This window comes from Salmo salar, chromosome ssa22, assembly GCF_905237065.1.
Source record: "Salmo salar chromosome ssa22, Ssal_v3.1, whole genome shotgun sequence".
Taxonomy (NCBI): domain Eukaryota; kingdom Metazoa; phylum Chordata; class Actinopteri; order Salmoniformes; family Salmonidae; genus Salmo; species Salmo salar.
The window spans coordinates 13453327-13734764 of record NC_059463.1 but is presented as its reverse complement, the minus strand read 5'-3'; the positions used below and the strand labels follow the sequence as shown (position 1 = coordinate 13734764).

The following is a 281438-nucleotide window of genomic DNA, read 5'->3' as shown; positions in this document are numbered from 1 at the left end:
AATAAGGCTGAAACGTAACATAATGTGGAAAAAGGGAAGGGGTCTGAATAATTTCAGAATGCACTGTATAGGTTTAATGGTTCCCAGATAGGCAAGAACATTATGTTTAGTCATTATAAGTTACTTCTGTCTTTAAATAAGTAATCAGATTCTGGAATTTCAATTGAAAAACACAATTTACTTGAATAATGATGATAACCAAGTGTCTCCCTATTACGTTTTGAGTAATTTTATTAAACCTAGAAAAAAAAGGAATTAGCTTAGTTGCGTATTGTGATGTTACCTGCCTCAAGCTTCACAATTATTTTAATGTTTTGTTCAAGACAACACCTTTCTTTATGTTCATTTGGCATCACCTTATTGGACATTATGTCACACCGATGGACAATAGAGGCAGTCAAATTTTTACACTTTCCGAAATTTCCAACCATTGTATATGCATTTTCTAAACATCAATTATGGATCCTCATTCAATTATTTAAGTGTATTCATTCCAATTACAGGGCCTCGAAAGAGTCCTGTATTGTTCTTTTTTGTCACTACCTCCCCGAGTCGGAGTGGGTAATTTACGTGCCTGGTGCCTTCCTTGGATGTGGTAGCCGTTTCTTAGGCTTCCTCCCTGGAATCGAACCTCGATTCCCTGTTACCCGTAGTCAACATGGTATGCACAGAAAGTACCATTGAAAGTTGATAGGGCACACATTCGAATGAGACTTCAGCGGCACTAATGGGGTCAACAAAACCATTGATGCCAGGGACTACCCCGCATGGGTTTTGGGTAGGTTTTGTTGTGGTGACCATATTACCGCCACACTGGAGGTCACGTGGCACGAAGGCAGCCAAATTCCACGTGACTGTTTAGTCACGGTAACTAGGCTTCTCCAAGCTCTGATGCTGCTGATGGACATTAGTATCCTACCAAACTTGCTAACTGCCTGGTACTCAGCACTCTATTGTCCCTCTAATCACTCTGACATCAATGCAAATAGTTCTAAAATCAAATCAAACTCTTCATGAGAGCCCATGAGCTCCTGTTGTGCAACATTTCTATAGGCTATGAAATTACACGAGAAAACAGAGTGATGGCCTCTATCAGCTTTTTTTTGTAGAACAACTAAAGTTACATTAATAACGCTAAATTAAGCATATTGGAGTACATATTTATTTGTTAACAGTTCAACATAGAATAGCCGCATGTGCGCACTCCCTCAAATCGTTTGGAGAAAATATCCTTTCTATTTTATTCAGCTTTGTTCAATTGTATTCTTCATATTATAATATAATATAATATAAAATAATATAAAATAATGCCATGGAATTCTAAGCAAATCATGTCTGCTAAATGAACTAGTGTAGCCCACAGCCATATGGCATAGCCGGATCAGGACCTAACATAAGGACAACTCAGAGTATGCTATTCTGTTCTTCTGAAATAGACTGCATTTTCTTTATATCATGTTTCTTTAGACCTGTCTAAAATAAAGAATGGATTTATTGTGATGGTGTAGGCTATATTACATGGATTTATTTTACTTTTTAAAATGTAGATGTCCCAAAGGTCTGCATCAGTGGCTTGTGTGGAAGCCAGGAGATGCTAAATGTGTTTATGTTAATTAACGGTAAATTACCGTGAGACCGGCAGTTATTTGCTTGACAGTCACCGGCTGATGAAATGTTGTGACCGCCACAGCCCTAGTCTTGGATCTGATAAATGCACGCATCCCCGAAGGTCAGCGCTCATTGGCATGTATTAGCTCTAGAATTTCAACAGTTATCCAAGTAACGTTGTTGCGATCAAAGGAACCATAACTGATTTAATGAGCCATTAACAGTTTCACTGGAACGGCCGTGTGTACTAAGACTTTCATGTTTTCATCTTCGAGACAAGAATATGTTGCTGACAGGATCACTCAAGTAGACCCCCACAACATTGAGGTGTATCTGGCCACAGTGCGAGGAGGAGCCAAGGAGCCGCTCAAGAGAGGTGTTCTGTTGGAGGATACCACACAATGGAGCCAATGACAGGGTTTGAGAAACACAACACCTAGGCGACGAAGCCATGGCACACCTAGACATCGTTGCCTAGGTGTGCCATGCCTCTCGCCAGAACACCATCGGAGGACCACTGAGACAGACTGGTGGGACTGACAGAGAGGCATCAAGGGGATGAATGGTCTAATGCAGGGAGTGAGAACCAGGAATGGGAGCACCACAGACAGTCCCCAATATCTGCCTGCACCATCACTACGGCCAGGTAAAAGAACCAGTCCCTTCCCAGGCGGCAGAGACAGACCCAGAGGTCAGTGGAAATCTCAGATTGTATGGTCTATTTTTGGCCTTATTGTTAACAGTAAGTATACCATTTGATTTCACCACAGCATGTTGTTTTTTATACTTCAATTGTCCCAAAAATATTATTTTCAATTAAACATTCAAAAGGCATCACACCAAAGGACTAAGAAAATTACCCCTTTTATGGCAATGGCAGAAAAGTGCATATTTCTGACAAAGTTTACAATCTGTTCAGGCCATGGGCTTCAGCAATGTCTTCAGTACTTCCTCATTGCAAGAGAACCCTCCCCACGCAATGGTGCCCAAATGCTGGCTCATTGTTTAATCACAGAATTGTGTCACACCAAGTGGACATTGCTTTTGGGGACAACACTTAATCAATCAGAACGATTTTTAAATGTCATAAATGGACTTGGGGACTACTGCTTCTTGAAATACACATCTGTGTCATAAGTACCATTGTAGGTGAAGGGAATATTTTTTTCATCCATTAAATCACTTAGTTCAAAGTTCCGAAACATTACCTGGGACAGTCACACCATTGGACAATTACCACGTCTGGTTCAAAATAGAAAGAAAGCAAATAATACATTGCACGAATTCAGTCATGATCCAAGTTAAAAATCAAAGCTTTTAGTAATATGTTAAAATTTGAACCAAGTTAAGTTATATTTGTGAAAAAAAGGGACATCGCGTCAACTATCCAGTTCCATGCCTGCATTCTTCTGATACTGCTCTCTATCCGCGCTTTAGCAAATAAAAGTCTGCTATTAAGTATTATGTTAGTGACTTACTTTGTAAGGCTCAGAGAAGACCTTGCATCATAATCACATATAAAGTAACCCTATAAAAGCGTAGTTGTCGAAACGGATATCTTTCCATTCTATTTTAAGATTGTGTTTAATCATCTTTGTATCCCTCACAGACAAAAAGATGAGGTCAGGTGTATTCATGCAACACGACTCCAAACAGCAGATGAGAGCGTTACTCCACATTCTATGGCTATGCTTTTCATATCAGTAAGATGCCGTATAAAACAATACAGACAACCATACAATGAGCTTCGTACCAAGAGCTTTTTAGATACAGTAGAGAGTAGACCATAGCATAGAGCTGCATGGATTTTTTTGCTGTTTTTGCAAGAACTGCACCGATTTATTTGTATTACTAATAGGCTGCATAACAGTGTAACGTGAGGGGGCTCTGAGTGGAGGTAATGTCAGTATTTTGAACATGTAATGTGTAGAAACATCAGTGTGTAATTATTACAAGCCTCAAAGAGGTACACTGAATGTCACCAAATATAAACCCAGTGGATATTTATGGTTCAGCACTATGGCATTGATTTTAGCAAGAGATATTGCGTGACGGTTTACTTGGAATGCGTCCCTGGATGTAGCGTTTGTGTGCCACATAAGATATGACCAGAAAGGAATTCCTTCTATTTATCGCTCTTCAGCAGTCCTTAAGCTTGTTTTTTTTTTTATTTCTTCATCATGGCTGCATAAGAAAATGAAAATATCTGGAAAATACTGGGATTTGGGTTTTGGAGTTTCCTATAGCAACATGTTGAGGCTTTAGGAAACTACAACTGTTATTGGTTTGACAACCAGAGAACTACATGTAAAAAATCAAGCTGAGCTGGAAATATATTTTAAACATTTAAAAGGCAATTCTTGGTGTTCTGAAAGCATCACATTTGGAGTTGAGCCTGTTGGGATAAAATTACATTTTCAGTAATTAAAATATGCTTGATAGGAGTGCAAATATCATTCATGGCTAATTTCAAGACAAATTTTAACTCAAGGTGTATAGTCTACCTTTGTAATGTTTTGCTAATGTAGGTGCTCCACTGCAACTTAAAGGAAAAATACACCTACAAATTATCTTTTGGTATTTGTTGCATTAGTCCATTGTTGACATAGTCCACAAACGTTTTGCTAGTTAGCAATCAAGTTTTCAAGATATGTGTCCTTCAAAATACAGAAATCATCCCTGTATGATGCAAAACACATCATCAAAGGATGCACAACGCATCATAGGCAGAGACAGTGGTAAAATGGCGTTTTATATATTGTCATTCTTCACACCTATTTTACTGTGTTACACGAGGATGAGTAAATGTGTTTTGGAAACTAACATCACTCAAAGTCTACTTTTAACAGTCACTTCAATTTTCCAAAGCTTCAATCCCCTTTGAGTTTAAGCTGGCTGCTCTGTCAGAAGGAAACTCAGACTTAAATATGTAAAGCAATTGGTATAACCAGAGCTTGACTCATGGATTGTAACTAATCCCTTTTTCATGGACATTTCATAAGAACCTTACTCATAAAAAAAATGCATTCTTTACATCTAGGAGCTCATGGACTTAAATATTACCCAAAGTCAACCTTTACTGATTGTAGAAGCCATTTTGGTCTACGTAAATGGTTGGCGAGTTGTGCTGTCTATAGTTTGGCTGTATTTGTATATTCCACTTAATTTGTACCCTACAGTAGAGCAGACATTACCTCTCTAGGAGATTGGATTATTTCATGGACATTGGATGGAATCGTTTTCCTGGCTGCAACAGATTCGGCTGCCAAGGAATATTTACCGACGAATGGGAGGAAGGAAAACAAATCTCCTGTGCAAAATAGCATGATTGTCGGCGGTGTATCAAATGACAGTATGTGCACTTCAGCAGAGGGCGTTGTAGGACATTCCATGTAAAAACAAAAGTAGGCTAACAGTTTGTGACAGTTTATTACTGTTATACATTTATAGTGATCTCCAAATAAGGATATGTTGTGATCACACTTAAAGACAGATTAATAGTTACTTTGTTTAGTTCATTCACAAGCCAAATGTTTGGAGGATGATTAGTGCCACTTTAAAATGAAATGCTTAAATGGTAAATAGGAAAATGATAAATGCATTTATATTTTTATATCAGTGTGCATGATTCATTCCACAATTCAATTGCAAAGTTAAAATGAAAATAGAAAATTGTTAATAAAAAATTGGAAATGGTAAACAGAAATTCGAAATGAACATGGTAAATGGAAAATGCCAAATTGTAAACAGAAAATCGTAAATGCAGCGTACAAAGTGAAATTGAAAGTGTCTTATTTTCTTTTTCCAACTACCCAATTCAGCATTTTCTCTTTTCTATTTCCATGTTCATTTTCAAAGTGTATGCAAAATGTATTCTGAGGCGTGAACCAGGAGAGTCAGAAACGCCACACCCCCATGCAGTAGTACATCCTAGCCATGTTGGACCCTCTTTGAATTGATCGTAGACTAGTGTAACCAACAGGGTGTGAACCCAGGTCTCCTTGGCACCAGAAATGCATGCTAAGCTGAAGCCTAGGCATTGACTCAGGGAGCAACTCAGGGAGTAACTCTGGATTAGTCCCAACCTTGCCTGAGACTTGCAAAGTTGCATTTGGGGGCGCAACTTTTACTGGGGACGGTGGGGGGGCTTCTCCCCCCCACATTCTGAAATATAATTTCTCCCCCCAGTTTTATCATTGAATGTGATACAACACTAGGCACCGGTGTGCTTTAGGACCATGTGGACACCTCCGAGCGGTCGGGTAGGCTATTTGGAGTGTTTATCCAACTGGATTAAACTTTGTTTTGTTGATATATATAGTTATGTCCCCCCCACTTCTAAAACCAAAGTTGCGCCCATGTGGTTTGAGAACACCTACTCATTCATGTGTTTTTCTTTATTTTTAGTATTTTCTACAATGTAGAATAATAGTTAAAACATAAAAACTATGAAATAACACATATGGAACCATGTAGTAACCAAAAAAGTGTTAAGCAAATCAAAATATATTTAACATTTTAGATTCTTCAAAGTAGGCACCCTTTGCCTTGATGACAGCTTTGCTAAGACTTGGCATTCTGTCAACCAGCTTCATGAGGAATGCTTTTCCAACAGTCTTGAAGGAGTTCCCACATATGCTGAGCACTTGTTGGCTGTTTTTCCTTCACTCTGCGGTCCATCTCATCCCAAACTACCTCAATTTGGTTGAGGTCGGGTGACTGTGGAGGCCATGTCATCTGATGCAGCACTCTCACTATCCTTTTTGGTCAAATAGCCCTTACACAGCCTGGAGGTGTGTTGGGTCATTGTCCTGTTGAAAAACAAATTATAGTCCCACTAAGCGATAAACCAGATGGGATGGCATATCACTGCAAAATGGTGTGGTAGCCATGCTGGTTAAGTGGGCCTAGAATTCTAAATAAATCACTGACAGTGTCACAAGCAAAGCACCTCCACACCATCACACCTCCTCGTCCATGCTTCACAGTGGGAAACACACATGCAGAGATCATCCGTTCACCTACTCTGTGTCTCACAAAAACATCGTTTGGAGAAAAAAAAATCTCAAATTTGGACTCATCAGACCAAAGGACAGATTTCCAGTCTCGTGTTCATTGCTTGTGTTTCTTGCCCCAAGCAAGTCTCTTCTTCTTATTGGTGTCCTTTAGTAGTGGTTTCTTTGCAGCAATTTGACCATGAAGGCCTGATTCACGCTGTCTCCTCTGAACAGTTGATGGTGAGATGTGTCTGTTACTTGAACTCTGTTAATAATTTATTTGGGCTGCAATCTGATGTGCAGTTAACTCTAATAAACTTATCCTCTGCAGCAGAGATAACTCTGGGTCTTCCTTTCCTGTGGCGGTCCTCATGAGAACCAGTTTCATCATAGTGCTTGATGGTTTTTGTGACTAAACTTGAAGAAACTTAAAAAGTTCTTGAAATTTTCCAGATTGACTGACCTTTATGTCTTAAAGTAATGATGGACTGTCATTTATCTTTGCTTTTTTGAGCTGTTCTTGTGTTGTTTGCATTATATAGCGAATGTGCCCACTCGTCGTGGCACGTGCGCTCTAGCCCACAACTTGCAGATATAGTGTGGGTAGGCTACCTACATGATAAGATTGTTATGGACAAAAGAGCGAGAATATTTTTGTTTGTCAAACAGTATCCAGTCATCGATCACCATGTCACTAGAATAAGACCCTTGATACTTATTAGAAACGAGCATCAAGCTCATCACCGTGCACTTTCACCACACTGTGAAGTTCGTTATAACTTATTTTATTATGGCCTAATAAACTGCATGGTTTTTCCTAGTCGTAGTGGGAGGACCACACTACATATCATCGCGTGACTCCAAGTTTACTTCAATATGATGGTTATTATATCAATATTTGTACATACAGTTGAAGTCGGAAGTTTACATACACTTAGGTTGGAGTCAGTAAAACTCGTTTTCAACCACTCCACAAATTTATTGTTAACAAACTACAGTTTTGCCAAGTTGGTTAGGACATGTACTTTGTGTACTTGTGCATGACACAAGTCATTTTTCCAACAATTGTTGACAGACAGATTATTTCACTTATAATTCACTGTATCACAATTTCAGTGGGTCAGAAGTTTACATACACTAAGTTGACTGTGCCTTTAAACAGCTTGGAAAATTCCAGAAAATGATGTCATGGCTTTAGAAGCTTCTGATGGCTAATTGACATAATTTGAGTCAATTGGATGTGTACCTGTGGATGTATTTCAAGGCCTACCTTCCAACATACTGCCTCTTCGCTTGACCTCATTGGAAAATCAAAACAAATCAGCCAAGACCTCAGAAAAAAAGAATTGTAGACCTCCACAAGTCTGTTTCATCCTTGGGAGCAATTTCCAAATGCCTGAAGGTACCACGTTCATCTGTACAAACAATAATACGCAAGTATAAACACCATGGGACCACGCAGCCGTCATACCGCTCAGGAAGGAGACACGTTCTGTCTGTACTTTGGTACGAAAAGTGCATATTAATCCCAGAACAACAGTAAAGGACCTTGTGAAGATGCTGGAGGAAACAGGTACAAAATGATCTATATCCACAGTAAAACAAGTCCTATATCGACATAACCTGAAAGGCCGCTCAGCAAGGAAGAAGCCACTGCTCCAAAACCACCATAAAAAAGCCAGACTACGGTTTGCAACTGCACATGGGGACAAAGATCGTATTTTTTGGAGAAATGTCCTCAGGTCTGATGAAACAAAAATAGAACTGTTTGGCCATAATGACAATCGTTATGTTTGGAGTAAAAAGGGGGACGCTTGCAAGCCGAAGAACACCATCCCAACCATGAATCACGGGGGTGGCAGCATCATGTTGTGGGGGTGCTTCGCTGCAGGAGGAACTGGTGCACTTCACAAAATAGATGGCATCATGAGGAAAGAACATTATGGGGATATATTGAAGCAAGACCTCAAGACATCAGTCAGGAAGTTAAAGCTTGGTCGCAAATGGGTCTTCCAAATGGACAATGACCCCAAGCATGCTTCCAAAGTTGTGGCAAAATGGCTTAAGGACAACAAAGTCAAGGTATTGGAGTGGCCATCACAAAGCCCTGACCTCCATCCTATAGTTTGTGGGCAGAACTGAAAAAGTGTGTGCGAGCAAGGAGGCCTACGTACCTGACTCAGTTACACCACCTCTGTCAGGAGGAATGGGCCAAAATTCACGCAACTTATTGTGGGAAGCTTGTGGAAGGCTACCCGAAACATTTGACTCAAGTTAAACAATGTAAAGGCAATGCTACCAAATACTAATTGAGTGTATGTAAACTTCTGACCCACTGGGAATATGATGAAAGAAATAAAATCTGAAAGAAATCCTTCTCTCTACTGTTATTCTGACATTTCACATTCTTAAAATAAAGTGGTGATCCTAACGGACCTAAGACAGGGAATATTTACTAGGATTAAATGTCAGGAATGGTCAAAAACTGAGTTTAAATGTGTTTGGCAAAGGTGTATGTAAACTTATGACTTCAACTGTAAATGCGTTTCCACCACCATTTCTCGCATAATTCATTTTACATACATAAAAAGATCCCACTACGTCAAGCATATTTTGTTCTGTCGACATTTGGAAAGTTTACCGACAAATTTGCTCTTTCCATCAGGCTTGTCGTGACATTTTTTATCCGACATGTACATTACTCACATAAAAGGTTGGATGGAAACGTGGTTACTGTCAACTTCCTCTTTCTTTTCTGAACAGGAATTCAGAAATTACCTCAACTCATTATTGTCACTGAAACTATACTTATAGTGTACTTGATCACTCACAAGCAGAGTATTATAAAAACAATTTAATGCCGCAACTTAAAAACAACCCCAAGTATATTTTTGAACAAATATACTAAATTGCAATTAAGTCTGTTTAAGTGTAATGATAGTATACAGTATGTGTACTGTATAGTATACTTAAGATATTCTAGAAAACTACATCTTGTAATAAGTATATTATATGAATTTGTAGTAGTAGTACAGTATATTTAAGTATACTTCAGTATATTTGTAATATATAAAAATATTTTTTTCGCTTGGGCTGAACCACCTTAGTTACAATTCACCATCCTTTGAACTCCTCCTCACAAAGACCCATCTGAGCCATGCCACAATTATAACTGATAGGGTTCGAACAAGGGTCTTCTGTAGATCAGAAGAGCACATTATCCTGATAAGCCAAAGCCTATAGCCAATTAAACTCTTCAGGTATCAGGCAAAGTTACTCATCATGCAAGCAACTAACTAGGAAGAAGTCATTACCTGAGGAGGCTGTGTATTGTGTTGTGATTTTTGTTATATACCTGCTGAGTGGTCAAGGAGCTGATAGTGTAACGGAAGTTGTTTGGCGATGACGCACATGTGATGAGTAATTTACCTAGTGTTTTGTAACTTTGCCTAGTGTTGAGTAACTTTGCCTGAGACCAGAAAAACTGCACTCCCCGAGCTAAATTGCCAAGGTTAGGGCTTAGCAGGCTAAATATTATTCTGGTGTACAGCACACCAGGTTCGAACCCTGTCGGGAACACTAGTCTAAATTCAATGCACAGAAGTTGACATGGCTAGGATGTACCACTGCATGGTGGTGTCATTTTGATGTCCTGGTTCATATCTCCAGGAAGAAATGTGCATATACTATGAAAATTAAAATAGAAAAGATCAATTGGGAAATTGGGCATTTGGAAAATTTATTTTTACTCTTCCAATTTTCAATTTTACATTGCAATTTCAATGTGGCATGAATCATGCACACTGATATGAAAATGTAAATGCATTTAGCATTTTCACATTCCAATTTGACCAGATACGATGCTATTTTACAGTAAACAGACTTTCAGCACGCTTATAGGGAAGGACATTCAACAAGCACAGCACTTACACAAATTACTGATGATTGGCTGAGAGAAATTAATGATAAAAAGATTGTGGTGGCTGTTTTGTTAGACTTCAGTGTGGCTTTTGACGTAATCGATCATTGTTGCTGAAAAAACGTACAGTGGGGAGAAGTATTTGATACACTGCCAATTTTGCAGGTTTTCCTACTTACAAAGCATGTAGAGGTGTGTAATTTTTATCATAGGTACACTTCAACTGTGAGAGACGGAATCTAAAACAAATATCCAGAAAATCACATTGTATGATTTTTAAGTAAATAATTTGCATTTTATTGCATGACATAAGTATTTGATGCATCAGAAAAGCAGAACTTAATATTTGGTACAGAAACCTTTGTTTGCAATTACAGAGATCATACGTTTCCTGTAGTTCTTAACCAGGTTTGCACACACTGCCGCAGGGATTTTGGCCCACTCCTCCATACAGACCTTCTCCAGATCCTTCAGGTTTCGGGGCTGTTGCTGGGCAATACGGACTTCCAGCTCCCTCCAAAGATTTTCTATTGGGTTCAGGTCTGGAGACTGGCTAGGCCACTCCAGGACCTTGAGATGCTTCTTATGGAGCCACTCCTTAGTTGCCCTGGCTGTGTGTTTCGGGTCGTTGTCATGCTGGAAGACCCAGCCACAAACCATCTTCAATGCTCTTACTGAGGGAAGGAGGTTGTTGGCCAAGATCTCGCGATACATGGCCCCATCCATCCTCCCCTCAATACGGTGCAGTCGTCCTGCTCCCTTTGCAGAAAAGCATCCCCAAAGAATGATGTTTCCACCTCCATGCTTCACGGTTGGGATGGTGTTCTTGGGGTTGTACTCATCCTTCTTCTTCCTCCAAACACGGCGAGTGGAGTTTAGACCAAAAAGCTCTATTTGTGTCTCATCAGACCACATGACCTTCTCCCATGCCTCCTCTGGATCATCCAGATGGTCATTGGCAAACTTCAGACGGGCCTGGACATGCGCTGGCTTGAGCAGGGGGACCTTGCGTGCGCTGCAGGATTTTAATCCATGATGGCGTAGTGTGTTTCCTAATGGTTTTCTTTGAGACTGTGGTCCCAGCTCTCTTCAGGTCATTGACCAGGTCCTGCCGTGTAGTTCTGGGCTGATCCCTCACCTTCCTCATGATCATTGATGCCCCACGAGGTGAGATCTTCCATGGAGCCCCAGACCGAGGGTGATTGACCGTCATCTTGAACTTCTTCCATTTTCTAATAATTGCGCCAACAGTTGTTGCCTTCTCACCAAGCTGCTTGCCTATTGTCCTGTTGCCCATCCCAGCCTTGTGCAGGTAGGTCTACAATTTTATCCCTGATGTCCTTACACAGCTCTCTGGTCTTGGCCATTGTGGAGAGGTTGGAGTCTGTTTGATTGAGTGTGTGGACAGGTGTCTTTTATACAGGTAACGAGTTCAAACAGGTGCAGTTAATACAGGTAATGAGTGGAGAACAGGAGGGTTTCTTAATTGGGGCTAGGGGGCAGTATTTTCACGGCTGGATAAAAAAACGTACCCGATTTAATCTGGTTACTAATCCTACCCAGTAACTAGAATATGCATATACTTATTATATATGGATAGAAAACACCCTAAAGTTTCTAAAACTGTTTGAATGGTGTCTGTGAGTATAACAGAACTCATTTGGCAGGCAAAACCCTGAGACATTTTCTGACAGGAAGTGGATACCTGATGTGTTGAATTACCTTTAAGCCTATGCCATTGAAACACACAGGGGTTGATTAATGTTTTGGCACTTCCTATTGCTTCCACTAGATGTCACCAGCCTTTACAAAGTGTTTTGAGTCTTTTACTGTGAGATCTGACCGAACAAGAGCCATGGAACGGTGATGGCCGATTAGACTCTGGCGCGCGAGTTCATGTTGGGTACCCTCGTTCCAATACGTTATAAAAGAGAATGCATTCGTCCACCTTGAATATTATTCATGTTCTGGTTAAAAAAGGCACTAACGTTTGACATGTTTGAACGAACGTAAATATATTTTTTCCCCTCGTTCATGACGAGAAATCCGGCTGGCTTAGATCATGTGCTAACAACACGGATCTTTTTGGATATAAATGATGAGCTTTTTTGAACAAAACTACATTCGTTATGGACCTGGGATTCCGGGAAGTGACATCTGATGAAGAGAATCAAAGGTAATGGATTATTTACATAGTATTTTCGATTTTAGATCTCTCCAACATGGCCGTTTGTCTGTATAGCAAAGCATATTTTTCTGGGCGCAGTGCTCAGATTATTGCAAAGTGTGATTTCCCAGTAAGGTTATTTTTAAATCTGGCAAGTTGATTGCGTTCAAGAGATGTAAATCTATAATTCTTTAAATGACAATATAATATTTTACCAATGTTTTCTAATTTTAATTATTTAATTTGTGGTGCTGACTTGACTGCCGGTTATTGGAGGGAAACGATTTCCTCAACATCAATGCCATAGTAAAACGCTGTTTTTGGATATAAATATGAACTTGATAGAACTAAAAATGCATGCATTGTCTAACATAATGTCCTAGGAGTGTCATCTGATGGAGATTGTAAAAGGTTAGTGCATCATTTTAGCTGGTTTTATGGTTTTGGTGACCCTGTCTTTGAATTGACAAAACATTACACACAGCTATTGTCAATGTACTCTCCTAACATAATCTAACTTTATGCTTTCGCCGTAAAACCTTTTTGAAATCGGACAACGTGGTTAGATTAAGGAGATGTTTATCTTTCAAAGGGTGTAAGATAGTTGTATGTTTGAAAAATTTGAATTTTGACATTTATTTGGTTTCAAATTTGCCGCTCTTGAAATGCACCTGCTGTTGATAGGGTGCACCACGGGTGGCACGCTAGCGTCCCACATAGCCCCAAGAAAAACGAACAGGTCTGTGAGAGCCGGAATTCTTACTGGTTGGTAGGTGATCAAATACTTATGTCATGCAATAAAATGCAAATGAATTACTTAAAAATCATACAATGTGATTTTCTGGATTTTTGTTTTAGATCCCGTCTCTCACAGTTGAAGTGTACCGATGATAAAAATTACAGACCTCTACATGCTTTGTAAGTAGGAAAACCTGCAAAATCGGCAGTGTATCAAATACTTGTTCTCCCCACTGTATGTGTTATGGCTTTACAACCCCTTGTCACGCCCTGACCTGAGAGAGACGGTTTATTTCTCTATTTTGTTAGGTCACGGTGTGGGGTGGGCATTCTATGTCATTATATTTCTATGTTTTGGCCAGGTATGGTTTCCAATCAGAGGCAGCTGTCTATCATTGTCTCTGATTGGGAACCATACTTAGGCAGCCTTTTCCCACCTGTGTTTGTGGGTAGTTGTTTTTTGTTTTGTTATCTCTTACCTGACAGAACTGTTGGCTTTTCGTTGTTGTTATTTTTGTTCTAGTGTTCTCAGTATTAAATAATTATTAACACTTACCACGCTGCGCTTTGGTCCCCTTCTTCTAACGACAGGTGTGACACCCCTGCTATATTGTGGATAAAGAGTTACCTGTCTAACAGAACACAGAGGGTGTTCTTTAATGGAAGCTTCTCCAACAAAATCCAGGTATAATCAGAAATTCCCCAGGGCAGCTGTCTAGGCCTCAAACTTTTTTCAATCTTTACTAATGACATGCCACTGGCTTTAACTAAAGCCAGTCTGTTTATGTATGCGGATGACTTAACACTACACGTCAGCTACAAGAGCGACTGAAATGACTGCAACACTTAACAAAGAGCTGCAGTTCGTTTCAGAATGAGTGGCAAGGAATAAGTTATACCTAAATATTTCTAAAACTAAAAGCATTGTATTTGGGTCAAATCATTCACTAAACCCTAAACCTAAACTAAATATTGTAATGAATAATGTGGATATTGAGCAAGTTGAGAGTAAACTGCTTGGACTAACCCTGGATTGTAAACTGTCATGGTCATAACATATAGACACAACAGTAGCTATGAAGTCTGTCCATAACAAAGCGCTACTCTGCATTCTTAACAGCAATATCAACAAGGCAGGTCTTACATGCCCTAGTTTTGTCTCACCTGGACTACTGTTCAAACGTTTGGTCAGGTGCCACAAAGAGGGACTTGGGAAAATTGCAATTGGCTCAGAACAGGGCACCACAGCTGGCGCTTGGATGTACAAAGAGAGCTAACATTAATATGCATATCAATCCATCCTGGCTCAAAGTGGAGGAGAGATTGACTTCATCACTAGTTGTATTTTTGAGAGGTTTGACATGTATAATTTTTTTTAATTAACCTTTATTTAACTAGGCAAGTCAGTTAATTAAGAACAAATTCTTATTTACAATGATGGCCTACCCCGGCCAAATCCTAACCCGGATGATGCTGGGCCAATTGTGCGCCGCCCTACGGGACTCCCAATCATGGTCAGTTGTGACACAGCCTGGAATTGAACCAGGGTCTGTAGTGATGCCTCTAGCACTGAGATGCAGTGCCTTAGACCGCTGCGACACTCGGGAGCCTCAAAATGCACTGATCTTTCTGTTTGAACTACTGGCACACAGCCCGGACACCCATGCATACCCAACAAGACATTCCACCAGAGGTCTCTTCACAGTCCCCAAGTCCAGAACAGACTATAGGAGGTGCACAGTACAACATAGAGCCATGACTACATGGAACTCTATTCCATATCAAGCAACTCATGCAAGCAGTAAAATTAGATTTAAGAAACAGATAAAAATACACCTTATGGAACAGCAGGGACCGTGAAGCAACACGAACATAGGCACAGCCACATGCATAAAAACACATGATAACATAAGCACTATACACACACATACACATGGATCTTGTGTTGTAGATATGTGGTAGTAGAGTAGGGACCTTAAAATGTTGTGAAAACTGTTGTCAATGTATTGTAATGTTTTAAAACATTTATAACTGCCTTAATTTTGCTGGACCCCAGGAAGAGTAAGCTAATTGGGATCCATAATAAACACAAATACAAATAAATGTAGCGTTTCATTTTCTAAGGCACTGATTATCCTCCGTACACATGTTAGTAATGCATTATGATTAAGTTACAGTAAGTTTTAAGCAGAGTATGTATTTATGCTGCCTGAGGATCAAGTCTGGTGACCAATACAACTATTGACAAAGCTTATGGGTGGAATTTAAAAATTAAGATGAATAATGTAATATCTAGCCAGAGCAATAAAAAAAAAAGTATACTATGGGATGATTTTCACTGGCTAACATACCTCATGCATTTTTTATCTTGCCTGTACTTTACATTGCAAGTCACATATTACAGTAATCTATTCTTGCCCATAACACCATAGGCAAGACTCAGAGGTTAAATATTCAACACAGTATACACAATGGGTGTTCCAGTTCAAAGAAAACATGCCGGGGGAATTATATCTGCTAACTACGCAACTGCTTCATGCTGCTGTTATACAAGTTCCCACTGAGGATCTACATCAATTACAGTCTCTCCAAAAGTCACACATTTCTAAGATAGAACACCAAAAAACATGCCCGTTGTGGATTTGTGAGTTCCAAATCACTTGTTCCTGAAATAGCATTTTCCCGCAAATGTTGAATTAGCTTGCTTTTGATCACATACAGTGCATTCGGAAAGTATTCAGACCCCTTCACTTTTTCCACATTTTCTTACGTTACAGCCTTATTCTCAAATTTAAATCAATCTACACACAATACCCCATAATGACAAAGCAAAAATATTAAAACTAAAAACTAAAAAATATTACATTTACATACACTACGGTTCAAAAGCTTGGGGTCACTTAGAAATGTCCTTGTTTTTGAAAGTAAAGCACATTTTTGTCCATTAAAATAACATCAAATTGATCAGAAATACAGTGTAGACATTTTTTATGTTGTAAATGACAATTGTAGCTGGAAATGGTAGATTTTTTAAATGGAATATCTACATAGGCGTACAGAGGCCCATTATCAGCAACCATGACCCCTGTGTTCCAATGGAATGTTGTGTTAGCTAATCCAAGTTTATCATTTTAAAAGGCTAATTGATTATTTGAAAACCCTTTTGCAATTATGTTAGCTCAGCTGAAAACTGTTATTCTGATTAAAGAAGCAATAAAACTGGCCTTCTTTAGACCAAATTGAGTATCTGGAGCATCAGCATTTGTGAGTTCGATTACAGGCTCAAAATGGCTAGAAACAAAGAACTTTCTTCTGAAACTCATCAGTCTATTCTTGTTCTGAGAAATGAAGGCTATTCCATGCGAGAAATTGCCAAGAAACTGAACATCTCGTGCAACGCTGTGTACTACTCCCTTCACAGAACAGTGCAAACTGTCTCTAACCAGAATAGAAGGCAGAGTGGGAGGCCCCGGTGCACAACTGAGCAAGAGGACAAGCACATTAGAGTGTCTATTTTGAGAAACAGACGCCTCACAAGTCCCCAACAGGCAGCTTCATTAAATAGTACCTGCAAAACACCAGTCTCAACGTCAACAGTGAAGAAGCGATTCCGGGATGCTGGCCTTCTAAGCAGAGTTGCAAAGAAAAAGCCATATCTCAGACTAGCCAATAAAAATAAAAGATTAAAATGGGCAAAAGAACACAGACACTGGACAGAAGAAGATTGGAAAAAAGTGTTATGCACAGACTAATCTAAGTTTGAGGTGTTCGGATCACAAAGAAGAACATTCGTGAAAGGCAGAAAAAATGAAAAGATGCTGGAGGTGGGCTTGACGCCATCTGTCAAGCATGCTGGAGGCAATGTGATGGTCTGGGGGTGCTTGGTGGTGGTAAAGTGGGAGATTTGTACAGGGTAAAGGGGATCTTGAAGAAGGAAGGCTATCACTCCATTTTGCAATGCCCTGCCATACCCTGTGGATGGCGCTGAATTGGAGCCAATTTCCTCCTACAACAGGACAATTACCCAAAGCACAGCTCCAAACTATGCAAAAACTATTTAGTGAAGAAGCTGTCAGCTGGTATTCTGTCTATAATGGAGTTGCCAGCACAGTCACCGGATCTCAACCCTATTGAGCTGTTGTGGGAGCAGCTTGACCGTATGGTATGTAAGAAGTGCCAATCAACCCAATCCAACTTGTGGGACATACTTCAGGAAGCATGGGGTGAAATCTCTTCAGATTACCTCAACAAATTGACAACTAGACTCACAAAGGTCTGCAAGGCTGTAATTGCTGCAAATGGAGGATTCTTTGACGAAAGCTACCTTAAGTTTGAAGGACACAATTATTATTTCAATTAAAAATCATTATTTCTAACCTTGTCAACGTCTTGACTATATTTCCTATTCATTTTGCAACTCATTTCATGTATGTTTTCATGGAAAACAAGGACATTTCTAATTGACCTCAAACTTTTGAATGGTAGTGTAAGTATTCAGACCCTTTACTCAGTACTTTGTTGAAGAACCTTTGCCAGCGATTACAGCCTTGAGTCTTGGGTATGATGTGACAAACTTGACACACCTGTGTTTGGGGAGTTTCTCCCATTATTTTCTGCAGATCCTCTCAAGAACTGTCAGGTTGGATGGTGTGTCACTGCACAGCTATTTTCATGTCTCTCCAGAGATGTTCGATCGGCTCTGGCTGGGTCACTCAAGGACATTCAGAGACTTGTCTTGAAGCCTCTCCTGTGTTGTCTTGCCTGTGTGCTTAGGGTCGTTGTTCTGTTGGAAGGTGAACCTTCACACCCAGTCTGAGGTCCTGAGCGCTCTAGAGCAGGTTTTCATCAAGAATCTCTCTGTACTTTGCTCCTTTCATCTTTCCCTCTATCCTGACTAGTCTCCCTGCTAATGAAAATCCCCACAGCATGATGCTGCCACCACCATGCTTCACCGTAGGGATGGTATTGGCCAGGTGATGAGCGGTGCCTGGTTTCCTCCAGATGTGACGCTTGGCATTCAGGCCAAAGAGTTCAAACTTGGTTTCATCAGACCAGAGAATCTTGTTTCTCATGGTCTGAGAGTCCAACCGGACTGTCATGTGCCTTTTACTGAGAAGTGGCTTCCATAAGGTCACTCTACCGTAAAGGCCTGTTTGATGTAGTGCTGCAGATATGGTTGTCCTTCTGGAAGGTTCTCCCATCTAGGGCTGTGGTGGTCATGAAATTTAATCAGCCGGTGATTGTCAAGCATATAACTGTCGGTCTCACGGTATTTGACCATTAATTTTCATAAACACATTTAGCATCTCCTGGCTTCCACACAATTCATAAAAAAAATGGAATAAGTCAATGTAAAATAGCCTACACCTTCACAATAAATACATTATTTATTTTAGACAGGTCTAAAGGAGCATGATATGAAGAAAATGTAATCTATTTCAGAAGAACAGAATAGCATACTCTGATACGCAGAGTTGATCCTGATGTGGCTATGCCAAATGGCTGTGGGCTACGCTAGTTAATTAAGCAGAGACGATTTGCTTATAATTTTGTGGCATTATTTAATATTATTTTATATTGTGAAGAATACAATTGAACAAAGCTAAATAAAATATAAATATTTTCTCCAAACGATTTGAGGGAGTGCGCAGTTAACAAAGAAATAAGTACTCTTATATGCTTAATTTAGAGTTATTAATGTAACTTTAGTTGTTCTACAAAAGTTAGGCTATATGTTTTGATTTTTAATACATTGTAAGGCAGCATGATGACACGCTAATGATAATTTGAAAAAAGTTGCTTGAAAAGGCATGTGCAGGCTCTTGTGCACGCTGTACACACTCCAATAGTTTCTCATTCTCAATTTGACAAGCACTTGATAATGCCTCAAATGTCACGGCGGCATCCCTTTTGTGACCTTAATGCACCCTATAAAAGTCCATGCCTTTTGCGGCCCGGAATGCCCCGTTGTGCCCTTCACCCTGAGTGTGCTACGCAATCCGGTGTCTCTGACTCACTCTCCATGATTGGGTCTTTCTCACAGGCTACAAGTGAAGACAGACACATCGGGGACGCAACTGCGCGTGTCCTTATCCAATTCCGAGGTGCATATTGAAGATATGGGATGAACTGTCCACATTTACTTTTCATCAGCCAACAAGATGAGTAGGCCTAACGAAGAGCAAAACCACTAGCCTATGTAAATCTACTACCCCCCATAGTACAAATGTCTACCTATTCTATTCTGTGCGAGAAATAAATATTCCAAACAGTCTGGGACAGTTGTGGGATGCGATAGATCCCAAATTAATACAACAATGTGGTTGAGTTAACAGATCAGAACATTTAGCTTAAAATGTTGATAAACTATCAGGCTATTTCTTCACATTATAAGTGCAGCAATGTGCACATGGTAGTAGGCTATAAGCGTAAATGTTCCATTAGCGGGAAACACCATTATTAAAAGTGACCGCAAATGCAATTATGCATGTAATGATTTTATTATAAAGGTGCATTTTTACAGTGAAAATGATCTTCCCCAAACTTGAAACTCACTCGCTACTTATGTATGACAGTTAGGCTATACACCACTTGTAAAGTGGATTAATCTGCTTAATTTTAAGAAGTTATTTGGCCACTTTAGTTGTGATACAAACCTTATTAAAACATATAGGCCTACGGACCAGGCTACATGAGGTGTACGACTATGATTTGAACAAGATGCAAAAAAAGGCATTGTTTCTTACTATATATAGTTCACAAGTGATAGGCTAATATTGTCACCCATCAGCCTATTCTTGATTTAATATTGACTTTACATATACTAAATACTATCTGTGTGACATTTGTTTTGATTTTGAATGGACCATTCTCATGCACCTGTATCAAAACAGGGGCAGTGGAAAAAAATACGTCATCTACGCACTTAAACAGTGAATGAAGGATGCTTTTCCACGTGGTTCATTTTCATGCCAGCCAGGTAGGCTATACTCGTATTGTAAATATAAGCAAAGTGCTTAATATTAGGAAAGTTGAGAAATAAATATAGTAGGCCTAGCTTATAAAAGCTGAAGGGATCCTCCTCTTTTTATTAGCAGCAATCACTGTTTTCTCCTGCAATTGCATAGCCTATAGAAATGTTGCACAACATTAGCTCATGGGCTCTCATGAAGTGTCTGATTACATTTTCTAATAATTTTGCATTGATGTCAGAGTGATTTGAGGGACAATAGAGTGCTGAGTATCAGGCAGTTAGCAAGTTTGGTAGGCTACTAATGACCATCAGCAGCATCAGAACTTGGAAAAGCCTAATTACCGTGACTAAAAGGTCATGTGGAATTTCACTGCCGTCATGACTCATGACCGCCTGTGTGGCAGTAATAGGGTCACCGCAACAGCCCTACTCCCACCTCAACAGAGAAACTCTGGAGCTCTGTTAGAGTGACCATTGGGTTCCCCCGATTGCTCAGTTTTGCCGGGCGGCCAGCTCTCGGATGAGTCTTGGTGGTTCCAAACTTTTTCCATCTAAGAATGATGGAGGCCACTGTGTTCTTGTGGACTTTCAATGCTGCAGACATTTTTTGGTACCCTTTCCCAGATCGGTGCCTTGACACAATCCTCTATGGACAATTCCTTCGACCTCATGGCTTGATTTTTGCTCTGACATGCACTGTCAACTGTGGGACCTTATATAGACAGGTGTGTGCCTTTCCAAATCATGTCCAATCAATTGAATTTACCACAGGTGGACTCAATTCAAGTTGTAGAAAAATCTCAAGGATGATCAATGGAAACAGGATGCACCTGAGCTCAATTTCGAGTCTCATAGCAAAAGGGCTCAATACTTATGTAAATCAGGTATTTCTGCTTTTTATTTTAATACATTTGCAAAAATGTCTTAAAACCTGTTTTCGCTTTGTTATTATGGGGTATTGTGTGTAGATTGATGAGGAAAATATTTTATTTAATCAATTTTAGAATAAAGCTGTAAATTAACAAAATGTGGAAAAGGTGAAGTGGTCTGAATACTTTCTGAATGCACTGTATGAGGTGGCATATTTTACATGAATTTTCACTTCAGAATTTTGTCCCATTATACAAGGAATCTGATTGTCTGAACATCCCTTTTTATTTGAGTAAAGTTGCGCTGGCACTATATTTTATGTTATTGCCGAGGTGTAGGCTGTGAGATATGTCAGAAAGTGACACTGTGTAGACCTGAGCTGAGCTCTAAAGTAGAGATACAGTTATGTGATGGACAGAAGATTGGCTGAGAATTAAAAAAGAAGATGAGCCCTCTCCGAGCACTACAGGACAGCTGACAGGCAGCCTGTAAAGCTCTCTCCTCAGGTTCACATGGAGTGAGCCCTCTCTGGAAGGCCACAGGTGAGCTTGACTGATAACTATGGAAGTCATCCTTCCCATACTATGACTTGTGGGTGTGAGACCAAGCTAGCTAGAAAAATAGTTGTAAACAATTTCAATTGATGTGCTTTGGCAAATAGTTTTCCCTTATTCTCTGGGTATAATGTAACTCTGCATATTTGCAGTAAATCTGAATATTGCTCAATTTAACAGAGTTAACTCACAAGACTACCATCTGTAGGAACATCAAAGTCACCCATTAGAAAATAATAATATCAAGCAACATGAAAAGATAGGAATATTAAAATAATGTGCCTTACTGGCAAGTACATGTGCTCATCATTGCAAATGAAAAGTTTGGAACGTGTTAAAGCTGCCTGTGAAGAAAATCTTTGACTGTGTGGTGGAGAAAAAATAATTGGGTAAAGGCTTTGGAAATCTCAGTCTGTAGAGAGACAGTTATTTTGATTTCAGTTTCTAGTGGGACGCATACGAAAGAGGTATGACATTTAAATAAACACACAGTATGTCATTCTATTTGGATCAAGATGTTTCAGACAGGAACATGATATATCTATGATTTGTATTTCACGTTGTTTACAGTAGACACATCATTTACTCTGAAGGTGCACTTCTCTCTCACACAAACACTTAGATCAGCATCATTCAAATATCTATCCAAAGTCATTCAACTTGAGCAAAATCAACCTGTTTTGTGTTCTCCCAGTAGAATGAATTGCAATAGAGATCTATTCCAGTGACAGTATTCTCTAACAAAACATGACATTCCACAGTCTCAGGGATTTTTTTTTTATTGGACAGGATCAAACAATGTCAATGTCTCTGATGAGATCAAAAGTAGAGCAGGGAGGGTATGCGCCAAGTGGATCATAGTGCCGTCCTATTTTATTGACTTCTACCATGTTTCTCTTTGTCATCCATCCTGTCAACCATCCTGCCAGAGCAGCAGCATAGCCATCTTCAGCTAATCAGCAAAAGTAGACAAAAGTCAAATTGCAGCTAAATATTGGTGCTATTTTACAACAGCTCCTCGTGTTGTTTGGTTCAAGAATAAAAATGTTAAAGATTGCACACACATTGAAAAGGGATGATCCTGACTTTTGTGCTAATCAAACCTTTGTCGAATGTATTATTTTAAACTGGGTGATTCGAGCCCTGAATGTTGATTGGCTGACAGCTATGGTATATCAGACCAAACAATTTATTTTAACTGCTCTAATTATGTTGGTAACCAGTTGATAATAGCAATAAGGCACCTCGGGGGTTTGTGGTATATGGCCAATATACCACGGCTAAGGGCTGTATCCAGGCAGCCACGGTGCGTCGTTGTTACGGATACAGGTATCCTGAGTGTGTATCCTGAGTGTCCATAAGAACAGCCCTTAGCCATGGTATATTGGCCATATACCACACCCCCTCAGGCCTTATTGCTTAAAAATATACACTGAGTGTACAAAACATTTAGGGACACTTTCCTGATATCGAGTTGCACCCCCTTTTGCCCTCAGAACAGAACTACAAGGTGTTGAAAGCATTCCACAGGGATGGTGGTCCATGTTGACACCAAATCTTGTGTCAAGTTGGCTGGATGTCCTTTGGGTGGTGGGCCATTCTTGACACATATGGGAAACAGTTGAGCGTAAAATACTCAGCAGCATTGATTTTCTTGACACACTCAAACTGGGTGTGCCTGGCACCTACTACCATACCCCGTTCAAAGGCACTTACATATTTAGTCTTGTCCATACACCATCTGAATGGCACACATACACAATCCATGTCTCAAGGCTTTAAAATCTTTCTTTAACCTGTCTCTTCCTCTTCATCTACACTGATTGAAGTGAATTCAACAAGTGACATCAATGAGGGATCATAGCTTTCACCTTGATTCACCTGGTCAGTCTATGTGATGGAAAGAGCAGGTGTTCCTAATGTGCAGCAGCTACACATATACTACTTGACCAAAATTATGTGGACACCTGCTCGTCGAACATCTCATTCCAAAATAATGGGCATTAAAATGGAGTTGGTCTCCCCTTTGCTGCTATAATAGCCTCCACTCTTTTGGGAAGGCTTTCCAACAGATGTTGGAACATTGCTGCGGGGACTTGCTTCCATTATGCCACAAGAGCGTTAGTGAGGTTGGGCATTGATTTTGGGCGATTAGGCCTGGGGTGCAGTTGGCGTTCCAATTCATCCCAAATGTGTTTGATGAGGTTGAGGTCAGGTCTCCGTGAAGGCCAATCAAGTTCTTCCACAGCGATCTCAACACACCATTTCTGTATAGACCTCACTTTGTGCATGGGGTCATTGTCATGCTGAAAAAGTAAAGGGCTTTCCCCAAGCTGTTGCCACAAAGTTGGAATCACAGAATCGTCATTGTATGCTGTAGCATTAAGATTTCCCTACACTGGAACTAAGGGGCCTGAGCCATGAAAAACAGCCCCAACCATTATTTTCCATCAAACTTTACATGCATTCGGGCAGGTACCGTTCTGCTGGCAACTGCCAAACCCAGACTGGTCCATCGGACTGCCATGGTGAACTGTGATTCATCACTCCAGAGAACGCGTTTCCACTGCTCCTGACTCCAATGGCGGCGAGCTTTACACCACTCCAGCTGCTCGGCCATGGAAATCCATTTCATGAAGCTCCCGACAAACAGTTATTGTGCTGACATTGCTTCCAGAGGCAGTGTGGAACTTGGGAGTGAGTGTTGCAACAGAGGACAGACGATTTTTACACCCTTTAGCACTCGGTTGTCCCGTTCTGTGAGCTTGTGTGGCCTACCACTTTGCGGCTGAGCCGTTGTTGCTCCTAGAAGTTTTCACTTCACAATAACAACCCTTACAGTTGACTGGTGCAGCTCTAGCAGGGCAGAAATTTGACAAACTTACTTGTTGGAATGGTGGCATCCTATGACGGTGCCACGTTGAAAGTCACTAAACTCTTCAGTAAGGCCTTTCTACTGCCAATGTTTGTCTATGGAGATTACATGTCTGTGTGCTCGATTTTATACACCTGTCAGCAACGGGTGTGACTGAAATAGCCAAATCCACTCATTTGAAGGGGTGTCCACATACTTTTGCATTTATAGTGTAGCTCTCCACCTCTCTTTTGTCATTTAAAGGCAATTTTCTCTCCTTCAATTGAGCTTCAGTCCATCACCATTTGAGCAATCTGCAAGAACAATATAGTCTCCTTATCTGTTCTCCTCTGTCAAACATCCTCTTGTATTTCAGTCCATTAAGGTATGTATGCCATTAACCCTGGGCGGTCTCCACACTGCCGTGCCTATCTGGAGTATCCTCTCGTCTCTCTCCTATAAAATATTGATTAGGAACTGTGAGGCTATCATGTCCAGCCATTTGAAGTAACCCATTGTTTACCTTCATTTTGTCTATGTTAATACCATTTAAAGTGCTAGTACCGTAGTGGAGCAGAAGAATCAATGGAACCGGTATCAGTGGTCGAAAGAAGTATGCAAAGTACATTTTCAGAAGCAGAGAGTTGGAGAGTTCAGTACATGTGTTAGATTCCTTGTTCAGCAATTTCACTCTTCAATAAATGCGTTACTTGTCAAATATGTCGCGTTCTTTCTAAAGAGCCGCTATGTATCTGTAGAATGGCCACACTGTATGTATCTGTAGGTGGGACAGTAATAGTCCATGGCTAAGAAGGAAAAATTCACATTTGTCACTTTGGTGTAGCAAGTCTAATGATGATTTTCATTAAGGTCCATGTCTGCGGGGTATGTTTTGGTATGATAACCACGTATCTGAGGTAACTAAATGTGGTAGCTGAAATCACTGCGTTATATGTTATGACCCCTATGCGGTTATTTGGCCCAACAGGATTGAGGGTATGAAATGTTTTCTGATTATCAGGGCTCCTGAGTGGCGCAGTGGTCTAAAGCACTGCATCTCACTGCAAGAGGCATCACTACAGTCCCTGGTTTGATTCTAGGCTGCATCACATCCGGCCGTGATTGGGAGTCCCATAGGGCGGCGCACAATTGGCTCAGCGTCTAAGATATTTGTTCTTAACTGACTTGCCTAGTTAAATAAACAAATCAAGGAGGAATCTTCTGAAACTAAGGCAATTTGATGTGTTAATGACATCTCTATGGTCCCACCTTTGGGGGCCAAAGGTCCTACATGTATGCATTTTGGGGTACATCGAGACAGAATGGACAGTATTGAGATGCACTCTATTATCACATGGGACCCCAGATCAGGGTTTCCCAAACTCGGTCCTGGAGGCTAGGGGGAAAAAACTAAACGTGCACCAAGGGTGGCTCCAGGACCGAGTTTGGGAGACTCTGTTTTAGACTAGCCTCCTCTGTATTGTCAGCACTGGAAATATGGATTTCGTTTCATAACCAAGCAATGACAGCAAATACAGAATGGTTTAGGCTAATGATGTATTGCTTGATTTATTGTCATACAGTAGCAAAATCTGCATGGATCTGTGTACATATTGATATTGTTTATATTAACTACTTCACTAAACACTAAGTTCCCTGGAAGGCATGTGATTCTAAAGTAACCAGGCATTCAATAACACCTGATCTGAGCCCACTTGCCTCACTCTTTTGAAGAGTAGCCAGTTGCTCCCAGGACATAACGACCTCTTATGCAATTTTGTTACAATAACATGGTTACTTTAATCAGCCTCGCATGATTTTGTCACAGCCACAGTTTTATTTAGCTGACAGAGTTTGTCATTAAGGGCCTCAGCAGTCTTGCTTAGGTCTGAGGGAATGAGAATGTTTGGTTCATGATAGAGCATCTCTACTGTCCATGGCCCTCCTATAGATACACCGCTCTACTGTCCATGGCCCTCCTATAGATACACCGCTCTACTGTCCATGGCCCTCCTATAGATACACCGCTCTACTGTCCATGGCCCTCCTATAGATACACCGCTCTACTGTCCATGGCCCTCCTATAGATACACCGCTCTACTGTCCATGGCCCTCCTATAGATACACCGCTCTACTGTCCATGGCCCTCCTATAGATACACCGCTCTACTGTCCATGGCCCTCCTATAGATACACCGCTCTACTGTCCATGGCCCTCCTATAGATACACCGCTCTACTGTCCATGGCCCTCCTATAGATACACCGCTCTACTGTCCATGGCCCTCCTATAGATACACCGCTCTACTGTCCATGGCCATCCTATAGATACACCGCTCTACTGTCCATGGCCCTCCTATAGATACACCGCTCTACTGTCCATGGCCATCCTATAGATACACCGCTCTACTGTCCATGGCCCTCCTATAGATACACCGCTCTACTGTCCATGGCCCTCCTATAGATACACCGCTCTACTGTCCATGGCCCTCCTATAGATACACCGCTCTACTGTCCATGGCCCTCCTATAGATACACCGCTCTACTGTCCATGGCCCTCCTATAGATACACCGCTCTACTGTCCATGGCCCTCCTATAGATACACCGCTCTACTGTCCATGGCCCTCCTATAGATACACCGCTCTACTGTCCATGGCCCTCCTATAGATACACCGCTCTACTGTCCATGGCCCTCCTATAGATACACCGCTCTACTGTCCATGGCCCTCCTATAGATACACCGCTCTACTGTCCATGGCCCTCCTATAGATACACCGCTCTACTGTCCATGGCCCTCCTATAGATACACCGCTCTACTGTCCATGGCCCTCCTATAGATACACCGCTCTACTGTCCATGGCCCTCCTATAGATACACCGCTCTACTGTCCATGGCCCTCCTATAGATACACCGCTCTACTGTCCATGGCCCTCCTATAGATACACCGCTCTACTGTCCATGGCCCTCCTATAGATACACCGCTCTACTGTCCATGGCCCTCCTATAGATACACCGCTCTACTGTCCATGGCCCTCCTATAGATACACCGCTCTACGGTCCATGGCCCTCCTATAGATACACCGCTCTACGGTCCATGGCCCTCCTATAGATACACCGCTCTACTGTCCATGGCCCTCCTATAGATACACCGCTCTACTGTCCATGGCCCTCCTATAGATACACCGCTCTACTGTCCATGGCCCTCCTATAGATACACCGCTCTACTGTCCATGGCCCTCCTATAGATACACCGCTCTACTGTCCATGGCCCTCCTATAGATACACCGCTCTACTGTCCATGGCCCTCCTATAGATACACCGCTCTACTGTCCATGGCCCTCCTATAGATACACCGCTCTACTGTCCATGGCCCTCCTATAGATACACCGCTCTACTGTCCATGGCCCTCCTATAGATACACCGCTCTACTGTCCATGGCCCTCCTATAGATACACCGCTCTACTGTCCATGGCCCTCCTATAGATACACCGCTCTACTGTCCATGGCCCTCCTATAGATACACCGCTCTACTGTCCATGGCCCTCCTATAGATACACCGCTCTACTGTCCATGGCCCTCCTATAGATACACCGCTCTACTGTCCATGGCCCTCCTATAGATACACCGCTCTACTGTCCATGGCCCTCCTATAGATACACCGCTCTACTGTCCATGGCCCTCCTATAGATACACCGCTCTACTGTCCATGGCCCTCCTATAGATACACCGCTCTACTGTCCATGGCCCTCCTATAGATACACCGCTCTACTGTCCATGGCCCTCCTATAGATACACCGCTCTACTGTCCATGGCCCTCCTATAGATACACCGCTCTACTGTCCATGGCCCTCCTATAGATACACCGCTCTACTGTCCATGGCCCTCCTATAGATACACCGCTCTACTGTCCATGGCCCTCCTATAGATACACCGCTCTACGGTCCATGGCCCTCCTATAGATACACCGCTCTACTGTCCATGGCCCTCCTATAGATACACCGCTCTACGGTCCATGGCCCTCCTATAGATACACCGCTCTACTGTCCATGGCCCTCCTATAGATACACCGCTCTACTGTCCATGGCCATCCTATAGATACACCGCTCTACTGTCCATGGCCCTCCTATAGATACACCGCTCTACTGTCCATGGCCCTCCTATAGATACACCGCTCTACGGTCCATGGCCCTCCTATAGATACACCGCTCTACTGTCCATGGCCCTCCTATAGATACACCGCTCTACTGTCCATGGCCCTCCTATAGATACACCGCTCTACTGTCCATGGCCCTCCTATAGATACACCGCTCTACTGTCCATGGCCCTCCTATAGATACACCGCTCTACTGTCCATGGCCCTCCTATAGATACACCGCTCTACTGTCCATGGCCCTCCTATAGATACACCGCTCTACTGTCCATGGCCCTCCTATAGATACACCGCTCTACTGTCCATGGCCCTCCTATAGATACACCGCTCTACTGTCCATGGCCCTCCTATAGATACACCGCTCTACTGTCCATGGCCCTCCTATAGATACACCGCTCTACTGTCCATGGCCCTCCTATAGATACACCGCTCTACTGTCCATGGCCCTCCTATAGATACACCGCTCTACTGTCCATGGCCCTCCTATAGATACACCGCTCTACTGTCCATGGCCCTCCTATAGATACACCGCTCTACTGTCCATGGCCCTCCTATAGATACACCGCTCTACTGTCCATGGCCATCCTATAGATACACCGCTCTACTGTCCATGGCCCTCCTATAGATACACCGCTCTACTGTCCATGGCCCTCCTATAGATACACCGCTCTACTGTCCATGGCCCTCCTATAGATACACCGCTCTACTGTCCATGGCCCTCCTATAGATACACCGCTCTACTGTCCATGGCCCTCCTATAGATACACCGCTCTACTGTCCATGGCCCTCCTATAGATACACCGCTCTACTGTCCATGGCCATCCTATAGATACACCGCTCTACTGTCCATGGCCCTCCTATAGATACACCGCTCTACTGTCCATGGCCCTCCTATAGATACACCGCTCTACTGTCCATGGCCCTCCTATAGATACACCGCTCTACTGTCCATGGCCCTCCTATAGATACACCGCTCTACTGTCCATGGCCCTCCTATAGATACACCGCTCTACTGTCCATGGCCCTCCTATAGATACACCGCTCTACTGTCCATGGCCCTCCTATAGATACACCGCTCTACTGTCCATGGCCCTCCTATAGATACACCGCTCTACTGTCCATGGCCCTCCTATAGATACACCGCTCTACTGTCCATGGCCCTCCTATAGATACACCGCTCTACTGTCCATGGCCCTCCTATAGATACACCGCTCTACTGTCCATGGCCATCCTATAGATACACCGCTCTACTGTCCACGGCCCTCCTATAGATACACCGCTCTACTGTCCATGGCCCTCCTATAGATACACCGCTCTACTGTCCATGGCCCTCCTATAGATACACCGCTCTTCTAGTCCATGGGCCAGTGGAAAAATGTGTCCACTTTTGGGGTGGCACAGGTTTGATGGTATTCAATTGTACACCACAAGCCCCTGATCAACTTCATATATGGTAACTTCTCCAAAAAAAAGTAGCTTAATACGTTTTTCACACCTACAGCGTCTTGTTGTATTGGGAGTCTATGCAATAGAACGTTTGAAAACTGATAAAGGAACGTTGAGACAAGTTGGAATGTTCACATGCTCATTGAAAATGACTATCAGAAAGAATGGAACATTTTTATTGAGTAGATCTCATCATAAAAACCATGGGATTTGGTCAATTTTTGGCCGTCAGATCTAATGAATTTGACGGACTCATCATCGAAAACGTGGAATTAGCATGTGTTGTTTAATCCTCCCAAAACTATTATTGTGCTCATGCATATCAATATAAGGGTGATTAGTAAATATGAACATCAGCAGGGCGATTAGTATTCAGTGATACATGGCTCCTTTAGTAAGACGGTTTGCTCTGTAAATTAGTGCTCGTAATTACTGCCTAATTGGTTTGTTAAAATGAAAAATCGACACCAGTCTATCATTGGCGCTAGAGCATGAACTCCCTAGTACACAACTAACATTCATATCCCTAACGCATTCATTCATTGATTCATTCATTCATTCATTCATTCATTCATTCATATCCCTAATGGCAAACTTGGAAACATGCCAATCAAAGATGTACAGTATGATGTGATTTAACTATCCATTTTCCTGTTAGGTTTATTCCCCCGGGGATTCATGTTCTGCAACTCTACAACTTGTAATGTCAAGCTTTACAATTTGTAATGTGAATATATGTTGAATCTATTGTTGATGTAGCTAGCCTACTATTAAACGTAATGAAGCAGATACTTGTGAGGGGGATGTATCGATGTATCAATATCCAATCAAGGATGACTGTCATTACAGAAAATGTTCAATGTATCTTTCTCTGAGGTCCTACAGTATATTGAACAATATTAATACACCGTAACACATCAGTTATATTTAATTGATTGACTATGTGCACGTCAGCCTCCGAAGCTAAAGCTTAGCTGAGATTGAGTCAGGAAACCTTGGCAAAAAAAATTACATTTGACACAAAACATCACTCAAGCTGTAGGGATTTTCTATTTTTGTAACATGAGGAAACTCTTTCAAATTGTCGGAGAGGTAGGTCCTACAAATATAAACTGAAGTGTTAAATGGAAAAAGAATGAAGGAAATGCTGACAATTGCCTAATACGTTTGTTGATGATTAAGCTTGTTTGTTAGAGAATAATTTTTAATAAACCATTTTATAAACCATTATAAACTAGGTGGTTCAAGCCCTGAATGCTGATTGGCTGACAGTCGTATACCACGGGTATGACAAAACGTTTATTTGTACTGCACTAATTACGTTGGTAACCAGTTTATAATAGCAATAAGGTACCTCAGGAGTTTGTCATATATGGCCAATATACCACGGCTAAGGGCAGTATCCAGGCACTCCACGTTGTGTCGTGCAGAAGAACAGCCCTTAGCCATGGTATGTTGGCCATGTACCACTCCTCCTCGGGCCTTTATGCAAGGCTGGGTCTAATCCTGACGTGGATGCTGATTGGTTAAAACCACATTCCAACCAGTGTCTATTCCATAAATTACCACCGGCTAAGGCTATGACGTTGAAAGGTCTATTTAGTCACTGGGGGATCCACTGTCTCATTAGCCCAACCCAGCAATTTATAAACTTAATCTACACTGTAAAAAAGCATCTACAGTAGACATTATCTCCCATTTCTTTAAGACTAGCATTTGGTTTACAAATCATGAATTTTTATGGATATATACAAAAAAATGTCAATAGAAAACCAAGTAAAATGAAATGAAATGTAGCTAGTTTGGTTTCTTTCCAGTTTCAGTTTGACGTAATTTTTTTTAGCTGTGTAGTTGGATATCTCCTTTGAACAGAACAGTGTCCTGACGAGACAGCACATTTTCTATGCCAGGCGAAATTGTGCATCAAATAAATATCACTAGAACACCGCTTAAACAGACATATACAGCTACAGTACTTTGCTGTTATTCTGGGTGCAGTGTTTGGTGTGAATGTGTTCACCATAGCATGGCAATGGAACATTTAGAATAAACGACTGAGTCACATCCATAGATATAGAAAAAATACTTCAAGACTGGGCAACCTAACCGATAGAATTAACGACCAGCCTGCTTGGTAGCAAACCTAGATTTGTGTCGGGACTATATCTCGTGGAAGGATCCCTTAACGAAAAAGATTGCAGTCAGAGTGCAGTTTAGCTGCAATACAATGCAGTATAACTGCAGTTAAAGTGCAGTCTAACTGCGGTATGCTCTAAATCCTTCATCCAAAATAACACTATTTTTTTTACTACAGTAATTGTGCAGTGTAATTGCAGTTACAGTGCAGTATAACTGCAGTTAGACTGCTGTAAACTGCAGTTCTTCTGCAATTACTGCATCCAAAATACCACAGTTGAGTTACTGCACGTATACTGCTGTCACACCCTAATCTGTTTCACCTGTCTTGTGATTGTCTCCACCTCCTCTGGGTGTTGCTTATTATCCCTGGTGTATATATCCCTGTGTTTCCTGTCTCTCTGTGCCAGTTTGTCTTGTATGTTTTTCAAGTCAACCAGCGTGTTTTCCCATACTCCTGCTTCTATTCTCTTTTGCTAGTCCTCCCGGTTTTTGACCCTTGCCTGTTTTCTGGACTCTGTACCCACCTGCCTGACCATTCTGCCTGCCCTGACCTCGAGCCTGCCTGCCACTCTGTACTTCCTGGACTCTGAACTGGTTTTGACCTTTTGCCTGTCCACGACCATTCTCTTGCCTACCCCTTTTGGGTTGTTTAATAAATATCAAGACTCAAACCATCTGCCTCCCGTGTCTGCATCTGGGTCTCGCCTTGTGCCCTTATAACTGCAGTTACAAAACTGCAATCCTTTTTTCTAAGGGATGAAATAGTAGGAATAAATGTATCAATATAATGTTTTTAATGAACATGTCAATCATTATTTCAATGTGTTGGTTACCTGTTGTGTGAAAGTGCCGTCAAAGCCGGTGTTTGGATGATATATTGACTTCTGCCGCCCTATGCGAGACCAAGGAATTGCCACGCCCTGCAAAACAAGAATAATCCCAGTAAGCAAAATGATGTTGAAAAGATGTCTAAAATCCGTATTTTCCAGACTTTGAAGTTAGGTTCAATTTAAGTTCTGAATGCAGTTGAAAATATGTATTTTTCGGACATTGAAATCAAGTACATTCTTGCTTCTGAATGAAAGTTGAAAAGACGTAATTTATAGATGTCTATGTTTGGCCCAAATCAAGGCTGATCTCGACCAGATCAAACCTGAACCAAACATAGACGTCTATGATTAGTTCAGATTTGGTCAACACCAAAAAAAGTTGTTAGCGTCAGTCCGTGCATACTGAGGTATAGCCTACAGTGTCACTTGAAACATAATTTTAGGAATGCCCATCTACTGTTGAAGTCTGAAGTTTACATACACTTACGTTGGAGTCATTAAAACTAGTTTTTCAACCACTCCACAAATTTCTTGTTAACAAACTATAGTTTTGGCAAGTCGGTTAGGACATCTACTTTGTGCATGACACAAGTAATTTTTCCAACAATTGTTGACAGACAGATTATTTCACTTATAATTCACTGTATCACAATTCCAGCGGGTCAGAAGTTTACGTACACTAGGTTGACTGTGCCTTTAAACAGCTTGGAAAATTCCAGGAGATGATGTCATGGCATTAGAAGCTTCTGATAGGATAATTGGCATCATTTGAGTCAATTGGAGGTGTACCTGTGGATGTATTTCAAGGCCTTCCTTCAAACTCAGTGCCTCTTTGCTGACATCAAGGAAAAATCATAAGAAATCAGCCAAGACATCAGAAAATAGTTTTTTGACATCCACAGGTCTGGTTCATCCTTGGGAGCAATTTCCAAATGCCTGAAGGTACCACGTTCATCTGTACAAACAATAGTACGCAAGTATAAACTCCATGGGACCCTGCAGGCATCATACCGCTCAGGAAGGAGACGCGTTCTGTCTCCTAGAGATTAACGTACTTTGGTGCGAAAAGTGCAAATCAATTCCAGAACAACAGCAAAGGACCTTGTAAAGTTGCTGGGGGAAACAGGTAACAAAGTATCTATATCCACAGTAAAACGAGTCCTATATCAACATAACCTAAAAGACCGCTCAGCAAGGAAGAAGCCACTGCTCCAAAACCGCCTTAAAAAAGCCAGACTACGGTTTGCAACTGCACAGGGAGACAAAGATCATACTTTTTGGAGAAATGTCCTCTGGTCTGATGAAAGAAAAATAGAACTGTTTGGCCATAATGACAATCGTTATGTTTGGGGGAAAAAGGGGGAGGCTTGCAAGCCGAAGAACACTATCCCAACCGTCAAGTGCGGGGGTGGCAGCATCATGTTGTGGAGGTGCTTTGCTGCAGTAGGGACTGGTGCACTTCACAAAATAGATGGCAACATGAGGTAGGAAAATTATGTGGATATATTGAAGCAACATCCCCCAGGGCTCTGTTCTAGGCCCTCTCCTATTCTCGCTATACACCAAGTCACTTGGCTCTGTCATATCCTCACATGGTCTCTCCTATCATTGCTATGCAGACGACACACAATTAATCTTCTCCTTTCCCCCTTCTGATAACCAGGCGGCGAATCGCATCTCTGCATGTCTGTCAGACATATCAGTGTGGATGACAGATCACCAGCTCAAGTTGAACCTCGGCAAGACGGAGCTGCTCTTCCTCCCGGGGAAGGACTGCCCGTTCCATGATCTCGCCATCACGGTTGACAACTCCCTTGTGTCCTCCTCCCAGAGTGCTAAGAACCTTGGCGTGATCCTGGACAACACCCTGTCGTTCTCCACTAACATCAAGGCGGTGACCCGATCCTGTAGGTTCATGCTCTACAACATTCGCAGAGTACGACCCTGCCTCACACAGGAAGCGGCGCAGGTCCTAATCCAGGCACTTGTCATCTCCCGTCTGGATTACTGCAACTCGCTGTTGGCTGGGCTCCCTGCCTGTGCCATTAAACCCCTACAACTCATCCAGAACGCCGCAGCCCATCTGGTGTTCAACCTTCCCAAGTTCTCTCACGTCACCCCGCTCCTCCGCTCTCTCCACTGGCTTCCAGTTGAAGCTCGCATCCGCTACAAGACCATGGTGATTGCCTACGGAGCTGTGAAGGGAACGGCACCTCCATACCTTCAGGCTCTGATCAGGCCCTACACCCAAACAAGGGCACTGCGTTCATCCACCACTGGCCTGCTGGCCCCCCTACCTCTGAGGAAGCACAGTTCCCGCTCAGCCCAGTCAAAACTGTTCGCTGCTCTGGCACCCCAATGGTGGAACAAGCTCCCTCACGACGCCAGGACAGCGGAGTCAATCACCACCTTCCGGAGACACCTGAAACCCCACCTCTTTAAGGAATACCTAGGATAGGATAAAGTAATCCTTCTAACCCCCCCCTAAAAGATTTAGATGCACTATTGTAAAGTGGTTGTTCCACTGGATATCATAAGGTGAATGCACCATTTTGTAAGTCGCTCTGGATAAGAGCGTCTGCTAAATGACTTAAATGTAAATGTAAATGTAAACATCTCAAGACATCAGTCAGGAAGTTAAAGCTTGGTCGCAAATGGGTCTTCCAAATGGACATTGACCCCAAGCATACTTCCAAAGTTGTGGGAAAATGGCTTAAGCTGTTGAGGACAGACGTTCGAACCCCGTTCCGCCTGCGGAATCCCTAGCCAACAGCCAATGGCATCGCACGGTGCGAAATACAAAACCAACTAAAATACCACAATTCAATTTTCTCAAACAATCAACAATTTTACACCATTTTAAAGATAAGACTCTCGTTAATCTAACCACATTGTCCGATTTCAAAAAGGCTTTACAGCGAAAGCAAAACATTCGATTATGTTAGGAGAGTACATAGACACAAATAATCACACAGCCATTTTCCAAGCAAGCATATATGTCACATAAACCCAAACCACAGCTAAATGCAGCACTAACCTTTGATGATCTTCATCAGATGACACTCCTAGGACATTATGTTATACAATACATGCATGTTTTGTTCAATAAAGTTCATATTTATATCAAAAAACAGCTTTTTACATTAGCATGTGATGTTCAGAACTAGCATACCCACCGAAAACTTCCGGTGAATTTACTAAATTACTCATGATAAACGTTGACAAAATACATAAATTATTTTAAGAATTATAGATACAGAACTCCTTTATGCAATCGCTATGTCCGATTTTAAAATAGTTTTTCGGCGAAAGCACATTTTGCAATATTCTGAGTACATAGCTCGGCCATCACGGCTAGCTATTTTGACATCCGCCAACTTTGGGGTCACCTAAACTCAGAATTACTATTAGAAAAATTGGATTACCTTTGCTGTTCTTCGTCAGAATGCACTCCCAGGACTTCTACTTCAACAACAGATGTTGTTTTGGTTCCAAATAATCCATAGTTATATCCAAATACCTCCGTTTTGTTCGTGCCTTCAGGTCACTATCCGAAGGATAACACGCGAACGCATTTCGTGACTAAAAATGTAAACATATTCCATTACCGTACTTAGAAGCATGTCAAACGCTGTTAAAAATCAATTTTGATGCTATTTTTCTCGTAAAATAGCGATAATATTCCAACCGGGCAACGTTGTATTCATTCAAAGACTGAAAGAAAAACATGGCGACTTCTCGTGACCGCGCATCTCCAGTCTCACTGTCCCCAGGCTGACCACTTACAAACTCTGCTGCTGTACTTTGCCCAGAGACAGCAGACACCCCATTCCACTTTCTACCGGCTTTAGAGAGCCAATGGAAGCCTTAGAAAGTGTCACGTTACAGCACAGATGATGTAATGTCGATAGAGATGAAACAGAAGGACAACAAATTGTCAGACAGGGCACTTCCGGTATGGAATCTTCTCAGGTTTTGGCCTGCCATATGAGTTCTGATATACTCACAGACACCATTCAAACAGTTTTAGAAACTTTAGAGTGTTTTCTATCCAAATCGACTAATTATATGCATATTCTAGTTTCTGGGCAGGAGTAGTAACCAGATTAAATCGGTATGTTTTTTATCCGGCCGTGAAAATACTGCCCCCTATCCCAAAGAAGTTGACAGTGGTGTAAAGTACTTAAGTAAAAATACTTTAAAGAACTACTTAAGTCATTTTTGTACTTTATTTTACTATTTATATTTTTCACAACTTTTAATTTTACTTCACTACGTTCCTAAAGAAAAGTTTGTACTTTTTACTCCATAGATTTTCCCTGACACCCAAAAGTACTCCTTACATTTTGAATGCTTAGCAGGACAGGAAAATTGTCAAATTCACACACTAATAAAGAGCAATTGCATTTACTTTTGATACTTAAGCATATTTAAAACCAAATACTTTTAGACTTTTACTCAAGTAGTATTTTACTGGGTGACTTTCTCTTTTACTTGAGTCATTTTCTATGAAGGTATCTTTACTTTTACTCAAGTATGACAGTTGGGTACTTTTTCCACCATTGAGCATTAATACAGAGTAGATCCCCTTTGCTTCTATAACACCCTCCACCAGTCTGGGAAGGCTTTCCACTAGATGTTGGAACATTGCTGATTGCTGTGGGGACTTGCTTCCATTTAGCCACAAGAGCAGTAGTGAGGTCGGACACTGATGTTGGGTGATTACGCCTGGCTCGTAGTCGGCATTCCAATTCATCCCAAAGGTGTTCGATGAGGTTGAGGTCAGGGCTCTGTGCGGGCCAGTCAAGTTCTTCCACACCAATCTTGACAAACCACTTCTGTATGGACCTCGCTTTGTGCACGGGGCATTGTCATCCTGAAACAGTAAAGGGCCTTTCCGCAAACTGTTGCCACAAAGTTGGAAGCACAAAATCGTCTAGAATGTCATTGTATGCTGAAGCATTAGTATTTCCTTTCACTGGAACAAAGGGGCATAGCCCGAACCATGAAAAACAGCCCCAGACCATTCTTCCTCCTCCACCGAACTGTACAGTTGGCACTATGCATCAGGGCAGACTGAGTTATCACTCCAGAGAACACGTTTCCACTGCTCCAGACTCCAATGGTGGCAAGCTTTACATCACTCCAGCCAACGCTTGGCATTGCGCATGGTGATCTTAGGCTTGTGTGCGGTTGCTTGGCCATGGAAACCCATTTCATGAAGCTCCCGACAAACAGTTATTGTGCTGACATTGCTTCCAGGGACAGTTTGGAACTCTGTAGTAGTGAGTGTTGGAACCGGGGACAGATGATTTTTACGCACTACGCGCTTCAGCACTCGGTTGTCCCGTTCTGTGAGCTTGTGTGGCCTACCACTTCATGGCTGAGCCGTTGTTGCTCCTAGATGTTTCCACCTCACAATAACAGCACTTACAGTTGACTAGGGCAGGTCTAGCAGGGCAGAAATTGTTGGACAGGTGGCATCCTATGACGGTGACATGTTGAAAGTCACTGAGCTCTTCAGTAAGGTCATTCTACTGCCAATGTTTCTCTATGGAGATTGCATGGCTGTGCGCTCGATCTTATACACCTGTCAGCAACGGGTGTGGCTGAAATAGCTGAATCCACTGATTTGAAGGGGTGTCCACATACGTTTGTATATATAGTGTACTTCCACGCACACACATACACAGAAATCAATAACATGGACAGCCACATCATATTTAATTATGTTGATTGGACTAAATGGTTTTTGGTATCTTTTAGTTGTCACTGTATTAGACTCAGCATAGGTGATTAGATGATGTTGAAGTTAAAATGGTGCTGGAATAGTGGAGGCAGCTCCTGTTTTCTTTGTGACTTCCGGTAAATCTCCGTGGCTCTAAATCAATAGGCCTAGTTGTTAAGGAGTCGGAAAATGTCAGAAACATTAACTTGTTTGACAATGCTGTAGGTCATGTAATTGTTTGTGACATTCAATATGTTTTGTGGACTTCGCCGGACAGATGTTGTTCTCTGGTTTTGCGCTGAAACAAAAGATGTAGTTGAATTTATTCTGCCCACTGTGTCTTCTTAATGTCTTGGCCTTAGGCCTATATATGACATTGTCAAGGCACATGAACTAACAGGTTATAGAGCAAACAACGCAATTATCGCAACACATAGGTTGTAATATGGCTTTTGTTTCCTGGCTTGGCTTCCCCAGTGATTTTAATCACGCACCGCTGCTGGCCATTTAGGTTAAGCTATTTGATCAGAGAAACCTGCATGATGTAAAAAGTTTCCGTCTCATTACGTTGTTATACATTTTATCTCCAGCCTGTAGGCTAAAGAAAAGGCCACTTAAGCCTACTCTTTCTACCATAAGATTTATGTTATATTATTATTTTGACTCAACGTTGGTGGAGCGCCGCAGCGATGCGTCTCTCCAACAGCACCCTGAAGAGGCGCGCTTGGAATGGACAAGATAAATATTTTGCGGTCCTGCTTTTGACGAAGTGGGCACTTCTTCTCACAGGGCGGCGTCAGCGCTCAGCTAAAAATACCATATGCCGCCACTTGAGAGAAACTATCATTGTTTTGGGGCAGAATTATGTGAGGTTTGATGTGTTGTTGGAAGTACGTATTGGTCAGTTTAGCTCAGAAAATGCCTTCCTCGTTAATCTGCCGCCATAGTTGGCTGCCTAATCCTCCCTAATGATCGGGCCGGCCCTGCAACACCCGTGCCAATTTAACCTCCAAACACTGGCTTCTCTGGCATTGTCACTTAACTGACTACTTGAACGAGAAGAGAATGATTGATCAGATGTTTGTTACTTCTATCTCAACCATAGAGACACGTAGCCCAACCTTCCGCTGTCTGACCACAACAGGAAACGAGGGGTGTAAATACCGTTTATCCATTTTGCATTTCACCAATGAACATTTCATTATACATTCACCAATTATCCTTCACTAATTTACAGGTTGGCATGAACCGCACAACACATCGCTCCTAAACACACCCCTGTTTGCCTGCCACAATCTCCAACCAGGGGTGTATTCATTACGCTGAGGTACAGAAACCATTTACTCCAAATGGAAAATGTTTTGAAATGAAAACAAGAGTTTCTATTGGACAAATTCAAGTAGGTCCCTTCCTGTTTTGTTCCGTTTGATCTGTTTGCTTCCGTTTGTTTCTTAAATGGTAAATGGTTTCTGTTGCAAGACGTAATGAATACACCCAGGAAACATTAAGGAAGTAAGCGTTTACATTTCTTTAGCTTAACTTTAGCGTTCATTCTGAAACAGGATCATTGGTACTGTAGTTTTCATTTTAATCAACAAATGCATAAATGGAAATAGTGTGGAGCCGCAAACAAAAACTTTGGTGCCTAAACTAAATCCATCGGCATCCGTGACCACACTTTATCATAGATTTCCTTTTTGTTTCCACCAGTGATCAACAATCAGACTAATTGAGAACATTTCTGCAATTACAAAACCTATATTTGATTAAATTGTTTTTGATAAATTACATCGGCAAGAGACGGGCTAAATCCCGGCATTTGTGCAGAGAGGGCTTTTGTGAAGGTAACTCTTCTTAGGTCCCAATTGAAACTGGTCTTCAGGGATGCAGCAACCAACCATATGGTGAAAATAAACAAGTGAATTTTCCCCATAAAAGTGAGGGAGGCATGGAGCTGTTATGACCTGCTTCCATTAGCCCCAATAAACTCTGAAGGTGAGGCGGAACAGTGTGACAGCATCTAAACCGACAGCAGTTTGTTTTTGCAGCTTTAATTAAGGAAGGCAGGTGTGCTAAGAATTGGTGTGTTATGCAGCATATTAGTGATAATAACACTAATTAATGTTATTCTCTCACACTTTGTATTATTTAGAACTTAATCTCCAAGTGCTCTACATAAAGAGAAAGACACTAACAGGTTACAAGAGGCTAACAAGTACAAATAAGACTATTTTGCATAAGTGAACACTTGGATGAGCAAAACATTTTCAAAACTAAACAATGACAAACACTGAGATCATGGGCCCCAAAGCCCTCATCAAGAAACTGGGTCAACTCAACATGACTATCGATGACTGCACCGTCCACTCCGTCTCCACAGTCAGGAACCTTGGTGTCACATTTGACCCCAGTCTGTCATTTAAACCCGCATCATACAGAACATCACCAAGTCAGCTTTCTTCCACCTCCAAAACATCTCACGACTCAGAATCTCTCTCGCTGACCCCACTGCTGAAACCCTCATTCAATTCTTTATCATTCATGGACTACTGCAACACCATTCCCTACGGACTCCCCACCAAAACACTGGACAGACTTCTACACATAAAGAATTCAGCTGCACGAGTCCTCACACACACTAAACCTTGGGACCACATCACCCCCACCCTCATAAAACTCCACTGCCTCCCAGTTCAATACAGGATCACCTTCAACTGCTCCTGCTCACCTACAAAGCACTCAATGGACTGGCGCCCACATATCTTACTGACCCCCTGCAGCCCTACACTCTTAGAAAAAAGGTGCTATCTAGAACCTTAAAGGGTTCTTCGGCTGTCCATAGGAGAACCCTTTGAAGAACCTTTTTGGTTGCAGGTAGAACCCTGTGGGGTTCCATAATGCCTTTCACCATTGAACATATGTTTACCAATTATTCTTCCCCAATTTACAGGTTGGCATGAACCGCACAACACATTGCTCCTAAACGCACCTCTGTTTGCCTGTTACAATCTCCAACCAGGGGTGTATTCATTCCATTTGCTCTGTTTGCTTCCGTTTGGTTCTTAAATGGTAAACGGTTTCCGTTGAAAGACGTAATGAATACACCCCAGGAAGCATGAAGATGGAGAACCCTTTGAAGAACCCTTTTTGGTTGCATTTAGAACCCTTTTGGTTCCAGGTAGAACAATTTTGGGTTCCAGGTAGAAGAGTGCACACTCACTGCGCTTTTCTGACACTGGCCTCCTCACCATCCCTCGCACCAGGCTCTGCTCCATGGGAGACCGGGCTTTTAGCAGTGCAGCTCCCCAACTCTGGATCTCCCTCCCTCTCCACGTCAGAACCTCACAATCCATACAGATATCCAAGTCCAAACTAAAGACACCTCTTCACATAGGCTTACCCGGATACTCTGCTGTCTTAGCTTTTATCCCTTGTCTAGTTCCTTCCCTGTTTAGTCTGTCATCATGATTAAGTCGGGTAAGTCTGTCCTGGTAAGTCTGTCCTTATGTTAAGTCTACTTTTACTTACTTATTTTAATGTGTGATTTTTATAGCTTTTTATCCCACTGATTATCTTGTGTATGTAAAGTAACTTGAAAAGTACTTAAAATAAAATGTATTATTATTATTATCATTATTATTATTATTATAATATTATATAATCAGTCAAAGTTAGTTTTGAGGCCTGTATACAACTCCTGGTGAGAAATTGGCTTCACTCTATGGTAGTTAGGAAGAGCCCTGAGTGGTACATTTAATTTTTAAGGCCTAACACATTTGTCACAACCATTTGTAACCATTGTCACAATGTAGCATACCATTAAACATGTGATTATGTGTTAACAGGTGCTCACAAACGATAATAAAATTGGATGATTATGTTGTATCAATTGAAATGTAATTCTAAAATGAGAATATTTATAATTAAACAACTAAAACCAATTTCTCATCACCAGTCTGTTTTCTACTCCTTTGAGAGATTTGAGTAATTGAGTGGAACCCACCAAGAGATTAATGACATGGTTTTTGCAACTTGGCAACTAGTCCTTATTATTGCTGGCAAGAGGGAAATAGTACAGGACTGTGTGTAAACACAGATCTGATTTGATGTAATGATCCCAGTTTTCCCAAATCCCAGTAAACTCTCTGAAGAAAAATAAGCTAATTTGTTCTAAATTTTCCCATGCTCCTGCGGGCAAAGTCTGGTTCCAAGGAAAATTGGGTCTAATGGAGTGTGCGCCCTAGTGGTATGACCTCAATTAACGTTGCCATCCTCAATGTCTGTACAGTGTTCAACCCTCGGTGACCACAAACGTCAGAAAATCTGTTGCATGTCTTGTTCCCGCCTTATTTTTTTACATTTTATGAAAAGCACAGATGTTCTTTGCTGCTGTTTTCCATTGCTTCCTGGACTTCTGTCTTTCAATCAACTTTCTACAGACGAAGACACTCAAATCAGGTAGACAAACAGCCGTCCCATTTGAAAAACTGATTTAATATTTTCCCCTACTTAGATAATTATTTTGTATCACTGGTGTAGCTGAACATCACTCAAATATACCACTCCACCACTGAAAAATGGTTACTGGTTTTTATTAAATAAGGGTCAGGGAGAATATTATGAACTGCATGAAGGGCTGCTGCATGACCCTATTGTACACTAAGAATGATCAGAATTATCTCATCCAAGAGGCCCCATTTTCAGACTTGTCTCATGGCCATGGCTTAACAAACCTGGCACAGGGACTGGACTAAGGGGCGTAGCTGCCATGTGAAATCCTTCACATGCATAACTAGGCTGAAAAGGACAGATTCCTGAAATACCCCTTAAAAAGGGAGGCAGTTGCCAGCTCATAGCTGAGATAACTACACAGAGCCAGACTGCCTGAAGCCTCAATGCATCATTGGGCCATTAGTGCAGACAGTGTTGTTTGTGTGTGTGTGTGTGTGTGTGTGTGTGTGTGTGTGTGTGTGTGTGTGTGTGTGTGTGTGTGTGTGTGTGTGTGTGTGTGTGTGTGTGTGTGTGTGTGTGTGTGTGTGTGTGTGTGTGTGTGTGTATTACATTTTGGGTGTGTGTGTTTGATACTTTCTGTTTTTTGATTGACACATGTTTCTTTGAGGCATCCGTCTCCTAAGAGTGACAGCCCAGTGGTCAGGAGAGCCAAGTTGCCAGACTTGATGATGATAGATGAAGCCAATGGGACACGCTTACCGCATGGATCAAATATAAAGGAATGTGACACTGAAAAATGACTTGACCGTAAAGTATCATTTGATTGAATAGTTCTGGATTAGTCTCATCATCTCACACAGAGAACTGCATGACGGTTCTTACATCACTGCAATGCCTGCCTTCCATGGAAATAGGATAGTGCATGTAGCACTGGGATCCGAAATACTGAAAATAGTCTTTCATGTCTCATTAACTTGCAAAGACATTGGGAGCTTAATAGACTATTATTATAGAATGCTCTGAGTACATTCCTTTTTATTTTCACAACGTAGTTGCTGTGGGCTTTGATTTCTCCAGTCTTCCTTAACCCCCTATTATTTGAATGCACCTGGCATCTTGAAATTAGAAAATTGTTAGACACTTTTTGTAATATATTTATGACACCAGTACAACAATCTTCTAACTTGTTGGGTTACAGTTAGAAGCAGTTGAGTTTGACAATCTTCCTCTGGGCTACAGGAGAGCAGTCGTCTGGGAAGCCAGTAAATGCTATTGAAGCATCGCTGAGCAAATATATCCAACCAAGTCACAGCTATTTTGTTCAAGGAAATACAATCTGCAGTCCACTGACAATTCAGAGAAAAGGGTTGGCTAAAATTGCATTTGTGATGCCAGTAATGTCTCACTGGAGAAACGGAGTCCAATTTCTTTTTGAAATAGTTTACAGTAGTGCTAGGCAGGCAGCACCCACAGTTGTCCCTCCTCACTGTACTCCTACATGTGCATTTTCCAGGTTTTAGTTGATCCTGTCAGCAGGCTGGAGTAATCCAAGCCTGGAACTCAATCATCATACACAGAGAGAGTCTTGTTACCGTAAGTTTACCATGGACGCAAACTAGGCTACAGCCCATGAAGATGAGACGTGGCAGACATGTATGTTTTGAGAATCTACATGGACAAAGTAATTACTGCAGTTGCCGCGGTAATCATCCAGGGCAAAGAGTATGAATCGGCTGATGTAAAAAGGGCTTTGTAAATACATTTGACTGATTGATTGATTGATTGATTGAATGAATGAAAAATCCAGACAAAAGAGTTAAGATAAGACCAGACATTCTTTAACAATGTCATTTAAATGTTGCCTGGCAAAGAACCCAAAGAGGGCCATAGTTGGAGTAATCTGTGAATGGTTTGAAAAAGCCTACCTGTTCAATATACTTTTGTCTACAGCAAATACTTCTATTACAGTGCATTTTTTAGATGAGGGCATACCTACTACGGAAGAGTGAAATAAATGTATTTCATCGAAAAGATCACCTATTGAAATCATGCTGCGAACAGAATGTACAGTATGTGAAAAAATATTGGACCTTCTCCTTGTAAACAATATTGTGTAGACATAAGACTCATTAGTCTCAAAACAGCCAAACATATGGTCGTTTGATGATTTTCTTTTAGCATTTCTTTTTTGAATTTACTTTATTATTTTAAACCAAGGGTCAACATTTGCACGCCTGCCTTTACCTTAGTCATCAATAGCCTATTTCTCGCAAAACGAATGTGCAGCTAATGATATCTGACAGATGTGTCGTGCAGAATGTATATGCTGGAAATATTCCAATGAAGTGTTGTTTTTTACTGTCAGTGCATTTACAGTACCTGTGATATCATTCCATAATGTCTGATAAGACCATGGCGGTATAATATTTCAATACTTGTCTTCTATTTTTAATTTTTATTGAATACTGTATGTAGTCCTTTGTAGTGTAGAAAGACAGCGGGATGGTGAGATTGTGGTGGGCCTACCCTATGTTATTGGAAACATGGCAGCAGGTTGCTGGTGGGTTTAGAAGCAGCTGTGTCAACTGCAGCACCAGTCCCCTTTAAGCATCACAGCTCAATCCATCAACCCAGGAGACACATTTTCTACACAGATATAGATACAGCATTGTATGTGCTGCAATGCCTCATGGATGTGAGCCAGCTGTTTGGAACATCTAATAGATTCGACAATGGGAGATTTTGTGGAATAATTTGTACAAAAAAAGACAACATTTAACGGTGAATGAATCATTCCTTACATGAGTGTTATACATGTGCATGTTACGTTTATGATTTTCCTTTTTCTTGCTGAAATGGGAGCTGTAAATGAATAGGCGATTCATGCAATTGTCCTCATTATGTCACAGTGATAGAGTGTGTGAGTGCTCCTCTGGCATTCTTCAGGGCGGCTGTTTTATCAGGGCTTCTCTGCAGACAGCCCCATGGAGGGAAACAACATTTGGGCTTGTGACTATCAGAGCCTATTGTCAGAGAGCTCTGACTCGCACCCTGGGAGCCATCAAACCCTCACATCCCGAGTGTCTGTTGCCTGAGTGGCGAAGCAGGGGCAAAGAGAAACAGGAGGTAATATCTGGAGCGTGGCTCTCCGTAAAAAAAATAAAAATAAAAAAAGATTTCATGCAGTGTGCTGTTGGGATGTATTGTGGCATTTTTATACACCTAAACACTACAGGTTTTATTGTGCTGCTGTGTTAATGCTGAGGCTTGTGTTTCTTTGCCCAGTGATTGCATTAAGTGCTGTTTTGAGTAATGTATGTCTAGCTTTTTACCTTGGAGGGTGTCTTGTGGGTGGTGTCTGCTCCCCTCCATGTCTTTGTAAGGGAGGTGAGTGGGAGGTGGGAGAGTGCCTGTCTGAATGAAAGACTAGGGCAGGGAGGTTTATAAATAAAATTGACAGCAGACACCTTGCTGAACCATGACTGGAATTCTTAAAGGGTGGCAGAGCTTTTGTGAGAGGCCAGGGAAATATCTAGCTCAAACGCCTAGCAGAGTACACTGCCTCACTGGGTATAAATATGGATAGGGTGGTCTCTTTAGAGTGTCGGTCTGTGGGTTCACGTGATCTGTGCAGTACATCTCAATGGTGGGGAAAGGGAAAGAAAGCTACATGTGGCGTAATTAGAGACAATCTGGAAATCAGATCGTTGATTCCGAGCTGTTACCTCAAGCCAAAGGCCACCTGAAGCAGACTTGTCCTGGCTGGACGGAAAGCAATGTCACAGCTCTCAATGTCACAGCTCTCAAAATTGACAAAAATATTGAAATAACAAAAATCTTTGCGAAGTTTCTCTTTTGCACTCCTTACAAAGAGAAGAATGAAAGAGAAGGGATTGAAGAAAGAAAAAAAACGATCCAGGAAGAAAATGAAAAGCATATATCTGAAAGGACAACCTGTTTTCAGTTTCCATTTTTTTCATGACTGATAACCTTATCTCAAGCAAATAACAGTTGTGTCAAAGATTCTTGATGTATAGTAAGAGTGAACAAAATTACCTTGGGTCAATCAATACTCATCAAATTCTGTTATCACCTTGAGACCCCATATGAAAGGTTTGTGTCTCTCCTGGAGGAGCACATTACACCTCTGCTCTGTACCTGGCTTTAAGGAGCTGATATGGCTGCTTGCTGCAGATTCCCCTCTCCCTCACAGACACAAACACCTATGTAGAAGTGACTCCAGGGAGATATACCCTTTCTTTTGGCTGCGATAAATCTCAACACATTAGGAATTTAACCTTTTGTTTTGAACTTGAGCCTTGGCCTAGCTGTCCCTGTTGTGACATCTCTAGGGCAATGGAGATGAGCCATCCATCAGATATAAGCTTCACCTATATTAAAGATTACTTACACTCAGCTCTGCCCTTCTGCTCTGTGCACACACATATAACACTATTCTGTCATTGAAAGGGAAGAACAACCTGGGGCACAACATCAAACAGAACTGCTTGCACCATCCATGAAACCAGCATGACTTATCATCACGGCATATGAAATGTTTATCCTTTACATTGACACATGTATTTTGTAAAGTAATTAAGCAGGCATTATTATCCAGAGCGACTTAAAGTAGTGAGTGCATAGATTTTCGTACTGGTTCATCGTGGGAATCAAACCTGGCGTTGCAAGCACCATGCTCTACCAACTGAGCCAAATGGATCGTTTAAACGCACTCTTATCATTTTACTAGCATTATTTTGAGAACACACAGCACCCTCTTAGCGTGCTTGCATCTTTTATCATCTAATTTAAAAGGTGCAGCAAAAAAAGGTTCTTACACTTGTTTGTACTAAAGCCTTGTACCATTTTCTATGCATGCACATTTCTATGCATGCACATAATCTATGACGCCACATTTCTATGCATGCACATTTCTATGACGCCACATTTCTATGCATGCATTGCTGTGTATCTCTTAATGGTCCTGCTTTACAAGAGATCCACGTTAAAATACGACACTTAAACCCATCTGTGTTTTACATAACTGCATCTGGAGATGTTATAGTAAGTCTGCCTTCATGGAACACAAATTCTTGTGACCGCATGGTCTTTTTGTTGTCCACATCAGTGATCAAAGCGAAGGAGAACATTTTCCAGGCCATCCCATCCCATGTTTTCAAAAGACTCTCCGTTTGTAAGGTGAAATAACCTATTCAGAGGAATAAACTAATGTCTCAATTTCTCACACTGCCTGCCTCTCCTGCTTCCTCAGGGGACCCAGCACCCCTGTCCCTGAGTCTCCAGAGGTTGACGTAGACCTGCTCACTGCACATTTTCTCTCCCGGTCTCAGCTTCTCCCGGCTCACTGTCAACTGATTAGTACACAGTGTCATAGCCTACTTATTATTAAATTCTGCCAGCTACAGGGACACGTTCCAATAAGTTCTCAGAAGGAAATGGGGGATTAGTTTGCATGTTTTTAAGCTTGCTTTTGTGAGTGAAAAAGGAAATGCTATGAGCACTAGAATTGGAAAGGTAAGAAAATATGAGCTTTATGTATTTGCATCGTTTTTTTGCATAAAGGGCATTTAAAGGCTAAAAGTATTAATCCCAGAAATTGGGTAATTTATTTGATTGACATGACGCAGTACCATTAAAGGTATACCATTTCAATAAAAAGGTAACTTCATCCATGATTCATAGTCATAATAGATAGGGACTCTGGTAGTGACCCTAAAGCACTTTTGTTTAAAACCAGTCAATCAATCAACAGGATTTCTAAATCAGCAGTTGTCACAAAGTGCTTATGAAAAAAAAAAACATCCAAAACCCAAAAGAGGAAGTAATACAGATGTAAAAACACTGTGGCTAGGAAAAACTCCCTAGAAAGGCAGGAACCTAGAAAGAAACCTAGAGAGGAACCAGGCTCTGACGAGTGGCCAGTCCTCTTCTGGCCGTGCCAGATGGAGATTATAAAATGCATGGGCATTAGGGCCAGATCATTCTGGCCTTTAAACACGGTCAGTAACTTAAACAACTGCTATGGTACCTCAGGGCAATATCACACCACTTGAGAAGGTACAATTATTGACCAAAGTAAAAACAAATACAGGGAGGAACTGAACTGACCTGATTGAACAGGTTAATTAAAAAGCACACTGATATCGCTTGGTTGATTTTCCACCCACCCATTCTTGGGATTGTGGAATATTTGATTCTATAACATCAGTATAAATGTCAATGGAGAGGGACTCTAATGATGGCCACACAATAGCAGTTAGGCTCCAGGGACCTGATTAGGTTAGAGGAAAGAGAACTCACCAGGTGGGAGTCCATTTCACTGGCCGTAATGAGTGGAAGCTACACAGGGTATTTGAATGTCAACTCTACCTCCCGAGAGCTGCATTCTTACATTTTTTGGGGCATTCTAGAGTGAAACATCAGGGAAGATCCGTGAGCTAAGGGTGCCATTTTACAGGCAAGACATGAATATTCCTGTTGCATGTTCCCGTGTCAAAAACTGATGAGCGAGGATGATATGTCACTTTCTCCTGCCAATTTGAGCAGATATGTCTATAATGATATCCTGGTGTGCTTTATTTGTAAGGATGTTGAGAACGTCAGATTTTGAGGGGAATGACATGTCAGGCCAATATGGTAGGAAGGTATTCAACTCTATAAAACTGTGTAATAACACCACTAGTCAACTTTCGCATACTGTAAACCGAATTTAGTATTTACATTTTACTTCAAAATATTCTGATATTCTGAGTACTGCTGGGGGAAGCAACTGCCCTAGTTTTGTCAAATGAGTTCTCGTCAATTACCTAGTAAACATCTACTACCTAAGGTTACCTATTTTTGATTGTCACCCTAATGTCTATCAATGCGCTTTCAACCGTTCAAGCGACAGAAGAAACACATGCGGAATTGGTGCGTTCAGTTGCCTCTTTAACTTTTATCTGGTTGAGTTGGAGACGTAATTCCAACATATAATTTCTTAACTTGTTGACAAGTTAATAGGTTATTTATTCTATTTCAAAAGTGGTATTGAATTGTGTTCGGTAGTCAATGCAACCAAATAGTAACATTTGAATGAGATTTATCTTCTGTGCCAATGACTTAGTCTGGCTTTAATTCGAGTTTGACGTGTTGGATTCACGACAAAATCTAAATAATCTATAGAATAGTACTAAATCAAATAAACCTTTAAAAAAATATATATTTATTTAGCTCAGCTCCAGTACAGTGGGCTTGGCAGCACCTGTCTCTTCTGGTGGTGCTGCTGTGACAGGCTCTTGCTCAGTGACTCTCAGACAGTCTATTGTCTGGAGAATCATCATGAATCCTCTCCCTGGCCTTGACTAGTCCTCCATCATGAGGCTTTAGCCCTGGTTCTCTGGTGGGGATGTACCCATGTCACCTCAGCCTAATCTCTTAGGCAATCTACAGTTCAGCCAGCCTCATGTCACTGTGACATTGGCCTGTTATTAGCCTCACTACTCTTTTAGGGAGCGTGCAAAGACACTTTTGGCAATCCGACAGCTCCGTGGCCTGCACTTCATTTTGGTGCAGGTAATACAGCTGCCAGCGGGACTGGATCCTGATGCTCAGACGAAGAGGAGAGAGTAAAGTTAGGCCCCCATTTGGGAATTCTACGAGCCAATCCCCTTCAAACTCCATTCTATGGTAGTATAGCCAGGCAACATTGGAGTCTTCCTTGTCTCAGCCATGCTTTGGATATCCCTGACATCATGTTTGACTGTGGATTGTATCTGCTGGGATATCCCACTTACCATGGCTAACCCCTGACAAACCTATCTAAAACGTTCATTATTACTACTGCAATGTAGGGAAAGGGATACCTGGTCAGTTGCACAACTGAATCCCTCTGAATCAGAGCGGTGCGGGAGGCTGCCTTAATCTATGTTATCGGCTCCCGGGGAGCAGTTGTTGTTGGTGGTTTGGGTGGCAGGTAGCCTGGAGGGAAGGAGCGTTGGACCAGTAACTGAAAGGTTGCTGGATCGAATCCCTGAGCTGACAAGGTAATCAAATATTCCGTTCTGCCCCTGAGCAAGGCACTGTTCTCCGGCTGCCGGTGAATGTCGATTAAGGCAGCCCCTGCACCTCTCTGATTCAGAGGGGTTGGGTTAAATGCAGAAGACACATTTCAGTTGAATGCATTCAGTTGTACAACTGACTAGGTATCTCCCCTTTTAACTGCCTTGCTCAAGGGCAGAACAGTAGATTTCTCCACCTCAGAGATTCAAACCTCTAGGCTACCTGCCACCCATACTGCTACTAGTCGCTCCGGGCTACGTACACCTACTATTACCTAGTCTCCCACTGAAGGCTAATATTTATAAAACAGTCACTCCTAGTACACCAGCCTCAATTATTTGTGATACAATAACAAACGTCTAAACTTCCCCCAGGAGATGCACCATCATATTTCTCTCCCTAAATAATAGCCTACAACTTTTAGAATTTCTTATGAGTAAAAGTGTAGTAGTCTGAGTGTAGATATTTGTGATATGTGATCTAACTGCCCCACACTCCGAAGTCATAATGTTGATATAGTACGGTAGTCTGTCAATGTAATCAGACCAGATATTTCAATATATTTACCTTTGACTATATTTCACTGCTTCACTTAAGTAAAAGGTTTTAAACTTCTTCAACTACCACAAAAATACTTTTATAGAGCTGAAGCAAGTCCCATAAGCAAGCCCTTTTGTCTTTTTCCCCCAGGGAGAATAATGTATTACACTTAATAAAACTAATTACACATTACAAACAGGCCTAAGAAGAATATTGAGATCTAACTTGACATTTTCTGTGTTGTTAATTCAAGCCACGTTCACCCTTAAATTACATCCCGATTGACAGAATTTCAGCACAATTGGTCCGTCGAACAAGAATAACTAAATAGCACATTTACAGAATTTAGACACAGCACATAAATATATGTTAGGTTAACAGGAGTTAGTTGACTGGATAAATAACATTTGTCCAAACATTGTACAACTGCAAATGCACAGGGGGACCTTGGACTTCTGTCTCTTTACATTCTACTGAGAGGAAGCCAACTGATGTTTTATTCCTGCTTTCCAACTATGCTTGTTACAAGTCAAAGAATGATGTATAACTGTCTTGACTAGGAAATCCCTAACAGGACCACAAGAGAGTTGTTTCAAGAGTACAAAGAAAAGCACATTTCTTATTTTATCTGCTGTATGCTATGTTCATCATCCTTCATATTGGGCGTGTCCTCCATTGGCTAATTATACAGTAATATTCTGATTTGAGATCTCCCCCAATCAGTTTCTTACAAGTACAATACCAACTGCATCTCCATCAGGTATACAAGACAAAAAAAACAAGTTGATGTGTCAAATGGATAGTGCTTTCACTACCTTTTTAAGAAATGTGTTCAAGCTGTGTGTAAGGCAAGTGCAATTGTTGGTCTGATAAGAAGATTCTGGCTCTTAAGCAAAAAACACAGCGTAGGAAAACCCTAACCTTTAATTATAGACAACATGGCCATGTTAACTTTGTTCTTCCGTTAAGATTTCCATCAGTTTTTGTTGTTGTTGTTGATTTGGGACCATTTCTGTGTTAAGGTGAACCTGACCTTCTTGATATAAAAACATCTGCCAATGTGTCTTTGATGGGATCTGCAGAAACATAAGGAGATATTGAATTCATAAAGTGTTTATCCGAGTACTCAAAGTGCTTCACATTGACGGCAAGAATACAGTGTATTGGAATGTTTTAATTAGCGTCGAGCAGTGAAACCACATTCTGTCATTATTTTAACACTTGTGGTTATCATACCCTCTCATGTTATTAACAGCTGTTTACATACACTGAGTGTATAAAACATTAGGAACAAAATGCTAATATTGAGTTGCACCCCCTTTTGTCCTCAGAACAGCCTCAATTCATCGGGGGATGGATTCTACACGGTGTCGAAAACGTTCCACAGGGATGCTGGCCCACGTTAACACCAATGCTTCCCACAGTTGTGTCAAGTTGGCTGGATGTCCTTTGGGTGGTGGACCATTCTTGATACACATGGGAAACTGTTGAGCATGACAAACCCAGCAGCGTTACAGTTCTTGATACACTCAAACCAGTGCGCCTGGCACCTACTACCATACCCCATTCAATGGCACTTAAATATTTTGTCTTGGCCATTCACCCTCTCAATGGCACACATACACGTCTCAAGGCTAAAAATACTTCTTTAACCTGTCTCCTCCCCTTCATCTGCACTGATTACATTTACATCTTAGTCATTTAGCAGATGCTCTTATCCAGAGCAACTTACAGTAGTGAATGCATACATTTTTCTTCTGTGCTGGCCCCCTGTGGGAATCGAACCCACAACCCTGGCGTTGCAAACACCATGCGTTGCAAACACCATGCTCTACCAACTGAGCTACAGGGATTGATTGAAGTGGATTTAACAGGTGACATCAATAAGGGATCATAGCTTTTGCCTGTATTCACCTAGTCAGTCTATGTCATGGAAAGAGCAGGTATTCCTCATGTTTTGTACTCTCAGTGTAATTCTCACTTATTCAAACACATGGTTCTCAGAATTGCAACCCAGATGGCTAACTAAGGGTATGATGGTGTGTGAACCTTCTTACGGCAAATATGAGTTGTGAGTCTGTGAGGCTAAAAAGCAACAGTTCTCTGAATAACACTTAGCACTGCTGTTGTGTATATTTTACCATATGCTATTGCATTGAGCTATAATTGAATTTCAAACATTCAGTTCAGGGGTATTTTAAAATGGGCAGATGTTTTCAACTTCATGGGGCCATACTTGCGAATATAAGCAACCATTTAAATTGAACAGTTTTGTATCAACGTATCAGCCAATTCAAATAGTAGATTTACATGTGACAGAATGCTAAATTGTAGCTAGTCCAATCAGAGAACATGGCACACATTAGCCCTACAGTATGCAAACCTCACCAAACAATGGCATTTCTGGCCACTAGAGGGATATTCTAAACTTACAAATTGAAGGTTAACTTTTGTTGTGTACCAATGTTGTTTATTTATTAAAAAATAAATATTGATTGAATTTCAAAAACATACAATCTACCTGCTGGGTAGCCGCTCAACCTCTACATTACATTCCAGTCATCTAGCAGATGCTCCCATCCAGAGCAACCCACAGGCACAACCAGGGTCAAGCACCCAGACCAAGGGCACATCTACAGATCCCCAACCCAGTCAACTCTGGGACCCTAACCAGCAACCTCCCGGCAACAGGCCACAACACCAACCGCCAGGCCACCTGTCCCCCCCAATCATCCAAGACCCCCCCCACAGTTCCCCCCCCAAGGGCTGCCCCTCAACCATACAAGACCCTCCCACAGTCAACAATCGAAAAACCTCTCCCCCCTTTGCCCATCCCCAATGCCCCATCTCCACCCCCTCCAAGCCACCATCCCCGTCCAACCCAACCAAAACAGAGTTAGCCAAAGTTGGCTAGCAAGCAAGCAAGGGATAAGAACGTTGCCAGGCATCATGGCAACGGAACATTTAGAACAAATGACTGGGTCGTGTCCATAGATTTAGAACAATAAAACTTAATGACTGGGTCACGTCTATGGCAACCGAACCGATAGAACTAACGACCAGCCAGTTTGGGTTGCAACCCTAGATTTGTGTCGGGACTATATCTCATGGATGAAATAGTATGATTCAATTCATCAAAATAATGTTTTTAATGAAAATATTCAAGCCGTTGTATAAAAGTGATAATGTCCTCGAAGTGTTAGGGGGATATATTGTCATGGTTTGCCAGCTCACAACTTCATCTCGTAACGACACCTGTGCCAATATATCCTCCAAACACCGGCCTCAAGAGTAATATCACTTAAATGTAACTGGGAAAAAGGTATGTCCAGCAGTAGTTACAGCGCCTATAGAAAGTCACCCCCCCTTGGATTTCTACTCATTTTATTGTGTTACAAAGTGGGATTAATTGTCATACACAAAATACGCTTTAATATCTAAATGGGAAAAAAATTACAAATATACCTTGGTTACATAAGTATTCACCAACCTCAGGTAATACATGTTAGAAACACCTTTGGCAGCAATTACATCTGTGAGTCTCTAAGAGCTTTGGAAACCTGGATTGTAAAATATTTTCCAATAATTATTTAAAAATTCTTCAAGTTCTTTCAAGGTATTGTGGATCATGGCTAGAGAGCAATTTTCAAGTCTTGTCATAGATTTTCAAGCAAATTTACACTGCCGTTCAAAAGTTTGGGGTTACTTAGAAATGTCCTTGTTATGCATGAAAACATACATGAAATGAGTTGCAAAATGAATAGGAAGTATAGTCAAGACGTTGACAAGGTTAGAAATAATGATTTTTAATTGAAATAATAATTGTGTCCTTCAAACTTTGCTTTCATCAAAGAATCCTCCATTTGCAGCAATTACAGCCTTGCATACCTTTGGCATGCTAGTTGTCAATTTGTTGAGGTAATCTGAAGAGATTTCACCCCATGCTTCCTGAAGTACTTCCCACAAGTTGGATTGGCTTGACGGGCACTTCTTACGTACCATACGGTCAAGCTGCTCCCACAATAGCTCAATAGGGTTGAGATCCGGTGACTGTGCTGGCAACTCCATTATAGACAGAATACCAGCTGACTGCTTCTTCCCTAAATAGTTATTGCATAGTTTGGAGCTGTGCTTTGGGTCATTGTCCTGTTGTAGGAGGAAATTGGCTCCAATTAAGCACCGTCCACAGGGTATGGCAGGGCATTGCAAAAGGAAATGATAGCCTTACATCTTCAAGATCCCCTTTACCCTGTACAAATCTCCCACTTTACCACCACCAAGCACCCCAGACCATCACATTGCCTCCACCATGCTTGACAGATGGCGTCAAGCCCTCCTCCAGCATCATTTAATTTTTTCTGCGTCTCATGGATGTTCTTCTTTGTGATCCGAACACCTCAAACTTAGATTCAACTGTCCATAACACTTTTTTCCAATCTTCCTCTGTCCAGTTTCTGTGTTATTTTGCCCATCTTAATCTTTTATTTTTATTGGCCAGTCTGAGATATGGCTTTTTCTTTGCAACTCTGCATAGAAGGACATCATCCCGGAGTCGCCTCTTCACTGGTGACGTTGAGACTGGTGTTTTGCAGGTACTGTTCTGTGAAGGGAGTAGAATGAGATCTTCAGTTTCTTGGCAATTTCTCACACGGAATAGCCTTCATTTATCTCAGAACAACAATAGACTGACATGTTTCAGAAGAAAGTTCTTTGTTTCTAGCCATTTTGAGCCTGTAATCGAACACACAAGTGCTAATGCTCCAGATACTCAATTAGTCTAAAGAAGGCCAGTTTTATTGCTTCTTTAATCAGAACAACAGTTTTCAGCTGTGCTAACATAATTGCAAAAGGGTTTTCATATGATCAATTAACCTTTTAAAATGATAAACTTGGATTAGTTAACACAACGTGCCTTTGGACACAGGAGTGATGGTTTCTGATAATGGGCCACTGTACGCCTATGTAGATATTCCATTTTAAAAAAATCTGCCGTTTCCAGCTACAATAGTCATTTATAACATTAACAATGTCTACACTGTATTTCTGATCAATTTAATTATTTTAATGGACAAAAGTGTGCTTTTCTTTCAAAAACAACGACATTTGTAAGTGACCCCTTTTGAACTGTAGCGTATGTCAAAAATGTAACTTGGCCACTCAGGAACATTCACTTTTTGGTAAACCTTCTTTGGGATAGCCCCCTTTTTTAAATTTTTGCCTAAATGACATACCCAAATCTAACTGCCTGTAGCTCAGGCCCTGAAGCAAGGATATCAAATCAAATCAAATTTATTTTTATATAGCCCTTCGTACATCAGCTGATATCTCAAAGTGCTGTACAGAAACCCAGCCTAAAACCCCAAACAGCAAGCAAAGCATGTGAAAGAAGCACGGTGGCTAGGAAAAACTCCCTAGGAAAAACTCCCTAGAAAGGCCAAAAACCTAGGAAGAAACCTAGAGAGGAACCAGGCTATGAGGGGTGGCCAGTCCTCTTCTGGCTGTGCAGGGTGGATATTATAACAGAACATGGTCAAGATGTTAAAATGTTAAAATGTTCATAAATGACCAGCATGGTCAAATAATAATAATCATAGTAGTTGTCGAGGGTGCAACAAGCACGTCCGGTGAACAGTTCAGGGTTCCCTACGGGGTGATTGCTGCCAAAGGTGTTTCTAACATGTATTACCTGATATGCATATTCTTGTTACCATTTGAAAGGAAACACTTTGAAATTTGTGGAAATGGGAATTGAATGTAGGAGAATATAACACAATCGATCTGGTAGAAGAAAATACAAAGAAAAAACTAACCGTTTCTTTTCAACCAACCACCATCTTTGAAAGGCAAGAGAAAGGTCCCAGTTCTAGCCATCACTCTGGTTGTAATTCCGATAGTGTCCACAAGATGGCAGCAGTGTGTGTGCAACGTTTCAGATGGATAACTTGAAGAATGAGTGAACTACCAGAGTCCCCAGGTACATTTGGGCAAATTGTGAAGGAGACGTTCGCATACAGTCAAATCTATATACTTGGACTTTGATTTAGCTTTCCAAGTATTAGTAGCCATATTATAAGTTCAACATTTGCAAAACAACCAGTTTTCATAACTTCATAACTCTGAATATTCTTATTTTTTCCAAAAATGAAAAGACATGCTGTCGTACAAGGTCAGTAGCTACATTTTACAACATATACATGGTTTACGGCTATTCCAGTAAAGCCCAGTTCATTTGCTATCTAGCTAGCTTTGTTTGACCCTGATTGGTGCTTATTTGGCAAAGATACAGTCGTTGAAGTGATGACCACCTGCGTCATCGGCGTGCCATGAAGGCATCGCTCTCTGACCAAATATGGTGTCCTATAGGATATACTACACCCCTAATGATATTGTGAAGTTATGTTATGTTCTAGGATCTCTGAGGAACATTTAGGGTGAGATTTTCACAGATTCCTTTCTTTGCAAATTGAACAAGTGGAAATACAAAATCGATCGTGCATGCTACATGGACCTTTTTAGGATATGGAAAAGGATTTTATCTAACAAAAATACACTTTATATTATCTCTGGGACCCTTTGGATAATAAATCAGACCAAGATTTCAGAATATAAGTACACATTTCACCTTCAGAGGTGAATTTATGAAACCTATCGCGGTGAAAAAAAGTGTTTTGTTGTTAGGAGCTCTCCACAAACAATAGCATGGAATTTTTTCGCAGTAACAGCTACTGTAAATTGGACAGTGCAGTTATTTTAACAAGAATTTAAGCTTTCAGCCGATATAAGACACTTATATGTACTGACATTTGTTTTTTCTCTAAAATCTGCAATCTTGACACAAGGCGCTGCATGATTTACAACTGTCCCGTTGACGGGACGCCGATCCTTAAGAAGATTTGTCCAGGTGGGAAAGGCCAGTGTGCAGTGCAATGGCGATTGCGTCGTCTGTGGATCTGTTAGGGCGGTATGCAAACTGTAGTGGGTTTAGGGTGTCAGGTAAGATGGAGGTGATATAATATTTAACTAACCTTTCAAAGCACTTCATGATGACAGAAGTAAGTGCTACGGGGTGATAGTCAATTAGTTCAGTTACCTTTGCTTTCTTGCGTACAGGAACAATGGTCGACATCTTGAAGCAAGTAGGGATGACAGACTGGAATAGGGCGAGAATAAATATGTCCGTTAACACTTCAGCCAGCTGGTCTGCGCAAGCTCTGAGGATGCGGTTTGGGATGCAGTCTGGGCCGGCAGCACTGCGAGGGTTAACACGCTTGAATGTCTTACATCTGCAACAGAGATCTTGGAGCACACAGTCCTTGAGCTGCGGGTGCCCACTTCGGCGGCTTGGTATTGTTTTCCTCTAAGCAGGTGAAGAAGGGGTTTAGCTTGTCCCGGAGTGAGACGTCTGTGTCCACAACGTGGCTGGCTTTCCCTTTATAATCCTGATTTTCTGGAGTTCTTGCCACATTCGTCTCATGTCCAAGCTATTAAATTGAGAGTCCACTTTGTTTCTGTACTGTCATTTTGGGTCTTTGATTGCCATAGCTGGTCTGTTTGTACACGTCCATGTTCTCAGCCACCTTTCCAATGTTTAAATGCAGTGGTTCGCGCTTTCAGTTTTGCACGAATGCTGACATCTATCCACGGTTTTTGGTTTGGACACTTTTTTCTTTATAGGGGCGAGATCTATCGTTACCACAAAAATGTCAACTTTGACTGCATTCACACTTTCCCCCGTAGCCCTTTCCTGCAGACAATGACCAAAATGGCCCTCTTTGGCCTCATAGGTGGAATGTTAATAATATTTTTCATAATTTCATACTTAATAAAGATTTTTTTACATTTAATTTATGACGAAAATTCGGTGTTTCTATGTAAAACTATTTTGTTATATTTCAGACTTTTGTGATGTATATAAAGTGTAATATTGGTATGCAAACTCAACATGTAGGACATTTCAACTCTATATCTGACATGCTACAGGTGTCTTCTTTTGTTAAGCACATAACCTTGTGTGTGAGGTGTATACTTTTGTTTCAAAGTAGATTAGTTTAAGACTACCCAGAATTACTCTGTGTGACCCTGATTTAGCCCACTGCAGTGAAAATGTAAGATGCGCTATGCAGAAATCACTAAAAAATGTGAATAGTTTGCCTACTTTCAGTTTAAGTGGCAAAACAAGCAAGTATACATTGAATATACAAAACATTAAAAACTCCTGCTCTTTCCATGACATAGACCAGCCAGGTGAATCCAGATGAAAGCTATGATCCTTTATTGATGTGACTTGTTAAATCCACTTCAATCAGTGTAGATGAAGGGGAGGAGACATGTTAAAGAAGGATTTTTAAGCCTTGAGACAATTGAGGCATGGATTATGTGTGTGCCATTGAGAGGGTGAATGACCAAGACAAAATATTTAAATGCCTTTGAACGGGGTCTAGTAGTAGGTGCCAGGCGCACCGGTTTGTGTCAAGAACTGCGACACCGCTTGGTTTTTCACACCACCCAAAGGACATTCAGCCAACTTCACACAACTGTGGGACACATTGAAATCAACATGGGCCAGTATCCATGTGGAACACTTCGACACCTTGTAGAGTCCATGTCCCAACGAATTGAGGCTGTTCTGAGGTCAAAAGGGGGGGGCAAAAAACTAAACTTAAGAAAGACGCAAAAACTAAACTTAAGAACGAGAAGCGTAGAAATAACTCACATTGAACAAATCTATCGCTTCTTAGACTTGCTTCCAATGACAAATCTATAACTCACCATTCTATTGCTGTATTCAGACTTGACAATTCATGCAGCTTTAGTATTCTGATCATAGAGTTCTGTTCATGGAATTCCGAACGCGCCATGCATCTACAATTTAAAGGTGTCTACCGTGTCCACAGTGTGTCCAGATTCCCTATTCCAGCGCTTTATTCAAATGTCAGTATGCATTCTACAAATGGTGGAGCAGTTGCCATACCAGGCGGTGATGCCACCGGTCAGGATGCTCTTGATGGTGCAGCTCTGCTACCGCATGGTAATTGGTACCGGAGCATCAAATCTAGGACTAAAAGGCTCCTTAACAGCTTCTACCCCCAAGCCATAAGACTGCTGAACAATGAATAAACTTTGACCCCCCCCCCCTGAACATTGACCCCCCCCCCCTTTGTTTTTTAAACTGCTGCTACTTGTTGTTTATTATCTATGCCTAGTCACTTTACAAATTACCTCGACTAACCTGTACCCCCGCACATTGACTTGGTACCGGTAGCCCCTGTATTTAGCTTTGTTATTGTTATGTAATTTTCTTGTGCTACTGTTTTATTTTATTTTTTAACTTTAGTTTATTTAGTAAATATTTTCTTAACTCTATCTCTTGAACTGCATTGTTGGTTAAGGGCTTGTAAGTAATCATTTCACGGTAAGGTCTACACCTGTTGTATTCGGCGCATGTGACAAATAAAATGTGATTTGATTTGAATATTCTGACACCAGCTAACCTCTCTAGCTAGTTAGCAAGCTAGCATGCAATGCTAAAGGGATTGCTAATGGGTTAGCATAACCCTAGCCAAACCAAAAATATTTTTTCTAATATTAGATAACTGGCTAGCATTTATGAGTCCAGCAAACACGTTCCTCACACGCTAAGAACGTATTTCCTCTGACGTTATAATGAAAGGTGCCTCTCTGTCCCAAAACACATGTTTTCTGGAGACTTCTGCGAGGAGTGCTGATGATGTTGTGCGCTGTATGCGCTTTCGGTTGCCTGATTGCATCTAGACTGAGGAGAAATCCACACACAATGCATCCCTGACCACCTCCTGAAGTGGTCAGACAGATATGAACACAATCAGAACACAAAGTGACTATTGTGCGTCTAGACCCATCTTTGCAATGCGATCTTCATATTCTGTTAACAGAAGTTGCATGTAAGTGTCAAGTGTAGACACGACCTCTGTGAATTTCTTTCGGGTCGCCCAAAAAGTTACATATTGCAGCTTTATGGACTGGACAGACTGTACGATTTTAGCCATCTTATGCCACAATTTTGCCATCCCATGTTGTGGGCAAATTCTTAGGCCGTAAAAGATTGTCAGACGTCTTTACTCAGTGTGACAGAGTCTAGGTGTGCCGTGCGGTCATAGGCTCTGACAAGGTTCTGGCAGTGGCCTAAATCTTGAGCCTTTTTCGTGTAGTGTGGCTGGTGTTAAGAGCCAATCTCGGTGACTGACCAATAGGAACATGGCTGGCAATGACACCATGCATTTTTTTCTTCTAAATTCATCTTTAGAATTCACACATCGTATAATTAAAACTTGGTGCAAGTAATGGGTTGTGTCTAGTTACAAATAACAAACACACCGCAAATGTCAAAATCGCAACTCTTGTATTGAGTAATGCCAAGGATTATGTGGAGACGCATATCACATTCAAGCTATGGGGCTTATATTCGGCATAACATTTCCATGTTGTGATGTGCCTCTTAAATTCGAGAGTTGAGCTTTTCATTACGAGGAGTGCACTGTCAGAGAGGTAAGAGGAGCAGTGTCTATCGGTCATCAATATAGAAACAGCTTGCTGTAGTTATTTCGACTTCATGATTGATACGCCCAGTTGACGTAGCCTACGTCACAGTTAAAGATGTCTCACAAGCCAATCGAAAGAATGTGACAACAGAACTGAAGCAAATCGTACAATCTTGCCAGGTTGATATAAAGATTTTAATTTGGTCACATCGCACAGTGTGACGTGTAATAATCGTAAAAGACCGAATCCGGCGTACGTTAGTTCCAATATCTCTGCCCCAGAATGTGCCTAATGCCCAAGTTTGACCAGCATGATGGAAAATGCGATTTCTCTGTGTACTGTATATGCATAACTTACAGCATAATAATGATGACAAAAGTAACTATAAATATGGTTATTCCATACTCTAAGTACGTATGATTGCATAGTCAGTTTATATTGATATGTTAAGTACATTTGGTCAGAATGTGACTATCCTATTTGTCTGCTTGTACATTTTACCCATAAAAAATTGCATAACAGTTTCAATATCTCTGGCCCAGAAAGTCAGGTAAAATCTCCCACAGTTTTCTCAGAGGATCTACATCATCTGAGAACGGCTCTTGGTGGTGCTGTTCTACCTGATAATGAATTGCACACACTTGGTGTCCCAGGTCTAAATCAGTCCCTGATTAGAGGGGAACTATGAAAAAATGCAGTGGAACTGGCTTCGAGGTTCAGAGTTGAGTTTGAGGGGTCAAAGTGTTTATGTTTGATAATGCACTCAGTTTTTGTTGAGAATTTCAGGATATTTCACCTAAACCTATTACTATTTCCATTATGCCCATTTTCACCAGATTTGACCTTTAACCCTTTGAAAATCTAAAAATAACTTGTTATCCAGCCTAACTTTGTATCACCCAATCATTGTTTGATATAGCATGGATAACAGCCTCTAAAAAGCAAAGGTTAACTGAAGGTTAATAGGTTAACTGAACTACTATTGTGGGTTTTTGGTTGCAAGCAAGTTTGTTTTAACCCGCAGGTGCATGTTATCACCTGTTTTAAGAAACCCAGTTGGTTACAATTGAACCTATGGTACTGGCACACTGGCATTCCCATGGTAGGCTACTTGGAGCTGAAGAAATTGCAATCTTGTCAATGAGCTGTATGCTATGACAGTGTGAACGTTCTGAAGAGTGCTTAATATCAACGATAGAAATTGAGGATATTACAGTTCCTTTCATATCTCAACTGTTCTCTGACACAATCTAATCTCACAAGCTGCATCCTCTTTAATCAACAGGGTTTGGTTAAATAGCAAGTCATGATGTCTGTCAAATAAATCTGGAACTTCTTATTAATTAAGTTAGTGTTACATCTTCACCAGAGTAATTTTGATCAAGGACCAATTTCCCTCTAGATTGAATGCCAATCAATAAAGCTGTGGCTTGCTATTGACCTTCCTAATGGTTTCAGTGGACATTTTTTCCTTGAACAGAAACTTAGTCCCCAATTCAATCTAAAGTTCGTCTTGGAGCTAGGAAATAATTTATCTGTGTAAATCTGGCTTTAACACCACACCACACCATTGGACACCAGACGCCAAGACCATGCTGCTGCTCCCTGCCAACATAGTCAACATAAGATAAGAGCCTATCTCCAAAGAGCAGGTACACAGGTAATTTAACCTACAGGGAGGCAGGTAAAACGATTTCTTGTCTGCTGCAGTTCATTGAATATCAGTGAGAAGAGCAAAATGTAGATTATGCGTTGCTATACAAGTACTGCATTTTTTAAATCTAGACCTCTTGCATTTCCTTTCTGAACCATTACAATGCATTAAAAAAAATCCATTAACAGGACAAATATGCCATATAGATAGCTAGCCTTTCCTGTTACAGTACATTAATGACCTTAAGATGCCCTTCCACTTACTACTGACCCATATCTTTTAGCAGTGAAGCACAGTTATGCATTTAATAAACCTGAACACTTTTGTGAATTGGAAGCTGGACTCTTTTGTCCAAGTTCAATTCCCTCTTGGTTTGTGGAACAACAGAATAATTTCCTGCGCTGGCTGGTTATGTAATATAAACTTAGAGTAGCATTTATATGAACCGTTTAGGTTAGCCTCAATAGCCCAGAGGTATGCTTGAAGACAAAAAGCTCTAAGCAGCCACTCGTGAGTTGTACAAACAAGTCAATTGGATTAAGATCCATCTGTGATTTAAATAGGAACAATAAAAAATAACATCAGTGACAAGTTCAGCAATTAGAGTGCAGATGGTGGAAGAAAGCAGTTGGTACCTGTACAGGGAGAAGGGGAATGTTGCACAATGCATCTTTCAATTAAGTGTGCTTTAATGTTTGATTGTGACACTAAGCTCTGAAAGGTTGTACGTGCAGATCTCCTGCTAACCATTAATAATGCATTATATTTCATTTGGACGTTGTCTACTTGTTAATGAGTGGCTGTATCTGGTATAAAGGTGCGTTGTCTCTGCTATGCTATACCAGCGACAGCTAGTCTTACTGGGGTCCGACACATAACGAAAAAGACATTAGAGACAACAGACTACAATTTAGATTGACATGTAGTGTGTGTGTGTGTGTGTGTGTGTGTGTGTGTGTGTAATTATCAGTTACACTTACATGTCAGTACATACACACAACAAGTAGGTCACATGGGGGAGAGGTGTTGTGCCGTGAGGTTTTGCTTTATTTGTTTTTTGAAACCAGGGTTTGCTGTTCACTTGCACTATATATAATATGAAAGGAAGTTCCATGCACTGATGGGTCTGTATAATACTGTTCGTTTCCTTGAATTTGTTCTGCACCCGGAGAATGTGAAAAGACCACTGGTGGCATGTCTGGTGGGGTAAGTGTATGTGTCAGTGCTGTGTGTGTAAGTTGACTATGCTTGTTTGTAGGCTTATGTTGCCAAATTGTATCTATGATCGGACGTTATCCATTTGTGTTTTTATCCATTTATGTTTTTTGTATGCTAATATAATATATGAGAATCAACCAATGATATCAGGCCACAACGGGCCATGATTACAGACACCTGTGTGTGTCTTTTGACACCTGTGTGTGTCTTTTGACACTATATAAATGAGTCATCCCGCAGTGTTTGTCATTATACACTGATGAAGACAGCTTGTCTGTCGAAAAGTTGGACATAAATATTTTTGCATCTGAGCTCCTAGAGTGTGTGGCTCTCCTTTATTTTTTACGTTTTCCACTCCGCTAGCCAGCACCTCGCCTAAATAGGTGTGCGTTTCTTTCGCCTCTAGATTAAGTTGACTATGCATCATTTTTTGGGAGGAATGCTTAGTTTTGGAAAGATTTTGTCAGAGATCAAACTTTGCTAACTGTCATTATATAAATTGATGAGGACCCAAGGCACATGACAACACCCGTGCCAATATATCCTCCAAACACTGGCTTCTCTGACATTATCACTTACTGTAAGTAAATGGTGGTGTCACCTGAACTATGGTCTTAAATGTAGGCAGAGAACTTCATGTTTCTTTTTAAATTTCAGTATTCTCCCTGGTAATGTTAGAAACAAATGCATGACGGGAAACAGACCACGAACTCTCATACTTGTTTTTCATTTCAGGTGATCAACAATCAAAATACTGGAGACCATAACTGCCAGTGGGAGAAAATAAACATACTATCCTGCCTCCTCACTGCACAACCCCCAAGACGGCTTACCACACGACAGTGTATGGTAAGTAGTGCATTGATTGTGCATACTATTCCTTCACACCCATTAGATTTTTTTAATTACTTAGCAAATTTGTATTACTTCTGTAGTCTAGCACTTGCAGGTCAGTGTTTTCTGCACACATTGCAAAAACAAATGTTACTAGAAATACATCATCTTTCCCAAGGGATTTTCAGGTCAAATATGACAAATGTCCATATCATATATTTTGGCCCATGCAGCCTTGTGGAGTCAGATCCAGATTACATTAATATGACTGCGCTGTAGACAGATATATCTGACAGAAATTGACACCTACCCGAAAATGACGTCTGACACTGGAGAGAGGAAACTGGGTTGACAGCACCTGCTGCTGCAGCAATGAGGCGATAAGACGGGGGGGAAGAGGACGAATGGGAATCTCATCAGATTAGTGGAGAGAGAGAACCTTCAGGTAGAACTGGCATAGACGCCATTTAAACCTCAGCTGTCACTTCTCCCTCTGAGGGACACTGTGATGTTCAGGGAAGCCAGAACAGTGCAGGCTGCACAACAAACAATACAGCTCAGCTGATAGACCGTTAACGCTTTCTTATCTTGTTTCCCATTTAGTTTGGATTTTGTATTATATCTGTATCATATAACTGCTATCTATGAAAATGCATTTATTGCATTGGATTGACAGTGTTTGCTGAACGCTTACGGAAAAAAACACATTATTTCACATGTGGAAAATATCACATGATTTTGCATTTCGAAAATCAAATGTGTTTTTGGAACACTTCACGTGATGATATTTCACATGAAGTTTCACATTTGAAATAATGTGAAACCACGTGTTTTTGGAACACTTAACATGTGAGGATATTTTTTTCAACTTACATATTTCACATACATGATTACATTGTGTATGTTTATTTATACATTATTCAACATGTCCTCACCTGGGATTTGAACTCAGAACATCTTGGTTCACAGCATTCTGATCTTCCTGCTATGACACCATATCTGTGTCAATGACTGATTTCCCATATATTCATACACTTTGGACTAAATCTCAGTTTTGTTAAAAATACACTAAAGAAAAACGGTTATATTTATCATAGTGATTCAGGAGTAACATTAAACAGAATAATATGCCCCACCAACATTAGACAACTGTAATCATATTGTCATTGATTAAAGGTTTTTACACTATTTTAGCTGAACAACGTACCACTTACTTTAAAACCCCCATACCATTTCATTCCCATAGAAAAAAACACATTTGAAATTGCATTTTCACATGTTATGGCTGTTTTCACATGTTGATCTGAAATGTTCACATGTGAAAACAAAATAGACAATCAGTTGTTGTGAAACCATATGTTCATGTATTAAATTGAGTTCACATGTTTACACCACCTTTTCACATGTGAGGAGAATAATCAAATTTGCACTTTCACATGTAAAAAACCTTCACATGTGAAAATCTTACTCTGACATGGAATTGCATTTTCACATGTGAAAAAGATCCATATGTGAAAATCGAATTTGCAGTTTTACATGTCATTTTCTTTTCTTCACATGTTAAAATCTAACTCTCACACGTGGAATTGCATTTTCATATGTGAAAAATGTTCATATGTGAAAATCTGATTTGTACTATCACGTGAAAATCTAATTTGTACTTTCACATGTAAAACTAACTCTCACATGTGGAATTGTTGAAATTTTGCACCCCGATGTTGTAACATTTATTTCACGAGATCATATTTTCACGTGTAGTTTAATTTGATCGCGTTTCTTTTACATCTTGTCACATGTTAACACGTTAATTTGACAAAAGATCACATGTGAAATTTATTTGGTTTTCTGTTAGGGAATGGCCAATCAATATGCAAATTACAGTATGCTAATTAGATGACCACAGGGTCATACTTGTTACATTACATTAGACACATTAGAAATTTCAATTATACATGATTCCTCAGAACAAAATATGTTGCATGGATACAGAACCGCTTGTATTTACTCAACAAATGAGTGAAAGGGCCAGTGTTATTGTCTATTAGACTTTAGGCCTCAGTGTAGCATTTGGACATTAAATTGCCTCCATGGAGCAGGCCCTGGCAGCCCCATGTTTAATGGGCCGTGATGACCACTTGTCATACTCAGCAGTCACATCTGATAAGTTTAGAATGGGGAGCCAGTCATAACACTTTGTGTCACATCTCCGTGTAAGCATTTTGAGGGGCTTTGAAAAACCCTGTGTTGCCACACAGAGGGGATAAGTGCTCGCTACACTATCCATCCTACCATTCATCTCAAAATGGGCCAATCTTACAAATTAAACACAAAGGTAAAAAGGTCAATAAAGACAAGAGAAAAACACTCATCCTCGTTAACTACTGTACTTTCATAATCAAATGTTGTTTACTTGAAATTTGGGACACAGTGCTGTTATATAGATTCCTGTAGCAATACTGTAACACTGACTGATTCAATCTGAAGTTTTTATGTCAAACCGAGAGATGTGCAAATGGTAAAACTGAAAGCATGAGAGGTGATACAGCTCCTAGGTGAAATTAGGTCCCATACTAGCAATGTCTGCCCTGCTTTCTCGCAGACTATGTTTGGCAGCGAGTGTACATTCTGTCGAGCTGTCCACTGAGTGAGAGTGGTGACTGGTGTGCCAAATAATTCGTAAAAGGCCATTTTGCTCACCCTGCTTGACAGGTAGGGAGAATGAAGGACTAGAATCTTTTTTGTGGCGCCTGGCCTAAGCAGCAATGTGTGGACCATAGTGAACAAACCACTAAGCTTAGTGCCATAAAATGAAACGGTGCATAATTTTGTAGGGGAACCAACTGTGTAGTTTCCAGAGATGAAATATAGTGTGCAGAAAGTGCATTCTCAGTTAGCTATCACAAATCCCAGAATGTATTTTGAATTCTCTTTCCCCTTTAAATACATACTTATGACAACCCATCTTAAAGATGCACTATGCAGAAATCCTGGTTCCGCCCAAAAAATCCTGGTTGCCAAAATTAAAACAAAATTAAAATTAAAACAAAATGTTTGTCTAAACAAGCAGTCATTGTGTAGAGAATCATTGTACCAGCTAAACCACTGTGAAACATATTTTCCATATCCCCAAATATTGTATATTTAGCTGTTTGAAGCTGGTATAAAAAAACTAAAGTAGCACATAGAACATCTACCATTTCTTAGATTTGCTTTCAACAGGAATGAATTATCTATAACTCACATTTCTATGTGAATTTGGTCAGATCACCCAAAAAGTTACACACTGTAGTTTTAAATCTTTTCTTACTCTACCTTTTTGGAAGAATTGTCATTTGAGATATGCCTTGGACATTCTTAAGGACCTGTCAGATAAATTCTGGAAGTCGTAACACAACAGAACTTAGTAAAAATGTATTTTACATTTCTGGACTCTTTTATGACAGTGGCATTATTAACTACATATGGGCTATCGAATACATATTTCATCTTTCTCCACAAAGGCAGCAAAATAATTATTCATATCATTCATCTTTACTTTACTCTTCATCTCATAATTGCAATATCCTCCAGCTCTTTGTAAGGTTAAGTTCAGATGACCAGATGTTCCCATGACCACCAGTAGCATGATGTAGGGTTCATCCATGCATGTTGACTATCACACGGCCCTCTGTACCTGGGGCCTGATGATGCCATAAACCAATCATAACCAGTAATGACAATTTCTCAAGTTTTTTTTTTAACTGCCAAGCTGATAAATGTACAGTATTCAAAAATTGTACACCATATACCTTTTTAGTGATTCAAACACCAATGCACGTCTTCTATGATTACCAGTGGCGATTTTAGCATGTAAATCTTGGTAGGGCAAACTCCCCAGATTTTTTTTAGATGCATGCAAGCAAAGCCATTGCACAACTCAACACTAAACAATACATGAATTGCACTATAACAGTGGAAAACGGTGCCCACAAACTGTTAGGGCCTACATAAAGCTGTCCCAAAAGCAGAGCTTTCTTTTCAGCCTCATGGAGTGAATCCTTACCACTGCTACATCTGGCTATCAGTGGAGCCTTGTCAGGCAGCAAAACAGTTCATTCAGCCTCATTTACTGCCTTTTTAAAAAACATAGCTGATATGGCTGACTTGCTTAAACAAGTGTGGTTTACACTGACAAATGAGATGTACAAACTATGGCATAAGAGGACGACGAGGGGATATGAGGCAATCCATAATTTCGATTAAGACATTAATGAGCGAGCTAGGATGGATATAGTAAATATAACTATTTGTTAAGCACTTTTGAAATGTACATCAACAAAATTCAGAACATGGGCCATTCTTACAGTATTCTCCCTGTAAGTCAGAACCATAGTATAAATAAAGGGGGCATATTAGCAGACAATGAAAGCTCTTACAATTTTCCATGATGGCATTTCTCTAAAACAGGCTATAGGCTACCATCAACAGCTAACAGCACCACCAACAGCTAACAGCTTACTACACAACATAAACTTAGTATTACTTCCTTAGCTACGGTATACATATCTCCCTGGCATATTACATAATTTATGCAGCAGCATACAAGACCTTTTTGGACTCACTTGAACAGGAAGGTGGTCCTTCGTGGGCAAATTTTGTCATCAAACTTTGTCATCAAAGTCTGGCGTTCTCTGGATTGATGGTGCTTTCAAGACAACTGGGAACTCGGAAAAAAAAACAAGGTTGAATCATGACGTTAGTGATCTTCAGGTCAGAGCTCTAGAAAGAGGCCCGAGTTCCCGACTTCGAATTCCGAGTTGGATGATCGTTCAAACATATTTTCCCAGTCGGAGCAAATTCTTTTCCTGAGTTCCCTATTGTCTTGAACTTACTGGAATCTGAGATTTCCTAGTTCCGAGTTTCCAGTTGTTTTGAATGCGGCAGAAGTCATGCTGGATTGACAGCATGCCCAAAGTAGAATGTTCATCCTTTTAAGCTTGGAAAAGAGACCCTTAAACCCAGAGTTGGACCACACGCCCACACCACTGAATAGCAGGTTAGTGATTGCTTTGCAGTAAGTCACTGATTCCTTCGAAACCACTCATTGTTGAATTTGCGATTTCCAACTTGTTGTGAAACGTTTATGTCCAATGGTCGATGAGCACCGATAATTAAAAAATAATAATTTCTCTTCATATGACAAGGATTTAAAAGGATTTGCCAGTAGATGATGATGACTGCTAGCTAAGATTTTGAAAGTATGATGTTCACATGATCCGTCCAATAAATGCACATAATATTGTTTTTATGCAGATTTTAGAATATTCACATGAAAATCTGTCGCCAAATGGATGGAAACCTAGCTAGTGAGAACGCATCAGAGAAGGGAAGGTTCTCTTTGAGCTGGGGTGCTGCTTATCTAACACACTAACAGCTCATTGTCAGAGGTCCTGTGCTCTGAGGCATCTGCATTGCCATTATACCTCCTCTGAGGGATTAGGAAAACACGTCCCATTAAAAAGATAATGACAGATTCATGCATTTTAATGACACCAGGGACAATATGTGCAGCGTTTCCTTAATATTCGTCAGTATCATTTCTCATTTCACTGTTCATCCATAATCATAGACATGTTCCTTTGAAAGCTGGTACATTATGTAATGACTGTGTAAACGGCCCGGGCTGTAAGAACCATGAGGAGGCCCAAGGAGATGTTAATTTCATGACTTATTAAACAGCACTAAATAGACATACTACACATCCTGTTTTCAGCCCATTTCACATACCTAGAGAGGCTCTACACTAGGCCTAGAGGACTAACTACATATGAGGACACCGATATCCGGACCACTGTCATTTCTTTCTAAATAAAAAATGAAATAATAATACAAATATATATATTTTGTACGCAAAGAGAATCAATTAGGGGTCAACATCTAAATATTTCTCCCAGCGTTGATCAAAGCTCAGAACGCTTATATTCTTGATCTGACTAATCGCGCCTGCATCTTTGCGAATGAGTGAAATCGTTAACAGTGGTTTGTTTGTCATGTTTGCCTTCGCCCCCCTGATTTTCGCACTCTTTCAAAATCTAACTTCAGCCTCTCGCGGCACAGGCCGGGGGCCTGAGACGTGAAACGAACTACCCCAGCTCGCAGTCGTAGGCAATAGAGACGCTGCTGACAGTGTTTTGTGGGACAAAAGGCCATTTTAAAACTGTCCTATGACTCCTGCCGTGGCTACAGACATCCCCAAACAAACAAAAAACGACTCTAAGAGAATGAGTGCACAACTGGTAAATAGTCACTTATAGTTATATCAGTTAGTCAGGCGGCTAGCTGCCGGCATAGACTTCCATTGCAGTAGCGTTGAAGGGCTCTGGCTAGCATTACTTAGCCAGCTAGAAGGGTGAAGTAAGAAGCTAACCTTAAACAGAGCCTACCTCAGCAGGTAAAAAAAAATAGGCTACTAAGTTCTCATAATAACGTTGCTTTACAGTGAGAAGGCTACTAATAGGCTATGTGTTTGATAGATTGAGGTGAATGAACGTACAGTAGCCAAGCTGCGGTCATTTTTGCTTGTTTTTGCTTTTCTCCAGGTTGGTAAATGGGGGAGTTATTGCCATAAGCATTTTGTCAACTGAGGACTGGAATAGGTAGGACTATCAGCCAAGCTAATTCAAGGTTGACTGTAGCAGATGTTCATGTTGGTGAAAGAGATTTAAGCTCTCCAAACTACCATCTGGGCCCTGCGTAAGCGATGGTTGCTATGCCCGTCATTTCCTAGTTTCGCAAATCACTTGGCTAACTTAAAAGTAAACATTTTCTCACTCACTTAATTAAACTGTTCCTTTTCCCCCCTTTATTTTTGTCATCCATTTATTAGGAATAAAAATTATTAAAAAGTATTGGATCAAACTTGCCTCTTAAGTATATGGTAAGTAATAGCCTTTCATGACACTTTCATGACAATGCTTTAAATGAAAAGATGATTCTATGATATGTTTTGATACGAAAGCATTTGAAATGGTCCCTTGGGACTCCCATTTATTCTCCAAATAAGCCCTAGCTGGAAACGTAGCGGCCAATCACACACTGACATCTCCACAACATTCATAGACTACTCACAGCAAGTGTTTTTGTAGCTTTTATGCAAAGATATATTTGTCGTTCAGTTAAACACGCAGGGGTGGGTTAACTAAACTTTCCATTCTGTCACATTTCTGTCCTTGACATTTGGGGAAAGTGTTTGAGAAGTGTTTCTCAAATGTGTTTGTGACTCATTCCACAGTTTCAGTTTCCATTGGCCATTGCATCGGGCATGATTCAGTCCAACATAGTCCCTACGTAGTGTACAGAAATCGATACACTTGAGGAGTGGTTGGAGGGCCTTTATCTTTGGGGTCTGATGATTTTGCCCTATGAATAATTCATGAGTAAAAAGCCATGGCTAATGGTGAGCCGTGAAGATAGGAATAACAGCTTTACCTTATCACTCTTAATCTTAGAAGCTGCAGTAATACAATGCCTAAAATGTAGCACTTAATGGTGTGTCAGTGAGGAAACATGATCTAAGACCATTAGGAGCATTTTGTGCTGAGGCACAAAACAGGCATTTCCCCTCTTATCAGTCCCACTGAGCGGACTGGGAATGCTGAAAATCAGGGAAGGTGTTGGGACAGACTGAAGTTAGCATTTGGACAGGTAAACTGTCAGCTTCTTTGCTGAGTCCAGCAAAGTAATTTACTCCTTTTAGCGAGTAAATTACTTCTAGCTTGTATCCCCACAAATATGCACAGTATGATGCTGTGTGGTTAGCATGTTATGCAAACAAAGGGTTGAGTCTTTTCCCAGACATTCCAATGACACCAGATGAGGGTTAGGGTTCATCAGATTCAACAGTCAATGAAACATTAGCATTGATTATGACACTTGTTTGATTAATGACTTTATTTTTGACATGGCCATGAAAAAAAATGACTTCACGCTTCTGCTATAATTGATAGAAATTATGCGGAAACTGTTAATGACTTCATATTACCGTCTGTTGTTTTGATAGACTGGTGGTCATTCCATGAATAAATGGCCCGATCCAGGGGTCCTGAGAATACTTAAACAAACACTTATGTAGATGCCAACAGACTTTTGCCAGTGGTTTTCCATTTATGATCCAGCACTTCTCTAAAAACACAAGAAGTCACTTTAAGGTTCTGAGCACAGCAATCACAAGCACTCTTTAATTATATTTCCCCATGGACAGACAAAGTATTGGGATGTGTAGGCCAACATATTTCAATATCTTTAAGTGCAGGGAACTCTAAATAGAGAAAGCATATCATGTACGTTAAAACTCATATCAATCAGCCATGGCTGAAATGACTTCCTCGCATTGGATGTAAAATAATAAATAGTTGTAGGTTTCATTATAAGAGCTGTAACTTCCAAAGGGACCTCCATATTTACGATTTAATTTACTTTTCAAATGAGTTTCTGTCCAAAGCTGCCTGTGTATAAACCTACTGTAGATTACAGCAGAGGTACTAATTAACTTTCAAAGATATGATCTCAAAAGGCACGAATCACAGGTATTGTAGTTGGTATTATGACCAAATAAATAAAAATTGAAATTATGTGACTAGGTGGAGAATGCTAGTTGTCATTTTTACTTTTATAACAGATCAAATTTGTTACACACGTTCTACATACATTTTCAATGCTCATTCACATAATATGTAACTCTACACTGAGTGTACAAAACATTAAGAACACCTGCTCTTTCCATGACAGACTGACCAAATTGATCCAGGGGAAAGCTATGATCCTTTATTGATGTCACCTGTTAAATCCACTTCAATCAGTGTTGATGAAGGGGAGGAGACAGGTTAAAGAATCATTTTTAAGCCTTGAGACAATTGAGACATGGAAGGGTGAATGGGCAAGACAAAATATGTAATTGCCTTTGAACGGGGTATGGTAGTACGTGCCAGGCGCACCGATTTGAGTGTGTCAAGAACTGCACTGATGCTGGGTTTTTCACGCTCAACAGTTTAATATGAGTATCAAGAATGGTCCACCACCCAAAGGACATCCAGCCAACAGCAGGCCAGTGCTTGAAAACGCGTCATTGATGAAAGAGGACAAAGGAGGCTGACACAAATTGTGCAGAGCAACAGACGGGCTACAGTCAGTCAACTGACAGCCCAGTGCAACATCGATGCCCAAAGACCCATAAAATAATGCACAACTCGTCGTACCTTGACACGAGTGGGGTATGGCAGCCGATGACCTTAGAGTTCCACTTCTTTTAGCAATGGGGGCTAAGGAATGAAAACACTGGAGAATTGGAAAAACATTGCATGGTCTAATGAATCCTGGTTCCTGTTGTTTCACGCTGATGGGAGGACTAGGGTATGGAGAAAACCACATGAGTACATGCATCCATCATGTCGCATGTCAACATTTCAGGCTAGTGGTGGTGGTGTGATGATGTGGGGGGGTGTTTTCAGGGCACACATTGGGCCCCTTGATAAAAGTAGAGCAACATTTGAATGCCATAGGATATCTGAACATCACTGCCAATCAGCTGTATCCCTTCATGGCAACAGCGTATCTATCTGCAAATAGATTTTTTCATCTGGATAATTGCCAGTGCCACAATGCTAGGATTGTCCATGAATGGTTCCATGAACATGACAGTGAATTCAGCTTACTGCATTGGCCTACCCGTCTTGTATAGCAGTGGAATGAGATTCCACGCCGGCTAATGACACGACCAAGGACTGAGTCTGGTCCCGGACCCACTACGTCACAACAGTATCTGTTCTTGGACACATCCTCTTTGTCTTGTACATGCTCCCACTAGGTCGTGTCATTAGCCGGTGTGGAATCTCATTCCACTTCTATGCTGATGACACCCAGCTGTATGTAAAAACTGACCCAAGTCCCTATGAAAAGCTATTTACAAAATGTTATACATTATTATTATTTTATTATTACTATTATTATTATTTTCACCAGATGGTACATTAGTTAATAGACCAATAAGAAAGAGAGTTCCAAACCTCTCTGCCAATAACAGCTAGTTTTCAGTTTTCCCCTCCCCGCTCAGACAGTCCTAGAACAATTCTTGCTTGAAAAATTGTTCTTTCTAAGAAGCATTTTTGTTTCTTTCGGACCATTTCAATTAAAAACAATCACAGTATGGTACTTAATTGTTACCCAGGAATGATTTGATATGGAGATGAAAATGGCTGCATTGGGCCTTTAACTTCTTCCAGTGAGGGCTCTCCAGAGAGGGTACACTGCCTGCCCTCCAGGACAGTTACAACACCCAGTGTCACGGGAAGGCCCAGAAGGTCATCAAGGATCTCAGCCACCCAAGCCTACCATCTAGCAGGCGGAGACAGTACATGTACTGTACATGAAAGCTGTGACCAAGAGATTGAAAAACAGCTTCTAGCTCCAGGCCATCAGACTGGTGAACAGTCATCACTAACCGGCCTCCGCTCGGTACCCTGCCCTGCACCTTAGTCCCTGTCACTAGCTGGCTACCAACCGGTAGTCTGCCCTGCACCTTAGAGACTGCTGCCCTATGTACATAGAGTCATTTAATACTGGTCAACTGAATAATGTTTTCATAATGTTCTTTGTTCTGAAATCGTTTCTATAGTTAGAAACAGATAACATTCCTGCAACATTATTTGGTTGAAATTTAACCTGATCTCTGAGAAATTAAGATAATTGTTTACTCACTTTATATGTAAATACAGTATTATTGACGTAGCTCATCCATATACAGTAGCTACTGCTATACGACCTTTCTCCTACTTATATATTGTCCAAATTGTCTATACACGTATTTGCTGTGCCTTCAGAAACTATTCCCATCCCTTGACTTTTTCCTAATTTTGTTATGCTAGGGCCTGAATTTAAATTTGATTAAATGTAGATTTGTTTTGTCACCTGCTTACATAAACTCAGCAAAAAAAAGAATTGTCCTCTCACTGTCAACTGTGTTTATTTTTTCAGCAGACTTAACATGTGTAAATATTTGTATGGGCATAACAAGATTCAACAACAGACATAAACTGAACAAGTTCCACAGACATGTGACCAACAGAAATTGAATAATGTGTCCCTGAACAAAGGGGGGTTCAAAATTAAAAGTAACAGTCAGTGTCTGGTGTGGCCACCAGCTGCATTAAGTACTGCAGTGCATCTCCTCCTCTGGGACTGCACCAGATTTGCCAGTTCTTCCTGTGAGATGTTACCCCACTCTTCCACCAAGGCACCTGCAAGTTCCCGGACATTTCTGGGGGGGAATGGCCCTAGCCCTCACCCTCCGATCCAACAGGTCCCAGACGTGCTCAATGGGATTGAGATCCGGGCTCTTCGCTGGCCATGGCAGAACACTGACATTCCTGTCTTGCAGGAAATCATGCACAGAACGAGCAGTATGGCTGGTGGCATTCTCATGCTGGAGGATCATGTCAGGATTTTTTACATTTATTTTTTATTTCAACTTTATTTAACCAGGTAGGCTAGTTGTGATCAAGTTCTCATTTGCAACTGCGACCTGGCCAAGATAAAGCATAGCAATTCGACACATACAACAACACAGTTACACATGGAATAAACAAAACATAGTCAATAATACAGTAGAACAAAAGAAAACAAAAAGTCTATATACAGAGAGTGCAAATGAGGTAAGATAAGGGAGTTAAGGCAATAAATAGGCCATGGGGCAAAGTAATTACAATATAGCAATTAAACACTGGAATGGTAGATGTGCAGAAGATGAATGTGCAAGTAGGGATACTGGGGTGCAAAGGAGCAAGATAAATAAATAAATACAGTATGGGGATGAGGTAGGTAGATAGATGGGCTGTTTACAGATGGGCTATGTACAGGTGCAGTGATCTGTGAGCTGCTCTGACAGCTGGTGCTTAAAGCAAGTGAGGGAGATATGAGTCTCCAGCTTCAGAGATTTTTGCAGTTCGTTCCAGTCATTGGCAGCAGAGAACTGGAAGGAAAGACGACCAAAGGGGGAATTGGCTTTGGGGGTAACCAGTGAGATATACCTGCTGGAGCGCGTGCTACGAGTGGGTGCTGCTATGGTGACCAGTGAGCTGAGATAAGACGAGGCTTTACATAGCAGAGACTTGTAGATAACCTGTAGCCAGTGGGTTTGGCGACGAGTATGAAGCGAGGGCCAACCAACGAGAGCGTACAGGTCGCAATGGTGGGTAGTGTATGAGGCTTTGGTGACAAAACGGATGGCACTGTGATGGACTGCATCCAGTTTGTTGAGTAGAGTGTTGGAGCCTATTTTATAGATGACATCACCGAAGTCGAGGACCGGTAGGATGGTCAGTTTTATGAGGGTATGTTTGGCAGCATGAGTGAAGAATGCTTTGTTGCGATATAGGAAGCCAATTCTAGATTTAATTTTGGATTGGAGATGCTTAATGTGAGTCTGGAAGGAGAGTTTACAGTCTAACCAGACACCCAGGTATTTGTAGTTGTCCACGTATTCTAAGTCAGAGCTGTCCAGAGTAGTGATGCTGGTGCGGGCAGTGATCGATTGAATAGCATGCATTTAGTTTTACTTGCGTTTAAGAGCAGTTGGAGGCCACGGAAGGAGAGTTGTATGGCATTGAAGCTCGTCTGGAGGTTAGTTAACACAGTGTCCAAAGAGGGGCCAGAAGTATACAGAATGGTGTCGTCTGCGTAGAGGTGGATCTGACACTGCAGGACCTGGATCCACATCACCAGAGGAACAGAGGAGAAGTAGGATAAGGGTACGGCTAAAAGCTATACGAACTGGCCGTCTAGCACGTTCGGAACAGAGAGTAAAAGGAGCAGGTTTCTGGGCACGAAAGCATAGATTCAAGGCATAGTGTACAGACAAAGGTAAGGTAGGATGTGAGTACATTGGAGGTAAACCTAGGCATTGAGTAATGATGAGAGAGATATAGTCTCTAGAGACGTTTAAACCAGGTAATGTCATCGCATATGTAGGAGGTGGAACAACATGGTTGGTTAAGGCATATTGAGCAGGGCTAGAGGCTCTACAGTGAAATAAGACAGTAATCACTAACCAGGACAGTAATGGACGAGGCATATTGATATTAGAGAGAGGCATGCGTAGCCAAGTGAACATAAGGGTCCAGTGAGTGGTTGGGCTGACTGGAGACACGGCGATTCAGACAGTTAGCAGGCCGTTGCTAACAAGCTAACAGTTAGTAGGCCGGGGCTAAACAAGCTAGCAGTTAGCAGACCGGGGCTGGCAAGCTAGCAGTTAGCAGACCGGGGCAAGCAAGCTAGCAGTTAGCCTTTGGGGAACGTTGCAATGAGGGTAAGTCTGTTTTTGCCTCTTTGTGCGGTGGCGTCGATACGATGGTGGTAGACCAGTCGTGGAATTAGTAGGGTTCCAAGTAGCTCTAGGTAGCTAGCAGGTTGTGGTTAGCAGAATGGGCCTTCAGCGGACGTCGCGCCTGAGGGGCCTGTTGGAATCCTCAGGCAGATTATGTCGGTATTCCAGTCGTAGAGGATCGGCAGGGTTCCGTGCCCCGTACCGGCAATAGAAGGGGTCCGGATATTGTAGCCCAGGAGTGGGCTTCGGTGGTAGCACAGGAGCCCTGGCCGGGCTAGCTTCAGGCTAATTGGTGCTTGCTCCGGGATGGAAACGCTAGCCAGGAGTAGTCACCGGGGATATGGAGAAAAAAAGAAAGTTCTGGTTTGAGTCACGTTGTTCGAACTGGCGAGAGCTTTCCGAGCTAAAGGTTAGCTGATGACCGCTAGCAATGGTTTGCTGACTGATAGCTGGTAGGTAATTAGCTGGCTAGCTTCAGTTGAGGGATTCCAGATCTGAAGTAAATAGAAATACTTTAGAAGAAAAAAAAACTGATCCACGCCACATTGGGGTTGCAGGAGAGTATTTTGAAGTTGAGGTTTAGGAAAATATTTTTAAAAGATATGCGAAGAAAAAGATGTAAAAAGATATATACAAGGGACACGACAGGACAAAGACGTCTGACTGCTACGCCATCTTGGATTGCAGGAAGGGTACCACATGAGGGAGAAGGATGTCTTCTCTGTAATGCACAGCGTTGAGATTGCCTGCAATGACAACAAGCTCAGTCCGATGATGCTGTGACACACCGCCCCAGACCATGACAGACCCTCCACCTCTAAATTGATCCCGCTCCAGAGTACAGGCCTCGGTGTAACGCTCATTCCTTCGACGATAAACGCGAATCCGACCATCACCCCTGGTGAGACAAAACCGCAACTCGTCAGTGAAGAACACTTTTTGCCAGTCCTGTCTGGTCCAGCGACGGTGGGTTTGTGCCCATAGGCGATGTTGTTGCCAGTGATGTCTGGTGAGGACCTGCCTTATAACAGGCCTACAAGCTCTCAGTCCAGCCTCTCTCGGCCTATTGCGGACAGTCTGAGCAATGATGGAGGGATTGTGCGTTCCTGGCAGTTGTTGTTACCCTCCTGTACCTGTCCCACAGGTGTGATGTTCAGATGTACCGATCCTGTGCAGGTGTTGTTACACGTGGTCTGCCACTGCGAGGATGATCAGCTGTTCGTCCTGTCTCCCTGTAGCGCTGTCTTAGGCGTCTCACAGTATGGACATTGCAATTTATTGCCCTGGCCACATCTGCAGTCCTCATGCCTCCTTGCAGCATTCATAAGGCATGTTCACACAGATGAGCAGGGACGCTGGGCATCTTTATTTTGGTGTTTTTCAGAGTCAGTAGAAAGGCCTCTTTAGTGTCTTAAGTTTTCATAATTGTGACCTTAATTGCCTACCGTCTGTAAGCTGTTAGTGTCTTAACGACCGTTCCACAGGTGCATGTTCATTAATTGTTTATGGTTCATTGAACAAGCATGGGAAACAGTGTTTAAACCCTTTACAATGAAGATCTGTGAGTTTACAATACCCCATAATGTCAAAGTGGAATTACGTTTTTCGAAATGTTTACAAATGAATTAAAAATGAAAAGTTGAAATGTCTTGGGTCAATAAGTATTCAACCCTTTTGTTATACCAAGCCTCAATTTCAGGAGTAAACATTTGCTTAACAAGTCACATAAGTTGCATGGACACACTCTGTGTGCAATAAAAGTGTTTAATATGAATTTTGAATGACTATGTCCTGAATACAAAGTGTTATGTTTTGAGAAAATCCAATACAACACATCACTAAGTACCACCCTCCATATTTTGAAGCATAGTGGTGATTGCATCATGTTATGGGTATGCTTGTAATCGTTAAAGACTATTGAGTTTTTCATGATAAAAAGAAACGGAATGGAGCTAAGCACAGGCTAAATCCTAGAAGAAAACCTGCTTCAGTCTGCTTTCCACCAGACACTGGGAGATTAATTCATCTTTCAGCAGGACAATAACCTAAAACACAAGGCCAAATCTACACTGGAGTTGCTTACCAAGAAGACAGCGAATATTCCTGAGTGGTCGAGTTACAGTTTTGACTTAAATCTACTTAGAAATCTATGGCAAGACCTGAAAATAGTTGTCTTGCAATGATCAACAACCAATTTGACAGAGCTTGAAGAATTTTGAAAAGAATAATGGGCAAATGTTACAAAATGCATGTGTGGTAAGCTCTTAGACTTACCCAGAAAGACTCACAGCTGTAAAGGTTATTCTACAAAGTATTCTACAAAGTATTGACTCAGGGCTGTGAATACTTATGTAAATTAGATATTTCTGTATTTAATTTTCAATACATATGCAAAAATGTCAAAAATCTTGTTTTTCACTTTGTCATTATCGGGTATTGTGTGTAGATGGGTGAGAAAAAAATCCAATCAATTTTGAATTCAGGCTGTAACACAACAACGTTTGGAATAAGTCAAGGGGTATGCATACTATTAATGCTACTAAATATTTTCTTAACTCTTTTTCTTGAACTGCATTGTTGGTTAAGGGCTTGTAAGTAAGCATTTCACAGTAAGATCTACACCTGTTGCATTCGCCGCATGTGACAAATAACATTTGATTTGATACTTTCTGAAGCCACTGTACATTTATATTCAGGACTCTGACATTGGTGCTTCTGATATTTCTTAATTTCTTGTTTCTTCATCTTTTTTTTGTGAACTAGTATTGTACTGTTAGATACTTACTGCACTGCTAGAAACACAATTATTTTGCTACACATGCTTTAACATCTGCCAATCTGTGTACGCAACAAATAAACTTTGATTTGAGAAGTAATTGGTAGCTTGGTAAACTATATTTTCAGAGTTGCATCCCCAACACTGATGGTATGGTATGTTTATATCCATGCTAGTGGCAATCTAACTCTCGTGACCTCAATGAGGAATTTCCCAGAAGACCGATTACAAAGGTTCACAAAGTTGTTCCGCATATGCCCAATTACTTTTTAATGAAGCCTAGTGGTGCACAGCCAAATAATGCACTCCTGTTTTGCTGCCGTCTGCCTGTTCAATGGTGTATGTATTGCTTGCTCATCAGGGGGTTGACTTACAAATGACTGTTTTTCAGCTGTCTTATGCATACTCTATCCAATTAATAGAGTTTTAATTAACATTACATCGGAATCTGACACTTTGGAATGGCTCTAGGGCAATTACAGGTACAGTGTAGTCGTGTCCAAGCCAATACAGAGTATGTTTGAACAAAGACCAGTGTGATCCTATGTGCTTCAGTGGATACACTCCTGAGATTTATCCAGGCCCCACATCACAGCATGTCCCCTGTGTACGTTGTGAGCATTAGCACACATACCCTCCACATACCCTTGTTAGCGTGTCCTCAACCAGTCAGCTCCGGCAGGCAGCTCCCTGGGCCAGGCTGACGCCGAGGAGGGACTGCTCAAGAGGCTGCACCTGGAAAGGCCTGATGAGATGAGATGTGCTACAGTGAGCAGGGAAATGAACATCAACGCGTCACTCGAGGGCGATGGGGTGGCACGCCTTAACACAGTACACTTTTTCCTACCACCTTCTTTCTGCCGCTGTTTATGATCCTTCCCCGATCTTGAAAAACCATCACTGTACTCAATGGAGCGACGGGTTTATCCAGTATATATCCTGCTGCATTTTCTCAAGCTCCACAGGTTAGAGACTTTCATCTTTAGAAAAGCTTGGAGTGTTCCATGTTTTTTTTTACTCAAAAACATCCTTGAGGGAAAGACATAGCACAACTTGTACAATTCTAGTAATTAATTAACATGTTCATTTGCATATACAGTACAGCATAAGGCACAGAGCTTTAATTGTGAGGTGCACTGTGACCTAAGCAGACTCCGCATGAGTTTCTCTCTAATTATTTGTCTAATATTTCAGCTCATCCTTGAGTTGTTCATTACGAGTTAATGAGAAATGATCGAAGATAACAAAGAGCTTTACAGGCCGTTACATCCTTTTTCAAATGAGTTTATTGGGGAAAGGAAGAGGAAATTATCATAGCATATCACAGATAACAAAGCTCTCATGGTGTTATTAGAGACAACTCGGTTTATTGCATCTCTTAGAAACGATAGTGACGAGAGACAGGAAAACAAATTGTGGTCTGTCCCTTCTGCTAAGAGGCTTAGAAATTCAACCCAACCTGTACACTGTTAGAAAAAAAAAGGTACTGTCTAGAACCTCAAAGTGTTCTTCGGCTGTCCCCACTGGAGAACCCTTTTGGGTTCCATGTAGAACTCTCTGTGGGGGTTCTACCTGGAACCAAAAGGGTTCGACCTGGAACCAAAAAGGGTTCACCTATTGAGACAGCCGAATAACCCTTTTGGAAACCTTTTTTCTAAGAGTGTACAGTGGTGGCTCTGATATTAACATTTCAAATGGTCCCTTCCAGCACTGTTCCAGCAACTATAGTGTAGGCGTAACCAGGCCAGTGCAGTACAGCTCTACCTGGGTCAATTCGGCTCAGTAAGGTGAAAAGGGTATTCAATTATTGTTACCCATACTCTGTTGGGGATCAGTGTACACCTTTGATTTTCCTTCACAGATCTATTAGGTTGTCAGTTCTCCTCTTTTCTCCCATTTATAAACATGACTTTAAAGATGGCAGGCACAAAGCATCATTTGAGGGCCATTATCCAGGGTAAGATCCCTATTCATTTGTAGTCAAATAAAATGAAATGTCATTTACTTGTCATTTTCCAAATTGTTCTACTCTTTGAAAAATGTAGGTACTTTTGCATATTACAGTATGTCAGCAGTATATCAAGAAACTTGTATCAAGAGCTGATATACGTTCAACACCTCTCAACCACTTTTCATTTCCACATCTAGCTCACCTCTTTTGTGTCTAAATTGATTGCAGAACTTTTTCACGTAATTGACTGACAAGTTCACTTAAGAAGAAAGTGTCATTACTGTATCTGCCTTGAAGATATTTTTCCTCATATATGGCTCTATCAACTCTATTGACTTTTTCCTCTCTCAAGCCTGGCATTCAATGCGTCACATGGTACAACCATGTGAGTAATGTTCCCCATTATCTCTAGGAGCGAAGTCTAGACGTATGAGACAGTGCCAGCTCTCATGCAATCAATGCCACAATTTCCAAATGCTGTCTGTTTGCTCAGCCCTCAGGTCAAAAGCCTCTTATTGTGTTCAAGGGCGAAAGCATGTAGTATAGAGCCTCTGGCATGACCCAAAAGGGTTTTGTTCTGCCTTTTCAAGTGAGCTGTGGTTTAACAGATTAAAGCCTGCAAGACTGGACTGAGGTCTACAGGCATGATTGATTGGCTCAGTAGTTAATAGTTTGTGTGCTCGAGCTTCTGTACAGTACCCAGATTAAGAACATGGAACAGTAAAACAATTAAAACGTTCACTGAGTGAACACTGTGACTACAAGACAGGAACAAAGCATCAACTCAAACAGGCACACATGGAATTTTTGCATTTCTGTCTTTCCACCCTGACTTGTCCCGTGCTGGGCGTATGCCAAGAAAAAGATTCTTCAGAGGAACGTGGGTAATATTGGGCACAAGGGGCCATGCCACCCTATAAAGGAAGCAAGTTGCTAATTACTTTTTCAGGAACTAATTTTCTGCATTGAGGCACAGCCCATAAAACAAGGTTATTTCTCGCATCCAGGGATAAATAGAGATTTAACTGTCTCTTCTGTTTATTGTCTTCAACAGCAGCATTTATGTGTTGCACACAGCACAGATTTAGGAGACAGTCTCTGTAGACTTATTTTGTCCGGTGACTTGCGGCCTAGAACTGTTTTGTTAATTATAGAGAGAGCCGGTAGGAATCCACTGAGGCATTCAGCATATATCCCATAACAAATGAAAGTAGTTGTACTAAAGATGTCAACATAAGGACCCTTAAAGTTTCCTGTGTCAAGATTTTCCTTCTTCACAGGAAAGCACACTGAGAGCATTTCTCGTTAAATCTACCGAGCAGCTTATGGTGGCCCAGCCTTTTAATGACCAAAACAAGGTGACAGCAATGCCAGGCAGACAACATTTGCTTAAATGCTGAGCTGCTGGTGACATAGTCCACCTTAATATACATGCACCCCCCCCCCATGCACCCTAATTCCCCCTCACCCCCATTTTACCCCAGCCGCCACCACTCTCCCCCAAACTCCAAGATGATGTGATTCCCATTAATATATTCAGTAAGTAGAGGGTTTAGGGAGTCTATTCACCAGGGCTGCAATACAAAAGCATGCCATTTCGCTGTCTAGACAACATTTCAAGTATTTGGGGTATTATCAAAAGGAGAGAAAGGGATGTACCAATAGAGCCAAGCCCAACACCACCCTGAGGCAGAGGACAGAGATTTCCAGAAGGCTTTTGCCAGCTGTGTCAGTCAAACTATAACCTTACTGATGAATTCATGCAGCACCATGACTTAATTATGACTGGACAGGAAATATTGTCCATTCCTAGTAATGACCCCATATCCATCAATAAAAAAGCCTGATAAAATAACATTACAGTAGGACTTCCTGAGGAAGCTTGACTAATGAGACCCTAGCTGCGGACGATGCTCAGAGACTGGAATGGGATGCTTTTATCCCTTCTTTGAAACCTCAATGTGTGCTCACTTGTTCACAGTTCGGTTTCACACAACCCCGTGTGTGATCTTTCACAGGAAAAAAAAGCTTGAGATATCAGAGCAGATTTCCATGTAACGCGAGATGCCGTTTTCAGAAGAGCTGCTTGTGTTTTGCTTGCACTGCTTTCGTGGCTCCCAAAGTCAAACCTTCATATGGAGAGTAATAAAAGAGATCTTAATATGCATGTGTGCGGATAAAATAAATCAAAGCTGTGGCACACCATTAGTAGGCTATGTCACAGTATATCTAAACAAATAAGTTATAACAGTAGAGGCAGAGGCCTTACCCCAAATCAGCAATAGCTCAGCTTAAAGATATTCTCCAGTACTTTTGTATACTTTTTCAGAACCAGTAGTTCTGAAAGTAGCGCCCACGAGACAAAGGTGGTCCCCGAAAATTGCGTGCTACGCCACAAATGTGCAGATATGTGCACCACAAATGTGCAGATATGTGCACCACGTCATTGCTCTCTCTCTCTCGCTCTACTGTGTGTCTTGCCAGCTGTCACTCAAATGGTGAGGGGCTGACGCTCATTGGTGAAACTCGATTGCTACCGGGCTGGCCCGCACGGGGGTAAATGTAGGGAAAATGGTGTTGTGTTTTCTCTTTGAACGAAAGCAAGGGTTTTACTGCCTTCATTTTAATGCCTTCATTTTGCTGGACCCCAGGAAGAGTAGCCTTGGCAGCAGCTAATGGGGAGCCATAATAAATACAATTACAAGGGGTCTGCGCCCTGAGCCGCCTTGGGCTGGCCTTCTCAGCAAGGTGTGTCTTTGGCTAAATCCCGCCTAACTGAATGACCCTGCTGCCATGGCCCCAGAGCTGGAGAGGAAGTGAAGTCACTTGCAAGCTTAACATTAGTTACCAGAAACAAACACAGAGCAAACAAAGGCCTAACTGTTTGCAGATAAACTGGTGGGGTACCAGGTACAAAAAAAACAAGGAATTATTTGATATGCTATGTGATTCAATAAATATTTGGTTAGTAATCAACCAAAGTAGTTAGCTACATGAAGCTCTGTTTGCCTGTTCAGCATATTGCCTATATAGCATTGCATTGATTCCTGCTGTGAACTTCCCAACTTGAAGGACTGAATGAATATCCAACTTGGTCAGTCAAGTAAACACAACTAGCTCTCACAGTCTCACGTCAGAATTAGACGTTCATCCATGTTTCTTAAACGTCAAATTTCAAAGGTTAGGCATCAACTCCAAATTGTTAAGGTTGGGATAGGCTTAAACCAAAAATAACGTTATACCACTTTTTACACACATCCACCATCCCCTAGCAAAACCAAAACCTACTTGAAGGTAACAGCACTCACTGTTGCCCCTAGCAGCCAATTTCCACATCATCTTGAGACATTTTTTTTATTTAACCAGGCAAGTCAGCTAAGAACAAGTTCTTATTTATTTACAATGATGGCCTTCCCCAGCCAATACTGGGTGAATTGGCTGAGTAAACAATGGCTCATATGCATGACATGTTGGTAGACTATGGGCCATCAAGTAATAGGATGGTCACATTAGCATGACACGTTACAGCACAACACCACATCCTATGTATGCAAAGGACACTGTTGTGACACTGACTTATTTGGTAGTAATGCCCCCCCTTCCCCCCCCATTTAGCTGTAGTCAACAGGTTGTGATTCTGTGTGACCTATAATGCACAGAATAGCTTGGATCTGTTGGGTGGAGGAAACAAAGTCAGTCATACTGTAGATGATGATGAACAACCCTTCAGCTACACTACATGTGTCGTCATCAGCATTGTGTCAACGTGACATTCTACCTGATACACCAGAAACCAATCAAATCAACTTTATTTCTCATTATTTCAATTCACAAGATAGAATGAACGCGCCATTGAGAATTGAAGCTCTGTAGCTGGGCCGTAGGATACATTGATGTCATACAGGCTCTGATGACCACCTAGTAGGGGGTAAAATGTGGGAACCAGGAGCAGCGCATAACAATTTGTGGCCTGGAGGTGTGGGACCTGTCAACACGGTCGTCATTCCAAGATGCTGTGTGTGGCGAGTACTAGCCTCTTTCCGTGATTCTCTGCGGCACCATGTAGGCATTTTTTCCTGGGAGCTGGTAACTAGCTTTATATGTCCTGCCTTGTACGTGTGATGTAAGTTCTACATGTGTTCAGGTGTCATTGTAATTGTCCCATTTTTTATTAAACAGTCACTTTTACCTTGTAACGTTTTTAATTGTGAATTAAAATAAAAACATGGATTTTTACATAACAGAGATTTATGTGTTTAGTTTTTTAACATGCAGGAAGTAGGCCAAGTCATCCATGGTTCTGTTACTCAGGCAGTGTTGATGCTGATGGGAAATTTAAAAAAATCATATCACTGAAATGCATTGAAATCACTTATTAGCTCACGTTTCAATGGCCTCATTGTATTGATTCTAAGTCAATGTCATTGTATATTCATTTCTCAAGTTTCTTTAGGAAAAGGGAAAATACTTGTAATGAGAGTAATGTTTGCCATTCTTTTGAACGAAATGTTCCTGGAGAAACTCTTGCTTGGTTGGTAGTGGGATAGAAGGGACGAGTCCGAGTCTGTGGGGGTTGTTGGCTCGGTGTGGGAAAACATTAAACAAATTGTTACTTAAATAGTACACGGTACAATGTAATGTCATTCCTCTATATTCCTCTCAAACCAAACACACTGTCATGTCATCAAATCGCATCTCTAGCTTCAGTTAGCTAAAGTTAGGTAGTTGAATAAAGAAATTGGTCATTTTGTGAGGTTTATGCAGTGTAACAGTCCGAATACAGATGACGTTAGCTAACTAGCTAAGTAGCCGTGTTAACTAGCATGAACATTAAACATACTAAGGTTAACTGCTAACGTAGCTAGCAGGCTAAACACGAAACCCAACACTTACCTACCAATCCATGAGAACGGTGGCCATTTCAGCGTCACTCTTCCACCTTTCAAAATTAATTCCAGTGTTTCTGGATTGATCCTTTTTTTTATTTTGGGGTCACCCACGACCTGCGGATTCCTACTTTAATAACCGAATCTAAAGTATTTATTCTGGCGCATGGTGAAAACTCTATAACCATTGTGGAGTACAACTGGTTCTATTTCATGGTTCAGAGACTTTTCTATCCTTAGCGAGAAGACAGATAGTCTGGGGTTAAATGTCTTGGCAAAGCAATCATTAGTCAAGCTCAGAGTGAAAGACCACAAAGACGTTGCTTACAGCTCAACAGGGAAATACTTTTAAAACGGCATTTTCATAGCGGCAGGAGAATCATGGGAAATATCCAAAATCACCTGAAGATTTTAAATCATATAATATTATAGTTAAATATATTTTACAAACAGACATAAGATCTACACATTAACTATGTTGGTTATGGTCACTGTGTCCTCTGTACTGAAGCTCTTTTCCGTCCCAGCTTCTTTGCAATGCCCACTGGGAATTTCATCTACTTCTACTTAATTATCACCTTTTTTTTCATTTACTATTTTATAAGGAGTAGATTTTCTTAAATCCCACTTACTATAATTAAGGCTTCTATGAGGATAATGGAAAAATAATTGATCAAAGTTGAATTAATTAGGTGAGGCATACTTATGTATTTCATTCAATTTATACATCTACGTTGAATAGATATCAAGCTACTGTAGACAGACAGACAAAGACAATTTGTCAATGTTTTAAGTACATTATTACTATGTATGAATGAACAAGTCAATGTTATTGCATGCATAGTCTAGATAAAAATACATAAACAATAACTGAATTTAAATTTCATTATGGTAGGCTACTGACAATTACCTCTGGCACAAAGGTCTTATTTTGACAACTCACTTGAAATCTTGTTGCCACCTAGTGGATTGTTGTATGTTCCCGAGAGGATGAGAGAGAGAGAGAGAGAGAGAGAGAGAGAGAGAGAGACTTCAATAATATGATCAAACCACTGACTTCACGCTCCTGGCAATACAGACTTGTGTCTATGGACTGGTAACTAGGAGTCACAGGTGTCGATAGAATCAGTTCATTGATTAAGATGTAGATTTAAAGGCTTAAAGTTCTTCAACTGACCTCATGGACCTCCTGCTCCCCGGGTACATCTCTGTATCCCTTAAACCATCTCATTGTTGTCAATGGTAAATATCGATTCCATCAGCCAGTTCTGCTTAATTGAGGGGAATTTCATGGTATTGAATGGAAAATGCAATATCCGGATGGTGAGATGTGATCTCATTAAGAAGATATAAATATTTGATCACCTAATGCATTCTGGGTGTAGCCTTTTCCAGGGTTATAGGCTGATACATTTACCATGAGGACACTAAACCTTGTTCTGGAAGGATAAACCTCAGGTTATTACCTGCCTGATTGCTGGTTTCAGACACTATTGAGTTAACAAAAACCCTAAAAACACTACTACTGAAACTATTGTATAGAAAATATGTTTTAAAAAAGCCCACCCAAAAAGTTCTATATGAACAATTCTCGTGTTGTTGGTAGTTGGAAACAAGAATACCTTCATAACGTTTGAATTGCTCTTTGTTTCATCTTATAGGGTAGCCTAATATCACAGTCTTGACAATATAGTTACACTACCCGTATAATGATTTAAGTGAACTTTAAAGTTATTGTACCAGATTTCCTCAGACAAGTCCTAAGTATGTGGGAGGTGCCCCCAGCCCCTCTTGTGCCAGCTCACGCCACTGTAGGATAAGGTAGAATGATTTATGCGCTAATGGCATGCTACTACTTTCCTAATCAGTGGGAATCGTACTAGTTTACAATACTTTCCGCGTATTGCTGAATTGGAGTGTTTTACAGATCGCGTAGTTATTTTGTATTAGAGCCCAGCTGAAAGAATTGCTCTATTATTACTCGACCGCTTAGACTACCCAGAAGGGTCTGTTCCGCTTGGATGCTCGGTGCAGTGAGTGCCTCACCGAGGACAGCTCGTGTGCCTGCTCTGCTCCGGTTAGAGGAAGGAAAATGATGCATCACAGTAAGTATATTTAGATAACAGTCTCGGGGAGCTCCTGTTAAACTGTGCACTCTTTAACTACATTGCAAACAACGAAAGCGACATTCATAAAATAGGCTACTATTTTAATGTATTCGGTCGGGGATAGCCTACATGCCTTGCACTCTCGAGTGAGGGAGGAATATTCATAGTGCATATTCAGCCGCCGACAGCGTCGCCACGATTCAACAGTGAATGTATGTGTACAGAATTTTGTTAGGAGTATCGAAACACGGATTATTTAAATGAAATGCAAATTGCAGGGATAATTACGCATACGGTAAGAATATTGTTATTATTATTATTAGGCTATTATTACTATTCTCATTATTATGCTAGACTATATCTTGTTACCTGTGTCCCAATCGAATATACTCTTTATTGTGAAAATAGTTCATTTATTTGCTTTAGCCTTGTTTGTAATTGCATTTCATTCACGTGGAATTGTTCAATCAGTGTTCGAAACTGTAGTAGCCTAAGCCCGTACAGGCTTATAGCCCACACTGCAGGTGAAAAGGCACCTCTGTAACTTTCCCGTGAACACTCATAACCCATATCCTACTAGTGTTATCCCATATTTACATCAGTAAACAGGGTCCCCCATGCATTTTACGCGCGCGTAACCCACTTGGAGTTGTAATGATCTGGGGCCTCATTTATCAAAGGTGCGTGCGCACCAGTTTACCCACAAAGGTTGGTATTTATCCATTTTGAACTTGACGGGAAAGTGTGCGTATATACGTCCACGCAAATCTCAGACCATGCTTACCGCAACTTCTATTGGTTGAGCAACTGTATTGCAAGCAATATGTTGGGGGAAATGAAGGTGTTTGATGCAAGGCAATTATAATAATGGTAGGCTAATAACATATTAAAACGTAGGCATAATGATAAAACAGATACATTTACATTTGCCATTGGTAAGGAGATCACATAGCAGCATGACGCCTAATATATTTATTTAATTTTACTATATTGACCTAAATCATAATCATATTGCAGGATGTCTCTCCTTTTCTGTCATGACTGGGTTATTCTCGCTACACAACAAATATTAGGCTACCATTTATCCATCGCTCATTCAATAGCCCACCTTGCTCGAAAGTAAATAGACCAGTAGCCTATTTAAAAATATTTGACAGTATGGGTAGGCTACAGTTTTGCTATGTGATAGGAGCGCTTGATCACAGCCTATTTAATCTCAGAGCCTATCCCAAGGCAGGAAACATAATCATGTACTGATAAACAAAATTGTTGAACAACAATTCGTCTTTTGCATAAAAGTGTGGGCTGTAAACAGTATCTACTTTAAAATAGTTCAATAGACAATCAATCTTGCAGAATGCACCCCCAGTGTTTGGCACTGGCTATAGGCCACATGCATTTTTTTTGTTTAAAAATGTCACTACAAAAGATTAAAACATTCTGACCACACCTCTACATAAATGTGATCAAGTTTGCCGTTGCCCTTTTACAAACTGTCTTGATCCAGTTCCAACATCTCCAGATCGTACAGCAAATGAGGGCATTTCTGTTGCCATTAAAGGTGAATGGGGGGCATTTTTGTTACCATTAAAGGTGAATGGAGGGCATTTCCCAGGCAGGGTTGTAGCACTCGTTCACAAGCACAGAAAGATAGTATGATATGTTGCATGTGACGGTTTGATAAATCACACTAATTTATTGCCCACGCAAATCCTAGAATCTCCAAGTACACCAGAATTTAGTGAGACATTTATGCATGTTTGATAAATGAGGCCACTGATTTGCCAGGAGTGTTGATTTAGTTTGGGAGCTGTTATGCTGGAAGTATGTATTCTATGAGTCAGTAGCTGTGTGCCACCATGCCGATCAGTGCGTGCAGATGTTTGGTAGCCTAATCCCTTGCGCTGACTCCCTATCATAATCCCCCCTGGATTTGCTGATTATGTAGTTGACCAGCAATTGCAGTCATAGTATCCTATGTCCAGCCAACTAGATTAAGCAAACAGAAATATTCCACAATGGCTTCTCTTCTACATTATCTCAATTTTGTACAGGCTATACAAGTACACTTTTAGCAAATAGGCATAGGTTCAGTCAGGAAACTTCAAGACATATCAATAAAGTCAAGATCAATATCCTAAATAACATCCTTCCTAGTTTTCTTCTGCCACCATTGAAAATCATTTCCTAGCGATCAACACAGGACTAATCCAAACATCTGTCCATCAGCCTCATGGTACCCTGCTGCTGTTGCCCAGTGCCCTTATCTGATTTAAATGGGTGGCTAACAGATGTGTCCACTCATACTCGCTGTAGCCAGATGCACAACTAAACCTGCTCTTTTAATATGCATAATAGATATTTGAGCATCTGTTTGGTTTTTAGTCCGCTCTTATATTAAATAATTACTGGTTGACCAAATGTGTTATTTACAGTGTATATTTGTATCTGCGTTCTCCATGGCTGCCAGAGTCCTCTGTGAGTTCACTTGTGCTACTGGTTAGGTGTGCTCTGAATGTGGAATGTATGATAAATTGTGATATCTGTTTTGCTGCGGGAGATAAAAAGCATCCTTTAGATGAGTGATATAGATGAGGCTGTGCTGTAAATTTGGTTTGTCTGGTAGCTATGAATGGATCCTCTGTCCCTTTGCACTTCATATGGACATTATCGAGAGCATTCCCACCGGGCACGGACTTAATTTCAGCATCTAGTTTTGGTTGAGTTGACAACTAACCTAAATTCTACGTAAAGTCCGCAATTCCCTTACATTGATGACTTTTTGAAAGTCCAGTCAGTTTTCCATTTTGATTCAGCATCATCATTGGAAACAACATTTATTCAAACCGTTAGTGGGTTTCCTCAATCTTGAATTCCATGATAGCAAGAACAAATTATCCAGGCAGTCCTGTGTTGGAAATCCTCACCACTTCCTCCCCTGCTCCTAGTTCCTGCGTTCTTGCTGAAAGTAATCCCGAGGCTGACATGCACCGTGCAGCTCAATGGACACGGCAGAGATAAACCAAGTTTGGAATGACTTGGCTACCTGGCATAACTATATGATCTGCCGTAGACACATGGTTGGTTGGTTTATACATTGTGTGTTAATTGTTGCCAAACATTTCAGTGACATGCATGTATGGTAGTTTCTTGGTGGACTGGAGAGTGCCCTGGCAGATGCAGCTTTGCAGGAAGTAGAAAAACAGGCCTTTAATGGTTAGCGTGCCACAGGCTAACAGCCTGTCAGAAGTGATGTAGTGCAGAAGTGACATTAAATAGATTATGGGATAGTAACATTTAGAGACATTTCATAAAAATTTCATTGGATGGTTCCTGCTGGTATTGAGAAAATGTGTCATCGGGGATATTTTTATTTAATGTATACAATTTTTCCCTCCCTCCAGGACAGGAAAACTTTTGAAAGAAAAGGAAATCTTTGTTTTCCATAGTAACCTTTGGGAAACATGTACATTTTGCAATGCTTCTAAAAAAAGATAAGTGTCCCCAGCAAGCGACTAAAGTGAGCGTTCATTAAGGTACTGTAACTGTTATTTCAGCATTGGAGAGGAGTGCCTGTCAAACTCTCTCAGTTTCAAAGAGAGGCATTGTGCTTGTTTCACGTGGAAGGAACTCTTCAGCATTTTCTTCACATTTTCAACTCATTTTTATCTGTTATTGGAGCAGTATTCAGTCGGGCTGCAGTGAAGTTCGGCCAAATGTATCTGTCCTTCTTAACCAGTAACCGTGCAGCCTTGTCAGAAATCTCCTCCCCACTCACTTAGCTGTATCAATACGGTTGAGAGACACTGTATCAGTCAAAATGTTGAAATAAAACAGATCTTTTGACTTTTTCCTAAATTCATGCTTGATAACATGCTGGAATTATAATATGGTTCTTTATGGACGTTATCATCACACCATGAAAGAAAAGTTTCTCAAGTTTCAAGTCATTCCCCTATATTGCCCTTCCCAGTAGTGACAGGAAATGTTATCATTTTGCATACATTCAATTGTGTAGATAGGCCTTTAGCGTCTATTAGAGTGCAAAACATGTACGCGTACGCACAGCAGTGTTCTAGAATGTTGTTCTTTCATACTTTTTTACTTTTGGAATTCTCCGCATTGGCTCAATCAATTTTCCCATGGACGGTGGTCTCAAAGCCTCGTAGCTATGTCACAATGGGACCCAGGAGTATCATGTCTCTGCATCTGTGGACTCTGATTTACGCTTTAGCCAGCGCTTTGAGTTTTTGATCTATGGTTACCTGTGTATACATTTTCTTGCTCTTTTTTTACCCCTTAGGTACTACTGTACACCACTGCTTTGATTATGATATTGACTGCATTTACAGAGCCAGAAATGCCTCCAGCACTTATTTTCATGAGTGCTCATCCAATGCCATAGTCCAGAAAGCCACTCATCTCTGCACAGTCCCTACTGTGTGAGTACAATCTCAGTTGAAAAGCGCTGTATTTCCACGGAACTCCAGACCAAACCGGGAAGGTTTGGCAGCACTATTAGGCAGGCCCCTAGTTGTTGACTATGAAGTCTAAGTATTTTCTATGGAGCGTCACGACTGTGAGGGAATGACTTTTATGACAAATAACTGTGCAGTCCAAGGGTCTTGCCTCTGAGGTTGTTGCCACACTGGCGCTTTAAAGAACAACAGGGCAAAGAGCAGCAAATAAAGACAAATGCTCGGTGTCAGTTCTTTAGCACCACTTTTCTGCTGCTCTCTGCTGGTTTTTTAAAGTAAACAGTGCTGTGTGATTCTTCATAACATCATTATGGATGAGAAGGAGGCTGCAGGCCCCTGATACTACTTTGCCAGTGCACAGACAGCGGTTTACACACCTCCTGTGTCATATCTGGGTGTTCTCTAGTTCTCTGCCCGCCGAGGATCCAAATTGTTTGTTCATTGGGATCATTGGGTGTAGTGTCAGTCATTGTTTTGAAACAGGCATTGTTTTTGCCAAGCTGAGTTGTCAGTGGTGTAGGCAGCAATCTTGCCATATGTATGCAAATGGGTATAGCGGAGAGACGTACTATATATGAATACTTTAGAACATTTCTACATTTGAATACCCATATCAATCACCCTGACACAACAATAGATACTCTTATGTTTTGTTTGAGAAGGGTTATAACTGTGGGAGACATTTGACACAGCCAACCCCTCAGGTCCATTCTCCAGTGTAGCGTCAGGTCCAATGGTTCATTTATAGTGTTTTTAGACAGAACTGTGTGGGACTGAGGGTTTCTTTTCAGAGAAAGAGGACATCCCTGACTGTCCATCCCTGTCAGCTCTAACCCTTTGACCTTCTTTTACACAAATTGGTTGTTTGTACAGCATCATGTTTTATTCCATGTGTTCTAAAAACATGAACTAGCTGACAGCAGCACAAAACCCAGCAGTGGTGTTTTTGTGGAGCAGCACTTTTATATAAAAGCATTTCAAAAGTCAAGTAACGTGGTGGTAAATCTATCAGCATTGCTAAAAAAAAAAAACATTGAGCATCTTGTTCAAGCAGACAATTCAATCAGACAGATAGCATGCATCTAAAGAAGTTATGAAGTAGACCTTTCCTTCAGTCAAATGACCTAATGGCCTCATGGGTGGAATGTTATTCATATTTTTTATAATTTCATAATTCATCAACATTATAAAAAAAAAAAAAGCTGGCAGGAAATCTGGTGTTTCTATGTCAACGGTTTTGTTATATTTCAGTCTTCTGTGCTGTACTGTATACAGTTGAAGTCGGAAGTTTACATACACTTATGTTGGAGTCCTTAAAACTCGTTTTTCAACCCCTCCACAAATTTCTTGTTAACAAACTTTAGTTTTGGCAAGTCGGTTAGAACAATTGTTTACAGACAAATTATTTCACAATTCCAGTGGGTCAGAAGTTTACATACCCTAAGTTGACTGTGCCTTTAAACAGCTTGGAAAATTCCAGAAAACGATGTCATGGCTTTAGAAGCTTCTGATAGGCTAATAGACATCATTTGAGTATATTGGAGGTGTACCTGTGGATGTATTTCAAGGCTTACCTTCAAACTCAGTGCCTCTTTGCTTGACATCATAGGAAATCAAAAGAAATCAGCCAAGACCTCAGAAAAAAATCTCCACAAGTCTGGTTCATCCTTGGGAGCAATTTCCAAACGCCTGAAGGTACCACGTTCATCTGTACAAAAAAATAGTACCCAAGTATAAACACCATGGGACCACGCAGCCGTCATACCGCTCAGGAAGGAGACGCTTTCTGTCTCCTAGAGATGAACGTACTTTGGTGCAAAAAGTGCAAATCAATCCTAGAACAACAGCAAAGGACCTTGTGAAGATGCTGGAGGAAACAGGTACAAAAGTATCTATATCCACAGTAAAACGAGTCCTATATCGACATAACCTGAATGACCGCTCGTCAAGGAAGAAGCCACTGCTCCAAAACCTCCATAAAAAAGCCAAACTACAGTTTGCAACTGCACATGGGGACAAAGATCTCACTTTTTGGAGAAATGTCCTCTGGTCTGATGAAACAAAAATAGAACTGTTTGGCCATAATGTCCATTGTTATGTTTGGAGGAAAAAGGGGGAGGCTTGCAAGCCAAAGAACACCATCCCAACCGTGAAGCACGGGGGTGGCAACATCATGTTGTGGGGGTGCTTTGCTGCAGGAGGGACTGGTGCACTTCACAAAATAAATGGCATTATGAGGCAGGACAATTGTGGTATATTGAAGCAACATCTCAAGACATCAGTCAGGAAGTTAAAGCTTGGTCGCAAATGGGTCTTCCAAATGGACAATGACCCCAAGTATACTTCCAAAGTTGTGGCAAAATGGCTTAAGGACAACAAAGTCAAGGTACTGGAGTGGCCATCACAAAACCCTGACCTCAATCCCATAGAAAATTTGTGGGCAGAAGTGAAAAAGTGTGTGCGAGCAAGGAGGCCTAAAAACCTGACTCAGTTACACCAGCTCTGTCAGGAGGAATGGGCCAAAATTCACCCAACTGTGGGAAGCTTGTGGAATGCCTACCCTAAACGTTTGACCCAAGTTTAACAATTTAAAGGCAATTCTACCAAAAACGAATTGAGTGTATGTAAACTTCTGACCCACTGGGAATGTGATGAAAGAAATAAAATCTGAAATAAATAATTCTCTCTACTATTATTCTGACATTTCACATTCTTAAAATAAAGTGGTGATCCTAATTAACGTAAGACAGGGAATTGTTACTTATTTTTACTGTGAAAAACTGAGTTTAAATGTAGTTGCCTAAGGTGTATGTAAACTTCTGACTTCAAATCTGACTTCTGACTTCAACTCAAAATGTAATACATTTGAACTTTATATCTCTTGTTTTAAAGCCTATAACCATGTGTGTGAGGTGCATTTTAGTTGACTTTAGTTTATTCATTTGACCATTTAAAAAAAAAAAAACGAGCACACATAAAACTTGAAAAGCCATACATGCACATGAGTAAAATCATCGAGGATAACGCACAATAAAGTCTGGGACTTGTTTACATTGGGGTCCTCTTGAGACAAGATGGCTAGGCAATATCCAACACGTTTGAACACAGTATGACAGCGAGATAATAAAACATAAAAACGAAGAAGAACATCTATCTCATCATTGCAGTTACATCGTAGGGTATATACTTTTCTTTCAAAGTAGATTTGTTTAAGACTACCAAGAAACACTCTGTGTGACCCTAATTTAGCCCACTGCAGTAAAAGGTTCATCTGTTGAAAAGTTTAGACCAGGACAGAGGGTCCTTGTACTTCAGCTCAAGCATTGAACTTGTTGAACTGTCAGTATTCTTGAATACGGAAGAATAACAATAAAGATCTACCACAATGAACCAGTGGAGTAATATTTATCATATTTGTATTATATATATCTCACATACGACCCGTAATAAGACTAAGCAATTATCCCATTAAATGGTTTTCTGACTCCAGAAAGATGATTTAGAAATATGCAAGATACTATAGTTAAGTTACAGTAATAGAAAGGTCAAGAAAGGAATAAGAATTGTCAATATCAAAAGCAAATATTTAATTAACATTGTAAAATGAATGATTCACACACAAGGCATAAGCTTAAGTTACCAAGCATTTACAAGCATTACAAGGCATTATTCTAGGCATGATCAAGAGGGAGAGAAGTCATCGCCTGAAAGGGCATGCCCCAAGAGTCCATGAGGAGGAGAGAGAGAGAGTGTAGGTATCTCACTAGCACAAGTCTCACCAGAAAGACCCTTTTATAACCATTTTACCATGTTAGATTTGAAATCTGAGTTGTTTGCAGGTAGTATTACTGTAAAGTTAACCGCCAATCAGATATCAGACCTACAGGATGTAAAGAAAACAGAACCTCTGCTTCACAGATGTGTGACAGAATGGGGGATGGCCTGAGCAACACAGAGAAGGCTGTATTCCCGAGAAGGCAATAAAACCTCTTGCATACACTTGATAAGAGTCACTTCGGGGGCTGGCTCGCCCTACAATAGCTCATCGTTTTACTCAAGTACTATATTCCCAGCTAGCGACACTTCAGTGGCCCAATGACCCAACAATTAAAATCAGCCTACCTCCTAATGCATCTGTCTGCACTGTCCTGTTTTTTTTCTTCATAAAAGGTGAAAAAGCCAAAAACGGCAATTTGTGTTAAAAGGCTTTTTATTTGCTGAGAGGCAGTTGGTCAGCTCTAAGAGATCAGTCTACAGCTGGAGGTGTTGTGGTCTCACAGACCGTAGATTGGATTTCAATACAACAAATCTCCTATTCTTACAGGATGGTAAATCATGTCTGCCACCTTTTACCTCCTGCCTTTAGGGGATGGGAAAGGAGAATTCTGTCCAGATCTTTCCATAAAAGTATTGTCTGAATTGAGGTATTAGCAGACTTTGAAGTTGGAAATACAGTGTGTTTGTAATGTAATAACATAGTTATTAAGGTTAGTTAAACATCCAATATGTATACATTTGTAAGTAGATAAAATGAGATAGTGAATTGGTTTTGCTCTTGTACAGTAGTTACATTATGACATCTTCTACATCAAGGCAGCTCCATCTCCTGCAGTATGTCTTGCTTCATCATTCAGTTAGTTAACACCCTAGCTGTATTCCACTCATATTGCCTCAATCCTGTGCTTTAGCTACAGTATGTTGGAAAATATGTTAGAGCTAGATGTGGGCTTTTGGCTTAGAGACACAACAATCCTTGGGGTATGGTACAAACTGTGTTGTTCCTGCATCACTTCCTTACTCAAACATGGTGTGATACAGTCCCTCCTTGGGAACAGATTCGATTGAAGGCCTAATAAGGTTAACACCAGCTTGTGTAAATATCTGAGCATTGGAACTATTGCATTATTAACTATGCTTTATGTGAGGGCTTCTAACAACTAATTTCCAAGCTATCACAGCAAGAGGGCAGGTTTGTGTTTTTTCTTCAGAATGCGCTTAAATTGAAGATGAGGGAATTATTTTGATCTTTTAACACTTTGTTATCGTTGTACCACTGGGGAAAAGTCTCTGATTTTGCAATTATTTTTTAGAAGAAAATTGTATCCCCCCCCCATAGGGTGGGCCTGTGATTTGTGAGCCTTCTTTCCCACACCATTTATTGGAAGACAAATATGCTTAATAATAACAACATGCCCCAGAAGGCATTGTTATTTTCTTTTCACATAGTTGAGATGAAAGAAAAGTTGGATGAATTGGGATCACTAGATGACTCAACAGAATGTCACAATGTTCTGGCACTGTTTTATGGTTTCTGGTGGATTGAATTTGATTTGATAGAATACAATCTTGTAAAACAAGTTCGACCAGAAACAAATACAAGGCTATTTGAATATCCTGATTCACAACAGTCTGCATTCTGTAGACTTTAGACAATTCATTATGAAGAACGCAACGGTATCAATTCATATGAATATAGACTGCTGGTATTCATCCTATGAATAGTATGTTGTATCCAAAGCCTGTGTTATTTATGTAGTAATTGTGAAGCATACAGTCTGCTGATGGCTATCTTTGTTTAATTATGAATATTCAGAGCAATACATTACATACATTTCTTGGAAGGTTTGACACTGCACAGCAGAAGCACTCTTCGTGTACTGCTTTCATTTATACAGATAGCAAAATGTCCCCTGTTGTTCTTATGAGTGTAAATGTTTTTGCTAATGTTTTCAAGGAATTGTAGAAGCTTATGAAAGCTACATGCAAATCGCAAAACAATGACCTCCAAGAGCTGCGATTAAGCAATAAGGGAGTCCTTCCTCTTTCTGGTGCATTTTAAACATGGGGACTTACCTGGGTGATTGACAGAACATCAGCTGAAAGGGCAGAACAGGCTAAGAATTATATGAAAATGTTTATTCAGTGTTGAAATGCTATCCAGGAGCACACTGGTGGACACACTATCCATGCTAGAAAAGCAGGAAAATATGACTCATGAGGTGAAATAATTGACAGCTATATTCAAGGGAAGTAGGCCACCAGAATGGCTTAGTTGATGTGTATATAACCCACTATAGAGTACTGTGTATGCAGCGAGCAGCGTTATCTAGTCTGCCTTATAAATGTACAAAGCAACACGCAATGAAGTATCTGCTGTCAAATACACATCAGTCACAGCAGATTATGAAAAGTCTCTTCTCTGCTTGCCATGTTAAAAAGGTCAGCAATTTAAAGGGATAGTTCGAGAGTCATATGAACGTGTGGATACCATTTTAAGCTAGTTAGCATTTGGCCTGTGAAACTACCTCTAACTTCCTTCATACTGGACACAGAGACATAAAAATGGCATCCACGGGTTCATCTGACTCTGGGGAAGTAGATTCAAATTGCCAAAATCCCTAACGATCGCTTTAAACCATCTTGAAGAATCCAAATAGTCTATTTCATACAGTCATTTTATCAATGGAAATGTCCATATACTGTCCTGTATGGCAGGCGAGTTATGATGTACTGTACCAGTGAGCCTTGAATGTGATTCAATTTCCTCTGAATGCAACAATTTTTTTTCTTTATATTCGTTATTTATCCATGTGAATCATGTTGAGATGAATATCTATTTTATAAGGGAGCGCTGGCACAACTGTCATTGTGTGAAATACTCTTTCTTTTTGCTGCATTTCCTACAAGGAAATTCAAGCATCCATGTCAAGCGTGGTTTGGGGTGTTGATGTTGATGCTGTATTCTCGACTTCACAGAAAGGCTAATGCTGCATTCTTTGACCTCATTATATGGAGTTGAATTACTGCGCACGACTCCAGTTGTTCAGCTTTTATTGGGTTTTATAATGAGGAAACACATTCTATTGTAATCCAGCTGGTGCGCGACACCACAGTGAGTAGGGGATTGAGAGACATGATGATGTAAGTAATGAAGCCTGTAATATCACCCTGGATGGTCTACGAGCCTTATCTGTCCACTGCCAACATCTAGTCACCACCGATAACACCCACTGTGTTTCAGCTGGTCCTTTTATCAGGGAACAGATGATGATGGTACCATTCTGTTAGTGATATGAGGCAATGATGTTGTAGCCTAGTTTCAGGGATGTTAGTGCTTTAGCCAATCCCCCGGACTATGGCTGCCATGCCATATGTCTGGCATAGCATGGCACGGCAACGATAGTCAGGGGAGTTGGCTACTAAATCACATGCATACGAATGGGAATTGGTTTGGTTGATTTGAGAAGTGATTAATACTTGAAGTTGATACTTGTAGCTTGTAGTTCTAGGCAAATCCTTTTGATATTCAATCTTTATTTTTGTGAATATTACTGGAATATTTATTGATCAGGACAGGCTTCTTGAATCATTTCTTATATCTTTAAACAGTACAGCAATTGTATCATCAATAGCACTCTTGGACATCTTGATAGTTGAGCAGTTTTATAGTAGTGACTCTGTTTATTGTGCTTCGAGCTGGCAGAGGCTGCACCGCTTTAGGATTATTCTATTTGACACTCATGAGACGCTTGCTGCATGAAACACTAGCTTATAAGGCGAAGAAAGGGATTTGTGTGCTGTGTTTTAGCTCTAAACTGTCTGCTCCTTTGTTCTGATGTTCATTATGGTGGTTATACAACAAGTCAAACCAAGGTAACACACTGGTTCCAGACAGAGTATTATGAGATTCTCACAGACATGAAGTGTTTCACCGTCGCCATAGCTTACCTTAGCTTGGTTACATCCCAATACAAAGAACCATGAGAAGGAGAATGTAGGTATATGTATTTTCGGAGGTTGATTGCCATACATTGTGAGCCATGTAGTAGTTCATTTCATTTTTACAATTAGGCCGTACTTGGCAGCTAAATGCTGAATTGCAGTACATAGTACATCCAAGTAAACAAATCTCAAGATGCTTAAAAAGCTATATAAACAATAATAAAAAATATGAATGACACGAGTATAAGTCTGGACTCCACAATTCGGAGTACTTCAAGCCTAAAACGCATGGTACAACAGTCAATAGCACAAGGCTTAAGCAGAGGGAGGTGGTGAACAGGGGGAGGTGGTGAACAGGGGGAGGTGGTGAACAGGGGGAGGTGGTGAACAGGGGGAGGTGGTGAACAGGGGGAGGTGGTGAACAGGGGGAGCTGAGAAGCCAGATCAGGCCGTATGGAGGCAGGTACTTCAAGCCGGGTGTCTCACCATCTGCGTTTTCTCCGTGCGGTAGGACACTTGTAGAATGAGAGATCGATCCAGTTTGTTTTTTGAATACAGATCCCCAAAAAAAGGACTACTTTTGAAAACTATTTTAATACAGATTTCAGGAAGTCACTACTTTGAGGCCTCCGGAAGGGTGCAGCAGTCTAAGGCACTGCATCGCAGTAGTAGAGGCGTCACTACAGACTACAGTTCGATCCCAGGGTCAATTAGGCAGTGCACAATTGTCTGGGTTAGGAGAGGGTTTGTCCCATTGTGCTCTAGTGACTCCTTGTGACTCGTGACGCCAGTTGCACAGCGTTTCCTCCAACACATTGGTTCGGCTGGCTTCTGGGTTCAGCGAGCAGTGTGGCTTGGCAGGGTCATGTTTCAGAGGACAAATGGCTCTCTCCCGAGTCCGTATGGGAGTTGCAGCGATGGGACAAGACTGTCACGACCAATTTGATACTACGAAAAAGGGGTAAAAAAAACAAAGGGACAACTTTTCAAAACTATTTGAATACAGATCTGAGAAAGCAACTGCTTTTTACAAGTGTTTTAATATTTGAAACACAACTATGTCTATTTCAGACTCTGTAACATCCATAACGGAGGGTGTACCATCCATAGCGGCCATTTTTTTCTCTCTAAAGTAAGAATTGCAATGACTTTTTCATATTATTATCGTTTTTGTGTTCAGCCAAGCCTTTTCTTCAAAATGGCTATTCATGCTAACTCACAGAATGTAACATCCATTATCAGCTTTATTTCTCCATCATGCCAGTATTTAGTCAGCTTTTTTGTGTATACATAAGGTTTCAAAGTGAGGGTATATTACTGAAAACATTCTAAGTTTAACAGTAAACTACCAGAAGTTTGGTAACTTTAAAGGATTTTATGTAATTTGTCACAAGATGTCTAGAGGCGCTTTTGGCTACTTCAGATTATCACAGGTGTCTGTAATTATCTCGGGCCCTCTGTGTGGCCTTATCACATGTAAAGCATATCAAAACTAAAATACACAGATTTTTAAAATAACAAAATATATGACAAAGCTGAAAAACATTACCCTAAATATTAACCGTCAACCATCTGTGTTTAATATGAGGGTTTCAGCATGAAATATTCTTTATATATTTTTTACACACTTTTATATATTTTATGCCAATGTCTTTGTTGTTGTTTTGGCACCAAACTGGTGGCAATCGTGAAAAAAGTCAATAGTTGGAAGAGTTGCAGAGTTAATTGATGTTTTTATTCATGAATTATGTTATTTTCTCTTGAACCATCTGGTCTATCCACTAGAAACGCATGGACAATATGGACACATATATAAAAAAAAAATACTATATATGAATACATTTTTTAAAAGTTATTCAAGTATAAGTTATTACATTTACCACCGATTGCCATTGATTACCTGTTAATTGCCAAAATGACTAAAGATTCTGGTAACTTTCGTAAATGACCTGTACACTCCCCCCAACTGGTACTATAGACACACACATCAAAAGCTTCATTTCTATTTTGTTTGTCCAGTCTGTGAGACATTAAAAAGTTGTGATTTTGCGTGCCATTATGCTGGAATCACCCTCCTTTCTTATATGTAGCTATTGTATTTACTTCCTTACAACAGTTTTGTAACGTTTCTGATCCCATTCATGGATGTGCTTTACCCTGGAAGGGACTGTTGTAATACTGTCATGATGTGAACTCGCTGTGGGTGCTCCTTGGACCTTTCTATTACATCAATAGTCTCTGTGGCAGGACAATGAGAGAGAGACATCCCAGTTAAGATTTCAAAGTAAATAAATGTCCGGTAGACCATGTCTGTCAACACCTTTATCACAGTTGAAGTTCACATGGTTTCTGATTAATTAGGACACCTGTAGTCATTACTGAAGCATTACGAATGCGCAGTAAAATACAATATCTGATAATTATACAGTAGCTTATGTAATAACTCATTCTGTCATTCTCTCAACTCTATTGAGGCATAGTGTATTGTAAATGTGTAAATCTTGAGCCTACCTTTGTCTCATAAGTATGTGTTATTATTACCATAATAACACATCACCATAGGCATATGCTATGATGTATGTATCCGGGTAAGTATACCGTAGATATATATCATTCAGGAAAGCTAATCAATGGTTGAGTAATCTGACCTCCATTGACCTCCTCACCACGCACCATTTGGTACAATATCACGACGTGTCTCCATTTTACCAAGTCACACTACAAATGAAAGACATTGGACATCGCAAAGCTTCTCACAGAACAGCCTTCGGGCTACAAAGCTATACTGAAGAAGAATATCAATGCAACATGCAACAATTTCAAAGATTTTACTGAGTTTCAGTTCATATGAGGAAATCAGTCAGTTGAAATAAATAAATGAGGCCCTAATCTATGGATTTCACATGCCTGGGAATACAGATATGCATCTGTTGGTCACAGATACACAAAAAAAAAGGTAGGGGCGTGGATCAGAAAACCAGTCAGTATCTGGTGTGACCACCATTTGCCTCATGCAGCGCGACATGTCCTTCGCATAGAGTTGATCAGGCTGTTGACTGTGGCATCTGGAATGTTGTCCCATTCCTCTTCAATGGCTATGCGAAATTGCTGGATATTGGAAGATTACGAGAACACGCTGTCGTACACGTCAATCCAGAGCATTCCAAACATGCTCAATGGGTGACATGTCTGGTGAGTATGCAAGCCTGGGACATTGGAAGAACTGGGACATTTTCAGCTTTCAGGAACTGTGCACAGATCCTTGCGACATGGGGCTATGTATTATCGTGCTGAAAAATGAGGTGATGGCGTAGGATGAATGGCACGACAATGGGCCTCAGGGTCGCTTCATAGTATCTCTGTGTATTCAAATTGCCATCAATAAAATGCAATTGTGTTTATTGTCCGTAGTTTATGCCTGCCCATACCATAACACCACCTCCACCATGGGGCACTTTGTTCACAACGTTGGCATCAGCAAACCGCTCGCCCACACAACGCCATACATGTGGTCGCGGTTGTGAGGCCAGTTGGACGTACTGCCAAATTCTCTAAAACGTTGTTGGAGGCTTGCCAACTGCCCGCACCCTCAAAACTTGAGACATCTGTGGGATTGTGTTGTGTGACAAAACTGCACATTTTAAAGTGGCTTTTTGTTGTGCCCAGCACAGGGTGCACCTGTGTAATGAACATGCAGTTTAATCAGCTTCTTGATATGCCACAGCTGTCAGGTGGATGGATTCTTGGGAAAGGAGAAATGCTCAGTAACAGGGGTGTAAACACATTTCTAGGATCTTTTATTTCGGCCAATGAAACATGGGACCAACACTTTACCTGTTGCATTAATATATTTTTTCAGCATATTTAAATGTTGCAAATATCTTTTGATCCTTTGCATACATTAAACACGTCTGCCATAATGCCAAAAATGTAAGTACTTTCAAACATGATTTGTGTGTCATTCATTTGTAATTTACGGTGGTATAATATACAGTCAGTCTTCAGTACATTTTAATGAGTACGAATGGAAACTGAAACTGTCTTGCATGAACTGAACAAATGTAATTATGGCAATTCATTTTTGAACAGATGTGTTACTATATAAACAAATGATATTTACAGAAATAGCCATATATAGACAAGGCATACAAGGTTATGCATGTCATTGAGGTGGTCCAAATGATTAGTTGATCTTGCAACCAGCTCTTCCAGCTGATGCTAAAGGAAATACATATTGTCAACAAGCAGAGTGAGGAAATAACGCTTCAATCTTGAAGGAGAGGGATTCATTAGAAGACTGACTGAAATAAATTAAGATAAGATATTAAATGTGACCCACTCAGACAAATTCAGCCTTCATTCTCAGTCCTTATTTTTCAGAAAGTGAAGAAAATACAATATTCTGGTCCCATATTGATTTCCTGCTCCTAGTGTTTTGAAACATATGATTATTGCATTACTCAAGCATTTCTTTGAAATGTAGTATTACGATTCAGTAAGCAAGAACTGAAGGAGACTTTCAGTGCTGCTTCTGCCTCTGTTTCGATAGTGAAATGCTAACAAGTGCCTGGTTGTGGCGTAATGGGATGGTGTGGGTTATTATATACTTCTACTCTATGAATAAACATGTATTTACCCGAGGGACATAAGATTATTGCAGCTTGTTTTTTATAGAAGCTTTGCAAATGGTACATTGCATTACTTAACTTGTCATATTGCTGTAATACCTTTCTATCCAGTGTACACAGTGTTTCCAGAGGCAGCTTCTGACATTTGCCTCAGACTTATTCTGTATTCTTCTCTCAGACTCTATGGCAAGCTGCGTAAATCTTACTGCCTGCCCCCACTGTGTTACATTTACATATTTACTTCCTCTCCCTGCTACTCAAAACCAAATACCTCTCCCATTTGGCACTTTTTAATGTGTTTGTCAAAACAATTAGTAAATGAAACAAATTCCTAAATTTAATCAATTCAAGGAAAACCGCAATGCGGGTTTATTCAGATTGTTTATGTGGTATTTGAAGGAAAGGTATGGTTTTGTGTAAATATGCATTGACACGGTCCGTAAGAGGAACCGCTCCAATAAAGTGTAAATATTCTAAGATAACCCTCAGAGGAACCAACAAAACCTCAAACATCAGCTGTTATTCCTTAGAAGTCTGTGCAAACATTTTAGACCCCTAAAAAGAGGTACTCTGTTTTAAGCTCATTGTTTTCATATTTACATACAGAATATATACAGTATACATACAGTATCAGGCAAAAGTTTGGACCAGTGGTGGAAAAAGTACCCAATTGTCATACTTGAGTAAAAGTAAAGATACTTTAATAGAAATGACTCAAGTAAAAGTGAAAGTCACCCTGTAATTTCCTACTTGAGTAAAAGTCTAAAAGTATTTGGTTTTAAATATACTTAAGTATCAAAAGTAAATGTAATTGCTAAAATATTCTTAAGTATCAAAAGTAAAAGTATAAATCATTTCAAATTCCTTATATTTAGCAAACCAAACGGCACCATTTTCTTATTATTTTAAGTTACGGATAGCCCGGGGCAGGCACCAACATTCAGACATCATTTACAAACGAAGCATTTGTGTTTAGTGAGTCCACCAGATCAGAGGCAGTAGGGATGGCCAGGAATGTTCTCTTGATAAGTGTGTGAATTAGACACTTTTCCTGTCCTGCTAAGCATTCAAAATGTAACGAGTACTTTTGGGTGTCAGGGAAAATGTATGGAGTAGTACATCATTTTCTTTTGGAATGTAGTGAAGTAAAAGTAAAAAATGTCAAAAATATAAATAGTAAAGTAAAGTACAGATACCCAAAAAAAACGACTTAGGTAGTACTTTCAAGTATTTTTACTTAAGTACTTTACACCACTGGTTTGGATATAGCTACTCTGTCACGTAAACTCCCTCTCTGGCCTCTAGGTCATCAGGCTGCTGATTATTCCGCACACCTGTCACCATCGTCTCACGCACCTGCGCCTCATGACACTCACCTGGACTCCATCACCTCCTTGATTATCTTCCCTATATCTGTCACTCCCCTTGGTTCTTTCCTCAGGTGCTATTGACTCTGTTTTCATGTCAGTGCGTTGTTTGTGTTTCGTTTATTTATTAAAACACTCTCTCCCTGAACTTGCTTCCCGACTCCCAGCGCACTCGTTACAGAATAACACCTCACCTAAGGGAAGCATCAAAGAGTGTTTTTTTTCTTATTTGTGTCAGAGTAAATGACGTCGGGTCCGGGAACTGCTACAGGCTCTCAAGCCTCAACCAGATCGCCAGGCTTCCCTGCCTCAGCCGGCCTGTCGGGCTCTCATGCCTCAGCCGGATCGCAAGACTCCCCTGCCTCAGCCGGTCTGTCATGTTCCCGCGCCCCCAGCTGACTCGACAGGTTCCCGTGCCTCAGCAGGGGTGACCGGTCCGCTCCTGATCCTCGACTTCGTCCCCTTTGACGGCGGCTGGAGCCGCGCGTCGGTGAGGGGGTACTGTCACGTATCCTCCCTCTCCGGCCTCTAGGTCATCAGGCTGCTGATTATCCTGCACACCTGTCATCATCATCTTGCGCCTCATGACACTCACCTGGACTCCATCACCTCCTTGATTATCTTCCCTATATCTGTCACTCCCCTTGGTTCTTTCCTCAGGTGTTATTGACTCTGTTTTCATGTCGGTGCGTTGTTTGTGTTTCGTTTATTTATTAAAACACTCACTCCCTAAACTTGCTTCCCGACTCTCAGCGCACTCGTTACATACTCATTCAAGGGTTTTTCAAAACTATGAAATACACATATGGAATCATGTACTAACCAAAGTATGATGTGTTAAATGAATAAAAATATATTTGAGATTCTTCAAAGTAGCCACCCTTTGCCTTGATGACAGCTTTGCACACTCTTGGCATGGTCTCAACAGCTTCCCACATATGCTGAGCACTTGATGGCTGCTTTTCCTTTACTCTGCAGTCCAACTCATCCCTAACCATCTCAATTGTGTTGAGGTCAGGTGATTGTGGAGGCCAGGTCATCTGATGCAGCACTCCATCACTCTCCTTCTTGGTCAAATAGCCCTTACACTGCCTGGAGGTGGGTTGGGTCATTGTCCTGTTGTTTAGGTGTGCCTTGAATTCTAAATAAATCACTGACAGTGTCAGCAAAGCACCCCCACACCATCACAACTCCTCCTTCATGCTTCATGTTGAGAACTACACATGCAGATATAATCTGTTCACCTACTCTGCATCTCACAAAGACACGGCGGTTAGAACCAAACATCTCACATTTGGACTCATCAGTACAAAGTACAGATTTCCACCGTTCTAATGTCCATTGCTCGTGTTTCTTGGCCCAAGAAAGTCTCTTCTTCTTATTTGTGTCCTTTACTAGCGGTTTCTTAGCAGCAATTAGACCATGAAGGCCTGATTCACGCAGTCTCCTCTGAACAGTTGATGTTGAGATGTGTCTGTTACTTGAACTCTGAAGCATTTATTTGGGCTGCAATATCTGAGGCTGGTAACTCTAATGAACTTATTCTCTGCAGCAGAGTTAACTCTGGGGCTTCCTTTCATGTGGCGGTCCTCATGAGAGCCAGTTTCATCATAGCGCTTGATGGTTTTTGCGACTGCACTTGAAGAAACTTTCAAAGTTCTTGACATTTTCTGAATGGCTTAAAGTAATGATGGATTGTCGTTTCTCTTTGCTTATTTGAGCTGTTCTTGACATAATATGGACTTGGTTACTACATGATTTCATATGTGTTATTTCATAGTTTTGATGTCTTCACTATTATTCTACAATGTAGAAAATAATAAAAATAAAGAAAAACCCTTCAATGAGTAGGTGTGTCCAAACTTTTGACTGGTACAGTATATACACTTTGTGTACAAAACATTATGAACACCTGCTCTTTCCATGACAAAGACTGACCAGGTGAATCCAGGTGAATGATCCCTTACTGTTGTCAATGGTTAAATCCACTTCTATCAGTGTAGATAAACGGGAGGAGACCGATTTAAAAAATGATTTTTAAGCCTTGAGACAATTGAGACATCGATTGTGTATGTGTGCCATTCAGAAGGTAAATGTGTAAGATAAAAGATTGAAGTGCCTTTGAACAGGGTAGGTGCCAGGCGTACCGGTTTGTGTCAAGATCTGTAAAGGTGCTGAGGTTTTCACGCTCAACAGTTTCCCGTGCGTATCAAGAATGGTCCACCATCCAAAGGTCATCCAGGCAACTTGACACAACTGTGGGAAGCATTGGAGTCAACATGGGCCAGCATCCCTGTGGAACGCTTTCGACACCTTGTAGAGTCCATGCCCCGATGAATCGAGGCTTTTCTGAGGGCAAAACGGGGTGGGGGGGATACAACTCAAAACTCAATATTAGGAAGGTGCACTTGATGTTTAGTATACTCTGTGTATATCACCAGAGGATACTGAGGGGAGAACGGCTAATAATAATGTCCGAAATGGAGCAGATGGAATGGCATGGAAACCATGTGTTTGATGTATTTATTATCATTCCATTCCAGTCATTAGAACGAGCCCGTTCTCCGGAATTAATGTGCAACCAACCTCCTGTGGTGTATATATATTATTTAGTCCTCTCAAAAAAATGTGTTGTTTTTGGGGGTTGGTGTTGAGCAGGCGAGATGAAAGGGAAATTTGTAATTCAAATTTCAACAATGCAGCAATTGATTGTGTCAGCCACTGAATAAATCAGTAATTGGATCATATTTGTCTTTCAACAGCAGAATGACTATATGTAATACATATTCAAAGACTGACTATAACAAAAGCCCTGCATCAAAATTACCATGTAACGTTTAAAAGTTCACCATTAACTACTTTTCTACCAAAATAGAGAGCATTACTGTATATTGTCTATAGGGCAACAGGGTACATTAAGCTAATGTTTTAAAAGTACTGCCATGGGACACTGCGTCTCTGGATGGCATTGATTTTATTTGTCTCCCCCTGCAGACCCCCCCCCATCTTCCCTTCTGCTCTCTACATCGAAGGCCCACCGGAGCACACAGAGAATTACTATCCCACTGACACAATGCAGGCTTTTGAGGTTTGGGTACTGATTTCATGCCGATACCCCTGGTATTTCTGCTGGGGAATAAAACACATCTGACGTTGACACTGTAGTGGGATCGCTGGAGTTTTTCACACCCTATCTCTTGCTATGGCTTGCAACCTTTATGAACATAAAAGTGAATGGGTATTATTCTGTGTAGGTATGCCACTGTATGTTTAAGAGGGAGCTTCTAAAATAGGCTTAAAAATAGGATTCTCTGGAGCCGTATTTGTCATGGATATGGAAAGGCATGTAGTAATCGCTGTGCCAAAAATGAAAATCAGTGCTATTTTTTTTGTTTTCCCTCTCTAACTTTTTAGTTCATAGAATAGGCTCCAGCTTGACTTTGGTAGGCAGAGTAATGTATGTTTAAAAAAATGTATAGTATTTCTGAACCAGCCCATCAGCATCTCTCTATAAAATCAATGCTGTCAACTCAGAGTTACATGTAATAGGGATTTGGTGAAAGAGAATATTGAGTCATTTTATAACTAATTTATTTAATTAATTCATTGATGTATACTTTAAGGCAATCTCTTTGCACATTTCTCTTTCAAGGCTTAATTTCTTATACATCCATCATTTACTAGATCTAAATATACAGTGCCTTCAGAAAGTATTCATAACCCTTGGCTTTTTTCACATTGTGTTGTGTTACAGACTTAAATTGAGATTTTGTTGTCACTGGCCTTCACACAATACCCCATAATATAAAAGTGGAATTATGTTTTTATATTTTATTTTTACAAATTAATAAAAAACGAAAACTAAAATATCTTGAGTCAATATGTATTCAACCCCTTTGTTATGGCAAGCCTAAATAAGTTCAGGAGTAACAATTTGCTTAACAAGTCAAATAAGGAGTTGCATGGACTCACTGTTTGCAATAATAGTGTTTAACACAAGGTCCCTCAGTCGAGCACTGAATTTCAAACACAGATTCAACCACAAAGAACAAAGAGGTTTTCCAATGACTCGCAAAGAAGGGCACCTATTGGTACAGTAGATAGATAAAAAGAAAAAAAGCAGACATTGAATATCCCTTTGAGCATGGTGAAGTTATTAATTACACTTTGGATGGTGTATCGATACACCCTGCCACTACAAATATACAGGCATCCTTCCTAACTCAAATCAAATCAAACTTAATTTGCCACATGCTCCGACTACAACAAGTGTAGACTTTTCCTGTGAAATACTTACTTACAATCACTTAACCAACAGTGCAATTCAAGAAGAGAAAATATTTACCAGGTAGGCTAAAATAAAAAGTAATAATAAAAAGTAACACAATAAGAATAACAATGACGAGGCTATATACAGGTGGCACCGGTACCGAGATAGTGTGCAGGGGTACAGGCTATTTGAGGTAATCTGTACATGTAGGTAGGGGTGAAGTGAATATGCATAGGTAACAAACAAACAGCGAGTAGCAGCAGTTTACAGGGGGGGGTCAATGTAAATTGTCCGGTGGCAATTTTTTTGAATCGTTCAGCAGTCTAATGGCTTGGGGGTAGAAGCTGTTGAGTTGTCAAAGGGCTGGATGAGTTACAGTTTTGACTTAAAGCTGCTCAGTTGGCAGAGAGGAAGGAAACCCGGTCATGGATTTCACAATGAGATCAATGGGGACTTTAAAACATTTAGAGAGTTTAATGGCTGTGATAGGAGAAAACTGAAGATGGACCAACAACATCGTAGTTACTCCACCATACTAACCTAATTCACAGATTGAAAGAAGGAAGGCTGTACATAGTACAAATATTCCAAAACATGCATCCTGTTTGCAACAAGGAACTAAAGTAATACTGCAGAAAATGTGGCCAAGCAATTCACTTTTTGTCCCAAAGTGTTATGTTTGGGACAAATCCAATACAACACATTATATATTTTCAAGCATGGTCTTGGCAGCATCATGTTATGGGTATGCTTGTAATGGTTAAGGACTGGGGAGTTTTTAAGGATAAAAAAAGGCACAGGCAAAATCCTAGAGGAAAACCTGGTTCAGTCTGATTTCAACCAGACACTGGGAGATTAATACAGCAGGACAATAACCGAAAACAAAAGGCCAAATCCAGTACATTGGAGTAGTTTACCAAGAAGACAGTGAATGTTCCCGAGTGAACGAGTTACAGTTTTGACTTAAATCTACTTGAACATCTATGTCAATACTTGAAAATTGTTGTCTATCAATGATCAAAAACCAATTTGACAGAGCTTGAAGAATTTTGAAAAGAATAATGAGTAAATGTTGCACAATCCAGGTATGGAAAGCTCTTAGAGACTTACCCAGAAATACTCACATCTGTAATTGCTGCCAAAGGTGCTTCTACAAAATATTGACTCAGGGGTGTGAATACTTATGTAAATGAGATATTTATGTATTTCATTATCAATGAATTTGCAAACATTACTTAAAGCATGTTTTCACTTTGTCATTATCTTGTTTTGTGTGTAGATAGGTGAGAAAAACATATATTTAATCGATTTTGAATTCAGGCTGTTACACCTGAAAATGTGGAGTAGGCCAAGGGGTATGAAAGCGCTGCACATGACTGAATGTGTACAGTAGGCTACATGCTGCTGTAAAGGGCAACATTTTGAAAAGCATTTCCTTAGTCCTTGAAATGTTATCAGAAGTGAGAAATGTCATCAAATTCCTTCAATTCTCTTAATGTTCAATCAATGCCCCTGATCGAGGCAGTTAACCCACTGTTCCTAGGCCGTCATTGAAAATAAGAATTTGTTCTTAACTGACTTGCCTAGTTAAATAAAGGTAAAATAAAAAAAAAGTATAAAAAAATGTTACAATTCTTTACAGTCCTTTATCAGCACTTTTCTCAAGTTCTGATAAAAGACTGTCTTTCAATCTTATCATGGTATTCATTTCGCCTGTTTTTTTTTTGAACAGAGTGAAGACCCAGAAAGGTACCGAAAGGATTCCTCCATACATTTGTGATTGGATGTGAGTCTACTTTGACCCCACAAAACTGAAGATGACGTTGCTATGGAAACTGCTGTTGGTGCAGTCACTCATGGGGTGCCTAGCAGGTAAATAACTTTTGATGCAAGCAAGAGCTCTCTTTGTGAAGTTTTGTGTCTCATTCATATGTATTTTGGGCAGGTTGCAGTTTGAAAGCCATAGTTTAGAATTAAGCTAGCTCAAGTAACACATGACACAGGGAAACATTAAGATACAAATAATGAGGTTGTAAAATGTATTTAATAATAAAGGACGTTGTTAAAGTAAATAATTGTATGGTAGGGGTGGCAGTCAGTAAAGGTTGACTGCAGTTAGCGTAATCGCTATGAGTATAAACAAGGAGATTGGGTTGCGGATATGAAATTAAAGACAGAAATATTAAGTTTAATGCATTGATTGCAAAAGAGTGTGAGATTTAATCAGCAGAGGAAAAAATGGCAATGACCTTTGTTCTGGGGTAAACTAAGACTGCATCATGTTCATACAGTAGAATGTACTGCAGAGTCAAGGCCACAAATGTGAAATATTAGACAATGACAGGTGAAAATAGAAGCTTTGGACTTCTACTGTCAGAATCGAATGGTTGCCGCTTGCAGTAACTCGATTTGGCGTCATTTGGTTTGGTGACAGAGAAGCTCTCCTTTAATTTTCGTAAAATATACCTAATTAGCTTTAATACATATAAAGGATCATTGATAACATTAACATTGATATCAAAGCTTCATTGTTTCATATAACTCCTCTCACTATCTGTTTGGATGTCAAATGATAGTTCTTTACGTTACAGAAACATTTGGGGGCTAAGGGGGATGGGAAAGGAACAAAGGTCAAAGGTTGCTGATGACGTCTGCACTGTGGATGGTGGATGACGGATGGCATCTTTCCCTTCAAGATATGTCGATACGTATCTAGATTCATGGTCTCCGATACGATACAGGAACGATACGTTTTAGTTTGAAACCATTCAATGTGATTCATTGTGATTAGAGAAAGAATCGATGTGATTACTTCCTCTGTGATACGGTTCGATGCACTAACATGTTGCATAAACTCATGAATTTATCATTCTAAATCATAATCTGCTGTTGATGGAGAGCTCATGAGCTGGATTAGTCTGACCTGACTTCTCTGTGTGTGTGTGTGTGTGTGTGTGTGTGTGTGTGTGTGTGTGTGTGTGTGTGTGTGTGTGTGTGTGTGTGTGTGTGTGTGTGTGTGTGTGTGTAAATTATTGAAAAACAAATGATAATCCCACTAAGTACAAACCAGATGGGATGGCGTATCGCTGCAGAATGCTGTGGTAGCCATGCTGGTTAATTGTGCCTTGAATTCTAAATAAATCACCAACAGTGTCACCAGCAAAGCACCCCCACACCATCACACCTCCTCCTCCATGCTTCACGGTGGGAACCACACATGCGGAGATCATCCGTTCACCTACTCTGCGTCTCACAAAGACACGGCAGTTGGAACCAAAAATCTCAAATTTGGAATCATCAGACCAAAGGACAGATTTCCACCGGTCTAATGTCCATTGCTCGTGTTTCTTGGCCCAAGCAAGTTTCTTCTTCTTATTGGTTTCCTTTACTAGTGGTTTCTTTGCAGCAATTCGACCGTGAAGGCCTGATTCACGCAGTCTCCTCTGAACAGTTGATGATGAGATGTGTCTGTTACTTGAACTCTGTGAAGCATTTTGGGCTGCAATCTGAGGTGCAGTTAACTCTAATGAACTTGTCCTCTGCAGCAGAGGTAACTCTGGGTCTTCCTTTCCTGTGGCGGTCCTCATGAGAGCAAGTTTCATCATAATGCTTGATGGTTTTTGCACCTTTGCCCATTCTTCAAGGCAAAACTGCTCTAGCTCCTTCAAGTTGGATGGGTTCCGCTGGTGTACAACAATCTTTAAGTCATACCACAGATTCTCAATTGGATTGAGGTCTGGGCTTTGACTAGGCCATTCCAAGACATTTAAATGTTTCCCCTTAAACCACTAGAGTGTTGGTTTAGCAGTGTGCTTAGGGTCATTGTCCTGCTGTAAGGTGAACCTCCGTCCCAGTCTCAAATCTCTGGAAGACTTAAACAGGTTTCCCTCAAGAATTTCACTGTATTTAGCGCCATCCATCATTCCTTCAATTCTGACCAGTTTCCCAGTTCCTGCCAATGAAAAACATCCCCACAGCATGATGCTGCCACCACCTTGCTTCACTGGGGATGGTATGGTATTCTCGGGGGGATGAGAGGTCCATCAAGGAAAACTCCAGACATAGAGTTTTCCTTGATAGACAAAAAACTCAATTTTAGTCTCATCTGACCAGAGTACCTTCTTCCATATGTTTGGAGAGTCTCCCACATGCCTTTTGGCAAACACCAAACGTGTTTGGTCATTTTTTTCTTTAAGAAATTGCTTTTTTTCTGGCCACTCTTCCGTAAAGCCCAGCTCTGTGGAGTGTACGGCTTAAAGTGGTCCTATGGACAGATATTCCAATCTCCGCTGTGGAGCTTTGCAGCTCCTTCAGGGTTTCCTTTGGTCTCTTTGTTGCCTCTCTGATTAATGCCCTCTCCTTGCCTGGTTCGTGAGTTTTGGTGGGCGGCCCTCTCTTGGCAGGTTTGTTGTGGTGCCATATTCTTTCCATTTTTTAATAATGGATTTAATGGTGCTGCGTGGGATGTTCAAAGTTTCGGATATTTTTTTATAACCCAACCCTGATCTGTACTTCTCCACAACTTTGTCCCTGACCTGTTTGGAGAGCTCCTTGGTCTTCATGGTGTCGCTTGCTTGGTGGTGCCCCTTGCTTAGTGTTGTTGCAGACTCTGGGACCTTTCAGAACAGGTGTATATATTCTGTGACACACAGGTGGACTTTATTTAACTAATTATGTGACTTCTGAATTTAATTGTGGTTACACCAGATCTTATTTAGGGGCTTCATAGCAAACGGAGTGAATACCACTTTTCAGTTTTTTATTTTTTTTATTTTTTAAAACAATTTATTTTTTTCATTTCAGTTCACCAATTTGGACTATTTTGTGTATGTCCATTACATGAAATCCAAATAAAAATAAATTTAAATTACAGGTTGTAATGCAACAAAATAGGAAAAACGCCAAGGTCGATGAATACTTTTGCAAGGCACTGTACCAACCCTACCTTCTCACAACACAACTGATTGACTCAAACGCATTAAGAAGGAAAGAAATTCCACAAATTAAGTTTTAACAAGACACACATGTTATTTGAAATGCATTCCAGGTGACTATCTCATGAAGCTGGTTGAGAGAATTCCAAGAGTGTGCAAAGCTGTCATCAAGGCAATGGGTGGCTATTGGAAGAATCTCAGATATAAAACATATTTGGATTTGTTTAACACTTTTTTTTTACTACATGATTCCATATGTGTTATTTCATAATGATGTCTTCACTATTATTCTACAATGTAGAAAATAGTAAAAATAAAGAAAAAAAACTTTAATGAGTAGGTGTGTCCAAACCTTTGACTGATTCTGTACATATTACCTCAATTACCTCGACTAACCTTGACCCCCGCAAATTGACTCGGTACCGTTACCCCCTGTATATAGCCTCGTTATTGTTATTTTATTGCTGCTCTTATAATTTTAGCACACAAGACATTTTAGCATTTAAATGCTGAAGGTGCTGCGCAGATGTGCAAGATCAGGAACAGGCAGCCTACCTCCCGTTGGTCAGTGCATGAAGCTGGGCGCAGTGCGCGGTTTGACTAGGTTACTGATATTGCCTGGGGTTGTTCTGCATTCAAAATCACTTGTAGGTCAATGACTGTCAACACAGTTACATGCAGTTCAATGCTGAAGGAGTGGACACATCAGTTGTGAGAGGTATGAGAGGTATTTCATATTTCTGTAAAGTAGAAAGAATTGAATATGAGCATGTGGATCAGTTTTGCGGTCCACGGACCTTATGCACTTGTATCTTAAACATTTGAATCGGGACCCGATGCGAAGCTACACCTCTACTACTGACCTAAGTGAAGTAGTGTTTAGAATGCGCCCTTGCGGTCATAGCACACTCTGTGTGAAAGACATTGGTTCGTCAATGTTTGTTCTTGTGAAGTTTACAGATACGATGAACATGAAAGAACCCCTGCTTTCATCCATGCTGATCCGTAATGGAAGTGTGTTTTTGTTAATTTAGTTAATCCCTACATCAAACCTAACACAGTAATCAGAAGAGGTATTATAATATCCCCCTTGAACCCAGTCATCAATGTCCACAGTGCCATTGAAAATCTTTCAGGGGGAAATAGAGACTCATGGAGAGTTCTCCTGTTCTCCCTCTCTGCCTTTAGTGCCGCAGTGAAAGAAACTGTAAGGCATACGCTCTTATTTCTATACAGTATAGCAGGGGAACAGGGGGATATGAATCACACAGAAATCCTCATTGTAAGTTTTGGAGTATCCGTCATTCATGTACAGTAAAGCTGAATTATAGCTTCATTATACAATGGGTGTCAGCTGTTCCCCCACAGGGCTCTCCTGCATTGATCACATTTTGATGGAGGATTTTAATTTCTCTTGCTTACAAATTGGTGGGGGTCAACGGAGAACATCAGTTGGATTTCTCAGTCTTTAATCAAGAGGCATTATCCTAGTCAAGATTTTAAAAAGGCTGTGCTGATGAAACACTAGACTCTGGCTCTGGTTCACCCTCCCAATCCAGCACTAAACAGTTTTGAGACCGCAACCCTTTCTTATTCTCATGATTGGGAGTTGGAATTTGATTGTAAAGGAGTCTGTAGACTTCATACTTGTTTTTTGTCCTTACGTGTCATTCAAATCAGACTTTAGCATTCACACAGCATGCAGTTGGCACTGGCTGATTGACCAGCATCTGATAAGCACAGTTTGTTGCCACAGTACTCATATTGTAAAGCTAGAAGAGCCGCTACCTCTATGGCCAGAAATGATTTTGCACTTGATATTTTTCTCTTTTAGGACCAATACATAAACTATCCTAAGTATGCCAACAAAAAGAGTCATTTACCTGTTGTTGAAAATTACAAGACAGATGTGGGCAAATAATAAAAAATGTAGGCTAATAAGTATCATTATGTCTTCAGTGATACACACAACCTTTTATCCATGTTACATCTGGGAACAGGTTCTAGTTATTTATTATCGTTGAAAGGTGTGATCCCAGTTTGCCATTTACTGTAAGACACTCGTCTTTCATGACGTGCATGAGCTGTCTGAATGCAGCTTGTGAAACTGACCGAAAAAGGTCAAGTAACCTGGCGAACGCCATTGAAAGGGAAGGTTACCCCTGAAAAGGCAAGGATTCACAGTCAGACTGTACCGAATGTGTTGAGGGGGCCGTAATGATCTCTGTCCCCTGCTAGGCGTGTTCCTTTGTTCTGCTAGTGTGCCTCAACAGAGCTGCCTCCTGTTTCCCCTGCCTGCACTGTGCTGCCTGCGCGTCACTCTCACCCTCACTGTTAGCATCTGATTACCCCAGCGCAGCGCCACACTCTTCCCCAGGACACGCTCAGAATCCTGATACCCTGCCTTTTATTCCTGCTTACTCCACCATGATGACGGCCCATGCCTTTACTTCATTTAGCCTTTACTTAAGCTACATACATTTTATTATATAAAATATTATTAGCATATTAGCACAGTTACGCTAAGCAGCACTAATGGTACTTACAGTATGAACTCGGCCCTGATGGCTTAACGTTTTGCCGCCTGTCCCAGAACCGTTTGATTTCCACGCCTAAGCTGCTTGCTGTGCTCGTGGAGAATAAAAGTGTCTTACTCCATGTGGGCTCAAATGTTTTTATAAAGGCTACATGGCTGTGTAAGTGAAAAAGGACATGAAAGAGACATTGTGCACACAAAGGAGTTCTCTATGGCTAAATGGTGAATCGTTTTGCATCTTTTTCTTAGTGAGATGACCTTCACAGCTCCAGAGACATTACTGTAGTTGTACCGTCTCTGTGAAAGTCCACCTGTTGTTAGAACCCAGAAAATAACATGGAACAAAACAGTGAATGTACTTTCAGGCTGCCTTTACGTTCCACTTCTCCGAATGAGGAGGTCGCATCAGCTTTGCTTTCTCTCTTATGCTTTCTGAACTGTGCCTATAGATATAGAGTCTGTCTAAAGAAGCCACTAAAATATTTGTGCGCATCCTAAAAGGCATGTTAATGAATCAAGGTTGTATGACATCCTTCAAGGATTCCTCTTCAGTTCACCTTTTCTCTGGGATTTCAATAGGGTTGAGGAGGTTATTTTTAAGATCTTGAAGGAGAGAACAGAACATGAGAGATCCATAGACATGAAATAGAAGGACACAGAGGAAAGTCAGTTTTCACACCAGCTGTTCTGTACATCCTGGTGTTTACTGTTTTGTACTGTACAGCAGCATAGGACAAATGTGTTTCAGGAGAGGCCATGCAGAGTACAATATGTGTTATATCTAAACCTCCACAGGAAATGTCCAATACATGCCATAGCATACTGCAAACACATGAATACGATTTTACAAAGTCACTTTACAATGCAGGTTTTGTATCATCTTGTAGTATTGATCAATTTCAACACATTTTTCTTTCATGGGTAATACTCAATGTTTTCAGGCGAAAAATGAAACAGCAGGATTCCACAGCAGTCAGTTGATGGCCAAGTTATTCAAGGCTTGTAAAGCAAACCCAGTAGGTGGCATGTAGACAAAGCCAATTTTCATAAAACAATTTTCGTCCTCTGTTTCATTTCATGTTCATGTAAGAGTGCTGTGTCACCGACCTACTGCTGCTGTTGTGAATAAGTATGCTAATATAGCCGTAAATAGCTTGCTCTGTTTGCTCTCCTTATCCAACGTTGTACACTTTTATGAATATACACGATGTCTTGGGGTGGGCATAATGGTGTAATGTTACTGCCTTTATCTTCCCCTTGCATTAAGGCCCACACAGCTGGCACTTCATAGCCCTTATCACTATACATTGCATGGAAATTGTTCTCAATATATATCGCTAATAGAAATCTTAATTGATTATACAGTACCAGTCAAAAGTTTTGACACACCTACTCATTCAAGGTTTTTTCTTTATTTTTACTATTGTATACATTGTAGAATAATAGGGAAGACATAAGAACTATGAAATAACACATATGGAATCATGTAGTTAGCAAAAAAGTGTTAAACAAATCAAAATATATTTTATATTTTATATTATTCAAAGTAACCACCCTTTAAAGCTGTCATCAATGCAAAGGGTGGCTACTTTGAAGAATCTCATATAAAATATACACTGCTCAAAAAAATAAAGGGAACACTTAAACAACACAATGTAACTCCAAGTCAATCACACTTCTGTGAAATCAAACTGTCCCCTTAGGAAGCAACACTGATTGACAATACATTTCACATGCTGTTGTGCAAATGGAATAGACAACAGGTGGAAATTATAGGCAATTAGCAAGACACCCCCAATAAAGGAGTGGTTCTGCAGGTGGTGACCACAGACCACTTCTCAGTTCCTATGCTTCCTGGCTGATGTTTTGGTCACTTTTGAATGCTGGCGGTGCTTTCACTCTAGTGGTAGCATGAGACGGAGTCTACAACCCACACAAGTGGCTCAGGTAGTGCAGCTCATTCAGGATGGCACATCAATGCGAGCTGTGGCAAGAAGGTTTGCTGTGTCTGTCAGCGTAGTGTCCAGAGCATGGAGGCGCTACCAGGAGACAGGCCAGTACATCAGGAGACGTGGAGGAGGCCGTAGGAGGGCAACAACCCAGCAGCAGGACCGCTACCTCCGCCTTTGTGCAAGGAGGAGCAGGAGGAGCACTGCCAGAGCCCTGCAAAATGACCTCCAGCAGACCACAATTGTGCATGTGTCTACTCAAACGGTCAGAAACAGACTCCATGAGGGTGGTATGAGGGCCCGACGTCCACAGGTGGGGGTTGTGCTTACAGCCCAACACCGTGCAGGACGTTTGGCATTTGCCAGAGAACACCAAGATTGGCAAATTCGCCACTGGCGCCCTGTGCTCTTCACAGATGAAAGCAGGTTCACACTGAGCACATGTGACAGACGTGACAGAGTCTGGAGACGCCGTGGAGAACGTTCTGCTGCCTACAACATCCTCCAGCATGACCGGTTTGGCGGTGGGTCAGTCATGGTGTGGGGTGGCATTTCTTTGGGGGGGCCGCACAGCCCTCCATGTGCTCGCCAGAGGTAGCCTGACTGCCATTAAGTACCGAGATGAGATCCTCAGACCCCTTGTGAGACCATATGCTGGTGCGGTTGGCCCTGGGTTCCTTCTAATGCAAGACAATGCTAGACCTCATGTGGCTGGAGTGTGTCAGCAGTTCCTGCAAGAGGAAGGCATTGATGCTATGGACTGGCCTGCCTATTCCCCAGACCTGAATCCAATTGAGCACATCTGGGACATCATGTCTCGCTCCATCCACCAACGCCACGTGGCACCACAGACAGGAGTTGGCGGATGCTTTAGTCCAGGTCTGGGAGGAGATCCCTCAGGAGACCATCCGCCACCTCATCAGGAGCATGCCCAGGCATTGTAGGGAGGTCATACAGGCACGTGGAGGCCACACACACTACTGAGCCTCATTTTGACTTGTTTTAAGGACATTACATCAAAGTTGGATCAGCCTGTAGTGTGGTTTTCCACTTTAATTTTGAGTGTGACTCCAAATCCAGACCTCCATGGGTTGATAAATTGGATTTCCATTGATTATTTTTGTGTGATTTTGTTGTCGGCACATTCAACTATGTAAAGAAAAAAGTATTTAATAAGATTATTTCATTCATTCAGATCTAGGATGTGTTATTTTAGTGTTCCCTTTATTTTTTTGAGCAGTGTATTTTGATTTGTTGAACACTTTTTTGGTTACTACATGACTCCATATGTGTTACTTCATAGTTTTGATGTCTTCAATATTGTTCTACAATGTAGAAAATAGTAAAAATAAAGTAAAGGTGTGTCTAAACTGTTGACTGGTACTGTATGTCACAATCGCCTATATATCAAAAGCAATTCACATTTATTTAAGGATTCATTGAATTGCTCTTGACTCCAGCAAAGTGTGGTTTCAGTTTGGAATAGTATAAATCAGTTCCAAAATGTTTACAGAATAACTTTATATGGAGTGACATTAGTGCCAACAGAACTGTCACAGATCAGTCTACTTCATCAAAATTGCATTGTCTGCAATGTTTCTACAGGCAACTGAACACCTAGTTAAAGTAATTAACACTTAGCGTCTCGCATATTAGTCAGAATCTCATGAAACTAATTATAGTTTTTTTCCTTAGCAGCTGAAAGCTATCATATAATCTCAAAGTAAAAAGCATTGCGCTTCATAATGATTGAATAGTTAAACGCATGTCGCAGCATTATTATTCTATTAATCCTATTGATCTCTCTAAAGACAGAGGACGAGAAAACAATCCTTATGTCTATTAGAGCTGAAAGTATTTTGAGGTGGGATGCCTTTCTCAAGTGGCCCTGAAATTGGCCTTCAGTGTAGTGTGGTGATCGGCAGTGCTCTGCTCTCACACTGGGAGGGATTGGTTGAGTTCTTAAAGGGACAGTGCTGTAAGGTGTGGTTTGTAGTTACACCATAAGCAGGCAAGAAGGGCTATACTCGAGATGGAAGGACCACTGGATGGATCAAAATAGACAAATATGAATATCCACGGACCATGCAAATACATCACATTGGTAACATGGAAATCGCTGTCACTCATGGAAACACATGGAAATATATTGTCACCTCAGCATTATGATGAGTGATAGCTTGCTGTTTTACTGTTTTTGAACTAACATCTCATGCTGTTGATCGTCAGAGTGTGACAATGGCTTGGCTCCTGACATTTTCTGATGCAGTTTGTGGCAGTGCTCTCCTAAATACTTATTCTATTCATCTCCAACTAGGCATTGTAGTAGCTACGTTCAATACAGGGCTGCTGCCTGCCAATACCAGGTATCCAATTTGATCCATATCCTATTCATGTCTTCTCAAGTCAATGTTACATCAAACTTATTAATTTGAGCATTTTTCTTCATTCCATTGATAATGGTGATTAACTGATTTCAGAATAATAAGACATTGTCATCTGAGAGGCTCTAATTATGGGGCATTTGTTTTCAAATGCAATGACTTTCAAATGTGTTCAGGGATTCTGAAAGGGATTCTGTCTGTAAATGCATGTCATATCTGTGCCCTATCTACGGGAGATGAATACTCCCCTGTCCCACTGAACTACTCCAGCGCAGGAGAGAACCATTCTTTCTAATAGCTCAGCTGAAGCATGAAAGATATGGGCAGATTTTCTCAATTCCTTGACCTTGAACCCATTTATGAAGTCTTTTTACATTGCCTTTCTCCGAAGAAGCTTGCCTAGACATCCACTCTGGCTCCCAGAGCATGGACAAATGCATTCCCTCTGAAGTTTTTCTATAGCTCGTGTATCTGCTCCAATTGTTCCACCAGTGTATCTGGACCACGTGTCTTGCATTGTCTCCATGGAGGAAAAAGGAGGAGGAGGAGGAAGAGAGGACAGGATCTCTAAATGAACACCTATGCAGAAGCCCAAGAGTCCCGCAGCTGCTAGAAGACACTTGATTCAGCTGGCCTGGAGTAATGATGGGGAAAAAAATATACTGTTACATATCGGGATATTATTTTTGACAATATATACAGTTGAAGTCGGAAGTTTACATACACTTAGGTTGGAGTCATTAAAACTAGTTTTTCAACCCCTCCAAAAATGTCTTGTTAACAAACTATAGCTTTGGCAGTTCGGTCAGGACATCTACTTTGTGCATGACACAAGTAATTTTTCCAACAATTGTTTACAGATGGATTATTTCACTTATCATTCACTGTATCACAATTCCAGTGGGTCAGAAGTTTACATACACTAAGATGACTGCGGCTTTAAACAGCTTGGAAAATTCCAGAAAATGATGTCATGGCTTTAGAAGCTTCTGATAGGCTAATTGACATCATTTGAGTCAATTGGAGGTGTACCTGTGGATGTATTTCTAGGCCTACCTTCAAACTCTGCCTCTTTGCTTGACATCATGGAAAATCAAAAGAAATCAGCTCAGAAAAAGAATTGTGGACCTCCACAAGTCTGGTTCGTCCTTGGGAGCAATTTCCAAACACCTGAAGATATTACGTTCATCTGTACATACAATAGTACACAAGTATAAACACCACGGGACCACGCAGCCGACATACCGCTCAGGAAAGGGACGCGTTCTGTCTCCTAGAGATGTACGTACTTTGGTGCGAAAAGTGCAAATCAATCCCAAAACAACAGCAAAGGACCTTGTGAAGATGCTGGAGGAAACAGGTACAAAACTATCTATATCCACAGTAAAACAAGTCCTATATCAGCATAACCCGAAAGGCCACACACCAAGGAAGAAGCCACTGCTCCAAAACCGCCATAAAAAAGCCAGACTACAGTTTGCAACTGCACATGGGGACAAAGATTGTACTTTTTGGAGAAATGTCCTCTGGTCTGATGAAACAAAAATATAACTGTTTGGCCATAATGACTATCGTTATGTTTGGAGGAAAAAGTGTGAGGCTTGCAAGCCAAAGAACACCATCCCAACCGTGAAGCACGGGGGTGGCAGCATCATGTTGTGGGGGTGCTTTTCTGCAGGAGGGACTGGTGCACTTCACAAAATAGATGGCATCATGAGGCAGGACAATTATGTGGATATATTGAAGCAACATCACAAGACATTAGTCAGGAAGTTAAACGCTTGATTGCAAATGGGTCTTCTAAATGGACAATGACCCCAAGCATACTTCCAAAGTTGTGGCAAAATGGCTTAAGGACAACAAAATCAAGGTATTGGAGTGGCCATCACAAAGCCCTAACCTCAATCCCATAGAACATTTGTGGGCAGAACTGAAAAAGCGTGTGCGAGCAAGGAGGCCTACAAACCTGACTCAGTTACACCAGCTCTGTCAGGGGGATTGGGCCAAAATTCACCCAACTTATTGTGGGAAGCTTGTGGAAGGCTACCCAAAATGTTTGACCCAAGTTAAACAATTTAAAGGCTATTTGCTACCAAATACTAATTGAGTGTATGTAAACGTCTGACCCACTGGGAATGTGATGAAAGAAATAGAAGCTGAAATAAATCATTCTCTCTACTATTTTTCTGACATTTCACATTCTTAAAATAAAGTGGTGATCCTAACTGACCTTAGACAGGGAATTTTTACTAGGATTAAATGTCAGGAATTGTGAAAAACTGAATTTAAATGTATTTGGCTAAGGTGTATGAAAACTTCCGACTTCAACTGTATATAGTCAAAAAAAAATGGGACAGTATCGGAATATTTTTTGCACTAGTCGGCTGTACCTGCACCAAAACTCCAGTATTTTTCCTTCATAGCTTGTTCTCCATCTTCTATTAAAACAGGGAGCCAATTTGTTTTCAGCACTTTTGTTTACATGACTGGTTTTCTCATGGTTGTTTCTGGTCCCTCTGCAGCAGACATATGGTGAGCAATATGTTTGGAACATCGAATCGCAATACATGTCGGATCGTGTCATTTTAATATCGTATCGTGAAGTCCCAGGTAATTCCCAGCCCTAGTTTGCAGGAGTGTTATCTGAGTGATAGGCTGGGAGTGGCTGTAATATGTGAGGCTTGGAATATGAATCTGTGTTGGATACTGGAAGAATTCACAAAGTAGATGCTCCTCTATGCTGAACTCCTTCTGGGCCTTTTTTATTCATGCTGTGTGAAAACTCTGCAAATTCATTTTCTGTCACCTGCTATTGGACATCAGATTAGTTTGGGGAGGAGGGAGGGTTCAAACAGCTATTGCTTTTCTGCATTGCCACCAGACGGTCTTGGGCGGTCAAAGGCAGCCCTAAATATTGCATGGCAGGTGGGACATGGAGGGATAGGGAGGTTTCTAAAATGTGGTACCTCAGTCCGCCTTGGAACATGTAAAGATTTCTCTCCCAACTAAAAAAACAAAACAGAAGTTATTTTGAATGAATGTCTTGACTCTCATTGTCAAAAAAAAGTACTTTCCTGCAGCTGTGCAGATATTACAGAAACACCTGGGACCAAGTGCCTATGGGTGTAGATTAAACAAAGTTCTGGAGGTAGTTGTAGCTCTACCTGCACAGTGGAATTGGGAAGTTCCATGTTGGAAAAATGGAAAACACATTAATGAACAGCAATCATTAAAGAAAGAGGATTGCAGTTGTGTTTACCGCTTAATCCACATAAGCTTGGGGACCATTGTGGTAGCAATTATAGGCATAAAATACTTTTTATGCAATATTATGCAATTATTTTACACTATCATCACAACTATTATGTTGTTATTCCTATGTTATGACATTACTAGGGTTGCAAAGGGAGGGTATGTTACTGGAAACGTTCCAGTAAATTACCAGAATTTTTATAACTTTCAGGGATTTTATGTCATTTATCACAAAACAGCTAGTGGCCATTTGGGTACTTCAGATTATCACAGGTGTCTGTAATTCTCTCGGGCCCTCTGTGTGACCTTATCACATGCAAAACGTATGAAGTAATTAAATAAGATGATTTTAAAAAGAACATTTGAATGACAAAGCTGTAAACCATTATCCTAAATATAAACCATCAACTTAGTGAATACTGTTGTGGTTTAATATGAGGGTTTCAGCATGAACTATCCTTTATCATTTTTTTACACAGTTTTATTTATTTGACTATGTCAATACATCTTTGTTATAAATGTTTTGTCGCCAAACTGGTGGCAGTTATGAAAAAAGAATAGTTTGAAGAGTTGCAGAGATAATTGAAAATCTGCCATTGTTGATCAGATGCTTTTTTCATTAATTAGGCTATTTTCTCTTGAACCATATGGTTTATCCACTGTGGACAATATGGACACACACATAAAATATATTCTATATATGAATACATTTTAAAAAACGTTATTCAAGTATAAATAGCCAAAGTTACCATAGAAGATTCCGGTAACTTTAATAAATTACAGGTAGCCTTGCAAACCGAGATATTACACCCTTGAAGTATGTAGACTACAAAGCCTGAAACTATGCTCAACTTTCCATTTCTGTATAAACCTCGGTGTCATAAACTCTGAGAAGGCAATCAGTGGATGTCATTTGCATTGTATTAGACTGACCCCAAGGCACAGCTTTGAGGACACAATCTGCACTAAATATCCAGCTCTTTGGACCAAGGTTTTCTAGATCAGGAAAAACACATCTAGGGGAAACTGAGTTTTCAAAAACAAACGGGAGTAATTTAGTGGAGTAATATCTGTTGTCTTTGGTTATTGTAGGGTTGGTCTTTCTATTTAGCATATAGAGTTTGATAAGGTCTGTGGTCCTGGGATTTACATTTTCAGGAGCATCTCTGATTGATTAAATGTTAGACAGACATGTAGGATAAGTCAAAGCCATCACCTGGGCTCAGTGAGTTTGCATAAATATGCATGATGCCATCTGCAGCTCAATAAAAACATTCACTGGGTTGCTAATGCTGTTTGCACATGACATGCATTATGTTTTCAATTGTCTACTACTGTATCTTCCTTGTTCATTTTACATCTGTGATGGAAGAATCTGTGACGGCTCAGACTGATGTGTATAGCATGGCTTATATACATATATATGATGCTGTTCAATTAAACGGTGGACTTGGTACTGTCATTTTGTTTTAGCCAGTGTGATATTCATACAGTGCCTCTCTCTGCTCTTATCCACTGCCCGTGAAGGATGTAGCTAGTTGTGCTTGTGCCTGGACTGCCATGCATGTCAGATGGTCTGGTTGGAGGTTAAAGTTCCCGTGGAAAGGCATTCTCTCCGGGCAGTTTGACAACGGAAGGCTTAACATCGACCTCTGTCATTCCACTGGGTGGAGCGTCCTACCCCCTCTGTAGCAACCTACCCCCTGGTGCCAGGCCAGCTGAGAGGTACTGCTGCTGGGTAGACTTCGTGGCCAATGGCCCCTGGATCTCAGTCCGGATGGACCTCCTAACCAGCACAGCTGTTCCTGCTGTGCCTGCTTCATTACAATGTGTTTATTAGGACTAGATTAGCATGTGAGATGGACTAGAGTCAATCCCTGACCAGTAATGTTATACTATATCAGGGGGAATATAGGCAGCTCTCTTTTTTTGACTAAATATAGCCAACTCTCCTTTCATATTGTAAAAGATCTATAATGAACCAAGCAAAACATTCAACAAAAACACATTAGCTTATTTTTCTGTTTTCTAGACTTCCTCCTCCTTACAGAGGGAAAGGTAATATGCCTTTCCAAGCAGACTGACTCGTCAATGTTCCTCCTCAAACATGACTACGGTTCTACTCCATTAAAGGATTCATTAGCCAGGGTATCTCGTTGATGACAGTATTAGTGAGAGCTCAACTCCTGTCGATGAAATCTAACACGGTGACTTAGTAACAGCGAGCCTGCCCGCCTGCCTGCCTCTCCAGGTGCACTCACCTGCTCCTCCTCTGGAGAAGCAATTATTCTTTGTGTGGTAGGATGAAGGAGGAGGCGCTCCCCAGACGGTCACACAGCCAAGCCCCTGCTAATTGGTGATGTTAGGGATTCAGACCAGGAGCTCCTCGCTCTCCTTCTCCTCCTTTTTGCTTTGCTTCGTTCTTTCTCCACTTTGGTTTTGTTTTGTCAACACTTGCTTTTGATATGTATATCAATAAATGTTTTATTCATGCAATCTAGGAAATCAGTCGGGTTAGCCCCGTGCCCCTCTTTATTTCCTCCCCACGATGATTCACCACATGTGTGTGGGTTCACAGTTTCAAAGGTGTTTTTCTGAAAGGCTGGTACAATTAAACAACCCGGGCGAAAATGAATGATTAATGCAATTGTCAATCTCACACACGGAGAAAACAGCGCAGGTGAAACTGCAGATCCATGGTATTATTCTTCTGTTTTTCTGACAGGCTCCAGTATTTTTAATGAGTCTGTGATGCTAATTGAGTGGCTGGGAGGGAGCATTGATCAGTGCTGCTCCCGGCAGAACAGCTCAGAGGCAGGGGCACTGGCAGGATGTGCTTGTATGGCGTAGGTTTTACAGTTCCTGTCTCCCAAAGGGCGTGTGCACCTGTTCCAGAATAACGGCTCTGGCTCTCCCTGTTAATCATCACTTTAAAGATGTGACGTTTAATTTAAACTGTGCTCTACTAAGATCATGTCAACGTTTATTAAGTCTCATAATGACTGTGACAGCAGAGGCCATCTTTGTAAAGAGCAAGTCACCATGACTCATGGATGGTAGTTCATTTTTTTCCCCCCCTGCCTGACTGCCTATCAGTTGTCATGGAACTTTGACTGATGCAAGCCAATTCAAAGTTGACCAATATAGTAAGCCAATGCAAGTGTACAGTAGGCTGGTGATGTAGTAACTATACAGTACTACCACACGCTGATACCTTACATAATACAGTTGGTGTCTTGGTAAAAAAAAAAACGGAATGAAATCGTTTTTATCCACTGTTACAGTAACTCCACCACCTCGTCTATGTGCTTTCCTCATCAATATGTCCTATAGTCATGTAGAGTACAACTGCAAAATATTCACTGATGAGAACAGAAATGCTATGCACATAGTCAATACCTGCTTGAAACTTTAGTCAATTGCCTGTTTGGTTGAACATTATGTTCTGTTTTTCTCCCCCCCCAACCTGTACAGTAGCTTTATGGTTTAATATGTATATATATATATTCTCCAGTCTCTGCTGTTGTTGCATCATCCATCCAGGGAAGGTAGCATTGTGGACCTGAGATAAACACACGAGTCTATCACATCACTTGGGACTTCAGTCTAACCAGTAAGGACTCTGATGAGGCTGTCTGTCTGAGTGGAAACAAAACAAGTCCAATTATACCAGCTCAAGTGCAATGCAGTGGAGGCAAGCAAACAATATAGTCTTTTCTGTATTCTCTATCACAGACACCCTTTACTGAAATTATATTCTTTGTATAATGGAAAATTAGAATTCTGGTGCACACACACAAACATACACGCATCAACTAGATATATAAACCCATTCACTTTTAAATAAATACCAGATAGGCCTACGCACTTGTGAAAAAAAATCAGCCAGTCTTCACATACCTGTTGAAGGGTTGTGAAATTAGTCATGAATTTATTTGCATCCTGCTTCGCACAAATACAATAGTTTACCACTCAACGATATGCAATATCCATCCGTTTATGTGACTATAAATTGAAATAGCTGAGTGCTGTTCTCTTGACGTGCTAGCCACACATGTACACACATGTACACACATGTACACACACCACAAACACACACACAATCACACACACACACACACACACACACACACACACACACACACACACACACACACACAATCACACACACACACACACACACACACACACACACACACACACACACACACACACACACACACACACACACACACACACACACACACACACACACACACACACACACACAGTGTGAACACAACATTTTCATACTTTATTTACAGAGTGAGAATAGACAGCAGTCTGGAAGCAGCCAAGCCATTCACAAAGCATTTTCAGTCCACCAAACAGCTCTCACTGGGTGCAAAAAATGTAAAGATCTTACCAAAAATGATCATTTCAAGTGGTCAGTCATAAATGATCTACGTCCAGTTTCTCTTGTCATTGTGGTTCCAGTAATTCAAAGGAAATCTCATGTGAGACACTAGATATCAATTGCATATCTTTCTTAGATTAATTCATTTAAAAGAATTCAGCACAATGTGTTGAATTCAGTCATATTGTTCACTGAATCCGGAACAAATTAGTTTGATCATTTTCTCTCAAGATGAAAAAAAGACACATTCTGAGAATAAAATCTGCCGTCCATGCCAAGTTCGTAAAGGTCATCCCACAATCAGTGGGTGAATACAATTGGCTTGGTCTTATTACAGATGGCAACAATAATGACACAAAATGTAAATCTGTTTACTTCAACTTTTTGGAATAGGGTTTATGGCCTCTGTCTATGTATCCTACACTCTCTAATGTATTCTCCATTAAACAATAATCTATTCCATTTGTAATCTCTGTGTTAAATCTAGCAAGGATGTGGGCATTACTTCAATCCTAACTCTCTCAGTGTATTGAGGAACCTGATTATGACCCCATGAAAATTTGACGGAAAAGTATGAAAACACCACCTCTGTCTCATAGCCTGAATTTTGCATGAGAAATGGGGGAAGTGTGTGTGAATGTCACAATTATGAATGCAGCCACCAATTTGAGCCATGCTGGAATTCAGAGCGCTGGGGCTCCTTCTCGGCAGAAGTATACCCTGGTGCTTTCACCTGACAAGTTTCTTCTGCCAAATATCATGCGCATGAATCGTGCTATAAAGCTATAATCTTTCTTATTTTTTTTGGTCTGGGGTACGGTATGTGAGGCCAGTAGGGAGTACAGTAAAGATGGCTGCATGTGTTCCATGAGGCTTTAATGGTGACCTACTTTCACTGTAGAATAAGATGTACAGTACACTGTTATTATGTCTGCCCAGACTGAGAGTGAAGATGATGTGCTCCTTTCTTTAACTGTACCACATACTGGCAATACAATATCCCAAATTGGGAATGGGAACGTGTCACAATCAGTGGAGACTGTCACATCTGTTGCAGAAGTGATATGAGTTTAGACTTGCGGCAATATACTGTAATTTGTCTTCACTCATTAAGTTTACACATGCGTCCTTTTGCGAAAGCATGTTAGAGCCACTCCCGAATTTTTTTCTCCAACAGGCCTAGTTTGAAAACGGGAAGAAAAGATTTTAGGTCTGCAGGGAGTACTGTATCGTAGTTAGGGTTTTTGTTTTGAAATGCATTTTGTCACATTAGCTTATCAGTCACGTGATGTCTCCAGCATGTTTTTCTGTTGTTTTTCATCTTTCCTCAGGGGATGTACCTTAGAGAAGATCCCAAACAGAAACAACAGATGTGTTCATTTTCGTTGCAAAGTTCTGGGAAAAACAGAGCTTATCTTTCCCCAAATTTGCATGAAGTCTCAATGACTGCTCACAGGGCATCAAAGGCATGTAATTATAGAAATTGTGCAATTTGTGAGGGTAGGACAAAAGCTACGGTCACAAACACAGGAAATCATTCCTCCAGTAAGGTATTTTCGCTGTTATTGTTTATTTAAACATTGCATTGAATAAGGCAAATTGTCATGTTTTGAGTGGCTTTGTTATTTACTGCACAATGTAGCATTGATACATCCTGCTGCTAAAAAGCTTTTCTATTCCGGAGACAAAATAAGTGGCCTGGCTCTCCATTGTAAAGGCAATATGCACCACCGCTGCAAGCCAATAAGAACACTGACCTTTGATGTTATACACATTTCAGGAACCAGTCATGAATATCTTTTAGCCAGGCTAGCCACAGGCAGGTGTTAAATACACTCTTTGGTTGTGTTTTTTTTTTTTTTTTATGAGTCGACAGACAGTCCATAGTCATGTCTTGATGGATCTGGTTCGAGCGTGAGTCTGCTACTACTGCAGCGTACAGTGGAAATGGCTGAAGATTGGCTAGGTAATGCACTGTATAACCCTTGAATCACATCTAATCACATTCTAGGCCAAAGGTAAGGCGGTTACAAAGGCTGTCACTTGTCCTTTATCCCATGGCTTACTGACACTAAAGGCTTTTGTTAAGTCATGCACAGATAGCCCATTGGATTCCCAGCTGCCCATGGAGTAATGGAGACTTCCGTTCCGTGTGTCATTTCACTGAGAGAATACAAACCACAGGCGAGGAACGCTAACCGCACAACTAATTGCTTAAACGTCTGCAGAGACACAACTACTCCAATAGCACTTTGGGAAAAAAGGATGCAAGTTAAAACGTGTCCCGACTGGTATAAATTTGGAGCTATCCTATTACCGCCTAAATCGCTTTTGAAGACACGTCTCACTTCCGATAATTCTTGTCTGTGCGACGGTGCTGTGACAGACAGAATTAATTGATATGTTTTGTCTGCTTGTGGTTCGTCCCCCCTTATGCTTTTACCAGGTCTGGCCTGTTTGCTGCCTCTGACTAATTGTCTGTTTTGCAAGCAGGTTTGTTGTCTGAGCCTGAGTGTAAGCTGAATGTTATCCCCTGTCCTTGTGTCCCCTATAGAGAGCAGTGTCCTGCAGAGCCCAGTATTCACCAAGCAGCCTGGCAGCATTGTGTTCCCTGTGGACTCCCAGGAGAAGAACAGAGAGGTGGTGTTCAGCTGTGAGGCCCAGGGAAGCCCATCTCCACTTTATCGGTGAGTATGTATTACACAGAGCATGTCTCCCACCACAATCATTTCCCTCTGTTCTGTTCTTGTGGATCGATCATTTTATGTTTGCTGAATTTTATTTCATTCTGATGTAGCACCCTGACTGCTGGACACAAAATCGTAAAAAAGAAATAAATATATACAGTATGATTCAAAAGTTTGGACACACCTATTCATTCCACGGTTTTTCTTTATTTTTACGATTATTCTCAATGTGGAAAATAGTACAAATAAAGGAAAACCCTTGAATGAGTAGGTGTTCTAAAACCCTTGACTGGTACTGTATATATCTTTTTTAGCTCATTGAGATCACACATACATGAATGGTAAAAGCATTCACCCCACTTAAGAAATAGTATGGAACATTATCTTTCCTATTTTGGGAAAAAACAGTTTGGCTCTAGTTATGAACATTATCTGGTTCAAACGAATTGAGGCAGAGGCTCAAATAGACTGTCCCTTTTGCTCTCTCTTCTTCTTTTCCTGGACGGTTCATTAGTCTATCGAAAGGTTAGTAAGTTGTATCTCTGGCAACTACAAGGTTCAAATCAATCATGTTTGCACACTGAAATTGCTGGGTTGAGATTTAGAAGGATTGGTACGTTTAATACTTGGGATTGAGACAGTTTAAAGGATGACCTAATCAGCTGTTTCCTTTCAAGGTCGCTGTACAGTCCTGTCAGAGAGAGCACAGAGCCTGGGCTGGGATGGGCTGCCTGCCTGCCTGCCTGCCTTCTAAGACTGTCTTCCTTTACGCAGCTGTAGACTAAATCATCTTCAAAGTTCATTAGCTGCACATCACAGAATCGTGTGCTGTGACTGGCTGATGTAAGAGAGGTTGGGCATTACATTTGGCTCATCCTCCGATATGCATTACATTTGGCTCATCCTCCGATATGCTTTAAAACTGTCTGTCCCTACAAACATAAAGCTTCTAAGAGAATATTAACTCTGGAAAGAAGAAGCATTGTTCCCTGGTTCTGGGTCTATTTGGTTTCCCCCAAAGATAAAAGTACCATTGCAGAAGGCTAAAGGAAAAGATGTGACATTCTATATGGTATGGTATCATGCCACTGTATGGACATCCTGTTGAAACATGATCGCATAAAGCAGGTGCTTAACAAACGGAGCTGCCGTATCAGTGTCCCCCTCTAGAATGATTGATAGCCAATGAGATTACTCGATTGTCTGCAGCATGTCCATGTACTTGATTAGATGTATTGCTCGATGTATCATAGCTGTGATGTTAGATTCTATTCAAGAGTCATTGTCAGGACAACATCGAGTGACAAGACCATGGATTTCGTCTTAGTGTGTTAACCTAACTCCCTTACTTATTCCTTTGTGCAGAACAGACCTTGTAGAGGGTAATGCTCCGATGTCGACCTAAAGACAAGTGGAGTTATGTGTTTTCTCATGATTACCATATCAGTCAAAGCTATGGCAGTTAACATGTGTACATTTTTTATTGAACCTTTATTTAACTAGACAAGTCAATTAAGAACAACTTCTTATTTACAATGACGGCCTACCCCGGCCAAACCCTCCCCTAACCCGGACGACACTGGGACAATTGTGCACCGCCCTATGGGACTCCTGATCACAGCCGGTTGTGATACAGCCCGGGATCAAACCAGGGTCTGTAGTGACGCTTCTAGCACTGAGATGCAGTCCCTTAGACCACTGCGCCACTCGGGAGCAGTCTTACTGTAGCTCTCATCCAATACACCCTATTTGCTACAAAAAGACCTTGACAATCCTAAGCTAGCACATTCTTTCCTGTCAACCGGCCTTTTTGAAAGACACATTTAACGCTACATATTAACACTTCTCCCTGCCAACGCATGTGAACATGAGACGGTGTAGCACATTGATAGATAGACCGTGATCTTCTTCTGCAGGGTAGTGAACTCTGCAGTCTTTGTGATTTGTAACAAGATAACTCACTCTTATACATTACTCATCAAATATCTTTCTCTGTCCCTAAATTTGCTCTCTTTCAATGTCTTAGAAAGTCACGGATAAAGCATTAAATGAATAACCGTCAGTAAAACAATTAGCGGGCACGTGTAATTAAAATTGTTGGCTCTATTGAGTGCTTTCCTTGTGGATATGTTGCTCACTCTCTCTGTTGAAGAATAATAGAAAGCTGTTTAATAGGGTGCTTTCATTTTTAATGGAATACAATTTTTTTTCTCTGAAACAAAAATAGCACTTAGTAACAACGCATAACAACCTGCTATGAGAGCTGATGGCAACTTCTTCCCTTGGAGATCTAGGATCACGTTAGATCCTCTTCTCTTCCTACTGCAGGTTCTCTCTCTGAAAGTCTGAGTAGTTAGAGTAGACTCACTACTGGGAAGTAAAATATTAATGTTGGTACTTGTTTTTCTTGCATTGGAAGTAAGTGAATGGCTGGAGTTGCCTTGTGAGACGGTCGGGGAGGACCTTTGCCATAGTGTGTGTAAAGTAATGAGGCTCTGGAGACCAGGGGACTTGTGTGTGTACTGTAAGGCTAGTGTGGAGTAGGCATGGTAATGAATTCGGGAATCATTATATATGTTGCTTGTACAAGCAGTGCTACTCCAATAATCACTATGTATTTAACGGCATGGCCATATTGTATTCTGTACATAAGAAGAAAGCCACAGGGAATGTTTATAATCAGATATTTTTAGGTGAACTACATGTTCCCTTTTTCTCAAGCATTGATACAGAAAATGTTCAGGTGCTTATTATCTTGAGTGTGTCTCAGTCATAATTGGCGTAGCAAGATCTGAGTTCTCCCCTCTATAGCGAAGCCCTGGGAGAGAACTCTCAGTCCCAGTCTTTATATAAATGCTTTATATGGTTGGTAGTTGTCTAAATGCTAGATGAAAGAGAACGAAGACATTGACGTCAAATGTTATGCTTTTAACCTGGCATTAACCTTTTACAATGGACTCTTTATTAGTATGCCTTTTCTCGGCTAAATCATACGATAAAATAGCTTTTATCTATTCAAGCAGAGCTACACCAACCTAATGGAGATATTCCTAGGAATGCTTTGACAAATTCACCCTATTTGTTGAGCTGTTTGGAATCCATAAAGACAATCAATTATTCTCCTCACTCCAAAGACATAATCAGCAACTAATCGCCCTGGACGCTAATCATGATTTGCGTCGCCCATTTCCCAATAAAGTGATTAAGAATACCTATCATGCTTACTCATATGTGAAATGCCGTTTTTAACTCTTTTTTTTTGTAATAGAACTGGACATTGTTGAAAATACCTACATGTATCAAAGCGTTTTTCTGTCAAGACGCTGTGATGTGTAAATTACGGGTTCACACCTCCATAGCGGGGATTTAGCTGGTATCGATCCCTTTACCCCCCCTGTTGTTTGGTATTGTAACGGCCATTGTGCTCTATGTGGAGGGATTGAGGAATCTGCTGCCTTCATAAGTGAATTATATCCTTCACTGATCACCTCTAACACCAATGATAATCTTGTAGCCTGGTGTAGAATGCAAAAGTGCAGAATGCAGGGCGCTAGTCATTAATTTTAATTGCTGCATCGTAATGATTAAGCTGCATTTTTATGCTGTTTGACTGGGTGTCTAGCAAGATGGATGGCGATGGAGGCTGTGTATTCTTGTTGAGTGGGTTCTTTTCTGCTCCGTGGTGTGCCGGCCGTCAGTGTGGTTCACTACTTAGATTAACGCTAAGCCCTTTCTTCGCTTATTGAAAAGGAATTAATCAAATGAAGGTAAAATCATCATTTTCTCTGTCAGAATCTCATCTTGTCCTAAAGGTGAATGATCTACATTAGAATGGAGTTAATGGAGGGATTCTCAGATTGTCCATCAATTGTTCTGGATCTGACTGCTTTTCATTTTGTTTTTAGGTGGAAACTGAATGGCACCGCAATCACTCCAAAATCAGTCTCACACTACAGCCTGTCTGGAGGCAACCTCCGAATCAGCCATTTGGACAAAGACCAGGATGCTGGAACATATCAGTGCCTCGCCTTCAACTCTTTTGGGACCATCGTGAGCCGAGAGGCCAGTCTAACCTTTGCGTGTAAGTCACTAACTATCTTTAGTTCCCTTTCTGATCAAACTGTACTAGCCAGCAGTGTGAAAGCATGTGACATAAAAGATATGTCATTGGGACTTGTGATAGTGTCTCGTGTCCCGCCTGATAAAGCGATCAACATGAAAATGTCTCCTTGGGGAGCAGCAGTTCCCAGTGCTGTGATTCCACACTCCCCTTTCTGTCAGGGTGCATCCTAATCCTGATAGAGCTTAAACATGAATCTACACAACTCCAACGCACAAAACTAACTCTCCATCACTTTCCCCAGGCTTGGCTGTTACTCAAAATAAGTAGCAATAAATGCCTACACTACCACATACTGTCTTTATAACACATGACAGACTCTCAAAGATGTTCAGTTAAAGCGTATTGAGCAAAAGTAATGTCCCCGTAAGTATAAAACCGAATAGAAATCATCTTGTCTCAGCATGTGAAAATAATCGTTATTGTAGAATAAGATAAAGAAAGTCATATTTTTGCGGAACTTTAGACATTATGACTGAGACTTGAGTAGAATGAGATCAAGATTGTGAATAAGATAAGGAGACTGTGGTTTCCATTTAGCTCTTTCCCTATAAACTAAGAACTCAATACTCCCTGCTGCTCCTCCAGTTATTGGACATCCTTAAATGACGACATTGGCAGTGAAGTGAGTGATGGCTTCTTCAGATTGAATTTTGATGCCCCACGTTGGGAACAAGGCCGCTCCATCCCTCACACGCTATTTGTTTTGTCCCTTGGTTGAGCTCAGTCTAACCCCTGAGCAGGATCATTTCGATTTCGTAAGGGAACTCCACTGTCACTATAGGGCAGTACAGTGACAGTTCCATCAATTGCCAGGGCCTGACCTTACCAGTCTTGGGATGTTGTCACATATTAAGGCATGTATCTTCTTTATTACTCTTGGTAATGATGAATTTACTCCACATGATGATTGAATGGTGCGGGTGGAAGAGAATAATTTAAAGGGCAGCTGATATTATTAGGGTGTATCCTACAATTTGTTAGAGTAGAGATGAGAGATAATGTCTATGTGGTTCTCAGCTTCATGTCAACATTGTGACGACAGTACCTGATGTCAATAGCCACGTGTTGTCATCCCAAATGATCAGCAATGTTTTAGAGAAGATTCTACTGTAAAATCAGTGAAGAAAGTACTGAAACATGAAAGTAACTTTCCGGTGTTTCCCATTTACTATGAAATATGACCTATACTTAATTACAGTAAGCATGTTTCCATCCACAGTTTTTATGCTCGTAAAGTCAGCCCGTATAAAAAAAAATAAAGACAGCTGTGATGGAAACGTTTCGGTACAATTCTATGAACGCCGACAGATCATTTGTTTGTTCGTTCGACATGGTGGGATCTTTTTGTGTCGGTACAATTAATTATGCGAGAAATGGCGGTGGAAAGGCCTTGATGCGCAAATATTCATCTAGTAACCATCATATCGAAGTGAACTTGGAGTTGCGATGATGTGGAGTGTGGTCATCCCACTATTACTCAGAAACCATGCAGTTAATTAGGCTACAGATTAAATAAGTTATGATGAACTTTACAGGATGGTGAAGTGCACGGTGAGGAGCTTGATGCTCCTTTCCAATAAATATCAAGGGTCTTATTCTGGTGACATGATAATCGATTCTTGACTGCAGTTTGACAAATAAAACTATACTCGCTCTTTTCCCTAAATATCTCATCATGTAGACTAGCCTACCCATACAGCCTACCTGCACTATATCTGTGAGCTGTTGTTGGCTAGAGCACACCTGCCAGGATCAGAGTAGGCACATTTGCTATTTAACTCAACAGTTTTTGTGACAAAATTATGGGTAGAGTTGAAAATGCGATGGAACATGAAAACTTAAGTGAAAAATAACATTTTGTGTGGACTACGTCATCACGCGCTGTTTTTTATCCACAACAATTCAGTTTAGTGGAACACACCACTGTTGGGAAAATGTTCCTATTTTCTTTATGCGTATTTTTGAATATACGCATGAAAATCTGTTGCCAATTGGATGGAAACCTAGCTAATATGAGTGATATATGAGTTTAAAAAAAATTATGAAGTATGTTAAAAATACGTTTTTCTGTGTTGGAATGGTGTGGGCGTACCCCAACAACAGAATGGTGTGGGCGGATACCGGTCATTACAAATATTCATGTGAGTAGACCACTGATTGGCCAGCTCATTTTCCTCAGAGGATGGCATCATGTTATGTGAGGAAATTGGTGGATTTGATACTATTATACCTTTGGGCACAATATACTCTACATCTTATTAATCTTGTGCTGATAGTTTTCCATGTGTTCATTTCTTACCTGTTTCAATGTTATCTGTATTGTGTTCTTGACCTTGAAAAGGGTTTTCTGTTGATTCACATGTAATATATGAATGTCATTTTATACTGTAACCAGCGTACCAGTCTATAACTCTTAATTGGTGCAGTACCGTCAGTGGCGTAGCACAGTTTCGCGGGGCCCCCCGCAAGGTTCGAGGAAGGACCTTTATTGTCCAACAAGTGTTTAAAGGCCATGATTGTTTAATTCTAAAAATATAATTATTCAAATATGTAATACACATCTCCAAACTTGTCTTTGTTTTGTTTTATAGCACTGTTAAATTCTCCAGGGCTAATTTTGTTAGCATTTTGGAATGTTTTTCTAGATTTAGAACATAAAATAACATTTATAAAGCAAACATTATCCCTTAGGTCTAGCATAGAAAATACTTCAATGTTGCAGAACGGTGATTACAATATTTTTTTCTGAAAATTGACTAAAACAAATATCTTATGAGGGTTAGTCATCAGTGACGGAGCCACTGACAGAGTTGACAACAGATACTCAAAACAGACATATATTTTCCTCATAAAATAAAGTTCAGTACCAACATTTGTAAAATATGGAAAATGATTCAATTGAAAATCCCCAATAAAAACATAACCATTCTGTCAGATCTTTCAGGACTCAAGACAGAGTTGACGTTAGAGAAAGATCTGACAGAGTTGATGTTTTACGGAGTTGACAAAAACTTTACTCAAGTGGTGTACACAGTAGCAATTTTGTTTTTCCTCAGTTGCTTTATAACTCTAAAACCTAATTAAATGTGACATATTTGGACCAAAATTCATACCATAGTCTATCAGGCAGATGGAGTTGACAGATTATGGTTGTCACTATGGTGATTCCAATATTCTTTGTTTTAATCTATCAAAAGTAGAGAACTTTACAGACCATGAGTGGTTTTGTTGCATAACATGTAATGAGGACATGAATAAGGGGTCCTTGTGGTATAGCTGACCCTGCTCATTCCTGATTAAGTCAACCAAATCTCTGGACACATATTTTAGGAATCAAAGTTTTGAGAGAAATATTCTTTCAAGTCGCAGAGGGCTATTCCAAGAAATGACATCCTATAATTTTTCAGTTAATATACATTTTTGCCCGTTAATACATTTTAAACCGTTTTTTGGAGAGTTTGAAATTGGGACCCTTTGCTACGGACAAGGGTGTTTCTAGGCAAAGAGCCGACATGGAAATGAATAAAAACAAATCTTTTCCCTTATAAAATAATGCAACAAAATCGAAAGCTCGTTCCACCGCGTGTGGGGGCTGCGGTGGCGTGTGCTACGTCAGTGAGCCCGCTTCAGCTCAATCAAAAATACATTCTGTCCATGTGCAGATTAAATGAATGAAATATGTTATTGCTCTTAAAATGAATTCTATGGAGATATGGCTTCAATCAATACCATCTTCTTCCAGAGAAGCGTAATGAAAGTTGGCTATTTAGTGTTTTAAAATATGCTCTGTGATTATTCCACTGGAGCTTGACCTTGCAAAGTTGAGATAATAAAAAGAGACCAAGAACAATGAACATCAAATACTTCAAGGAGATATGTGTTTCTCTGCCTTTCCTCCTGAATTGGCTTGCTTTAATTGCACAGATATTGAAAGCCTTGTCAGTTAGATCCATAGGAAATGGATCATTGTCATTACGGACGCACTGATGTTGTCTCAAGGACAAGCTCTGCTTCCTAATTCAGTAATTGAGTTCTGGGTAAAAAAAATTCAAATCAGCATTGAACGTGAACCTCATGCATAGTGTTTTAATCATGTTTCTTGTGTACTGTAATCTTTTTTAAAATACATAATTGTTGTGATGAATTTCCTTGGGTTTATCAAGGAATGACTGGCTGAACATAAAAATTGTTTAAGAATGCAAAGGATGATTAAATAAGAAGATTTATTTTCTTAGGTTTTTGACAATCTTTCACCCACTGTAACTCATCTTTATCTCATCCAGCCCCTTTCAACACTGTATCAATCCCTTTCCATTTTATACAACAACTGTCATGTATATCTCATCCAGCCCCTTTCAACACTGTATCAATCCCTTTCCATTTTATACAACAACTGTCATGTATATCTCATCCAGCCCCTTTCAACACTGTATCAATCCCTTTCCATTTTGTACAACAACTGTCATGTTCATCTCATCCAGCCCCTTTCAACACTGTATCAATCCTTTTCCATTTTGTACAACAACTGTCATGTTTATTTCATTCTGGTGTTAATATTCAGAATTAATTTTATCTCTTAATATTCATGGGATGTATCATTTATTCCTCACAACTTCTTCACACCCTTAGGATATACTCACCCTGATTGATGTAATGTTCAATTTGTTTGCTCTGTGAATGCAAATCCTCTGATGTTGGAACTGTTGCTTCCTGCCTCGCTCACTTTAAACCAATGGCTAGTTTTCCATCTGCTCATTTCCATGTCTATGAACTTGAAGTGACATTGAGCACAGGGGAAGAGCTGTCTAAAATAAAACATAATAATTAACAATCATTTATTACATGTGTAAAGTGCTTTTCATTATACAAGAATAATCTCAAAGTGCATAATAATGGCACTTTGTTGGACTTTCTTATCAGAAATATCTAGGAATATCTTAAACCAACTGCATCTGCTTACATGTAAGTGATTTGGCAGTCATGTTTGGATATATTTTTTGGTCGACTAGTAATACTATGGTCTGAATTTCAGCATGGACAACAATCAGCACTCTGCTTCCTACACTCTTAGAGATAAAGGTGCTATCTAGAACCTTAAATGGTTCTTTGGCTGTCACCATAGGAAAACCTTTTGAAGAACCCTTTTTGGTTCCAGGTAGAACCCTTTTGGGTTCCATGTAGAACCCTTTCTACCGAGGGTTCTACATGAAACCCAAAAAGGTTTTACATAGAACCAAAAAGGGTTCTGCCTGGAACCAAAAAGGGTTATCCTATGGGGACAGCCGAAGAACCCTTTTGGAACCCTTTTTTCTAAGTGTACAGTGTAAAGTTTCAATAGGTACATATTCTTCAGTTGGAAAAAGTTATGTTCCTCTAGATATTCTACTGGACCGTCAAGGTTACATGAGAGTGGCGGTGCTCCAAATAATTTGCCGTTACCCTTCCCTCTCTGAACTTTTGATGGATGATGGTGCTGCCGGTGAGGAGTAGGTCCTGTCTGCTGGCTGAGGCATGGCTAACTGATGAATAGAGGGCCACTCTCTCACTCAATACCGTCTGGCCTTGATAAGTATTTCTATTGATTCATTATCAGTGATTATGTAAAAGATGTACACCCATAATTCATACTGATGAATAGCTTGTATATCCAATGTGTCTGAGTCACAGAGTTCAGTTGTTACGTGGAAACAAAAACAAAGGTCATGCTTTGAATGTGATACGTTGTTAAACAGTGTATTCAAGTTTGACTATAGTGTTAGACTGAAAACTTACCAATCATTTGTTATAGAGAAGGTATTTGTTGGCAATGGAAATGGAAATGTGGGTCCGGATAAAAGTATGTTAGTACAGACAGTTTTAAAACACCTACACATTCAAGGGTTTTTCTTTATTTTTACTATTTTCTACATTGTAGAATAATGGTGAAGACATCAAAACTATAAATAACACATATGGAATCATGTAGTAACTAAAAAAGTGTTAATAACTCAAAAGAAATGTTATATTTGAAATTCTTCAAATAGCCACCCTTTACCTTGATGACAGCTTTGCACACTATTGGCATTCTCTCAACCAGCTTTATGAGGTAGTCTAATGGAATGCATTTCAAGTAACAGATGTGCCTTCTTAAAAGTACATTTCCTTCTGAATGCGTTTGAGCCAATCAGTTGTGTTGTGACAAGGTAGGGGGGGGTATACAGAAGATGGCCCTATTTGGTAAAAGACCAAGTCCATATTATGGAAAGAACAGATCAAATAAGCAAAGAGAAACAACAGTCCATTATTACTTTAAGACATGAAGGTCAGTCAATATGAACATTTCAAGAACTTTGAAAGTTTCTTCAAGTGCAGTAACAAAAACCATCAAGCGCTATGATGAAACTGGCTCTCATGAGGACCGCCACAGGAATGGAAGACCCAGAGTTACCTCTGCTGCAGAGGATAAGTTCATTAGAGTTACCAGCCTCAGAAATTGCAGCCCAAATAAATGCTTCACAGAGTTTATGTAACAGATACATCTCAACATCACCTGTTCAGAGGAGACTGTCTGAATCAGGCTTTCATGGTTGAATTGCTGCAAAGAAACCACTACTAAAGGACACCAATAAGAAGAAGAGACTTGCTTTGGCCAAGAAACACGAGCAATGGACATTAGACCGGTGAAAATCTGTCCTTTAGTCTGGAGTCCAAATTGGAGATTTTTGGTTCCAACCACCGTGTCTTTGTGAGACGAGGTGTGGGTGAATGGATTATCTCCGCATGTGTATTTCCCACCGTAAAGCATGGAGGAGGATGTGCAATGGTGTGGGGGTGCTTTGCTGGTGACAGTCTTTGATTAACCAGCATGGCTACCACAGCATTCTGCAACGATACGCCATCCCATCTGGAGATTTTTGGTTCCAACCACCGTGTCTTTGTGAGACAAGGTGTGGGTGAATGGATTATCTCCGCATGTGTATTTCCCACCGTAAAGCATGGAGGAGGATGTGCAATGGTGTAGGGGTGCTTTGCTGGTGACACTGTCTTTGATAAACCAGCATGGCTACCACAGCATTCTGCAACGATACGCCATCCCATCTGGTTTGCGCAATGACCCAACACACCTCCAGGCTGTGTAAGGGCTATTTTACCAAGAAGGAGAGTGATGGAGTGTTGCATCAGATGACCTGGCCTCCACAATCCCCCGACCCCAACCAAATTGAGATGGTTTGGGATGAGTCGGGCCACAGAGTGAAGGAAAAGCATCCAACGAGTGCTCAGCATATGTGGGAACTCCTTCAAGACTGTTGGAAAAGCATTCCAGGTGAAGCTGGTTGAGAGAATGCCAAGAGTGTGCAAAGCTGTCATGAAGGTAAAGGGTGGCTATTTGAAGAATCTCAAATACAAAATATATTTTGATTTGTTTAACACTTTTTTGGTTACTAAATGATTCCGTATGTGTTATTTCATAGTTTTGATGTCTTCACTATTATTCTAGAATGTAGAAAAAAGTCAAACAAAGAAAAATCCTTGAATGAGTAGGTGTTCTAAAACTTTTGACCGGTAGTGTATTTTTTGCCAGAAAACGGTCCTTAGTTGTTTTTAGTTTATATTCATAGAGCGTGTATGTATTTCTCTCACAGAACATGTGCAATTGCAGATTTGCTGGTTTTATTTCCCTTTTCTTCCTCTGGGCTCTAGATTTATACGAGCCCTGTTCATCCAGAGATTTGAGAATCCTAGATTTACTGAACATGGTGTGAAAATCCCACTAAGTCACAAGAGCAGACCACAAGCCCTGGAGGATATACAGTACATGAATCCCTCATTTAAATGTGAATAATTCCTAAACATTACTCTCCAGCTGTTGTGATAATGTGTATAGAGAGAGCACAGTAAACTGAGTTAATGAAGGGTAAATATCTACCAGCTATTTAAACTTTTTCCTTAATAGAATGCAGGTACTGTATCTGCACAGTACTGTATTCACTTGCATCAGATATGATGTACATTTCTCCACCTTGTGGCTTTAAATGCTTCTTCTTTGATAAGAACAAAATGAAAAGAAAGATCAGTCATTACTGCACATTTGAACCTACTCTATGATGCGATGTCAAATCCAGTTAACCCAGGTGCAGTAAGTTAAGCGTGCTAAGATGAGTCTAACTTTCAATCCCCTGCAAATCCTCCGGGTTTGGTTTCTGAGTTCAACGGAAAGGGAAGGATGTGGAAACGATCAAAAGCCTCCCCAGGATCTCGACCATCAAGGAGACCCAGCTATGGCCCCTACACAGCCTGCTGCGAGGAGAAAGAATACCACACTCTATACCTCAAATAGAGATACTGTGGCCAAAGTGTCTTAAAAGATCAAAATTGCTTTCCGAACTGAAGGGGTAGAGAAGACTAGCAACAACAGATATAGTACTATGGTCCATGTCAAACAAAAACAGATCATCATCAACAAAATGTCATATCTGATAGCAACACATCTACTTCCAAAGATCAAGTCATGATGACAAACTTATTTAAATATGTGGTTTATGGTGTGCGATAGGTACTAGAGTAGAACATCATTGAAATAGACCCTCAGTCCCTTTAGCTCTGCCCCCATCACGGTAGTAAATCGTACCTCCAGGAGTTGGTTGCGTAATGAATCCCATTGTTCTGCTTGGACAGCCTTGTTGAAGTATGATAAGTTGTCCTGGCATTTAGAATGCTCATATAGCTGGGATGTGATCATCAGGTTCATCTGGATCATTGTGTGTAATGTCATCCCACCCTTAAAATAATGGACGCTAATTGGATAAAGAGTCACATTCAAACTGTGATTTATTGTAGTTAGCTGGTTCCATTATGGACATAGACCTACGTTATTGTATTGCTAGTGTCTTCTGTTTTTCCTCTCTCGTGTGTATGTTTAGATAGAATCGAAAGACGTAACCAGTCTTGATACTACGAAGCAAATATTTTTCTCACTTGATTTGTATTTATTTATATATTTCCTTTTGTATTTCTCAAAAGAAATCATGGCGAAGAGTAGTTCAATGCCAACATATACAAGGCCTGTTATTTTTGTTGCGACTGATGTGAATTATTTGAAATGTCCCTTGAAGGCTGTCCGCATGCTTTCTTTTGAACAAAAAGAGCACGAGCACAGCTGTGTGCCTAGAGGAGCATGCATTTGGTCAAGTCCCTCCCCAGCACTGGGCGCTCTGACTCTGCAGAGGCTCCTCTCCTCTGTATCATACTGTATTAAGGATTTCAGCTTGGCTCTTCAGGCCCTTTTTGCAACAATGGTTTGTTTGCTCTGTTTTGGCTTTCAGGACAGGAGGGGGCACAGTGAATTTTACTACTATCATTCTTTTTGTGTGTGTGTGTGTGTGTGTGTGTGTGTGTGTGTGTGTGTGTGTGTGTGTGTGTGTGTGTGTGTGTGTGTGTGTGTGTGTGTGTGTGTGTGTGTGTGTGTGTGTGTGTGTGTGTTTTATCAGGATGATCAAAAAATGGCCTCCTGCACTTGCAGTGAAGTGGTCCCAGTACTGCTTCTTTTTACTGCGATGGCTTTTATCTCGATCCCAAATAATGCCCAAAAAGATACTTTGTTAAATTAATTCAGCACCTTAGATGTCCAATGCTTTTGTCCACTTTGTTCCTTTAGGCTCTCTATTTCCTAGGCTTTCTGTGGCTTTTATCTAGCACCCCATCCTGTGTTGAGATGAAAGAGGGCGGCAGTGCCACTCCAAACCTTTTGTTACCAATCCCCCGGTACCAAGATTGGACCAATATAGACACAGAATTACCTCCATGGGCCCTCATGCACGGGACATTGGAAAGTCATTCATTAAATTTGTGTTTTGATAGAGAAAAGTCAAGCAGTCTAGACTTTCCAAATGGAGAGTTCACTTGCAGACAATTAAGCCCAGTCAGTCCAGAGATCACATTCTCTTTTACCAGTAGTACTGTCTATAGTTGAAATATAGAAACACTTTGAACTGCCATAGCATATGAAACAGTTTTGGAGGTAGTAGAATATGTTCAGAATAGAATGTATTCAACCAAAATTATTCCAAAATGGGATAAACGTTGTAGTGATTTTCTACCAGTGTGCAGTTTAATGGCGTGGTATCAACAAAATACATCTCTCTTTTTGCAGTGAGAAAGAAAATATCAGATTCATTCATTCCTTTTTTTTTCATCAGTTCAATTGCGGAGGTAGATGCATATAATTGACTCCAAATTGCCAAATCTCATATTAATCTGTGAGAAGTTGCAAGGAATATATTTTCTTAATAGAGCTTAAGAGTCTCAAATAGCTATTAGCAAAAGTGTGTTCTTGCATGGGTTCAGAGGAGATTTATGTTTTAAGAAATAATTACAGCCTGCCTCCTAATAGACTTGTCCCATAGTCAGTATGACATATATTAGCTGACCTTATAGTCCTCTTCATAAATCAGTGAGCCCAGTAATTTTACATTTAAATCTGCTCCTGGAGCAGAACTAATCAGCAATATAGTTTCAAAGCAGGTTGGGTTGGTTGCAGAGAGAGACGCTCAAGACTTTTCCATTGAGTCGCCCTGGAAAGAGAGCTTTCATTCCTGCATCGCTGCTCGAGGTGACATGACAATATGGAGCATATTACAGAGCAAGGTTAATTAAGGTTAATTCATCCAATTTGAACAATAGGTGCTCTTAAATCTGTGATATCACCCGTTATCAAATAAATGTCTCGTCGTTCCCTGTGCTAGAAAGATACAGTATGAATGTCCTTCTTAACGCCGTCTGTGTACCCAACGGTCAAATTCATTCGAACTTGGCCCATTTTTGTGTAGACAGGTTTCACTTGCAGTAAATTACCACTGGTTAAATTCATACTGTCCCCACTTTAAGCAGTGTCAATACAAATAAACAAAATGGAACATTCAGTAGTGTTTGGGAAATATCAAAGGGGAGAAGAGGAAAATCAGGGGAATTTGTCCACAAGCTCGACTGCAGCTGTTTTGTCTTTGTGTGATATCTACAGTACCTGTCTGTGCAGCTTTTTTCCCCCCCAAACAGTTTTGCGGAACTGCTCCTTTCATGTCTGTGGTAGGTATGGCATTATTCCAAATCGAATCACTGCTCACAGCCTCTTGAAAAGCATTGAGAAGTTCCCGATTGCAGTTCCCATATTTATCCAGGTCCCACCCGAGACGCTCTGCACACTCATCCATGAAGACTGTTCTTTGCTCTCCGAATTACCTTTACCCAGATCCGCCGGGCAACAATGGCGAGGGAAATTGCAGGAGACCGTTGCGACCTGTTATTGTTTTCCATCAATTGTCAAACATAAATTAGTTTCAATAAAAAGGTAATTTTAGTTTCTAAGCCATTTTTGAATTGCTTTGTAATGTTTGCGGTAGTGAGAGTGATGAATAAAACACAATCGAAACCTGATAACCACTGGAGCCATTAAAATCCTTCATGTGTGACTTAGGCTAAGCAAAATACCTTCTGCATACTGGAGTCCTTATTTGTTTTGGAGCCCCTATTTATTTGGCCCTTATTGGTTTTATCCGCAACATTTTGGGTCTAATATCGCCTTTTTGATGTTCCCAAGACTATGACTTCATAATTTCAGACGTGAAATTACATGATGAAAGTTATTTTTCCGTCTGCCTCAGCTGTGATATTTTTTTTAGGCAGGCTCAGCCGTGCAACAATGATTGTAATCTAGTGTGGATAACTGTAATAATCATGTGGTAGTGATTCTTATATGGTTGCACCGTGTTGTATATGCTGTTTGACAGTCTATTAAATATCCAAGATGTAATAGGAGTGCTAATCAAATGGTTGTTTGTGTAGAGTGTTCAATTGATTGAACAATGTTTACTACAGGGTTTCCAAACTTGTGGACCGCAAGAAATTGACTGCAAGAAGGCCAAACAGATATAATATTTTTACTATATAACATAATCATTTCAAACCTGGCGTACATTTGTATATGATCACGTGTCTCTCTTCCAAGACACCATTGTAGATTTGTGTATAGCGGTTTTCTCATGCTCATAGAATGACCCGCTTCCCTTCTAAATTCAAGTCCAAGTTTGTTTATTTGTCATATACACATGATATAAAAAGAGTACGCAGTGCAATGGAATGCTAACTTGCAGGTTCGCCTCTCGACAATGCAACAACAATAGAAAAAGTATGTAGCTAAGTGATTAAAAAGAGTAAAACAAATAAAAGCTCAATGAAGTAGATCCTGTAGATCACTTCATTACTCCCTTCTTGTTTACAAAGCTCTGCTCCACAAGCGTCCAATATACCTCACTTCCCTGTTGAAATGTTGGTTAACTCTCGAGGTCCCGCTTGTCTCCACAACATTTGGTAAATCCGCTTTTAGTCTTAACGCACCACATTTATGGAATGCCTTACAAAACAAATTACACCTGGATTTCCTGGTGTCAATCGGGCAGTTTAAAACTCTGTTGTTAAATTAATTCACTGAAGTGTCCAATTGTTTCAATTCATTGTTATAACTTGTTGTAATAATCTGAATACAAATACAAATAATTTAACTGTTTTAATAATTGGCAGTATTTTACAAATAGTTGCATAGACTACTGTATATGGAAATAACAGACATGAGACAAGCATGTTTACCTGTAGAATGGAATAAGACCTCTATGATTCATTTCATTTTTTCAATTCTACCACCTCAACATTGCCCATTTTAAACAGGGTTAAATATCTAGTTGTAGTAAAGTTCAACTTTAGTCCACGGGGGGCACTACTTCAGTCAGAAAAGCGTTCTCTCAGCTCTTCAGTCTCAGAACAAGAATTTCGCAACACTCGCGTTAACATCTGCTAACCATGTGTATGTGACAAATACAATTTGATTTGATTTGAGCTAGCTAGCCAGCCAGTAGCTAGCAAAGTGGCTGGCCAGCAAAGCTAGCTACAGAAACGAAACCCATCAAATACACTCGCTGGAAATAAACACTTTTCCTAATATCATGACTTATATCATCATCCTTAGCTTGTCCATTTACAAAATATACTGTTAAATAACTCTGTCTGACACCCAATAACGTAAGGAGGCTGAGCACTAACATTAGCTTATTAGCATTAGCTACCACCTTCCCTGCACAAACCTGTGGCTAAACCTGCTGCTGCTGTGGCTGCACTTTGACTTTCTGGCTGTTCTGCCCTCTCAATCACTGCTGCCTGCTCATGCTCAACCTGCTCACTTTTTCTGCCTCTCTTTTTGAAGAAGTTCAGAATATCTATATTTGCTCTGCAGACTCTGACTGAGTGACAGGCGTTTTGCTAAGTGATGACATTGACATCTAAACGGTGCTGTAGGTCTGGGGAAGAGGTCAAGGGACGTGAGCGGTCCACTGCGTTGTGAAATCTCAACCAAAAACAATATATATATATATATAACCAAAAAAAGTGTTAAACAAATGAAAATATATTTGAGATTTTAGATACTCCATCTCAATTAGGTTGAGGTCAGGTGATTGTGGAGGGCAGGTCATCTCAAGCAGCACTCCATCACTCTCCTTCTTGGTCAAATAGTTCTTACACAACCTGGAAGTATGTCCTGTTAAAAAACGAATTATAATTCCACTAAGCGCAAACCAGATGGGATGGCGTATCGCTGCAGAATGCCGTGGTAGTCATGCTGGTTAAATGTGCCTTGAATTCCATCACACCTCCTCCATGCTTCACGGTGGGAACCACACATGTGGAGATCATCCGTTCACCTACTTTGTGTCTCACAAAGACCAAAGGACAGATTTCCACCGGTCTAATGTCCATTGCTCATTTTCTTGGCCCAAGCAAGTCCCTTCTTATTGCGGTCCTTTAGTAGTGGGTTCTTTGCAGCAATTCGACCATTAAGGCTTGATTCACCCGGTCTCCTTGTTAATGTTGATGTTGAGATGTGTCAGTCCATACCTCTGTGAAGCATTTATTTGGGCTGCAATTTCTGAGGCTGGTAACTCTAATGAACTTATCCTCTGCAGCAGAGGTAACTCTGGGTCTTCCTTTCCTGTGGCGGTACTCAACATAGCACATGATGGTTTTTGCAACTGCACTTGAAGAAAGTTTCAAAGTTCTTGAAATGTTCCGCATTGACTGACCTTCATGTCTTAAAGTAATGATGGACTGTTGTTTCTCTTTGCTTATTTGATCTGTTCTTGCCATAATATGGACTTGGTCTTTTACCAAATAGGGCTATCTTCTGTATGAAACCCCTACCTTGTCACAACACAACTGATTGGCTCAAACGCATTAAGAAAGAAAGAATTTCCATAAATTAGCTTTTAACAAGGCACACCTGTTAATTGAAATGCATTCCAGGTGACTACCTAATGAACCTAGTTGAGAGAATGCCAAGAGTGTGTAAAGCTGTCATCAAGGCTAAGGGTGGCTACTTTGAAGTGTCTCAAATACAAAATATATTTTGATTTGTTTAACACTTTTTTGGTTACTACATGATTCCATTTGAGTTATTTAATAGTTTTGATGTCTTCACTATTATGCTACAATGTAGAAAATAGTAAAATAAAGAAAAACCCTGGAATGAGTAGGTGTGTCCAAACTTTTGACTGGTACTGTATATACAGTGCCTTCGGAAAGTATTCAGACCCCTTGACTTTTTCCACTTTTTGTTACTTTACGGCCGTATTCTAAAATGGACTAAATAAAATATAAAAGTCATTGAAACTCTTTTTTCAACCACTCCACAATTTTCTTGTTAACAAACTATAGTTTTGACAAGTCGGTTAGGACATCTACTTTGTGCATAACACAAGTAATTTTTCCAACAATTGTTTACAGACAGATTATTTCACTTAAAATTCACAGAATCACAATTCCACTGGGTCAGAAGTTTACATACACTAAGTTGACTGTGCCTTTAAACAGTTTGGAAAATTCCTGAAAATTATGTAATGGCTTTAGAAGCTTCTGATAGGCTAATTGACATAATTTGTGTAAATTGGAGGTGTGGATGTATTTCAAGGCCTACCTTCAAACTCAGTGGCTCTTTGCTTGACATCATTGGTCAATCAAAAGAAATCAGCCAAGACCTCAGAAAAAAATTGTAGACCTCCATAAGTCTGGTTCATCCTTGGGAGCAATTTCCAAACGCCTGAAGATACCACATTCATCTGTACAAACAATAGTACCCAAGTATAAACACCATAGGATCACGCAGCCGTCATACCGCTCAGGAAGGAGACGTGTTCTGTCTCCTAGAGATGAACGTACTTTGGTGCGAAAAGTGCAAATCAATCCCAGAACAACAGCAAAGGACCTTGTGAAGATGCTGGAGGAAACAGGTACAAAGTATCTAAATCCACAGTAAAACGAGTCATATATCAACATAACCTGAAAGGAAGAAGCCACTGCTCCAAAACCGCCATAAAAAAGCCAGACCACGGTTTGCAACTGCACATGGGGACAAAGATCGTACTTTTTGGAGAAATGTCCTCTGGTCTGATGAAACAAAAATAGAACTGTTTGGCCATAATGACCATCATTATGTTTGGAGGAAAAAGGGGGATGCTTGCAAGCCAAAGAACACCATTCCAAACGTGACGCACGGGGATGGCAGCATCATGCTGTGGGGGTTCTTTGCTGCAGAAGGGACTGGTGCGCTTCACAAAATAGATGGCGTCATGAGGAAGGAAAATGATGTGGATATATTGAAGCAACATCTCAAGACATTAGTCAGGAAGTTAAAGCTTGGTCGCAAATGGGTCTTCCAAATGGAGAATGACCCCAAGCATACTTCCAAAGTTGTGGCAAAATAGCTTAAGGACAACAAAGTCAAGGTATTGGAGTGGCCATCACAAAGCCCTGACCTCAATCCTATAGAAAATTAGTGGGCAGAACTGAAAAAGCGTGTGGGAGCAAGGAGGCCTACAAATCTGACTTAGTTACACCTGCTCTGTCAGGAGGAATGGGCCAAAGTTCACCCAACTTATTGTGGGAAGCTTGTGGAAGGCTACCCGAAACGTTTGACCCAAGTTAAACAATTTAAAGGCAATGCTACCAAATACTAGTTGAGTGTATGTAAACTTCTGACCCACTGGGAATGTGATGAAAGAAATAAAAGCTGAAATAAATCATTCTCTCTACTATTATTCTGACATTTCACATTCTTAAAATAAAGTGGTGTTCCTAACTGACCTAAAACAGGGAATTTCTACTAGGATTAAATGTCAGGAATTGTGAAAAACTGAGTTTAAATGTATTTGGCGAAGGTGTATGTAAACTTCCGACTTCAACTGTGTGTAAATGTGACATTTCAGTGTTTTATCTTAAAGCAAAAAATGTAAGAAAATCTGTGTTTGCTTTGCCATTATGGGGTATTGTGTGTAGATTGATGAGGGGGAAAAAAATATTTTATACATTTTAGAATATGTGGAAAGCAGGCAAAATGTGGAAAGCAGGCATTGTAAGTTGCATGGACTCACTCTGTGTGCAATAATGGTGTTTAACATGATTTTTGAATTTTTGAACTATTTGTATTAGTATTATTTTTATTGGACTATCAAAACATCCGGGCTGAAGCTAATGATGCAACTGTGTGTGACATTATTCTCACATTGAGGCTTGGGATCCCTCAGTAAACACTCAGTCACAGGGGGATTTAGCCTGAGGCAGAGCTTAAGGCTGTTTACCACCCCCAAATGTGTATACGTACAGCACAAGGCAAGGCTCACAGGGATTTCCATCATGACTATTCATCTCCAGCTAAATATACACTACATTGCCAAAAGTTTGTGGACACCCCTTCAAATTATTGGATTCAGATATTTCAGCCACAACTGTTGCTGATGGGTGTATGAAATCGAGCACACAGCCATGCAATTTCAGTAGACACACTTTGGCAGTAGAATGGCCTATACTGAAGAGCTGAATGACTTTCAACGTGATACAGTCATAGGATGCCACCTTTCCAACAAGTCAGTTAATCAAATTTCTCTCCTGTTAGAGCTGCACGGTCAACTGTAAGTTCTGTTATTGTGAAGTGGAAACGTCTAGGAGCAGCAACTGCCCAGCCACACAAACTCACAGAACGGGACCACCGAGTGCTGATGCTCGTAGCGCGTAAAATCATCTGTCCTCAGTTACAACACTCACTACCGAGTTCCAAACTGCCTCTAGAAGCAACGTCAGCACAAAAACTGTTCGTTGGGAGCTTCATGAAACACAGTGGGTTTTGCGGATTCCAGGAGAACGCTACCTGCCCCAATGCATAGTGCCAACTGTAAAGTTTGGTGGAGGAGGAATAATAGACTGGGGCTGTTTTTAATGGTTCAGACTAGGCCCCTTAGTTCCAGTGAACGGAAATCCTAACGCTACAGCATACAATGACATTATAGGCGATTCTGTGCTTCCAATTTTGTGGCAACAGTTTTGGGGAGGGCCGTTTCCTGTTTCACCTGTTTGTAGCATTAAGATTTCCCTTCACTGGAACTAAGGGGCCTAGCCCGAACCATGAAAAACAACCCCAGACCCTTGTTCCTCCTCCACCAAATGAGCTGTTCGACGAGCAGGTGTACTTCTCACTACTTTCCTTTCTGACCAATGTTTACTTTTTGATAAGTTAGATGTTAGATGTACAGCACAGTGGCAGCACACCTGAGATGCTTCAATTTGACCCAAAGTTAGTCTTTCTTTTCCTTTGATTTCTCAAATGTGTATGCTCTGTTTTCTTGCTCTGCACAAACATGTCGTTTTTGTTTGTTTTGTCTTGCACACTATCAAAGATTTGTCGGGCCACAATCCAGCAGGGAGTATTACATAATGCCTATTATTTTTCAGACATGGAAAACTTCAAGACCCACAGAAGAAGCTCGGTGTCAGTTCGCGAGGGACAGGGGGTGGTTCTGCTGTGTGGTCCCCCGTCTCACTCTGGAGGTAAGAAACCAACCACTGACTCTTTATAGTGATAACTGAGCCATACTTTGTCACCTGCTTGTCAGGCTATAACACGTCTCTCTCTCTCCTGAACACATTGAAACTTTTCTAACAGCTTAAGATATGTCCGAGGCTGAGGCCTCAGAAACGGAGAGTGGAGTTTCCAGACAGACATCTCCTCTCTGCTGCTCTCGGCTCCTGGAGCTGCTTATCTTCCTCTTGCTCATGTTCCTAAGACCGTCAGCAAGTGTTAGCTTGCCAAACTGCCCTCGGGAGACAAAGGTGTTTGTGTGCCACTAGCCTATAGCTCACCAACACCCTCTTTACCAGCATCTGTGGGGAGCCAAGGCCAAGTGATCTCCAACAGATCGTTCCCGGTATCAAATAGATTGCGCAAACATTATCATCCTCTGCTAACCATGGGGTGTTAAGCCATTCTCCTCTGTAGAGAGTTTAGCTTCCTCTCCCTACCAGCCTTGGAGTCCTACCTCTCTTTCATAGGAGGGACTCTGTGTTGAGATGAATTTATATAACCACCTGTCAGGCCTCCTCGCGCTTTCTGTACCTTCCATCGTCTTCTGTAGCTCAGTTGGTAGAGTAAGGCCCTTGCAAACGTCTGGATAGTGAGTTTGATTCCTGGGAACATCCCTACATAAAATGTATGCATGCATGACTGTAAGTCACTTTGGATTAAAGCGACTGCTAAATGGCATATAATATATTATTTTCCCATATCAGTTTGATTACTTTTATTCATTAAAAGTACAGCATGTGTTTTAACATCTTATTAATTGTGTTGACAGTGTTGCTCAATTAAAGCTAGAATCTGCAGTTGAAACAATAATAAAGCCCAACCCCGCCTCAGTTTTAGTAAAAAGTTGAAGGATGGACATGGGGAAATGTAATCACTTTCAAAATCCTAGACTGAGCTGATGCAAGGACTGGCCATTCATTATATCAAAATAGTTTTAACCATGTTTTTTTGGCTATACAGTGTTTGTTTACATTTACGTTGTTTCCAAACATTGGAGTAAAACAAGCTTATACAATATTTTGGGTTCTGATGGGTTATGACATTTAAACTAAGCTCACGAGGCATTTGTAAGTTATATTCCTCAAGAATCAATGGGTATGTCATTCATTTATATCATTCATTCATAAGTCCAAAAATGGATTTTGCAACTGCAGATTCTAGCTTTAAAAGTGCTTCATATCCACGGAATGTTCAAATTACTATGGGTTGGTCTTAGTTTCTTTCTCACAAAGAACTGTTAACCCATCAGAACTGAGAACTATCATTTTCACTTCTGCTGAATATCCTTACATGATGAAATAGAATCATTAATTACTTTTCAAAAGCTAGTTGAATTTCTGCATATTCTCCATTGTGAAACATACTTGCTTATATTGTATTTTCTATTTTAGCTCACACTTCTGTTCATAAATTCTTAACAAGTTAAAAGACCAAAAGGAATTGCTTTAGTTATCACCACTTCTTAGAAACTGAAAATATCTCAGAAGTGAAGAGGATACGTTTGTATTCCCTATACTTGAAAAGGGTGTCTGGCGTCTGCATGTTCCTTATTCAGAAGATCTCTGCATGAGAGATGAATGGTGAAGGCTGAACTTTATACACAGTTTCAACCCACAGTAATATGCTGTGGCTGATGAAGAATGAACATTGTATTGCTATTGAATATTATTATTTTTATATATATATATATATATATATATATATATATATATATATATATATATATATATATATATATATATATACATACACACTACCGGTCAAAAGCTTTAGAACACCTACTCATTCAAGGGTTTTTCTTTATTCTTACTATTTTCTACATTGTAGAATAATAGTGAACACATCAAAACTGTGAAATAACAGATCTCTGCACTCGATATGTCCGATTTTAAAATAGCTTTTTGGTGAAAGCACATTTTGCAATATTCTAAGTACATAGCCCAGCCATCACGGGCTAGCTATTTAGACACCCAGCAAGTTTAGCCTTCACCAAAATCAGATTTACTATAACAAAAATGTTATTACCTTTGCTGTTCTTCATCAGAATGCACTCCCAGGACTTCTACTTCAATAACAAATGTTGGTTTGGTCCCAAATAATCCATCGTTATATCCAAACAGCGGCGTTTTGTTCGTGCGTTCTAGACACTATCCGAAATGGTAAATCAGGGTTACGAGCATGGCGCATTTCGTGGCAAAAAAATTCTAAATATTCCATTACCGTACTTCGAAGCATGTCAACCGCTGTTTAAAATCAATTTTTATGCAATTTATCTCGTAAAAAAGCGATAATATTCCGACCGGGAATCTGCGTTTCGGTAAACAGAGGAAAAAAAAGAAAGACGGGGGCGACCAGTGCACGCGCCTAAGCCCACTGTCCCCTGATCGGCCACTTGACAAAGGCGATAATGTGTTTCAGCCTGGGGCTGGAATGACGACATTCAGCTTTTTCCCGGGCTCTGAGAGCCTATGGTAGCCGTGGGAAGTGTCACGTTACCGCAGAGATCCTTTGTTTTGGAAAGAGATGTCAAAGAAAGCCAATAAATGGTCAGACAGGCCACTTCCTGTAAAGGAATCTCTCAGGTTTTTGCCTGCCATATGAGTTCTGTTATACTCACAGACACCATTCAAACAGTTTTAGAAACTTTAGGGTGTTTTCTATCCATATCTAATAAGTATATGCATATTCTAGTTACTGGGTAGGAGTAGTAACCAGATTAAATCGGGTACGTTTTTTATCCGGCGGTGTAAATACTGCCCCCTAGCCCTAAGAGGATATGGTATCCAAAATCATATAGTAATCAAAAAATGTATTTTATATTTGAAATTCTTCAAATATCCACCCTTTGCCTTGATGACAGCTCTGCACACTTTTGGCATTCTCTCAACCAGCTTAACCTGGACTGCTTTTACAGCAGTCTTGAAGGAGTTCTCACATATGCTGAGCACTTGTTGGCTGCTTTTCCTTCACTCTGTGGTCCGACTCATCCCAAGCCATCTCAATTTGGTTGAGGTCTGGGGATTGTGGAGGCAAGGTCATCATATGCAGCAATCCATCACTCAATCCATCCTTCTTGGTGAAATAGCCCTTGCACCGCATGGAGGTGTGTTGGGTCATTGTCCTGTTGAAAAACAAATGATAGTCCCACTATGCCCAAACCAGATGGGATGGCATATCGCTGCAGAATGTTGTGGTAGCCATGCTGGGTAAGTGTGCCTTGAATTCTATATAAATCAAATACAGTGTCACCAGCAATACGCCCCCACAACATAACACCTCCTCCTCCATGCTTTATGGTGGGAAATACACATGCGGAGATCATCCGTTCACCCACACAACGCGGTTGGAACCAAACATCTCACATTTTTCAAACCAAAAAGGACAAATTTTGACCGGTCTAATGTCCGTTGCTCGTGTTTCTTGGCCCGAAGCAAGTCTCTTCTTCTTATTGGTGTCCTTTAGTAGTGGTTTCTTTGCAGCAATTCGACCATGAAGGCACAGTCTCCTCTGAACAGTTGATGTTGAGATGTGTCTGTTACTTGAACTCTGTGAAGCATTTATTTGGGCTGCAATTTCTGAGACTGGTAACTCTAATGAACTTATCCTCTGCAGCAGAAGTAACTCTGGGTCTTCCTTTCCTGTGACGGTCCTCATGAGAGCCAGTTTCATCATAGCGCTTGATGGTTTTTGCAACTGCACTTGAAGAAACTTTCAAAGTTCTTGACATTTTCCGCATTGACTGACCTTCATGTCTTAAAGTAATGATGGACTGTCATTTCTCTTTGCTTATTTGATCTGTTCTTGCCATATTATGGACTTGGTCTTTTACCAAATAGGGCTATCTTCTGTATACCCCCCTACCCCCTATAACTGATTGACTCAAACGCATTAAGAAATAAAGAAATTCCACAAATTCACTTTTAACAAGGTACACCTGTTAATTGACTACCTCATGAAGCTGGTTGAGAGAATACCAAGAGTGTGCAAAGCTGTCATCAAGGCAGAGAGTGGCTACAGTGAAGAATCTCAATTCTAAAATATACTGCTCAAAAAAATAAAGGGAACACTTAAACAACACATCCTAGATCTGAATGAAAGAAATAATCTTATTAAATACTTGTTTCTTTACATAGTTGAATGTGCTGACAACAAAATCACACCAAAATAATCAATGGAAATCCAATTTATCAACCCATGGAGGTCTGGATTTGGAGTCACACTCAAAATTAAAGTGGAAAACCACACTACAGGCTGATCCAACTTTGATGTAATGTCCTTAAAACAAGTCAAAATGAGGCTCAGTAGTGTGTGTGGCCTCCACGTGCCTGTATGACCTCCCTACAACGCCTGGGCATGCTCCTGATGAGGTGGCGGATGGTCTCCTGAGGGATCGCCTCCCAGACCTGGACTAAAGCATCCGCCAACTCCTGGACAGTCTGTGGTGCAACGTGGCGTTGGTGGATGGAGCGAGACATGATGTCCCAGATGTGCTCAATTGGATTCAGGTCTGGGGAACGGGCGGGCCAGTCCATAGCATCAATGCCTTCCTCTTGCAGGAACTGCTGACACACTCCAGCCACATGAGGTCTAGCATTGTCTTGCATTAGGAGGAACCCAGGGCCAACCGCACCAGCATATGGTCTCACAAGGGGTCTGAGGATCTCATCTCGGTACCTAATGGCAGTCAGGCTACCTCTGGCGAGCACATGGAGGGCTGTGCGGCCACCCAAAGAAATGCCACCCCACACCATGACTGACCCACTGCCAAACCGGTCATGCTGGAGGATGTTGCAGGCAGCAGAACGTTCTCCACGGCGTCTCCAGACTCTGTCACGTCTGTCACGTGCTCTGTGTGAACCTGCTTTCATCTGTGAAGAGCACAGGGCGCCAGTGGTGAATTTGCCAATCTTGGTGTTCTCTGGCAAATGCCAAACGTCCTGCACGGTGTTGGGCTGTAAGCACAACCCCCACCTGTGGACGTCGGGCCCTCATACCATCCTCATGGAGTCTGTTTCTGACCGTTTGAGCAGACACATGCACATTTGTGGCCTGCTGGAGGTCATTTTGCAGGGCTCTTGCAGTGCTTCTCCTGCTCCTCCTTGCACAAAGGCGGAGGTACCGGTCCTGCTGCTGGGTTGTTGCCCTCCTACGGCCTCCTCCACGTCTCCTGATGTACTGGCCTGTCTCCTGGTAGCGCCTCCATGCTCTGGACACTACGCTGACAGACACAGCAAACCTTCTTGCCACAGCTCGCATTGATGTGCCATCCTGGATGAGCTGCACTACCTGAGCCACTTGTGTGGGTTGTAGACTCCGTCTCATGCTACCACTACAGTGAAAGCACCGCCAGCATTCAAAAGTGACCAAAACATCAGCCAGGAAGCATAGGAACTGAGAAGTGGTCTATGGTCTCCACCTGCAGAACCACTCCTTTATTGGGGGTGTCTTGCTAATTGCCTATAATTTCCACCTGTTGTCTATTCCATTTGCACAACAGCATGTGAAATGTATTGTCAATCAGTGTTGCTTCCTAAGGGGACAGTTTGATTTCACAGAAGTGTGATTGACTTGGAGTTACATTGTGTTGTTTAAGTGTTCCCTTAATTTTTTTGAGCAGTGTATATTTTGATTTGTTTAACACTTTTTTGGTTACTACATGATTCCATAAGTGTTATTTTATAGTTTTGATGTCTTCACTATTATTCTACAATGTAGAAAATAGTCAAAATAAAGAAAAACCCTTGATTGAGAAAGAGTGTCCAAACTTTTGACTAACATTGTATATATATTGCATGAGGACATTTTGTACACGTTCAATATCTCTGAAATATCTGAACTGAATGTGCAGCCGAGATGGCAAAGCTTGAGTACCAAATGTTTTCTTGTTATTTGTGTATTTGAATATTTCTGAGAGAGAAACTGGTAGAAATCTAAACAATTCCGTTTCAGCCAGGAAAAATGTTTTTCACTTCTGAGTTATGTCACTTTAGCATACGGGCGGCAGCTTTGTGTGAGGAAGAGCTTATCGCCTATAGTAAACAGTTTCCTCAAAGTCTCTAAGTCTCCTTGTCCTACAGCTCTTATAGCTTCAGTAGGATGCTGTTATAGCAATGAGTTACGGTAACACATTCGAATGACGGTGCTTTTTCTCATGCTATGATTCTACGCATTAACTGCTACTTTAGGCACACATCTGGAAAAATAGGGTATCCACGTATTTCTAATCATATTTGTGCTGTCATTTAGGCTGTCACCTCTTTTGCCTGTTGGCACATTCTGTCTTGTTTTGGCAGATGGATCAGATGTGATAGCTCCCATCTCTTTCAGGAGTGATTAAATGCAACACCTGCTTTGCCTCGCTCACTCAAACCTCTCTCACAGATGTCATAAATTCACCTACTACCCCTGCAGGGTAGTACAGTAAGTGGAGGGATCGGTGATAAACAAGGGCTGTAGCAATTTGTAGTTTGTAGCCTATTGGGATTGTTCCTAACAAAAGCTTGGCAGGCTCCATGGCCAATTACAATTTCAGATGTGCATCTTTCATATTCTGGTGCCAGAGCCTAAGCTAAAACAAAGGTGCAGAAAACTGCCTGGAAAAAGTTAGTATTCAACCCTTTCCACTTAACTTCATCATCGTCCTCCATCTAGAAATAAAGGCATTGTGTCCCGCTCTTCCTCCCCCTGGCGCTCGAGGGCGCCAGGATCCCCAGCATTACGCAGTCAAGCCACCATCAGTACCTGCCTTCCCCCCGTCACGCGCATAAGCGATCATTGGACTCACGTGGACTCAATTACTTGTCATTACCTTCCCTATATCTGTCTGTTCCCAAGCTCTGTTTCCTGCTTCGGGATTAATTGTCTCATGTCCGTGCTACCTTTGTTCCGACGCTGTTCCTGTCTTGTTTCCTTGTCTGTTTCCGAATAAATGTCTGACTCCCCGTACCTGCTTCTCCTGTCCGGATGTCGGCCCTTACACATTGTTAATAGTATCCTGATCTACCCACATATTTTCATTGTTGATCATTTCATATCTGATGTATTTAGCGGAGGGCCGGTCGCTGGCTCGAAGACCCTGTTTGGGGATGACATCTCCACTTTAGTTTGTATTTTAATAAACCCATTACTTCTTGTGTACGAAAGGAGAGAACATTTCAAACACATCAGACATGTTAATACATATAACAGAGGCCACCTCGAGACTGCTGTTTCTCCTCGAGTTACATGTCTTCTTAGTAATGAGAAGTGGCTTGACATCATTTTAATTCTCACAATGTTGTTTCAGAAATAATGAAGAAAGGAGATATTTCTTCTCAAAGACCAAGGTTAATTTGAAATATTTTCCCATAGAATGTTACTGTACTTCCTGTTGGAGGAATTCTATTGATGGAATGTTTCTTCATAGAAAGTATGTTTCCATTTCTTGTTCCTACATGGTTTTCCACAGAGGTCCTTGAAGATCAGTCGAAATTCATTTCAAAGTTAGAGTCTGATAAGTCAAATGCTAAGAACAAAACAAAATAGTATACCTCAGAGTGTATACCCCTGTACTGGCGCAGTCGGTTATTGTGAGTATCTACAAGGAGTCCTTCCCACTCAGCTGATGCGTTGTGTTTGAACAGAAGGAATACTTTGTACTTCAAAGTTGCATTATGTTGCTGTCTTTCTAGTGTAATAATAATAGGAGATGCACCAATGGTCCTTACAGTATATTTAACAGCTGACTACATGAATTTACATCAGACTGAGTGTAGTAGCTCAGGAATAAACAAAATGGAGATCGTGGAAGGCCTCCATAGTATACAGTCAGGTCCAAACTTATTGGCACCCTTAATAAAGATAAGCCAAAAATATTGTAGCAAATAAATATTACAAATACTGAGCTATATTCTATGCCAAAAATGTTTTTTAATGATATTCTTTCTATCGCCGCAAATGTGCATGGCCAAAGAGCTCTATTTTTGTGTCATCCAACAAATGTAAGAACGAAAGAAAGTAATCTCATACCTACTGTAAAATATGGTGGTGGATCTTTGATGTTACTGGTCTATTTTGCTTCCACTGGTCCTGGGGCCCTTGTTAAGGTCAACGGCATCATGAACTTTACCCAGTACCAGGACGTTTGCCTCTGCCAAGAGGCTGAAACTTGGCCGCAAGTGGCTCTTCCAGAAAGACAATAACCCCAAGCACACATCAAATTCAGCAAAGAAATTGTTAATTGAACCCAAAATCTACATTTTAGTTTCCGGACATGAACCCCATTGAAAACCTGTGTTTTTAATTGAAAGGAGCAGTCCATAAGCACAGATGATGGAGATCAAGGACCTGTAAGGATTCTGCATGGAGGAATGATCTAAGATCCCTCCCAATGGGTTCTCCAACTCATAAAACATTTTAGAAAACGGCTCAGTGCCATTGTCCTCACAAGATGAGGTATTGAAAGGTATTGAAAAACAAGATTACTTGTTAAATAAAATCTCTTTCGCTGAGCAATTGAATTAGTATAAAATAATATAATTTTCCCATTCATTTGAAGCATGCAAAAGAGTTCAGTATTTGTATTTTTTTATTTTATAGTCTTTTTTGCTCATCTTTGTCAGGGTGCCAATAATTCTGGACCTGACTGCATACAGTATGTACCCAAGCCATGAGTGCATACTGTAGTGACGCCTCACAGGTGTGATGTGATGGGTTGGGGAAGCATTTACATCGTAAGTCACTCGTTTGACACGATGAGGGGTGTCTCTCTTAGCATGTCTTCAAGATGGTGACAGCCTATGACAAGCGATGCTGACAACAATCTGCCATATTGCCACACTATGTCTCATGAAGCCAGTAGCTCAATCAAATCCTGCATGTGGGTGGTGCGTATTCATATTCATTACCCTATGTCGGTGGGCAAGGCCATGGGTTCCAGCCTTGAGTACCAGTGTATCCCCAGGGCTCCACTGGGCCTCTGCCTGAGTGGCTGTCAGGGGGCCCACAATGTATAACAGACAGCTGTCTACAAGCTCCCTGTGCAGCAGAGTGCATGCATCGTGAGCTCAAATATGCAGATTGAGCTGTATGATCTACTGGCAAGGGAGCGTGTGTGTGTGTGTGTGTGTGTGTGTGTGTGTGTGTGTGTGTGTGTGTGCCTGTGTGTGTGCGACTGAGTTAGAGAGAGAGCGAGAGCAAGAGAAAGAAAGAGACAGAGAGAGATTTCCTTCTATTCTATTCTTTCCTAGCTAGGGACATAGGGGTGTGAGTTCACATTGCCTTACACCTGATGGGTTAGTGGCACATATCAGCAGAATGTTGACTAAAAGGCATTTACAGGTCATCTGTGACTCCGTATTTCAGAAGGGGTTTGCTGTCAGGGTTTATGTATAATCTGATTAGTGGATGACACATTTTATAATCTCCATAAATAAACTCCTGAGTTGATAACTCCGAAATACTGTATTGAGAGACATTTTTACACTCCGGCTACTGCCAGAGGAAGAATCCAATCCACACAGAATGTAATTTGCCGAACCCATTTGCAACAGCACGCATGGCACATCTTCCTACCGTATTAAAGACACACACACACACACGCAAGTGAGGTGCATGTGTTTCCTAAGGGGATATACTGTGATAGTGTTATTGACCCGTTTCCCATATTAGTATCAAGTACAAGGTAGAGGCTTTTATACAGACATATATACACTACTAGACATGTTAAAATAATTATACTCCATTACCGTACAGAGCCAGTGTTCACTCTCTTGGTAAAACAACTTTGCAGGTAACTGAGTAATATTCTTGGAAAATCATACTCAAACCCTGGGATTTATTTTAATGTAGTTATTAATCATATAGAGAGCTAACAATTAATGGAAATGAGGGATATAAAGTGTATTGAAAGCAGGTGCTTCCACACCGGTGTTGTTCCTGAGTTACTTAAGCAATTAACATCCCATCATGTTTAGGATCATGTATAAATATGCTGGGAAGGCCATTATTTTGACCATTATTTTGGCTACTATGGCTATGCCCCCATAGGATGACAATGCCCCCATCCACAGGACACATGTACCCATAGAATGATCAGTGTACATACAGTAGGCAACTGTAGGAACACAAACATACAATCTCGAGGGAAACTTGAATGACGTTTAAGCTTCTCAGAGTATGGAGTAAATAACATGAAATTGTTGTTGTTGACGTTATATTTGATGTGTGTGTGGTGTGAGGGGAGTGTAATTGCAGGTGCCTTTCCTGCTATGCCATCTAGTTGGCTGTGTGTAAGCACTTCGTTCCTTTCTGCTGGACACCAGCCACACGTCCTCTCCCCAGGCTCCCGTGCCCCAGTACATATACACAAATCCCTCAATGCCAGTGGGAATTTCATTCCTTGAGGAATACACTGCATGTCAGCTGCTCTGCAAGGAGAAAATAACAATCCTGGAAAACAACACTCTGTTGTTCTGTTCTGTGCTCAACAGCAAGCTTGGGTAGCAGCGCACCAGCTTGGACTTGGCATGGAATACAGTGTTGTTGCTAACCATTACGATGACAACACTCCAGCTTTCAGTGTTGCAAGGAATTAAAGCTGCAATATGTAACTTTTTGGGCGAGCTGACCAAATCAATATAGACATGCGAGTTATAGATCTGTCATTCCCATTAAAAGCAAGTTTAAGAAGCAGTATATCTGTTCTATGTGTGTAATTTCTATGCTTCCCATTCTTACGTTTTGCTTTTTGTTTTACTTTCGGTTTTGTACACCAGCTTCAAACAGCTGAAAATACAATATTTTTGCTTATGAAAAATATATTTCACATCGGTTTAGATGGTACAATGATTCTCTACACTATACTTGCTTGTTTTGTCACAAACTGAAATTAGGCAAAGTATTAGAATTTGAGCAATCAGGAAATGGCGGAGCGATTTCTGCAAAGTGCACCTTTAAACTCAATTGCATTGTGTTGTGTTCCTTCTCATATTCAGTGCTTTTGGCTTTTGTATGTTAAATTCCCAACATCTTTATTCAGAGGCATAGCAACATTGCCTAAGTGAAATTGCAGCTGCTCGTTTGCTTTTAATATTGCTTGCTGTAATGGTCACACTCTTTGATAATCTAAGAGATTGATGTAGAGTTGGCTGTCTGGCTGTGTGGTTATGGTACACTCCAATCAATAGATGGATGTGTCCTTTACTCTCAGGAAAGATTGCATTGATATACTGTCTTCTTTCTCAAATGTGCTCTGAACACAAATCCCTTTCATTTACAGTATATTGATTGACCTCAGGTGTATATGATAAAAGGATATGGTGCCGCCATTAAAATGTTTTTTTTTTTTTCTGTCGTGCCTTGACCTGCAGTAATACCGGTCTGTCATGGCATATAAACCATTGTCGAGGCACCATCTGAATTCAGGTTGACGTTTATTGTCATGAATCTTGCTCTGGAGGCCAACACACGTTATCACAGCTCATTGTGAAATAGACACCAATTACTTATTTGAAATTCATGACAGGCACACAAAATAGTGCAACGTTACACGATTTTCATCACAACGCATTTCGCGTGTCTTAACACAATCTTCTTCCCTCAATGCGTATTTGTGTACGTTACACAAATTCCAATTTGTTTGGGTTGCTAGACGTTCACGTTATATGCCCACCGATCCATCCATCCATCCATCCTCCCCAACCAACATCCCTCCTATCGTTTCTGCCTTAAGTAACCTACTGTCTTTATCTGTGATTGAAATCCACACTATACTGTTGGATTCGGGATAAACTCTGAACATTGCGATATTAAATAAATGATAGATCAGAAGCATAGAATATGAGGAGTGAAAGAGACTGGAGTTTATGTTGGAAGTTAATGCTTTTCTGTAGAAAGACAGATGGCTTTGAAATGTGTTTGGTGGACGGGAGGAGATCACAGGATTGCTATAGGGGAGCGGATGGACATATGTGGATTAGGCGGGGTTGAGGTCAGGAGGTCAGGGTTTATTACCCTATTACCCTCTTCCTGTGGAACCATAAGATGTAAGGATTGGAGAGAAGGAGGAGTGTCTAAAGTGGGGTATATTTACTTGTGATGGTGAGAATTTTTTTTTTTATCTGAATACAGCTGTGTCGACCCTTTGGGAAGAATTAAACTTGGTTAAGCTTCTCTAGTGTCCGTGAGTTATTTACTCTGAAAAATAAGAACCTAACAATACAAAATTGTGTACTGCACATGAAAATAGAAACTTTTTCGTGTGACTGTCTCGAATTTCCAATAAGCAATTTGTTTCTACTTCAAACTAATCTGTGATACTGGATTGTGGAGGCAGAACTGACTGCTAGATGGGCCAGCTGTGAAGTCAAAAATGGCTATATCATAAAAATGTATGAAAACAAACATTTGCTTTTTGGTCTTAGTTTATGGTTAGGGTTAGGCATTAGGGTTAGTTATGTGGTTAAGGTTAGGGTTAGGTTTGTATGACTTTGTGGCTGTGCCAGCAAGTGACCACTCTGCAGAGCTTCCTCCAGGGCAAGATTCCTGACAATAAATGCCGACTTGCCATCTGAATCAGTGTTCTCAAACAGGTTAAGTGAGGCACAATATTAATCATGTGTCCTGTAACTCAACGTCTTAAAGGGCTCTTCGCAATTCTTGTGCTGTTTATGTTATTGGAGTGCATTGCTTTCACTTATTGCTTTTCAGTGTGGCCCGTAAAGTGTTCCATTCAATTTTGTGGTGTACAGTAGCAACCTAGAAGTGGGTGAGGCAGGAACACATTGGACTCCTTATGTCTCCAATCTACCTATTGAACATTAATACCTGTCCTCTGATTTGGCCGGTTTATTTGCAGTTCAGTATTGGAAAAGCTTTGATTAATTGTAAGCTCTCTATGTGATTAATAACTTCATTAAAATGAATCACGGGGGTTTGTGTATGATTTTGTAAGAATATTAGTCAGATCTAAATCTGTCTCCGCTATGCTCCTTATCTACTGTTGCCACCATGTCTAGATCTACATGAACTTTGCTCGTACACTCAGGCCCGTCTAGTCCAGGACATGACGAGATGGGCAGCCAATGACCAGACTGATCTTATCGAAAATGAGCATGATTATTGCCTGTTTTGTGAAGTTATGGAATGACAATGATATTTTGACATAGGCTGTTCTTCTTTTCCGACGACCTATGTCCGCATGCAGAGCCTACCTGCTCCTCCTAGTCAGCAGAAGAAAGACAGGCAGGCAGGGAGATGGGGCTGGGTGCAGATCAGGGATGACGCAGACTGCCAGGCCAGATACAAACGCAGACAGAGCAAGGAGCTGCCTCCCCTCCGCTGATGCACTTCCTATTTTGACAGGCCAATGTTCTAGCATTGGGAACATGCTGGGAATGTGTGGTCATTATAACAGAATACACCCAGATTTGAAGTAGACACAGTCGTCTGCACATGCTATTATTAACATGGTCGAAATCGTCTTTTAATGATGAGGTAATAATACGCTCTGTTTTCTGAATGTGTTGCTAGCGTTTCCATAAATCTACAGTGGAGAGTCAAATATCTATCTTGGGCTCCTTATATTCACCTCGGATCAGAGAAGCTAGAGAGGCTAAAAGGCTGTCACTTACGCTCTCTCAAAGCACACTACATTAGTGTGCTGCCTGTGTGACTTAGCCTTGGTCTTTGTATTACTCAATTACTGTTTTTAGTCCTGGACCTAATGCGTCTGACCTCCATTTTATAATGGAGAGAGAACTTTTAGGGGCACTCCAGACTGAAATCACTTGTGCACATCCACTTAGAATAGGGTGGCTTTTATTGTGTATCCTCTGTTCTTTTTGCCCCAAGACCCCGGGATTTGAGAACATGGAGCATGTGCACTCTGTCAAGTCATGTAAAGGAACAGAATGTGGGGAGGAAGAGGATTCTCGGAGCCTGGAGCAAACTTTGGAGCACTGCACTTTGAAACACAATTGGAATGGCATTAATTTCAGGGGGGGGGGGGGTTTCACAGAGGCTGTGGGATGGAACTCTATGTTTTCAGCAGAGAGGAGAGGCTGTATTTTGGAGGAGGCCCTAGTTATATAAACAGTGTGCACTGATTGTACCAAATTTAGGGTGAAGCTGTTATTTTGTGTAATTTTATTTTGTTTGCAATTTTGCCTTATTTTGATGCTCACCAGACTATTGGACCTGCTAGGACCTCGTCTCAGTGAAACTAAAGTAATATTTCAGAGAAACTAAGAAATTAGATTTGTGACCCCTTTATGGGGTTTGTCCAAAAGCTCCACACATGTCACGGTACAATACTTCTTCCTTACGTCTAGGGACTATATTAAACTTCGAACACAACTATTAGATACCTTTTGTTTTAAGTTTGTTTACCGCCAGGATGCTGCTGCCTGTGTTTGTAGCACAGTAATAATACATGCATAGTGTTGTCAGAGTAAACGTTACATGTATATTAATAGCAGACAATCAGACATCTGTGTCATTATTAATATTCATTGAAAGCATGACACTGATAATGCATGATGAAGATACAAATACAACCCCCCCCCACTCAGAATCAACACGCCAATATTAACACTGATGCAACTCATAACTCAGAAGGATCTAACCAACTGATATGCCCTTATTATAAACCTTAACAACCCGCATTGTATTGATGGATGGGTTGTTTTGTCTGTTGATGCAGGCCTATGCTGCACATGTTGTTCACCCTTGTCATAATTATTCCCCATGTTCAGATGAATATTTCTTTTCTTTTTTTTTATAGCAAGCTGACTCTGCAGGGGGATCCCAGGGGGCTCTGCCACTGGGTTAAGTGTAGGAAGAACTGAGGCTAGGAGGCCTGCAGCGTGTAGGTATTAATCACGTTGGTTACTTTGAACAAAGCCAAGAGGCTGGTAGGGCTTTAATTGTTGGCTCAGAACACTGCCACTATTAGACACGTAAAGGAATGCTTGTGTAAGCATTTCCAATCATTTGTCATTAAAGTCTATTTATATTCTGTCATGCCCATTGAAGGGAATAATTACACTGTTGGACTAGTGCTTTGATGATAAATAAACAATATTATTTGTATTTCTGTCATGGGGATTTTTGTGTTTTGGGAAAAATGTAGAGATGCACAATTATGTCATAAAAGATTTCCCATGGTGATTGGATGTGCTATTTTGTTTGGTCAAATTTGCTTGGGCTAATGGATTGAGTCTATACATTGACTAACTCATTTGACCAAATATGTTATACAGTATGTAAGACAAACCCTTTAAATCTTACTTTCAGTCATACAGTAGGTTTTTTGTTCTCTGAGTGTGACAGAAATACAGTGTATGCTGAATCTGTAGTGGAAACCTAGGAGACAGTGGTGTCATCTTAAAATGATGGCAGATTTTCCTTTGGAGAATGTCTTAGTGTCTCCGTCTTCCTACATCATTTAAACATTTTCACAAATCATTTACGATATACTTGCCGGTTTCTTTGTTTTTGTGGATCTCCTTATTTCATGGTGACTTCTCCGTAGCGTTGTGCCACCCTAGCAATCTAGACACACACCGCACTATATTTTGGCAGCATCTGACAATCCTCTTGGGGGACTCCTCAAAGTGGAAACTCCACTCTACTCAAATGTAGCATCTTTTAGCAACAGCATGGAGGAATTTGCCCACACTTTACAGATTGTCATATCTATCTAGCATTCATAATCTCATCACATGGCCAAAATCAGAAGAAATTGTTCATCATGAAAGGAATTTTCTACAATAATTGGAGTTTATTGTTAGTCTTTTTACTTTCTGTTGGTAAAAAACACCTTTGGCATCTGTGTTTTGTCATTTTGTTTGTTGAACGTAAACATAAGAAAGCAAACAGTCAGTTTGTGTGGGTGTGGTGGTTGTCACGTCAGTCTTATTCATATTAGTCAAACTTAATGGTGAAACCACCACGTCCGTTTCAGATAATACAACAACAAAGAAGTTACTGTAAACAACAAACACTGTTTGTTTTCCCTCGGACATCATTGCACATGCAATAGGAGAGCAAAATATGTGCTGCTATTCTTTTCACCACGTTGGGCGACGCTCCTCACCTCCACGTCGCCAACAGTCGGGATCTCAGCGTACTGTTCAGAGTTAGAATAGTAGAATACACAAGGTGCAATTTCGAAATCTGGTTGTGCATCATCAGTTTTTCTCTTGTTATGTTAGTCACTGACAATCACTGACAGTCACTCAATTACCGACCGGGCGCCAGCTGATTGATTTTGTTAGACAATCTCACTCAGATATCATATTAAAAACTGCAAACATTTCTCTCCACCGTATGGCAAAATGTGTAGAATTGTAGGAAATGAACTCTCTCTGCTAAAATGTTTTGCTCGCAAGGTTGGTTGTCGGTACGCAGACCCATGAGCCACTGCGACCCCCCATTTTGAGTTCAGTTTTGTGGCCCCCACCCCCATCAAAGTTGCCCATCCCTGGTTTATATTATGGCAGAATTCTTGATGCTTTAAGAAAGTAAATATTGATTTCAGCCCCCATCTGAATGTATTTTCTAAATGCTAAGTCTGATGTCTAAATACTAACTTTAATTTGAAGTCAAAAGCTGTCTGTTACATTATGCAAATGCATTATCCTCTACTTTACCTACAATAACCAATTACAGTTTTTGATAATATTTTTCAGGCATGTTTCCGAATCTTGTTTAACACTGAATTATCGTTACATTTTCTTGCTCTGACATTATTTACCCATACTGTAGTCACCATGTATCATATGAGTAGTAAACTTAAGTCACTGAGGAGCATAAATTGAAATAATTAGCTTTTTTATTTTACTGGACTGATGGTACCTGCATCTGATGATCATGGTGCTTTCAAGGCAACTGGGACCCCCCCCCCCCATTTTTGGGGGGGTCAAATCATGATGTCAGTGATCTTCAGGTTGGTTGGAAAGTCAGAGCTCTAGAAAGATGCCTGAGTTTTCGACTTGGAATTCCGTGTTGGATGACCGTTCAAAACGACTTTTCCCAGTCTGAGCTCCTTTTTTTTCTTTCTCAGTTGTCTTGAATGTACTGAAGTCGGAAATGTTCGAATTTCCTGTAGTTTTGAACACAGCGTTAGTCTCAGTGGAGGGAGGGAGAGAGCAGCAGAGGGTCCACCTCTCACAGTCCCTTGTCTCTTCTTCCTTTCCTCCAGTGAGACTGACCAGAGATGAGACACCGTCTTCCATCTGATGGCGAAACTGAGTCGCACCGCATCTGCCTTATGCACTAATTCATGTTGTTCCTATGACCAGAGAAAGTTTAATATTCCTCAATATTAAAATACTCCCAGTCTCTTCAGACAAATGAAATGGTTCGAAATGGGAGCACTTTGCTTACACGGTGGGTAGGGCTTCTGAATCGAGTGCACCTACCACTAACATCGCAACAAGAATAAAAATCTAAAAGGAGCGCAGGCCTTTATCGTTGGCTTTTCTACAGAAATGTTGGACCAACGTTAGACCACTTGTCTATACACTCAGGACTCTGCCAAAACACACTTTTGAAGAGGCTGATTGGCCTGTTCTGATTCATGCTGTAGCCTATACCTGCTCCTAACTGTGAGTGAGCTGCATCATGGATCAAATCCTGTTTTGATAAATGACCAGGCAGTTAGAAAGGGTAAGGGAGGTATCCTCCAAGACTGTTTTGTTTAATTACCAGCCAGCTAACAAGTGAATGGGTTTGATTTGGCATAGCAGGGAAAAGGTACATGCGTGCCTGTCAATTAGAAGGCCTGGAAAACTCATGGATGAGAATGTCAGAACATTCAGAAAGAATCATTTCTTCAAAGGAGAACTCAGCTCAGTTCCTGCTGGGAACAGTGAGCTTGGATTGTGAGCAGTGAGCTTGGATTAACACAAAGTAGTGAGTATGGATTAGCACAAAGCAGTGAGCTTGGATTAACACAAAGCAGTGAGCTTGGATTAACACAAAGCAGTGAGTTTAGATTAACACAAAGCAGTGAGCTTGGATTAACACAAAGCATTACAAAATATACAGAACTAAGAATGTGGAGTATTTCAGTTGTCTCAGTCACGTACAAATAAAAAAAAATACGTTTTGTACTCCTCTGTGAATCCTTTTGGCCTGAGGATCCCAAGTCTCAGAGCACAGAAAGTAATTGACTGCAGACAAATAGCAAAATAAAATGTATTTCTCAAAGGTCAGTCTTCACAACGTGTGTTTTGTTCTTTTTGAAAGAAGCATGCCACAAAGACGACTAGAGAGATTACCCACTTGACAGTTACCAGCCAACAGGACGCTCGTTATCCTGAGAATCATAGAAGATCTGAGATCCTGGCTTGCTCTGTGATCCTACAAATGTCCTGTATACTGTATGTTTGTACTGTTATTTTTACCATTGTGGTAATGAGTTATTTTAAAGCTTACTTAACGTAAAATGTACCTAGTATTTTTGGTCACGTTACTGTCCAACTGTGTGCTATAAAAACAAAACCCAACTAACTAGGCTGTCAGGTCAGTCATTCTTAATATATTTATTTACAAATTGCTTGTTAGAGTCTGTTTTTTTCTCTGTGAAATTAAACATTCTCAGCTAATCTTGAAGCCTTGTATTAACTACAAAGTGTCCTCAGATTTTTGTCAAAATGAAATGTTCGTTTACAGAAGAAACCTTGCCACACAAACAACATTCATTTTGAAGTGTGTCCAGATAATTACAGCACCTCGTAACTCCTCACACTTGGAACATCATTAATTTTCACCCTAGTGGGTAGCTCTCTGGTGATTGAACCACACCACCACCCACCTGCTACACCATCAAATCAACTCCAGTCTGACAAACCTGGACAAATCGGGTATTTTCTGTATTCTCACGTGATATTATTTTAATAAGAAGGAGAGTCAGCTTGACCCTCTAACCCCTGTGTAGATTTAGTTTTAATTTGATCTCACACGTTTTTTTTATTCCTTTCTCCACAGATCTGACGTTCTCCTGGATTTTTAATGAGTACCCCTCGTTTGTGAAGCAGGACACGCGTCGCTTTATCTCCCAGGAGACTGGGAATCTATACATCGCTAAAGTGGAGCCTTCTGATGTGGGCAACTACACCTGTGTGGTGACCAACACTGTCACCAAGACCAGGGTCCAAGGCCCGCCCACTCCTCTGGTGCTGCGCAGTGATGGTGAGATCCAATTCTACAACAACTACTACAACCTTATTAAACAGTATAGTTCTATTTCACGTGTTCCTTTTCTGGCCCTTGTGCGATTTAATGTGATCAATACCATCACATTTGAATATCAATTCAATTCAAATATTGTTTGTCACATGCGCCGAATACAACAGGTGTAGACCTTATCGTGAAATTCTTGCTCACAAGCAGTTAACCAACAATGCAGTTCAAGAAACAGAGTTAAGAAAAGATTTACTAAATAAACTAAAGTAAAAAATGAACTAAAAAGTAACACAATAAAATAACCATACCGGGGCTATATACAGGGGGTACCGGTACCGAGAAAATGTGTGGGGCTACAGTTTAGTGGAGGTAATTTGTACATGTAGGTAGTGGTAAAGTGACTATGCATAGATAATAAACAGAGAGTAGCAGCAGTGTAAAATCAAAGGGGGGGGTGTCAATGTAAATAGTCCGAGTGGCCATTTGATTAATTGTTCAGCAGTCTTATGGCTTGGGGGTAGAAGCTGTTAAGGAGCCTTTTGGACCTAGACTTGGTGCTCCTGTAGTGCTTGCCATGCGGTAGTAGAGAGAACAGTCTATGACTTGGGTGACTGAAGTCTTTGACAATTTTTGGGGACTTCCTTGACACCGCCAAGTATATAGGTCCTGGATGGCAGGAAGCTTGGCCCCAGTGATGTACTGGGCCGTACGCACTACCCTCTGTAGCGCCTTAAGTTCAGATGCCGAGCAGTTGCCATACCAGGCTGTAATGCAACCGATCAGGATGCTCTCGATGGTGCAGCTGTATAATGTTTTGAGGATCTGGAGATCCATGCAAAATCTTTTCAGTCCCCTGAGGGGGAAAAGGTGTTGTCGTGCCCTCTTCACTACTGTCTTGGTGTGTTTGGACCATTCTAGTTTGTTGGTGATGTAGACACCAAGGAACTTGGAACTCTCGATCCGCTCCACTACAGCCCCGTCGATGTTAATGGGGGCGTGTTCCGCCCTTCTTGTCCTATAGTCCACGATCATCTCCTTTGTCTTGCTCACGTTGAGCGAGAGGTTGTTGTCCTGGCACCACACTGCCAGGTCCTCATCCCTATAAGCTATCTCATCGTTGTAGGTGATCAGTCATGCTTGGCCAGGCAGTCGTGGGTGAACAGGGAGTACAGGAGGGGACTAAACACATACCCCTGAGGGGCCCCCGTTTTGAGGATCAGCGTGGCAGATGTGTTGTTGTCTACCCTTACCACGTGAGGGCGGCCCATCAGGAAGTCCATGATCCAGTTGCAGAGGGATGTATTTAGTCCCAGGGTCCTTAGCTTAGTGATGAACTTTGTGGGAACTATGGTGTTGAATGCTGAGCTAAGACCACCACCAGCCTGTACTATTGACACCAGGCAGGGTGGGGCCATGGACTCACGCTGCTTATGCCAAATCCTGATTCTGCCGCAGCATGATGCAACAGGAACTGGGATTCGTCGGACCAGGCAATGTTTTTCCACTCCTTTGTCCAGTGTTGGTGATCGCGTGCACACTGGAGCCGCTTCTTACTGTTTTTAGCTGATAGGAGTGGAACCCGGTGTGGTCGTCTGCTGCAATAACCCATCCAGGACAAGGACCGATGAGATGCCGTTCTGCAAACCACTTGTACTGCTTCGTTATTTGCCTGTTTGTGGCCCGCCTGTTAGCTTGCACGGTTCCAGACATTCTCCTTCGACCTCATCAATGAGCTGTTTTCGCTCAAAGGACTGCTGCTGACTGGATGTTATTGTTTGTCGCACCATTCTCTGTAAACCCTAAACACTGTTGTGCGTGAAAAGCCCAGGAAGCCGGCCATTTCTGAGAAACTGGAACCGCCACGCCTGGCACTGACTATCATACCACGCTAAAAGTTGCTTAGGTCACTCGTTTTGCCCGTTCTAACGTTCAATTGAACAGTAACTGAATGCCTCAATCCCGGTCAGCCTGCTTTATATAGCAAGCCATGGCCACATGACTCACTGTCTGTATGAGCTAACCATTTTTGTTAACGGGGTGGTGTACCGAATAAACTGTCCACTGAGTGTATAAAACACAGGTAAATCAAGTGTTTTTTGACTGCACTGTGCCTTTAAGGAATACAAATTAATTCCAAAGGTTAATTAGCTGTTTCTTTGCAACTTTAAGATAGCCCACTAGCCAATGGTTTTGGTGCTTCAGGCTGGCCTTATCAAAGGCTCTCCAATGGAAAGGTCATTTGTCTGAGAGTGATCTAATTGTTGGCTTTCTTGTCCCAGGAATAATTATTTCTCTAACTAATGTTTAACACCATGCAGGGATAGAATTCTGATATGTATGATCTATTCATGGTAGAGTATTGTAGTTCTTAATACTCCTGACATTTCATCTACTGATTGTGAACCATATCTAGCAAATATGTCAGGCGCAAGTACAGCAAACTATAGTACCTTACGATAGCGTGAAAACTACTACTAAATACGAATTCATCCCTCTTAGATATGAACATGAGTAAACGAAGCCTCCCTGTTGAATATGGTCTTTAAGACAATTACAATTGGTTGAATCGAGGGAAAAATTTACTGTACATGTAGTCAGTCTACGTATCATTAAACATTGCCAAGGGTAGTGTAGCAGAATTACAGTGCATTACACTGAATGTATCTAAGCAGTCAGGTGGGGATTGTTTAGATACAACACTCTGCAGAAGCAGCAGCAGCAGCAGCATTTGACGGTTATGTTTCCACGATAGTGGATCTCTGATAGTCTGGAATCACTACTTCTAGTGCATGCTATTTTGTAGGATGCCGCATGAGAAGGTATCATTGTTTTTATTTCATTTATAACTTATTGTTTTTTATCAATGCACCAGACCTGCTGGTGTGACAATGAGATGCCAATAATGAACCCTCCAGAGTCACACAGGTCACATTAGCTTGTGTCCCCATCCTACAGGTCATGGTATGAGAACTGGTTAAACACGATGGTGTTCTCAGTTTTTCTCTACGAGACATGCTTCCTTTTGATAATTTTTTTGTTGACTATCTGTTTTTCCATGCATGAATCTGCTTTTCAATGCATTTCGATGGGCTAATAGCAGGATGGCTAAATTCAATGTCTCAGATAAAATGATGATACAATGATGATGCTCATAGGCACCCGAGTGGCACCCGAGTGGAGCAGCTGCATCCCCACTTTCAAAATAGGTTGCAATTTTCAATGATTATCAATGTTTGAGCTAGTCTGTATTAAAATAGACATGTCACGTTTCTATATTTTACTAGGCAAGTCAGTTAAGAATACATTTTTATTTACAATGACGGCCTACCCCTAACCACAGTGGGCCAATTATGGGACTCCCAATCATGGCTGGTTGTGATAAAGCCTGGAATTGAACCAGGGTCTGCAGTGATGCCTCTACCACTGAGATGCAGTGCCTTAGACCGCTGCGCCACTCAGGAGCCCCGGAATGTAAGGAATATAATTTTCTTGAATAGAATGTGACAGGCTGAACAATTGAATAGGTAAACTATTCTACAATGGGGTTGTCTGATTCTGCTGTTGCTTACTTGTGTTGTTGACTGTGGAAAATTAAATATGGACAACACATGTTTCATTATAGAATAAAACATTTGCATAACCAAAGATACCGGGTCTCAGCTCCGCCTGGCTCTCATTTGGATCATAGGTGGCGGGTCTCGAACCCAGCGGGACCCAGCCCAGCTGAATCCCTGGGTATTTGACCATTAGAGCCTCGTCCAGCGGTCTCATTTACCATGGCTGATAGGCCCTTGGCTACCTGGAAGTATTATAAAATGGAGATACGGATGAGAGTAAGCTTTCACGGTCAGTCAGGGAACCATCCAGATAACACTTGCCTCGCAATATCAAGAGCTCATTTGGGCTGAGAAACCTTTGGAAATGTGATCAAGGATTGCAGATAAAGAATACCAGCAGCAATGAGAAAACCTGTTAGTGGCGTTCCAAAATAACCACTTCTCAGATGTATGATAGTAATCGTTTATAGGACATATGTAGGAAACGACGTATCAGCAGTTTCCATGTTGTTTTAGTTTTTTTTGTTGCCTTCCTGTAATTGGTTGTGAATGACTCTCCTCAGGTATAATGGGTGAATACGAGCCAAAGATCGAAGTTCAGTTTCCAGAGATTGTCCATGTAGCCAAAGGATCAACAGTGAAAGTGGAGTGTTTTGCATTAGGAAAGTAAGTACGCTTTGGGCTTGATTAAACAGGCACACAAATACATGAAAAGCAGAAGGTTATTAACAAACAGCATGAGAGTTTTCATGTTTCACTGCATGCCTCCAACCCTGCTCTGATTGAGGCTGGGCTGCAAATCGGAGAATTCTGATACAGTTGGGGCCGTGTGAGACTCCTCCTGGTTCACTAGCTGAGTGATGTATGCCCTACTTGACTTTTTTCTGTCTAATCCACTGAATCCATATAGGTTAAGTACAGTGGCGATGTTACAATGATTTGTGTTTGTATGAACATGCTACAAGGTTTCTCTACCTCTCTGCATTACTCTTTCCTCCAGCCCTGTCCCCTCCATAAGCTGGAGGAGAATGGACGGAATCCCCTTTTCTAGGAAGGTGGACGTGAGGAAAGCCAGTGGCGTCCTGGAAATCCCCTATTTCCAGCAGGAAGACACGGGCACATACGAGTGTGTGGCAGAGAACTCCAGGGGGAGGAACACTGTAAAAGGAAAACTCTCATTCTACGGTAGGTGATCCTGAACCACATGAATATTTGAACCAGGGAAGGCTTCATGTGTCAGTTTCGCTTAGACTGAGAGGCATCAAACGGAGACCTTACTGGGTTTAAAACAGCCATTGGTAATCAACTGCGTCGCTGCGACTTTGCATGGGGGAGCATCGTTTTAACAGAGCATCCCAAATGATTAAAGCCCTGGTGGCCAATATGCCTTTAATATTTTGATCCGGATTAAAGCAGTGATGATGTGAATGAGGAGACCTTGGATGTGACCTTGTATTGGGCTCCAACAGATGGCATCATGATTGGCATCCAACTTGACTGGAGATCAAAGCTCTTATACTGCATACTTAGACCAGGGACACCATATACCCCATGAATTATCTGCAGTGCAGCATCTGGATGAAGTGGAAGGGGAGTGGTGGCAGGTAGTCTAGCGGTTAGAGCGTTGTGCCAGTGACTGAAAAGTTTCTGGTTTGAATCCCCGAGCTGACAAGGTGAAAAACACTGTTTGCTAAATGGCAAATGTACTGTAGTAGTTTGCTGAATATGCCTATATTATTTTGTGGACTTTCCTCGTAATTATTGAGGTAAAGTTATCAAAACATCACTGTCTATTCAGAACGTTTCAAGTAAAGAGGAAATGTTAAATAGTTCCCCTCAACCCTGCTACAAGCATGCTTTTCCTCTCCCCATTATGGCTAGTAGGAGTCGTTATTAACTCCACCATATGTTTAATCCGTATTTTAACAGTATTTTAACAGAGCAGCGGTGTTTGTATCTAGAGAGACCACAGGCTCTATCAAAAGTAAAATGGACATTCAAATGAAGGGTCCAAATGAAGGGACCTTCCGTTGTTCTCCAATAGTCATACGGCATTATTGTTCATGCACGACGTCCTCTTATTAAGTAAGTACCTGTAGGCTAGCCGTACCACTGAGATTGATCTCTCCCTCCTGGAGTCTTTCTATGCTGCATGCCTAAGGACCCATTTACAAGAATAGCTCGCCGGGCTCCGTGAATGTTTTCTTACACTTGTTGTTTAATTGTTTATAGTCCACACAATGTGAATCACTCACAGATGCTGGAAAAGACTAAAAATGAACACGGCTGGCTGGACTAATGATATGAAAGTATGTTTGCTATGGTAGCTGCAACGAGATACAGTATAGCTGTATGCATTATAAAATGAGGTAAAAAAAAAAACAGCACAGCAGATGATAACGGTCGTACGTCCATACAGACCATCTATTTTAGTATGGGTAAATATTTATGATATATTTTACAAATTACTCATTGTCTGCGCTAAACAATTTTCCATTATTTACAAGGTGTCTAGCTAAAAGCTCCCTGCACCTCTCTGTAATGGAACCCAGCAGCAGCGTTGCTCTGGCTGTGAGCTATGGGGGATGGTTTGTCCGAATTAGCAGCAGGTCTGCCCTCTTTTGATGTGCTTTCTCACTTACTCTCTCTCTCTCTACTCTCCCTCTCTCTCTTTCTCTCTCCAGGTGATAAAAATATATCTGTAATCTTATTTTGAAGTCCCTTGGAATTAAGCCTTTGAGACATTTGTCAGCAGTGTGTGAGAATCAGGGAATCGATAAGTGTATCTCGTGTACATCGCTACAACCTGCAGCCACAAAGCTGCGAAAGCCTCAGCTTTCTGCCTAGGAAAGAGCTGAAGGCATTATTTAACTCGGAGAGTCTGCTGATCACTGTGTCCTTAGTAGTTAGATGTTAATGCTTTAATAGGGGTTCTGCACGTCTTGTGTTTTAACAAGGTGAATGGTAATTATCCTTTCATGTCAGTCGAAGCTACATTCAAATGAGTGTCTGTTGTTCTACTCTTGATTGGAGAGAGCATTTTGGGATAAAATGGGGAAATGTTGCACATTATTCTATTTGAATGTCATCTAAAAAGTAGCCTAATACAACTAACTATGCATATAGACTGCCATTGGTTTCTCTATTTTAATCAACAATTTCCCTCTGCAGTGTATTTAATACTTTCCTACAGTAAGCAGTATCCCAAGATAATGCCATGAATATAAAACCCCGTGTCAGTTTCACTCTGATTCCCCTATCGCCTATCTCCAATCTCCCTCTTTGCTTTAGCTGGTTGATCTGAAATGTTTGGGCTGATTGTGTGAACACTGGGCCTGATGCAGCCAGGGATGGGCTGCCCGCTTTCATTTGGTGGTCTGTGACTGAGAGTCGATACGTTCACAGTGGCTGAGGGATGGAGTGACAGAGGGCTAAAACAACAACAACAAAGGGGTCCTGGGAGGTGGAGAGGGTGGAGCATGACCACTAGGCTTCTCTCTAAGATTGCGCTGGCATGGATGTGATGCTAAATGACTGGTGATAATGGAGTCTCAGAGTACCTCTCTCTGCTATCTCATCTAGGGGCACTTCTGTCCAAAACACACACTGGCTAACCTCTTAATACCCAGACGCGCACACAGACCCACAGACCACGCAAACACACCCGCTCTCTCTTTTTCATTTGTTTCCTATGTCTCTCTCTCTTTTGCTCTCTCGCTCTCTCTCTCTCTCTCTCTCTCTCTCTCTCTCTCTCTCTCTTTTTCTCTCTTTTTCTCTCTGCTCTCACACACACATGCACCACATCAAATACACACAGGAGGTATAGGGATACGTTTGCAATTACTATTGCATTTCTAACTGTTTCATCTCGAACTTCTTGGAAGCAAGCTGAGCTGAAGCAGGAACCCAATTAGTGTTGGATTTGTATGTACTATTACAGAGAAGTCACCTCAAAGGTCAGTCGGGGAGTATGGCATTAGTCAGATGCTGCGTAATGGAAATGTATAGTGTGCCATTACTCTTGTCGTGACAATGACCTGGTGTGATAGAGGATGATGGCGGATTGACCTACACATCATCCACAACATGGAGAGTTACGAGGATAGTAAATCTGGAGGTTTATTTTCCTTATTCCCCCCTTGCTAATTTGTTAACCAGTCATGAGTTACTTGGAAGCTACTGTAGGAATCAATAAAGCTCCTGTATAATTCCACCATCATTTACTCGAATGGTTTTTGGGAGAGGTATTTTATGGCAATGTGCTACCCACACATGTATACACTAATACATCTGGATTGTTTTGTTCACTGTCTCAGCAGCACACATAACCTAACACGAGGATAGTCATATACCATTTACGCCGTTTACTGTATTTTTGGGTTCTACTTATGTCCAAGCACAAAGTCAATTTGCAACAATACATAACTCATTTTAATTTCAGTGCAGGATCAACTGTCTTGGATTTCAAAATACTCTACATTGTTTTCGAAGTATGAGGAGTATAGGCTACCTGCGAGAAATGGGATCTGTATGAGAATGTTCTAATTCACAGCAATGTTGTTTTGACCATGCAGCCCCTCCACATCTGATAGAGAAACCCCAGGATGTGCAGAAGCCCATTGACGACTCTCTGGTGTGGGAATGCAAGGCCACTGGAAAGCCCAAGCCCTCCTATAGGTGGATGAAGAACGGAGAGAACCTGGAATCACTGGAGGTAAATTTGGTAATTTAAAGGTCATCTATGGCAATTTATGGTAACTTTGGTAATTTATACATTAATGCTTTTTTGGTTTTTTATTTATATAGTATTCATTTGTTATATCTGTGTCCATATTGTCTATGCGTTTCTACTAGGTAGACCATATGGTTCAAGAGAAAATAGCCTAATTAAAAAGCATCTAATCTAATTAGTTTCAAATACATCTGTAGCTCTTACTTCACAACTGCCTGTATTACTTCACAACTGCCTCCAGTTTGGAACCAAAACATTTACAACAAAGACATATTGACAAAGTAAAAAGAAGTGTGTAAAAAAAAATATAAAGGATATTTCATGTTGAAACCCTCATGTTAAACAGCAATGGTATTTACTAAGTTGATGGTTTATATTTAGGATAATGTTTTACAGCTCTGTCATTCAAATGTTTATTTTAAAATGATCTTATTAGATTGTGTTCTATTTTGCATGTGATAAGGCCACAGACAGCCAGAGACAATTACAGACACCTGTGATAATCCGAAGCACCCAAAAAGACCAGTAGATGTCATCTGATAAAATGCCATATATTCCTTGAAAGTTACCAAAATACTGGTAGTTTACTGGTAAACTTTGGAAGTTTCCAGTGCCCTACTGTAGTTCTACGTTTAGCTCACAGTGGAGAGAATTGGAGCTGATTCAGGATGATAGAACAGATAAATGCATTGTGCCTAACAGACATGATTCTCATTTCACTGGCATACCCAATGCAGATAGTTTTATGAACTTCAATTACTGTAATAAACATTGTACTGACAAAGCAGTGTATTTCCTGCTTGGCTTGTTCAGCCTCTCTCAGTATATGAGTCCCTGGTGCACTTGGTAGTAAAAACAATGAAATCTAAACACAATTTGGCTAGATATCACCTTTATTCCTCAGAGCATGGCTTTAAACTGTTCAGTTCCCCAGAACACCACTTACCTTACAGGATTTACAATATCCTGAAAGTGTCTACTAAGCTGGTTTGTTAAAGGTAGACGCAGCGAAATGACGTTGCCACGAGCAGCGCCGCGGTTATTGAGATGAGCGAGATGCAACACTTCGCTCTCACACAGTCACACACGGTATCTGCTCATGTGCACGGGTTCGCTTCACGCTGCTACAGCGTGGTAGCCACGGGACCAAAACAGCTGAGAAGTTGAGCCTCGCGCTTCAACGCTCTTAGATGTTGCGGATGTTGACCCACTATGCTGTTTACTTTCTGCATCAATGTCATATATCGCTGAGTCCACCTTTAAGAGACCAAACTGCAAACAAGCAAACAATTGTATGCTTTTCTGAGTGCCATAATGTAAGACCCGCCGTAATCTTCTGGTAAATCTCTCTTCCCAGAGTGCAGTCATTAATCCTGTACCACCAACGGAGAAAAAGGAGGTTAGCCCTTTATAACCACACTGACATCATCCGAAACACATCCTAGATCTGTTTTAGCCAGCCCCTTATAAACACACTGACTACTATGCATCCTAGACCTCCTGTACTATATCCCCGTGCCTCCCTCAAATTACCCATCATGAGCACAGCAATGAGAGCTGAACACTACCTAGACACTGTACAATGTAGACCGCAAATGCAAAGTTATTCGTTCGGCTCATATTATTGTCAATAAAGGTATGGCTTTGTGGAAGTATTATTCAATACCCCTGAATGGGAGCGTGCCATGTCCCCTGTGCTACAGTATGTGGCCAGGTTATTTTCTGGAGATTGATGGTGGGCACTCAGGCACAGCTTGGACTAATAAATAAGCAGACTTGATGTTAATTTTCTTAATTACACAAAATGTTCACAAACAAAACAGACGGTATCGATCAATCCTTCAATGTTATATATGTAGTTGAAATGAGAGGTGCAGGCTCATTTTATTGTTACAAGAGGCAGTGCTCCAAACAGCAGCAGCAGGCTCTTTCCTTCCCCCATAAAGGCAGATTAGGGTTGCCTTCAGCTGTGCATAATTAACAATCTGTCTAGTCATTGCATCACATTGGATTAAAAACCTTTACAAGGTCTGCTGGAATGGTATGATTTGTTCTCTCAGTTGGTTAAGGAAAGAACTAGAGTAGGTAACAGTTACCCCCCCCCCCCCCATCTGTTTGTCTCTAGGAAAGAGGGATACTTTTACTTAGTTGTTTTTATCGCTTTTTACAAGCAGTATTTTCATACCATCCCACTCGGTACAGATGACAATTCAACGTCTATTCCTCGTTTGTACAACGTCATTTCATTGAGGTGACGTGGAAACAACGTTGATTCAGCCGGTTCAATTTACACGGGATAGTTTGACTGCACAGATTTGGGAACCATGTGTATCTGATGCCTCTGAGTGTACAGTATCTGTGGTAAAAGGTTAGACACATTGACGGTGTTAATTCCCACGGAGTAGGATTTCCTTAATATGGACATAATAAATGGGTGGATTAGCAAAGCACTTCGATAAATAGATGACTCAAGCAGAGGTATTCCATTGTTTGAAATTTCCCCATCAAATAGTGCAGCTTCATCAATCTAATAACTAAAGGTCACTGATGGAAGGAGAGCAGGAACTGTGAAGATATACCATTTGTAGTGATTCATTACAGTAAATCAATGGGGACCTTTTCTGCTTCTTCTACTCATTGGACATTTGAGCTGACTGCAGATCATCCAAATAAAGTGTAGCCTAACTTCCCAAGTTTGGTCAGTAGTTAAAGTGCCTAATGCAAATGCATTTCTCATACCTGCCGAAATGGACAACAATTAAACACCAAATTCAATGCATCTCAAAAACCGCCATGACAGACGTTTGTTTGTGACATCAATCAAGTCATCCGTAGGGCTGTTGCGGTGACCTTATTACCGCCACACCGGCAGTCATGAGTCATGACCGCAGTCAAATTCCAGTTGACCGTTTGGTCACGGTCATTTCCTCTTATGCACTCTGGACATGCGTTAGTAGTACCCAACTCGCTAACGACCATCAGGTCCCAATGGTCTGGCACTCACCACTCTATTGTCCCTCTAACCACTCTGATGTCAATGCAAAAACAATAGAATATCACATCAAACACTGATCATCAAAACAGTATCAACCTTTTAAAACTCACCTCACAAATTTGATACTGTTATTCTGAGTTAACATTTGATTTTGAATAGCCTAGTAATAATTGATTGGCTGACACATTATCTTAAGCGACAGAATATTTTGCCACTGTGCGTTTCCATCTCCTCCCCTCTTTCCTCATTCAATTCTCGAGCGAACTGTCAACAGTTTAATGAAATGTTTCGTTTTGAAAACATGGTACTATCGATGTTCCCGAACAGATTTCACTTGATTTGGCTGCAGGAACAGGGTTGGAGAGCCCATGGCATACAGAGTTTGGGTGGAATATCACCTGTCGCGCAGCAAGAGGCTGCATGCTCCTCAAACAGTGGTTGATGCATGGAGTGAAATGGAGTAGCCTACCCGGCATGATTAAAAAACAAACAGGCGGTAAAGCAGCCCCCATTCGCTATTCGAGTGCTATAGATGACATTTTTTTTCCCCCTGCCCCTGTTCCTGCCCATTTGGCAATGGGCCATTGTAAATCAAAACAGATTTGACATATTGGTAAAGACAAGATTAAATTGAGAATAGTCTGATGGGTGAACATATACAGTAAATATGATCACTTGATGAGAGAACAGCTTGTGCAGCCTGAGGCAAGGAACAGAGCGCAAGCTTTTTTTTTCAAATCATCAATAGCCTAAAGCGCATCATCAATAGCCAATAGCGCATCATGCAGCCCATGTTTTGATTTCTAAGACATTCTAAGGTTTGCATCATTCACAACTAAAGTTGCCAAATAACTCTAAATCTAGCATATAGGACCTGTTTGAAATGATCACTTTTACTCTCAACATAGTCACTTCAAATGAGCACTAGCTCAGGAATGGTAAAAATATCCTTTCTATTTTATTCAGATAAGTTCAATTACAGTGCCTTCAGAAAATATTCGTGCTGCTTGACTTATTCCACATTTGTTGTTACAGCCTGAATTCAAAATTTCTCATCCATCTACACACAATACCCCATATTGACAAAGTGAAAACATTTATTGAAAATGAAATACAGGAATATCTCTCATTTACATAAGTATTCACACCCCTGAGTCAATACTTTGTAGAAGCTCCTTTGGCAGTGATTACAGCTGTGAGCCTCTCAGTAAGTCTCTAAGAGGTTTCCACACCTATATTGTGCAACATTTGCCCATTATTCTTTTCAGAATTCTTCAAGCTCTGTCAAATTGGTTGTTGATCATTGCTAGAAGCCATTTTTCAGGTCTTGCCATACATTTTCAAGCAGACTGAAGTCAAAACTGTAACTCAGCCACTCAGCAACATTCACTGTCTTCTTTGTATCTGATTAGAATCCAAGATGGCGTAGCAGTCAGACGTCTGTTGTCTTGTCCCGTCCCTTCCCATATATATATATATATATATATATATATATATATATATATATATATATTTTATTTTTTATTTTTATTATTATTATTATTATTTATTTTTTTATTCGTATATTTTTTGTATAATTTTTTTATCTCAATTCCTATCTACGGACTGAACATATTCTCCTGCAACCCACCTCGCCCAATGTGGTACGGATCTGCTATTTTTACACTAAGAACCGGAACCCCCATCAGAAGCTAGCCAGCTAACTAGCTACTAGCTAGTAGTCTGTTAGCCACTGCTTGCTGTCATCACCGTTAACTCGGACATTAGCCAGCCTCAGCCCGGTCAATTCCTGCCAGTTTGCACAGCGCGATATCAACCCAGAGCATATCGGACTGCTTTTTCTCTACCACATCTCCACATCTCCAGATTCCTACCGCAAGCTCTGAACCTTTACACCGGATCTTCGCAGCTAGCTAGCTGCTATCCGTGTGGCTACTCCTGGCTAACGTCTCTGTCCCGAAGCAAGCACCAGTTAGCCTGGAGCTAACCTCGAGCTAGACCCTTCTCCCGGCTAGCTGAAGAGGTCCATCAGCCAATTCACAGGATACAATACCTAGTTTGTCAACTAGCCTGGACCCTTTTACTGCCGACACGGAGCCCCGCCGATCCATCACGACTGGTCTGCCGACGTAACCGTCCGAGGGGGTTTCAACAGGCTCCTCCATCGCGACTCCCCTAAAGGCCCATCTGCTAGCCTGCAAGCCGCGGCCCGCTAGCTGTCTAGAGCATATTGGACTGCTTTTCCTCTACCACATCTCCACACCTCCACAAGTTTGTTTTATTCACTGCTTTAGCACATTCCGCCAACCCGGATGTCCTAGCCGTGTCTGAATCCTGGCTTAGGAAGGCCACCAAAAATCCTGACATTTCCATCCCTAACTATAGCATTTTCCGACAAGATAGAACTAGAACAAGATAGCCATCGTGCTTCTACACCTGCATTGCATTGCTGTTTGGGGCTTTAGGCTGGGTTTCTGTGCACACTTTTGACATCAGCTGATGTAAGAAGGGCTTTATAAATACATTTGATTGATTGATTGAACTGCCAAAGTGGGTGGAGTTGCAATTTACTTCAGAGATAGCCTGCAGAGTTCTGTCATACTATCCAGGTCTGTGCCAAAACAATTCGAGCTTCTACTTTTAAAAATCCACCTTCCAGAAACAAGTCTCTCACCGTTGCCGCTTGTTATAGACCCCCTTCAGCCCCCAGCTGTGCTCTGGACACCATGTGTGAATTGATTGCCCCCCATCTATCTTCAGAGTTTGTACTGTTCGGTGACCTAAACTGGGACATGCTTAACACCCCGGCAGTCCTACAATCTAAACTAGATGCCCTCAATCTCACACAAATTATCATGGAACCTATCAGGTACAACCCTAAATCCGTAACCATGGGCACCCTCTTAGGTACCATTCTGACCAACTTGCCCTCTAAATATACCTCTGCTGTCTTCAACCAGGATCTCAGCGATCATTGCCTCATTGCCTGCATGCGTAATGGGTCCGCGGTCAAACGACCACCCCTCATCACTGTCAAATGCTCCCTGAAACACTTCAGCAAGCTGGCCTTTGTAATCGACCTGGCCTGGGTATCCTGGTAGGATATTGACCTCATCCCGTCAGTAGAGGATACCTGGTTGCTCTTTAAAAGTGATTTCCTCTCCATCTTAAATAAGCATGCCCATTCCAAAAAAGTAGAACTAAGAACAGATATAGCCCTTGGTTCAGCCCAGACTTGACTGCCCTTGACCAGGACAAAACATCCTGTGGCGTTCTGCATAAGCATCGAATAGCCCCCGCGATATGCAACTTTTCAGGAAGTCAGGAACCAATATACTCAGTCAGTTAGGAAAGCTAAGGCTGGCTTTTTCAAACAGAAATTTGCATCCTGTAGCACTAATTCCCCCCAAAATTGGGACACTGTAAAGTCCATGGAGAATAAGAGCACCTCCTCCCAGCTGCCCACTGCACTGAGGATAGGAAACATTGTCACCAACGATAAATCTACGATAATCGATCATTTCAATAAGCATTTTTCTATGGCTGGCCATGCCTTCCACCTGGCTACCCCTACCCCAGCCAACATCTCAGCACCCCCTGCAGAAACTTGCCCAAGCCCCCCCCCCCCCCCCCCCATTTCTCCTTCACCCAAATCCAGACAGTTGATGTTCTGAAAGAGCTACAAAATCTGGATCCCTTCAAATCAACTGGACTAGACAATCTGGACCCTCTCTTTCTAAAATTATCTGCCAAAATTGTTGCAACCCCTATTACTAGCCTATTCAACCTCTCTTTCGTATCGTCTGAGATCCCCAAAGATTGGAAAGCTGCCTCGGTCATTCCCTTCAAAGGGGAAGACACTCTAGACCCAAACTGTTATAGAGCTCCATCCATCCTGCCCTGCCCTTCTAAAATCTTCGAAAGTCAAGTTAACAAACAGATCACTGACCATTTCGAATCCCACCGTACCTTCTCCACTATGCAATCTGGTTTCCGAGCTTGCGATATCTGGTTTCCGAGCATAAACGATATCATAACCGCCATCGATAAAAGACAGTACTGTGCAGCCGTCTTCATCGACCTGGCCAAGGCTTTCAACTCTGTCAATCACCACATTCTTATCGGCAGACTCAATAGCCTTGGATTCTCAAATGACTGCCTCGCCTGGTTCACCAACTACTTCTCAGATGGAGTTCAGTGTATCAAATCAGAGGGCCCTTTGTCCGGACCTCTGGCAGTCTCTATGGGGGTACCACAGGGTTCAATTCTTGGGCCGACTCCTTTCTCTGTTTGTATTGTGGAGTAACTACTATGTTGTTCATCCATTCTCAGTTTTCTCCTATCACAGCCATTCAACTCTGTAACCATTTTAAAGTCACCATTGGTATCATAGTGAAATCCCTAAGTGGTTTCCTTCCTCTCAGGCAACTGAGTTAGGAAGGGTGCTTGTATCTTTGTAGTGACTGGGTGTATTCATACACTATCCAAAGTGTAATTAATAACTTCACCAAGCTCAAAGGGATATTCAATGTCTGCTTTTTACATTTTTACCCATCTACCAATAGGTGCCCTTCTTTGCGAGGCATTGGAAAACCTCTTTGTGATTGAATCTGTGTTTGAAATGTACTGCTCGACTGAGGGACCTTTCAATTAATTGTATGTGTGTGGTACAGATATGAGTCAGTCATTCAAAAATCATGTTAAACACTATTAATGCACACAGTGAGTCCATGTAACTTATTATGTGACTGATTTTTACTCCTGAACAGGTTGAATCATAGCCACGGGAACTACAGTGGCTTGCGAAAGTATTCACTCTCGTCACATTTTTCCTATTTTGTTGCCTTACAACCTGGAATTAAAAGGGATTTTTTGGGGGTTTGTATCATTTGAGTTCCACAACATGCCGAGCACTTTGAAGATGCAAAATATTTTTTATTGTGAATCAAATAACAAATAAGACGAAAAAAACTGAAAACTTGAGTGTGCATAACTATTCACCCCCAAAAATCCATACTTTGTAGAGCCACCTTTTGCTACAATTACAAATGCAAGTCTCTTGGGGTATGTCTCTATAAGCTTGGCACATCTAGCCACTGGGATTTTTGCCCATTCTTCAAGGAAAAACTGCTCCAGCTCCTTCAAGTTAGATGGGTCCTGCTGGTGTACAGCAATCTTTAAGTCATACCAATGATTCTCAATTGGAATGAGGTATGGGCTTTGACTAGGCCATTCCAAGACATTTAAATGTTGCCCCTTAAACCACTCGAGTGTTGCTTTAGCAGTGTGCTTAGGATCATTTTGAAAGTGAACCTCCGTCCCAGTCTCAAATCTCTGGAAGACTGAAACAGGTTTCCCTCAAGAATTTCACTGTATTTAGCATCATCCATCATTCCTTCAATTCTGCACAAGTTTCCCAGTCACCGGCAATGAAAAACATCCTCACAGCATGATGCTGCCACCACCATGCTTCACTGTGGGGATGGTGTTCTCGGGGTGATGAGAGGTGTTGAGTTTGCGCCAGACATACTGTTGGAAGTTTACATACACTTAGGTTGGAGTCATTAAAACTCGTTTTTCAACCACTCCACAAATTGCTTGTTAACTTACATCTAGATGTTCCGCTAGCGGAACGCCTCGCCAATATCTAATGATAGAGCGTGGCGCGAATTACAAACACCTCAAAAATCCAAAAACTTCAATTTTTCAAACATATGACTATTTTACACCATTTTAAAGACAAGACTCTCCTTTATCTAACCACATTGTCCGATTTCAAAAAGGCTTTACAACGAAAGCAAAACATTAGATTATGTCAGGAGAGTACCCAGCCAGAAATAATCACACACACATTTTTCAAGCTAGCATATAATGTCACAAAAACCAATACCACAGCTAAATGCAGCACTAACCTTTGATGATCTTCATCAGATGACACTCCTAGGACATTATGTTATACAATACATGCATGTTTTGTTCAATCAAGTTCATATTTATATCAAAAAACAGGTTTTTACATTAGCATGTGACGTTCAGAACTAGCATACCCACCGAAGATTTCCGGTGAATTTACTAAATTACTCACGATAAACGTTCACAAAAAAACAAAACAATTATTTTAAGAATTATAGATACAGAACTCCTTTATGCAATCGCGGTGTCCGATTTTAAAATAGCTTTTCGGTGAAAGCACATTTTGCAATATTCTGAGTAGATAGCCCGGCCATCATGGCTAGCTATTTTGACACCCACCAAGTTTGGCACTCACCAAACTCAGATTTACTATAAGAAAAATTGGATTACCTTTGCTGTTCTTTGTCAGAATGCACTCCCAGGACTTCTACTTCAACACCTAATGTTGTTTTGGTTCCAAATAATCCATAGTTATATCCAAATAGCTGCGTTTTGTTCTTGCATTCAAGACACTATCCGAAGGGTGACGCGCCGGCGCGTATCGTGACAAAAAAATTCAAAATATTCCATTACCGTACTTCGAAGCATGTCAAACGCTGTTTAAAATCAATTTTTATGCAATTTTTCTCGTAAAATAGCGATAATATTCCGACCGGGTCTTCACATGCACGTGCGCACCCATGTCATTGTTCTCAGAACGACCACTTTCCAAAACCCCTACTGTTTTTCGCCCAGGGACTACAGAGTCATCATTCACCGTTCTGACGCCTTCTGAGAGCCTATGGGAGCCTTAGAAAATGTCACGTTACAGCAGAGATCCTCTATTTTCGATAAAGAGGCTATAGAAGGACAAGAAATGGTCAGACAGGGCACTTCCTGTATGGAATCTTCTCAGGTTTTGGCCTCCCATATGAGTTCTGTTATACTCACAGACACCATTCACACCGTTTTAGAAACTTTAGGGTGTTTTCTATCCAAATCAAATAATTATATGCATATTCTAGTTTCTGGGCAGGAGTAATAACCAGATTAAATCGGGTACGTTTTTTATCCGGCCGTGAAAATACTGCCCCCTATCCTAAACAGGTTAACAAACTATAGTTTTGGCAAGTCGGTTAGGACATCTACTTTGTGCATGACACAAGTAATTTTTCAACAATTGTTTACAGACAGATTATTTCACTTATAATTCACTGTATCACAATTCCAATGGGTCAGAAGTTTGCATACACTAAGTTGACTGTGCCTTTAAACAGCTTGGACAATTCCAGAAAATTATGTCATGGCTTTAAAAGCTTCTGTTAGGCTAATTTACATCATTTGAGTCAATTGGAGGTGTAGCTGTGGATGTATTTCAAGGCCTACCTTCAAACTCAGTGCCTCTTTGCTTGACATCATGGGAAAATCTAAAGAAATCAGCCAAGACCTTAGAAAAATAATTGTAGACCTCCACAAGTCTGGTTCATCATTGGGAGCAATTTTCAAACACCTGAAAGTACCACGTTCATCTGTACAAACAATAGTACGCAAGTATAAACACCATGGGACCACGCAGCCATCATACCGCTCAGGAAGGAGATGCGTTCTGTCTCCTAGAGATGAACGTACTTTGGTGTGAAAAGTGCAAATCAATCCCAGAACTACAGCAAAGGACCTTGTGAAGATGCTGGAGGAAAAAGTATCTATATCCACAGTAAAACGAGTCCTATATTGACATAACCTGAAAGGCCGCTCAGCAAGGAAGAAGCCACTGCTCCAAAACCGCCATAAACAAAGCCAGACTACGGTATGCAACTGCATATGGGGCAAAAATCGTACTTTTTGGAGAAATGTCCTCTGGTCTGATGAAACAAAAATAGAACTGTTTAGGCATAATGACCATCATTATGTTCGGAGGAAAAAGGGGGAGCTTGCAAGCCAAAGAACACCATCCCAACCGTGAAGCACGGGGGTGGCAGCACCATGTTGTGGGGGTGCTTTGCTGCAGGAGGGTCTGGTGCACTTCACAAAATAGATGGCATCATGAGGGAGGAAAATGATGTAGATATTTTGAAGTAACATCTCAAGACATCAGTCATGAAGTTAAAGCTTGGTCGCAAATGGGTCCTCCAAATGGACAATGACCCCAAGCATACTTACAAAGTTGGCTTAAGGACAACAAAGTCAAGGTATTGGAGTGGCCATCATAAAGGCCCGACCTCAATCCTATAGAAAATGAGAAGAACTGAAAAAGCGTGTGCGAGCAAGGAGGCCTACAAACCTGACTCAGTTACACCAGCTCTGTCAGGAGGATTGGGCCAAAATTCACCCAACTTGTTGTGGGAAGCTTGTGGAAGGCTACCTGAAACGTTTCACCCAATTGAAACAATTTAAAGGCAATGCTACCAAATACTTATTGAGTGTATGTAAACTTCTGACACACGGGGAATGTGATGAAAGAAATAAAAGCTGAAATAAATCATTCTCTCTGCTATTATTCTGACATTTCACATTCTTAAAATAAAGTGGTGATCCTAACTGACCTAAGACAGGGAATGTTTACTAGGATTAAAAAAAAGTTTAAATGTATATGGCTAAGGTATATGTAAACTTCTAAACTGGCCAAAAAGCTCAATTTTTGTCTCATCTGACCAGAGTACCTTCTTCCATATGTTTGGAGAGTCTCCCACATGCCTTTTGGCGAACACCAAACGTGTTTGCTTATTCTTTTCTTTATGCCATGTTTTTTTCTTGACACTCTTCTGTAATCCCATCTCTGTGGAGTGTACGGCTCAAAGTGGTCCTATGGACAGATACTCCAATGTCCGCTGTGGATCTCTACAGCTCCTTCAGGGTTACCTTTGGTCTCTTTGTTGCCTCTCTGATTGAATGCGCTCCTTGCCTGGTCTGTGAGTTTTGGTGGGCGGCCCTCTCTTGGCGGGTTTGTTGTGGTGCCATATTCTTAAAATGTTTCTTTCAATAATGGATTTAATGGTGCTCCGTGGGATGTTCAAAGTTTTGGATATTTTTTTAATAACCCAATCTCATTGCAAACCCAATCCTGATCTGTACTACTCCACAACTTTGTCCCTGACCTATTAGAAGAGCTCCTTGGTCTTCATTGTGTCGCTTGCTTGGTGGTGCCCCTTGCTTAGTGGTGTTGCAGACTCTGGGGCCTTCAGAACAGGTGTATATCAAATCAAATCAAAGTTTCTTTGTCACGTGCGCCGAATACAACAGGTGAAGTGAAGTGCAAACCTTACAGTGAAGTGCAAAAAAAAAATGCATGAAATGAAATGTATGCGTTCACTACTGTAAGTCGCTCTGGATAAGAGCATCTGCTAAATTACTAAAATGTAAAATGTAAGTGCTTACTTACAGGCTCTAACCAATAGTGCGAAAAAAAGTGTGTGTGTGTGTGTGTGTGTGTGTGTGTGTGTGTGTGTGTGTGTGTGTGTGTGTGTGTGTGTGTGTGTGTGTGTGTGTCTAGGTAAGTAAAGAAATAAAACAACAGTAAAAAGACATTTGAAAATAAGAGTAGCAAGGCTATATACAGAAACCGGTTAGGCAGGATTATTGAGGTAGTATGTACATGTAGGTATGGTTAAAGTGACTATGCATATATGATGAACAGAGAGTAGCAGTAGCGTAAAAAGAGGGGTTGGCGGGTGGTGGGACACAATGCAGATAGCCCGGTTAGCCAATGTGCGGGAGCACTGGTTGGTCGGGCCAACAGGGGTAGTATGTACATGAATGTATAGTTAAAGTGACTATGCATATATGATAAACAGAGAGTAGCAGCAGTGTAAAAGAGGGGTTGGGGGGGGGCACACAATGCAAATAGTCCGGGTAACCATTCTGTCTTATGGCTTGGGGGTAAAAACTGTTGAGAAGCCTTTTTGTCCTAAACTTGGCACACCGGTACCGCTTGCCATGCGGTAGTAGAGAGAACAGTCTATGACTGGGATGGCTGGGGTCTTTGACAATATTTAGGGCCTTCCTCTGACACCGCCTGGTGTAGAGGTTCTGGATGGCAGGCAGCTTTGCCCCAGTGCTGTACTGGGTCGTACGCACTACCCTCTGAAGTGCCGTACCAGGCCTAGCAATTGCCGTACCAGGCAGTGATGCAACCGGTCAGGATGCTCTCGATGTTGCAGCTGTTCTGTAGAACCTTTTGAGGATCTCAGGACCCATGCCAAATCTTTTTAGTTTCCTGAGGGGGAATAGGCTTTGTCGTGCCCTCTTCACGACTGTCTTGGTGTGTTTGGACCATTCTAGTTTGTTGTTGATGTGGACACCAAGGAATTTGAAGCTCTCAACCTGCTCCACTACAGCCCCGTCGATGAGAATGGGGACTTGCTCGGTGCTCCTTTTCCTGTAGTTCACAATCATCTCCTTAGTCTTGGTTACGTTGAGGGATAGGTTGTTATTCTGGCACCACCCGGCCAGGTCTCTGATCTCCTCCCTATAGGCTGTCTCGTCGTTGTCGGTGATCAGGCCTACCACTGTTGTGTCGTCTGCAAACTTAATGATGGTGTTGGAGTCGTGCTTGGCCATGCAGTCGTGGGTGAACAGGGAGTACAAGAGGGGACTGAGCACGCACCCCTGGGGAGCTCCAGTGTTGAGGATCAGCGTATATATACTGAGATCATGTGACAGATCATGTGACACTTAGAATGCACACAGGTGGACTTTATTTCACTAATTATGTGACTTCTGAAGGTAATTGGTTGCACCAAATCTTATTTAGGGGCTTCATAGCAAAGAGGGTGAATACATATGCACGCACCACTTTTGTGTTTTTTATGTTTTAGAATTTTTGAAACAAGTTATTTTAATTTCACTTCACCAATTTTGACTATTTTGTGTATGTCCATTTCATGAAATCCAAATAAAAAAATAGGAAAATTGCCAAGAGGGATGAATACTTTTGCAAGACACTGTAAGGGTGCTGAGGGTTCCACAGAATATCCCCTTCCCCAAAAAATGACTCCTGAACTTATTTAGGCTTGCCATAACAAAGGGGTTGAATACATATTGAGTCAAGACATTTTTGACTCAAGACATTTGAAAACATTTCGAAAAACGTAATTCCACTCAGACATTATGGAGTATTGTGTGTAGGCCAGTAACAACAAAAATCTCACGTTAATCCATTACACAACAGAATGAGGAAAAAGTCAAGCGGTATGAATACATTCTGTAGGCACGGTATATTCTTCTTACTATAAAATCATACAATACAAAGAAAATGGCGCGGGACTTATAAGCATATCTTGTCTGCTAAATGAACAAGCATACAGCCTATGGCACATAGCCAGATAACATACAGTAGGCCAACTCATATTTTGTTCTTTTGAATTACATTTTCTTCATACAGTATCACATTTCTTTAGTCCTGCCTACAATAAATAATGCCATTATTTTGATGGTGTATAATACATTGATTTATTTTACTTTTTTAAATGTAGATGTTCCAAAGGCGTGCATCAGAGACCTGTATGCGGATTGCATGCATGGAGGCCTGGAGATGCTAAATGTGTTTATGTTAATTAATTGTCAATTACCGTGAGACCGGCAGCCTTTTGCATGACAATAACCAGTTGACAAAATGTCATGTCTGCCACAGCCCTACAGTATCTGTGATAAGAGGTTAGACACTGACAGTGTTCATTTTGGAGTAGGATTTCCTTAATATGGAAATAATAAATGGGAGGATTAGTAATGCACTACAATTAATAGATGAATCAAGCAGAGTTGGTCCATTGTTTGGAATTTTGTCATCAAATGGTGCAGCCTCATCAATCTAATAACTAATGGAGGGAGAGCAGGAACTGTGAAGATATACCATGCGCAGTGATTCATTATAGTAAATCAATGGGGACCTTTTCTGCTTCTCCTGCTCATTTGGACATTTGAGCTGACTGCAATGGTATTACCTTCAGTTTTCGAATAACTTCCGGTGACACTTTATTTGGCTAATCCCAAGTGGATGGCTTGTAGATGTCCAGTAGATGTTCAATAACTTTCAACAACATTCCAACTAACTACAGTATCTACTAACCTTAACCCTTACCCTAACCCTTATTCGAAACCGAAACCTAACCTTAACTGTTACCTTAGCAAGCAGTTGCTTATCAACAGATCATTTGCTGATAGTATGACCATCTGTAGATCATCCAAATAAAGTGTAACCTAACTTCCCAAGTTTGGTCAGTAGTTAAAGTGCATGGGTACACAGTAGGGTATGAATAGTTCTGATACTGTCAACAATGCAAATGCATTTCTCATACCTGCCGAAATGGACGATAATCAAACCCCAAATACAATGCATCTCAAAAACCGCCATGACAAACGTTTGTTTGTGACATCAATCGAGTCATATGGCTTGTTGTTTATATTCTCCTATATCAAATAAAGTGACCCGGTAGTGTTGGCAATGACATTGCCAATCATTTCCATTCAGCAGAAGTTGTGCAGATGGTCCCCCCAGGTCCCCGCATGAAAAACTGCTGATTTAAGAGGAATGTCATGCTTAATTAATAGCAGCCCGTAAATGGAGTGCTTTCCACACAAAGACCGATATAAGCCACCACCATTCTGCCGCTCCTGCCAGCAGGCACATTCGCCCCTGTGCATCCAGCTAGCGGCAAGTCACTGAGCATCATCGAAATTCACAACGCAACCTGCTCAAACACGGGCTTAGCTACTGATGTTTCAATGAGGACAGCTCCTCTTTTCATGTGACAGTACCTTAATCCCGTCAGACTGGAGCCACACCAAGCTGACACCCCTATGGAAATGTGCTTTAATGACATTAATGTTAAGCCTTTTGAAAACAGAGGAGATGAAGGGCAGCAGGGAGCATGCAGCACAAAGTGCACTGACAAAAAGCCCTACCCTTAAAAACTGGTGTTGGTTTTAATACCGTTCTGGGGATAGACACTCCGTGATCAAAAGTATGTGGACAACTGCTTGTCGAACATCTCATACCAAAATCATGGGCATTAACATGGAGTTGGTCCCCTCCTTTGCTGCTATAACAGCCTACACTCTTCTGGGAAGGCTTTCCACTAGATGTTGAAACATTGATGCGGGAATTTGCTTCCATTCAGCCACAAGAGCATTAGTGAGGTTGGGCACTGATGTTAGGCAATTAGGATTGGCTCGCAGTCGGCGTTCCAATTCATCCCAAAGGTGTTCAATGGGGTTGAGGTCAGGGCTCTGTGCAGGCCAGTCAAGTTCTTCCACACCGATCTCGCCAAACCATTTCTGTATGGACTTCGCTTTGTGCACGAAGGTATTGTCATGCTAAAACAGGAAAGGGTCTTCCCAAACTGTTGCCACAAAGTTGGAAGCAGAGAATTGTCTAGAATGTTATTGTATGCTGTAGCATTAAGATTTCCCTTCACTGGAACTAAGGGGCCTAGCCCGAACCATGAAAAACAGCCACAGACCATTATTGCTCCTACACCAAACTTTACAGTTGAGTCAGGTAGTGTTCTCCTGGCATCCGCCAAACCCAGATTCGGTCGTCGGACTGCCAGATTGTGAAGCGTGATTAATCACTTCAAAGAACGCGTTTCCACTGCTCCAGATTCCAATGATGGCGAGCTTTACACCATTCCATTTTGATCTTAGGCTTGTCAGTCATGGAAACTCATTTCATGAAGCTCCTGACAAACAGTTATTGTGCTGACATTGCTTCCAGAGGCAGCTTGGAACTCGGTAGTGAGTGTTGCAACCGAGGACAAATGATTTTTACGCACTACGCACTCGGCAGTCCCGTTCTATGAGCTTGTGTGGCCTACCACTTCGCGGCTGAGCCGTTGTTGCTCCTAGACATTTCCACTTCACAATAACAGCACTTACAGTTGACCAGGGCAGCTCTAGCAGGGCAGACCTTTGACCAACTGACTTGTTGGAAAGGTGGCATCATATGATGGTGCCATGTTGAGAGTCACTGAGCTCTTCAGTGAGGCCATTCTATTGCCAATGTTTGTTTATGGAGATTGCATGGGTGTGTGGTCGATTTTATATACGGTGTGGCTGAAGTTCAAATATGTAAACATACCTTGAAGACAAAGATGCTAAGTGTCTGGGTTTTAGTGCATTGAACCCACCTAGGCTAATACACCTGTTTATTTTGAAGGGTCAGTCACAAGAGCTGTATCTCCTTCACTAAGATGGCAGGAATCTGCTATTCACAGTGGCTCAGTGCAGTTTGGGATCTGCGGTGTACATAACAGCATACATACAGTACTTAGTATGTATAGGGCATACTGTACCTATCAGGAAACCAATTTTCACATGCAGCATAGCTCTGATAAGATATTCCTAATCCTCACATCCAGTCCTCATGCTGAAGGGGAAACAGGTCCATTGGTGCAGCCAGAGATATAAATAGGGCATGGTTTTATTCCACTCTCATAAACATGCAGATTGATTAGGGTCATTTTCTGCTAGCCTGCCTCCCTCCACCCAACCCCCTCCCTCCATTAGTGATGAAAACCTAGATTTATTGCCACGTCCGTCACTGCCACACTATAATTCACTGGCACATTGGCTGCATGCTTTTATGTAAATGAGCAATCGCAATAAGGCATATCAAAAAAGCATGTCTCTGTCTCTCTGTTCATAGGAGCGCATACAGGTTGCCAATGGGCTGTTGTCAATCAGCCGACTGACGCTGTCTGATATTGGAATGTATCAATGTGTGGCTGGAAACAAGCATGGGGAGGTCTACTCCAATGCAGAGCTCAAAGTCATAGGTAAGGCAATATACAAGGTGTGTGGGTGTACGTGCCTGACAGCCTACATACCGGTGCATGTATTGCATGTTGTACAGTATGCACGTTTGTTGTGTGCATGTTTTAGTGTCATAGCTAGTTTGTTTTTCCACTCTCTACCATCGCAGTGTGACCTCTAGCTTCTCTGTGATTGCCTCCTAATTAAAAGGCATTCGTTAAAAGATGAATGCACTGGGGTGCTGCTGATGTATGGCCATGCCACTGTGCTCCCCAGTCCCACCCATCTGCCCTGTCAGTCCTGTTACTCAGGACCCTGTTCCCTGGCACAGGGCTGGCCTCCAGCTCTCCCTCTCGTAACCCATCTCCCACCACTCTTCATCATTGTTTTGCCATTGGTTGGAATTAGATCCAACACAGCCAAAGTTCCCAGGTTGAATTAAACGTGGCGGAGGTAAAAACGTCATTGACAGGCCCTGGAACTAATTGAAGTGCTTTATAAAAGCGAAGAGAGGGAGGATCCTGGAGAGAAAAGGAGATGATCATCATAGAACTAATTTGAGCTGCAAAACAGACATGACATTTTCCCTTTGTTTTTCTTAGCCAAGAAAAGGATTCCGTGTTTTTTAAGGAGTGCAGTGTGTTGCACTCTCCATCCTTCCCTGCCATTTCTACTCAACACATTACACGCCTCACTTTGAAGTAGACAGCAGCCATGCAAGGGTGTATTAAAAACTTTAAGGGTGATACAGATAACGTACCATTGCATAATAATTTTTTTGTGTTGTGCTTTTTTCAACATGTCTGCCTTTGACTCACTCTCTGTCTAGTCCATACAAGCTGGACTGTGGAGTTTAGTAATCTCCTTGAGCCTTGTTTACACTGGCTAAGACCTGCTCTAGCTCTGGCCAATGACAATGACTATATCTAGGTCTGGCCAATGACAATGACTATCTCTAGGTTTGGCCAATGACAATGACTATCTCTAGGTCTGGCCAATGACAATGACTATCTCTAGGTCTGGCCAATGACAATGACTATATCTTGGTCTGGCCAATGACAATGACAATGACTATCTCTAGGTCTGGCCAATGACAATGACTATTCCCTTGATGTATATGTTGTTATTTCCTGTGACATCACCAGGAAAGACTCTGGACCCAGTATACTAAGGCCCTGAGGTTCTCCTAGTTCAGGTCATGTGTTCAGGATAAACTCATGTCATACATGTTGAAAGTTAGACTTAAAAAGTAAAGGGGAAGGGAAGTGTTGGGTTTTTAACATGCATGTGTTGTCTTAGCTGTTGCCCCAGATTTCTCCCAGAACCAGCTGAGGAGCCACACGATGGTGAAGGAGGGAGGAGATGTGCTGATGGAGTGCAGGCCCAAAATGTCCCCCTGGGGTGGGATCTCCTGGAAGAAGGGCAGTGAGACTCTACAAGAGAGCAACAGGTGAGCTAACAATCTCTCTCTCTTTATTAGGTAATCCCTCTCTCATAATGGGGTTGATTTCCTAAACACTGGGGTTACTGTAGGATTTGTTCAGGTATGGTACCCTGGGGGCAATGTTCTTGTAGTATTGATAAAGAGCAAATGCCAGACACCCCTGGCTATGATTACTGTATGTTTACCTGGCCCGGCTCTGTAGCTTGATGTTATATATCTGGTCATATTAGTGATTCTATTTCTCAATGTTACAGAGTCCCTCCTTGACTGTTAACATTTTATATCCAGCTGTGAGTTAAAAGAAATATTTGAAGTAGCGTCTCTGTCTGTATACCTACCTGCTTCAGATGTAGACTCCCGTAAGGCCAGTGTTAATTTTGTCAACAATAACTAAGACGAAAAATATCAACGACCTATTTTTCCTGACGAAAACTGATGACGATAACGAGACGAGATGCAATGGGAAAAAAGACAACTATTCTAAGTGACTTTTAATTTCATCTGTTTTGTCCAATCATAAGCAAGCATAGCCTTTGCAGAATATAATGCAAACCTATCATTGGTCTTTGAGTTGAACGGGCTGATTGAGCTGATATGCAGTATCTACAGACATTTCAATTGTAACAATAATGTTTACTGTCTCTTACTTTCATATTGGCTGTTTTAGCTTTTTCCCCAATTAGCTTTTCCCCGTTTGGAAATACTAAAGCTGTTTGCTGAATATTAGGAGTACAGTAATAATTCCGGCATTGTTGGAAATGCTCAGATTCTCCCCTTTTAAGGGAATCACTGTCATTTTCCCCATCACAAGGTGGAGAAAAACCATAGGAATAAATGGTTTAACCTGTAGCCAATAGCAATGTTGCCAGCAATACGAGGGAAAGGGGAATACCTAGTCAGTTGTACAACTGAAATGTGTCTTCCGTGTTTAAACCAACCGCTCTGAATCAGTGAGGTGCAGGGGGCTGCCTTAATCAACATCCATGGCTCCTGGGGACCAGTGGGTTAACTGCCTTGCTCAGGGGAAGAACAACAGATTTTTATCTTGTCAGCTCAGGGATTTGATACAGCAACCTTTCAGTTACTGACCCAATGCTCTAACCACTAGGCTACCTGCCACCCCTGGATAGAAGGCCTAGTTGGACAAGGCTATCTTAATATGCACATAGAAGTTGGAGGTAAAATAAATGCACAGTGGAAAATGTGACTAACATAACAGTGACTAAAACAAGACTAAAATTGTCCAGAGTTTTAGTTGACTGATAATAACTAAAACTATGAAGGCTGAAATTACTAAAATGAAATCTAAAATATCTGACACAATTCAACACTGCCGTAGGCCTAAATTCAGTATGGTTTTCAAGTCACTGAGTGTACAAAACATTAGGAACACCTTCCTAATTGCACCCCCTTTTGTCCTCAGAACAGCCTCAATTCGTCAGTGCATGGACTACACGGTGTCGAAAACTTTCAATAGGGATGCTGGCCCATGTTTACTCCAATGCTTCCCACAGTTGTGTCAAGTTGGCTGAATGTCTTTTGAGGGGTGGACCATTCTTGAAACATACAGGAAATTGTTAAGCGTTAAAAACTCAGCAGCGTCGTAGTTCTTGACACAAACCGGTGGGTCTGGCACCCACTACCATATCCCGTTCAAAAGCACTTAAATATTTTGTTTTGCCCATTCACCCTCTGAATGGCACACATACACAAACCATGTCTCAGTTGTCTCAAGGCTTAAAAATCCTTCTATAACCTGTCTTCTCCCCTTCATCTACACTGATTGAAGTGAATTCAACAAGTGACATCAATAATGGATATGTTTGGATTGTTGATTGATTTGGGGTTTTGCACCGCTGTGATATGTTCCAATGGGATGATTAATTCAATAGCAGCGGCTATATTACGGTTGAATGGATGGATGTTTCCTTGTAACCCTGTTGAGATAGTGTATATGTTTCCTAACATCAATAAGGGATCATATCTTTTACCTGGATTCACCTGGTCAGTCTATATCATGGAAAGAGTAGGTGTTCCTAATGTTTTGTACACTCAGTATATAATGCCTGGTGTAATTCACAGTGTAGATATACACTACAAACAAACCAGTGTCAGTACTGAAGGTATAATTGGTTTGGCCGGTGCTTATGGGTGTCCCGATATGCCCCTCGCTGTGCAGAGTCCGGGTGCTAATCAAGCACTTCTCGCCCTCTGTGGGGGTGTGTGGGTGACTATACCAGTCACTGTTTGCTGACATGACGCGCTTCTCTGGGCTAAAGTGTTAACTGCTAACAGTGACAGGAGAGTAGGGTGTGTGTGTGTGTGTGTGTGTGTGTGTGTGTGTGTGTGTGTGTGTGTGTGTGTGTGTGTGTGTGTGTGTGTGTGTGTGTGTGTGTGTGTCATCAGGGGTCTGGTCAGTCAGACTGTCCTGATCCAGACAGCAGCTGCACCGCTTTTTGTGGCACAACTCTGACAGCAGGACTGTGTGCACAGTGTCTGGTACGTCTTGTCATAGTTTACATATACACAAAGAAGTGTTGTCGCTAAGCAAAGTGGCCCTGCATTTGCATAGTGGTTACGCTGCTGGTGCCCTTCAGTTGCCCTGTATACCTATGTATATGATGCTGTCTCCCTAGCAGACTGATCAAGGCTGGAATTCTGAAGCACATCAGTTTTTATTAATAAAATATGTATTTTTCTCTTTCTCCCTCTTGAACTGACAGCTTGAATCTTGGTTGAACTGTGAGGTAGCAATGGATTACACACAAAAAAAAACGAGGGTTCCTCAAAGTTTCTTTGGGAAGAGTGATGGTTCTACTGATTAAAAAGAACTGACCCAAAGAACCATTTGAGCCATTCAATGTCTCTTTGCAGTTCAAGAAAGGGTTCTTTCCTCTTTTAGTGATAGTTAAAATTTGGGGGTGGCGGTTTATTAGACTATTTTTGAGGCGTTGATTTGCTCACAGCTCTTTTCGTGCAACCGTGAGTGAGAGTGTCATTCCAACATCTAATCTGTTGTGTTATGCCATTACATGTCATATATGACAATGCCAGTGAAGGTGTCTTGTGAAAGACTTACCTATGGCCTTGTGTCAATTGAGAATGGTTGAGTAAGTCAGTAGTTCTCAATACTCTCCCAGCTGTTCCAGAGCTAGCACTCCTGATTCATCCTACAATGTGGCATTTTAACAATACACTATCAAGAGAGAATAAAAAACTTTGTGTTGTTCTACACAGAAACGTTGAGATTGAGAAAGGTTCTCCATAAAGGTTCTATAAAGAACCATAAAAAGGGGTTCTATATAGCCCCAAAAAGCATTGTAACCATAGAGGAATCCTTTTTGGTGCTATGTAAATGGTTCTTTATAGCACTGTAGATGCTCCATTTAGAACCTTATGAACATGGTTCTCTATAGAACCTTCAAAAAAAAAGGTTCCATATAGCACCAAAAAGGGTTCCGCTATGGTTACAAGCCAATAGAATCATTTGTTTTTAGTGTGTATGCTTTTCCCTTTCCATGGTTTCCAACACAGATATCCACTGAGCTACAGTAACTGATCATTTTGATTTAACATCCTGCTTGTAGCCTTTGGATATGTTTGGAATGGAGAGTTTTGTTGATTGATTTGGTGTTTTGCACTGCTGTGACACTGTTATATGTTCCAATGGGATGATTAATTCAATAGCAGTGGCTATATTACGGTTGAATGGATGGATGTTTCCTTGTAACCCTGTTCTTCCGTGCTGTTTTGTGGGTCCTTGTTGTTTCGCTATGAGCTTGTTAGAAGTAGATAGATAGTTGAGATATACTGTATATGTTTGCTGTAGCGGAGAGGCCTACCAGAACTCATGTACTGTATGGTATTTTAATGTTCTGATCGGGACTTGTTGGAAACAAAGGCAAAAGTGGATTATTAAATCTAGACCAGTGCCCCATAAACACAATCTATCATAATAATATGCTATTCACAAAGGGAATTATATTACAATATCTCTAGGTCTGTGTTCTTGTGGAGTCCTGAATTGAACTTGAAAAGTAAATTGTCATGCTTTTACTTTGTAAATGCTATTCAGCGCAGACCACCTCTTTGACACAGAGGTAATTAAAAAGAAAAATGTGCAGATAACACGTTTGCTCGCATCTGTCCAAGGTTGTATTGTGCTGGATGAAATCTTGTCAGGATGCTGGATTGCATTGTCAATAGGTGGAACCCTGCCAAATTACTTTTTTGCAGAACTGAAAAAATGTGTGAGGCATTGAATGTGTTGTCTCTACTCTTTCTTGCTTTCTTTCTTTCTTTCTCCCTCGCTCTATTTCTCTCTATCTCTCTCTCTCTATCAGTTTCTCTCTCTCTCGCTATCTCTTCCTCTCTCATCCCAGTCTCACTCTCTCTCACACACACACACACACACACACACACACACACACGAACACACATTGCTCAGACATACAAACCTACTTTGCGCCCAAGTTGTCCTGCCCTTTCTGGACCGCATACATCTCATGCTATGAAAGTAATCATCACCTGTTCTTGTCGTCATAACAGTAATTTAACATATTGTCTCACTTCGAAAGGACTGTGTTACTGGAGGATGAATGCTTTGATAACCATTGTGATTTAGCGGTAGTTAAAAAAATCTTAACATCATGTAAAGTGAAACTAGTTCACCATGCAAATGAGAGGACCACCATGCAAATGAGAGGACCACCACTGCTTGGCTTTGTCCATCCCAGATCGATTATAACAGTAACACAATTACTGCACTTGAGAGTAATCGACAATCACATTTATTGTTTTGAAAATAAGGTGTGAGCAGGATGTGGCGATACACCTGCTCAGGAGCGTGCATAATCAAAGGCGGGAGGGGGGTGTGTGTTGTGAACCCCTTTTGTTCAAGATTAATTGGCCTAATTGCGTTACCGCTCCACTGTGGCTTTAGAAGGAGGGGAGCCAGTGTCACCAGCTGGGTAATCCATCTTCATAGCAGCAGCTCTTTTTTTTCTGCAAGAGACCAGCAGAGGGGGGGAAGTGGGTGGGGTGGGGTTGTCTTATCTCTCCCAGACAACCCTGCAGGGACCCGGTTTAGATGACATCAGCTGGAACAAAGCAGCTGAGAAAGCAGAGCAGGGTCTTGCTGATGAGTGTATAAGTGGGCCGTGTCAGGCAATGGACCGTTGCCTAAAAACATGCCATTTCAATATGTCACCACTGAATTGGAAGAGAGAGAAAAAAAAACTGTGTTGGCCCCACACACCAGACCCACACACTCAACTGTCTCTGTATGAGTGGCCACCGCCCGCCCGCCGGACGTGCCGACATTCTGTTTTCCCCTCATCTCTTCTCCCCAAATTAAAGGCAGTCTTTCAAAGGGCTGTTTGGAGTTATTTTACACCACAGCAGCACTCGTAGGGGAGAGTCATTTTTTCATTCAGCGTAACTATGTCAAGGGAAATATAGATACGTTAAGGGAAATATAGATATCTTTCTATCAAAGATATCTACATATATTTTGAAACGTTGTATATCCCTGGAAATAACCTGAAGTATGTAAACATAACAGTTTTGAAAACATTTAACATAGGCTTAAGCCCTGGTGTAACCTCATATCACAGCGATAATGCCTGGGAAGAAAACACTTCAACTGTGGCCTAGAGGGGGAGCGAACCCCACTGAGGAATGCATTTTTCATCATTTAAATCACACAAATGCCAGGTGTCTTCAAAATACTATGCATATTATGCATAAAATGGACAAATGTAATCATTATTTGCATGGGGTATATTGATTATCTATTGACTCAACTTGGCCCTTGCTAAGTGGCACAATTTACCCCAAAGCAACCATTTTGACTATATTAGCTACAAGGATGCACTTTCATGCTAGGTTTAGGACCTCATATTGTAGCTTATAGAGACCCCAAAGTATGTATAAAACAGTCTTTAAACAGTCTATTTTGGTGTAGATACAAGCATCATGAAATCTATAACACAATAAATACATTTTACTTTGTAAAATTCTTCTTTTTTTTTTTTACCTAACTTGCTTATCACTTTTCCCATGTGGTTTCTTCCTTCACAGACTCCATGAAATAATGACCTCTTCCTAAATATTTGGTCACATAATTCAATGTGGGTATGGTTTCTTAGAAACAATGGGGTAGCTCAGCTAACCCTTTGGCACAATTTACCTCATCCTGACCTACAAATATTTCAAAATATTTTTTGGTCCTTTGATATAGTTGCTTGGCTTCAGATGGAAGCCTTAAACTGATGTGTAAGTGGTACAGATAAACTGCAGTGTGTTTTGGTGTGCTGTGATGCTGTGATGCTGTAACCCATTGTCTGTGAAGCACAGGGGTTTTATTGCCTTGGTGAGATCTGTTTAGTGGCTCTATATTAGTTTTGCTGTTGTATATTGAAGGAGGAAAGAAAAGTAGATTGGTTAGTGTCAGTTAAGAATAATATATGGCAAGTTTATTCAGTCAAAGCCATGGTATGTTCTCATTAAGACTAAACGTAATGTAGCGCTAACATTTACCTAATTGCTGTGTATAATTTTTACTGAAGTTGTACAAATGAAGTATTATATACTACAAGAAGTCCCAGTCAGTAGTGATTGTATTTTATTGTAATGCGTAGGCTTCTGCAAAAATGGCTGTATCATGAGCGATACAGTAGATTAAGTTAACTTCCAGAAGATGTCATGCAGAGAACATCTTCTTTTAAACATTAACCTCACTTTATATCTATTCTTGTAACTTTCACCTTTATTATATATGGCCAGATGGAATTATTCTACCTTCTTACTGTATAGAATAAGTCACCTTGATTGCTTTGTGCACTTTAAAGAAGTGCACTGTGTTTTGACTTTTCAGCTGTTTCTACCACTCTCTCTTGAACTCATAATTGGTGGCTTGTCAGGCCTTGATGCCTGGCCGTGGGTGTTTAACATACAATGCTTGTAGAATATTCTCCCTACATCCCTGTAGAGTGGATAATGGATTGAGTGGTGGAAATAAGGCATAGCATGGGTTTCTGCGTCAGGGTATTGACTGTTGACTGCTCCACCATATTGAGGGTGACAGGGACGGGAGTGAGATTGCTCCAGATCTAGCCATGCTTTTGGCCCATCTCTATCCCTTCCTGCAAAGCAAGAGGAAAAGAGATGGCTCTCACATAAATGAAGTGATGTCTGCCAGAGTGAACTCCATTTACAGACCCCATCTGCTATGCCAGACACACTCCAGAATGAATCAATGTCAGGAAGGAAACCAAATGTGGAATGAGTATCAGCACATTTTTATAAGTGTCCACAGAGGAAGCTTGTGATGCATTTACTTACATTGACTTAGTATAAACGATTTTGCACTCAGTCATTACTCAGACATGATTAAGTGTCACACTTGCACTTTTTAAAATGTAATAATGCGATTTTCATCAAACGTTGCTCAAAGTTACATTATGAAATCTTAACATGAAACAGATGCGTTGTTATTAAAGAGAGGGATTAGCCCAGAGCACTGTTTTAGTTTTCATTCATTTCAGAGGTGCCATGCTGTTGTGCTTATTAAAAAACATTGGTTATCATGTTTGAATGTCACTTCGCATTTTTTCTCATCACGTCTCTAATTTCCTCATTTGATTCTAATTGAACATCTGCTTGGAAAAGTGGAGATCTGGATCTCGGCGGCGGTGCCTGTGACACGTCGCGTTCCGAGTGGAATATTGAGAGGTTCTGCAGCCTAATAAACGTATCTCATTTCCTCACCTTGAAGGGTGGCACACCACTTGACAAGTTGTTTGGGCAGCTTATGGTGCTCATGGTCATTTAGCAACAGACTCTGTCTTCAGAGTCTGGTGTTGGCTGGGCCGCGAATGTCACATGAAGGGGAATGGCCCTCCCACCTGAGGACGAGAGCAGGCTGGAGCTCTGCTAGGGTACCCTGACAGCCGCACACACTCACACACATATGTGTACAGTACATACACACACACGCACACACACAAACACACATGTTCAAAGGCACACACAAATGCGAATGGATGCACTGACTGGAGCACATCCCAGCACAGACAGACAGACAGACACACACACACACACACACACACACACACACACACACACACACACTCCTCCGTGCAGTCTTGATTTCACCTAAAGTATTTTGTGTCTTTTAACACTTAAATAGTTTTAACAGCTGACCTTAACTTGATCTATCGAGATGTGCAGTGCTAGTGCATAGAGGATTCATGTTTATTGATGATTTCCCTTTCCAAAAAAAAAAGTTAATTAATGAGGAACACATCACATATTTTTTTTAAACCTTTATTTTACTAGGCAAGTCGGTTAAGAACAAATTCTTATTTACAATGACGGCCTACCAAAAGGCAAAAGGTCTCCTGCGGGGACGGGGCCTAGGATTAAAAAGAAAACTATAGGACAAAACTGTTGATGTTATATTTTATACAGTATATGTTTTATATTTTTACAGACATTTTATAAAGTATTTTTATTCAGGTAAATCATGTATTGATACCAGTGGTAGATTTATCGGTAACACTTTATGTGGATGGTCCATCTGTAGAGGCTCTACAGACTATCAGTAACATTTCAACTAAATATCGACTAACCCTAGCACTAACACTTATCGTAACCCTAAACTTAACCCTTACCCTAACCCTTATTCTAAACCTAAGCAGTTGCTTATCAACAGATAGTTTGAGATAGATGGAACCGATTAATGCAAAAACATGCCCCTTAATGATCAAGCTATTTCTGATCGTATCAAGTTAGCTGAACCCTTGTTCCCTTTCTTGTAAGGGTTGTAAATCAAGCTCAAGGAAGTTAAGTTGATCGACAACCCAAATAAATCTAAACCTGGAGATTTTTGCTGAGATTAGGTCAGAACTCTTTGCTGAGATTAGGTCAGAACCATCTTTACCTGTCCACGTGCCATGTTCTTCTCTATGGGATTATTTTTTATCTGGGAGAGACTGCTGCTGATATCGTTTTTCAAAGAGAGAATGTGCCAGCACAGCACAAGTAATCCATCTTGGTTCCCGACAATTTCTTTGGAACCGGTGTGTGTGTGTGTGTGTGTGTGTGTGTGCGCGCGTGTGTGTGTGTGTGTGTGTGTGTGTGTGTGTGTGTGTGTGTGTGTGTGTGTGTGTGTGTGTGTGTGTGTGTGTGTGTGTGTTGCTCCTTATTCCTGAAGGATACCTCAGCCAGCGCATGAGGAGGAGATTAATATCAGTGGAAGGGAATATATTTTGAGAGCAATTTGTGATTAGAGGAAGGATCCTGTAGCAGTACATCCACACAGCCCTCTGTGGACCAGGCAGATAAACACTCCACTCCTTCCAATGCAATTACCAACACAATCCCATCCTGTTCTCCTGTTTCACAGTCGGAAATGAAGACAATGTAAATCAGGAGCTTTGATTAAGACAGCTACCTGTAATAAGTAGTAGCTCTGCACAGCGTTTAATTCATACACATACACTGAGTGTACAAATCATTAGGAACACCTTCCTAATATTGAGTTGCACCCCCTTTTGCCCTCAGAACAGCCTCAATTCATCAAGGAATGCACTCTACAAGGTGTCAAAAGCATTCCACAGAGATGTTGACCTCAACTCTTCCCACGGTTGTGTCAAGTTGGCTGGATGCATACAGGAAAGATACATACAGGAAACTTTTGATTGTGAAAAACCCTGCAGCATTGCAGTTCTTGACACACCCAAACCGGTGCACCAGGCGCCTACTACCATACCCCATTCAAAGGCACTTAAATATTTTGTCTTGTCCATTCACGCTCTGAACGGCACACATGCACAATCCATGTCTCAATTGTCTCAAGGCATAAAAATCATTCTTTAACCCGTCTCCTCCCCTTAATCTACACCAGGGATGGCAACTGGCGGCCCATTTTTGTAGGCCCGCGGTCCAATTTTTTAAATATATTTTTTACTTTTTTTTCATTGTTGTCTGTGTGTTTTGTGGGGGAAGTCAGTCAGGGTCACAAGTTACTGTTGAGATTTATAATAATAGAATACACAAGGTGCAATTTATAAATTTAGTTGTGCATCAGCAGCCACTCAATTAGTCCGTGTCAGCTCAATTTTTTTAGATTGGTAAATTAGTCTAGCGACCAGCTACCTAAACTTGTATTAAGCATGATCGAATTACTATAGAATTGTAGAACTGAGTGAAATTAGTTATATTATTGCTAAATCTCCTCTCCGCCCCGCCCCATGGCAAAATGTGAAAAATTGCAGGAAATTAACTTTAAAACAAAAAATGTGGTTCTTTACTGTCACGGGGGGCCGTTAAAATGTTTTGCTTACAAGGGTGTGGATATGGGTACGCACACTGCGGCCCTTCGTGATGAGTTCCGTTTTTTTGGGGCCTCCACCTACATCAAAGTTGCCCATCCCTGATCTACACTGATTGAAGTGGATTTAACAACTGACATCAATAAGGGATCCTAGCTTTCACCTGGATGCCATGGAAAGAGCATGTTTTGTACGCTCAGTGTATAAAAGCATATTCAATTACAAAGCTTATGTATTAAGGAATGTTATTGTAGCCCGGCATTTGTTGCATTAGCCATGAAAAATGTGTCTGTTAGATCCATGGGGAATCACTCGTCATTTCTCTCTTTATGTGAAGGTGGTGTAAGAGGGAGTGTTTGGCACATCGGTGTATTTGTTTCACAAAGTAGAGATGAATACTTCCTTTGCAGGCTAACACCCCTGTCCCCTGGCTGTGTTTTGATTAAGCTGCATATTGCCATGGAAACCATATTAATGCTACAGAGTGCCCCGGAGACAACGGTCAACCGAGAGAGAACTGAAAGGAAATGTCATTTCACGTATAGCCTGCAATTCAGTCTTTTTTTCTTCCTCCATCTTAATGTAACTGAAAAAAGAAAAAGAACCCACTCAGTGCATTCTGCTAGTTGCAGGGTAGAGCAGGGTAAATCATATGTACTGTGACAAGGGGAATGAGTCCTTTCTTACTGTCAGTCATTGTTCTTCTTTCTGTCAGACATGTACACTCAACTAGAGCTCTGTGCAACACTGGCTCCAGATGCACTCCTCATGCTCCTGTTGTGCTTTGATTGACTTGTGCAAATGATCTCTATAGGGTAGGCCTTCTAACAGTAGCTTGAGGAACTTCCAAGCATTGTGTTGTGTTCATTGCTGTTATTCTCAGCATTACTCTCCATGATGACCTGTTCTGTTCATCACATCATTGTTGTTGATAATTAGTGCATTCAGTGGTCTACAGTTCCAACTTTCTGCTATTTAAGCAATGTGTAAGCTTTGTGTTATTAAGTACATTTAGTCATCAGGGCTTCCAACTTTTGAAGATAGCTTGGTGTGAGATCTCCTATCGTGAATGATCTCCTATCGGCTCCAGCCCTAGCTGGAGGGGTATGGGGATCCCCTCCCCAAATAGCTGTTTTAAAGCAAATTTCCTGCTATTATACATGTTTTCACATGGCTTAGTCCCATGACCAGGGTGAAATAAAAACCATATGTCAGGTGTTTTCAGGATCATTTTAAAGTTGAATAAACACTGAAAACTCAACAATTTGGTTTGAAGTTCATTTGAGATTATTTGGAGATGGAATTTAGAGTATGCTAGCTGGGGAAACATTGATGTTTGGTTCAAAAGTGCTAATATTAATGGTGGGTGGCAGTAGCCAACCATAGGATGGATTGCAGTCTCTCCTTGTCCACAACAAACAAGCATGTTAATATGTCATTCATTTGGGTGAACTTTCCGTTTAAAATAGGACCGTAGAAAATCTTGCTTAGAGGTAGCTCTCCAAAGGGGGTTGGCCACCCCTGATCTACGTTTCCCTAATACTGGGGGTTTGAATATGGTCATGTGACATTTGATTTCTACACATCACCTTACAATCAAGAAAAATCGAATGAATAATGACAAGTTGGCGTATCAGATTTCAAATAGCCTAATTACTCCAGAGAAATTGGTAAGAAGTTAAATAATAAAAGTATGTGGAATAACAGTAGTGTTTTTTTCTGAGATAAGCACACTAATTAGTATATATTTTAGCCCTTTGTAGGGGATGGGAATTTTTCTAATGTCTTGTGAAAGACCAAATAAATTATAGCCTAAATCTGCCCCTACACCCAACCCAAATGATCTTTCAATGTATTGTTGTCCCCCCCACTAGAATCAGTTACGTTGGGTTCACAATTTGTTTGGGCAAAATAATGTTAATAATACAGCTAGAAATTCAGGCTAAATTCCCTCTGAATGTTGCCTTCTTGTTGTTACAGCCTAATTAACGTAGTGCTTAATTGCCAATGACCAAACAAGGGGAATAATGTAGGCTATGGATCTGGGCTATTCCAAGAGGTGGATTATCAAGTTACTGGCTAGGTTATATTATCACATGCTGTCAAAAAGAAGCATTCTGTTGACAAGTTGCACTGCTGCTCTTTTGACAATGTAGCTCATAAACTTTGATCAGATGAGAACAAACCTGCCTGTCCAGTCTGCCGTGGCTGCTCCACTCTAATCGTGAGGGCCATTTCTTTACAAACACACATCCAATCGCCTTGGTACTAACCCAATCACAAGCTTCAATCTGCCGTGGTTCACAGTGCCGTGGTAGGAAAATGATGGATCTCCCGGGTGAAGCTGCCGCAGTTACAATGTTCGTGATGTAGAATTGCAGGCGTATATGCTCCAATTTGAAAATGATTTGGAGGCACAGTTGAAAAGTTCAAGCGCTGTATTAATCAGGAAATAAAACCAGCACTTTTTTCCATGCGTGAGAAATAAGAGGCGTGGCGTGTGAGCATGTGAAGAGGGTCAAATGTGTGTCTCTCGCCCAATGCGTAAATTGGCAGCACTGAGTCATACAACACTTACTGTACCTGTATCCATCCACCTTTAGGTAGATTTGTCACACAATACAGTCTAGACACTCTAGTCACACTAAACTCTGATATAGTCAATGCTTATGGCAGTGTCATCATAAATATGCAGTTTGAGTGACATTTGAGTTCTCTCCTGTTGTGGGGGTGTCAGCCCGACCGTTAGATGAGGTACCATTTGTATGTGGTTGCACCTCATTTTACAGCTGATAACTGTAAATCATTTTCTATCATAACGTTATCAATTCCTGAATAATTTGGTAGAACTAACAGTGCATGTGACAAGCTAAGAGGTATTGGCACAAGCCTACGTAGGGCAAAAATCAATATCAATTACAGTGCTATTGGAGAATTGTCAGCGGTAAATGCTCAGGTGTCCCTATTTTACCAATGTCAGGCAATCGGTTTGTTGTCTAAGTGATAAAAAAACACCTCATTGCCACACATATTATCGTAGACTGTAATTGCCTGTTAACCTTGGGGCTGACAACTTTAAAAACAGTGGTATGCACTCTGGATTTATCTCGACGGTACTGTGAAAATAGACTTCTCTGTACTTTTCCCATTGAGTTGAACTACACACAGCATTCTGCGTCATATACTCCGGCTTTGGTTTTGCTGGGTCAAATCTGTGCAGTTTGACTTGATTTACGTGTCTGACAAGGCCGTTCCTCTCGAACACGGAGCTCTGTGGGGAATCTGGGGAGAGACAGACTTTCCGTTTATCTTGTGATGTCAGAATTTCACACCCTACACTTCAGGACTTTAAAGCAGTCAGGAGTATAGATCAAAACTTGAAGTTGGGTCCAACCTCTTGTCCTGTTCAGAGGATAGGGTGACCTAGCCTTTCCCCCTGTAGACACCTCATCTGAGCTTTTCCTATTCACCCCTGGAGCAGTGTTACTACCACCAACGCTTTGATACAATCATGATTACAAACACCACCTGCAGGTAGGTCAGTGTCGAACAGGACAAGCAACATACTTTAATGCATACCTATCCTTATGTGTAAAGTTAATACAAAAGGGCACACACAGCTACAGTACAGTAGCACACAGAGTGAAACCCTGAAATACTTGTTCATGTGCTGGATGAATGCTGCATGCATTTGGAGATTGCATGGCTCCAGTGGTGGTTGGACTTAACCAGATGGGGCGAAATGAGTGTTAGACGAGTGCAGAGATGCAATATGCACTGAGTGTAACGCACCTTAGCCAAGGTTAATTATTTGGTAAAATCACCCAAAGCGTAAGATGGCCCTTTTTTCACACAGCCTCATGGCTGAGTAATTCTACTGATAGAATCTTAACCCCTATTTTCACAGTCCTGTTTTATTTACCGGGCTAATGAAGAGCACACAAAGACCCTGCATTCACCCGTCCAACCGGGCTCTGAGATGGAGAGGGTGTATTTGTGTATGGTGGTGTTTACCAATGCTACCTTCACATATGCACGTATTAGGACATTGGTGTAAATAGTTTGGTTTATGTTATGCCAATATACACCGAACAAAAATATAAATGCATATAAAAGATTTTACTGAGTTATAGTTCACATAAGGAAATAGTTAATTAAAATAAACTCATTAGGCCATTATCAGATATGCATCTGTTGGTCGCAAATACCTTAAAAAAAGGTAGGGGCGTGAATCAGAAAACCAGTCCGTATCTGGCGTGACCACCATTTGCCTCATGCAGCGCGACACATCTCCTTCACATAGAGTTGATCAGGCCATTGATTATGGCCTGTGGTATGTTGTCCCACTCCTCTTCAATGGCTGTGCGAAGTTGATAGATATTGGGGGGAACTGGAACACGCTGTCGTACACGTCGATCCAGAGCATCCCAAACATACTCAATGGATTACAGTGAGGGAAAAAAGTATTTGATCCCCTGCTGATTTTGTACGTTTGCCCACTGACAAAGAAATGATCAGTCTATAATTTTAATGGTAGGTTTATTTGAACAGTGAGAGACAGAATAACAACAAAAAAATCCAGAAAAACGCATGTCAAAAATGTTATAAATTGATTTGCATTTTAATGAGGGAAATAAGTATTTGACCCCCTCTCAATCAGAAAGATTTCTGGCTCCCAGGTGTCTTTTATACAGATAACGAGCTGAGATTAGGAGCACGCTCTTAAAGGGAGTGCTCCTAATCTCAGCTTGTTACCTGTATAAAAGACACCTGTCCACAGAAGCAATCAATCAATCAGATTCCAAACTCTCCACCAAGGCCAAGACCAAAGAGCTCTCCAAGGATGTCAGGGACAAAATTGTAGACCTACACAAGGCTGGAATGGGCTACAAGACCATCGCCAAGCAGCTTGGTGAGAAGGTGACAACAGTTGGTGCGATTATTCGCAAATGGAAGAATCACAAAAGAACTGTCAATCTCCCTCGGCCTGGGGCTCCATGCAAGATCTCACCTCGTGGAGTTGCAATGATCATGAGAATGGTGAGAAATCAGCCCAGAAGTACACAGGAGGATCTTGTCAATGATCTCAAGGCAGCTGGGACCATAGTCACCAAGAAAACAATTGGTAACACTCTACGCCGTGAAGGATTGAAATCCTGCAGCGCCCGCAAGGTCCCCCTGCTCAAGAAAGCACATATACATGCATGTCTGAAGTTTGCCAATGAACATCTGAATGATTCAGAGGACAACTGGGTGAAAGTGTTGTGGTCAGTTGGGACAAAAATGGAGCTCTTTGGCATCAACTCAAGTCACCGTATTTGGAGGAGGAGGAATGCTGCCTATGACCCCAAGAACACCATCTGAAGGTTAAGCTGAAGGTTCGAGTTGCCAAACGTCAGCCTCGAAACCTTAATGACTTAGAGAAGATCTGCAAAGAGGAGTTGGGACAAAATCCCTCCTGAGATGTGTGCAAACCTGGTGGCCAACTACAAGCAACATCTGACCTCTGTGATTGCCAACAAAGGTTTTGCCACCAAGAACTAAGTCATGTTTTGCAGAGGGGTCAAATACTGATTTCCCTCATTCCCTCATGTAAATAATTTTATAACATTTTTGACATGTGTTTTTCTGGATTTTTTTGTTGTTTTGTTGTTATTCTGTCTCTCACTGTTCAAATAAACCAACCATTAAAATGATAGACTGATCATTTCTTTGTCAGTGGGCAAACGTACAAAATCAGCAGGGGATCAAATACTTTTTTCCCTCACTGTACATGTCTGGTGAGTATGCAGGCCATGGAAGAGCTGGGATATTTTCAGCTTCCAGGAATTGTGTACAGATCTTTGCGACATGGAGCTGTGCATTATCATGCTGAAACTTGAGGTGATGGTGGCGGATGAATGGCACAACAATGGGCATCAGGATCTCATCACGGTATCCCTGTGCATTTAAATTGCCATAGATAAATTGCAATTGTTTTTTTTGTCCGGAGCTTATGCCAGACCATACCATAACCCCACCGCAACCATGGAGCATTCTGTTCAGAACATCACCAAACCGCTCGCCCACATGACGCCATCTGCCCGGTACAGTTGAAACCGGGATTCATCCATGAAGAGCAAACTTCTCCAGCGTACCAGTGGCCATCGAAAGTGAGCATTTGCCTAGTGAAGTAAGTTATGACGCCAAACTGCAGTCAGGTCAAGACCCTGGTGAGGACGACGAGCACGCAGATGAACTTCCCTGAGACGGTTTCTGACAGTTTGTGCAGAAATTATTCGGTTGTGCAAACCCACAGGTTGATCAGCTGTCCGGGTGGCTGGCCTCAGACGATCCCGCAGGTGCAGAAGCCGGATGTGGAGTCCCTGGGCTGGCATGGCTACACGTGGACTGCGGTTGTGAGGCCGGTTGGACCTACTGCCAAATTTTCTAAAACAATGTTGGAGGCGGCTTATGGTAGAGAAATGAACATTCAATTCTCTGACAACAGCTCTGATGGACATTGCCAATTGTGCCAATTGCACGCTCCTTCAAAGATTGAGACATCTGTGGCAAAACTACACATTTTAGTGGCCTTTTATTGTTCACAGCACAAGATGCACCTGTGTAATGATCATGCTGTTTAATCAGTTTCTTGATATACCGCCCCTGTCAGGTGGTTTGATTATCTTGACAAACGAGGAATGCTCACTAACAGGGACAAATTTGTGCACAAAATTTGATAGAAATGTGCTTTTTGTGTGAATGGAACATTTCTAGGATCTTTTATTTCAGTTCATGAAACATGGGACCAACACATACATGTTACGTATATATTTATGTTCAGTATAGATAGCATCAGCAATTATAGCTGTTTGCATGCATCAAATCCAACATGAAATGCAGTACTCTCGACATTTCAGTGTAGTGCTGCCACCATCATTTCAAATCATTTCTGGTCCCTGGTTTTGTCATGAACTCATCCAACACACTCTCACAATTCTAGCACTTCCTTTCACAATACATCTGTGCCTTTTAATTAACTCTACATACAATAAAATTGTCCACATCACTGTGTTGTTTGTGTAAATCAAAGGCCAATGTAGTGTCCTTCAATTATGAGGTAGTAAAGACAACCAAAACTGACAGCTTGTTTTGCATGTACTGTAAACTGAATGCTTGGGTCTCATGTACCGTAATAAAGTCGTATATATAGTGGTGATGTCTCAAAAAGAATGTGAGAAAATCTATTGAGAGGAAAGGTTTTTACTTTGGACCATAATTACAGTTTCCAATTTGCACTTCACAGTACGAGCAATGGATTCTCTGAGACTGTTATTTTTTAATCCCTTTCATCTTGGAGGACATAAAAGATTAACACTGTCCAGTCTCTTTGCCTGTTACTTGATCTTCTCCAATACGTATTTTTGTTTGTATTTTTTTATGATTACATGAGTAGTGTGTTTGGGCTTTTCGCCTCTTGTTAGAAATAAACGTCTCCTCTTTGGAGGGGTTTATAGAGGCAGCCGTTAACTTTGTGTGAGGCTGAGATGAAAAGAGTGGCACTTGTGTTCATCTCACCTGTGAATTATTGATACGTCCTCCACAGCAGCAGGAAAGGAAGCTCTTCTGAGACAGTGGGAAGATCAGACAGACATGTTGTCTAAAGGTTTCTTAAGTAGGCAGAGGAGGAGTAGAACTGGAAGACATTTACTTCATTTAGTTGACTTGTAGTTTACCTCAGCTTCTCTAACACCAGCTTCAAAGCCAACGTCTAAGTCTACTAATAAAGCCTTTCCCAGTTCTGTAATTACAGTAAGAAAGGCATAGTAGGATGCATTATGTTTGTTCACTCTCCCCATTTGTATTCTTTCTGTGGAGCTTTTCTCAAAGGATGCACTAGTCACAGGATTGTCATTTTGTCCCAGGGGATAAGGGAATTGTGGAAATATACAGAGTCAAGCACACAAATGCAGGTATTGAGTTATATGAGGCATGTGTGGGAGAGGTAGTCTTAAATCAGGTCAGAGCTTGATCTAGTTAAAAGAATGTGTTGTTGCCCTATTTGTTCACAGTCTGGGGGTTATATTTTAACAAACCTAATGCAATGGTAAATCTTAGCGCTGGCGATAGCGTTATAGTTTCAGGGGTGTGTCAGAAATATTTTTGCTATTTTTCACAACCAGAATTAAGGGCGTAGTAGCTGGCGGTGGTGTGAAAGGGCTGGGTTTTGATGAATTAACAAGTTGTGGGAGTGTCAAGGCTTGGCCTCTCACTGGCCAATCAGAACGTGCTCCATGGCTAAATATGTGGTTACTTCAAGTTGTGTATTTATGGTCTTTTATGTATTGCATTGTCATCAACTCCAATTTGAATGTTAGTCCATTATAGCCTATTTCGTTCGATAGCCTGCCCCATATTTGCTAAATGAACATGTTTGCAGTCCACATTGTTCTAATTGCATTGCTTCAATATGGAAATAAGCTGTTAAACGTAAGCTACAGCATTCGCACTGATATAGGGGCTAGACATACTGTAAATTGCAGTCTGGACATAGACATGTCAAACGTAGTCAATAAGCAAGATTAAATTCACTAGGCTATTGATAAGGCCTAAAAAGACAGTGTATAATTCTAATCAAATTCTAATAAAAACGAAACAACAACTTTCTTTAAATAGGCTATGGCTAAATATAGTTACAGGCACAATAATTGCTCCTCGTGGACATATAATACAGACAAGGCAATTTAGACCATGGAGAGTTTTACGCACATGCAAACTTTTCACAGGAGCTGGAAAAAGAACCAATATAAAGACAAAGGGGGAATGTCCACTCACCGTTATACTGCTCGCAAATGTAATGTTTTATAAACATCATGGAAACATCTTACAGATCATATTCGGACTTCTCTATAACTATCAGACGAAATTGAATTGCATTCGAGCCATGTAAATTCTCACCATCAACCCATGGACGGTGAATCTTTGTAATAAATTTTTTTTTCAATCAAATTAAATGAAAAACAATCAATCTGTTTTTTTTTAAACCAACAACACTATTTCTAAATAGGATACGGTCAGAAGCATGACATCATAAATCGCATCTCTCGTTCCATGAGCATAATGTTTAAAGTGCGCACACGTAGGCCGAAGGGCTCTTCAGCAGGAGGCATGAATGTTTGTCTTATCCATTGGATAAAGTGTATTAAATAATATACACTAACCCTCCCTACAATAGGCCTAGTTATAACAAACATGCCAATATATATTTTTTTTATTGGCTTCAACATAGAAATATTCGTCTACATACATTGCATGCGCATTTCGAAAATGCACTGCATGTTCGAGTCATGGACAATTGGGCATTGCCCAAACGTTATCATAGGATTAGTTTACCATCGCCGGTTAACAAGGTTAACAAACAAACAGGAAGGCTACAAGCAAATTCAGCACCAAGGACAGCGATCGGAATTCCCGTGATTTGACAGTTAGGTCCAACAATTTTTTTACAAAATGATTAAGGAAAAACTACAAGCTGTCTATTGTATTAACTTGATGTTCCTTTACAGACTTCCTACAGTCACTGACACCTTTCATTTAACTAGGTAAGTCAGTTAAGAACAAATTCTTATTTACAATGACAGCCTAGGAACAGCGGGTTAACTGCCTTGTTCAGGGGAAGAACAACAGATTCTTACCTTGTCAGCTCAGAGATTCGATCCACCAACCTTTCGGATACTGTCTCAATGCTCTAACCACTAGGCTACCTGCCGCCTCATTCAATGGGCATCGCACATAGGCCTAATGAGTCCTAACTTTTCACAGAAGCTTCATGGACAAAAATAATGGTTAAAAAACAGGAATGTCTGGGCACCACCGTAACATCAGCTGAAAATAGAGCCCTGGCTGGATTTACAAAAATGTTCCTTGTTTACCAGAACTATACCAATGTCAATGTGCGTTTCTATAATATTTATTTTTCTTGACACAACTATCCAAAGATCAGTGCATCTTCCAACACCAGCAAATAAGTTACATTTTTTTGCAACTTCATTGTTCAGTTCTTTCAACTGAACAATGAGGTGCATCTAATACCATGTGTAGTATGGTAGTACTGTGACTGCTGCAGTACTTGTTTAACTCTCGTCATGTCTGTTTCCTTCTCCTCCTATCCAATAGTCCGATAAAGACCAGGTGGTGATTCTCTCACTTGATTATAGTAAATTGACAGGAAATTGGTCATTTAAAGTGTTTTGTCAGGTAAGGTCGCCAGAGTAAATCACAAACACATTCAGTCATTAAGATAAGTATATGTAATTTCAAAACAGGTTTTTTCATGTTTCTTGCCCTAATCTTTTTACGTTAAATTGGTGCAACCTTCATTTGAGTGTAGTGTTTACAATCTCTGTTTTTATCAGCACAAATTAAAAGCATATTTCACCTCATCTAATCAGAACATCTTAGATAAGTGGCTTCACTAACTGAGAAGTTTTCAGAGTTGCAATAAATTACCTGCTATTACACAGAGCTGTAGATGACAGTTTGCTTTACACTGTCCCTTACATTACACAGCAGATCACAGGGGAAAGTGCAGTGCAAAGACGGAGCTCTATTTTTCTTGTCTGCTTTACAATAGGGCCGGGGGCTTTTTTTCATATTTACAGTTTGCACGGAGTTTCAGATAATTAGAATCCACCACGGTTTAATGAATTGGTCTTCCCATTTTCCCACACTGCCCTGCTTTTAAGGTCAACTATTTCAATTTGTTGCTTGTTATTTAGGAAAATGTCGAGTTTGGTTAAGGATCATTGACCTTTTGTAGTACCAGTGGCCATTGTGTAAAGGCCATGCAGAGATGAAGTGACTGTTGTCTTGGTCCCGGATGTCTTGTGGTCATATGAAGTCATGAATTAGCCATTTGAGCACTTTGTCACATTTTATCACTTATAAAAGAACACAGCGCAATTAGAAATGTTTCTAAACTTTCCCAGTCACAATAGTTCGATTTTAAGTGTCATATTCAATTTCTTTGAGTGGCACGTAGACATACAAGGACAAAAGTAGAGAGGAAGTTTATATGATCAAATACAGTATATAATCAAATATTACATTTAATTTCAATTAAGTTATGTAATTAAATTATGTTAATTCCAATCAATGCATGATATAGACATTTATGTTTTCCATTTTCTGAAGACATTGCAACTGCTAGACTGATTGCCTTTCTCTCTGGGGAACGCCCATGCTTAACGATGATGAACAATGCAAAAAGTTAACCTTTAAATTGACAATTGAAATTCACAGACTGCAATAAAAGTGGGAAAGAAATGTGTTCATGCAATGTTAGTGTCTGTAATACAATCTTTCTGCTTTTTCTGCCTGCAGAGTTTCCATCCTGGACAACGGAAACCTCCGGATACAGAATGCAACCAAACCAGATGCAGGTCTTTACACTTGTGTGGCACGAAACCAGTTTGGAGTGGCAAGCAGCTCCGGTACTCTCATGGTCAAAGGTAAGCCTATTTGTCATTGTCTTATACTGTATGGGATTAAGTCTTTAAATAGGGTTGTGATTTTTCATAGGATACAGCTAGTGAATTTATCTTGTGACAGTGTTCACAGGAGATTTGGTTCTGGGTTTTGAGATTACAACAGTCCCTAAGCCTTTCTCCTCTACACATAAGTGACGGCATCAATGGGTTCTTGCACTTAGCACTCATTAAGAAACAGAGTTGGAGGTTGCACTGTTGCCCTCACTGCACTGTTGCCCTCACTGCACTGTTGCCCTCACTATGTGCTGTAGTGAATGTTCAGCACTGTCTCTAGACCTCCAGACCAACCAGATTATTGGTACAGTATAAGCGTAGAAGAGATGAGAAGGGGAGTAGTGTTTGTTAGATAATCTATAGGAGTCAACCCGTGGGACTGAGGGTCGTGTTTCTGCTATGTTGCTGTGACTTATTATACTTCATTAAATATGAATGGGAGGCGGGTGTAAGGTGCTGTGTATTGGGTGGCTTTGTTTTGTGCATGCTGCTGTTTTTTCTGTCCTGCTGCTGTGAGGGGGGATGATATTCTCACCAGGTTTTTCATCGCTTGGAGTATTGGTGATTTTTTTGGCCCACCTTTTTTTGCGTTAACTTTAACCCTAACGTGACCTATGTTTTCAGAGGTCAGGTCTGGTCCAGTTGTGTTGTGATATGATTTTTTTCCCTATAATTACTTTCTTTGTTGGTGCTGTGCTTTGCCTGTCTACAATTTAAGAGCTATTGATCCCTCATCCCACATGTCTGTCCCCAGGGATAAAAAGTTGTCAGTTAGGTCTTTGATTCACGTCCCAAAGTGTCTGATATTGATCTTATTGCACATGAATATTACAATTGATTATTGGAATGAGATGAGTGTTAATGATTGTCTCATTATTATACTATAGATCAGTTTTTCTGTGTCATTGTATTTATTAGGGGTTCAAGCAGCGAAGCTGGGTGAAACCCTTTTGTATTTGTTGGTGTTATTATTATTCCATAAGGGAAATTTCACATGCAAATTCCTGTGAAATGATAAAACTTACAAGGTTGAGACTTAACAAAAAAAGATAAAGGGCCAAGGGCCACAGCCTCTCAAGTAATGGCATGTCAATTGGCCACATGGGGGCACTACAACAAGCAATTGAAGATGAAAACTTTGAAAAGTCATGCCCCTTTCCCCTTCAGACCTAGAATCCTGAAATTTGGTACAGAGGTCAATCTCCTTTCAAGGAACACATTTGTCTGGAGGACCCATAAGGTCTACCATGATGGATATTCCGCCATTTAGAATTGTTCTAAAAATACTTAAAACACTACTCCTCTGGCACCGAATGACCAATCTACACAAAACTGTATATGTTGCATCTATGGACCAAAGTCTCGCAGCTCATTATTTTCCAGGCTAGTAGCTCAAACAACATGCCCAATACTGACCAATAAACTCTCACATGGGCGTGGTCTGGCACATAAATACATAAATATCTGGCATGGATATTAGTATTCTAACGCACTCGATACACATGTTCAAAACACTGTCAAGACTCAACAAATGCAACCACAAAATGGGCACATATTTATATCTCTTGATCTGTTTGAGTCAGAGTGATGAAATGTGGCACACATGCTCAGGGATGTGAGTCTAGCTAACCTGTAGGGTATGGTTCAGTTTGGCCACATGGTGGCGCTGTTGGATGGCTGCTTGCGGCTATATTTTAAGATGGAATTGGAAAGTAGAGTTGGCACCTTTTAAACTGGCAAAAACTGGGCAATTTGCCAGGACCCCTTCTCTTTTCAAATGCATAATGTTTCTTCTTATTTTCTTCTTATTTGAGATTGAACATTGGGGGTTACTTAAACATTTGACCGTGACGCAATGGCAGAAATCAGACGGTCTGAGTGAAAATCGAACGTGACAACCCTTGAGTCAGTATTCAGTGAAAACGAACCTTATAACACTTTCCCACCCCTTGACCTCAGCCCGGGATATTGCTGATGGTGAATTGCACTATTGAAGACACTAAGGGATGCGATTTGATCATGTCTCAATTGATAAAGCAATACAGAGAAGCTTTTAAAGCAGTGCGATGAGAAATGCTATATGTTTTTTCTCCCTTTAAAGTTTAATGCTGGATTTCACAAAGCATTGAAGACAAAGCCGCTGCTGTGGAGTACTCTGTCATGTTTGTTCAAGGGTTCAATCCATTTAATTTTCTTCTCTCTACAACTTAGAGATATCCAAAGCCCTTTGAAATGCAGAGTAAACAGTAAGGTCCTCTGTTGAAATACCTTTTGGAATTCCCTTGCGTTTTAGCGTTGCAAAGTGGTTGCCATAGAAACACTGGTGGATCGCCTATTGGGGCCTCTAACGAATCTCAAATCTGCAATTTTTTAATGATTGATTGTAACTGCATGAGGTGTCCTGATAGTACCTGCAGATTGTGCATGTTACAGCCTGTTCAGTAACATCGGGGTACATAAGGTAATGAATGCTCAGATCCAGCATAAAGTCATTTCTTCCACACCAGCTGTGTCTTCTGTAAATCACTGTCAGGCCATGTTTCCTTATCCCGATTAATAATAAAACATAGATTTCATATATAATAAATGTTAGAAAGTCAGCAGTCAAGGATGTGGAGCGAGAGCTTCGAGTGCACCTTGCCACAGACAGCTTTCTGCTGATGCCTTACAACAAACCCTCATCCACTGCATGTCCTGCTCATTTCATTTCCAGAGTCATCTGCTAGCACAGAAAACTGCAATGACCCCGCTTTTAATTGAGTGAAGAAATTGAGACATATATCAGTATTTTCACCTAGATATATGGCTATGTACAGTTAATTGCTGTTAAATTTACAGCATTACACCCCCCCCCCCCCCCCCACTGTTCTGAAAGCTTGTAAACGTCACTCTGGGTTCAGGTTGATGGCCCATCTATGATTTCCCAATCTGGCTCTAAATAAATATGCTTGTGTGTCTATATGCTGTGTAAATATGCCCGGCTGTTATTCTCTCATTATTCACGTGAAAGGCAATATATGAGCTTTATTTGACATTCTCCCTTAACGGTTTACTTTCCATCATTATGTGATGGCTGCATTCTTGGGCTGATGTACAAATGTTCTCAAATATGATCTTGTGCCTCTCTGTCACAATCAATACTGTAGGGAAAATGGGACAAGGAAATTTACATGCACTATTTCTTTGAGAATTGGAAACCTGTTTAGTTGGAGGAATTTCCGCAATGAGAGCAGCCCTTATGGGAGATGACAGTAGTTTATTCAAATTGACTGTGGCTATATGAATACTGAAAAATACCTGTCACAACGCATTTATTTACTGTGGATGTGAATAAACCACCTAGACAACAGCAGAGGAGCAGTCACAACAGATGAACCCTGTTAAAGTCCCCATTAGTTCAACACTGAGGGGATATTAACCAGTGTAATCAGTCTTGATTAGGAAATGGACTCTCGGAATGTTGATTGCGGTGGAAACTGAATATTGCAATTAGTAATTACAGCTGGTCAATGGCCTCAAAAATCTTTAACTCAATGTTGAGTTCACTCCTTTGTTGATGTCTGAGATGGCAATTCATTTTCTTTTTCAATAATGTGATTTTCTGTTGCGAGTTGTCATCGTGTGTGTCACTTTTCCAAGTACATTTGAGGGTCCTTTGTTGTGACATACATGCTTTAAAAAGGATTTCTTGGATCAGCAGGTTATCACAAAAGTCTAAAACTAAATTCAGAGAGGTGGCAGTGGTCATTGCCTTTGTCAATTCCTGTGGTGTTATTTTTTTCATAGGTGCAGGACGAAAGATACATTGTCTGAACGATTTATTCTGTGCTCTTTCAGGCAGATGCGAATTACAGGTCGGCCAGCGGGGGGCTACCACCCCCCTGAATGAAAGATGAGTCCCACTAAATGCAACAAAAGTCAATCTTTGGGGGGTCTCTAAATAATGCTAATTTAACCATTCTCCAATTTGTTTAAAATGCAATTGTGTACTGCTACTGTACAGTTGTAAATATGAAAAGAAAAGCTTATTCCAAATTAAACTAACACCCCTTCTAACACGTTTTTTATGTTGTCCCATGTCACTAGTTACCAGAGCCACAAAGTCAAAATTGGCTATGTCATAAAAATGTATGAAAACAAAAATTTGCTTTTTAGTCTTAATTTAAGGTTAGGGTTAGGCATAAGGTTAGCAGTGTGGTTAATGTTAGGGTTAAGGTTTAGGTATAAAATCTGATTTTAAGAAGTTACATTGTAGATATAGCCTGGTTTTAGCCATAATTATGATTAATAATTGTGGCTGTGGTTACGAGTGATGACCTCCCGGGACACTCAATTAATTCAGGCTACAAGAGTGTAGGCCTAAGGACAATTGCCAAATGTGACTTTTTGGTGTTTTGTAACAGATGTCTCTTTCCATTCATCAAATGGCGTGTGCACAGTGCATTGTTTGGATGCTGGAATTATTTTGGAGTGGACAAATATACGCAGCCTTTTTTAAGTGATTTGTTTGACAATCAGATGAAAACATCATGACTGGTTGTGTTCATGCCACATTAAAAGTGAATACATTTTTACCGTTAAATTACACTATTACACATAAAAAAAATCACATAGGGGACCCTGTGAAAAAAAATATAGAACCCCACGAATGTCACGCTATAATTCACACTCTGCTTTCAGGAGTTGTGGGCAGAGTAATGCACAATCTGCAATGAGTCAGTAGACTCATACACAGCGATGATTGCTGATTTGTTGAAGCCAAAGGAAAATGAATGGCAAATGTTACAAAAAGCATACAGTGCCTTCAGAAAGTATTCATACCCCTTGACTTATTCCACATTTTGTTGCAGCCTGAATTCATCCAGAATTCAGCCTGAATTCAAAATGGATTAAATAGATTTTTTTTCTCACCCATCGACACACAATATCCCATAATGACAAAGTGAAAACATGTTTTTAGAAATGTTTGCTAATTTATTGAAAATGAAATACAGAAAAATCTAATTTACATAAGTATTCACACCCCTGAGTCAATACTTTGTAGAAGTACCTTTGGCATCGATTACAGCTGTGAGTATTCCTGGGTAAGTCTCTGAAAGCTTTCCACACCTGGATTGTGCAACATTTCCCCATTATTCTTTTCAAAATTCTTCAAGCTCTGTCATATTGGTTGTTGATCATTGCTAGACAACCATTTTCAGGTCTTGCCATAGATTTTCAAGTAGATTTAAGTCAAAACTGTAACTCGGCCACTCAGGAACATTCACTGTCCTCTTGGTAAGGAACTCCAGTGCATATTTGGCCTTGTGTTTTATGTTATTGTCCAGCTGAAAGGTGAATTAATCTCCCATTGTCTGGTGGTAAGCAGACTGAACCAGGTTTTTCTCTGGGATTTTGCATGTGCTTAGTTCCATTCTATTAATTTTTTATCCTGAAATACTCCCTAGTTCTTAACGATTAAAAGCATACCCATAACATGATGCAGCCACTACTATGCTTGAAAATATGGAGAGTGGTACTCAGTAATGTGTTAAATTGGATTTGCCCCAAACATAACGCTTTGTATTCAGGACAAAAACGTTTTGCAGTATTACTTTAGTGCCTTGTTGCAAACAGGATGCATGTTTTGGAATATTTTTGTTCTGTACTGTCAATTAGGTTGTTTTTGGTCCATCCTCAGTTTCTCCTATCACAGTCATTATCTAACTGTTTTGAAGTCACCATTGGCCTCACGGTGAAATCCCTGAGAGGTTTCCTTTCTCTCCGGCAATTGAGTTAGGAAGGACGCCTGTATCTTTGTAGTGACTGGGTGTATTGATACATCATCCAAAGTGTAATTAATAACTTCACAATGCTCAAAGGGATATTCAATATATTTTTTTTGCCGTCTACCAATAGGTGCCCTTCTTTGCGAGGCATTGGAAAACCTCCCTGGTCTTTGTAGTTGAATCTGTGTTTGAAATTCACTGCTCAACTGAGGGACCTTACAGATCATTTTATGTGTGGGCTACAGAGATGAGGTAGTCATTCAAAAATCATGTTAAACACTATTATTGCACATGGAGTGAGTCCATGCAACCTATTATGTGACTTCTTAAGCACATTTTTACTCCTGAACGGGTTGAATCATAGCCACGGGAATTAGGGGTGCTGAGGGTGCTACAGAATATCCCCTCCCCCAAAAAATGTACATAATTTTTTCACAGAAATAGTGCACTGGGCTTTTCTAGTCCTGTATTAGCAGAATGATATAGCCGTCTGTGGCGGGGCCAGCTATGTTAAATTATCGCCCATTTTAGCCAAGGAGAAAGCACTGAGCCATTATAGGTAGAAGACAGGGTCCTTCCTAGTTAGTCATGACTGGCAGAGATAATGGAGTGGTTGGACATGTCAAATGATGAGTCCTGATTGGTCTGTCATGTCACAGGCTTCTGTCTATACAGAGAGTCTTTGCTACTGCCAATTTTCGGACAGATACAGTGCCTTCGGAAAGTATTCAGACCCTTGACTTTTTCCACATTTTGTTAGGTTAAAGCCTTATTCTAAATGTTTTTTTTTTTTTAATCCCCCATCAATCTACACATAATGACAAAGCAAAAACAGGTTTTTAGAAATTGTTGCACTTTTTTTAAACCCTGAAATATCACATTTACATAAGTATTCAGACCCTTTACTCAATACATTGTTTAAGCACCTTTGGCAGCGATTACAGCCTCGAGTCTTCTTGGGTATGACGCTACAAGCTTGGCACACCTGTATTTGGGGAGTTTCTCCCATTCTTCTCTGCAAATCCTCTCAAGCTATGTTAGGTTGGATGGGGAGAGCTATTTTCAAATCTCCACAAAGATGTTCGATCGGGTTAAATTCTGGGGTCTGGCTGGGCCACTCAAGGACATTCAGAGACTTGTCCCGAAGCCACTCCTGCGTTGTCTTGGCTGTGTGCTTAGGGTTGTTGCCCTGTTGGAAGGTGAACTTTTGCCCCAGTCTGAGGTCCCGAGTGCTCTGGAGCAGGTTTTCATCAAGTATCTCTCTGTAATTTGCTCTGTTTATCTTTGCCTCAAACCTGATTAGTCTCCCAGTCCCTGCCGCAGAAAAACATCCCCACAGCATGATGCTGCTTCCACCATGCTTCACCATAGGAATGGTGTCAGGTTTCCTCCAGATGTGACGCTTGGCATTAAGGCCAAAGAGTTCAATCTTGGTTTTACCAGACCAGAGAATCTTGTTTCTCATGATCTGAGAGTCTTTAGGGGCTTTTTGGCAAACTCCAAGCGGGCTGTCATGTACCTTTTACTGAGAAGTGGCTTCCGTCTGCCACTCTACCATAAAGGCCTGATTGGTGGAGTGCTGCAGAACTGGTTGTCTTTCTGGAAGGTTCTCCCATCTCCACAGAGGAACTCTAGAGCTCTGTCAGAGTGACGATCGAGTTATTGGCCGAGGCTGACCAAGGCCTTTCTCCCCCGATTGCTTAGTTTGGCTGGGCGGCCAGCTCTAGGAAGAGTCTTGGTGGTGCCACACTTCTTCCATTTAAGAATGATGGAGGCCACTGTGTTCTTGGGAACCTTCAATGCTGCAGACATTTTTTGGTACCCTTCCCCAGATCTGTGCCTCGACACAATCCTGTCTCAGAGCTCTACGGACAATTCCTTCGACCTTATGGCTTGGTTTGTGCTCTGACATGCACTTTCAACTGTGGGATCTAATATAGACTGACGTGTGCCTCTCCACATCATGTCCAAACAATTGAATTTACCACAGGTGGGCTTCAATCAAGTTGTAGAAACATCATAAGGATGATCAATGGAAACAGGATGCACCTGAGCTCAAGTTCAAGTCACATAGCAAAGGGTCTGAATACTTATGTAAGTAAGGTATTTCTGTTTTTTCGCTTGGTCATTATTGTTTTTTGTGTGTAGATTGATGAGGAATTATTTTTTTTTAAATCAATTTTATAATAAGGCTGTAACGTAATAGAATGTGGAAAAAGTCAAGGGGTCTGAATACTTTCCGATGGCACTGTATAGCTATAGACAACTGCAAAAGTGTTGCTAGAGCTCTCAAAAACATTGCTGCCCTGAATTTAGCTGGCGCTACTGACAAAGCATGCTCGGAAAAAGTTTAAGTAGACAGACTACTTTCTGGAGTACAATGCCACGCCGACTCACATGCATTTATATGTTTGGGTGAGGTTGGGATAAGGCTTAAGAGGGTGTGAACAATGTTGAATAGGCGTAAAGAAAGAATAGTTCTCAATATTCCACTTTATTTGGAACGGCAACCAGACAAAATTAAACGGACCTATTTATATAATGAATAGGAATTCTCGGGGCAGAAATGATCAAATATTAAAGCATTGGACCTCTCACTAAAGGCTTCAGTTAAATCCGAACTGGTTCTCTAGCAGATTAGTAAGAATGGCTCACCCCGTGTTGAAGAATGGCCTTTTTCCCTTCATTCAGAATACAACCTCTCATTTTCGGTTATTTGAAAATGAAATAATCTCCAAAATATCACCATTTTTAAAACAAGCAATAGAAAGCTGATTGCAATTATAGTTTAATCCAACAGAAAAGACTGAACAAATATTAGAAAAAAATATTATGTTTAAACTCAAATATACTAATTGATAAAATAACAATATTTTCATTTTTTATTTTTTATAAAACAGTATAATCTTTGTAAATTATATAATAAATAGGATTAGTGGAGTTGTCACACAAAAATATATTGAAATGTCTGCTCTATGCAAAATTACAACCAACTGATTGCAGCATTAATGCAAAAAATGGAGGAGGCAAAAGGGGAGAATGTAAGGAACTTATCTGTCGGTCCTGAATTAAAGACCAAAATTGTCTGAAGATAATTGTGATAAATAAAAAAGTATACCAGTTTCATTTAAGGATGAAAAAATGTACAGCTGCACCATACAGGTTGCAAAATAGTTGGGAGATTTTCAACATTCCGATTTCATGGCACATGGTTAATGAACTGATACACAAAACTTTGTTTTTCAATTTAAATTATATACAAAATTCCTGCAATAAATAGAATGTTATATGTATGGGGGATACAACTGTAGCTCAGTTGGTAGAGCATGGTGTTTGCAACGCCAGGGTTGTGGGTTCGATTCCCACGGGGGGCCAGCACAGGAAAAAAAATGTATGAAATGTATGCATTCACTATTGTAAGTCGCTCTGGATAAGAGCGTCTGCTAAATGACTAAAATGTAAAATGTAAACAACCATCCCATGTCTGCAGATTTTGCTACAAAGTTACAGAATCATTAGATCACTTGCTTTGGTACTGCCCATATACAGGGTTGGGTAGGTTACTTAATACATGTAATCTGTTACAGTTACTTTGTAACCAAAATTGTAATCAGTAATGTAACTTTTGGATTATCCAAACTGAGTAATGTAATCTGATTAGATTTTGTTACTTTTAAATTACTTTCCCCGTAAGGCATTAGAAGAAGACAAAAATGTATGTTACCAATTGAACAACATCTATTGCAGGATAAATCAATGTTAAAGTTTACATAGCTGGCCATGTATGGATGTTCCATTTTACTTTATGGGCTGGTTATGTAGGCTTCTTCTAACCCATCGCTTTCTACTACATATAATAATATGATTACATTATATCTTTACATTAAAAACCAAAGTCTATCAGAATTACAGTCATTGCAATAAATGTTATACCCCTTGATCTTCAAGAATAGGACTTAAAAATATGGAAGTATAGATTAGCCAAATTGTTTTACCTGAGCATAACCCCAAAACTAAGGATTTATTAGCTGTTGTTTATGATTTTGTTGTCATAGAGGACTGATTGCGCTCATTGATTTGAAAAATAAATGCTGGCTCATGGAATGGCATGCTTTGAGCACTACTGAAAAGTGCTATTTACATGTGAAAAATGAATGCCATGTGCTGCATTTGCAATAGGCCTATTGTTTACCTTTTTGTTGGTGATACTTTGATATCTTGATAATATGCAAATAGGCAAATATGCAAATAGGCAAATCCACAGATGTAACAATAACAAAATGGCCGCCGAGCCTCTGTTTTAGTAAAAAGCTGAAGGATGGACGTGGAGAAATGTACAGTAACCTCTCTTAGATTAATAGATAGAGCAATGGATGCAAGGACTGACCGTCCATGGTATCAAAATTATTGTTTTAACCATGATATGAGGCAAAAAAGTGTTTGTTTACATTTACAATGTTTACAAGTACTGAAGAAAAGCAAGCTTATATTTTGAGTTTTCATGGAGTGTGACAGTTACATTAAGCTCATGAGGCATTTCATAAGTTATATTCTTCAAGAATCAATGGATATACAGTACCAGTCAAAAGTTTGGACACACCTACTCATTCCAGGGTTATTCTAGATTGTAGAATAGTAGTGAAGACATCAAAACGATGAAATAACACATATGGAATCATGTAGTAACCAAAAAAGTGTTAACCTGTTATGGCTAGGGGGCAGTATTTTCACGGCCGGATAAAAAAACGTACCCGATTAAATCTGATTATTACTCCTGCCCAGAAACTAGAATATGCATATAATTATTAGCTTTGGATAGAAAACACTCCAAAGTTTCTAAAACTGTTTGAATGGTGTCTGTGAGTATAACAGAACTCATTTGGCAGGCCAAAACCTGAGAAGATTCTGTACAGGAAGTACCCTGTCTGACCATTTCTTGGCCTTCTTGATTATCTCTATCCAAAACAGGGGATCTCTGCTGTTACGTGACACTTCCTACGGCTCCCATAGGCTCTCAGAAGGCGGCAAAAAGCTGAATCGTGGCTTTGCAGGCCCTGGTTGAAAAACATTAGCGCGTTTGGATAGTGGCCGGTCACAGTACTATGAGACTCAGGCTCGTGCACGAGGGGATCCCATGCTTTTATTTTCTCTCTCTTTGTACGTAAACACGCTTTCCCGGTCGGAATATTATCGCTTTTTTACGAGAAAAATGGCATAAAAATTGATTTTCAACAGCGGTTGACATGCTTCGAAGTACGGTAATGGAATATTTAGAATTTTTTTGTCACGAAATGCGTCGTGCGCGTGACCCTTATTTACACTTCGGATAGTGTCTTGAACGCACGAACAAAACGCCGCTATTTGGATATAACTATGGATTATTTTGAACCAAACCAACATTTGTTATTGAAGTAGCAGTCCTGGGAGTGCATTCTGACGAAGAACACCAAAGGTAATCAAACTTTTCTAATAGTAAATCGGAGTTTGGTCAGGGCTAAACTTGGTGGGTGTCAAAATAGCTAGCCGTGATGGCTGGGCTATCTACTCAGAATATTGCAAAATGTGCTTTCACCGAAAGCTATTTTAAAATCGGACACCGCGATTGCATAAAGGAGTTCTGTATCTATAATTCTTAAAATAATTGTTATGTTTTTTGTGAACGTTTATTGTGTGTAATTTAGTAAATTCACCGGAAGTGTTCGGTGGAATGCTAGTTCTGAACGTCACATGCTAATGTAAAAAGCTGGTTTTTGATATAAATATGAACTTGATTGAACAAAACATGCATGTATTGTATAACATAATGTCCTAGGCGTGTCATCTGATGAAGATCATCAAAGGTTAGTGCTGCATTTAGCTGTGGTTTTGTTTTTTGTGACATTATATGCTAGCTTGAAAAATGGGTGTCTGATTATTTCTGGCTGGGTACTCTGCTGACATAATCTAATGTTTTGCTTTCGCTGTAAAGCCTTTTTGAAATCGGACAGTGTGGTTAGATAAAGGAGAGTCTTGTCTTTAAAATGCTGTAAAATAGTCATATGTTTGAAAAATGGAAGTTTTGGGATTTTTGAGGAATTTGTATTTCGCGCCACGCCTATCATTGGATATTGGAGCAGGTGTTCCGCTAGCGGAACGTCTAGATGTATTAAACAAAAATATATTTTCTATTTGAGATTCTTCAAAGTAGTCACCCTTTGCTTTGATGACAGCTTTGCACACTCTTTAGATTCTCTCTGAGGTCCAACTCATCCCAAACCATCTCCATTGGGTTGTGGAGGCCAGGTTATCTGATGCATCACTCCATCACTCTCCTTCTTGGTCAAATAGCCTTTACACAGCCTGGAGGTGTGTTTTGGGGCATTCTCCTGTTGAAAAACAAATGATACTCCCACTAAGCGCAAACCAGATGGGAAGGCGTATCGCTGCAGAATGCTGTGGTAGCCATGCTGGTTAAGTGTGCCTTGAATTCTAAATAAATCACAGACAGTGTCACCAGCAATGCACCCCCACCCCATCACACCTCCTCCTCCATGCTTCATGGTGGGAACCACACATACAGAGATCATCCGTTCACCTACTCTGCGTCTCACAAAGACTTGGCGGTTGAAACCAAAAGTCTAAAATGTGGACTCATCAGACCAAAGGACATATTTCCACCGGTCTAATGTCCATTGCTCGTATTTCTTGGCCCAGGCAAGTCTCTTCTTATTATTGGTGTCCTTTAGTTTCTTTGCAGCAATTCGACCATGAAGGCCTGATTCACGCAGTCGCCTCTGAACAGTTGATGTTGAGATGTGTCTGTTACCTGAACTCTGTGAAGCATTTATTTGGAGGCTGGTAACTCTAATGAACGTATCTTCTGCAGCAGAAGTAACTCTGGGTCTTCCTTTCCTGTGGAGGTCCTCATGAGAGCCTGTTTCATCATAGCGCTTGATGGTTTTTGCGACTGCACTTGAAGAAACTTTAAAAGTTCTTGACATTTTCAGTATTGACTGACCTTCATGTCTTAAAGTAATAATGGCCGTTTCTCTTTGCTTATTTGAGCTGTTCCTGCCATAATATGGACAGTCTTTTACCAAATAGGGCTATCTTCTGTATACCACCCCTACTGTACCTTGTCACAACACAACTGATTGGCTCAAACACATTAAGAAGGAAATAAATTCCACAAATGTGACCCATCACCTGGATTCGATCTTATGACGCAACATTTTTATTGGTGTTTTTTACATTGGATAAAAGTAGAGTCTCAGAGCTACAAAATGGTATATCATACACTGCATTTTTGAGGAACAATGGGAAAGTAATTCTGCTTTGAAAGTTGACACATTTGTAAACTCACTTTTGAGAAAATGGCCTTTGAATGTTTTGGTATCTAGTGAAGAGCTCTTCTTTGTCTACACCCATTCAGCATCGTTCACACACCCTTAAGCTTTAGCCCCACCCATCTCGTTTCGCTCTCGGAGCGTTTAGAGCACACACCTGATGCTCTGGCCAATGATTTGTTTACCTCTGGATAACAGGAAAACAGCCTAACCAAACAATTTCATTACGCTTTTTTGCCGATGTTTACTGACACTGGCCATATTCAACGGGTGTTGCACACTTTAGCTAAGACATGTAGCTAGCTAGGTGAACAAGGAACCTAGCTAGATAAACAACGTGTAAGATCACACACATCACGTAACGTTAGCAAACGAGCCAGCCAGCTAACATTAGCTAGTTAAACAACAATGAACGTAGTGCCAAATCATGTTGTTACTGCCCTGCATGAATCTGCTGGGAGCTAACCAACTATGTTCAATGTTAGCTAGCTAACATTAGGCTCTAACTAGCAAAGCAAATTGCTCTGGGATACGAATAATAACGTCACCTAGGGAGACAACCAGCTAACTTTAGCTAGCTAACAGTACACTTTAGCTTAAGACATGTAGCTAGCTAGGTAAACAATGAACCTAGCTTGGTAAAAAACGTGTAAGATCACACACATCACATAACATTAGCTAACGAGTCTGCCAGCTAACGTTAGCTAGTTGAACAACAATGAACATAGTGCCAAATCATGTCATTACTACACTGCATGAATCTTCTGGGAGCTAACCAACCAGGTTCAATGTTAGCTAGCTAACATTAGGCTCTAACTAGTAAGGTAAATGGTTCTGGGATACGAATAATAATGTCATACATGTAACAATTTATTTTATATATTGTAAGGGGTGCGTAACCGGTGGCAGGGAAGTCAGACGCAGGAGAGCATAACTTGGTAATAGCCATAGCAGTTTAATCGCAAAACCAATGGCATAAAAATAACAAGATATAGGTACTAGAACCCGTCGCTCACCAATGAACGCGTGCACAAGCACTTACAATAAACAATCCCACACAAAGACATGGGTGGAACAGAGGGTTAAAATACACAACAAGTGATTGAGGGAATTGAAACCAGGTGTGAGGAAAAACAAGACAAAACACATGGAAAATCAAATGTGGATCGATGATGGCTAGAAGACCGGCGACGCCGACCACCGAGCACCGCCCGAACAAGGAGAGGACCCGACTTCGGCGGAAGATGTGACATATATGGTGGATTGGAAATGATGCAGACAATTACGTTGATAGAAGTCACAATCTATCTGCAATATTCAAGCTGATCTACCCCCTAAAAAGCGAGTGTGAATCTCAGCAAAATCATTCAAGAGCATTTTTCTCATACAGTACTTGCCTCCTTAAGCTGTCTACATGCTTCACATGCGTAGATCGACACACACACACGTGCACTTGGGTGGAGTCGGATTTTTGGAGCGACGCACACCTTTTGGCTGATCCAGACTCCCAAATAACAACATTCCCAAGGGGGCGACAGAGGTTTTCTTGTTGTCTTCTAATTTCTGTTGAAAGCAAAAGAAGAATAAAGTTCTCTGGTTGTCTTCAAGAGTCTTCCCCTTGCTAGCTTGTTGGCTAAGCATAGCCTGCAAGCTAGCTAGCCTTTTAGCTTCGCACATCTCATTGTGAAATAATCGGGTTGATAATAAGAAAATATGCCCTGGCAAGTATTCTTATACTTGCCATTGTAACCACCAATATTATCCCAGTTTGATATGCTGCTTGAATGTATTCACTCCCAACTAGCAGCTGTTTTTACCATTTCAAAATAGCCTAGAATCACGTTGTTATCACTACTATATTTCTGGGGGATTCTAATAAGGCTACAATGTTGTTTGGTTTACTGTGTGAACAGTTACTGATATTATATTTGGTTATCAATGCAAAATAGGCTACTTGATGCATGGCCTATAAAGTACATATAGATCAGAACAAGGAACCGAGCCAGTTGGTGGTAAAATACAGTTTAATAGCCTACTGCCCCATGGCTACGCAAGGAATTATATTTTGCGTTCCAAATGTCATGGGGCGCAGTAATCCATTGAATGTTTGTGCGTACTATAAGGAGCCGCCCCTTTTGTGACAAAAAATGACGATTTCCCACGCCTGCTCCTGCTCCCCCTCCCTGGCGCTCGAGGGCGCCAGGCTGCCAATCATTACGCACACCTGTCACCATCGTTACACGCACCAGCGCTTCTTTGGACTCACCTGGACTCCATTACTTTGTTGATTGCCCGTACTATATCTGTCTGTTCCTCGGTTTGATCCCCGTGTCAGCATTATTGTCGTTTCGTTTCCCCTGTTCAGACGCTGTCCTTGTTTGTTTCATACCGGTTATTTATTAAATGTTCACTCCCTGTACTTGCTTCTCGTCTCCCAGCGTCTGTCCTCACATGTTGCTCCGAATTTTCCATCTCCGTAGGGTATAAATTGGCCTTTAGTGGCATAACATGTTTATTAACTTTCAAAGCAGCATAACTTTACCGTGTTTCCTCCAGCTACAGTGTATGGAATACAATTTTGATGCTCTGAGACTACTTTTAAAAAGTGTGAAAAAAGAAAGGAGAGAAATACAGCCACATATCTTATCCGCAGATACAGTAGCTACAGATGTACTGTTATAGACAGGATGAATAGAGTGTTGAGAGCAGCCCACTAGAATATGTCTCTTTATTTGCACAACGTTTGCTCACCAACCACCAACGCTCCATTGAGGTTTGTCCTTGAGAGAATCCTTTTTGTCTCTTGAGGAAAATGTTAAGTATCCATGTTGAATGGCTTTAGAATCATTTGTTTGCTCTGCATTGGTAAAGGGCTTTCTTTGTGTTTCCTTGATCTAAAAGGCTGGGAAATGAAGATTGGGTTTGAACTATTAATTTCTTGCAGATACCCTATAAGAAGTTAGTTACAGGGTGCATTGCTATTAGCGTTAGCGCAATGACATGCTAGCTGTTCCCATAGACTTCCAGTCATTGAGTCAACGATTATTAATTTAAAAACCCATCTGGGCAAAAATATATATATTTTAAAAAGTACAGCTTTTTTTGCAGCAGTGGCAACAATCTGTGAAAACTCTGTCAAAACCATGTGACTCTGGAATACTCCAAATACATTAGTCAACTGCACATAGCCACCCTTGAGCAGAGGGCCTGAAGAATATGTGCACCAGAGAGGAGTACACATTTACCCCCCCCTCCCCCTCCCAAGGCCATTAAACTTGGAGGGAAGTCTCCACAATGGTCGATGGGGCATCTCTGCCTCAGTAGCACTAGCTACATAGCCTGTGAGAGCATTATTCACGTATGACTGGCTGTTTGTGGGATGAGCAGAGGCTGAGTAGAGGCTGAGCAGAGGCTGTGGCCGAGTGAGGAGTGTCAGCCGCGAGCCACAGGGACGGGAGAGGATGGCGCTCACATTAATTCACACCTTAAACAGTCAGCCCAGCCCAGCTCCTTCTATCTCTCTCTCTTTCCCGTCATTGACTTCCCACTTTAATGATATTACTATGCAATTTAATGTCTCTCCAGTTTTTCTGCTGTTCACCCTCCCAGCAGTCCCTGGAGTGTAGTGGGATCTATCTGTCGGGGTGGTTGCAAGCTTACCATCTTGTCTCTGATTGACTTTGCTTAGTGAGAGGGGTGCGCTCCTCGCTCTTATGGCCACAGTAGGTAACAAGGCATTATACAAGATAGATATCAATCAAATGACGCTGGAGAGCTCTGCTGAGGTTGTGTAACCAAGCAGGGTTATCCATACAATCTGTCACAAATGATGATGGAGTGGAGTAATAAGAGACGTTTTCCCAGTATCGTCTTTACAGTGAATGATTGGCTCTGGTCAGCCTCAGAGCTTAGAGCTGACTATGCATGGCCATATATCTGGCCACCAGGTTTTTTTAAATGACTGTCACATTAGCATTTAGGTTGCTATGTCAGTTAGCATTGGATATTTCGCCTGAATTTTGTCAGCGCTCTGTCTTGACATTCACATGTGATTAGGTGTGTACATTTGTGACAATTATGTTATAAAGATACCACACTGAGAGGAGTAAAACAAACAAAAATCGGATCAGCAAACTAACAATTGGCATTTTGTCAAGAATTAGACAGTCAAACCCAAAGCTCCTATTGCCATGTTCTCACAAGCGATCCGTCAGGGGAAAGAGGAGTTGTAGCTTTTTCTCCCTTTCAACCCTATTGGCATTGATGGACATTTAATAAACGTGTTCTCTCTGCAAATAGAAACCCAGACCCAGACACTTGAATAGTTGAGCTCGTGTGTCCCATTGTGTCTGACTGTGTCACTATATAGCTCCCCATTTTATCTTCCCTGGAATAGGGCTGAGCCTTTAGGACACCCTCTCATTGTATGTTTAACAAAATCAGTGGCTTGTTTTTATGGATGCCAAGGGAAGCCAGGCTTCCCCCACAAAAATTGTCCAAGAAAAAAACATAAAATAATGTATCTCAACTCTGTTTCATAATTTCCATTCAATTTGCAAGAGGCTGAATGTATCTCACTGGAGAAAACATCCGAGCGAGTGAAACATCGCCCCTCTGTCTCTGTATGTGTAGCCCATCTATCTGATGCTGTCTGGTCAAAAAGAGTATGATATTGTTGCCGCACATATCATTGAATACCAGGGAAGCCAGTGAGCATTCTCCCTTGATAAAAATATCATAGAATAATAAGCAATGAAACTTTGAGCTAAACTGAGTGAGCTCAATTGTGAATGATCCTGGCACACCAAAAAAAAAAAACGTGTCAAGGGAAGCCAGTTTGGATTTGGCTTCACACCAATCATATCAAAAGCCAAACGTCATTGACATAAAAAAAACTTGAATTGTTGCATCTCGTTGTGTTGTTGTCTAACTAGCTAGATAAAAATGGCACTTTCCTAAATTAGCCATGGATGGAGATAGAGATTTGGAATTGTGGTTTTACTTAATTATCCGTACTGGCCAATGATTATAATGGCGATCTGATCCAACCATAAGTTCATACATTGTGCCTCTGGCCTGAGAGGATGGAAGTTCAATATGTAGCTAGATGTTGTAGGCTAATGTTAGCTGGCTAATAGTTGCCCATGAAAATAAGTTAGGCTAGCGAGCATGCATTTTAGCCAGGTAGCTAGCCTAGGACAACAAAAATGAAAGGTATAGTATGACAGAGTCATAAGCCATTTCGGCAACATGAAAGAGAGGAGGATGGTTTTCGCATTTCTCTACAAGCATTTCTCTACTTTTTCTACTTACGCACACACACACACACACACACACACACACAGCACACACACACACACACACACACACACACACACACACACACACACACACACACACACACACACATATGTTTGTTTTACTATCCTTGTGGGGACCAAACAATTGATTCCCATTCAAAATCCTATTTTCCCAAACCCCTAACCGTTAACCTAACCCTAACCTTAACCCCAAACCCTAACTCCTAACCCTAATCCTAAACCCAACCCCTAAGCTTAAAATATACTTTTTCCTTGTGGGGACCGGCAAAATGTCCGCACTTCTCTTAATTTTCCTTGTTTTACCATCCTTGTGAGGACTTCTGGTCCCCACAAGGATAGTAAAACCAAAACAAACACCCAGAAATCAGTATCATGGACAGCCACATGATATTTAGCTTACCTTGATTGGACTAAATTGTTTTTAGAATCTTGGAGTTGTCACTTTAATAGACTAAGCATAGGTGATTAGATGATTTTGAAATGTTGAAGCTGAAATGTTGAAGCTGAAATGTTTCTGGAGTAGTGGAGGCAGCTCCTGTTTTCTTTGCGACTTGCGGTAACTCTTTGGGGTTCCAAATCAATAGTTGTTTAGTGGTCCAAAAATGTCGAAAACATTAACTTGATTGACCATGCTGTAGGTCATGTAACTGATTGTTACATGCAATATGCTTTGTGGACTCCACCGGACAGATGTTACTTTCCGGTTTTGTGATGAAACACAAAGGTGTGGTTGGATTTATTCAGCCACTGTGTCTTCTTATTGTCTCGGTCGTAGACCTATTTATAACGGTGGCAAGGCATATGAACTAAAAAGGTTATAAAGCAAACAATGCAATTATCACAACACATAGGTTGTAATATGGCTTTTTTCCCTGGCTTGGCTTCCCTAGTGATTTTATCGCTACTGAACAAAACCCATCAGCTGATAGCGGTCTACTCTGACATCAAAAAGAGACGAGATAAATTACATTCTGAGTAGAGGGCATTACATGCAGTAAGGTTGGGGTAAATTCGGAATTCCTGAATTTAATTCAATTCAACCTATGAATTGAAATTTTTATTTTAATTGGCCACAAGAACAAGATGCAGAAATTGAATTGAATTTGAATTAAAGGAAGTAGAATTCAATTCAAACCAATTTAAATAAATTCCACTGAGACATGAAAGATACAGTATGTATCACATTCCTGTGAAAAATATTTTGCCAAAAGCATATGCCACCTCTTACTGAATACAGATTCCATTTTAAATATCAGTTTGATTATAACTCGATGTCAAACAGTATTTTGTTTGTATTTTTGTCATGAGATGTTAGGTTGTTCCATTCTGCTTCATCCTTCCATTCTGGAGTGTTGATCTAATGCATTCTGGGAAATGTCTTTTTTATATTTAATAACATGTAAGTGAATTATGAATTATTAACCTAAAAAATAATCTTAGAATGCTTCCAGACAACTGTAATTATTTAAAACTATTTTTAGGGGGATAAGTTTCAAAAATGATATGTTTCAAGAATATTAAACAAGGTATTGGCAACCATATATTATGTCAAAATAAACATTCATAATGATGTACAGTACCAGTCAAAAATTTGGACACACCTACTCATTCAAGGGTTTTTCTTTATTTTTACTATTTTCTACATTGTAGAATAATAGTGAAGACATCAACACTATGAATAACATATATGGAATAATTTAGTAACCAAAAAAGTGTTAAACAAATCTAAATGTATTTTATATTTGTAACGGGTGTCGTAAGGAGTGGACCAAAATGCAGCGGGTAAAGTGCTCATCTTCTTATTTATTAAAGGAAAAACACTTAAACAAAACAAACGACGAAAACAGTCCAATAAGGTGCACAGACTATATTGGAAACAACCACCCACAAACACAAGTGAAAACCAACACAACTAAATATGGCCTCCAATTAGAGACAACAACAACCAGCTGCCTCTAATTGGAGGTCATTGACAAAACTATCATAGAAATAGAAAAGCTAGATAAACGCATAGAAATAGATAACCTAGAACATAAACCAAAAACCCCAAAACACACAAAACAAACACCCCCTGCCCTGACCAAACTACAATAACAAATAACCCCTTTTACTGGTCAGGATGTAACAATATTTGACATTCTTCAAGTAGCCACCCTTTGCCTTGATGACAGCTTTGCACACTCTTGGCATTCTCTCAACCAGCTTCACCTGGAATGCTTTTCGAACAATCTTGAAGAAGTTCCCACATATGCTGAGCACTTGTTGGCTGCTCTTCCTTCACTCTGCGGTCCAACTAATCCCAAACCATCTCAATTGGGTTGAGGTCGAGAGATTGTGGAGGCCAGGTCATCTGATGCAGAACTCCATCACTCTCCTTCTTGGTCAAATAGCCCTTACACAGCCTGGAGGTGTGTTGGGTCATTGACCTGTGAAAGACAAATGATAGACCCACTAAGTGCAAACCAGATGGGATGGCGTATCGCTGCAGGATGCTGTGGTAGCCATGCTGGTTAAGTGTGCCTTGAATTCTATATAAATCACTGACACTGTCACCAGCAAAGCACCCCCACACCATCACACCTCCTCCTGCTTCACGGTGGGAACTATACATGCGGAGATAATCCGTTCACCTACTATGCGTCTCACAAAGACATGGTGGTTGGAACCAAAAATCTCAAATTTGGACTCATCAGACCAAAGGACAGATTTCCACTGATCTAATGTCCATTGGTTGTGTTTCTTGGCCCAAGCAAGTCTCTTCTTATTATTGGTGTCCTTTAGTAGAGGTTTCTTTGCAGTCTCTTCTGAACAGTTGATGTTGAGATGTGTTTCTTGAACTCTGTGAAGCATTTATTTGGCTGCAATTTCTGAGGCTGGTAACTCTAATTATCTTATCCTCCGCAGCAGAGGTAACTCTGGATCTTCCTTTCCTGTGGCGGTCCTCATGAGAGCCAGTTTCATCATAGCGCTTGATGGTTTTTGCGACTGCACTTGAAGAAAGTTTTAAAGTTCTTGAAATGTTTCGCATTGACTGACCTTCATGTCTTAAAGTAAAGATGGACTGTCATTTCTCTTTGCTTATTTGAGCTGTTCTTGCCATAATATGGACTTGGTCTTTTACCAAATAAGGCTATCTTCTGTATAACACCCCTACCTTGTCACAGCACAACTGATTGGCTCAAACGCATTAAGAAAGAAAGAAATTCCATAAATCCACTTTTAACAAGGCACACCTGTTAGGTGACTACCTCATGAAGCTGGTTGAGAGAATGCCAAGATTGTGCATAGCTGTCATCAAGGCAAAGGGTGGCTACTTTGAAGAATCTCAAATGGAATATATATTTTGATTTGTTTAACACTTTTTTGGTTACTACATGATTCCATATGTGTTATTTCATAGTTTTGACATCTTCCCTATTATTCTACAATGTAGAAAATAGTCAAAATTAAGAAAAACACTTGAATGAGTGTGTCAAAACTTTTTACTGGTACTGTATGGAATAAATTATCTATCTGAATTTAAATGATTTTCATTTAATTCAATTTGACTTCCTTTAATTCAAATTCAATTCAAATTCTGCTTCCTATGGGTTGTGGCCAATTGAAATTCTATTGAAATTCAAGAATTGAATTGGAATTAAAGACCAAGTCGCAACTCAATTCAGAATTGACCCCAACCCTGCAATGCAGGTATCGAATGCACTCTGGATGAAGACTGCACTGCCGGCACTTTTTACAGGAATCTATGGCTGCCTGTCCAGGGATCATTTGCCATGGTTAATTTAGTTGGCGCTCAGAGTGGATATTTCAACCGAGTACTCACAGCACCCCCAAGAGGGAGACAAGCACCGTACAGCATCAGAACAAAGGGGCTCCTTATTCCTCTCATCATTCCGCTCTCGTGCTCCTGTAGCTATCTTTCTTGTCTCTGCTCACACTCACGCTGGAGACGATGAACACTGTCTGTCTAATTCCTCAGTGAAACAACAGCAACACACCACATGCATGCAGAGACTTGAATAGAGAATGTGTAGTGAGGGGAGCCCTGCACGTGTTTATTTTCTTTGAGTGGCTGCAGAAGTCAGGGGGTCTGCAGACTGCCGATGTGTGAATTACAGTACCTACCAACTGAAGGCTGAGCTGACAGTGACAGTTGGAGCACATTCTCTAGGTACAGGTAGACAAGCCTTCGCAGTTCCCTCACTGTACCCTCTGGCTGGCTGAATCTCATTAACTCTGGTAATCACACTGGCTTTTGTTCTGGGTTAGTGTGTTTTTACTTCCACGTGTCCATTTATTCGTTGAATTCTGCATTTGAAAAACATGGAAGATATTAGAATTTTGCACAACAATTGGAATAACCTTTTACAGTATTTTAAGCTTGGGTTTTCCCTTAACACTGCACAATGTAATGGTTGCTTTTAGTATGTGTTTTGAGGCGGTTTTATTCACACTAACAGTCGTGCATGTGTGCTGTTTTCCAGAGCCGACCATTATAACCACGCCACCGTCCACCCTGGACGTGACTGTAGGAGAGAGCATCGTGCTGCCGTGTCAGGTGACTCATGACCCGTCTCTAGAGCTCAAGTTCACCTGGTTCTTCAACGAGCAGCTGATCCACTTTGGCAACCACGGCGGATACTTTGAAAAAGTGGGCGGTGTAAGTGCATAAGCCTCCAAATATTCCCTCCCGATTCCCTCCCGGGGCCATCAAGCCACCCATTTATAATCAAAGTGTCATGTCTGAGAAATGGTGCCGTATTACCACGCTTTTACACCATGCTTGTCAGGAGCACTGCAATGCATAATGAATAGGAAGAAACACACATCTTTACTACACCGTGTTGCAGATTGCTTATATTTTATTTATGCCACTGCTCTCTCATGAAAATATGTCATTAAAGAGACATTGATTTTTCAACCCCTTCAGAAATTACATTGAGAAAGGTCAAGGGGTGAAGCTGGTGATACATTGGAACATCGATACCGTGGTTCCCTTCCTTTAGTGAGGTCATATCAAGTAGGGTATCCGCAGTGCAGAGAATGTTTGGAGAATGTGTATTTATGTGTGGTGAAAATGTGCTGCACATAGTTTATTTTAAAATCACATTTACATATTCCCCATCCTTCCCTAAAACCTACCAAGCTCAAAGCTCAGATCATATGCCCTGTTTTGCATAGGTTTCCTCTTTCATTTAAACTTTACGTTAACTACAAAACACTTAAAAGCTACTTTTTCATCTCCCCTGTCTGAAGAAGAGTGATGAAAGTCATTGTTCCAGAAGTGATTAGTAGGGGCATGTACATTACACTCTCTGGTCAGGTTGTCATGTTTTTCATTATTTTAATCGTAATAGTTTTCCTTTTACATGATAAATGACACCACCTGGAGTTACATACATTTGTATGCTGTTTTTGCCACATCCAATTTAGCTTTTGCCACATCCAATTTATGACCGGTCCTGATTCCACTCAGTACTGGGCTGATTAAATGATAGTGTGAAAGTGGGAACTGCAATTAGAAATGGAATGAAAAGAACTTGAGAACTTTACCTTTAAGCTTTGCTTGATCATTGAAATAATGAGGCCACTGTTCCACAGCTAGAATCAGCACGTGTATGAATACATTTGTGTAATAATTATAATTAAACGTAAGTGCTCTGCCCATCTCACATGTACAGGTATGCCGATAACCCTTTTAAAACATGGAAACAGATCACAGTTAAAATCCTAGAATTATAATACAATAATAGGCATACAATGACCTTGAATAGTTTATTTTTAAATATACTATTTCTGCTCACATATTATTATTTCTGCTCAAATCATCATATTTAATTTATCTTAATTACACGTTGGTAAAATGTTACTACAGTATATTAATCGTTGTGCTTGCGTATGTGTGTGTGTGCGTGCATGTGTGTGTGTCTGCGCGTGTCCATCCGTCCGTGCGTGGGTGTGTCTGCGCGTGTCCATCCGTCCGTGCGTGGGTGTGTCTGCGCGTGTCCATCCGTCCGTGCGTGTGCGTGTGTGCATGTTCATGTGTTTGTGTTGTATGTTAGCAGCATTCAGCTGGGGACATCATGATTCGCAATATCCAGCTGAGACATGCAGGGAAGTACACCTGTGCAGTGCAGACCAAGGTGGACAGCATCTCCATCGCAGCAGACCTGGTGGTCAGAGGTACTTCTCTCCGTCTATACAGGACAAGCAATATTTCATGAAAGATACCTTTATTTTGACTACCATTTATTGTTATTTAATAATAATGTAATACATGCTTATTTAGTATGATAAAGTATCATGCAATGTTAACACTTTCACAAATTCAATATGGGTTACCTTTGTAGTAGGCATTTGTCGATCTTGAAAACCTTGTAAACCCCACAGAACTGATCCCATGTTGGAAAGTCATTCTCATGTCCTTGAATGGTCATTGAAAAATAATGGTAATAGAAAATGCAGTTTGATAGGGAACAATCCCACCCACTCACTTGATTGGTTCAGTTATCCATGGCAACAACAAAGCATAGCTGTGCAGATTTTGAAGGGGTCCCATCTGTGTCTTTAAGACTGAATGAGATGGATGCTAGTTAGTAGTCTGTGTTTATTCTCCATCATCCTGGACATGCCTCTAATTAAGATGTGAAGGCATTGTACTCTGTGAGATCAGTTGAAAAGATGGTCAGATAGAGACGTATCTCTCTCTCTCTCTTTTAATCTAATTAGACAGAAAAGCTCCCTGAGGTTTCACACCAAACTGATTTCACCAGCTGTACTCCTAGTGCTGAAGGCAGACAGTGATAAGGACACCACTGCTCTGCTCTGCCTTTTTTATACTTCTCTCTCTTTCTCTCTCTCTCTCTCTCTCTCTCTCCTCACTGTCTCTCCCTCTCTCTGTCTCCCTCCCTCTATCTCTCTTCCTGCCTGGCTGTGCACCGTATCTGCAGGTCCCCCAGGCCCGCCTACCAGCATCCATGTAGAAGAAATCAGTGACACCACAGCCTCTCTCTCCTGGAGGCCCGGTCCTGATAATCACAGTCCAGTTACAACATACACTATCCAGGCCAGGACACCATTCTCCCTGGGCTGGCAGGCTGTCACCACAGGTAGGCTCTTCAAACAGCTATTGCCTCATCAAAGCGTTATATAGGGGTCTGATCTCCATTTTCTCTTCTCCGTGTGAGAGTATGGGCCTATGAGTGACTTTACATCAATTCCAAATGGCATTTGATTGTTCAGTGACAGGGTTCACTGCAGATTTACTTGACGGCAGGTGTTGTTGAAATGTGGATCCATTTCCAGAGGTCTGACTTACTGTGAATGGTGCTGTTTGATAGCATAGGAAAGAGCCCCATACGGAAGTTTGGATGGCGTTTCTAGAGCAGGCTGTAGTTATGCATGTTTGGTACTGTTCCAATTATTTTGGGGAGGAGCCTGTTAGTTTGGGGAATAAATACATATTTCATATATATATATTGATACTGCATCTTTAAATGTGTGTCACTGTACAAGGCAACATTAGTGCCCAGACCAAACAGGGACACTGAGTGAGGTCCACCTTAAGGTGTGTGTTTTGTCTTGTGCGTGTGTGAGTGAGTACACCATGTGTCCTTCTGTGTAATTAGCCCCCTGCACCTGTGGAGTGTGCTCAGTGGGCCTTTCAGCCTAGAGGACACTCTCCTGCTACCTGCTTCATTCTGAGGGGAGGGGGTTGTTTTGTTTTGTGCCAGTTCCTGAGGTGGTGGGGGGCCGCAGCCTGACAGCTACAGTAATAGACCTGAGCCCCTGGGTGGAATATGAGTTCAGAGTCCTGGCAAGCAATGCCATCGGGACCGGGGAGCCCAGTAAACCATCCAAACAAGCAAGGACTAAGGAAACATGTATGTACGGTATTCATTGAATCCCTTCAATTCTGCATGTTTTCAGTTTTTCTTATGTGCATCTTCTTGCCATTAGTTTGTCTGGTATGGTCGGAAAAAGCTATTTCAATGTCAAAGAATCTAATCCGGATGTGTTGTTATCGTGTTATCTTTGATGGCTGGGGTCGACTGAGTTGAGCAGGATTACGATTACCCTCTGTTCCCCCAGCGCCGAAGGTCACACCAGCTAATGTAAGCGGAGGTGGAGGCAGTCGCTCAGAATTAGTGATCACTTGGGAGGTAAGCAAGCCGCTCACTCCAATACTCCCTCACCCATGGAGGGGAAGCCAGAAGTCATTATTCTCTAAGGAGTCGGGCCGTTGTTTCATTAATAACAGCAGCCAGGCTTATTGTATGGCATTTCATTTTTAAGAACAGAGAGGCAATAACTGCTGCTGTCTCCCTGGAGGAGAGAAAAATGCCTTTGAGGTTTTAATAAGCTAATTAAACAGAATGATTCTTCACATAGTCACAAGCAACTTTTTCAAAGATTGTGCTTTCCTATCTTTTTGAGTCTTACCGTTCTTCTCAATCCCGTACAAGCGTTTTTTTTTTTTTTTTTAAACAATGTTGCCAATTTTCAAAACAAAGTTCAATAGACACAGAACTCTGTGGCCTTTTGCAAAACAGTAAATGCTTTTTCAAAAATGTAGTTGCCCTTAAAACATAAATACATTCATCAGAACTAAATGATACTGTCAAAATTGTAAATACGTTCATCAAAAGAACATGAATGCCTGCAAAAAGATTAATGCAACCATACTTATGTCTTGAAGTCAGGCAGACAAAACAGAAAGTTAGTTGGTCTTTTAAAAATCCCAGGAGATCAATACATTTTCTTTGCAGTCACTAGATAATGATGATCAAAATTGGAAGTACAACTATCCAAAAGTGCAGAATTATGGGCAATTACTCTCCATGTATGCATATTTCATCAAACAATTTCATACACATCAAATCAAATTAAGAAAGAAAAGTACATTGAGTGACGGATGCGTTCATCGGTATCATGACAGTACAATTCCATGTATTCAATACATAGACTGCTTTGCTCATAGTTTTGTAAACTTTCCATCGGTGCACAGAAACACAATCCACAATAGAAACGAGGAAAGGTGAATACAATGGTGGAGATGACTTTAGAGGAACATAAAGTTACTTAGAAGTAACCCAACTTCATTCTCTGGATCTCTGCATGTCCACAATATTGTAAAAAAATATCTCAGTCAGGGACTCAACTTATTGTTGAGAGTTAGAATAATAGAGTACTACACAAGGTGGAATTAAAACATTTGGTGTGCATCAGCAGTCAACAAATTAGCCTGTGTTAGAAAGGTAAATTAGTCTAGTGGCCAGTTATCTAAACTTGTAGTAAGCATGATCGAATTACCGACCAGGGTAATCATCAGTCATCATATTAAAAACTGCAAACATTTGCCTCCACCCTATGGCAAAATGTTTAGAACTGCAGTAAATTAGCTGTAAAACTGCAAATATTTCTCTGTACCCCATGGCAAACTGTGCAGAATTGCATGAAATTAGTTATAAAAGGGCAAAATCTTCTCTCCATCCCATGGCAAAATGTATAGAATTGCAGCAAACTTGCTTTAAAAATGGCAACATTTTCTCTACTCCCCATGGCAAAATGTGCAGAATTACAGGTGATTGCAACTTTTAAATAATAGTCTTTTTCTCTCACATGTCACGAGGGGGGCAGACCCACAAGCCACTGCGGGCCATCATGACGAGTTACATTTTTTGGTGGCCCCCACCCCCATCAAAGTTGCCTTCCCTGGCCTAGATCTTTCCCTATATTGTAATGTACATGGTATATCACTGATGGGGTGATTTGGAATTTTGTGCAGTAGTATTTACTGATTGTGTATTCACTGATTATAATTATATTTAATGTTTTGCAAAAGGTGGGCTAAGATATGCAAGTCAGGTACTAAGGCAAGAAAATGATCGGAAGTTCTGTAAATGTATTTGAGCATTTGATCATTGCTGTTCTGCTATAGATACGTTTCAAAACAGATTCAAAAATTGCTTGTACGCGATTGAGAAAATAGGTGATTAGCCCTGCTTGAAAATCATCCACTGCTGTGAAAGTTTTGCAAATTGACTAGTGAATGTTAATGAGTTCAATTACAGTCTAACGTTGCCTTAACAAAGTTTCAATACAGCCTTGATTGGAGTTACTTCAGACTAGAAGTACAATGGACTAAATTATTTCAATGTGTTACACAATGATTTGAAAATGTAAGCTGTCTGTCTACATACTACTTTTCCAAAGCAGTGGCGGTCGGTGCCATTTAAGATGAGGGAGGACGATTCATTTTCTTATTTCTATTACAGTATATTGGATGACTATCATTCATATTCCATTCACCCAACTCAATGTAACATCGATAGGTTTAGGCTACTACATGATACCAACATTTTCCCTATACCCTATCATGAGGTTGCTAGCTTACAACCTAGCCTATGAATGAAAGTCTGCAATGTAGGTCAAGAGAAAATTTTAAAAATCAAATCTCTTGCCTGCATCTAGCTGATATAGGGTGTAATCATTAGTCCAACAGTTGCAAACAAGAGTTTCTATTGGACAAATTCAGGTCTGTTTATCCCTGATTCATTACAATTGCTTCTGTTTAAGAAATGGTTTTCAACAGAATCGGTGGAGTGAATACACCCCTAATCACACTCAAACACAGTTCACTTTCATAGCAGCCACATAGAAACAGCATGAATGATCCCTTTGATCATAGTATTCCTTCTCGTATCTACGCGCTCTCCTCCTCTCAGCTTTTCCCTTTGCTTGTGGACTTCAGTGTACAACACATCAGCATTCTGTGACCAGGCGAAAAAACCTTTCCTAGCCAAACCTTCATATCATAACCGCTAACTGCTATACACGCCTACATCATTGTCATCATATAAACATCATAGTCAGCATAGCTACTCGAACTAACTAGAACATGCAATACAGTGTACAGTCAGCAACAAGCAGTTTAGAAGTTACACCGGTGGGCCCCGGTGGCAATAAATTAATACAACCAAAAGCTTACCTTGACTTGGAAGAGTTCCAGTGTTGGATAGCCATAGCCAGCTAGCATAGCAGCCCTCTCTGTTTGAGCCGGGTGTTTGAGTAGACTAAACTAGCTAGCTGCATTCTCTAGCTGAGTAAGTGAAAGTGAAAAAAATACAACAAAATATAGCTCTCTCTCTCTCTCTCTCGCTTGCTTCGCCTTTATTTTTGAAGAAATTAATTTGTTCAAAACTGTTCAATTACTGTCTTTCTCTCTCTTTGAGTCAACTACTCACCACATTTTATGCAGTGCTAGCTAGCTGTAGCTTTCAGTACTAGATTCATTACTCTGATCCTTTCATTGGGTGGACAACATGTCAGTTCATGCTGCAAGAGCTCTGATAGGTTGGCGGACGTCATCTGGAAGTTGTCATAATTACTGTGTAAGTCTATGGAAGGTGGGTGAGAACCACAAGCCTCCTAGGTATTGTATTGAAGTCAATGTACCCAGAGGAGGACGGAAACTAGCTGTCCTCCGGCTACACCATGGTGCTAACCTACAGAGTGCTGCTGAGGCTACTGTAGACCTTCATTGCCAAACAGAGTGTTTAAATCATTTATTTGGTGACATATGAATATATTTAGTATAGTTTTATTTAAAGAGGATAACTTTTTTAATGTTTCACTATTTACATTTTTATGAAATTCACTGAGGAGGATGGTCCTCCCCTTCCTCTTCTGAGAAGCCTCCACTGTTCCCAACTATTATAAAATAGAATGCCCTTTATATAACCAACACTCTTTGGGGAGTGTTGACTTGCACAATAAAAGTCAGTCCCCATAAATATATGAAATATGATGTGCTTTCAGTCTTAACAATAGCTAGGTGGCGGTATCATGCTGAGGGCGCTTTATTATTGATGGACGTGGGTGTTCACTACTTGTGCACCAGTTTCAATGTGTGTGTGTGTATGTGTGTGCGTGAATGTGTATGTTTTCTTCTAGCCTGTTCCTGAGGAGCTGCAGAACGGGGGAGGGTTTGGCTATGTGGTGGCCTTCAGACCGTACGGCGCCACAGGCTGGATGCAGGCCGCAGTGCCCTCATCGGAAGCCTCCAAATATGTCTTCAAGAACGAGAGCATCCAGCCCTTCTCCCCCTTCCAAGTGAAGGTTGGAGTGTACAACAACGAAGGGGAAGGCCCTTTCGGACCCGTCATCACCATCTACTCTGCAGAGGAAGGTTGGTAAAAAATGAAGTCATGTCAGAGGAGCGGCAGTGCTTCCTGGGCCTCAGTTCACACATAGCGTTTAAAAGCCAATGGAGAGATGTCTCTGGATAGTTTATTCCCGGTCAATACAGTGATCTTGCTGCCCATGCTCTCCTATCTGCAGATGGTTGGTTCCCACTACTGCTGGTTCTGGTTCTCTCTGTACTTCTGATGAAAGAGATGGACCCACTTTAAGAGTCATCAAAGCCTGCCATTACTTTTAAACTCATTCAAATAATTTTTACATTTCACCCAGAGCCTGGCAGAGCGCCCACCAGGATCCGAGCCAAGAGTCTGTCTGCGTCTGAGATTGAGGTTTCATGGAAAGCCCTGCCTTGGAACACCAGCAAGAGAAGAGTCCTAGGCTATGAGGTTAGTCAAGTTTTTTTCCTGTTTCCCTCTACCTATTTGTGTGTCAAAGTGTTTACTTGCATGAGTAAAGGCATGTGTGTGTCTGTGTGTGTAGTCGTGAGCATGTGCATGTGTGTGTGCATGTGTGTAGCAACTAATGCTGTACGATCTTGTTCCATTCTATTATTGATGAGTGTTGCTAGCTCATGCACATTGGGCATCTCAGATGTAATAGGTTGTTATGTGTAATGGTCCAGCCAGGTCCCCTGTCTGTTGAGTTGTGTTTCTCTTGTTGCTGTGCTAAGTGCTGTTACTAACTACACTGATTAGTCTAACAGTCTAGTGATGCAATGCACCAGGGGACAGAATGTTTAGCCTATAATCCACACTGTACTGTAGGCTAAAATTGTGGCTTTGAGCTCAGTTAGTTGATTCCAATCCTTAGTCAGCTCACTATTGACATTCAGTATTGGAAAAAATATATATTTTCATCCATGGGATGCATAAAGTACTGGAATTATGAATTGTTGACCATTTAAAGTAAACAGGGAAGTGGGGCCTGAGCAAACAGTTCCTGTGAGGGAAGACAAATTATATTTGTGCTGTCAACCGTGCCAGCTATTTCAGCCTGGACACTCGGGTGACAAAGAAAATCTGTTATCATTCAACTTGACAGCTGGGACATTTTACACATTGTGATTTCTCTTTGACCACGCCATTTAAACACTCCCTCACTTCGAGAGCTAAGTAACCAGAACCAAGGCACCTTATCCATGGAAAGACGAGAATATATGAGGTGACACCATACAATGAAATGCTGTTTTTATACCAATTCACTGCAGTTCCAGTTTACAGTTCGTGGACAGCGTCTACCAAAAACAGGTTTTTACAATGTTCTCACAAATTAGTGTCTGCATTAATGTCCCTGGTTATCCTCTTTCTATATGGTCTCAGTTGAGGTACTGGGAGAAGAGAGAGAAGGAGGAGGCAGCCAGTGTGCAGAGAACGGTAGGCAACCAGACATCAGCCATTATCCGAGGGGTGAGAGGAAGCAACACCTACTACGTCACAGTGAGAGCGTACAACACGGCCGGGGCTGGGCTTCCTAGTGTTACTGTCAATGTCACCACCAAGAAACCACGTAAGCATCTACCCTGCTTTTGGTGCGAGCGGTTGTTTCCATTGACTTATTGGAGATCATGTGATCTTCATCCTCATGTATTTGTGTCCCTCAGCGCCCAGCCAGCCCCCGGCGAAAGTCATGTGGAACACATTGAATTCCAAGATAATCCTGAACTGGGAGCAGGTCAAAGCCCTGGAGAACGAGTCAGAGGTCACTGGCTACAAAGTAAGGAAGCACTGACTGCATGGATTTAGTTAGAAATAGTGGCCGTTGTCATGGTTTCTCCTGGGTGACCTTCTACCTGTGTGGTCCATCCCTAGGTGCTCTACAAGCGTAACCGACATAGCCGTCCTAGTGTCATGGAAACCAACACAACGTCGGTGGAGCTCTCCCTGCCGATGGATGAGGAGTACTTCATCCAGATCAAACCATTTGGGGAGGGAGGAGAGGGGAGCAGTAGCAGACAGATCACAATCCCCAGAATACCAGGTCAGTCTCTAGTGGACTGCTTCCTCATACTTCATTCATCTCAATGGCGTTGCTATAGCTATTGCCAGTACTGCTTTATTGTCTTGACTACGGACTGGAGTTTTTATGGCCCTAGTCATGTCTTCAAAAGGAACAGATAGAGTAAGGATTATCTATAAAAATGAATAGTGCCAGGATTTAATCCCGGACTTTTGTATTCAGAATTGCGTGTAAATATGCCCAAGGTTTGATCATCAAAGCATTTAATAGCACAAAAGCCTTCAACAAGGATTTGCCAACCAGGCTGCTTGTCATTTTCCGCATAAACAGACAGACTATCAAAGCCCATTCCTTTTCATGTTTTTCAGGTCCCAATGCAATTGGCTCGGCGACCAAGGTCTCTACTTTATCAGCCCTCAGTACAATAGCACTGTCTTTCACAGCGCGGACATCGTTATGACAAACCGCTACCAGCGAACATTGCATCTGATGTGGAGGCAACTTGACAACGGAACAGGAACACCAACCACCCAGTCTGGTGTAACTAGATCCATTCATTTAGATTTTAGAGGCAGGAGGATGAGCAACATTGGAAAACAAAGTCACTGAGATGAGAGGGAGAGAAAGGGCCTCGCTTCAGCACCCCGTCCACCGGCGAGAACAGGAAATCGACCGATGTCTTGACTCTGTTGTTACCAAAGCAGCTTTCATTAAAAAAAAGAAAAATGTCTTATATGCATCTTTTGTATGACATGTCTAGCTTTTATAGATTTCTTTTGAAACCAATTCATAATTGGTCTGGGCTTTTTATAAAAGGCAAGGTTGAGGTGAGTTCAGTGCATGGTGCGTACCTACATACAGATCTGACCGTTTTAGAATTTGATAAGTTTTCAGTTTGTTGGAAAGAGCACTTTTGTCGTCTGAAGTGAATAGCATTTTTTGGTCAAAGAAAACAATCTGTTACTGTGGTTTCATGTCAAACAAAGACCATAGTTCAGTCTTAGAAATGTATGAATTTTTACCACCATCTAGACAGATATGTTGAGTATATTGCTTTATAACTATTTTTTTATTACTCCATAAAACATTGCACTGAAGCCTGATGAAAAATGAGACTTGATAGAAATGTGACAAACTATGTTAAAGGATGAGAGGGACTTTATTGTCCCTTGCTGGTTTGGAGTCCCATCTTCCATAGGTTTCTCTGCCTTGGCCATTTAATTGCGCTGGCTGTCTGTCTCATCCGCTCATCATCCTACTCATCCTCTCAGTTACATTAGCCGTGTGTCAACTCTAAAGCTATTCTATTCTTTGCCTTGTGTGTGCCTCATCATATCTTCGAAATCCTCAGGTCCTTAAAGAGCCTTAACTTATCTATCAACAACTATTATAAACATAGATGTATGTTGTTATGCAGCTGCTGTATGATGTGTAGCTACACTCTGCTGTATGATGTGTAGCTACACTCTGCTGTATGATGTGTAGCTACACTCTGCATTAATAGACAGGTTATTACCATCCCGTGTATAATCCTACAGTCATTCTTAGGGCCAGGAGTTTTTTCCTGGTCAGGTTATGTGGTCGGGAAAATCTCCTTGTCCTTGTCATATATTATAGTTAGGGCCAGGGGGGTTTTCTGTCCATGTGACCTGACCTGGAAAAGCTCTTTATGAAGGAGAATTGTGTTTCAACAGTGTAGTGCTGTTCAGCGTGGTTTAAATGTAAGGTGGAAAGCCTGGGACATTTTAGTAGGTCCACTGACTGCTTCCCTACTAAAATATAAATGCTACTGACAAGTTTTCCTTTCCCATAGTCTTCTGATGCCATGTGATACTGGTACAGTACAGTACAGTACAGTACAGTACGGTACAATACAGTCCCATACATATGTAGCTTGTAATCCAGTGAAAAAGTAAAAAGTACAGGTAGTTTGTAGTACTTTCGAGGGGAAGTTTAGGCAGACTAATGGGTCTGACTCAGAATCATGCATCGAGAAATGTGTAATATACTTTTTTGTACACTTCAGATCATTTATATGAAATAAAAACCTTTCTAAAGAGCTGATTAACCTGGTTTTTATGTAATAACAAATGTTTCATACAGTAGCTAAATGTCGCTCAGCATGACTGTATTTGCCCTTCTTTTCTGTCCATTTGCTAACTGACTGAATGGCTTGAGACCATGCAAAGAGATAGCAGGTTTGTGTATCTGTACCCATACAAGTCAAACCACTTTTATGTCTGTGCTTCTGTCTCAAACAGCTGTACTCCTGTAGGCCTACACACTTTGGGATTTACCGGTACTACCACCCATTTACTCCATGTGAAGTTCTGTTTTTTGCTGTTGTTGGTTGTTTATACTGTGTTAATGAATAAAGTTTATTGATTTATATAAGTGAGTGAAATTCAATGGACTTATTTCTTAATGCTTATTACTTGTAATCAGAATTAATTATCTTGTAATTCATATTACATCCAGTAGGCGGTGCAGCAAGCTTAATTTCATGGTCAGGGAGCAAGTGTAGATTCAGACTTAAGAAATGTATGCCTTTCCTACACACACCTTTCCTTCTCAGTAGTTGGATTCAGGACCTTATGCTGGTGCATAACAGGCTTTACAGGCGTGGTCCCCTTGCGCACGCTGAATAAATGTAATTCAACCACTGAAAACCCTCCCACTTGCTGACCAACAGATTTTCTAGTGGAGTTTTCACTCAATACAATTTTCAGTACATTTATCTAAAGCAATCCCTTTAAATTTACCATATGATACTGGAACAGTACGGTACAATAATTATACTTTTCTTGACAGACACTAGAATATATGGACAGAACAGTTCAGAATATTTGGGATCAATGAAAGAAAGCCATGTAAATATGAAATGAAAAGCTATGCATATTTGTCTCCTTTTCAGTACCAATTAGTAGATTTAAAAATACTCTGATCTTGTGTATTATTTAGGGTTAGGAAAGCATTTCTGAATAATTTTTAAAAATGTTTTAATGGTTTGAAGAGCCTTTATGGTGAATCAAAAATACAATGGTTTGATACATCCTTAAAGTTGCAATATTCAACTGTTCAATCGATGAAATATTGGAAGATAGGGGTGGAACAGTAGTCCTATAAAACTACCCTTTGTGTAGTAATACCCTCAGAGTATTGTTACACAACACGGGCATAGGGCTGTTATGGTGAACATATTACAGCCACACTGGCTGTCAAGAGTCATGACCACAATCAAATTTCACGTGACCGTTTAGTCATGGTAACTACGCTTCTCCAAGCTCTGATGCTGCTGATGGTCATTAGTAGCCTACCAGACTTGCTAACTGCCTGGTACTCAGCACTCTATTGTCCCTCTAATCACTCTGACGTCAATGCAAATGTAATCGAAAATCTAATCAAACACTTCATGAGAGCTCATGTTGCGCAACATTTCTATAGGCTTGGCAACTGCATGAGAAAACAGAGTTTTGATGGCCTCTATTAAAAAGAGGAGGATCCCATCAGCTTTCTATAGGCTAGGCCTACTATATTTATTTCTCAACTTTTCTAATATTAGGCACATTGCTTCTCTTTACAACAGGAGTATAGCCTACCTGGCTGGCATAAAAATTAACCACGGGAAAAGCATAGATGACATGTTTTTTTTCCCCTGCCCCTGTTTTCGAGACAGGTGCATGATAATGGTCCATTCTAAATCAAAACGAATTTCACCCATATTGTTTAGTATATGTAAAGATAAGATTAAATCCAGAATAGTCTGATCGGTGACAATGTTAGCCTATCACTTGTGAATTATATATTATCACTGTGAATTATGCCCAGCTTGTGTGCAGTAAGGCAAGAAACAGCGCCTGCCTTTTAAAAAAAATTAATTAAAATCATGTAGCCTAGCCCATAGGCCTATATGTTTTGATAAGGTTTGTATAACAACTAAAGTGGCAAAATAACTTAAAATTAAGCACATTAATCCGCATTACAACTGGTGTAGAGCCTTACTGGCATACATAAGTGGCGCGTGAGATTCAAGTTTGGGGAAGTTAATGTTCACCATAAAAATGCACCTTTATAATAAAGCATCACATGCATAATTGCATTTGCGGTCACTTTTGAGAATGGCGTTTTCCGCTAATTTATTGCATTTTGGAACGTTGGCCCTACTGCCATGTGCGCCTTGCTGCGCTTATAATGTGAAGAAACAACCAACTGTGCTATTTCTTCTTTTTTTCTCATTGTTTGTAACTTATTTTGTACATAATGCTGCTGCTACTGTCTTTTATGACCGAAAAGAGCTTCTGGACATCAGAACAGCGATTACTCACCTCGAATTAGACACGCATTTTTTCTTTAATGAGTTCAATTCGCCGACGAGTAGGTAAACCACCACTACAATCCATATTATTGGCCAACAAGCAATCATTGGAAAACAACTGGACGATCTACGATTAAGACTATCCTACCAACAGGACATTAAACTGTAATATCTTATGTTTCACCAAGACGTGGCTAAACTACGACACGGATAATATAGAGCTGTCAGGTTGGTGGGTGTAGCTGGTGTATAAAGTCAGGCGCAGGACAGCAGAGATGAGTGAAACAACGCACTTTACTCGACAGCACAAAGTAAACAATTTACAAAGTGCAAAAAGAAAGGTTGCCACAAAGCATGGGTGATAAACAGCACCAAGTACAAACCAGCCGGAACATACCGACCTGAACAAATAACAATCACACACAAAGACATGGGAGAAACAGAGGGTTAAATACATGACCAGTAATTGGGAAATGAAAACCAGGTGTGTGGGAAAACGAGACAAAACAAATGGAAAATGACAAATGTATCGGCGATGGCTAGAAGACCGGTGACGTCGACCGCTGAACACCACCCGAACAAGGAGAGGCATCAACTTCGGCCGAAGTCGTGACAAGAGCTGGCTGGCATGTCCATGCATCAGCAGGAAAGAGCAGCTATGTCTGGGAAGACGAGGGGGGAGGTGTGTCTATTTGTCAATAACTTCTGGTGTGCGATGTCTAATATTAAAGAAGTCTCGAGGTATTGCTTGCATGATAAGCTGTAGACCACACCAGGAGAGTTCTCATCCATATTTTTCGTAGCCATCTATTTACCACCGATGCTGGCACTAAGACCGTACTCAACGAGCTGCATAATGCCATAAGCAAACAAGAAAATGCTCATCTAGAAGTGGCGCTCCTAGTGGCCGGGGACTTTAATGCTGGCAAACTTAAATCAATTTTACCTCATTTCTAGCAGCAAGTCACATGTGCAATTAGAGGAAAAAACACTCTAGACCACCTTTACACCACACACAGAGTCGCATACAAAGCTTTCCCTCACCCACCATTTGGCAAATCTAACCATAATTCTATCCTCCTGATTCCTGCTTATGAGCAAAAACTAAAGCAGGAAGTACCAGTGACTCGCTCAATTTGGAAGATGATGCTCAATTCGGTCAGATGACGCGGATGCTATGCTAAAGAACTGTTTTGCTAACACAGACTGGAATATGTTCCGGGATTCATCCAATGGCATTAAGGAGTATACCACCTCAGTCATCGGCCTCATCAATAATTCACCGGCTTCATCAAACAGTGACCGATGTACATATCCCAACCAGAAGCCATGGATTACAGGCAACATCCGCACCGAGCTAAAGGCTATAGCGTCCGCTTTCAAGGAGCGGGACACTAATCCGGACGCTTATAAGAAATCCCGCTATGCCTTCAGACGAACCATCAAACAGCCTAAGCGTCAATACAGTACAAAGGTTGAATCCTACCACACTGGCCCTGATGCTCGTTGGATATGGCAGGGCTTGAAAACTATTATGGACTTCAAAGGGAAACTCAGCCATGAGCTGCCCATGACGCGAGCCTACCAGACAAGCTAAATGCCTTTTATTCTCGCTTCGAGGGATGCAACACTGAAGCATGCATGACAGCACCAGCTGTTCCGGATGACTGTGTGATCACGCTCTCCATAGCCAATGTGAGCAAGACCTTTAGACAGGTCAACATTCACAAACCCGCAGGGCCTGATGGAATACCAGGACGTGTACTAAAAGCATGCGTGGACTAACTGGCAAGTGTCTTCACTGACATTTTCATCCTCTCCTTGACCTAGTCTGTAATACCTACATGTTTCTGACCACCACAGTCCCTGTGCCCAAGAAAGCGAAGGTAACCTGCCTAAATGATTTCCTCCCTGTAGCACTCACGTCGGTAGCCATGAAGTGCTTTGAAAAGCTGGTCATGGCTCACATCAACACCATCATGCCAGAAACCCTAGCCCCAATCCAATTCGCATACAACAGATGATGCAATCGACAGCACTCCACAATGCCCTTACTCAGCTGAACAAAAGGAACACCTATGTGAGAATGCTGTTAACTGACTACAGCTCAGCGTTCGACACCATAGTACCCACAAAGCTCATTACTAGGCTAAAGACCCTGGGACTAAACACTTCCCTCTGCAACTGGATCCTGGACTTCCTGATGGGCCGCCCCCAGGTGGTAAGAGTAGGCAACAACACATCTGTCAAGCTGATCCTCAACACTTGGCCCCATCAGGGGTGCATGGTCAGTCCCCTCCTGTATTCCCTCTTCACCCATGACTGCGTGGCCAAGCACAACTCCAACACCATCATTATGTTTTCTGACGACAACGGTGGTAGGACTGATCATCGACAATGAGGAGACAGCCTATCTCTATAGGTCAGAGGTCAGAGACCTGGCATTGTGGTGCCAGGACAACAACCTCTCCCTCAATGTGAGCAAGACAAAGGAGCTGATCGTGGACTATAGGAAAAGGAGGCCAGAACAGGCCCCCTATTAACATCGACAGGGCTGAAGTGGAGCGGGTCGAGAGTTTCAAGTTCCTTGGTGTCCACATCACCAACAAACTATCATGGTCCAAACACACCAAGACAGTTGTGAAGAGGACATGACAACACCTTTTCCACCTCAGGAGACTGAAAAGATTTTGCATGGATCCCCAGATCCTCAAAAAGTTATACAGCTGCACCATCGAGAGCATCCTGACCGGTCGCCTGGTATGGCAACTGCTCTGCATCTGACCGTAAGGCGCTACAGAGGGTGATGCGTATGGCCCAGTACATCACTGGGGTCGAGCTTCCTGCCATCCAGGACCTACAGTATATTATCAAGGCACAAGGCAGACCGAGATGCAGACACAGGAGGCAGATGGTTGGAGTCTTAGAATGTTTAATAATCCAAAGGGGTATGCAAGAGAATGGTCATGGACAGGCAAAAAAGTCAAAACCAGATCAGAGTCCAGGAGGTACAGAGTGGCAGACAGGCTCGTGGTCAAGGAAGGCAGAATGGTCAGACAGGCGGGTGCAGAGTCCAGGAACAGGCAAGGGTCAAAACCGGGAGGACTAGAAAAAGGAGAATAACAAAAAGGAGTACGGGAAAAACACGCTGGTTGACTTGACTAAACATACAAGACAAACTGGCACAGAGAGACAGGGAACACAGGGATAAATACACGGAAGAAAATAAGCGACACCTGGAGGGGGTGGAGACAATCACAGGAATAGGTGAAACAGATCAGGGCGTGGCAGTATATACTCTGCGGTGTCAGAGGAAGGCCCAAAAAATTGTCAAAGACTCCAATCACCCAAGTCATAGACTGTTCTCTCTGCTACCACACGGCAAGCGGTACCGGAGCACCAGGTCTAGGACCAAAAGGCTCCTTAACAGCTTCTACCCCCAAGCCATAAGACTACTGAACAATTAATCAAATGGCCACCCCGACTATTTCATTGACCCCCCCCCCCCCCTTTTAACACTGCTGCTACTTGCTGTTTATTATCTATGCACAATCACTCAACTACCTCAACTAACCTGTCCCCCCTTTATGTAGCCTCATTATTGTTATGTAATTTTCTTTTTCATTTGATTACATTTTATTACTTTAGTTTACTTAGTAAATCTTTTCTTAACTCTATTTCTTGAACTGCATTGTTGGTTAAGGGCTTGTAAATAAGCCTTTCATTGTAAAGTCTACACCTGTTGTATTTGGGGCGCATCTGACAAAAACAATTTCATTTGATTTGATTAAAAGTTTATCAACATTTTAAGTTAAATGTTTTGACATGTTGCATCAGCCTCATTGATTTTAAACTGTGGGGTCTATCCCATCCCACAACTGTCCCAGACTATATGGAATATTTCTTTCTCCAGGCAGAAGAACAACAGAATATGTCAACTTTTGTACTATGGGGGAGAGTAGATTGACATAGGCTAGTGCTTTTGCTGTTTGTTAGGCCTACTCATCTTGTAGGCTGATCCAACATCTTCAATATGCGTCTCGGAATTCGATAAGAACGCACGCCCCAATGTGTCTGTCTTGACTTGTATCCTGTGAGAAGGACCCCCGAGATTGCCTGTGAGAAGGACCCGATCACGTGACGGGCATTGGCTAATAAGAATTGAGATATCTGAGAGAGCCATGTGAGTGAGAGGTGCTACGTCATGCCGCCTTGGAATGTATAAAAAAAATTATATATAGCCCAACGTTTTTATCACTAGTAAAGTTGCATAAATAACTCTAAATTAAGCATACAGTATAGGAGGACCTGTGTCTTTGTTAACCGCTCAACACAGAATAGCCACATGTGTGCACTCCCTCGTTTGGAGAAAATATCCTTTCTTTTTTATTCAGCTTTGTTCATTTGTATTATTCATACTATAAAATACTACAAAATAATGCCAAATCTTTACTGCTAAAGGAACTAATGTAGCCCACAGCAATATGGTATAGCCAGATTAGGGCCTAACATTAGGACAACTCAGAGTATGCTATTCTGTTCTTCTGAAATAGACCACATTTTCTTCATATCATGTTTCTTTAGACCTGTCTAAAATAAATCATGGATTTATTGTGATGTTGTATGCTTAATTAAATGGATTTATTATACTTTTTTAAATGTAGATGTTCCAGAGGTCTGCATCAGTGACTTGTAGGCTGTGCGTGTTAGCCAGGAGATGCTACATGTGTTTATGTTAATTAACAGTCAATTACAGTGAGACTGGCAGTTGTTTGCTTGACAATCACCGGCTGACGAAAATTTCATGACAGCCCTACTTGGGTGTCAAGATGGCAGCAGGCAGGACAGCTGTGCTAGGCTTTTTCAATTGTAACAACTTTGTTTCAATCACCAATGATTATTCCTACACGACAGTTTAAAGTTGAGGGTAATAAAGAAAATGTGCCTCGTTTTTACGACTTGACCATATAAGTTACAAACATTTTGGCTATGGATGTCAAGTTGTTTATAACTTTCTTATCATAGCTATCTGCCTCTTACTGTCAGGATATACACTCAATGACCAAAAGTATATGGACACCTGCTCGTCGAACATCTCATTCCAAAATCATGGACATTAATATGGAGTTGGTCCCCCCCCTTTACTGCTATAACAGCCTCCACTCTTCTGGGAAGGCTTTCCACTAGATGTTGGAACATTGCTGCAGGAATATGCGTCCATTCAGCCACAGGAGCATTAGTGAGGTCGGGCACTGATGTTGGGTGATTAGGCCTGGCTTACATTCGGTGTTACAATTCATCCCAAAGGTGTTCAACAGGGTTGAGGTCAGGGCTCTGTGCAGGCCAGTTAAGTTCTGCCCCAACGATCTCAACAAACCCTTTCTGTATGGACCTCGCTTTGTGCACAGGGACAATGTCACACTGAAACAGAAAAGGGCCTTCCCCAAACTGTTGCCACAAAGTTAGAAGCGCAGAATCGTCAAGAATGTAATTGTATGCCGTAGCGTTAAGATTTCCCGAACCATGAAAAACAGCCCAAGACCATTTTTCCTCCTCCACCAGACTTTACACTTGGCATTACGCATTGGGGCAGGTGGTGTTCTCCTGGCATCCGCCAAACCCAGATTATTTCATCAGACTGCCAGATGGTGAAGCGTGATTCATCACTGCAGAGAACGCGTTTCCACTGCTCCAGAGTCCAACGGCTGAAAGTTTTACACCACTCCAGCCAACGCTTGGCATTGCGCACAGTGCTCTTAAGCTCGGTCATGGAAACCCATTTCTTAAAGCTCCCGATGAACAGTTATTGTGCTGACGTTGCTTCCAGAGGCAGTTTGGATCTAGATAGTGAGTGTTGCAACCAAGGACAGACGATTTCATGCAATACATGCTTCAGTACTCAGCAGTCCCATTCTTTGAGCTTGTGTGGCCTACCACTTCGCAGTTGATCCATTGTTGCTCCTAGACATTTCCACTTCACAAAAACAGCACTTACAGTTGACCGGGGCAGCTCTACCATCCTATGACGTTGCCTGTTGAAAGTCACTGAGCTCTTCATCATGGCCATTCTACTGCCAATGTTTGTCTATGCAGATTGCATGGCTGTGTGCTCAATTTTACACACCAGTCAGCAACGGGTGTGGCTGAAATAGCCGAATCCACTCATTTGAAGGGGTGTCCACATACTTTTGTATCTACACTACCGTTCAAAAGTTTGGGGTCACTTAGAAATGTCCTTGTTTTTGAAAGAAAAGCATTTTTTTTGTCCATTAAAATAACATCAAATTGATCAGAAATAGATTGTAGACATTGTTAATGTTGTAAATGACTATTGTAGCTGGAAATTACAGATTGTTAATGGAATATCTACATAGGCGTAAGGAGGGCCATTATCAGCAACCATCACTCCTGTGTTCCAATGGCACGTTGTGTCAGCTTATCCAAGTTTATCATTTTAAAAGACTAATTGCTCATTAGAAAACCCTTTTGCAATTATGTTAGCACAGCTTAAAACTGTTCTGATTATTAAAGAAGCAATAAAACTGGCCTTTAGGCTAGTTGAGTATCTGGAGCATCACCATTTGTGGGTTCAATTACAGGCTCAAAATGGCCAGAAACAAAGAACTTTCTTCTGAAACTTGTCAGTCTATTCTTGTTCTGAGAAATGAAGGCTATTCCATGCGAGAAATTGCCAAGAAACTGAAGATCTCGTACAATGCTGTGTACTACTCCCTTCACAGAACAGCGCAAACTGGCTCTAACCAGAATAGAAAGAGGAGTGGGAGGCCCCGGTGAACAACTGAGCAAGAGGACAAGTACAGCTTCATTAGTGAAGAGACGACTCCGGGATGCTGGCCTTCTAGGCAGAGTTCCTCTGTCCAGTGTCTGTGTTCTTTTGCCCATTTTAATCTTTTATTTTTATTGGCCAGTCTGAGATATGGCTTTTTTTTTGCAACTTAAGTTAACGATAACTTTTGACGTGAAATGCTTCTCATACATTTTAAGGACACATCGAACTGTCTGTATGTATCCCCCACCAAGAAGAACTGTGATGATAACATGTCTTTGGACATGGTGAAGGAGGGAGACACGGACATCCAGGATCTGCTGGAAGGAAACGCTGCCTTCCTGGAGCACGGGGCTGACGACAACGCTCAGGTCAAAGGAGGCCACATCTCCCTGCACAACGCAGCCTCATACGGGGTGAGTCACTACATAGATTAAATCAGGCATTTGAAGATGTTTTAACTGCTGTACGGCTTGCCGTAAGGGCTTTACATAGACATAGGCAATGCACACAAAACACATGCGCTGTGACATACGTCACATAAAATAACATTTTAACACCCCACTGTGATGAAAGAGACCTAGTGGAATGTCTACATGCATGTATTGGCGTGGACGTCCTCTGTCTCACTCCTCTCCATCACTCCTCTCTTCTCTCCTCAACCTGGTCTCAGCATTTTGTATTATTCTGTATGTAAATCCAAGATTAGAGCTGTTGCAGTGACCCTATTACCACCACAATGGCAGTCATGAGTCATGACCAAGTAAAATTCCATGTGACCGTTGAGTCATGGTAATCTTCTTTTATGCACTCTGGACATGCTTTGGTAGTACCCAACTTGCTAATAACCATCATGTTGCTAATACCCTGGTACTCATCCCTCTATTGTCCCTCTAACCACTCTGACATCAATGCAAATGATGAAATCATATTGTGGCGATTTTAGCATGTAAATCTTGCTGGGGCAAACTCCCCCAAAAACGTTTTAGATGCATGCCATAGACAAACATTGGCAGCAGAATGGCTTTACTGAAGACATGGCACTGTCATAGGAAGCCAGCTTTCCAACAAGTCAGTTCGACAGACTGTGCCCACAAACTGTTAGGGCCTACATAAAACTGCCCCAACAACAGAGCTTTCTTTTCAGCACTATGGAGTGAATCCTTACCACTGCTACACCTGGCTATCAGCGGAGCCTTGTTTGGCAGCAAAACAGTTCATTCAGCCTCATTTACTGCCTTTTAAAAAAACATAGCTGATATTGCTGACTTGCTTAAACAAATGTGGTCTCTACTGACAATTGAGATCTACAAACTATCCAGAAGGCAAGGTCAGTACAGGTGCATCAAAGCTGGGACCGAGAGACTGAAAAACAGCTTCTATCTCAAGGCCATCAGACTGTTAAACAGCCATCACCAACACAGAGAGGCTGCTGCCTACATACAGACTGGAAATCATTGGCCACTTTAATAAATGCATCACTAGTCACTTTAATAATGCCACTTTAATAATGTTTACATATCTTGCATTACTCATCTCATATCTATATACTGTATTTTATATCATCTATTGCATCTTGCCTATGCCACTCTGTCATTGCTCATCCATATATTCATATTTATATATTCTTATTCCATTCCTTTACTTAGATTTGTGTGTATTAGGTATTTGTAGTGGAATTGTTAGATTACTTGTTAGATATTGCTGCACTGTCAGAACTAGAAGCACAAGCATTTCGCTACACTCGCAATAACATCTGCTAAACATGTAAATGTTACCAAAACAATTTGATTTGATTTGATTTATAAGGGGATGACGAGCGGATAAGAAGCAATCCGTAATTTCGATTAAGACATTAATGAGCGAGCTAGGATGGACGTTACAGCATCATTTTAAAATGGACAAGAAAATCCTCAATGTACAAACAGTACCCCATAAAGACAAAGCGAAAACAGGTAGAAATGTTTAAAAAAATTAAAACAGAAATACCCTTTGCTATGAGACTCAAAATTGAGCTCAGGTCCATCCTGTTTCCATTTATCATCCTTGAGATGTTTCTACAACTCAATTGGAGTCCACCTGTGGTAAATTAAATTGATTGGACATGATTTGGAAAGGCACACACGTCTATTTAAGGTCTGACAGTTGACAGTGCATGTCAGAGCAAAAACCAAGCCAGGAGGTGGAAGGAATTCACCGTAGAGCTCCGAGACAGGATTGTGTCGAGGCAGAGACCTGGGGAAAGGAACCAAAATGCTTTCTGAATGCACTGTAACTATTTGCTCAGCACTTTTTAAATGTACATAGACAGAATTCAGAACATGGGCCATTCTTACAGTATTTTCCCTGAACACCAAGTCAGAACCATAGGCTAAATAAAGGGGGCATATAAGCAGACAATATTTGATGATTACATTTATCTAAAACAGGCTATAGGCTACATGTGCACCACCAAGTCAGAACAGTAGGCTAAGGTATGAGGGGGAAAGGGACCACATTATTAGGATGAGGCACATGGGCTACTAACAGCTTACTACACAACACACAGTTAGTATTACTTTCTTAGCTGTTGAATGTTTAAGGTTGGAAAAGAGACCCAGATTTGGACCACACACCCACTGCAGGCTAGTGATTGCTGTGCAATGCTTGCAGTTAGCCACTGATTCTTTCCAAACCACTGATTGTTGAATTTGCGATTTCCAGCTTGTTGTGTAATGTTTATGTCCAATGGCCGATGAGCACCGATATGTTTTATCTATAATTTCTCTTCATATGACAAGGATTGAATAGGATTTGCCAGTAGATTGTCGACTTGATTAACCTCTATGGGCTAGGTGGGACGCTTGCGTCCCACCTACTCAACAGCCAGTTGAATCCTGTGGCGCGTTATTCAAATCCTTAGATATGCTATTACTTCAATTTTTCAAAAATATGACTATTTTACTCCATTTTAAAGATAAGACTCTCGTTAATCTAACCACACTGTCCGATTTCAAAAAGGCTTTACAACGAAAGCAAAACATTAGATTATGTCAGCAGAGTACCGAGCCAGAAATAATCAGACACCCATTTTTCAAGCTAGCATATAATGTCACATAAACCCAAACCACAGCTAAATGTAGCACTAACCTTTGATGATCTTCATCAGATGACAACCCTAGGACATTATGTTATACAATACATGCATGTTTTGTTCAATCAAGTTCATATTTATATCAAAAAACAGCTTTTTACATTAGCATGTGACTAGCATTCCCACCGAACACTGCCGGTGAATTTACTAAATTACTCACGATAAACATTCACAAAAAGCATAACAATTATTTTAAGAATTATAGATACAGAACTCCTCTATGCACTCGATATGTCCGATTTTAAAATAGCTTTTCGGTGAAAGCACATTTTGCAATATTCTCAGTAGATAACCCGGCATCACAGGGCTAGCTATTTAGACACCCAGCAGGTTTAGCACTCATCAAAGTCAGATTTACTATAAGAAAAATGTTCTTACCTTTGTTGTCTTCGTCAGAATGCACTCCCAGGACTTCTACTTCAATAACAAATGTTGGTTTGGTCCAAAATAATCCATCGTTATATCCAAACAGCGGCGTTTTGTTTGTGCGTTCTAGACACTATCCTAAAGGCTAAATAAGGGTGACGAGCATGGCGCAATTCGTGACAAAAGAATTCTAAATATTCCATTACCGTACTTCGAAGCATGTCAACCGCTGTTTAAAATCAATTTTTATGCAATTTTTCTCATAAAAAAGCGATAATATTCCGACCGGGAATCTGCGTTTAGATAAACAGACAAAGGAAAAGAAACCATTCGGTCGAAGCGGGCACGCGCCTAAGCCCATAGTACTCTGAGTGGCCACTTGCCAAAAGCGATAAAGTGTTTCAGCCAGAGCCTGCCTCGATATCGTTCAACGTTTTCCCGGGCTCTGAGACCCTATGGAAGACGTGGGAAGTGTCACGTTATTGCACAGATCCTGAGTCTTCAATAAAAAGAGCCAAGATGAAACACTACTTCTCAGACAGGCCACTTCCTGCTTGAAATCTTCTCAGGTTTTGGCCTGCCATAGGAGTTCTGTTATACTCACAGACACCATTCAAACAGTTTTAGAAACGTTAGGGTGTTTTCTATCGAAAGCCAATAATTATATGCATATTCTAGTTACTGGGCAGGAATAGTAACCAGATTAAATCGGGTACGTTTTTTATCCAGCCGTGTCAATACTGCCCCCTATCCCCAACAGGTTAATGATGATGACTGCTTGTCTATCTTGCTAGCTAAGATTTTGAAAGTATGATGTTGACATGATCAGTCCAATCAAAGCTACGGTAGGTATAACGTGATTTGATTTTTGTCTTATTTAACCATACCAAACGTAACATATCATACAAATTTCAGTTTCCCATATTTACTATGTTACGTCTGTCTATGAGACCAGGCTGCTCACCTCTACAGCGGCGTTCCTGATCAAGTTCAATGCCTGCGTGAAAGCCACAGAGCCTTCAGCCCTCTCCACAAGGTAGCTCAGAAGGTTAACATAGTGATGCATGTCATATCTCTCTTGTCGTACAAGTATTTGACTTACAATGACATAGTCTGGTCACAATAATTCCCATCCAATATATTTTGACACACATGGCTAGGGAAACCCCTTATCACCCAGTAACTCTCCCTCTGACCATATTTTCTTCTTTCCTCAGGCTAATGATATCTGTGCCCTGTTGATGGACACTATGCCCCTTGGCACAGAGAAGAGGACTGCAGGTAGCCTAGCTGTTAAGAGCATTGGGCCAGTAACCGACCAAGGTTATACAGGAGGAAATCTGCCTAATTCCTCCTGCATGTCGCTCTAGATAAGAGCATCTGCTAAATAACACATTTTGTTAAAGAAGAGGGATTGATCAGCTCAAATTCTCGTCTCTGGAGGGGACAAAATACATTTCTCAATCTGCACTTGATTTGGCCACCCAGCTGAATGGACTAACATTCTAATGCATAAATCCTTTAGCTATTGTATTTTAACATTTTGTGTGTATACAAGCTTGCAGGTTATTATGATAGTATGTATAGGCTAAACACTGACTTTCTGTACATTACCTTGTAAATAATGGATGACGTCTGCCTCGTCCCTTTGCAAGGTCATTTTTACAAGGTAATGTACAGAACGGAGGCGTTATTCTGCCTTATATCACAGTTGCCAAGGAAAACAATACTAAAGCACATATTTATCAGTTGAAATAAACATTTTCATTGATATCTTCATTTCTATGAGAGGATTCATACACTACATTACCAAAAGTATGTGGACACCTGCTCGTCGAACATCTCATTGCAAAATCATGGGCATTAATATGGAGTTGGGGTCCCCCCTTTGCTGTTATAATAGCCTCCACTCTTCTGGGAAGGCTTTCCACTAGATGTTGGAACATTCCTCCTCCACCAAACTTTACATTTGGCACTATGCATTGGGGCAGGTAGTCCGTTGGACTGCCAGATGGTGAAGCATGATTCATCAATCCATATAAGGTGTTTCCACTGCTCCAGAGTCCAATAGCGGCAAGCTTTACACCACTCCAGCCGACGTTTGGCGTTGCACATGGTGATCTTAGACTTGTGTGCGGCTGCTCGGCATGGAAACCCATTTCATAAAGCTCCCGACGAACAGTTATTGTGCTGACGTTGCTTCCAGAGGCAGTTTGGATCTCGGTAGTGAGTGTTGCAACAGAGGACAGATGATCTTTACACGCTACATGCTTCAGCACTCGGTGGTCCCGTTCTTTGAGCTTGTGTGGCCTACCACTGAGCCGTTGTTGCTCCTAGGCATTTCCATTTCAAAATAACAGCACTTACTGTTGACCGGGGCAGCTCTTGAAGGGTAAACATTTGACGAACTGACTACTTGGAAAGCTGGCATCCTATGACGGTGCCACGTCTTCAGAAAGCCATTCTGCTGACAATGTTTGTTTATGGAGATTGCATGGCTGTGTGCTTGATTTATACACCTGTCATCAACAGGTCTGTCTTCTACACAGTACCAGTCAAAAGTTTGGATACACCTACTCATTCAAAGGTTTTTCTTTATTTTTACTATTTTCTACATTGTAGAATAATAGTGAAAACATCAAAACTATGAAATAACACATATGTAATCATGTAGTAACCAAAAAAAGTGACTATTCAAAGTAACCTTTGCCTTGATGACAGCTTTGCACACTTTTGGCATTCTCTCAACCTGGAATGCAGGTTGAGAGATGTGCCTTGTTAAAAGTGCCTTGTTAAAAGTCTTGTTGTGCCTTGTTAAAAGTCAATTTGTGGAATTTATTCCCTTGACAAGGTAGAGGTGGTATACAGAATATAGCCATATTTGGTAAAATACCAAGTCCATATTATAGCAAGAACAGCTCAAATAAGCAAAGAGAAACGACAGTCCACCATGACTTTAAGACATGAAGTTCAGTCAATCCAGAAAATTTAAAGACCTTTGAAAGTTTCTTCATGTGCAGTTGCAAAAAAACATCAAGAGCTATGATGAAACAGGCTCTCATGAGGACTGCCACAGGAATGGAAGACCCAGAGTTACCTCTGCTGAACAGGATAAGTTCATTAAAGTTACCAGCCTCAAAAATGGGCAATTAACTACACCTCAGATTGCAGCCCAAATAAATCCTTCACAGAGTTCAAGTAACAGACACATCTCAACATCAACTGTTCAGAGGAGACTGTGTGAATCAGGCCTTCATGGTCGAATTTCTGCAAAGAAGCTACTATTAAATGGTACCAATAAGAAGCGACTTGCTTGAGCCAAGAAACATGTGCAATGGACATTAGCCTAGTGGAAATCTGTCTTTTGGTCTGATGAGTCCAAATTTGGACAATTTGATAAATTATATAATCGGGCAGTAACATAACAAAATGTGAAAAACGTCAAGGGGTCTGAATACTTTCTGAAGGCAATTTTCAAATCTTTAGGAACAACATTTGGTAAAGATATTATCAGGGATCAAGGTAAGACACAGATGCAGACTGTCGAAGTAACAATGTTTATTGTAGCAACAGGGGCAGGCAAAGACAGGTCAAGGCAGGCAGGGGTCAGAAATCCAGGATAAGGCAAAGGTACCGGACGGCAGGCGGACTCAGGGTCAGGCAGAGTTCAGTAATCCAGGCTCAGGGTCAGGCAGAGAGGTCACGTGGGCGGGTACAGGGTCAGGACAGGCAAAGGTCAAAAACCAGGAGGACGAGGAAAGAGAGGCTGGGAAACAAAAGGCGCTGACAGGAAAAATGCTGGTAAGCTTGAACAAACAAGACGAAAGGGCAACAAACAGACAGAGAACACAGGTATAAATACACAGGGGATAATTTGGAAGATGGGCGACACCTGGAGGGGTGTGGAGACAAGCACAAGGACAGGTGAAACAGATCAGGGCGTGAAAGATATACGTTAGTGGCTTAGTAAGCGAGGAAGACACTGATTTCACCAAGGAGGCATCAATCTCATCATGGCCTGCTGCTGAGATCTTTAAGTTACCAATTACCCCCATCCCTAAGGACACATCAGGAGGAAGTAGGGAACAGGAATTGTCAGTTAATGTAATCCAAGGGATTTCCATCAGTTTTCAAAATGTTCTTTGACAGAGAGGAACCCACATTCACAAAAAAGTTATTAAATTCACATGAAATAACACCAGGATCACTATAGGTCTTATTTCCAACAATAAATTGAGATGGAATAGTTGTAGATGCCGTTTTATTATTCAACAGTTGATTGATGATTTTCCAAGTTGACTTCATATTATTTAAGGATTCTTGGAATTTGTGAGTAGAATTTATTTTGGGGGATATGCAAAGTAGGTGAGTAAATTTGTTCTTATACCTTTTGTAATTTGCAGAATTCAGGGGAGAGAGATCTGTGAAACACTTTTTTACAACTTCTTTAACTGAGGATTTTTTGAGACCAGGTTGTAAACCAAGGTTTCCAGAATCCTTCTGCTGCTCACTTACGTGGTTTAACTAAGGGAAATCAGTGATGAAATAAAGAATGAAAAGATGGGAGAAAAGTCTGGTAAGCAGACTCCACATCGGCCTGATTACAAACATTTTCCCATAAAATATCATCAATTGACATCTTAAAGCACTCACAATTACTTTTGTTAAATATTCTAAAATGAATGCTACTAATCATTCCCATCTGTTCATTTCCAGCTGCCAAAGAGAAGTGGAAAATTAGAAAGCGGTCAGAAATGTCAGTATAAAGTATTATTAGCCACATTATTCAAAGAATTTGTTAAAATAATAATAAAATAAGGGTGGCAGATGAAATGGTCAGTCTTGTGGGCTTATAGATGATGGGATACAGATAGCTGGAATATGAATTATAAAAAAAATCTGATGTCAGTGAGTGGTTCTATAAAAGTATGTTGTAATCACCCAATAGAAAACACATGTTATCGTCATTAATAATCAAATCCAAGGTTGGTGCAAGGATATCAATTAAACTAACAATGTCAGAATCAGGTGGCTGATAGAAGCATCCAATTACCCCTTTTTTTACCACCAGAAAATGAACAGGAGGGAATTTCTATGAAAAGAGATTCAACATCAATGTTATCAGATGTAAGCGTGAGGTCCTCTCTTACAAAGAATTGAAAAAGTTTATGAACAAAAATGGACACTCCTCCTCCCACACGTGATGTCCTACAGTGGTGAACAGCATTATAAGGGGACATGTCATAAAGCACGGTTGGTTCTTCAGTCAACCATGTTTCTGAAAGGGCAACAATGGGAAATTCATGACTGAGAGAAGACAGATAATGAACAAGGTGGTCATGATTTTTAGGAAGACTGAACATTCAATCGAAAGGCAAGTTTGTCTTGGAATTAGATTGACTGCTTTACAGGTTGTTAAATTGCTTAACATTATAGTAATCACAAGTTATAGACTTATTTCTCGTACATTTCAGGAAATTTCAATCTGGATCAACACAATCATTATATTTATCATTCGCTTTATTAATATCTAATGGGTTAAAGACCATGTTATCAGGGTTGATATCCTGCCCAACTAAGAGAGATACACAGTTGGAATCATCCAGAGAGTGGAACGGAAACATCGAAGTGTATGCCTCACATGTCCAATACAACCATACATTTGTGTTAGTTTTATCAATAGGGGTGCACTTCCTGTGGAATGCGCATTGACACAGTCCACATAACACCACTGAAGACTTCAGAGGGTTATGACATTTAGAGCAATGTGTGTTTTTTTGGTCATGAGGTTAGGGGAAACACATGAACAACATAGAGTAAATATATATGTGTGTGTGTGTTAAATCAGTGGACTATAGCGGAGTTACTTGCCATAGACCTACGAGGAGAAGGGGGGGGGGGCTGTCCATCAGGGAAGAAAGTGCCATTCCTACACACCCTCTCCATCTCAATGAGTTTAGGGTCCAGTTTGTGATGATCTGCCAGGAGTTTCTTGGCCTTGACTTCTGTGTCATGCCAAGTTTCAGTCTTTACATCCTCAATTCCATTGATTAAAATGCTATTGCACCTCCATTGGTTTTCGAGGTAGTCTACTTTGGAAGAGTGCTTGTCAAGTGTTGTTTAGAAATTTGTTTAGAAACTCTCACAGAATACCACCCTGCATCCCACTGCTGGCTTGCTTCTGAAGCTAAGCAGGGTTGGTCCTGGTTGGTCCCTGGAATGGACACCAGATTCTGCTGGAAGTGCTGTTGGAGGGTCAGTAGGAGGCACCCTTTCCTCCGGTCTAAAAAAATATCCCAATTCCCCAGGGCAGTGATTGGGGACATTGTCCTGTGTAGTGTGCTGTCTTCAGATGGGACGTTAAATGGGTGTTCTGGCTCTCTGTGGTTGCTAAAGATCCCATGGCACTTATTGTAAGAGTAGGGGTGTTAACCCTGGGGTCCTGGCTAAATTCTCAATCTCTCCATCATGCTGCTCTCTTTGATGAAAACCTGCTCCAGAGTGCTCAGGACCTCAGACTGGGGCGAAGGTTCACCTTACAACACAACGACCCTAAGGACACAGCCAAGACAATGCAGGAGTGGCTTCGGGACAAGTCTCTGAATATTCTTGAGTGGTCCAGCCAGAGCCCAGACTTGAACCCGATTGAACATCTCTGCAGAGATCTGAAAATAGCTGTGCAGCGACGCTCCCTATCCAATCTGACAGCGCTCGAAAGGATCTGCAGAGAAGAATGGGAGAAACTCCCCAAATACAGGTGTGACAAGCTTGTAGCGTCATACCCAAGAAGACTTGAGGCTGAAATCTCTGCCAAAGGTGCTTCAACAAAGTACTGAGTAAAGGGTATGAATACTTATTTAAATGTGATATTTCAGGGGGGTTTGGGTTTTGTTGCAAAAATAAAAATAAAAACAGTTTTTGCTTTGTCATTATGGTATATTGTGTGTAGATTGATGAGGGAAGAAAACAATTTAATACATTTTAGAATAAGGGTGTAGCTTAACAAAATGTGGAAAAAGTCAAGGGGTCTGAATACTTTCCGAAAGCACTGTACATATCCAATAATGTGCTGATGTATGATTTGCAGTCCGGTTTTAGAAAGTCACATTCAACTGATTCATGTTACCTGTATTTAACTGACCGCATTAGGAAAGATATTGAGGATGGAACATTTTGTGGGATGGTGTTACTGGACCATCAGAAAAGCTTTGATATAGTAGAGCACCAGATATTACTCTACAAGCCAAGGGCCCTAGATTTTAGCAGCATAGCAGTAGAGTGGTTCAAGTCGTAACTGTCAGGAAGGTATCAGAGGGTTGATGTCAATGGCACCTCATCAGGTGCAAGGTTAATCAGCTGTGGAGTGCCACAAGGAAGTGTTTTAGGGCCACTACTTTTCATGTTATATGTCAATGATAGCAAATCAGCTTGTTCCTGTCAGCTGTTTTCATATGTAGATGTTTCAGCTCTTTTGGTCTCTCACAAAGACAAGAGTATGGTTGACAGCCAACTTAGTGCAGAACTGATGAGTATCACTAACTGGCTGTCAGAAAACAAGCTGTCTCTTCATTTGGGAAAAATAGAGAGTGTTATTTTACTCTAGGCTAGTTAGATCACTAGGCTTTAGAGTCACAGTTGGTGACACAGCGGTTACTGCCAAGAACTGTGTTAAATACTTAGGCTGTGAACTACATTTACATTTACATTTAAGTCATTTAGCAGACGCTCTTATCCAGAGCGACTTAGACAGGTTCTTGACAGGGGAGTGCATGGGGCATAATGTAATTGCCAAGGATTACCAGAAAGTGACATCTCTGGCCAGAAAAGCCACATTTCTAGATAAAAGAACCTTGAAAACACTTGCAGCAGCATTAGTGCAGCCTCA

General features: G+C 41.0%; 1 protein-coding gene and 1 long non-coding RNA gene across 5 annotated transcripts; one reads left to right on the top strand and one right to left on the bottom strand.

Moving 5' to 3' along the window:
- Positions 1–88044: 88044 nt before the first annotated feature.
- LOC106582787 (uncharacterized) lies at positions 88045–89593 on the bottom strand. Its single transcript, XR_001323387.1, has 3 exons — positions 89223–89593; positions 88798–88909; positions 88045–88652 (listed from the first exon to the last, which is right to left on the bottom strand). It is a non-coding gene; the product is annotated as an uncharacterized lncRNA (long non-coding RNA).
- Positions 89594–90993: 1400 nt separating this feature from the next.
- Positions 90994–261350, top strand: cntn4 (contactin 4). Of its 4 annotated transcripts, none has more exons than XM_014166358.2 (23): positions 90994–91320; positions 115521–115660; positions 135794–135926; positions 139832–140007; positions 157849–157944; positions 176951–177154; positions 181269–181371; positions 181706–181890; positions 185280–185419; positions 202966–203095; positions 204372–204522; positions 226218–226345; positions 249277–249452; positions 250858–250975; positions 251743–251901; positions 252526–252675; positions 252884–252954; positions 256748–256982; positions 257267–257382; positions 258316–258502; positions 258597–258709; positions 258805–258973; positions 259321–261350. In XM_014166358.2, exons 2-23 carry the CDS (start codon positions 115606–115608, stop codon positions 259410–259412), a joined length of 3087 nt encoding a protein of 1028 aa, XP_014021833.1. In that variant the 5' UTR covers positions 90994–91320; positions 115521–115605; the 3' UTR covers positions 259413–261350. The 4 variants fall into 4 exon arrangements, with proteins under 4 accessions (XP_014021833.1, XP_014021831.1, XP_014021832.1 ...); XM_014166356.2 differs by having other exon boundaries at positions 250855–250975; XM_014166357.2 differs by lacking the exon at positions 90994–91320 and adding an exon at positions 91353–91618 and having other exon boundaries at positions 250855–250975.
- The last annotated feature ends 20088 nt before the right edge of the window (positions 261351–281438 follow it).

Bases quoted from the DNA above. Each gene is read 5' to 3' on its own strand.
- cntn4 (XM_014166356.2), top strand. From the start codon at position 115,606: ATGACGTTGCTATGGAAACTGCTGTTGGTGCAGTCACTCATGGGGTGC. The intron at 115,661-135,793 runs GTAAATAACTTT...TGTCCCCTATAG, and splicing joins ACTCATGGGGTGCCTAGCAG to AGAGCAGTGTCCTGCAGAGC. The intron at 252,676-252,883 runs GTATGTACGGTA...CTGTTCCCCCAG, and splicing joins AGCAAGGACTAAGGAAACAT to CGCCGAAGGTCACACCAGCT.